Here is a 288,358-nt window from a genome sequence, read left to right as displayed (position 1 = left end):
GTGCGGGGGAAGAGGAGAGGCGGAAGAACTGGTCCACGGACGGTCATTAATTACCACCCAGCCGGCGCCCTCTGGTTGAATAGATCCGCGGGGGCTGGGGCGCCGGCTTGCTGGCCGAGCAGTTACCTGCTGAGCAACAACAGGGTGGGATCCTTGGTGGCAGGAGCAGATTAACCAGTATGTAAGTTTTTTTTTTTTTTTTTTTTAGGTACGCAGGGGCTTACAGTAAGCAAGGTACACTCGGGCTTAGTTTACTTAAATCTGTAGTGCACAATTTCACATGTGGTCAAAAACAGGTGAAACTGTGCACTACAGATTAGTAACCAGGCAGAAGTAAGTTCAGCATACCCTGTTTATTGAGCAATCGTTCTGCCTGGTGAATTTCAAGAGCAAACGTTTCTGGAAGGCAGGCTGCATATCAAGTCCTATACTAAAACCCCATACCTGATTTCATAGCGACCCTGTAGGACAGGGTAGAACTGCCCCATAGGGTTTCCAAGGAGCTGCTTGTGGATTCCAGCTGCTGACCTTTTGGCTAGCAGCTGAAGTCTTAACCATTAGGCCACCAGGGCTCCAAGTCCTATACTAAAAAACAAAACCAAATCCCTTGCCCTTAAGTGGATTCTGATCCTAAGTACCTTATATTCATGAAATCTAATCTAAAGCCTCGTAGTCCCTGGGTGGTATAAACAGTTAACGCACTTAGCTGCTAACTTAGAGGCTGGAGTTCGAGTCCACCCAGAGGCACCTTGGTTTCAAGAAAGGCCCGCAAGTCTGCTTCTGGAAAGTCAACCACTGAAAATGCTATGGAACACAGTTCTACTCTAACATACATGTGGTTGCCATAGGTTGGAGTGGATTTGACGGCAACTGGAAACAATAAAAAGCTGGGATATCTAATTCTCACAACCATCGTGGGAGAGATCATCTCATTTTTCAGAGGAAACTGAGGTTTACTGAGTTTAAGGGTTTACCCCCTTCCTAACCTCCATGGGTTTAATCAGGTAAATCACAGAAGGTGAATTGCAAATGTTGAAAGGAAGGAAGGCAGGAGGAAGGGAAGGAAAGAAAAGAACTCAACTTCTCTAGTCGCCAGGGAAAGACAGCTGAAAGCAATGGTGAGATCCCATTTTCTTTAAAGATTTATCTGTGAGCAGGAGGTGTGATGAAAAGAACACTGTCATTAGGATTGCAAGCTGGGGTGGATGTCTGTGGATTTTTTGGTCAGTATTGGTCTAAATTTGAAAGCTAGTTCCCCTTGACAGCAGCAATTCTACTTTTAGGGATGCAGAAATATATAACCTTAGTAGGAAAGCCAAACAAGAGTCTTTTTTTTTTAGGTGCTTTACCCACGGTCCCCGGGCTACTGGGAAGTGTGAACCTGTTGGGTCCAGCCCTAATTCCCGAACTGGGGTTTCCATCTCACCATAATCACTGCCTTGGGCATCTCCATCACCAGCCAGCTCCATCTCACCATAATCACTGCCTTGGGCATCTCCATCACCAGCCAGCTTTTTCAAGTCCGAGTGTTCACCTTTGGGTGAATCCCCAGGGCGTGCTTGCTAAAAGGCACATTTCTTTCTGGGGCCTCTTCCAAGATGTGAAAGAACCGAAAGCATTAGGGACGGGTGCCCTAGAACCTGCATTTTTAAAAAAGCTCCCCCTATTGGCTCAAGTAGACACATGAGACTATGTGGGCAGCTCCTGTCTGGAGGCGAGCTGAGAGGGCAGAGGGGGACAGAAGCTGGTTGAATAGACACGGGGAATACAGGGTGGAGAGGAGGAATGTGGTGTCTCACTGGGGTGGGGAGCAGCTAGGAGTACATAGCAAGGTGTGTATAACTTTTTGTATGAGAGACTGCCTTGTAAACTTTCACTTAAAGCACAATAAATAAATTAAAAAATGCCTAGGTGATACTAACTCACGATTACTCAGAATCCACTTGATGGCAGCAAGTTTGGGTTTTGGTTTAGGTGTTATTAAAGCACAACTTCTCAACCTTGATAGCATGTTAGAATACTGGGACCTTTAAAAAATCCCCACATCCAGGAGGCATCCCAGGCCAATAAATCAGAAACTCTGGGTGTGGGACCCAGGCATCAGGATTCCAATGGGCAGTCAAGGCAGAAAGCCATTGGCCTCGCCCAGGGCTAGATTAAGGCATGGGAGAGCCCTAAACACTGATAATCTGGGTGTCCTCTCCTCTGTTTACTCACCAATTCCAACGGGACATGTATTATACAGATATTCGAGGCTTAACGTCCAGGATCCATTCTGTGAAATACATTATGTGATTTGGACGTTGTGTGAACACCATTATTATATACAGGAGACAGGCACCTGATGGTCACGGGTCAGGCCTGGGACCTGTGCCAACACAGCAAAATCTTTGGCTCTGCCGCCACTGGTCCTGAGTGGTTGCCATCCAGTCTGGGAGATCCAGCTCCCTTCCCTTCCTTCCTTCCTTCCTTCCCATCTCCCCTAAAGGGCTTTAAATTCTTCCAGACCCACCCACCCCAGCCCAGACACCTCTGCAGCCACCACAGTGGAAGAAACCACGGCCTCGAACCCGGCATGGTGAGCAGGGCCCTGGGCCAAGTGGCGCGGTGGTCTCAGTGGGGCATCCCCTGGGCGGCTCAGTGGCATCTGCGCGCTGTCCTTGCCTGAGGGGAGCATGGTGGGACCGGCAGCCACCGAAGGGTACCCTAACTCTCTCCCTCTGCCTTCCCGGGGCCGGGGCTGACGTTGGAAGGGAGAGCTAGGAGAGACAGATCTTCCACTTAGAGAAATATGTCGGCCACGTCTGTTCTCAGATCAGGATGACCTTACCGCACGTAAGTGCGGCCTGACATTGTCCAAAGGGACGTTAAGCAATGCTTACCTGTATATATTGTGAGGATGGCGCAGGACCCGGCAATGTTTCCTTCTGCTGTACACAAGGTCTCTCTGAGTCGTAGCTGACTAGTTAGCAACTAAAAACAAAACGTATAAATGTGTGTATGTGTTAGCTATCCACGATGTAACTTCTTTTTAAACGCAACTATAATATTAGCGATTGGATCAAAAGTGGCTTAGGCCATTTCAGCAGAATAAGATGTATGGGATTATAAAATTTTTAGTGGATGCGGAGGCACTAAGATTTTTACCGTATACCACATTTTCTGCGAAAAGAATATTCCACATATTCTACAACAGAGAAAATGAGTCAGTGAACTTATTTGTTTCAACAATCAATGTAAAATTCTGTTGATGTCCCACAACACAAAGAACAGGACACAAATATGAGGGTGTACTCCCTCTGAAGACTTGTTTCGGTTCGCTTTGCCCTGGACAGGACCAAATAGGTCAGGAGTCAGAAGATGATAGTGTTGCCGACACATTCTTATCTGGTTGATGAGACGGAATGTGAGTGAGGTTATACCTGATCGATCTGAAATGAAAAGGAAAATATAATAGTTATTGCATACAAAATTTATAAAATGTACATTTTATTTCTTTGTGGAATTGTTTAACTCCCATAGAGATATGTAAAAAAAAAAAAAATTTTTTTTTTTTTTTTTAACAGCACCACTTTTTGACAAGTAAGTTTGTTTTGTAAGTCATAACAATATCAATCAATTTGTTAAAAGAAAGTCTGGAGGGGAGTGGAAAATAAAATACATTTATATGATTTTTATTATCTAAGTGTTCATTTATTTCCTCAAGGAATTGTTCAATTTCCTTACACGGAGATACATAAATATTCTGATAAAATATGTATATAAAATATAAAAATAAATGCCCTTTGTTCCTATTTGGAAGACAAATTTAGAAACCCACTCATTGCAAAACAGAAATATATTTTGCACGATAAATAAATGTTAAATTATGTGTCCTCTTAATATGCCTAATACCTCATTTATTAGCATGCATAGAGTAATATCAAGCATTGTTTCTCACACAACAGACAACAAAAAAGAAACTCACTTGATACATAAGTTAAAACTTTATTAATATTTCCTGTATTTCTGGACATTTGCTACGTTAGTATTAAATTATTGCCTAGGTTAATTTTATATTAAATATATGCTAGATTCTTTCTGCATGTATGCCAAACATATTTAAAGTTATAAATATTATTGTTTATAAAACATAACTCCGTAAGTAAATACTATACAGTTAAAAAGTAACTTGATTGAACTCACTGCAATAGTCAACTTATTTGAGTTCCCTCACTTTTGCTTGTCATCTGGGACTGGCGCTCCCATTGGCTGTTTATCAGGATGTGCTCAAGGGCATACCCTTGTGTTTGTATCATGGCAAATAGCACTGCTGGCCCTCCTGGCTGTAGTTGCTGGACCAGCAGACGTGGATGTACAAGACTGTTCTCTCAAAATGGATCAGAGAACTATTAATATAATCCACCTTTGCCCAATAACTGCTCATGTTGGATCCAGGTGCATGCTGGGTGAATGTAGCAAGAGTTAGACTTGACAGCCCACCCCCACCTCTTGTTTATTAGAAAGAAATAGTATATTCCAAAGAGACATACCAAGATAAAGAGTTTCAATTACACAGAAGGGGACTGTAGGAGACAGGTGTCATTAAAGGTGTTGAAGTGGTAGAGGCCTCCAAGCTTTGTCAAAGAGTGTAACAGGCTGCTCCGTAAAAGTAAAAGCAAAGAGTTTTATTAAGGGCAAGAGATACAGTTTGAACCAGGAAACACAGATACAAAATGAATATTCCAAGTGTTCCACCACTGACGGAGAGGTGAGCTTTTATACAAAGGTGGAAAGGGAGTACCAGATCATAGTCATGGGCACTTGGGATCACGTATGGTTGCAAGGCAATAACAAGCTAAAATTTTAAAAAAGTTAATCTGTTTTCTAACGGATTTTCTGGAGCCAACCTAGTAAGCATTTTTCTGAGAGATCTGCATATACATTCTTCCTGGTGTAAGCATTCTCCTGAGATCATCTTAACAAATATTTCCTGACAAATGTTTCTTCACAAAGTACAATTTTGACCCCCTCTATCATTTTCTGGGATTTTTTTTTTTTCCCCATCATTTTCTGGGAAACCCTGGTGGTGTAGTAGTTAAGAGCTACAGCAGCTAACCAGAAGGCCAGCAGTTTGAATCCTCCAGGTTCTCCTTGGAAACCCTATGAGGCAGTTCTACTCTGTCCTATAGGGTCACTATGAGTGGGAATCGACTCAACGGCAATAGGCTTTTTTTTTTTTTTTAATTGTTTTCTGAGGGTGGTTAAAGTTTCACAAGAAGTTACATGTCATAAAGCTCCAAATCACAGGTTCTTTTCTTAGGAAGGAAACCTGGTGGCATAGTGGTTAAGTGCGTTGGCTGCTAACCAAAAGGTCAGCAGTTCAAATCCACCAGGCACTACTTGGAAACTCTGTGGGGCATTTCTACTCTGTTCTATAGGGTAGCTATGAGTCAGAATCGACTTGATGGCAATGGGTTTATTCTTAGGAAGACAGAAAGGATGACTTAGGACAGGCTAACGCTTAATTTAAAAATGGAGTTTTGATTCAGGTTTGGGTCAGTCACTTTTTAAATCATGCCAAGTACCTCAGTTTTAGAGCGCCCTCACACAGCTTAAACACACTTGTGTGTGGGCACCCGTGACCCTGCATGGACTTTATTTCCAGCCGGCATATTCTCATGCGCTGGAGCTGGTATCAATTTCATTTAGTGCTCTGCCAGTTCCCCCCACTGCTGTGCTCACTTTTCCTCGTGTCCTGTTTGCTTGGCATCTATGGATCTTTGCTTTGAACAACTGGTGGCCCTGTTTTGTTGATGCTCTAGTATGTGCTTACCTTGCTTACTGCGTAATCCTTCCCTGGTGTCACTCCTCAAAGTGTGGCTGGTGGACCAGAAGCATGACATCACCTGGAATGCTGTTAAGAAAACCAAACCCGTTGCCATCCAGTTAATTCCAACTCATAGTGACTCTATAGGACAGAGTAGAGCTGTTCCATAGAGTTTCCAAGGCTATAAATCTTTACGGAAGCAGACTGCCATGCCTTTCTCTCGAAGAGTGGCTAGGGGGTTTGAACCATGACCTTTCAGTTAGCAGCCAAGCACTTAACCACTTGGCCACCAGGGCTCCTTGGAAGGCTGTTAGGAAGGCAGAACCTCAGGTTCCATCACGGATCTGCTGAATTGAAAAGCACATTTTAAGTGATTCATATGCATATTAATGTGGGAGACTTTCTAGATTTATTTCAACTTTCCTCCTGCAGTCTTTTCCTAGAGTAACTCTTACAGAGTAGGCTGGAACTCTGGGCTGGCACCAACGAGAAAGAATGTAGCTGGGTCCTGGTTCATTCCACTAACATAGGGAAGGAGTTATTCTAGAAGAAGCTATAATAACCCTTTCTCTTGATGTCTAAAATCTATGGACCAACACAGGCTGAAGAATTGCTTAGCAGCAGCACAAGTGCAGACAATCAGAACTCTAAGTTGATAAAAAGCTGAATGTCAATCAACAAAGTGAAACATCCCACACAACTTCAGATGCAATCAGGTTGCATTCATTGGTCCCCATCACTTCTCACTGGACCACAAAGCTGATCTTCCTGCCTCCAGTCTTGAACCAACTCATCTCTACCTGCACACCGGCTGCACAATGAATGTTTTACAGCACAAATAGGTCATGTTATTTCCTGCTTAACATCATCTGAAAGCTCCTGATCATCCTCAGGTTAAAAGTCAGACTCATGATCTTGGTATACGCAGCCCTCCACCAGCTGGCCCTGCTGAGCCTCAGCTGTTAGTTATCGAGTGCTTCTATAATAGAAATACCACAAGTGGATGGCCTTAACAAAGAGAAGTTTATCCTCTCACTGTTTAGGAGGCTAGAAGTCCAAATTCAGGGCACCAGCTGCAGGGTAAGACTTTCTCTCTCTGTTGGCTCTGGGGGAAGGTCCTTGTCATCAATCTTCCCCTGGTCTAGGAGTTCCTCAGCGCAGGGACCTCAGGTCCAGAGGATGCACTCCCGTCCTGGTTCTTCATTTTTGGTGGTAGGAGGTCCCCGTCTCTCTACTGGTTTCTCTCTTTTATATCTCAAAAGAGATTAACTCAAGATACAACCTAATCTTGTAGGTTGAGTCCTGCCTCATTAACATAACTGCCTCTGATCCTGCCTCATTAACATCATAGAGGTAATTTACAACACCTAGGAAAATCACATCAGATGAAACAATGGTGGACAATCACACAATACTGGGATTCATGGTCTTATCAAGTCATCGCTCATTTGGGAGGACTCAATTCAATCCATGACAATTCCCCCCACCTTGTGCCCACACTTCTGTTAGGTACAATGAATCAGCCACTGTCCTTTCCACAAGCTTCCTTGCTCCTCTGCTTAGCACACATATACTAGCACATCCAGCCTTGTCTGCCACCCCCTTTCTACGTGCCCTCCCTCAGCCCCTAGGAAGCCCCACCTCTCAGGTCAAGTCTCAGGATTTTGGTCTCTGTGAAGCTCCTTGTGATCAGCATCCCCTCACCCCACCCAAAAATGAGGAAGGAATGAGCATGATGTCACTAGGAAGAGGCGTGTCACCTGATTTTAGATTAGAAGACCTGCCAATGAGAACAGTGTGACTCTGTCCCCCAGGGCACAGCTTTTAAGAGTTGGGACCCCTGCTTGCACAGGTTAGGATACAGGTTTAGGTGTGAGCAACAGAAACCAAATCAATGGTGACATTAACCAGCAGTTCTCAACCTTGGTTGCTCATTAGATCACCCGGGAGCTTTTTAAATATCTAATGCCCAGGCTATACCCCAGACCAATTACATCAGAAACTGAGGAAGAGATGCTGATGTTGTGCTGACCTGTCCTGTATTGTGTGTTGTCTATCCCTTCACCTAAAGTAGTTAGTGAATACCCCCTCCCGCCCTCCCTTCCTCCCCCATCTCGTAACCACAAAAGAATGTTTTCTTCCCAGTTTAAACTATTTCTCATGTTCTTATAATAGTGGTCTTACACAATATTTGTCCTTTTGCAACTGACTAATTTCACTCAGCATAATGCCTTCCAGGTTCCTCCATGTTATGAAATGTTTCACAGATTCCTCACTGTTCTTTATTGATGCATAGTATTCCATTGTGTGAATATACCATAATTTATTCATCCATTCATCCTTTGATAGGCACCTTGGTTGCTTCCATCTTTTTGCTATTGTAAACAGTGCTGCAATAAACATGGGTGTGGATATATCCGTTTGTGTAAAGGCTCTTATTTCTCTAGGATATATTCTGAGGAGTGGGATTGCTGGATCGTATTTCTAGCTTTTTAAGGAAGCACCAAATCGATTTCCAAAGTAGTTGTACCACTTTACGTTCCCACCAGCGGTGTATAAGTGTTCCAATCTCTCCACAGCTTCTCCAGCATTTATTATTTTTTGTTTTTTGGATTCATGCCAGCCTTGTTGGAGTGAGATGAAATCTCATTGTAGTTTTGATCTGCATTTCTCTAATGGCTAATGATCGTGAACATTTCCTCATGTATCTGTTAGCTACCTAAATGTCTTCTTTAGTGAAGTGTCTGTTCATATCTTTTGCGCATTTTTTAATTGGGTTGTCTTTTTGTAGTTGAGTTTTTGCAGTATCGTGTAGATTTTAGAGACCAGAAACCGCTTGGAAATGTCATAGCTAAAAACTTTTTCCCAGTCTGTAGGTAATCTTTTTACTCTTTTGGTGAAGTCTTTGGATGAGCATAGGTGCTTGAGTTTTAGGAGCTCCCAGTTATCTAGTTTTTCTTCTGCATTCTTAATAATGTTTTTTATACTGTCTATGCCATGTGTTAGGGCTTCTAACGTTGTCCCTATTTTTTCTTCCATGATCTTTATTGTTTCAGATTTTATATTTAGGTCTTTGATCCATTTCGAGTTGGTTTTTGTGCATGGTGTGAGATATGGGTCTTGTTTCATTTTTTTTGCAGATGGTTATCCAGTTATGCCAGCACCATTTGTTAAAAAGACTGTCTTTTCCACATTTAACTGCTTTGGGGCCTTTGTCAAATATCAACTGCTCATATGTGGATGGATTTATGTCTCGGCTGTCAATTCTGTTCCATTGGTCAATGTATCTGTTGTTGTACCGGTACCAGACTGTTTTGACTGCTGTGGTGGTATAATAGCTTCTAAAATCAGGTAAAGTAAGGCCTCCCACTTTGTTCTTCTTTTTCAGTAATGCCTTATTTTCTGGGGCCTCTTTCCCTTCCATATGAAGTTGGTGATTTGTTTCTCCATCTCATTAAAGAATGTCCTTGGGATTTGGATCAGAATTGCATTAAATGCATAGATCGCTTTTGGTAGAACAGACATTTTTATAATGTTAAGTCTTCCTATCCGTGAGCAAGGTATGTTTTTCCATTTACGTAAGTCTCTTTTGGTTTCTTGCAGAAATGTACTGTAGTTTTCTTTGTATATGTCTTTTACATCTCTGGTAAGATTTATTCCTAAGTATTTTATCTTCTTGGGGGCTACTGTAAATGACATTGATTTGGTGATTTCCTCTTCGATGTTCTTTTTGTTGGTGTAGAGGAATCCAACTGATTTTTGTATGTTTATCTTGTATCCCAATACTCTGCTGAACTCTTCTATTAGTTTCAGTAGTTTTCTTGAGGATTCTTTAGGGTTTTCTGTGTATAAGATCATGTCATCTGCAAACAGAAATACTTCTACTTCTTCCTTGCCAATCTGGATGCCCTTTATTTCTTTATCTAGCCTAATTGTTCTGGCTAGGACCTCCAACACAGTGTCGAATAAGAGTGGTGATAAAAGGCATCCTTGTCTGGTTCCCGATCTCAATGGGAATGATTTCAAGTTCTCTCCATTTAGGGTGACGTTGGCTGTTGGCTTTGTATAAATGCTCTTTATTATGTTGAGGAATTTCCCTTCTATTCCTATTTTGCTGAGAGTTTTTATCATGAATGGGTGTTGAACTTTGTCAAATGCCTTTTCTCCATCAATTGATAAAATCAGGTGCTTCTTGTCTTTTGTTTTATTTATGTGGTGGATTACATTAATTGTTTTTCTTATGTTGAACCATCCCTGCATACCTGGTATGAATCCCACTTGGTCATGGTGAATTATTTTTTTTGATATGTTGTTGAATTCTATTGGCTAGAATTTTGTTGAGGATTTTTGCATCTATGTTCATGAGGGATAGAGGTCTATATTTTTCTTTTCTTGTGGTGTCTTTACCTGTTTTTGGTATCGGGAATATGGTGGCTTCATAGAATGAGTTTGGTAGTATTCCGTCCTTTTCTATGCCCTGAAATACCTTTAGTAGTAGTGGTTTAAATTTAATTCTTAAAGACAGTATGTGTACATGGTTAAGTGCTATGGCTGCTAACCAAAAGGTCAGCAGTTCTAATCTACCAGGTGCTCTTTGGAAACCCTATGGGGCAGTTCTACTCTGTCCTATAGGGTCGCTATGAGTTGGAATCTACTTGATGGCAATGGGGTGGGTTGGGGGTATACATGGTTAAAATTTCAAACAGTGCAAAAGGCTATGAGATAAAATGTGTCTCCCCCTCCTTTGCACTCCAGTTCTTCTTTCCAGGGCAATCTCTGTTTTCAGTTTCTTGGGTATGCTCCCAGAAATCTTCCAGAACTATGCAGGCACGTATGTGTGTCTTCCCTTTGAACACAAACGAGGAGACGCTGTACACAGTCCTGTACCTGGCCTTCTTCGTTTACTAGTTCATAGCCACTGTTTCACATCTGTATGTATTAGCTGCCTAGTGTTCCTTTATGACTGGACCGTAGGTTATTGAAGCAGTCCTGGTGATGGCATTGGGATCCCTTCCAGTACTTTGTTATTAGAAACAATGCTGCTGTGAAAACGCTTGAACACAAGTCATTGAGTATGTATGACTATTAAGAAAAAAAAAAAAAAAGTTGATGTTGAGTCAATTCCAACTCAGAGTGACCCTACAGCACAGAGTATAACTGCCCCATAGGGTTTCCTAGGCTGTAATCTTTACAGGAAGCCCTGGTGGCAAAGTGATTAAGAGCTATGGCTGCTAACCAGAATGTCTGCAGTTTGAATCCACCAGCTGCTCCTTTGAAACCTTGTGGGGCATTTCTACTCTTTCCTATAGGGTTGCTATGAGCCAGAATCTGTTTTTATTTATTAATTTTTTAAATCTTTACAGAAACAGATTGCCAACTCTTTCTCCCATGGAGCAGCTGGTGCGTTTGAACCACCAACCTTTCAGTTAGCAGTCAAGTGCTTAACTACTGCACTACCAGGGCTCCTCACATGTGACTATATCCTAGACTTATTCCTAGGAGTAGGATTACTGGGGTGAAGTGTAAGTTCATTTTTACCAAGCTGACCTCCAGAAAGGCTGTGCTAGTTAAAAGCCCTACAACAGCAGCTGAGAGTTAGCTTCAGTGCCTTTCCCAGGGGTATAGTGTCACGTTTTCAGTCTCTTCTAATGTGATAGATGTAAAATGTCATCTCTGTTGTTTGCATATACATATATATTTCTTTTTCTGTGAACCTTCATCTTTGCCCGTTTTTCTGTCCCCCTTTACTGCAAAGCTTCTCAAGAGTTGCCTCTACACAAACCTTCCAATTCTTCTATCTCATTCTTCTCTTAAATACCCTCCCTCCTCCCTGATTCAGCCTTGCAACCCAGGCTCCCTCCCAGGTCACCAACAGCCTCCTTGTTGATGGTAAGTCCTCATTCTTCTTGACCCATCAGCAGCATCTGATGGGGCTGATCTCTAGCGCCTCCTTGACATCCCACTTCACAGGGCTTCCAGAGACCACACTGCCCTGGTTTTCTTCCACAGCCCAGGTCCTCCCCATCTCTTCCAAGGCTCAGCCTTGGGCTGTCCTAGAGTTCAATTTTTGGACCGTTCCACTCCCTTGAGATTCCATCAGGCCTCCAGCTTTTAAATACCATCAGTATGCTGTTAACAGCCATGTTGGTATCTCCAGCCCTGATCCTGAATGCAGCTCACGTGCATACCACTGACTCCTCAAATCTTCACTCGCGTCCTACAGGCATTTCAAACTGAACATTTCCCAAACCAAATGGATCTCCCCCCATTTTGAGGGTCATCCTCTCCAGCTTAACTAAAAGCAGCTCCTCTTCCCAGTTGCACAAGCCTCTCTTTCTCTCACTTTGCCCAGCCAATCTGTCAGGAAATCCAGTTGGCAATACCTTCAAGTATATTATATCGAAAATCCAACTACTCACTGCCTCCACCTCCATAGCTGTCTCTCTAGTCCAAGCCACCAGCTCTCTCCTGTATTATCCTAATCAGCTTCCTTGCTTTCACTTCTGCCCTCTCAGTCTATTCTTTTGAGAAACTCTGCTTTCCGTATTCTGGGTAGAATACTCACGGCGACCCACAGGTGTCAGAGTACAAATGTGCTCTGTAGGGTTTTCAGTGGCTGATTTTTCGGAAGTAGATCACCAGGCCTTTCTTCCAAGGTGCCTCTCGAACCTCTAACCTTTCAGTTGGCAGCTGCGGGTGTTAACCATTTTCACCACACGTGGGGTCACGCTCAGTCTATTCTTAATCTAGCGGCCAAAGTGACCCTTTTAAAACAGAAATCAGATTTGTGTCACCCCTTTGCTTATGACTTTCCAGTGACTTCCATCTCACTGGAAATGAGTCAAAGCCTTTGCAGTGAATAGCTCTCCAGTCCCTAGACAATCCCAAGGGACGCTGTGACCTCTCTGACCTCATTCCACTACCCTGACACTGCCTGCCTGGCCCCTCAGGGTCTTTGCCCTTCCATTCACTCTGCCACAGCATACTGGGGGAAGGTCTCTCCCTCACCTTCTCCACTAACCTGCGTATAATCGCACGCCTTGCCCCATGTCACTCTATCCTCCTTGCCTGCTTTATTTTTCTTCCTCTCCCTTTTTGCCTTCCAGCTCGCTGTGTATTTTCCTTATTTGGTTTATTAGTACCTTCCCCAACTTAAATGGAATCTCCTTGTGTTATTATTACTGTTGTTTGGTGTTAGTTTGTTTCCTGTGTTCCCAGCACTTAAAGAATTGTGCCTGGCCCATAATAACTGTTAAATCAATGCTTGCTAAATGAGTGAATGATTGAATTAAAAATAACTTTTCTCCCGCATAGTCGACCTTTTAAGGGATTTAGATGCTTTTGTCCTTGAGTTGCAAATATTTTCACAGTTCGCCCTTTGCCTTTTGACTTTTTTTTAACGGTGTTTTTCCCATGCAGACAGTTCGACTGTTACATTGGCAAATTTATTATTTTTTTATTTATAGTTTCCGGGTTTTATGCCATGCCAAGAAAATCTTCCTTTTTGTCTCTCCATATTTTTCAATGTTTGTAAATTAATGGACACAGTCTGGCATTTGCTCAGCCAAAACGTTCTTGAGATATTTCCTAATGTCCTGCATGAGCTGATCTACCCCTCCCCCCCTCCCCAGTTATAAGTGTTTCTCCAACAGAGATTTATGCCCTCTGGCCCGGAGACCTCTGTGAATCCTCTTCCATTGCTCTTTAGGTAGGGTCACCAAGCACCACCAACCCAGCCTAAAGTGGGCTGGATAGAAATGGAAATTCCCTGAGTCCACTCCCGACCTTACCCACGGCCCGTTGAGTAGATTCTGAGTCATGGTGACCTCATGTGTTACAGAGTAGAACTGTTCCACAGGGTTTTCTTGGCTATAATCTTCACAGAAGCAGATCGCCAGGCCTGTCTTCTGTGGAGCAGCTGGGTGGGTTTGAACTACCAATCTTTAGGTTCAGCAAACCTAATTGCAAACTGCTTATGCTTTTTTTTTTTTTTATGCCTACTAGATCTGAGGAATCTGCATTTTATCAAGGCGCGCTGAATGCATGTGGCCGTTTGAGATCCCTGCTAGCTCTCTTTCAGAGTTTAGGATTCACCATGCGTGGCTTCCCTGGAAGAGGGAAACCCTGCAGTAGACGCCTGAGGGTCTCAGTGCCCACTGGGCCCCCTCTCCTCTGACCCGGGGTGAGTTACTTATCCCCTCTGTGAAATGGGATAAGAATTCCTATGTCGTCTAGATGAAATGAGAACGAAAGGAGATAGCATCTGTGGCTGTGTTTTGTAAACTCGAGAGATATACACACGTAAGGGTTTTACCATTACCTTCAAGCCTCCGGGTCCTGTTTCTGCAGCCTTGTCAGCAGGGCCCCTCCCCCGGCCAAGACGGGCTGACCTGTGGTGGGGGTGGGAATACGGTGCTGGGCGGTGGTGAATCTACAAGCAGGTGCACCAAGGCAGGTGTCAGTTCCTTCTCTTTTATATAAATCATCGAGAGAAACAGTTTATTAATCCTTAAACATTTTTAAAAAGTGCCTTCATCTACATTCTTGTTTAGTACCTTGTGAGGAGGGTGTAATGATCCTCCTTTTACAGACAAGCAAAATGACATTTTATGGGAAGTAGAAGCCAGGTTTACGAATCCCAGCTCTGTTCCCCCCTGTGACATTGGGCCAAATCACCTGAAACCCTGGTGTCCTTGGCAATAAAATGGGGTGATAGCTATATTAACTTGATGGCTGAGGTGGGCATTTATTAAGATAAGGTATGGGCTGCACCTGACCCAGGCTGACACATCAAGGTGGCACCACGGTCCCCTCCATGGTGTGGGTTCTAGATTCCATGCCTTCCCCATGTGTCAGGGTACCTCTTGGGGCTCTAAAAAATACAAGAATGAAGCCAGACGGTGTGGCGCTGGGAACCACAGAACGGCTAGTGACCAGCCTTGCTCTGCCCCAGCAATAAATTGGACGGAGCTAAGAGTCTTGTCTGACAATATAAAAACACCTGTTGATTGAAAGCAGCTTCTCCTGGGTTGATTGATTAAACACATAATTATTGGCCAGGGTGGGGGCTGGGACTAGGAAGACACAGGAGCTCAATTAAGATAAAAAAAAAAAAAAACAAACCCAGCACCAATTTGGAGTTCCCACAATCCTGCCTTCTCCCTACTTCCAGTTGGTGGTGTTAGGTGCTGTCAAGTCGTCTCAACTCATAGGGACACCGTCTGACAGAGCAGAACTGCCCCATACAGTTTCCTAGGCTAAAATCTTTACAGAAGCAGATCACCGGGTCTTTCTCCCTCGCAGCTGCTGAGGAGGTTTGAACCACCAACCTTTTGGTTACTAGCCGAGTGTTTAATTGTTGTGCCACCAAGGCTCCTTTCCAGTTGGTAGGGAGTAGTATTCAACGGGCAAAATTTGGGGCCATTCTCAGGATTGTCTGGCCAGGTAAGCTCACCTGACATCTCCAGGTGCTGAGAGCTTTCCGGGCTGAAGGTCACACAGCCATTTCTAGAGCCTGCAGCTGCTGAAGACAAAAGCCTGGAGAGCAGCTACAGAAAGTGCCTGGAGGTTGGGGCCTAGGGGTCACCTCATTCCTTGGGAAGCCCTTTCTCCCAATCATTCCCATGAACTCCTTCCATATTTAATGAGAACCTGCTATATGCCAGGCTCTGGGGATGGAATACAAAGATAATAAAACTTTTTCAAAGACGATACAGTTATCTAAAATCAAAAATATCTAGCAATTATTGAGCACTCACTGTTTGCCGGGCAGTATTCACTCATGTAACCATGTAGCCCACAGCACGCCTCTGAGAGATGTAGGAACGAGGGATTTGGGAACAAATAGGAAGAGAAAACTGTTTGGGACAGGAGATTGTCAAGACAGGTTCCTCAGAAGAGGCAGTATGTTGGCCGCAGAGAAAGCAGAAGGATTTTCTAGCAAACAAAAAGAAACAGCAAGTACAAAGACATTAGGAGGAAAAACGTGTCTGCTCATTGCAGGGCACATAGGGAAGGCAAACAGGTGGGATTGGGGGAAAGCATTGGTGCTGTTTGTGAAGGACCTCATGCAGAGTGGAGGTTATTCAGGGAGATTAGAATCAGCCTGTGTTCTCAGAGTCCCTCTGCGGTGCAAACAGTTAACATACTTGGCTGCTAACCAAAAGGTTGGAGGCTCAAGCCAACCCAGAGGTACCTGAGACAAAAAGGCCTGGTGATCTACTTCCTAAAAATCAGCCACGGAGAAACCTCATGGAGCACAGTTCTGCTCTGACACGCATGGCGTCACCATGAGTCAGCTCCGTGGCAACTGGCGCTCTAAGAAGATTCCTCTGGGGATATTATGGAGGTGCTAGAGGGAGCACTCCTAGATACCAAGAAAGGCAGTCTGCTGCAGTGGGGTCTGGAAAAAAAGCCAAACCTGTTGCCATCAAGCCCATTCTGACTCATAGTGACCTTATAGGACAGAGTAGAACTTCCCCATAGGGTTTCCAAGAAGCAGCTGGTGGATTCAAACTGCTGACCTTTTGGTTGGCAGCCGTAGCTCTTAACCATGATGCCACCAGGGATCCGTGGGGTCTGGAGGGAGGGCCAAATCAGAGAGAGATTTCTGAAGCATATCTCAAGACTTGGTGACTTTCGTGGCTATTTCCCAAACAGAGCCCAGCTCCACCAGCCTCCAGACCCTCTCTGGAAAGGCACAGCATTTCTGGGTCTCAACTCATCCTCCTCTCTTGAGCTTGATCCCTCACTGGGTTCCCCCTGCCACTGTCCTCCCCTGCTGTAGGGGACCCACTGGTAGCTAGCCTTGCTCTGCCCTCTCCAGGATGCTGGGGTGTTGTCCTGTCGTGGTATCTAGCAATGTTTGTGGTCCATTTTTATACCTTATGCACCTCAAATTCTGCTCAGCCTTTTTTTTTTTTTTTCCGCAGGGAGGGGGCTGGGGTCACAAACCATTTGAAGACTGTAATGAAGGCTATAGGTACTCTCACCAGAAAAATGGACCTAAGTTGCTGAGGTCTGTGGCCTCCCTGAGCATCTCAGGTAAGAACCACTGAAGGAGGCTCTGAATCTGGCTGATATTTCTGGAACAGGCAGTTGTTCACACCAACACGTGGTTAAGCAGCAAAACTTAAGCATTAGGGAGCAAGGCAACTGTTGTCTCAAAGGGCTTTTCATTGTTTATTCAGAATAAAAATGACATGCAAGGTTTCAAAAATGAATGAAACCTTGGGGATTAGAATCAGATAAATTTGGGATTCAAATTCTGGTTTTGCCATGTGTGGACTAGGACCAGGTGCTTAACCTCCCTGAACCTCTGTTTCTTTATCTGTGTATAAGGAGGTGATAAAATACTGTGTGTGATGTGTGTGCACAGAGTTTAGCATATGATAAGTGATTGATAAAGAGCAGCTATTGTTTTTAGCCTTTTCACGTCAGCTAAAGCATTTTACGGAAATAACTGTAATCCAGATGACTTATCTCTGAAAAAAAATGTTAAGCATTGAGAAGCAGTGAACTTTCTTTCACAGACACTCTAGAAGACATTAAGAAGATTTACAAAAGCTTGGACGATGGAACACACCCGTAAGGATGCGTTTTACAACTGGTAAAGAAATGAAGATTTGAAAAATTATTCAGCCTCACCAGGCAGCAAAGAGACTGTTCTATCAGATGAAGAGACTTTTTTCCCCTTCCTTTCTCCTTCTTCTTTTATTTATTTATTTTTTAAATGAGTAACAGGGATGACAAAGATCCTGTGAATTAACACTCTTATAAGTGACCTCCTTCCCTCCCTCTTTTCCCTCCTTCCCCCTCTCCTCCCCCCCTTCCTTCCTTCCTACTTTAATGTTTTATTATGGAAAGTTTCAAACATACACAAAAGTAGAGGGAAGAGAATAATGAACTTCCAATCTCCCATCACCCAGCTTCAGCTTTTATATGTCACTGGTATTGTTTTATCTACCCAAGCCCCACAGCCCCACCAACACTGTTTTACTATAGAATTTTAAGGTATATTCCAGACATCACCTTTCCTGGAAGTATTTCCCAATGAAACATCTCTAACAGGTACCCCAAAAAAACCCATAAGGACTTTAAAAAAAAAGACCACAATGCCATTATTACACCTAACAACATTAGTAATCATTCCTTAATATTAAAAAGACACCTATTTATAAAGTGGTTTGGAAATACACATCAAGAACATGTTCACACACTTTGACCAGTAACTTCACTTCTGGTTTTCTACCAAATTACAGAAAAAGTTTATGCTGTAGCCTTATTTATAAGAGAAAATACATAATTGGAAACAACCTGAGTATCTAACAATAGTAAATTATGGTCATTTATAAAGTTGAGTGGCAATGATTGTAATTAATGCAACTAAAACCAAGCAGGATTTAAAATTACATATTCAGTGTGTGCTTTGTAAACGTGATATAAAAGGTCTCATTGTGCACTAATATCTCAGGCACTGTATGAACAGTGTTCACCCTATAAAATCAGAACCATTGTTAATACTTCTTACAGATAAAAAAAAAAAAAACTTTTGTTCAGAGAGAATAAATAACTTTCTAGAATATCTCTCAGCTACCACTAAAGCCAGTTGCTGTTGAGTTGATCCAACTCATGGGGATCTCCTGTGTGGGGGAGTAGAACTGGGTTCCACAGGGTTGTCAATGGCTGGCTTTTGGGGAGTAGATCACCAGATCTTTTTATTGAGGCACCTTTGGGTGGACTCGAACATCCAACCTTTTGTTTAGTAGCTGAGTGTGTTAACTGTTTGCACAGCCCAGAGACCCCATCTCTCACCCAATAAGTAGTAAATTCAAGCGTGGGTGGAATCTTGGTTTTATTTGACTCCACAGGCCAAGATTTTTACCCTTATCCTACCACCAAGGTATCAAAAGTTAATGGCAGTTGTCACAGACTCAGTAATGGGATTACAGGTGGTTTCTTTTTCTTCTCTACACATTTCTTCACTTTGTAACACTTTCAATTGTAGGTATTACTAATTAATTTTGTATTAGAAAAAGAAGAATGTATGTTTGGATTGTATATTTTAAATTTCTGAATGTCCAACAATACACAAAAATCAAACTAAAGAGAGAACACAGTTGGAACATGTGCTAGACAAAAAGCTAACACTGACAATGTGCAAAGACCTCCTATAAATTGATGAGAAAAGAAACCAAAGACGTGACAAGAAATTCCAAAGATTGATGACATAGGAAGGGTCTTAGGGGAAGCCAACATGGCACTATACACAGAAGCACCATGCTGTCCCTCTGCATCAAAGACCCAAAAAACTAGTAAGCAGATACAAACATCAATTCTGGAACCCAACACGTCAAATGAAGGAATAAAGGACTCGATCAAGTACCAAATGGAATAAGAAACTTACAGAGAACAGAGGACGAGGAGAGCTACAGAACAGAGGTTCCCTACCAGCTAACACAGCATGGATAAACCATCTTGGACTTCAGCCACCAAGGAATGCAGGCAGGGTGTAAGGAAAAGCAACTCCACAGGGCTCCCAACAGGAGACAGAGCACCCGGTAACCAGGGATACATGTGTTCTCACTCCCCACTCCCCTTCCCTGTAGGTGGCCGCTGTCCCTTTCCAATGGGCCATGGTTGCTCAGCAGGAGAAACACCAGCACACTGCTGCCTGGATTTGCCATCTTGGACCTCAGCCACCAAGGGCTGCAGACATGCAGGACGGGAAGGCAAATTCATGGAGCTCCCAACAGGGGACAGAGCATCCAGTAACCAGGGATACATGCTTTCCAACCCCCCACCCTTCTTCCCTCTATGCAGCATATGCTGCTTTCCAATGGGCCATGGTCACAGCCAGAGAGACAACAGCTCACTGCCACATAAGCTGGCCTTACCCCCACCAGCCAGCTCCTTTTTTTTGGTTTGTTTTTGTTTATTTGTCTGTTTATTTATTTATTTTGACTTTTTTGTTGTTGTTTCTCTCTCTCTCCCTTCCTTTCTTTCCTTTCTCCTGCCCAGCTAGCCCCGTGTGCCAGACACTCCCCTGCTTGAGGAGCTGTGAGTTTTTGGTTTGTTTGCTTTGGTCTTTTTTTTCCCCCCCATTTTTTAGTTTCTTCTGTTTCTTTCCTTTTCTTCCCCCTGCCCACTGAGCCTTGTGCACCGTCCCCCCCCCTTCTTGAGGGGTTATGCTGCACCACTTCAGCTGAAGAGTCACTGCATGCAGACTCCCCAGGTCTGCCCTGTAGCCACCAAATGGCTCCCTCAGCACCATTTTGTTTATTTATTGTTTGTTTCCTTTTTTTGGTTGTTGTTTCTTCTCTCTTCCTTCCTTCCTGTCCTTTCTCCACCCACTTAACCCCATGCACTGCTCCTCACCCCTTCTTGGTGGATTTTGCTGTACAGCTCGACTGGAAAGCCTCTGGCATATGGCCTCCCCAGGTCTGTGCTGTCCCCCCAGGCTGGCTCCCTCAGTGCCATATTTTTTATTTTTCTTTATCTTTCCTTTTTTCCTTTTTCCTTCTTTCTTCCTCCTAGGCCCTGTGCTGTCTCTGCCCCTTCCTGATGGGCCATGCTGTGCCACCTTGTGAGACAGACATCAGCTCACTGCCACCCCAATTCCACCACACCCCCAATGGCCATCTCCCTCACCATCATATATATTTATTTATTTATTTTGTTGGTTGGTTGGTTGGTTTGTTCTCCCTCTTTCTCTTCTTTCCTTTCTTTTCTCCCACCCATCTAGCCCCATGTGCCACCCATGTCCCTTCTCAATAGGCTGAGCCACACTGCTTGGCTATAAAGCCACCGGCACACAGCCTTGCTGGGTCTGTCCTGCCCCCACCCACCAAATCCAACTGTGCCACCATTTTACTTACTTTTTTTGTTTTCTTTTTTCCTTTGTTTCCTTCTCTTTTCTTTTGCTTTTGTTTCTCTCTCTTCTTTCTATTCTTTCCCTGTCCCACTTAGCTCCACACATTGCATCTTCCCCTTTGCCTTCTGCCTATCTTAACTGGGCACGAAATGCTATACCCCCTAACAGCACTGATGTGGTCCCTCAGACCCCACCCTGCATTGCCACCTGGCCCCATCCCATCATCCCCAGTGTGTGCTGCAAACTACCCATCCCCACCTCTCCACCCCCACTGGACCTGCCCTGCTGCACCATAGCTGAATGACTGGCCCTGCCCACCTGGACAAAGTGGTGAAAAGTATGATGCCCACAAGCAAGCAAGCAACAAAACATGCCGAGACATAACCAAATAAAACAATCAAATTTACAATCAGTAAGTGAAGAAAATAATTCCTGAATGTCCCAGAGACAGTAGACAATATAAAAATATATATTTAAAAAAAAAAAGAAAAACAGAAGATAGCTCCAGAAAGTGACCAAAATAAAACACCAGATGATGTTCTGCTAGAAGAAAAGGCATTGGAACTATCTGATAGGGAATTCAAAACTCTAATATTCAGAATTCTCCAACAGATGAAGGAAAATGCAGATAAAAATTAGGAAAAAAATAGACAAAATCATGGACAATACAGACAAAATAAGGAAAACACAGACAAAGCAATGGAAGAATCAAGGAAAATAATACAGGAACAAAATGTTAAAATAAACAACTAGAAATCATACAAAAACAGCAATTAGAGATCCAAAAGATAAACAACAAGATTTCAGAAATGGACAGTGCAATGGAAGGTTTTAGAAGCAAATTTGAAACAATGGAAGACAGGATCAGCAAATCTTTGGATATCACTTTGGGGAAAAATCAGAGAAACGAATGAAGAAAAACGAAATCCTGAGAACCTTGTGGGATACAATCAAAAGCAAAAAGTTGCATGGATCAGAATCCCAGAACAGAGGGAGAAAACGGAGAACACAGAGAGGATCATTGAAGATTTGCTGACAGAAAACTTCCCCAAAATCATGAACGATGAAAAGCTGACCATCCAAGAAGCTCAACAAACCCCAAAAGAAAAACACCAAGATATATCATAATCACACCTGCTAAAACTAAAGAAAAAGAATCATGAGAGCATCTGGCAAAAAACAAAAAGTCACATACAAAGGGGAAATAATGAGACTAAGCTCTGTTTACTCAGTAGAAACCATGCAGGCAAGAAGGTAACGGGATAACATATATAAAATCTTGAAAGAAAAAACTGCCAACCAAGAATAATACATCCTGCAAAACTCTCACCCAACTATGATGGCAAAATTAGGACATTTCCAGATAAACAGAAATTAAGGGAATATGTAAAAATCTAACCAAAATTACAAGAATTATTAAAGGGAGTTCTTCGTTTAGAGAACCAACAACATCAAACAAAAACCTGAATCTAGCACATAAGACAGCATCAGCCAGATAACATCCTAGATAATGAACTCTCAAGGACCAAACAAAACTAAAAAATTTACAACAGGGAACCAGAGAGATCAATCTATAAATGAAAACAACGTCAGAACAATAAAAGAGGGAGTAAACAGTGTAGGTATAGAACATTCAAATGGAGAGGCAGTCAAGACATTATTAAGTAATAAAAGACTGATTTAAACTTAGGAATATAGGGGTAAATTTCAAGGTAACCACAAAGAAAGTTAACAAACCTACTCATCAGTAAACACAAAATCTACAAAAACAAAAGAAATGGAAAAAAAATCCACAAACAAAAGGAATTCAGCACAGAAGACTAAGAGGAACAAAGAAAACATCAACACCACAAAAACAGTTCTACAGAATGACAGCAATAAACTCACAACTATCAATAATCACACAGAACGTAAGCGGCTTAAAAGCACCCAGAAAGAGACAGAGATTGAGAGAATGGATTAAAAAAACAAGATCCATCAATACATGGTCTACAACAGACACACCTTAGAAACAAAGACATAAATATATTAAAAATCAAGGGTGGGGAAAAAATCATATATACCATAAAAAAAAAAAATGATCCAGCAATTCCACTCCTTGGAATATATCCTAGAGAAATAAGAGCTGTCACATGAATAGATAGATGCACACCCATGTTCACTGCAGCACTGTTCAGAATAGCAAAAAGATGGAAGCAATCTAGACCCCCATCAACAGATGACTGGATAAACAAACTACGGTATATTCGCACAATGGAATACTATGCAACAATGAAGAATCATGAGGAATCTGAGAAACATCATACAACATGGATGAATCTGGAAGGCATTACACTGAGTGAAATTAGTCACTCGCAAAAGGACAAATATTGTATGAGACCACTATTATAAGAACCCAAAAAAAGGTTTAAAAACGAAGAAGAAAACATACTTTGATGGTTACGAGGGTGGGGAAGGAGGGAGAGGGCAATTCGCTAACTAGATAGTAGATAAGAATTATCTTAGGTGAAGGGAAGGACAACAGACAATACAGGGAAAGTCAACACAACTGGACTAAACCAAAAGCTAAGAAGTTTCCTGAATACAACCAAACACTTAGAGGGACAGAGTGCAGGGGCCAGGGTCTGGTCACCATGGTTTCAGGGGACATCTAGGTCAATTGTCATAACAAAGTTTATTAAGAAACTGTTCTGCATCTCACTTTGGTGAGTGGTGTCTGGGGTCTTAAAAGCTGGTGAGCAGCCATCTAAGATGCCTTAATTGTTCCCAACCCACCTGAAGCAAAGGAGAATGAACACCAAAGACACAAGAGAAAAAAGGGCCACATAAACCAGAGACTCCATCAGCCAGACCAGAAGAACTAGATGGTGCCTGGCTACCACAAATAACTGCCCCGACAGGGAACACAGCACAGAGTTCCTGACAGAGCAGGAGAAAAGTGTGGAGTAGAACTCAAATTCTAGTAAAAAGACCAGACTTAATGGTCTGAGTGAGACTGGAGGAACCCCAAAAGACATGGCCCCCCAGACTCTCCATTAACCCAGAACTAAAACCATTCCTGAAGCCAACTCTTCAGACAAAGGTTAGACTGGACTATAAGACATAAAATGATACTTGTGAAGAGTGTGCTTCTTAGTTCTAGTAGATACACAAGACTCAGTGAGCAGTTCCTGTCTGGAGGCCAGATGAGAAGGCAGAAAGGGATAGGAGCTGGTTGAATGGGCATGGGAAATCTGGGGTGGAAAGGAGGAATGTGTGATCATATTGTAGGGATGGCAACTAGGGTCCCATAACAATATGTGTCTAAATTTTTGTATAAGAAACTAACTTGATCTGTAACCTTTCACCTAAAGCACACACACACACAAAAGCTAGACATACCATGCGATCCAGCAATCCCACTCCTTGGAATATATCCTAGAGAATTAAGGGCCATCACGTGAATAGACATATGCACATCCAGGTTTATCGCAGCATAATTCACAATAGGAAAAAGATGGAAACAAACTAAGTGCCCATTAACAAGTGAACGGATAAACAAAAGACAGTACATACACACAAGGGAATACTATGCAACAATAAAGAACAGTGATGAACCTTCGAAAACATCTCACAGCATTGCTGAATCTGGAGGGTATTATGCTGAATGAAATAAGTCAATCACAAAAGGACAAATACCATATGAGACCAGTATTACAAAAACTCATGAAAAGGTTTACGAACAGAAACAATCTTTGATGGTACTAGGGAGGGGAGGGGTTGAAAGGAAAAAACACTAACTAGACAATAGATAAGTACTGACTTTCGTGAAGGGTAAGACAGTACACAATACTAGGGAAGTCAGCACAACTTGACCAACGCAAGGTCGTGGAAGATTCATAGATACATTCAAACTCCCTGAGGGACTGAATTACTGGGCTGAGGGCTGTAGGGACCATGGTCTTGGAGAACATCTAGCTCAATTGGCAAAACATAGCCTATAAAGAAAACGTTCTATCTCCTACTTTGATGAGTAGTGTCTGGGGCCTTAAAAGCTTGTGAGTGGCCATCTGAGATACTCCACTGGTCCCACCCTGTCAGGAATAAGGGAGAATGAAGAAAACCAAAGACACAAAGGAAAGATTAGTCCAAAGGACTAATGGACCACAACTACCACAGCCTCCACCAGACTGAGTCCAGTGCAAGTAGATGGTGCCACCACCAACTGCTCTGACAGGGATCACAATAGAGGATCCTGGAGAGAGCTGGAGAAAAATGTAGAACAAAATTCTAACGCACAAAAAAAAAAAAGACCAGACTTACTGGCCTGACAGAGACTGAAGAGACCCTGAGAGTGTGGCCCCCGGACACCCTCTTAGCTCAGTAATGAAGTCGCTCCTGAGGTTCACCCGTCACCAAAGATATGACAGACTCATAAAACAAAATGAGACTAAATGGGCACATCAGCTCAGGGGCAAGGACGAGCAGGCAGGCAGGAGAGGCCAGGAAAGCTGGTAATAAGTAACCTAAGGTTGAGAAGGGGAGAGTGATGACATGTTGTGGGGTTGGTAGTCAATGTCACAAAACAATATGTGTATTAATTGTTTAATGAGAAACTAATTTGCTCTGTAAACCTTCATCTAAAGTACAATTAAAGAAAAAAAAGTATGTGAGATGAAATCTCACCATCCTCACTGCCAAGGGGCCTTCCAGCTGTACTTCTTCCAAGAAATACTTAGTGCTTATTAAAAGTGATAGATCAATATTATGAATCACAAAATTATTTAACTTTCATATTATTGGGCATATTTTAAATATATATACTTTTTGCCTTAGATTTTTTATTTGATCTTGGCTACATCACTTCTCTAAGTGGTTGTTGGGTACTGTGCATATTAATGAAAATTAAATTTAATAAATGTTTGTTGATCAGAGGAAAAAAAAAGGATTTTAAACCTCATTACCAAAACCAGTTGCCATCAAGTCGATTCTGATTCATGGTGACCCCATGTGTTGCAGAGTAGAACTGCTCCATAGGGTTTTCAATTGCTGTGATCTCTTGGAAGCAGATAACCAGGGCTTTCGTCCAAAACACCTGTGGGTGTGTTCAAACCACCAAATTTTTGGTTGGTTAGTTCGCACCACCCAGGGATTTCTAAACCTCATTAGTAGCCGAATAGTTGTAAATTAAAACCATGATGAGATATCATTGCTATCTCTCAAATTAGCAAAAATTAAAAAGATTTATCATATCCATTTGCTGGGTGATGGGACAGGAGAAGAGCCACTGCCACACACTGCAGATGGGATGGGGACAATTCTACCCTCAGAAAGTAATTCTAATAGTGCCTATTAACACTAGACACACACCATACTGTTTGACCCAGCAATCCCATTTGTAAGATTCTGTCTTATGGAAATAAAAGCGTCAGTATGTAAGGATATATGTTCATGGATAGTGACTGCAGCGTTATTTACAGGGGAAAATTGGGAAAGCACTAGGAATGGCTGACTAAATCAAAATACATCAATTCAATGGAATATCAGGCAGCCGTTAAAAATAATTCAATCTGTAAGTAATGGCCCATGGGGAGGAAGTGGAGATGCAGAATACTGTGTATAGCCTCACTGTCCAAGTGTGGTCCTCAGCTCAGCAGCATCAGCATCACCTGGGAGCTTGTTGGAAACGTAGAATGTTGGTCCCAACCCAGACCAATTGAGCCAGCATCTGCATGTTAACAAGATTGCTCCCAGGAGAAGGAGAGGTGTATACTGTTACCCCAAAGGCAAAGCCTTGTAATGTATTGAGGCAAAGATGGCTAGTCAGCCATCAAATCCACCTCTCTTCCTTCTATACTAACCCCTCGTTTTTAGCTGGGCATGTGGCTACCCAGGATAGCAATTGTATGTCCTAGCTTTCCTTGTAGTTTGGTATGGACGTGTGGCTAAAATCTGGCCAAGAGGATAGGGCTGGAGGTAAAGAATATCGCTTCTGCATTGTGCCCCTAACAGGAATCCTGTGTGCTCCCCGGTTGTTTCCTGCTTTCTGCTGATTAAAAAATGTCAACAACTGAATCAGCCACCTTGGACCCAGAGATGGGAGCCACAGCGAAGATGCCCCACCTTCCTAGACCTCTGAGCTGTTAGATGAGGGAGAGCTAAACTAGGATGTTGTTCAGGCCACTGTATTTTGGTTCTCTTTGTGACAGCAGCTTGGCCTGTTTCCTGACACATACATATCCATGTATACTTTTACATATGCTCCAAGGAGCAAGAAGAAAAGTATGAAATGTCATTTATTAAGTTTTAAAGGTGAGTGGCAATATTTGTAGTTAATGCAACTGAAACAGAGAAGAAACTATGTCCTCTAAACTGTTAGCATAGATTCATACAAGGGGTGGGGTGGTGGGTAAATTGAAATAGGAGTATTGAGGGGAAAAGCTATCAAACGGCACGTCAGGTTTTACAATCTCACTGAACATTCAGATAATTCTGGGAAACAGGATTACCCCCACTCTGTGAGTGAACCCCTAACACGGTAAGAATCTTCACAGAGGACTCCCACTCTGTGAGTGAACCCCTAACACAGTAAGAATCTCCACAGAGGACTCCCACTCTATGAGTAAGTCCCTAATAGTAAGAACCTTCGTAGAGGACTCTCACTCTGTAAGTGAACCCCTAACAGAAAGAATCTGCACAGGGAACTCCCACTCTGTAAGTGATCCCTTAACACAGTACGAACCCTCACAGAGGACTTCCGCTGTGAGTGAGCACCTAATACAATAAGAATCTTCACAGAGGACTCCCACTCTGTAAGTGAGCCCCTAATACAGTAAGAACCTTCACAGATGACTGCCACTCTGTGAGTGAACCCCTAACAGTAAGAATCTTCACAAAGGACTCCCGCTCTGTAAGTGAGCCCCTAACACAATAAGAATCTTCACAGAGGACTCTTAACCACGGTGAAACATCACACAAATGTCAGCCTTCCACATGGAAGGTTTTTTCCTCCCTTTCTCCCTCCTCTGCAGTGGGAAGCTGTGTCCCAGGGAATCCAGGGAGGAAAGAAGGACAAGAACAGCCCCAGGGCTAGGTGCTATAGCATCCTTCCAGCGTTTTATTTTCAGTTCCTCTCTCTGGTCTCAAAGGGCAGGGCAGTAGGTGTGGGATTCCCACAGATCCCTTGAAGGGCGTGCTCACCTTCCTACTGGTAAAATGGCATCAAGGGTCCCCACCGGTACAAGACAGGCAGCTTGGGCATCTGGTGATGGGGACAGGCGCAGCCAGGCAGTAGGAGGTAGCCTTTGTCCTCCTCTGCAGCAGGTTGGCGCTCGGGCTCCAGGAGGCACGGGAAGTCAGCACTCTGGTGAACCTGTTTGGGATCACCCTGGGCCAGGTACAGAGCTTGGGAAGCCGGGTACGTGGAATGGCGGGTACTGGTGAACTTGTCTTGGTCCTCCGCTGTGGCCACACCATCCGCTGGTGGGAAGAAGCCAGGTTGCCCTAGGTCTTTGGCGGTCATGTGGGGTCTTTTGAAGGCAGGGTATCCATCCACCAGCTTGGGGTTGGGGTTGGGGATGGCCCTGTAAAACTCTTTGGCCCGGAGTTGAGTATCCAGCTTCACCTGCTGTGGAACCAAATCAGGCATGAACAGAGTGCTGAGAGAGGACAAAGACAATGCAGTTCTCCTCGGAACTACCTAAGACAGGGCACACTTGAATTTTTTTTTTAATTTGAATTAATTTTTAAATGGTAATATATACAATTTTGTATTTGATACAATACAAAAGTGTTTATAGTGTAAAGTAATTCTCTTTCCCACCCTCCTCCTCTCTCAGTTCCCATCTCCAGGGGCAACCACTGCTGTAGGTGTTTTGTGTGTCTGTACAAATATTTTATGGGCATATAAACACATATGTGTAATCCTCCCCACCCCTACTTGCACATGAATGGTGCATGTTATAATTCTGCACTCAGCTTTCATCAGATAACGTGTCTTGGAAATTGTGCCATCATTTTTTGTGTAGATTTCTTATCTTCAGTGGGGATGCCTCAGGATAGAAAAGGATTTTCTATAGAATAGAAAAGTATCTCTTAACCAAGACTAAAAATGAGCAAACGGTAATGATACTGTTTGATGAAAAACTGATAAATCTGATTATATTGAAAATAAGAATTTCTATTCGCCAAAAGACAGAGTGAAAAGACAAACCACAAACCAGAGAAGAGTTTTGCCCACATATATAACTGACAAATGAGAGATGGTCAGAATATTAAAAGAAATTCCACAAATAAGGAAAAGACAACGCAAAAGAAAAATGGGCAAAAGACATGAACGGTCATTTCACAGAATAACACATCTCCATAAACCTAAAAATATGCTCAAGCTCTTATCAGTAAATTGAAAATTATGACCACAAGAAGATATTATTTCAAACCCACTAAATTGACTATTAGAAAGTCTGATAATACCAAGTAATGTCAAAATTGCAGAGTGACAGGGATGCCCACCTAGTGCAGGTGATAATGTAAATTGGTGCAACCACTTTGGAAAATAAGTGTTACCTAATACGCTATGACAAGTGATTCCACTCCATCCCTGAGATGGATAACTCTTGCACGCTAGGAGGTACCTCATGTTCATTACAGCCTTTGGGGGAGGGGGAGTAGGAAGAAAAGCAAATAAAACAAATGTCCATCAACAGGAGAAGGACTGAATATATTGAGGCATATACATGCAATGTAATACCACACAACAGAAGAATGAATGTGCCATAATGTTCAGCAAAATCTGAAAGTCACTGAAGCATATAAATAGTATGATCCCATTTCCAAGAAAGTCCAACAAAAGTAAAACTAAACAATTTGTTTTAAGGGATACACGCTGTATGCATTGAATTGTGCCCACCCAAAATATGTGTGGTAAACCCTAACCTCTATGCCTGTGGCTATAATCCCATTTGGGAATGGGTTGTCTTTGTCATGTTAGTAAGGCAGGATTGGTGTGGGGTACATTTTGAGCCAGTATCTTTTGAGATATAAAAGAGATTAAAAGGTCAACCTAGCAAGGAGGGATGGGGGAAGGGACATGCCAAGCCACATGAAGATCATCCAGAAGCAGAAGATCAAAGAGACAAGGATCTTCCTCTAGGGCAACAGGGAGAAAGCCTTCCCCTAGAGCTGACATCCTGAATTTGGACTTCTAGGCTCCTAAAACTGTGAGAAAACAGATTTCTGTTTGTTAAAGCTACCCACTTGTGGTATTTCTGTTACAGCAGCACTAGGTAAGTAAGACACACACATACATGCTAAGGCTATAAAAAGCAAGGGAACGATTAACCCCCAACTCGGGACAATAGCTCCCTCTGGAAGTACTGGGGGTATGATCAGGAAGTTACAAGCAGTAGGCTCTAAGATATTGTTAATGTGGTATTTTGAAAGCTGGCTGATAATAGGTACGTTGGTGCTTGCTTTATCAATGTTATTTAAACTGTAAATATATATTACTTATAATCTTTTATATACACGACATATTTGATGTACCTTTTAAAACATACGCGCACCTGCACACACACACACTCACACACACACGTATGTAAAATAACTCTAAATCAGGTTTTAGGACATTGAATATTGTTCTAAATAAGTGTCTCCAATACCCACACTCATAATAAGAAGAACATAAATAGGGTTTCAGTGGGGATAGAATGGACGAGAAGGCTGATGGCCTTCCTACCTCTTGCGGTGTGACCCTGGAGTATTTGTGCTCCCCATAGGGCTTATAGTCGATCATGTAGGAGCTTTGGTACATATCTGCATCCACAGGGGCCTAAAAGACAGGTGAGAATACATAGCAGAGAGCTTGTCTTGTTATTTACCGCTAAAGCCATTTCGTGGCATTTCATTGCAAGATCAAGGATGGTCTTTGGGCCTGGCATTCAGAGCCCTTCATGATCTGGCCTCCACTCACTTCTACCACCTCATCCCCCTGGGAGCCCCCTCCTGAACGCCCCCCTCCTGAGCGACCCCCTCCTGAGCACTGTGCTCAGCTTTCCACCCTTCCAGCATGCCCGGCACGTGATCTCTCCTGCTGGACGTGCTGCTTGCGCTCCTTACTGACTCCTGTGCACTCTAAGACCACAATGACACGTCACTTCTCCAGATCAGGCCAATCACCCTTTATTCTCTCCCCCCTAAGCATGCAACTGTCTCCCTCGGAGCTTTCATAGCACATTTTACATTCTCTGCTACCGCACTGGTCATAGGATATTGCAATTGATTTAATGAGGTACAATAGAGCAGATCCTTATCTTAGGTAACTCTGCAGTCCCAAAGCCCAGCAGAGTGTCTGGCACACCATAGTTGCCTAATAAATCATGCTGAAGAAATAAATGAAGCCTTGGAAAATTGTAAACATTTAGCCCTCTCTGCTTATTGCAAAAATAATGATAATAACAATCATTGCATGATAATGGCCTGATGGAGCCCCAAGGAGCCTGCCCTCCCCTGTGGCTGCTTGCTGAGGCTGTCTGACCCTGAGATGGTCAACGAGGATACACCCCCACAGCACTCACCTGTCTAGGGTACACCACACCTGCCATGGCAGAGGACCTAGACACGGACAAGGTGGTTAGCCCCATTTCTGCCACAGGAAAGGAAAAGAACCCACAGTATGCTGCCCCGTCCTCCTAGCCCATTCCTCCCTCCTTTCCCCAGGCTTGCACCCTGCAAGTCACTCACTCAGGGGCTGTAATAGGTTCTGATGCTGCTTAGGGCATCAGATTTACCTATCGAGCAGAGGCCAATCTGATAGCAAGGCCAGTGGTATGCTGGTAAATGTTTAACAACCAGCTTTCAGGGAAAATAAACCCTGGTTTGTAGTGCTCGCCAATTTCTGTGGTGTAAATGCTCCCACCATGGCTTATTTCAACTATCAACATAATGTCCCTGAGAAAGTGTTGTGAAGATGTGCACAGAATGGGTCTTCAGGAGCCAGTATGCGCTGGTCCCAACACACAGGACCCACTGAGCCAGGGCTCTGAGCTGCCTAGAGGAAGTGAGGCTAAAGCCTAGGAGTCAGAAGCGTCCTGGTTCAGAAGCACAGAAGTTATTTTTTAGTGGGACCAGGGTATTCAGGGTGGGAGAGGTGAAGGGCTCTGCATTCCCCACTTGAACAGTAGCAGGTTGTAGTCCTACCACCAGTTGTGCACAGGGTTGCCATACATCGGGGGCTGACGGCAGCTAACAACAACAACAACAGGCTCAACACTGCCCCTCTCCCCCACCTCCATCCCTGAGGCCCTAGGAGGAGATTTACTGCCCGGGCACCAGTGCACTCTCTGAGCTGTGGACCCCATCTGGTGTGCATAGAGCCCCAGGTTCTTGGTTGGATTGCATTTCCTTCCTAGGAAACTGCCCAGAATCTGTTCAGCAGGATGTGGCCCTGCAGGGGTTTGCCAGACCTCAACCAGGCCCCTGCACCCCCTTGTTTTTTTGTCTACTCTCCTTGGGCTATGGACAAGCTGCCATGTAGGTGGGCCTTACCCTTCTTTCGCCAAGGGATGACAGTGCTGCTGTCCTTTCAGCTCTAAGTGCCACTGTCACATGGCGAGGCCTCTGCCATGCCACCACACCTGTCTGAGATGAACATGATGCCCTTGGTCATTGTGACATGAGTGCTGGCCCGCCCTCCACAGAGCTGGCCTACCTGCATGACTGTTTCCCTGTCCCTGGCTCACCCTCTCACAACACCTGAGCCAACATGAGCTCTGGCAGCATTGGCAGGTACCTGGAAGGTAGGTGCTTTCTAACATTCTTCAGAATCAGTCTATTTGCAGGAGAGTTAAACAGAATTCCTTGTGGATTATGATGTCAGACCATGTGACTGAAACCACCTCATGCTGTATCCTCTCCATGTCTTTGTTGCCTAAAGGCTGGTTCATCCCTTCTCCACTTGTCAAAATTCCATCTTTCTTAAGGGCCACCTCCTCCGTGAAGCTTTCCTTAATCACTCACCAATATGTACTGAGCACTTATTTTGTGTTACCGTATGGGACACAGTTCTACTCAGCAAAATATGGGGTCTCCATGAGTCCAATTTATCCCAGGAATGTGAAGGTGGCTCAACATACAAAAATTGGGCAACGTAATACACACATTAATAGAATGAAGAAAACAATACATGCTACGTCAATGATTGTGAGGATGGCAGAGGACTGGACAGTGGTTCTTTTGTACATAGGGTCACTATGAGTCAGAACCTACTCGACAGCACCTAACAACAACAAATATATATATACATATAGAGAGAGAGACAGAGACAGAGAGATTTCAAGGAAATTGTTCATATAGTTGTGGAGCCTGTCAAGTCCCAAATCTGTGGGTCAGACGTCATGATGAAGGTTTCTCCTGACTCATGTGGTTGCAGGGGCTGAAGAACTCAAATCACAGGTCAGACAGCAGAGGTCAGAGGATGACAAGTCAGATACAGGATCCAGAGATGGCAGACTTTGCCAGAACATCCATATACATTGGATGAAGGCCACAGCCCCAATGAAACTCCTCTTTCAACTGTTTGGCTGCTCACAACAGATCACATCAGGGATGGTGATTACATCATATCTACCAAACCACTGAGAATCGTGGCCTAGCCAAATTGACACATAACCTTAACCATCACAGGAACTCAAGACTCTATGTGAACCATGGTATCTTCTACCCTGAGACTAGAAGAACTAGATGGTGCCCATCTACCAAATGTTCTAATCAGGACCACAATAGATGGGTACTGATAGAAAGGCAGAAAAATGTGGAATGGAACTTCAAATTTTCCAAAAAATCCAGACTTGATGGACTCACTGAGACAGGAGGAATCCCTGAGACAATCCCCTTGAGATCATCTTGAAGCTTTGAACCAAAACTATCTCTTCAAGTCACCTTTTAGCTAAATAGTAGGTTAGCTCATAAAGTAATAAATATCATCCTTGGGTACTATGCTCTTCAAAAAAAAAAAAACTATATGAGACCAAATGGTCAACAAATGCTTTAAAGCATGGATAAGAAGTTTGGAGGGCTGTGAGACTAGGTCAATGAGAACAGAACAACTAGAATGGAAATATTGAGAGTTTTGAAACAAGGTGAAGAATGTAACCAATATCACTGAACAATAAGTATAGAAATTGTTGAATGGGAACCTGCTTTGCTGTGTACCTGTCCATCAAAAATGCAATAAAATATTATTAAAAATAATTTGGGCTTAGAGTTATATATTTTATTTTAAATGAAAAATTTTAGGATAATTAACATTTGAAGGTCTCAAAAGAAGTACGACATCTACATCTCCACAGTATTATTCCTGTTGTTCACATATAGGCTGTGTAATATTTTATTTTGAAAGGATAAGATCTCTTCTTATAATGCAGAGACCTCTGCTGATAGTTTTTAATTAGGAATTCTAAGCAGAATTTTGGGAAACCCCGGTGGCTTAGTGGTTAAGAGCTATGTCAGCTAACCAAAAGGTTGGCTGTTTGAATTCACCAGGCACTCCTTGCAAACCCTATGGGGGAGTTCTACTCTGTCCTATAGGGTCGCTATGAGTCAGAATCGATGCAATGGCAACAGAATAAGCAAAATTTTGGAAAGTATTGTTTTATGTAAATAGAAATTCCCTAAAAATTACTCATTTGTAAATGACAGAAGTGACCCAGATATCTGGGTCTCTAATTTTAGTCCATTTTAAATAGCTTTATAGATATTTTTTCACACCATTAAGAAGTACAATTTGTACTTTTCATACTTGCTTGACTTGTATCTGGATGCTCAAAGTAAGTTCTTCGTTATTCAAGGGCAGTAAATGGCCTCAAATTTTTGGAATATTCATAAAAACAAAATTAAAGGCTGTGTGGTACATGAAATTCTTAAAATACATGGAAAAGAAACCTGGATTGTGCATACTTATGCACATTATTTTCATCAGTTTCAAAGGAATCAAAATGCAAAGTTTAAAAAACATGTTAAAGTTTTGAAATATGACTTCTTCTAAGAAAATGAAAATAAGCCTTGTCGTTATATCAAGATCTTTGATAATCTAGCCCATCCAGTCAAATTTGGCCATGCATTCTATCTTGTATTAATTTACCAAAAAATCTGGTTGTTATCCTTAAAAAAGAACAATAAAAAACTAACTCCATTTCATGATAAAAACACTCATCATCTAGGAATAGAAGGAAAATTCCTCAACATGATAAAGGCCTGTATGAAAAGCTCATACCTAACATCACACTCAATGATGAAAGAGTGAAAGCTTTTTCTCTAAGATCAGGAACAAGACAAGGATGCCCACTTTCATCACTTCTATTCATCATAGTACTGGAAGTTCTAGGTAGAGCAATTAGACAAGAAAAAGAAATAAAAGTAATCCAAAAGGAAGAAGTAAAACTCTTTTTACAGATGACATGATCTGATATGTAGAAGACCCTAAAGAATTCACCAAAAAATATGTTAGAGCTAATAAATTCAGCCAAGTTGCAGGATATAAAGTCAACACTCAAAAATTAGTTATATTTCTATGCACCAGTAATGAGCAAACCAAAAAGAAAATTAAGAAATAATTCTATATACAATAACATCAAAAAGAATAAAACACTCAGGAATAAATTTAACCAGGGAGGTGAAAGACTTATACACTGAAAATTATTTTTAAAATTGTTGAAAAAAGTTAAAGAAGGCTTAAATAAATGGAAATGCATGCCATGTTCACGGATCGGAAGACTTAATATTTTAAGATGTCAATACTACCTAAAGCAATCTACAGATTCAACATAATCCCTATCATAATCCCAACAACCTTCTTTGAATAAATGGAAAAGCCAGTCCTCACCCTCAAATTTATATGGAATTGCAAGGGGCTCCAAAAAACCAAAATAATTTTGGAAAAGAAGAACAAGGTAGAAAGATTCACACTTCATGATTCAAAACGTACTACAAAGCTACAGTAATTGTGTGGTACTGGTATAAGGATAAACATATAGACCAATGAAACAGAATTGAAAATCCAGAAATACACCCATATGTGAGTTGACTTTTGACAAAGGTGAAAAGTCCACTCAATGGGGAAAGAATAATCTCTTCAATAAATAGTGCTGGCACAACTGGTCAAAGGACTTTACCAAGAAAGTGAAGAGACAATCTATAGAACAGGAGAAAATATTTTGGAACCATATATCTGATAAGGGTTTAATATCCAGAATATATAAAGAACTCTTGCAGCTCGATGACAACAAAGCAACCCAACTAAAAAATCGGCTAAAAAAAAAAGCGAAGAAGTTTCCTGAATAAACTGAATGCTTCGAAGGTCAGAGGAGCAAGGGTAGGGGTATGGGGACTGTGGCTTCAGGGGACATCTAAGTCAATTGGCGAAATAAATTCTATTAAGAAAATAGTCTGCATCCCACTTCAAAGTGTGGCGTCTGGGTCTTAAATGCTAACAAGCGGCCATCTAAGATGCATCAATTGGTCTCAACCCACCTGGATCAAAGGAGAATGAAGAACACCAAGGTCACACGACAACTGTGAGCCCAAGAGACAGAAAGGGCCACATGAACTAGAGACTTACATCATCCTGAGACCAGAAGAATTAGATGGTGCCCCACCACAACTGATGACTGCCCTGACAGGGAGCGCAACAGAGAACCCCTGAGGGAGCAGAACAGTGGGTTGCAGACCCCAAATTCTCATAAAAAGACCAGACTTAATGGTCTGACTAAGACTAGAAGAATCCTGGCAGTCATGGTCCCCAGACCTTCTGTTGGCCCAGGACAGGAACCATTCCCAAAGCCAACTCATCAGACATGGATTGGACTGGACAATGGGCCGGAGAGAGATGCTGATGAGGGGTGAGCTACTTGTATCAGGTGGACACTTGAGACTATGTTTGCATCTCCTGTCTAGAGGGGAGATGGGAGGGTAGAGAGGATTAGAAACTGGCAAAATGGTCATGAAAGGAGAGACTGGAAGGAGGGAGCAGGCTGACTCATTAGGGGGAGAGTAAGTGGGAGTATGTAGTAAAGTGTATATAAGTTTATATGTGAGAGACTGACTTGATTTGTAAACTTTCACTTAAAGCACAATAAAAATTATTTTAAAAAAAATCAGCAAAGGTTTTGAATAGACATTTCACCAAAGAAGTTATGCAAATAGTTAACAACCAAATGAAATGATGCTCAACATCATTAGTCATTAGGGAAATACACATCGAAATCACAATGAGATACCACTTCACACCTACTGGGATGGCTATCATTAAAAAAACAAAAGAAAATAACAACAGTTGGTGAAGATGTGGACAAGTTGGAGCCCTTATCCGTTGCTGGTGGGAACGTAGCCTGGTTCTCACTTCAGGTCTCACAAACTCAAAATCAAAGTGTTGGCTGAGCTTTGTTCCTTTCAGGAGGTTCATTCAGGTTGTTGGTCGAATTCAGTTCCATTAGGTTGAAGGACTGAAGTTTCCTTGTCGGCTGTCAGCTGGATGTCATTCTCAGCCTCTAGAGGTCACCTGCATCCCCTGACTCCTGGCCCCATCCTCCATCTTCAAAGCCAGCAACAGTAGATGGAGTCCTTCTCAAGCTTGGATCTCTCTGATCCCGCCTTCTGCCTCATCTCTCCTCTCCTCCCTTTTTCACTGTGTTGCTCTGTCTTCCTCTGGTGCTTTTAAGGGCTCCTGTGGTTACATCAGAATATCCCACAGGAACAGTCCAGGTAATTCTAACTATATTAAGCTGATAGTAACTTTAATTACATCTGCAAAGTCCCTTCACAGTAGTACCTAGAGTAGTGTTTGATTGAATAACTAGGGGGCAGGCATCTCAGGGGCCATCTTTAGAATCCTGACTACCACAGAGGAGACCAGAGAAGGTAGGAGGTAGTCACTGTGCAGAGTGGAAGAGAGAGCTTACCAGGTTGTTGGGAAGTTTGGAGTGTGCAGCTCAGGTTAGTGATGATGGATTTATAGCAACACTCAACTGTGTGTGATGTTTTCTAAGTTTCTTCAGATGCATGGGTACAGACAGATGGTTAGCTTCACCCAAGGATGGGGCAACCTATACTGTGCACCAGGCAGGCTGTTACTATTATTAAAAATGAAAAATCCACCATGTGCCTTCCAAGGGCATTGGCATTTTCACACAAGCACCAGGCACATAATAGATGCTCAGAAAATGTTGCCATAATCTTGTCTTGAAATTTGCCAGGCCACTGACATATGGATAAAGTGATCACTACTGAGACCTCCAGCCTTTCCTTGCCCTCAGAATGAGAAACGACCTCTTATCCACTTTTGCCTGAAAGTGACTGTTTGCTGTGCTGTGGCCACAGAGACCTGCTCCAAGCCAGACATACTCAAAAGGACACATGTTCTTTATCTAATTCTGACCAAGATGTCTTTTCTTAGCAGTTCTTGGCTCTACAAACAGTACCCCTTATCTGGGCTCTGGCAGAAAGTGCAGTTTCACTTAAAATTGCAGTTGGCATTTATGTTTTCTCGGCAACCCTCTTCCCCTTCCCCTTCCTAAGGTTATACTGAATTTCTCAGCCATGTGACCTGGAGAGCTCACCTAACCTTAGCTTCAGGGATAGGCTTTGACAGGCTGGAGCCATTCAGCATGTGCCATTCACTTGTCAAAGGCAGGGTTGAACCAATCACAGCCAATAAGTCTTAATTCTGGGACTGTGGATAAATTCTCAGGAGAGCAAACTTTCAGGTTGATTTGAAGAGGACACATGTAGCCCCCGTATTGCTGCTGGTAGCCACCTTGGGATCAGGAGTAAAAAGTCTGCCTGAGAATTGAGCCAACACCAAGGATGCAGTGCTGAGAAACAGAGAAGACCTGGGTTCTGGTCGCCTTGTTTGAGCCCTGGAATAGAGCCCAGCCTGAAGCCAGCCTACCCTTAAACAGCACCACCCTGAAAGGCAGTAAATTCTCTCTCTCTCTCTTTTTTTTTTTTTATCATAAGCCAATTGGGTTTCAGTTGTTATTTGTAACCAAAAGCATTCTAATCAGTACAAAGCCTATTAAGATAATATCTATACAAGAAACATAAACTCCACCATTCTTTGGTTTCTATGTTTCTAAAAATGCTTTCTCAGCTTTGACTACTTTTTGGTAAAAGGTACATTTTCTAGAATCATTGAAATTAAGTTGACAAGGGTGTCCAGGTAACTTGCTTCTTGAAACACAAACCTGTTTACAATATCCCCAAGTTATCATCTTGACTTTGCCTTAATCTTTGTGGTAATGTGACCCCACTGTCTCAGACTACCCAGTTCCAATTTGCTAACTATTGTTTTCTTCCACTTTTCTCTTATTCTTCTCCCCTCCTATATATCATTCATTTGGGTACTTTTAAAAATATATGTATTTTAGTGTGTCTTTGGTGAAAGTTTACACAGGAAATTAGGTTCTCATTAACAATTTCTTCACATATTGTTCAGTGACATTGGTTACATTCTTCATGGTATATCAGCATTCTCATTATTTCCATTTTGGTTGTTCTCTTTCCATTAATCTAGCTTCCATGCCCCTCCTTGCCTTCTCATTTTTGGTCTAGGGTAAATGTTTGTCATTTGGTTTTATCCAGACAGTTACTTTGAGGAGCCCAGTACTCATGGGTGATACTATTTGTTTTATGAGCCAATCTGTCATTTGGCTGAAAGGTGACCTCTGGGAGTGGTTTGAGTTCCAAATTAAAGAGTATCTCAGAGAGATAGTCTCAGAGGTTCATCTCGTCTCTACCAGTCCGTTACGTCTGGCTTTTTTTTTTTTTTTTTTTAGGAATTTGCATTTTGTTTTACATTTTTCTCCCATTCTCTCTGAGACTACCCACTGGGTCCCTGGTTGGAAAGGTCCGTAGTGGTAGCCGGGCACCATCTAATTCTTTCTGATGTCAAGGTAGGTGATGTCGTTGTTCGTGTAGACTGTTGGTTCTGTAGACTAGCTTCTTCTTTGAGTCTTTTGTTTCTTTCTTTCTCTTTAGCTCCCGATGAGTACAGGCCAATAGTTGTATGTTAGATGGCTTCTAGCAAGATTTTAAGAGCGTTTGGGTATTTTAAGGCACGGCAGAAGTTAGCCTCAGGCTCCATGAGTACCTGAAATGAGAGTATTCCTTGGTTTCATTATGGAATATACAGCTGGGATTGTCCAAGTGGTAAACAGATTATAATATACAGATTACCAGTCTAGGAATCTATCCTTGTTCTGGTATTCCAAGAAGTTTCATGACAAAGTCTCAGATAAAACTGTCCAAAAAGTTAGCCATTATGCACAAGTGTTCCTTCATCAGACTGGCCTCTTTATGATTGAGAAGCTGTTCTGATCATACTGGTATAACAAGGACAAATGGTCTTTTTCTAACTATATTTATGATCATAACTCATGATTGAAGATATTCAGTCAACTGCCACGTATCCTCGCTTGGGTTAATCGAGGAGAAGATCTCAGTGTTGTATCTAGAAAAAAGCAATAGAAAAGCTGTTCAGGGGCCTAACTTTGGTTCAGACTCTGCCACATAAAACCATTAAAGATTATGGCTACTCTGTCTCGCTCCGTTTGGACCTCAACTCTTTCATCAGGAAAATAGGAAAGGTAGTCCCTGTCTGGTTGCCTATCTCACTTGAAAGCTTCATAAATTGTAAACTGTTCAACACAACAACCTTTGAAGAGAGCAAGAGAAGCCTGGGTCACATTCATATTTTGAAAATTTTGATATAAAAAATTGAAGAACGACCAAAGCAGAGTTAAAATACGGTGTGCTTTTAATATTTACTTGAAATAAACCAGCACCCTAACACACACCCACAAACACAAAAATACAAACAATTGTATGTATAATCTCATTAGAAGCCTAAACGTAAGGCCCTCCCAGAATGTCATGCCCAGATCTCATTAAGTGCACGTGAGGGATAGCCTTTCTTGGAGTGAGTTGTTACCTGTGCGGGGCGAGGTCTGAGAACTGAGTCTTTCCAGGCTGATGACAGCTTTTCTGTTAGGCATCCACTACTTCTTTTCCTGGGCCTGGAACACAAAGATCAGCTGCACCCATTTTCCCTGTATCAGAATGGCAGATGCCAGGTACTTAAGATCCACCTCATTGCTCAAAGTGCAGGGACCACCCAAATCCTGGGTTTCACCCTCCACCTTGATCTCGTGCAGGATGCTTGAACACATGCCTTAACCCAATCTCTACAACTTTTAGGAAGCACATAGGACTCTGATTTGAATTGGTGGTTTTATTTATTTATTTTTTCACAATGGAAAGTGTTTCTTCCCAATCACATACGTTCATTCATTCTTCTGACGGTCCACAGCTGTTCATTAAGCACCCACTGTGTGCCAGGCACAGAGCCAGCATGTTGTTTCACTTACAGAGCAAACCCACCTGCAGCTCTTGGAAAATGAATGCTGGAATCTTCAGATATCGCAGTCATCTCCAATGTCCTTACTTTTCGCTAAGGAGACCAAAGATCAGAGAGGGGAAGAGACTTGCTCTAGGTTACACAGCACTTGGCAGCAAAACCAGGACTGGACTTGAGAGCTCTGTTAGCCAAGATGTTCACTTAACTCAATGTGATGTTTTACTGAATCAAGGATTCTGGCTTGGAGAAAGCGCATGGAGCAAGAACAACCCTCTTTCTCTCCGGGTCTTTGACGGTAAAAGAAAAAAAAATGTTTTTTATTATTGGGTCTGCTTTACAGATGAGAAAACAGACAAAAGCATGAAGACTGTTTTATAAGATCATCACTCCGCAAGTTGGAGGCAGAGATGGAAATAGCATTGCAGGCCTTTAGAGATGGAAAGAACCTTAGAAGTCATTCAATCCAGTGCTTCTTGGACTATCTATGATGTTTGTCTTAGTAATCTAGTGCTGCCATAACAGAAATATCACAAGTGGATGATTTTAGCAAAGTGAAATTTATTTTCTTACAGTGTAGTAGGTTACAAGTCCAAATTCAGGGCATCGGTTCCAGAGGGAGGCTTTCTCTGTCAGCTCTGGAGGAAGGTCTTTGTCCTCAATCTTCCCCTGGTCATGGAGTTTCTCAGGCACAGGGACCCAGTGTCCAAAGGACATGCTCTGCTCCTGGTGCTGCTTTCTTGGTGGTATGAGGTCCCCAAGGCTCTGCTTGCTTCCCTTTCCTTTTATCTCTTGAGAGATAAAAGTTGGTGCAGGTCACACCCTAGGGAAAACTCTCTTTATCTTGGATCAGGGAGGTGACCTGAGTGAGGGTGGTGTTATAATCCCACCCCATTCCTCTCAACATAAAATTACAAACACAAAATGGAGGACAACCATACAATACTGGGAATCACGGCCTAACCAAGTTGATACACACATTCTTGGGGGGACATAATTCAATCCATGACAGTGTTGTTGTTTTTGTTAGGTGCCATTGAGTTGGTTCCGACTCATAGGGACCGTATTGTACAGAGTAGAACTGCCTCATAGGGCTTCCAAGGAGTGGCTTGTGGATTTGAACTGCCAACCTTTTGGTTAGCAGCTGAGCTCTTAACCAGTACACCACCAGGGGTCCATCTATGGTGAGGAACCAATTTTTTTTTAATAGTCACATTCATTACTGACCAATACTTTTGTAAAATAAAAACACATTATTAGAAAACAAAATACAAAAACAAAGACATACAAAATACAAACTCCAATTTTTTATTACTAGATTCAACAGACATAAAATTACTCTGTTAACTAGTTATGAAAGTTTCAGTTACTGTATGCCATTGAGTCGATTCTGACTCACAGCAACCCTACAGGACAGAGCAGAACTGCCCCACAGGGTTTCCTAGGCTGTAATCTTTACGGGAGCAGTTTGCTTGTTTTTTTTCTTCAGCAGAGCAGCTGGTAGGTTTGAACCACCAACCTTCCAGTTAGCAGCTGAGAGCTTAACTGTTGTACCACCAAGGTTCCTTATAAAAGTTTCTAAGCATTCTAAATATCTGCATTTTTGTCACCATGGAAACCCTGGTGGCATAGTAGTTAAGAGCTACAGCTGCTAACCAAAATGTTGGCAGTTTGAATCCACCAGACACTCCCTGGAAACTCTATGGGGCAGTTCTACTCTGTCCTACAGGGTTGCTATGAGTTGGAATCGACTTGTTGGCAATGGATTTTTGGTATTTTTTGTCACTGCAGTCAGTAACAATATGAGAATCAGCCCTGCTCTGGATCGTATTTTGAGTTGTTATTGGTTGCCATCGAGCCAGTCCTCTGACTCATGATGACCTATGCACAACAGGGTGAAACGCTGCCTGGTCCTACGCCATCTCCATGACTGGTAGCGGATCAGGCTGTTGTGACCCATAGGGCTTTCACTGACTGATTTTCCGAAGGAGATCTCCAGGCCTTTCTTCTGAGTCCATCTTAGTCTGGAAGTTCCTCTGAAACCTATTTAGGCATCAGAGCAACCTACAATCCTCCACTGACAGGCAGGTGGTGGCCGCGCATGAGGTACATTGCTGGGAATCAACCTGGGTCTCCAGAATGGAAGAGGAGAATTTTACCACTGAAACACTACGGTCCTGTATATGTTAAGCAGCCCTGTGCTAGCCCAAATCTCCACTTTACAAGAATGCTCATCATCCTAACAAGCAAATAAGGTAAGTATTATCACCCCATTATACAGAGGAGGAAACTGAGGCTCAGGGAGGTTAAGTAACTTGCCCACAGTCAGGAGCCAAGCTTTGAACACAGGCCTGTCACACTCCTGGATCCTAATTGCTTGCTTTGGGCCACCTTTTCAGGCCTGTATCTGCTCTGCTTGCCTCCCTGCAGATTCCAAAGTCGAGGGCATCTAGCGCATTTCAGAAAGACGCTCACTCCAGGCTGGGTTTTAGTACAAGCTTCAGATGTTTGGGCATCAGTCTGTACTGTAACCTCCAGCAGCTCTGAGCCCTCTGCTATAAGGCTATGCTGGCACCAAAGGGCATCCGGCTTCCTCCCTTAAGGGACGCTCGTGGGCAGCAGGAGGAGGAAGGAGGCCAGAGGGGTGATGAAGCCACAGAATCCATGCACTTAGGATTGACCCCCCCTTTTTTTTTGCCACCTTCACTGTGATGGAGTTTCTGTAGAATCTCTTGGCTTCCATGTTGATGCAGCAAGGTTGATTCAATAATCTACAGGAGCAAGGCTGGGCTCTCAGCTCAGTCACTGGTGGGCTGTGCAGCCTGGGCAAGCCTCTTCACACATCAGAGCCTCAGTTTCCTCGATTGTACACTGGGAATTAAAATCCTGTGTTGTGTGCGCATAGACTGCCTCCATTCTAGACCACAGCTTGGTTATTGAACCTTTTTTTGTAAGCTTGCACTGACACATGGCAAAAGGTCACGTCGTACCAATTTTTAAGTTTTTATAGTGTGATATATGTCATTTTTCTGAAATACAAAACACAGGTAAGTTTCTCATGGTTCTTGCTGTCTGCTGTTTGTGTTGTCACTTTGTAAGGGATACGAGAGAAACCAGAAACCAAATCCTGTTTTTTTTAAAGCCTAAATCATGTATAGGTTTTGGGTCCAAATTGTATAGAGCAAGATAAACTAATAAACATTGGAGTACCAGTATAAGTGTATTTCTAGAAGCCTAGTTATGTGGACGCAAACCTATTAAAAAGCACATATGTACACACGTACTGATGATGGGCAGCTATAGTCACGTATAGACGTGGATAGTGTGTGTGGACAGCATTCATTAAAACAGCGCCTGTGAAGTATGGCCCACACCAAAGGCTCCCAACAACCATCATTCCTTTTTCCTCCAGTGATGAAATTCATCTCTTTATCTTCATTTTCTGGTTAATAAAATAGTTCGCCCAAAACATATTCACAGGGTTGGGTGTGAAAATGAAGGGAAAAATCAAGTACAATTAATTATTCCTCACCTGGTCTGGTATGTTGTAGGAGCCTAATTGTTGTAACCTTCATTCATTTGCTGGTAACCAGAGCTTGAGCGCCCCAAAATACAGCCCGTCTGAGAGAGACTTCATCGCCCCCCGAGAGGGAAAGCTGGGCCCCAAGTTTCTGTCTATGCAAATTCAGCATGTTAATATTGTTAAATCGCAGGAGGAAATGCTTCTCCCAAACGAGAAGCCCTTGAGTTCCTCCAGGCTTATATTAAAGGGATTACAATCCATTTCCTTCCTAATACGGCTAATGCGCTATGGGAAGCCCTCAGGCCAGGGATTAAAGCATTTACGCCTTTAATTAGGAGCAAGCCTTCCCTCAGAGTCTGAAACACAAACAGCGAGTCGACACTACAAAGCCTCCTCCCCAAGCAGCGGGGATATTGATCCCACTCCAGGAGCCGGGAGCCTCCAGAGGGTTTAGCAAACACCGCCTTTCCCAAACAGGGTGCCTTACTGGGAAGGGCCCCTAGCAGAAACAGAAAACCCTTCAGGTGAAGAACAAACAAACAGAAAACAAATCCCAGCAGTTAATTCAGAAGCACCCCCTGCTGCACAGCAGGGCAGGTCAGAGGAAGCCAGCGGCTTATGGGGTCCTGCGGAAGTGCCATGTCTTAACTAGGGGTGGGGGCGCTGGGTGTCCCCCATAGCTCTTCTCGCTTCCCCTGTGGACTCTCACACCGGGTCATTAGCTTTCAAGTGGACAACTCTAAAAATTAAGGCTCGTTTGTGGTTCAGAAAGGTCTGTCCCCACACTGGTGCTGGCTAGCCTCAAGCATAGGATCTGTCCTTTTCTGTTTCAGATTCCGGAAACGCTGAACCTGGGTCTCTGGGTGCGGGGATTCCTTGAAGGGCAGTCCTGTGACCGTCTGCTTCCAGTTCCCTGGGAAAACCCATTGCCTTGGAGTGGATTCTGACTCATAGCAACCCTAAAGGAGAGACTAGAACTGCCGCACAGGGTTTCCAAGGCTATAAGTCTTTAGGGGAGCGGATTGCCACATCTTTCTCCGGCACAGCAGCTGAGGGCTTGGAACCACCAACCTTTTGGCTAACAGTCAAACGCTTAACCACTGTACCCCCAGGGCTCCTTAAATGTAGCTTTTCATTGTAAAGATCAAATATTAAGTGAAAAACTAACCTCTGCTTTAAAATTATTTGCTCTTCTCATATGTTTAGCAAAGGATTAGGCATTTCACAGAGTAAAAAATACCAACGACTGATAAACATTTCAGTGGAAATCAGAGGAATGTGAATTAACATAGGATGCAATTTTCCACTTATCAGAGTGCCCAATATGTTTTAAATATCGTTTCCAGTCCTGGCAAAACGAAACAGGCACTGGCTAATACAGTGTTGGTGGGGGTAGAAACCTCCATAACCTTCTCAAAGGCCGCTGGAGGTACCTCTCAGAACCGCTCAGGCACCTCTCAGAATGGCTGGGCCCCTTGACCTAGTGATTGCACTTCCACATGTCCGTCCTACACGTGGTCACTTACATGCATGCAGATAGATAGGACACTGTTCACCGTGGCACTGCTTGAAATAGCAAAACCCTGCAACAACCTAAATCTACATCAGTTGATTAAATAAATGTGGGTGTGTCCACACTATTAAATACTTAAAAAAAAAATTAAACTTGTTGCTGTTGAGTGGATTTCAACTCATGGCAACCCTACACATGTCAGAGTAAAACTGTGCTCTATAGGGTTTTCTTGACCGTAATCTTATGGAAGCAGACCCCCAGGCCTTTCTTCCTCAGTGCCACTGGGTGGATTCAAACTGCCAAGCTTTTGGTTAGTAGCCAAAAGCAAACCTGAATGAGCTGGAATGGAAGGATGTCCGTGATAAACTGTAGAATAAAATTTTTTTTTTCAACTTTGGCCCCAGTTAATGTAAATCAAAGCACACAAAGGTTTTGTAAATACATTAAAGAAAAATCTTTTGAAGGGATATACCTCAAACCATCAACAGTGGTTCCTTCCAGGGAATAGGGTTGTGAAGAGAGAGTATTGTGTGATTTTTTTCTTTTAATTGTGTTTTTGGTGAACATTTACAGCTCAGGTTAATTTCTCATACTAAAATTTACACACATATTGTTTTTGTGACATTAGTTGCAATCCCCACAATGTGACAGCACACTCCCCCTTTCCACCCCAGGTTCCCTATTTCCATTCAACCAGTTCTTGTCTGTTCCTGCCTTCTCATAAGCCTCCGGACAGGAGCTACCCATTTGGTCTCGTGTATCTGATTGAACTAAGAAGCACGCTCTTCATGAGTATTATTTTATGTTTCAGAGTCCTGTCTAATCTTTGTCAGAAGAATGGGCTTTGGGAATAGTTTCAGTTCTAGGCTAACAGGGCATCAGGGCCGTAGTTTCTGGGGTTCCTCCAGTCTCTGCCAGACCAGTAAGTCTGGTCTTTTTACATGAATTTGCGTTCTGCTCTGCACTTTTCTCCTGCCCCACCGAGAACTCTGTTGTGTCGTGGGATGTAATTTTTAAAAATTTAATACAAGTGATTACTTACATGCATGACACTGTTCACCGTTTATCTTAAAACATTTCAATTGTTCATCAGAATAAGGAGACATGGTTCAAAACTACGGAGAGATTTTGCTTAAAAGAAAAATATGATCGATGAGAAGGAGAAATTATTTCTGTGGAGATGCTAAAGAATAATTTCGATAAGTTTGGGAATGGCTCGATAAAATCCTTTTGCCCAAAGACCTAGAAATGGAACAGAAAATAGCCACCCACAAGGTCTCTTTCCCATAATAACTAAAAAAAAAAAACTACTGATGATTACTTGTTGGTGGTGAAAATGATCTGGTTGATGATGGTGGTGGTGAGGATTTTATGCCCAAAAGAATTAGAAGAACACTGTCCCTAAAAGATTGCGCTTTGGCTAACAGTTACGGCAGCATATTAGCAGTACTTACTTTGTCTCCTTGTACTTGTGTCAACTTTCCTAAATTCTTTCAAATGCTTTTTGGGGCATGAGTCCAGGGTCAGTGCTGGGTCAGGCCATTTAGATGTTGAAAGGGCAAGGTGATCAGTAAGTAACACCCCGTCCTCCCCCTGCCTGCCCTGGCACTGGAGTGGTAATCTGGGAGAGGATCTCCCTTCTTGCCATCACATTGGAATGAAGTGCAGAGAGGAGCATCTTCTTGAAGGCCTCGTGTTGACAGATGGGTCAGTCAGTTTGAGGTCAGCCACCTCATACCTCATAAGACAAACCTAGCCTCGGGAGGTTGGGAAAAAGACTCATTTTTTTTTTTTTTTTTTTTTGGTCACAAACACTTTCAGGATAAGTTGGTGGATCTTAAAGTGTGGTCCTTGGACCTCCAAGTATGATTGCTAAGGATACAAAATCTCAAGGCCGCATTCTGTATCTTCCAAATCAGATTTTGTTGGGAAGGCTGGAGTGAGGGGTGAGTCAGCACTTAAAACAAGCCTTAAGGGGGTTCATTTGCACCTTGAAGTTTGGGGACAACTGAGGAAGACCTTGGTGATATTTTGCCCATGGGCGAGTCTTTCATGATCTCATTATGTCTGACTATACCTTTGTGTGCAGTGTTTTTGCAAACAGTCAAATGACCATCCATCTAATTCGCTATTCTGGTGTAGAAAATAACTAGAAATAAATGAAACTTGATTTAAGTGGGCTCCTTTATTTACCAGACATAATAAAACACCAAAAACAATATTAACAAAAGTATCAGGAAAAGAAATAATAAAACTTCAAGACAAATTGTGTAATATGTGCCATTTAGTGAGTCAGTTAATTAGCAAAAACATTCATTATATATCTCAGAGATACACACAAGAACTGGTATTCAGTTCCCAGAGATTTCCTCCCTACTTGTATTCATCTGTGACAGGTAATGCACACAGGCAGATTTTTGTTTTTCCCTACTCTTGCTACCAAAATCTTTAATGTAACTGTTTCATTGGTTAAAACCAACGAACCTCCAATGTGTAACAACACCTGGAAGCTTTTGTCTTTTCTTCCCTTTCTCCTCCCTCCCTCCCTCCCTCCCTCCCTTCTCCCTTTCTTTCCTATCTCCCTACAAATGTTTATTGAGCACGTGCTATATGCCAGGCATTGAGGATATATTAGTGAACAAACGATATGGCCCTACCCTCATGGAGATTGTAGTTTATTAGCTTTTAACTTGTGACTAAGGGACCACACCTACCACAGCATCGGCCAGACTGAGTCCAGCACAACCAGATGGTGCCTGGCTACCACCACTGACTGCTGCGACAGGGATCTCAATAGAGGGTCCCAGAGAGAGCTAGAAAAAAATGTAGAAGAAAATTCTAGCTTGCAAAAATAGACCAGACTTACTGGCCTGACAGAGACTGGAGAAACCCTGAGAGCGTGGCCCCCAGACACCCTTTTAGCTTGGTAATGTAGTTACTCCTGAGGTTCACCCTTCAGCCAAAGATTATATAGGCCCATAAAACAAAATGAGACTAAAGGGGCATACCAGCCCAAGGACTATAAGGCAGGAGGGGACAGGAAAGCTAGTAATAGGGAACCCAAGGTCAAGAAGGGAGAGTGTTGACATGTCATGGGGTTGGTGACCAATGTCACAAAACAATATATGTATTAATTGTTTAATGAGAAGCTAGTTTGTTCTGTAAACCTTCATCTAAAGAAAAACAACAAAAATCCCCTAAAGTCGTCTTAGCTTAAACTAGTAAAATAGGCCTGCCTTGAGCATTATGCTGTTTTAAGATCTTTCTATATTGGATCAAAGTGACAACAGCAGCTCAAAAGATTAGACAAGATACTTAGGGTCAATGAGTTTATGCTAATGGGGGAGGAACACCTCAGAAAAAGAGGGTGAGAAGGGTTGCACAACTCGAAGAATGTAATCAATGTCACTGAATTGTACATGTAGAAATTGTTGAATAGGTATATGTTCTGCTGTGTGTATTATAAAAATAAATTACAAGGATCATCTTTGGTGAAAGGAAGGACAACACACAATACAACGGAGGTCTGCCCAACTGGACTAAACCAAAAGCTAAGAAGTTTCCTGAATATAACCAAACCCTTTGAGGGACAGAGTAGCAAGGGTGAGGGTCTGGGGACCATGGTTTCAGGGGACATACAGGCCAATTGGCATAACAAAGTTTATTAAGAAAATGTTCTGGTTCCCACTTTGGTGAGTGGTGTCTGGGGTCTTAAAAGCTTGCAAGCAGCCATCTAAGATGCATCAGTTGGTCCCATCCCACTTCGAGCAAAGGAGAATGAAGAACACCAAAGACATAAGGAAAATATTAACCCAAGAGACAAAAGGGCCACATAAACTAGAGACTCCATCAGTCTGAGACCAGAAGAGCTAGATGGTGCCTGGCTACCATCAGTGACCTCCCGGACAGAGAACACAACAGAGAGTCCCTGACAGAGTGGGAGGAAGGCCTGGAGCAGAACTCAAATTTACATAAAAAGACCAGACTTAATCCTCTGACTAAGATTGGAGGAACCCCAGAAGCCATGGCCCCTGGATGCTCTGTTAACCCAGAGCTAAAACCACTAAAAGCCCACTCTTCAGACAAAGATTAGACTGGAGTATAAAACATAAAATAATACTTGTGAAGAGTGTGCTTCTTAGTTCAAGCAGATACTCAAGACCAAATGCACAACGCCTGTCTGGAGGCAGGATAAGAAGGTGGAAAGTGACAGGAACTGGTTGAATGGACACAAGAAACCCAGGGTTGAAACGGGGAGTGTGCTATCACATTATAGGAATTGCAACTAATGTCGCATAACAGTATGTGTATGAATTTTTGTGTGAGAAATTAACTTGAACTATAAACTTTCACCTAAAGCGTGCGCGCGCACACACACACACACACACAGACTACAGAAGAAAAAGAAAAAGAAGGTGTTGAAAAGCAAAAAAAATCTTCCAGTTCACTTTAAGGAATGAGTCTGAATCATCTGATTGCCATAAAAAACTTTTCTTGCCTCCAATAAGTTTTGCAAAATGAGGCTGCCTGCTTTGACTATTAATGGATGGGTGCATGATGTCTATTGTAATACTCTGCCCTTCACCTAATCTGGACACTCACTCTCTCTGAGACTCTATCAAGACTTTATCCCTCCTTCTGTAACTGGCTACCTGTGCATTGTATGATGGCCTGAGCAGTTAGACTCCCTTCAGTGGAAAGTCTTCACGTTAGTTTCCTGTGCTGACATAACAAATGACCACACACTTGGTTGCTTAAAACAACAGAAATGTATTCACTCACAGTTCTGAAGGCTAGAAGTACAAAATCAAGGTGTTGACAGGGCTATGCTCTCAGTGAAGGCTCTACGGCTGGAGTCCTTCCTCGCCTTTCCAACTGCTAGTGACCCCAGGTGCTCCTTTGCTTGTGCCAGCAAGACTTCAGTCTCTGCTGCCATGTGACTGTCTTCCCTCTGTGCCCCTGCGTGTCTTTTTCTCTCATATAAGGACGCTTTCATTGGATTGTGGGCCCACCCTAATCGAATCTGACCTCATCAAGATCTTTACCTTAATTACATCTACGAAGTCCATATTTCCAAATAAGGTCACATTCTAAGGTTGCAGGTTGACATGAATTTTGGGGGGACATTATTCAACCCACTAATCCCTATAGATCAGGGGCCTTGCCAAAAGAACATACCCTGTTGTCCTGTGCAATATCATTAAACAAGGCTTGGCAGCTTCAGCTCAGCTCTGAGCCCAGCTGTTCCAGCACAGCCAGCTGCAAACAGGCACCTCGGTGGCACCTTAAATCGCCTGTCCTTTCACTCATACTCTCAACTTCCATCTACCTTCGTCATCAGCAAATGGTGGCGTAATCCTCTTTGTCTTGGTCCCTATGCTCAAATCACAGAAGGGCAGAGCAGGCAGGGCCTTCAGAGATGCTGTCAAGCACTTTCATGTCACCCTAAGCAGAGCCCCAGGCCCCTTGAGTGACATCCTTTCATTCTTTTAGGCTTCACATACCAGAATGTCCAAGACATGGAAGGTCTTCTTTCAGCTGCAGAAAAATGCTTCTGAAATCTTGCTTATCCACCCTTGTGGAAAAGCCCTGCTCATTGAGGCGGGGGGCACCTGGCTCTACCCCTCAAAACATCAACATGTTCCAGATATTGTCCCACCTCCTGATTTCTAACAGACTTTAGCACAAAATTTTCCTTGCCACCGCTCTCCATCCAGTTCAGGCACGATTCCAGGCCACTACAAGGCCCATCCCATAGCCTAGCCCCAGAGCTCCGTCACCTCCTAGATGCCAGTAAAATTTCCCTCCCCTGTACATAACTTCAAGGCTACATCTGTCATCTCGCATCACCATTAACCTTTGAACACCATTACCACACACCCACCAACCACAGCCTCAATCCCTTCAAGCTTTCTCACTCTTTTGAAAGCACTGCACTTTTCAACAATCTCACTACAGTCCTCTGTCTGCTTCATTTTCCCGGTCTCCTTAGGTTTTCTAACCCTGCTTCCCAGCGTCAACCCCACGGCCCATCACTTCAATCCCTCTCTTACCCTCAAACTCACTTACCACAGTGCTCATCTGTTACAACCGCTCTGCAAAATCCCAAATGCAGGTCAATCTACTATTGCTGTCTCAGCTCCCCACCCAGTCCTTCTGGAAATGTCTATCAGGATGCCCCATGGATATCTCAAATTCAGCATATCCAAACTAAGCCCACCATTCCTCCCTCGAAACCCCAGTCATTCCTGGTATCACACTTGTTGTAACAGTAGTAGTCATTGCAACAACAGTCATAGCTATACATTTTTTGGATGCTACCTTGGGCATTTAACCTTATTAAGGGCACCTTCAATAAGCCCTATTTTACAGATGAGGTGACTGAGGCTCCAAAAAAATTATGTAACTTTTCCAGACTCAGAAACTCTGGTGATGTAGTGGTTAAATGCTACGGCTACTAACCAAAGGGTCGGTAGTTCGAATCCACCGGGCGCTGCTTGGAAACTCTATGGGACAGTTCTACTCTGTCCCATAGGGTCGCTATGAGTCGGGATCAACTCGACAGCACGGGGTTTGTTTTTTCTGGTTTTTCCAGACTCAAGGTGGACTCAAACCAGACTCATCTGATCTCTACAAAAGGTTTCCCTAGTCATTCAATCAACTAAGTCACAAGCCTGAGAGTCTTTCTTTCTTTTTTATTTTTACTTTATTGTGGTAAAATATATATAACATAAAATTTGCCATTTTTAACTATTTTTGAATGTACTGTTCAGTGGCATTAATGACATTCACAATGTCATGTAACCTTCACCGCAATCTATTACCAAAACTTTTCCATCTCCCCAAACAGAAACTCTGTACCCTTTAAGCAATAACTCCCCCTTCTTTCCTCCTTGTATCTCCTGACCCCAGGGTGGTTTCCATGCCTCCTGCTCCCTCTCTCCCACATCACTACATTCTGTTGTTTCTACCCCATTCCTGCATCCCAAGTCTCACCTGTCTCCATCCTCATAACGCTCCTTGGTTCTCATCATTAGTTTTTCTCATCTGGAATGCTCAAGAAACCTCTGGTCTCCATCTCTTCCAACCCACCCTCTATCCCGCTGTCCCACGGAACTTCCTGAAGCCTAAACCTGCGTGCAGAAATCCTGCTTAAAATCCTCCGGTGCCCCTCTTCACAGGCCTATGGATAACTTTCAAACCTTCCTTGGCAACAGGAAATCACAATAGGACCAGAACTCTACCTGGAGCTGAAGAAGGTCTGACACTCAAAGGCATCCAATCCGTGTATATGCCCAGACACGTTTACTTATCATTAATCAATACATTCACAAATAGACACAAGGAGACCACAGAGTGCTGGTCTCTGAGAAAAAAAAACAGAGATCAAGACACAGCCCCTAAGAACTGGATGGTGAGATTTTTTAGAAATTTTGGTGCCTGGGCCTCACCCTCAGAGATTTCGATTCAGTGATGTGGAGAAGAACCAGGGAGTTTGCATTCTTAACAAACACCCAGATGATTCTGTGGCAGTGGTTCCTGACCTGGACCTAGCGAGGCGGCATTGAAGAGTCTCTCCAAGAGGCAATCACAATGTAGGGGAATAAGGCTGAGCACGGAGCCCAGAGGGAATGCAGGGGAGGGCTCAGAACTCAGAATAAGCCTTCCCAGAGCAGCTGAGCCCTCTGGGGGTGGTGGTGGCGGGACCCAATGGTGCCAGGAGCATTAGGGCAACACTCAGATACAGGAGCTCCCACCCCATTTTCACACACACAGCCTCTCAGTAGGCAAGCTGCTCTTTGCTGAATCATCCTCTCCACCCTGTCCCCCACCCGATTTGAGGCTGCCTTTGATATTCATCTGAACTGGATTTAATTGATAAGCAAAGGTTGTGGGGTCACACAGGGCCTACAGCTGGCCCAGGCAGTGCAGTTTACAGTTGAGATTTCAACACCTGATTACTCAGAGGGGTGGATATTATGGAAAGAAAGTGGACCTACCATGCAGACACTGGTTTTCTTGGCCCAGCTTGCCGGCAACCAGCTGTGTCGCTCTGGGCAGGTCAATGCATCCTTCAGATGGTGGGAAGTAGGTGGAAGGGGGAGGGGAGAGGAGGCATCGTCAGTGTTTGGGCCACTTCCCCATGACATGTAAACTTTAGAGAGCAGAGGCCTTGTCTTATTCTCCACTGTCCCAAGCATCTGGCCATTATAGATCTTCAAAATAAACTAACATAAAAATAAACATATTAGGGCACGTGGTAAATTTTTCTCTTAATTCTCAGAGTCAGGAATAATTACTTTTTTAAAAAAATGGACTTGTTTTTCATTTCAGGGGTACTGAAAATCATGTGACTGTGTCTAACTTTATTTTCTTTATATCCTTCTTCAAACCTGAAATTACCTTGTCTGTCTATTTATGTACCTGTCATCCAGCTGCCAGCACTGGGCTGTGGCCTCCGGGAAGCAGGGCCCCTTGTTGGGCTGCCCCTGAGGTGTTCCGGTGCCTGGCTCAGAGCTGAGGAAGGAATGGTCTCCTTGTCCACTCACACTGGCCACCAGAAGCCCAGCCCAGCTCTGCACCCTTCCTGCAGATGCATACTGTCTTCACCCTGGTTTCACCGTTTCCTGTGTGCATCATTTTCCCATCACACCATTTTTCCCTACTGATCATTTTTTATTTTGTTGCATTGCCTGTATTTTTTGCAAGTCACCCTGGGTCCCTTTTTGGAATAAGGCCAGGTATAAACAAGTACATCTTTAACTGCCAGAGTCTTCTTTCAGAGATGAAGGAACTCCTTTATTCACCGCGTTTCTTTGTTAGTGTCTGTTACTCACTGACCATTCTGCTAGGGGTGAGGGCAACAGACACAAAACAAGTAAACACATGGAGAAAATTGGTGCGTGTACAATCACTGCAAGGAGGGAAACACGCAGCGTCTGTGAGAGAGGAAGACAGCAGGGGCGTCACTGATGTAGGATAGCACAGGCAAGCCTCTCGGAGGACCTGCCGTTTAAGCTGAGACCTGAAGGACAAGGAGGGTTGAGGGAAGGTCATCCCACATGAGCGGTACAGAGAAACAAGCTGGGTGGGTTTTAGGAGACACAGAAGCCATGTGGGGGTGGGGAGGGGGACAAGCAAAGACTTCAGGAGGAAATGCAGCAGCCAGGCCAAGCAGGGTCCTGCAGGCGACAGGTGTGGAAGACCTATTTGAACCTCAAGTGACAGGTTCTAATATGTTTTAAAAAGGCTCCTGTACATCCACACCAGGGACTCCTACTCAGCAATTTAAAAAGAACTACCTCTTGATGCACACAGCTTGGAAGGATCTCAACGCATTATGCTGAGTGGAAAAATGACAACCTCAAAAGGTCACACACTGCATGATTCCATTTATACACCATTCTCAAAATGACAAAGTCACAGAGATGGAAATCAAATTAGTGTTTGCTAGGGGTTGGGGACAGTGGTGGCGGGGAAGAGTGGGTGTGAAATAAGGGGTAGCACTAGGGAGATCTTTGTGGTAATGGAACAGCTCTGTATCTTGATTGTGGTGGTAATTACACAAATCTACGCCTATGTATGATAAATGAGATAGGACTATACACACACACAAATGAGTGCATGTAACACTGGTGAAATCTGAGTAAGCCCTGTGGATTGTGCCAGTATTCATTCCCTGGTTGTAGTATTATACTATAGTTATGTAAGATGTTACCATTGGGGGAAACCGGATGAAGGGTACATGAGACCTCTCTATACAATTTTCGCATCTTCCCGTGTCTCTATAGTCACATAAAAATAAAAAAAATAAAGAAACAATTCAGCTTGTCTTTGTGTGAAAAGGAAGAGCAGTTGTAGGGGACCAGCTACCCACACGAGAGATGACGGTAACTGGATACAGCGGTGGCAGGCGAGGTGGCAAGGACTGGAGGGACAGAAGCACTCTTTGGCAGTGAACTATGAGTGGGTTGTGATGGAATTGATGGGGAGGGAGAGGGAAAGGGATCAAAGATAACTTCCAGGGAGAGTTACTACTTCTGGATCACTGAGGTTTTGTTTATGGTGATGGAAAATTTGCATCGGTAAGGGCTGATAGTTGCATGGGAGACTGGTATAATCGATGTCACTAAGTTGTACACCTGTACAAAATTGAATTGGCAAATGTGTGATATTTTTACAACAACAATAAAAAATAGAATGACTCTCAGGTCTTAGACTTTAGTAGCTGGGTGTATGTGGTGCCCTCAATTACTGAAATGATGAAGAATGTGGGAGAATCCGATTTGTGCACTGTGAAAAAGTTCACATAAAGAAGAAAATGCTTGAAACATACACATACAGCTTAACGAATTATTCTAATGCACTGTATGTATGTAGTCACTACCCAGGTCAAGGGATGGAACCCTACCGAGATCCCAGAGACCATTCACGCCTGAGGGTCTTCTTCCTGATCTCAAATTCCCTCCCTGCAGAGGCAGTAGGGGGACCTGTTTTTGGAGTCCCGTAATTATATCCTTAGTTTCCTTTCTAGTTGAACCACCCAAGAATGCACTGGCCACGATCAGTGTGAGATGCTATTAGACACCAAGTGGATGTTTGAATTCAAAGAACTCTCTATACTGTCTTTCAACACTCTGCAGTTTTTTGAATGCTCACAGTTCTTCATGTCCTTCAGAAGAAAATCCATCCACGACAACACTGTGTATACATACTTCAAAATTATAAGCGTTTGAAGAAGATTTAGGGTTTGCTGCAAGATGCCTTTTTTTTTTTTTTTTGCCTTTTTCTGTTGACTTCCAAGGCAACATTGTGTGAAACCTTAAATGTCAAGTTTACTTCTATTTGTTTTTTCAGAAAAAATAACTTCGGAATATAATTCATTAGATTAGAGGGTGCACAGAGCATCTATTTCTACAGAATTGTGTGTGCTCTTTTGTTTCTGAGGACGGGAAGATGTAAAGGCTGAAGGCGAATGCTGTTTCTACCCTGACTGCCCCTGGGGCAAGAGCCCTCCCTCCAGTTCTGACAGCTGTGATCTTATTGGAATGACAAGCCCCACCACTCTTGTGGCCAAAGTAAGGGCTCCATTTCAGCTGGCACCAGCTAAGGTAAGGCATTTACACTGATATTGCCACTAATAACCATAGAGATAGGATTGTTGGGTGGAAGGTATCACAAAGGAGAGGGCTTCTGTAGTTAACCCAGAGGGCGCCAATTGGGTCAAAGAGGGGAAGTAGGGCCTATCTGGCTGTGGACAGGGTGGAGGGTTACCATCCCACAATTCTGAGGCTACTCCTTAAAACAGCCTTTAAGCAGTGCCTTAGGCAAATCATGCCGTTTTGCAAGGCCATTACCTGAATGCCACAGGTTATCTTTTTCCTCCAAGTGCCTGCTCTGGCCCTTTCACCGTCAGCACGGTTTGAGAGCATCACTCCTCTCCTTGTTCCTCCCACTTGCTCTGCTTCCAGGAAGCCCTTTGTCAGTGGTTACATTGCAGCTGCCAGATTCCTCTTCGTTTCTGTCTCACGGTCCATAGGCATGGACCTGCACAATAATATGAGAGCCCCAAAGTAACTAGATGGCAAAACATTGACCAATCTATTATTGTGAAGATTAATTACCACATGTGTGCATGTATGTCTTATGTACGTAATTCTGTGTGTCTCCACATGGAAAGTGCTAGAGGAACTTATGTTATCACTATTTTTATGTGCATCATATGCATTTTGCAGGGTCTGAGCGATCTGAGGACAGTCTCCTGGGACGAGGAATTTGCTCCTTACCCTCTTTACCCCGCCCTGAGCGTAGACAGACTTGGGACTCCCAAGGCTAATGGTAGGGGGCACACGGGATTCTTTTGCTCTGAGGAGGCCCCAGCTGGGAGTGCAGTGGGCATGTGATGACCCTTGGAACCGAATCTGACTCTGTCACTCTGTGCTGCCTGACCTCATTTGTAAAATAGGAATGTGACTAGCACCTACTTCAGTACTCTGCAAGAGCTAATTCAGACAAATCCAGCTCAGGTCTTTGTCTTGGAGGAAGTACAGCCAGAATGTTCCTTAGAAACAAGGATGGCAAAACTTTGTCTTGCTTACTTTGGACATGTTGTCAGGAGGGACCAGTCCCTGGAGAAGGACAGCATGAGTCAGCGAAAAAGAGAAAGACCCTCAATGAGATGAACTGACACAGTGGCTGCAACAATGGGCCAAACATACCTACGATTGTGAGGATGGCATAAAAAACCCAGTCCAGTGCTGTCGAGTCAATTCCGATTCATAGCGACCCTGTAGGGCAGAGTAGAACTGCCCCATAGAGTTTCCGAGGAGCTCCTGGTGGATTCGAACCGCCGACCCTTTGCTTGGCAGCTGTAGCACTTAACCACTATGCCACCAGGGTTTCCGAGGATGGCCTAGGACCAGGCAGTGTTTCATTTCGTTGCACATGGTGTCGCTATGAGTCAGAGATGACTCGATGGGAGCTAACAGCAACAGTGGCTTATGCTACTTAATAAAAAAATATATATATTATTTATTTATTTATCTTATTAAGTTACTTAATACCCACCACTTAATACTAGGCGCAGGCACTGTGAAAAACACTCTGCCAGGATTACCTCCTTCATCCTCATGACAGCCCTAACAGGAGCTCCCATCACCAACCCCAACCTAGAGCTGAGGACATTGAGGCTCAGAGAGTTCAATGCCTTGCCCTGGGTTACAAAGCTAACGAACTGAGCAGTGAGTGTTAAACCCGGGCTGGAGCCACTCTGCTCTGTAGTCTCCACGCCACTGTTGGGCTCAGTTCAATTACTGCATTCCGATAACTCGTGTCAATAACCACCTCCGTGGGTGCTACCTGTCCTGGCCTACCTGCTTTGCTCAGGTGGTCAGAATCCAATGTGGGCTGCAGATTGTCATGCCCTCTCTAGCAGGACATTTATATTTAAATAAAAAACGGCTGATAACGCCCAGCTAATAGGTCCCGAAGCTCACAGGAGATGTTAGGAGGAAAATGCCCGCTGTTTCTCCGGGGGACTTCCTGCAGGAAGTTTGGCCTGTCTCCTGCTTTCCAGGGAGCACAGCGAACACCTCTGAGCTTACATTGTAAGCCAGAACCAGCTCTGAGGCTCTGCACGCTCTGCTCCGTTTCTGCCTCACAGTATTCTCACGTGAGGGCCAGGTACTGTCAGCCTAATACGGTCAAGTCATTGTCCAAAATCCACAACTAGTAAGTGACAGAGGCAGGACTTAACTCGGCTGTCTAGGCCCAAAGCGCGCTCCTGACAACTCTGCTGCGCCATTCACTGAGAGAAGTATACTTGGTTGGCATAAGTTATATATGAGCAAAACCCAGGCTAGGTTCTTTTGTTCTTTTTTTCACTAACAGCAGAGTATCTAGCTGAAGAGTCAAAATTTGATCTGAAAGCACGACTCTTCTGATCCCCAAATTCACTGGAATTGCATTTAAAATTGGGGTGCTACCAAGCAATCAGGAGGGTGTCTGCCCAGCATACAGTTCCTATTCTGCTCAAGCTGATAATTTTCTGAGGCAATAGGGGCTCAGAGTTGCCAGGCTTTTCCAATTTTCAAAATAAACTGGAAATCCAGGGAAAAAAAAAAAAATTAGGGTGCTGACTGATTATCTTATGAGGACTATTAAAGGTAAATTTTAACATTTTCTACCGATGGGCAACAAAAACTCATTTGAAACACTTAAAAAAGTTCAATATTTAAACAAACAATTATTGCCTCTTCGCCCCCCCCCTTCTTTTTTTGATAATCTGATGAAAACCACCAATGCTTTTCTCTAGAACTGTCGATATTTATGTGCGAGTCAGACCTGTGCCTTCTAAGGGCTCACAGGGCCCCTGCGGCCCATCCACCAACCCCATGAGAAGACGAAATCTGTGTATCTGCAGATGGAGAAATCCTGGTGAAACAAATGTTCTTCCTCCGATTTGCATTTTATAACTCTGTGTCACACACACACGCACACACACACATCTTGGTATATTATCCTATTCTCTGTCATCTACAACCTTTACTTATCATCGGAGTAGTTTCCTTTCTTTTTTTTTTTTTTAATATCCTGTGCATAAAACAAATGTCACCATGACAAACCTTCAGTCTCACAAAACACAAACACGTGCAGATCTTCAATTTTCAAGCCTGCACTTGCCCTTGAACGGATTTGCAGAATTCCTGGACAACATGCTGCGTATCAATGACTTGAAGAGCTGTAACGCTAGATCCATTTTAGGAAGCAGTGGGGACAAGTTATGCCCTTGCGAGGAAAGCAGTCCACTTGCTCATCTAGGAGAAATATAAACTGTGGATAATATAGTCATCTTGTCTTCTGGTTACAATTTGCAGGAAACTTTAGATTTAAAATTGCTTCATGCATTTATAGTCATGAGACTATGCCACTGTTACAATCTTGGTCACCAGAGATGACTTAAAAAGCGATCACGTGCTGCCTGAACCAAAACCAAACCAAATCAGTTGCTGTCGAGTCCAACTCATAGCGGCCCTGTAGGACTGCGTAGAACTCCCCCAGGTTGCTATACGTCACAAGCAACTCAGCAGCACACAACAACAACCTTTACAGAAGTAGGACACCAGGCCTTTCTCCTGCAGGGCCACTGGGTGGATTGAAAACCACAACCTTTGAGTTAGCAGCCAATGGCTTAACTGTTTAGGCCAGCAGAGCTCCTTTGTTATGTATGAAAACTCCAGTTTTACAGATAAGAAAACTAAGGACCAGAGAATTTAAGTACCTTGCCCAGAGCCACACAGCCAGAAAGTGGAAGGGCTGAGAGTGGACCATGGTTTGTTTGGCTTAAAAGTCCACTCTTTTTCAGCTACCACATCGCCTTCCTGCCTTTGGATTCAACTTTGTCTCAGACTCGTATTTTTAAGGGGCCCCAATGTACATGGAAGTGTTCACTTCATCTTTGAACAGGCTGCCTTTCAACTTAAAGTCCGCAAAGGGGATGTTCAAGCAAATCTAGCAGAGAATTTTTTAAGTTGATGTCTTTAATGTTTTCATATAATCTTCTTATTTCTGGACTGAAATATTTGTCAGCTTAATCCTCAAACTTTCTAAAATATAATTTATTTTATTTTTGTTGTTATTGAGACTATACACAGAATATACACACATGCAACAATTTCTACATGTACAATTCAGTGACATCGATTACATTCTCTAAAACTTTTTTTTTTTAACTAAGCGTATAGTTAGCATTAGACTTCAAGTTGAAAGTGCTGGGCCTATCTATATTCAATATGCTCTCCTAAGAATCATTCCGAAATGAATACTTAAATCCAAGATTTTCTACCATTGGACATTTTGCTCTGTTAGGTAACATAAACCTGTTCCAGGAAAAAAAAAAAGAGCCCGGTACTAAGCAACCACACACCTGCAATGACAGACGGAGCAAAGGAAGACGCGGCCTCTCACATAAAGAGACAATTAAACAACTGGGCTGTTTCAGTTTGTGTCAAAAGTCACCCCGTGCCTTTGATCTGTACTTCAGTGAAGGTGTATCACGGATCTTAGGGGTCATGGGAGGAGAGGGGTAGGGCAAGAGAGAAATTTCAGTCCACCTTGAAGTATGAAGTGTTTGCTTTTCCCCAGACTTCTCGTCCCGCTTCCGCTCCAGTGAAAATCTACCCTCTGTATTCCTAATGAAACTACCCTGTCTTTCTTCAGAATGTCGTTCTCAAACCATAAGAAGTTCAAAACGAAGTCATGGCTTTCAAACGGCTCCCTGGTAATACACACCACAAAACCTGTGTGTTTTGATGCATGCTGTGGGTTTTTTGGAGGTCCCTCTGATTTTTTTCCCCCCCGCAACGCAGTAAAGTTTTCATCTTTTGATACCAGAATCTAAAGGCAACATCTTGATATTACTGAGAATAATAATCATAATAGCACCAACGAAAAGTCACAGCACTTTGTTTAACCTCTCGATACAACTTCCTTCTTTGTTCCTTCCTCCATGAATATTGCCACCAACTGAAGATTCTGCAGAAACACGTATGCAAAAAAAAAAGGGGGGGATTTTATCTGACTCGGGAGGCCGAGCACAAAGGCTGATGGAGATGATTTCCAAATCTTTTTCTAGTTTTAATTCTTCTTCCTTCTTTTCTTTTTTTTTTTTCCTACCCATGACATCATACTCTTGGCAACGCAGAAAAATTTTGAAAGCTCCCTTTGTGCATCTTTCTGCCCCCCTCCTTAACTGCAGGGCCCTGAGGTTCCAGTAACTTTGAAGTGATAGCAGGCAGAGATAAGCCACTGGAGAACGGGAGCCACTATCCCAGGAATCCTTACCCCACCCTTGTTAAAGTGGCTAAGTCAAAAGTATTCTTGCCCTAATTTTATAAATCAGAAACCCTAAAAACAGCAGAAATGTCGCTAGTATCACCGTAGAAGCAGCAGCTTGTAGACAAAAGTCTTGCCTCTAAGACTCAAATCTTCTCTTTCTCACTTTGAGCAACTGTGAAATAAATAATACATTGACCTCTGCCTTTACAATGTGAAGGTGACACTGATTCCAGAGATTAGCTACTTATTCATGGATCTAGCTGACTAATTAACGGAGATATTACTCTTTGATTTGTAGATATGGCTTTTTAAGAACCAGATAGTGCCACTGATATTTTCTCATGCCCTGCCAATTAGCACAGTGCTTTTGTTCAAAGAGACCAGGCGTTCCTTTTTTGCAAGAGTAGAAAGGACATGTTGGAATTCTGACTCCAACATTTACTGGGCTGTGTGGGCTTGCAGAGATTTCTTGATGTCTTTGAACTTCAAATGCCACCAATAAATGAGAGTACCATGGCCTGATCCACTCTGAGGCCAGAATTAGATGGTGCCCAGCTTCCACTACTGACATTTCTGATCAGGGCCACAGTAGATGGATCCTGATAGAATGGGAAAAAAAATATTGAACAAAACTCAAATTCTGAAAAAGTCCAGACTTAATGGACCAGTTGAGACTAGAGAACTCCTCGAAACCATTGCCCTGTGATATTCTTTAAACCTTAAACTGAAATTATCACTTGAGAACACCTTTTAGCTAGATAACAGGTTGGCTCATAAAATAAAGAATATCACCCGTGAGTAATGAGCTCCTTTAAAAAATCATCATTATGAAAGCAAATGGTCAAAAATTACTCTAAAGCAAAGATGAGAAAGTAAGTGGGCAGGGAAACTAGAGTACTGGAAATGGTATAGCCAGAATGGAATGAATGAGATTGATGACACATTGTGAAAAATGTAATCCAATAAGAAAATAAATGGATGAATGAATGAGAGTGATATTATCCATGTCCAAGGTAGCTGTAATGAGTTGACAGGTCTGGTTCTACCATCTCCCTTTGGTTCCCTATTTGCGAGAACCAACAGGATTCCTTTGGAGGAAATTTGCTCCCCTTAAGTAGTGCTGAGAGTCCTTATAACATGTATTATTGTTATAACCACAATTTTTTTTTGGTGGGGGAGGGTAGATTGAGAAAAATATTTATTTTCTCTCCATGGTTTCCATTTATCTTCCAGACTTGGCAGTGCCCCCGTCCTCACTGAAATCCCCTGTCAGTTGGTGGCTTTGACTAATGAACACCCCTAAGTTCTAGTGCTTAAAAGCTTTGACTCAGCACGTTTTCTCTGTTTTCACACTCAGTGACCTGAGGGCTTGGTGGTTAGGTCGTGTGTGCCTAGCTCTGTGCAGTCCACAGAGGAGGGGCTCAATACATGGTGGCTGAGTAAATAAAAGCCCAAGTTCAGAGTTATTTTAACACTTCCAGATGGCAAATTGTTTCTAGTGGTATGACATCTGGTCAACAAGGCTTTTCCGCTTTTAAAGAGTAATCCTCAGAGATTCCAGCTGCTCCTCCTGACACATTTGACAAAGGTTGTTTTCCTCTTGTGTAAGAAAAATTTTAAAATTGTGTTTAGAAAAAAATGTCTGAAAGGAAATCACCAAAGTGTTAACAATGATTGTATTAGGTTGGTGGAACTATGTGAGTAGTTCTCCTCCTTTGAACATCTGAGTATTTTCTAGGTTTTCTATAATGTGCACATAATAGTTTGCCCAGAAGTGTCTTGGAAGGAAGCCCTGGTGAGCTACTTCCAAGAAATCAGCCATTGAAAACTCTGAAGCACAGTTCCACCGCGACACACATGGGTCGCCACGAGTGGGAATCAACTCAATGGCAACTGGTTCGGTTTATTGGTTTATAATATTTTATTTATTTATTTATTTATATTAACTTTTATTGAGCTTCAACTGAACGTTTACAAATCAAGTCAGACTGTCACGTATGAGTTTATATACATCTTACTCCTTACTCCGACTTGTTCTCCTCCTGATGAGTCAGCCCTTCCGGTCTCTCCTTTTGTGACAATTTTGCCAGCTTCCAACTCTCTCTATGCTCCCATCCCCCCTCCAGACAGGAGATGCCAACACAGTCTCAAGTGTCCACCTGATATAATTAGCTCACTCTTCATCAGCATCTCTCTCCTACCCACTGTCCAGTCCCTTTCATGTGTGATGAGTTGTCTTCGGGGATGGTTCCTGTCCTGTGCCAACAGAAGGTCTGGGGACCATGGCCACCGGGATTCCTCTAGTCTCAGTCAGACCATTAAATATGGTCTTTTTATGAGAATTTGGGGTCTGCATCCCACTGATCTCCTGCTCCCTCAGGGGTTCTCTGTTGTGCTCCCTATCAGGGCAGTCATCGATTGTGGCCGGGCACCAACTAGTTCTTCTGGTCTCAGGATGATGTAGGTCTCTGGTTCATGTGGCCCATGGTTTATAATATTTTATTTGATAAACTCAAAAAAAAAAAAACAAACCAGTTAAACATACAAGCTTTCATTCTGTCCAGCATCCTTTCCTTCCTCCTTTTACATTTTCATGATGAGTGTCCTAACATCAGGTATAGATTCAAATAACCATCATTAGAAGTCATTTTTTAGTGAACATTGAGTGTGAAGTCTGTACTATTTTGAGATCTGTTGAGTTATATGAGGACTGAAAAAGGACTTGGGCATAGTTTTGAACAAGAGCTGGGAGATGCTACACAGAGGCATCAGTTTTAGGGATGCAGTTTGAAAACTCAGACATCTCTATTTCTCTCCGTGTGTTATTTGGATTTGAAACTGCCTGGATTATATTCGGCAATGGAAAGGCATCTGCCCAAAGTGAATGTCTCTGCATTAGTGTCATTCACGCAGAAAACCACGCATTCACAGGGCTGCAGAAGCACAGAAAGAAAAAGAACAAATAAAGTTGAGAGAGTTAAGAGAAGCACTGCCCATTTAGCCGTTGAGTATTCCACCTGACATTCTGGCCTGTCTCCTTTTCCATCAATGTGGGTTGTCAAGGTATTTGTGTATAAACAAAGCCCCTTCTCTCAGTGATCCATCTTCTCACCCTGTTTGATTTGTGTACTGCTCACCTTTGGGGAAATGGCCTAAAAACCTCAACAGGCATTAAAAAAAAAAAATTCAAATGCTGACTTAATTGCTGTACATAGCAAGGTGTCTCTGTATCTCTGTATGACCCCTGTTACACCAAATACATTGCCCTGGATGATTTGACGGGACCCCACACCCAGCAGGAAAGACTCTGACTTCTTAAGACTTTTAAACCTCTGATATCAAGGGCCCATCCTGCTCTGGTCCCAACACAACCTCTAACCTTTCCAGCCTCATCTGCCACTCCCATTCATTTGCACAAAACTATTCTTTTCCTTCACCAGCTTTCACACTCTTTTTACCTCCATGACTGAAAGGCCCACCTTCCTTCTTTACACACTGTCCAGTTAACGTGGCCTCTGATCACCTCAGATTTCACTGCATAGTCTCCTTCTGTGCCTAACTTGCATCCTGACTAGGCGGTGACTATATAGAGTCCTCTTGGTACAGGAAAGGCTAAATGGTTCCTTGCTGGTAGAATGTAGAATAGAAGCTTATTTACATATATACTTAATAGCACAGGGATTTTTTAAATCTTTAAAGCTTTTGGATTTGGTGGCACTCTCTCCCCATATTGGTTGTGCCTTCTCAGTGCCTGCTCTGGTAAGTGGGATTTCCCAACCACCTTGGCACCCAGGGAACTAACGTCAAAACCAAACTTGTTACGGTGGAGCCAATTCCAACTCATGATGACTCCGTGTTATAGAGTAAAACTGCTTCGTAAGGTTTTTTTTTTTTTTTGGCTGTAATCTTTAAGGGAGCAGATCGCCAGGGCTTCCTTCCATGGCATTGCTGGGTGGGTTCAACCTGTCAACCTTTAGGTTATTAACAAAAAAACCAAACTTGTGGCCATCGAGTCGATTCCAACTCATAGTGACCCTACAGGACAGCGTAGAACTGCCCCACAGGGTTTCCAAAGAGCAGCTGATGGATTCAAACTGCTGACCTTTTGGTTAGCAACAGAGTTCTTAAGCACTGTGCCACCAATTGCAAACCACTTGTACCGCCCAGGGACCACTAACGAATCAATACTTGACAATTTCTTTCCTTTTATGGGTCCAGGATGCAATTTCTCCTCCTCATTTTATATCTGACTTTCAAGGTAGATTAGTTATAATGTCATAGGTCTAGCAGGCCAATTGGCTGACAAGCAATTTACCAAATGACAAATTTGCCAAATCAATTCTAGCTTAATAGTAAGTCTAGAGAGGCACACTTTGGAAAAGGAGATATTTAGGCAGGTATTAAATGAGCTTTGACAGGTGAGAGACAGAAAGGAACATTCCAGAAGAAGAACTAGCACCAACAAAAAGAGATTCTCTGTGCTTTAAGTCTCTAACCAAAAGAAAAAAATTGTTTCAAAATAGGTGATTGACAAATACAGGATACTTTTCCATAGTTACACATGTTAGTATTGCTGTCATTGTTGAGTGCCTTCAGGTGGGTTCTGACTCATAGTGACCCCACGCACAACAGAATGAAATGTTGCCTGGTCCTACGCCATTCTAACAATCATTGCTATGTCTGAGCACTTGTTGCAGCCACTGTGTTAATCCATCTCATTGAGGGTCTTCCTGTTTTTTACTGACCCTCTACTTTACCAAGTATGAGGTCCTTCTCAAGGGATTTGTCCCTCCTGATAATATGTCTGAAGTATGTGAGACAGTCTCACCGTCCTCATTTCTCAGGAGCATTCTGGCTGCACTTCTTCCCAGACAGATTTATTCTTTCTTTTGGCGGCACATGGCATGTTCAATATTCTTTACCAACATCATAATTCAAATGTATCAATTCTTCTTCAGTCTTCCATATTCATTGTCCAGCTTTCACACACGTATAAGGCGATTGAAAACACCACAGCTTGGGTCAGGTGCACCTTAGTTCTTAGTTTGCTTTCAACACTTTAAAAAGATCTTTTCCAAAAGATTTATTCAATGTAATGCATCTTTTGATTTCTTGACTGCTGCTTCCATGGGCATTGATTGTGGATCTATGTAAAACGAAATCCTTGACAGCTTCAATATTTTCTTCATTTATCATGATGTTGCCTTTGAATTATTGTATTAGTGAAGAATATTGAGTATACTATGGACTGCCAGAAGAGTGAACAAATCTGTCTTGGAAGAAGTACAACCAGAATGCTCCTAGAAGCGAGAATGGTGAGACTTCATCTCACACACTTTGGACATGTTATCAGGAGGGACCGGTCCCTGGAGAAGGACATCATACTTGGTAAAGTAATGGGTCAGTGAAAAAGAGGAAGACCCACAAAGACTGTGAGGACGGTGCAGGATAAGGCAGTGTTAGTTCTGTTGCACACAGTGTTGCTATGAGTTGGAAACAACTCGACAGCACCTAACAACAACAAAATAATTTGTCTGCCATAGAAAGAATAAAAAGGGTAATCAGAAAGTATTTTGAGCTGAATGAAAAAGAACATGTAACATCAAAAATTGTGGATTACAGGTAATGCTTAGAAGGAAATTTATAGTGTTGAATGCCTATATTAGAAAAGAAGAAAGGTCTTAAATTATGGTTGCAAGATTAAGAAAATATAGGATACCCAGCTGAATTTGAATTTCAGATAAACAAAGAATAATTTTTAAAAATATGAGTATGTCATATGCAATATTTGGGACATACTTCTACTAAAAATTATGTGTTTATCATTCACATTTTAACTGGGTGTCCTGTATTCTATTGAGCAAACTATCTTAAATCAATAACCTCAGCTTCTACCTTAAGAAACTAGAAAAAGAAGATCAAATTAAAATCAAAGTAACCAGAAGAAGGGGGGCGGGGAATAAGATCAAAGCAGAAATCGATGAAATAGAAAACAGGAAAACAATACAGAAAACCAATGAAACCAAAAACTGGTTCTTTGGGAAAATAAATAAAATTGATATAGCTCTAGCCAGAGTGATCAGGGAAAAAAATAAAAAAAGATATAAATTTAAAAGAGCAGGAATGAAAGAGAAGACATCACTATACAGCTTAGAAATATTATAAGGATAATAAGGAAATATTATGAATAACTTTATGTCAGTAAATTTGACAACTTAGATAAAATGGACAACTTCTCTGAAAGATACAAACTACTAAAATGCACTCAAGAAGAAATAAATAACTTGAATAACTCTACATATATTAAATAAATTTAATTTATAATGAAAAATTTTACCTCAAAGAAAACTTCAGGCTTAGATGCCTTCACTGGTGAATTCTACCAAACATTTAAGGAAGAAATAACACCAATTCTATGCAAATTCTTCCAGAAAATTGAAGAGGAGGGAATACATCCTACCACATTCAATAAGGTAACATCACCCTTATATCAAAACCAAAGACATTGTAAGAAAAGGATACCTCATAACCATAGACACAAAATTTTTGAAAGTCAAATCATATATGTATTTTGGGACTAGGTAGAGTTTATCCCAGGAATGCAAAGTATAATATTTGAAAATCAATCAATATAATTCACATATCAACAGACTAAAGAAGAAAAACCATATGATCATCTCAGCAGATGCAGCAAGAACATCTGACAAAACGAAAATGGACTCATGATGAAAACTCTCAGCCAACCAGAAATGTAAAGCACTTCTCAGCCTGATAAAGAGAATCCATCAAAAGCCTGTAGCTAAAATCCTCCTCAGTGGTGAAAACTGTATGCCATCCCAAGATTGGAAACAAGGCAAAAATGTCCACTCTCACTGTTCCCATTCAGCATCATACTGAAGATCCCAGATAGTGTAGTAAGGCAAGAAAAAATAAATGCATACATATTGGAGAAGAAGAAATAAAACTGTTGCTCTTTGTAAACAACATTATTGCTTACATAGAAAATCCAAAAGAATGTACAATAGAACTCCTTAAACTAATACGTTAGTTTAGCAAGGTTGCAGGGTGCAAGGTCAATATGCAAAAATAAATCACATTTTTGTAAATTAGAAATTGAACTTTTAAAAAGTACCATGTATGATAGCATCAAAACAACATCAGACAATGAGGTCTACATTTAATAAAATACATGCACTGTCTTTATGTTGAAAACCACAAAACACTAATGAAGGAAGTCAAAGAAGACCTAAATGAATGAAGATATTTACCATGCTCATGGATTGGAAAACTCAATATCGTTAAGGTGTCCACTCTCTCTAAACCGATCTGTAGTCTCAGCACAGTTCCACTCAGAATTTTAGAAAGAGTTTTTCTAGAAATCAACAAGCTGAGTCTAAAATTGATACGGAAAAGCAAAGAAAGTAAAATAACCAAAACAATTTTTTAAAAAATAACAAAGTTAGAGGACTCGCATGACTTGATTTCATGACCTACTATAAAGCTACAATAATGAAGACAGACGAAGAGAACAAAATAGAAAATACAGTAGTAGGTGTACACATAGATAGTCCACTGATTTCCTATAAAGGTGCAAAGAAATTTAACAAAGAAACAAGAGACTTTTTAACAAATAGTGCTGGAACAACTGGACATGCTTATGTTAAGAAAAAAAAAAAAACCTAATCTCAATCCATACCTCACACCCTATACAAAAATCAACTGAATGAATCATAGACATGCATGTAAAGCCTAAAACTACAAAACTGCCAGGAGACAATATAGGAGAAAACCTTTGTGACTTAGTTGTGACACCGAAAGCACGATCCATGAATGAGCTGTTTTGTATCTTGATTGTAGTGTACACACTTCTGTCTGTGCTTGTCAAACTTGCAGAACTTACATCCATTCAATTCACACCAAAAGCGGTAAATTTAATGTATGTAAATTGTAACTTACAAATTTTTAATGCAAATTATAATAATCATGTCTGACATGTAGCTACTGGAGTGGTGCAAACGCAGCTTATTGGGAACTGATCATCCCGCAGGTGACAAATGAAGTGGCACACTGGTGGGTTTGGAGGCAGAGACAACTAGGGAAAGGCTAAAAAAGGTGAAAAACAGGAAATAAGTAAGAGTTTAAAGGAGTCAAAGTAGAAGCAGGGGAAGAGAAGATTTGAATAAATACCTGGTTGTGAGAAACAGGGAGGAGAGAGGCACAGACTGGAGATGGTAAGCTGTGTGGGTGCCACTCTTTGGCCTTCATTACTCGTTGCAGAGCACCTGGTTTGTGGCAATGGTTAGCGAGAACCAAGGGCAGAGCTAAGGAGAGAAGCTCAGTGAATGGGTCACTGTGTAAGCTGAACACGTATGTTATCATTATGTTAGGTCATAGTGGAAAGAACACTGAGCTAGAAATCGGGCTTACTGAATTCTCAGTCAATAACCAGCTGGGTGACCTGTGGAAGCCAGATGAGCTTCAAATGCCACATCTGTCCTGAGAGTTTGGAATGATGGGGTCTCACGTCTTCTCTAACTCATTGCCTGTTGCCATAGAGTTGATTCTGACTCACAGCGACCCTATAGGACAGAGTAGAACTGCCCCCATGGAGTTTCCAAGGCTGTACTCTTTATGAAAGCACACTGCCACATCTTTTTCCAGCTGGGGGGGCTTCCAACCGCTGACCTTTCAGTTCGCAGCTGAGCGCTCAACCACACCACCAGGGCTCCTCCATGTCTCCTCTACCTCTAGCAGTCTTTGGCTACATAATTTATAACCTAAAGTGAGTCCCACTGGAACACCCATTTACACAGTCTTTGTAAGCGCTCCTAGCACCAGCCTCATTCACCCTTTCAGGGCAGCGTGGAGCGTGTGTTGTTATTCTCCTTTTATAGATCTGAAGAAACTGCGCCTCGCAGAGGTTAACCAGTCTTGCTTTAAGTCACTTGGAGTCCAGTGCCCTTTTGGCCATCCCACAGCAATGGACAGAGCAGCGCCTGTATTTTCTATGACTAGGCTTTTCAGGATGACCCACTGGGGAGAAGTTGTTGGGCCCAAGGTCAGACAGAAAAGTTCTTTTCTTGAGTGAGCTGCAGTGAAGAGAGCTGCCCTGGTGTGTAAACACCTCTTTCTCTGCTTCTCAACTATTGCTTATGGAAGCCCCACTTCCAGTTCACAGGCTTGAAAATATTCGTGGTAATAGGGATGACAGGCTGAATGATATCCGCCAGAAGATGTCCATATCCTAATCACTGGAACCTGTGACTATGTTACCTTACCTGGTAAAGTGGACTGTGTAGGCGTGATTAAGTTAAGGATCTTGAGATGGGGGGATTATGCTGGATTATCCGGTGAGACCAACGTAATCACAAGGGCCTTAAAAATGAGAGGCAGGAGGTTCAGAGACAGAGTATGAATGTAATGATGCTGGTTGCAGGGATGTGAGGAAGAAGCTAGGAGCCAAGGAATGCAGGTGGCCTGAAGAAACTGGGAAAGGCAAGGCAATGAATTCTCTCCCGAAGACTTCAGAAGGAACACAGCCCCGCCAGAGCTGTAAGAGAATAAATATATGTTTCTTTAAGCCAGTAAATCTGTGGTAATTTGTGACAGTAAAAAAACCCAACCCAGTGCCGTCGAGTCGATTCCGACTCATAGCGACCCTATAGGACAGAGTAGAACTGCCCCATAGAGTTTCCAAGGAGTGTTTGGACTGTAGCGACAAGAAATCGGTGCAGTAGGGAATGAGAACGTGGACATTTTGGAACTCGGTATATGCAGAGAATTCATAGCTAAAGATTCTTTATTTGAATCATTTCCCCACATTTAGAAGAAAGCAAAATACACACGCATACACACACACACACTTCTGTATGTGGCGTAATCCACACAGTCCACCTGTCCTATAACAAAATGATAATTATTTGGCTGTATTTAGGAGATATTGTTTAACCCAAAGAAATTATTACACTATTCACTCCAAAATCCCAAAGAAATTGGGAAGAAAGAAATTTATAATCCTGTTTTACCCAGAACTGTCCTCAAGCAAATTGCTGAGGGTAACTTCTATTAATGCAAACTCATTTCAGGGGAGAATTCATTCCATTGAGAAAATTACATGACTTAAAATTCATTTGGAGGTTGGGATGGTGACGGCCATGATTTTCTGCCCCAATTTCAAAGTTGCCACCTCATCTCCATTAATACACTTGGTCTTCTCAGATGCAGATTTTTGATTTAGAAAATCCATTCTTGGTTCTCTGAAAACAAGCACTAAAATGTTTTAGGAGTTTATAAAATAGTATATGGGAAAGAGCTTCTTTTTAATTTGGAAAGTTCATTTGAGGTTTTCACCCAGCTCTCGTTTCGAGAGCGATCTGCAGCTCCACCGCCCTGGGTGTAAATTTCATTCTCATCCCAGTATGTGTTAACAGACAGTGACATCATCTGGAAGCAAGAAATGGCTCTCAAGTTACTGTATAAATTGACTTAAGCTTTGGAAAGGATTACAGGGCAGGACTTCTCTAAGTGTGGAGATGTCATTACAGCTAAATCAAAGGTAACTGTGAGGTCTGGCAGGCACCTGTCAACAGGTAAGGGAAGGAGAAGCCCATGAACGAGCCTTGAGTTGGGATTAAATTCTCCAAGCTTTATTTTTATTTCAGGTTAAAGGTCAGACAGAAAGACCATTCCCAGTGGTCTTTATTTATGGTTCCCAGAGGCCTGGTTGGTGAAGCGTCGAGAGGAAGAAGGATGACTCAGGTGGGACCCCAGTCTCCCCACCTGGCTGCTGACGGACTGAGGGCCTGGCACTTTGTGGAAGGCCAGCATTTCAATAATGCGCATTAATGTTTGCAGACACTGCACGAGAGCTCATCCTCCATCACCTCCATGCAGGGAGAGGCATGTGTTTTCCTGCCCCCTCACTCCTTGGTCACCTGAAAAGACTTGTTTCCATCACCTTTAAAGGACAGCTGAAGAGCTACACACATCCCTGGCTGGCTAGCTTGGGTTGGGGAGATTCCTACACGCTCTCCCCCATACCCAGAATCATTGCTGCTGTTGTTAGCTGCCGTTGAGTCAGCTCTGACACAGGGTGACCCTGGTATAAGACGGCGGTCCTGCGCCATCTTCATGATTATTGGTATGTTTGAGGCCATTGTCGTAGCTTTTGTGTCACCTTTGCTGGCCCTGCATTTTTCTAAACATGACGTCCCTCTCCAGTGATGGGTCCTTCCTGATGATGCGTCCAAAGTAAGGGAGTCGAAGTCTTGGACAATGTTCTGTGATCTGTAGGGCTTTTAGAAATAGATCGCTAGGCCTTTCTTCCTAGTCTGTCTTAGTCTGGAAGCTCCGCTGAAACATGTCCATCATGGGTGACCCTGCTGGTATTTGAAATACTGGTGATATAGCTCCCAGCATCACAGCAACACGTAAGCCACCACAGAATGACAAAAGGACAGAGAAGCAGTGGCAAAAATCACCACAGGCATTTTATTCACGTCTTCTCTTGGTTCAAGGATAGGCCTCCAGCCTCTGGGGAGGTTATCTTTCCCTGAGCAGCAGAGAAGGAAGGAGACCCCTGTCTGGAGTCCCCACCCTTCTCCACTGGGCTCCCTCTCCCTCTGCACTGGGGAGGCACACAGAGAATGATTAATGGAGGGGATGTGAGGGAACGTGGATGGCCACTCTACCAATTGGAGGCTGCATGACCGGAGAAGAGCCCCTTAACCCCTTGAATCTGCATTCCTTCTCTGGGGAGTGGGACTGAAATGTCTCTCTTCAGTGCAGTGTGGCTAGAGAATCTTCCTCCCCCCGCACCCTCACCCCTGTCTTAGTCATCTAGTGCTGCTATAACAGAAATACCACAAGTGGATGGCTTTAACAAAGAGAAATTTATTCTCTCACAGTCTAGGAGGCTGGAAGTCTGAATTCAGGGTGTCAGCTCCAGGGGATGGTTTTCTGTCGGCTCTGGAGGAAAGTCCTTATCAATCTTTCCTTGGACTAGGAGCTTCTCAGTGCAGGAACCCCAGATCCAAAGGACGCACTCGGCTCCTGGCACTGCTTTCTTGGTGGTATGAGGACCCCACTCTCTGCTTGCTTCCCTTTTGCTTTTATCTCTTGTAAGATAAAAGGGGAAACCCTGGTGGTGTAGTGGTTAAGTGCTATGGCTGTTAACTGAGAGGTCAGCAGTTCAAATCCGCCAGGTGATCCTTGGAAACTCTATGGGGTAGTTCTACCCTGTCCTATAGGGTTGTTATAGGGCTGCTATGAGTCAGAATCGACTTGAGGGCAGTGAGTTTGGTTTTTTTTTTTTTGGAGGATAAAAGGTGGTGCAGGCCACACCCCAGGGAAACTCCCTTTACATTGGATCAGGGATGTGAACCGAGCAAGGGTGTTACATCCCACCCTGATCCTCTTCAACATAATCCAATCTTGCCTCATTAACCACAGGCAGGGATTAGGATTTACAACACATAGTTTTTTTGTTTTTTTAGGAAAGTCACATCAATCACAAAATGGAGGACAACCAATACTGGGAATCATGGCTTAAACAAGTTGACACAAATTTTTGGAGGACACAATTCAACCCATGACACCCCCACTCCTTTTATGGTGGCCTCATCCTCATCCTTCAGAGATGCCTGCCCTGCCTACCCGTCCATGGTACCCTTTCTTCACCTCCCCCTGTACCCCAGTCCAAGTGAAAGGACTTCTGTATTGTTCCAGGAAACTGGCTCACAGAAGAAGTTTGGTAAATATTTGTTGAATGGTTCATGCTTAGCCAGACAGATGGACTGCCATCCCAGGTATTGTGTGGGGCACACGTCACAGTTGTGTAACCCTCACATCCAACATACTTACTACGTCAAGGGAAGTTGCCTCAATATTCCATTAATGGCACTAGAGTGATGGAGTTGGGGTAGGATTATCTGCTCTTACTGGAACAGGTAAGTTGGGCAAAAATCTGAGAAACAGGAAGCGTGTCTTAGGCATTCTCCCACTTTTCTCGAGAAACTGAGAGCCCCCAGAGACAATATGATGGCGTGTTCAAGTCTGTATTGCTGTATCTAGCAGAGTGCTTGCACCCAGTTGGTGCTAGGCAAAATAATAGGTAGATGGTTGTACCAAGTAAATAAAAGAAATGCTGTCCTCTCCATCACCCCCACCCCCGTGCAGGGAGAGATGTGTGTTTTCCCTCCCATTTCACTCCTTCATCTTCTGGAAAGACTTGTTTCCACCACCCTTCCTCAGCCATTGAAGGACAGGTGAGGAACTACGTGCATCTCTGATTGATAGGCTTGGGCCGGGGAGATTCTCACATACTATCAGGCAGCTAATTCTTAGTAAGGTATTACCTGATAAATGACACGTTAGTTGATAATAAAGTGTATCCATTCCAAAAGACATTTCTGTTTAATCTGGTGATTCTCAAAAACAAGAGTTTTTAGCACCCAAAACAATGAAATGATAATGGTCAAATGAATAGAAGTGTTATTTTGAAACAGTGAAGAACCCTGAGAATTCAGGTGAGAACATTTTTATCACCCCCAAAAGAAATTCTACCTACTGGCCATCACTCCTCATCCTCCCCAGCCCCCAGTTTCTAGCAACCACTTATCTACTGCCTCTTGTCTATAGACTTGCCTATTCTGGACATTCTGTATGTGGTTTTTTGTGACTGACTTTTCAGCATAATGTTTTCAAGGTTTATCCATGTTGTAGCAGGCATCAGTACTTTACTCCTTCTTATTGCCAAATAATATTTCATTGCGTGGGTATATAACTTTTATGTATCCATTCATCCGCTGATGAACATTCGGGTTGTTTCCCCTTTTTGGCTATTCCTCTGAATTTTCAAGATGCTTCTGTGTTTTCTCCCCCTAGGATCCAGAGTTGTTACTGGGGATGATGCAATCCTTGGTGTGTGACCTTTGAATTGCTCTCTCTGTTGTCTTTTTAAACTATTCTCTCCATTCCTAGGACTGAATTTCATGATGATGTACTTTGGTGGTTGTTTACCATTCAATGTGTTAGCTATCAATGGACTAGTATAATTTAGATATCTAAGGCTTCAAAACTGGGAAGTTTTCTTATTTTAATTCTTTATACTTTCCTCTTTTTTTAAAAAAAATTATTTTGTTTTAGGTGAAAGTTTAGAGCAAAAATCAGTTTCTTATTCAAAAATTTATACATAAATTGCTTTGGGACATTGGTTGCAAGCCCCCAAACTGTCAGCACTCTCCCTCTTTCCCTTTACATCCTGGACTCCCCACGTCCATTTGTCCAGTTTTCCTGTCACTTCCTGCTTTCTTGTGTTTGCTTTTGGGCAGGTGTTGCCCATTTGGTCTCATATACTTGACTGAACTAAGAAGAACTTTCCTCACCTGTGTTATTGTTTGTTTTTTAGGCCTGTCTAATCTTTGGCTTGGAGCCCTGGTGGTGAAGTGGTTAAGAGCTCAGGCTGCTAACCAAAAGATTGGCAGTTCAACTCCACCAGCTGCTCCTTGGAAGCCCTATGGGGCCATTCCACCCTGTCCTATAGGGTCGCTATGAGTCGGAATCAACTTGATGGCAATGGGTCAATGGGTTTAATCTTTGGCTGTAAGGTATACTTCGGGAGTGACCTGAAGTTTTGAGTTAGCAGAGTGTCCAGACCCATAGTCTCAGGACTTCCTCTCTGTCAGACCAGTAAGTCTGTTTTTTTTTTTGTGTGTGTGTGTGAATTTCAATTTTGTTCTACATTTTTCTCCTGCACTGTCTGGAACCCTCTATTGTGATCCCTATCAGAGCGGTGGGTAGTGGTAGCCAGGCACCATCTAATTCTTCTGGGCTCAGGCTAGTGGTGGCTGTGCTTCATGTGGTCCATTAATCCTTTGGGCTGATATTTTCCTTGTGTCTTTGGTTTTCTTCATTCTCCCTTGCTCTGAATGTGCTGGGACCAACAGACGTATCTTAGATGGCCACTTGCAAGTTTTTAAGACCCCAGACTCTACTCACCAAAGCAGGAGCAGAACATTTTCTTTGTGAACTATGTTATGCCAATTCACCTAAATGTCCCCCAAGACCATGGTCCCCAGCACCAGCCCCAGGAACTCAGATCTTCAAGGTGCTTGGACTTGTCTAGGAAGCTTCTATGGATTTGCCTTGTTCAAGGTATGCTGACTTCCCCTATATTGTGTGTTGTCTTTCCTTTCCCCAAAGTTAACACTTGTCTATTATCTAGTTAATGATTTCCCCTCCCTACCCCTCCATTCCCTAGTAACCATCATAGATTTTTTTTTCTGTATGTAAACCTATTCTTGGGTTTTTATAATAGTGATCTCATACAATACTTGTCCTTTTATGACTGGCTTATTTCACTCAGCATAATGCCTCCAGATTCATTCATGATATGAGATGTTTCACAGATTCATCATGGTTCTTTACTGTTGTATTCCATTGTGTGTATGTACCACAATTTCTTTATCTATTCATCTCTTGGTAGGCACTTAGGTTATTTCCATCTATTCGCTATTGTCAATAGTGCAATGAATATGTCTATTCGTGTGACAGCTCTTATTTCTCTAGGATATATTCCCAAGAGTGGTATTGTTGGATCATATGGTATTTCTATTTCTAGCTTTTTAAGGAGGTGCCATATCATTTTCCATAGTGGTTGTACCATTTTACATTCCCACCAGCAGTACATAAGAGTTCCAATCTCCCGTAGACTCTACAACATTTGTTATTTTATTTTATTTTTTTAATTTGTCCCAGTAATGTTGGGGCGAGATGGTGTCTTAGTCATTTAGTGCTGTTATAATAGAAATACCGCAAGTGGATGGCTTTAACAAAGAGAAGTTTATTTTCTTACAGTCTAGTAGGCTAGAAGTCCAAATTCAGGGTGCCAGCTCCAGGGGAAGCCTTTCTCTCTCTGTGGACTCTGGAGAAAGGTCCTTCTCATCAATCTTCCCCTGGACTAGGAGCTTCTCCCCACAGGAGCCCCGGGTCCAAAGGATACACTCAGCTCCCGGTTATTCTTTCTTGGTGGTATGAGGTCCCCACTCTCTGCTTGCTTACCTTTCCTTTTATCTCTTGTAAGATAAAAGGTGGTGCAGGCCACACTGCAGGGAAACTCCCTTTACATTGGATCAGGGCCGTGGCCTTAGTAAGCGTGTTACCATCCCACCCTAATCGTCTTTAACATAAAATTATAATCATTAAATGGAGGACAACCACACAGTATTGGGAATTATGGCCTAACCAACTTGACACATATTTTGGGGGAACACAATTCAATCCATGACAGATGGTATCTCATTGTAGTTTTCATTCTGCGATTCTCTAATGGTTAATGATCAAGAGCATTTCTTCATGTGTGTTAGCTGTCTCAGTGCCTTCTTTGGTGAAGTGTCTGTTCCTATCCTTTGCCCATTGTTTAATTGGATTCTTTGGAGATTAGATCCTTGTCAGATATGTCAGAGCCAATTTTTTTTTTCCCCAGTCTGTAGGTTCTCTTTTTCCTCTTTCGGTGAAGTCTTTTGAGGAGCATAAGTGTTTAATTTTTAGGAGATCTCTCTTATCTAGTTTATCATCTGGTGTTTATGCATTGTTAGTTATGGTTTGTATTGATTTTATGCCATGTATTAGGACCCGTTGCATTGTCCCTTTTTTTTTTTCCATGATCTTTATCATTTTAGGTTTTATATTTATGTCTTTGATCCATTCTGTGTTAGGTATCAGGTATGGGTCTTGTTTCATTTTTTTTTTTTTACAGATGGACATCCGTATTTGTCAGCAACATTGTTAAAAAGACTGTCTTTTCCCCATTTAAAGGACTTTGGTCCTTTGCCAAAGATCAGCTGACCATGGGTGGATGGATTTACATCCGGGTTCTCGATTCTATTTCATTGTTCTATGTACCTGTACTGTCATTGTACTGGTACCAGGCTGTTTTGACAACTGTTGCTGTATAATAGGTTCTGAGATCAGGTAGTGTGAGGCCTCCTACTTTGTTCTTTTTCTTCAATAATGCTTTGCTTATCCGGGGCCTATTTCCTATCCATTATAAAGTTGTTGATTAGTTTTTCCATCTCATTTAAGAATGCGGATGGTATTTGCAAGGATAAAGGTGGCATCCAGGGCAGAAGGGCGAGGGGTGGGAAAACATGTTTATCTTGTTACCAGGTGCTCTGTCTCCCATTGGGAGCTCCATGAAGTTGCCTCCCTATACTCCCTGTCTGGGGTCCTTGCTGGCTGTGTTCCAAGATGGCAACGCTGTGCCGTATTATTGGCAGGGGACCTCCACTTCATATCTCTCTTTGTTCTCTGTTTTCCATTAGTTTTTTTCTCCATTCAGTGTTTGATCTAGTATTTTATCCCTTCATTTGATGCTTAGGGTTCTAGGATTGATGTTTGTATCTGTCTTACTCAGTTTTTCAAATCTTTGCTGCAGAGAGTCAGCATGGTGAGTCTGTCTATGGTGCCATGTTGGCTTAGCCTGTATACTTTCTTTCTATTTTCTTGGCTATTTCTGGAATTCATCCTTTTTTATGTTGGACCTTATGGCTTGATGCTCTAATTTTCCTATTCATTCCTTCCTATTTTACATCTCTTTATAATTGTGTTCTACTTTCTGGAAAATCTTCTCGACTTTACTTTTTAACCTGTCTGTTAAGCTTTTGGTATTTTTTCACCTTAAAATGGTCACCAATATTCTAAGTGGCTTGTCTGAGTGTTTTGTTCTAACAGTGTATTGTGATTATTACTCACTAAGCAAGTTTTAAATAAATTTTAAAAGGATAGTTAAAAGCTAATTTTCACATCTAAAGAATATCTTAGTGCAGGTGAAATTGTAGGTATCTTCTGTAAATAATAGCTCATAATTTTTTTTTTAAATTTATCAGTGCCTAATGTGCTTGTTCTTTCACCACTGGCCACTATGTTACCTGGGTAAAAAAAAAAAAAAAAAAAAAAACTAGGGGTAAATTAGCTCCTTATGCAGAGAGCGGAAACACACTGTGAGAGAGTTGCTGTCAATTTTGTGTTGTTAATACAATACTTTGTGGAAGATGACGGCAAAGCTATGGAGCAAAATGCCCTTTAGGAGTGACATGTGGCTTGTAACTCTTCCTGTTGCTGACCATTCCTGAAACCTCTCACTTTACTGGGGAAGCAGTAGTGTGAGGTGGTTTAATGTACACTCTGAAACCAGAGGACCTCGCTTCAAATCCTTGCTCTGCCCTTGCAAACTGTAGGACCTTGGTTCTTAACTTCTCTCCGCCTCAGTTTCCTCATCTGTAAAATGCTATTAATAATAGAAAGCACTCATGCTGTGACAGTGAGAGCTAGATGTGTTAATATGCAGAAAGCGCAGTGCTTAGTCAAGCATCGATAGCATGGCTGTTATACCCTACTCTCTTGTATTACTTTCCTGTTGCTGCTGTAACAAATTTCCATAAACTTGAAAAAAAAAAACCATGGCTGTTGAGTCGATTCCGACGCACGGCAACCCTATAGGACAGAGCAAAACTGCCCCACAGAGTTTCAAAGGAGTGCCTCGTGGATTTGAACTGCCAACCTTCTGGTTAGCAGCCATAGCTCTTAACCACTATACCACCAGGCTTTCCTCCATAAATTTAGTGGCTTAAAAAAACATAAATTTATTATCTTACCATTCTGGAGGTCAAAAGTATTGGCAGGATCAAGCTCCTCCTGGGGGTTTCAGGGGGAAATCTGTTTACTTGCTGTTTCCGTCTTCTAGAGGCCACCTGCATTCTGTGCCTTACCACACTTTGCTCCATCTTGAAAGCACATCATTCTAAGCTTGTCTTCCATTGGCCCACCTCCTTCTGACTTTGACTTTTTCACCTCCCTCTTATAAGGACTTTTGTAATTACATCTGGCCCACTCAGATAATCCAGGATAATCTCCCCATCTCAAGATCCTTAATTTTTGCACATGTGCAAAGTACCTTTTATCAAGTAAAGTAACATATTTGCAGGTTTCAGGGATTAGGACATGGACATCTTTGGGGGGCTATTATCCCGCCTACCACACCTCTCTTGCCAGGTCAGTGGGAATAGTGTCCCTCTGTGTTCTGTACTATGCTGATGGTACTTTAAAAAAAAAAAAAAAAAAAAATTTTTTTTTTTTTTTAAAGTAGTGCTTGGTAAATACAGTATACACATTGACAGAAAGATGATGGCAAAAATGTCTTCATTGATATAACCCATTTAAATAAATCATGCTGGTTAGAATTTTATTAAGTCCTCAAAGGTTGACAATAAAAAATGCTATTATGATTATTATACGCTTATTTGATTTGACAAAGAATTAATTCTTTATTGTTTACAGCACGCCAAACGAAACCCAAACCCCTTGCTGTTGAGTTGATTCTGACTCATAACTATCCTATAGGACATAGTAGAGCTGCCCTATAGGGTTTCCAAGGACTGGCTGGTGGATTCAAACAGCTGGCCTTTTCGTTAGTAGCCGAGCTCTTAACCACTATGCCACCAAAAACAAAAAAACCAAACCCATTGCCACCAAGTCAATTCTGACTCATAGAGACCCTATAGGACAGAATAGAACTGCTCCATAGAGTTTCCAAGGAGCGCCTGGTGGATCTGAACTGCTGTCCCTTTGGTTAGCAACCATAGCACTTAACCACTACGCCACCAGGGTTTCCAGGGTTGCCACCAGAGCTTCTTAAAACACGCAGTGCACAGTTAATTTTAATAAATTTATTTTAATTAAAAAATTAATGTATAATTTTAAAGTGCTTTGGTCTTGGCAAATTCCAGAAATATACTGGCTTGCCCTGAAGCCAAATAACAATTGTAACAGCCAGAAATTGAACCATGATGTTCAGAGCTAATCCCTCTCCCTTGTGTACTCACACTGAAAGTTGCTTGTACCTCTCTAGAGCTGTGCCGGCCAGTGCCTTCTTCATCCTGTTCTTAATAGTCTGAAAGAGTAAAACCCAGAAGCTTGAACCAGAATATAAATCTACCAGGTGAGTAAGCACTCTCTTTAGTTAGCTGAAAAAAAATATTTTTTTAAATTGTGCTTTAAGTGAAAGTTTATAGCTCAAGTTAATTTCTCATACACAAATTTATACACATATTGTTATGTGACTGAGTTGCAATCCCTATAATGTGACAGCATACTCCCCCTTTCCACTCCAGGTTTCCTGTGTCCATTCAGCCAACTCCTATCCTTTTGTGCCTTCTCATCTTGCCTTTAGACAGGAGCTGCCCATTTAGTCTCATGTATCTACTTGATCTAAGAAGTACACACTTCAATGGGAATTATTTTATGTTGTATAGTCCAGTCTAATCTTTGTCTGAAGAGTTGGCTCCAGGAGTTTATAGTTCTGGGTTAACAACGAGTCTGGGGGCCATGTCTTCTGGGGTTCCTCTAACCTCAGTCAGACCTTTAAGTCTGGTCTTTTTATGTGAATTTGAGTTCTGCACTATACTTTTCTCCTGCTCCATCAGGGACTGTCTGTTGTGTGCCCTGTCAGGGCAGCCTTTGGTGGTAGCCAGGCACCATCTAGTTCTTCTTGTCTCAGGCTGATGGAGTCTCTGGTTTATGTGGCCCTTTTGTCTCTTGGGCTAATATTTTCCTTGAGTCTTTGATGTTCTTCATTCCCCTTTGCTCCAGATGGTTTGGGACCAATTGCTGCATCTTAGATGGCTGTTAGTGCCCTTTTAAGACCCCAGACGCCACTCTCCAAAGTGGAATGCAGAACATTTTCTTAATAAACTTCGTTATGTCAATTGACCTAGATTTTCCCTGAAATTGTGGTCCCCAGACCCTTGCCCCTGCTACTCTGTCCCTCGAAGTATTTGGTTGTGTTCAGGAAACTTCTTAGCTTTTGGTTTAGTCCAGTTGTGCTAACTTCCCCTGTATTGTGTGCTGTCCTTCCCTTCACCTAAGATGATTCCTGTCTACTATCTAGTTAGTGAATACCCCTCTCCCTCCCTCCCCACCCTTGTAACCATCAAATAATGTTTTCTTCTTTGTTTAAACCTTTTCTTGAGTTCTTAGAATAGTGGTCTCATACAATATTTGTCCCTTAGTGACTGACTAATTTCACTCAGCATAATGCCCTCCAGATTCATCCATGTTGTGAAATATTTTATGGATCCCTGATTGTTCTTTATCATTGTGTAGTATTCCATTGTGTGTATGTACCATAACTGGTTTATCCATTCACTTGTTGATGGGCATCTAAGTTGCTTCCATCTTTTTGCTATTGTGAACAGTACTGCAATGAACGTGAGTGTGCATATATCTATTCATATGATGGCTCGTATTTCTCTAGGATATATCCCAAGGAGTGGGATTGCTGGATCGTATGGTAGTTCTATTTCTAGCTTTTTAAGGCCACCACCCCCTCAGGAGGCTGTAGACAGATGTGGGAACCCCCTGCCACCAGCTCCCTGAGAGCTGCACTTGGATAGCAACAGGGCGTGCCTTCAACATGCACCTGGTTTAACAGAAAGCAGGCAGACGTTCCTTTTCAGTTTTGTTTTGTTTTTTAATTTTGGTAAAAATATATGTAGGAGGACATTTGCCATTTCAACATTCTTCCCGTGTACAATTCAGTTACATCAATTGTGTTCATCATGGTGTGTAACCATCGCCATTTCCAAATTTTTCCATCACATTTAACAGAACTTCAGGGCCTCCTAATCAATGACTTCCCTTTCCTCCCTCCCTCTCATCCCCCCCGGCCAAAGAAAAGCAAACCCATTGCCGTCTATCGAGTTGATTCCCACTCACAGCAATCCTATAGGACGGAGTAGATCTGCCCCACAGGGCTTCCGAGGAGCAGCTGCTATGGTTAGCAGCTGAGCTCTTAACCACTGTACCACCAGGCCTTCCACCTGCCTCAGGTGACCACTAATAAATTTTGGTTTCTATATACTTGCCTATTCTAGATATTTCATATAAGGGGATCATATGATATTTGTCCTTTTATGACTGACTTATTTCATTCAGCATGGTGTTTTCAAGGTTCATCCATGTTGTAGCTTGTGTCAGGACTTCATTTCTCTTTATTGCTGAGTTCTTTTTAACTTTTAAAGCAGTATCTTAGTTATCTAGCGCTGCTATAACAGATATACCACAAGTGGGTGACTTTAATGAGTAGAAATTTATTTTCTCGTAATAGGCTAGAAGTCCAAATTCAGGGCATTGGCTATAGGGGAAGGCTTTCTCTCTCTGTCGGCTCTGGAGGAAGGTCCTTGTCTCTTTTCAGCATCTGTTCCTTGGCTCCTTGGTGATCTTCGTGTGTTATGACACCTATCTTTCCCCATCTCTGCTTGCTTTTTAATCTGTTCTTTTATACCTCAAAAGTGATTGATTTAAGACACACCCTACATTAATACTTCCTTGTTAACATAACAAAGAAAATCGATTTCCAAACAGGATTATAACCACAGGTATAGAGGTTAGAAGGAACCCTGATGGCACAGTCAGGGCTGAATTAACACACGTGAGGGCTCTAAGCATTGATAATCTGTGGTGCCCCCTCCTCCGCTTACTCACTCATTCGAATGGGATATGTGAGTTTTATATATATATACATGTATTTATGTATATATGTGTGTGTCTTATCTATCTATGATGTAACTTTTTTTAAATGTGACTGTAATAATTAGCGATTGATCTAAAAAATGCTGTATGCCACTTTAGCAGAATGAGATGAACTGGATTATAAAATTTTTAGTGGGTGCAAGGTACTAAGATTTTTACCATATATCACATTTTCTACAAAAAGAATATTCCGCATATCCTACAACAAAGAAATTTAGTCAGTGGGCTTAGTTGTTTCAGCAATGTAAGATTCTGTTGATCTCCCACAACAAAAAACTGACTTTCAACAATTTTGCTTTAAATGGCTCATACTTCAATTTTGATGCTTGTTTCATAACAAATGCTATAATTATAAATAAGTAAATGAAAGATGTCATAAAAGAAAAATTAATGGTCAGAAAACAAAAATTACAGTGAATACTGTATTTTTAGATAGATCTTTCATCTATAATGTGTTATAATTAAAAACATTTGTTTCTATTCTTTGCACTAACAAATTCTTCAACAATTTCGTAACAGCTAAGCTGCCAAACAATATCTACTTGGACGCATAATAAGGATAATGAATCGAGTCTTTCTTGAATCATTGTTGTATGCTGAAGGTTTTTGAGTCTCTTTAGGGACAAAAATGAATGCTCTGTTCTGCAGTTTATGATCATTAAAGTTAGGAATAGGCATAAAGCAATTTGAACGTTGGGAAATACACATTGTACTTTATGTTCTATTATGGAATAATACGTGCTTACATGAATAAAATTTGTCTTAGTTCTCTCGTAAGAATGAAATTGTTGTACTTCTCCGTAAAGGTTTGTATGCAACTCATCCAGATAATCCTGCACTAATTTCTTGTACACCTTCACTCGTACTTCATCAGGTACATCCACATTGATTAAGAAGGAAAATCTATTCGAAAGAACTTCATACACTTTCACTTTCCTTTTCATGCAAGATTCAAGTGTGTCAATGATGGTATATGGTTACGTGAAATTGATCTCTGGCACTCGATATTTCTGGAGCACCTCAGTAATTTACTTGCTTCTTTCTAATGCTTCAGCAACAGTGAACTGCTTGATAATCAGCATTTGGCAGTATTTGTTTTGTTGTGTTTTCAAAATCTTCTCTTTAATTTATGTAACCAAAACCAAAAACCAAACCCAGTGCCGTCAAGTCGATTCTGACTCATAGCTATGAGTAAATTATGTAAATACCCCCTTAATGACTGGTAGACATCTGTGTATGTCTTTAAATTTACTTCTGAATCTTGGAGAGCTTGACTCGCCCGAAGAAAATGCTGCAATATATTATTCCACATAACCAACATAAATATGTACTCTAGCGTTTGCATTTTGTTGGCAGTGTTTTCAGCTTCTTTTTTGGTATCTCCTTTTTGTGTCTGGTCTTCAGCAATATTCTCTAAGGCACCTAGAATCTGAGTGTTCAATCCCAGGATTGCACTTGTTGCTACAGTATGTGCTTACCAATGAGTATTAGAAAGATATTTTAATACTCGATCATTGCCTACATAAGTTTTAAGAACAACCCATTGGTCAATAGAGGCAGCAAAAAATGTGTAGTGTGACTAACAGTAGAAAAAAAAACAATTGCTTCCAGACAGCAATCTATTGCACTACATCCTACGAGATTAAGTGAATGTGCAGCACATGGTATGAAAATGGCATATTCATTACGTTCTAAAATTTTCTTCACATGCCTTTATAATGCCCTGACATATTGGCAGCATTTTCATAGGACTAGCCTCTACACTAAAAAAATCAATTTTGCGAACTTCACGTAAATAGCCAAATACTTGATTTGCAATTTCTTTACCAGTATGACTTTTTAAGCTAGTAAATGTGATAAATCTATCGACAGGTTTTCCATCTGTTTGAGATACATATCTTAAAACGATACTTAGCTGATCTGTATAAGAAAGACCAAGAGTGGAATCTACAGACAAACTGAAATATCAAGCTATATTTATTTCACTGAAAATAGTTGGTGGAGCTTTAGCATTTATTAAGGTTATTAGGTCTTCACACATTGTTTTAGACACATAGAATGGTTGCCCTTTCCTGTTATCATATTTTGAGATGTGACCTGCTAAAAATGGATCAGACTGAGCAACAAGTTTAAATAAAACCCCAAAATTTCCATTCTGTGGGGACTCAAGCACGGTCATTTCTTCCTGGAAAAGATAATCCTAGTTCAGTGATTGTTACAATGATAGCAATAACACATTGCAAAATGGCTTTCCAGTACTGCCGTTTTTCATTAATTTTGTTTCCAGTTCATGAATTAAGCCAAAATCATGTCTTCAGTTTAAATATGACAACATACAATCTCTGTGAATTGAACTATTTTTAAGTTTATCAATCACATTCGAGTTCTGCCAATTGCTAAATCCATCCACAGCAAATCAAGAATTAAATGATTTAGGACTCAATGGTTTGCAAACAAAACAATGTACGGAGCTGATTAATGGAGAGTATAGTAACCACTCCTTCTTATAGTTTTCACCATTAGCTTTGCACCCTGGAAATATATTCTGGCTACAGAACCTTGTTTGTTTACTATACAGAAATTTTGGGCACAAATTTTCAAATGGTCCACTGTGATGTTGATAATCACTTGGCCGTCTTTCGATCCAATAGTTTACATCATTAGAAGAAAAATTATTCCACAAAGCAGAATCTGTATTTCTGTTATTTATGGGGTCTGCAGATGTGACAATTTCAGACTCTAAAATAGTTTCACTTTCTACACCATTATTAAGATTTTTACTATAGCAAGAATGGTTGCAGAATTGGAACAAATTCTGTTGTATTCATATTGCTATTAGTAATAAGGCACCAGCAGCACTTGTACAACAGTTTGCACCCATTAAACTCAACTGTTCAATGGAAGAGGTCTCTTCTGATTCATTACGTTTTGAAAAGGAAGTTAACTTTGGAATTGTCTTTAGGATTCACAATTTTTTTTTTTTTTTAATTTTCTGCGAGCTTTTGCTTTTGTGCTCCACTTAGTTGTTGCTGTTTTATTTACTTGGGTATAAAATTATGTCCCTTTTTAAATTTGGTTCTACAGCAGCAAATAAATTTGAATAATTGAAAATAACATTTATAAAATAAAATTTACATTCAAATTTGGACATTAACACAAAAATTTATATTTGGAAATTAGTAAGTAAAAAAACTTGATTTGGAACATGGAATTTTGTTCTTCAGATCGAAGATAGTCAAAAGAAATAGTACTTAGAAGGCAGCTGGAGATAACTTCATTTATTGTCGTATTAAGTTTGTTGGCAGGCCCTTCGCAGAGCTCCACGAGTGTTTTTTGGCTTGAAATAATACTTAAAAACTTCAGCACTCACTTTCTGTCCTTTGGTGCTGCATCTTCACAGTTCATTAGACGAATGCTGATACCCAACAGGGACAAGAGTGATTGCAAAGAGCATGATACAAATATAAGGTATGCTCAATCTAAAGGTGCTATTTGGTTCGCTTTGCACAGGACAGGACCAGATACGTCATGAGTCATGCGATTATAGTGCCACGGGCATGTATGGGGTCAATGAGAGAGAACTGAATGTGAGGTTATACCCAGTCGGTCCAAAAGGAAAAGGAAAATATAATTGTGATCGTACACAAAAGTTATAAAATGTACAATTTGTGTCTTTGTGAAATTGTTCAACTCCCATATTTGGAGATACATACGTAATTGATGTGAGCATATCACCACTTCTCGACAAGCAAGTTTGTTTTGTGAGTCATACAAATATCAATTTCTTAAAAGAAAGCCAGTTTGAAGGAAAATGGAAAATAAAATACGTTTATATGATTTTTATTATCTAAACGTTCATTTTTTTTCCTCAAGGAATTATTCAATTTCCTTACATGGAGATATGTAGTCTGATGAAATATAAATGTAATGTTCTGATATATGCCCTTTGTTGTTTACTTGGAAGACAAATTTAGAAACACACTCGTTGCAAAACAAAAACATATTTTGCCCCATAAATAAAAAATTGAATTTTGCATCCTCTTAATGAAGCCCTGGTGGTGCAGTAGTTAACAGCTCGGCTGCTAACCAAAAGGTCAGTAGTTTGAATCCACCAGCTGCTTCTTGGAAATCCTATGGGGCAGTTCTACTCTGTCCTTTTGTGTTGCATTGAGTCATAGGGTCGCTATGAGTCGGAATCGACTCGACGGCACTGGGATTTTTTTTTTTTTTTGGAATCGGAATCAACTCGATGGCTTCAGGTTTTTTGGAAGGTGTCTGATATCTGTTTATTAGCATATATAGAGTAATATCAAGCACTGTATCCTGTGCAATAAAAAAATAGACAGTAAAAAATGAAACTCACTTGATATATAAATTAAAAACTTTTCACGTTAGATAAATATTAATATCTCCAGTATTTTTAGATGTTTGCCAGGTGAGTATTATATTAAATCATTACCCATGATAATATTATATTAAATGTATGCTAGATTGTGTCTGCTTGTATGCCAAACATATTTTAAAGTTAACGTTATGAGTATTATCATTTGCAAAACTTGGGACATAATTCTGTACACAAATGCTATACAGTTAGAAAGTAACTTGATTGAATTCATTGCAGAGGTTGATTTATTCGAGTTCCCTCCCTTTTCTGTGTCATCTGGAACTGGAGCTCCCATTGGTTGTTTACTAGGATGTGCACAAGAGCATACCCTTATGTTTGTATCGTGGCAAAGAGTATTGCTGACCCTCTTGGCTGGAGTTGCTGGATCAGCAGTTGTGGGTGTACAAGACAGTTCTTTCAAAATGGCTCAGAGACTTATTATCAATTAGTATAATCTACTCTTGCCCAGTAACTGCTCATGTTGGATCCAGTTGTATATTGGGTGAACAAAACAAGAGTTAGGCTTGACAGCCCGCTCCTGTTTATTAGAAAGAAATAGTATATTCCCAAAAGACCTGCAGAGATAAGGAATTTCAATTACATGGGAGGGGACTGTAGGAGACAGATGTCAACAAAGGTGTTGAAGTAGTAGGAGCCTCATAGCTTAACCTTGCCTGTGGGCACCCTCGTGATCCTACGTGAACTTTATTTCCAATCAGCACATTCTCATGCACTGGACTAGCTATCAATTTCACTTAGTGCCCTGACAGTTCCCTTCCACTGTGGCACTCACTTTACCTTGTGTCCTGTCTGCTTGGGATCTGTGGATCTTTGCTTTGAACAACAGGTATCCCTGTTTTGTTGGTGCCCCAAACCATGTGCTTACTTTGCTTATTGGGTAATCCATCCCTGGGTGCGGTGGTTAAGGCACTTGGCTGCTAACTGAAAGGTCGGTGATTTGAACCCACAAGCAGCTTCGAAGGAGGAAGATGTGGCAGACTGCTCCCGTAAAGCCTTGGAAACCCTATGGGGCAGTTCTACTCTGACCTATATGGTTGCTATGAGTAGGAATTGATTCAATGGCAATGGGTTTTTCAGGTATTGGGGTTAGAATTTACAACACATATTTTGGGGGATGCAATTCAATCCATAACAAATAGCAACACCAAATAATATAAAAACCTTCACCAGATAATATTTTCAGAGAGGATATTATCATGCCTTATTCAGGCTTTCATTTTCATAAATTCCCTGAAAAGTGCTTTTTTTTTTTAATCCATACAAGGGTTCAAAAATATTTGTGGCAGGGAATAAAAAGTTACTACTTTTTTAGATTTGTGGATATTGAAATAGAAAGGCCAGGCTTCCTGTTTATATCATGTTTTGAACATCTGAAACATCGGAATGCTGACATGTGCCTGTTTTCTATAAAATATTCCTCACGGTGCCTTATTGACTATGCAAAGGCATTCAACTGTGTGGATCTAAACAAATTACAGATAACATTGCAAAGAATGGGAATTCCAGAACACTTAATTGTGCTCATGCAGGATCTATATGTAGACCAAGCGGTGGTCATTCAAACAGAACAAGGGGTTACCGCATGGTTTAAAATCAGGAAAGGTGTGTCAGGGTTGTATCTTTTCACCATACTTATTCAATCTGTGTGCTGAGCAAATAATTTGAGAAGCTGGACTATATGAAGAAGAATAGGGTATCAGGATTGGAGGAAGACTCATTAACAACCTGTGATATGCAGGTGACACAACCTACCTTGCTGAAAGTGAAGAGGACTTGAAGCACTTACTGATGAAGACCAAAGACTACAGCCTTCAGTATTGATTACACTTCAACATAAAGAAAACAAAAATCCTTACAACTGGACTGATAAACAACATCATGATAAACGGAGACTATATTGAAGTTGTCAAGGATTTCATTTTACTTGGACCCACAGTCAACACCCATCTTGGTTATCTAGTGCTCCTATAACAGAAATACCACAGGGGATGGCTTTAACAAACAGAAATTTATTCTCTCACAGTTTAGAAGGCTAGAAGCCAGAATTCAGGGCACCAGCTCCAAGTGAAGGCTTTCTCTCTCTGTGGGCTCTGAAGGAAGGTCCTTGTCATCAATCTTTCCCTGGTCTAGGAACTTTTCAGCTCAGGAGCCCTGGGACCAAAGAACACACACTCCTGGCTCTTCTAGTTTGGTGGTAATGAGTTCCCCCTTGTCTTTCTTCCAGCTTCTCTTTTTTATATCTCAAAAGAGATTGATTTAAGACAGAACCTAATCTTGTACATTGAGTCCTGCTTCATTAATATAACTGCCTCTAATCCTGCTTCATTAACATCATGGAGATAGGATTCACAACACGAAGAAAAATCACATCAGATGACAAAATGATAGACAATCACACACAATATTGTGAATCATGGCCTAGCCAAGTTGACACACATTTTTGTGGGACACAATTCAGTCCATAATACTGGGATAGAAACTTACTCTGAATATGGGTTTGCCTTCCCTGCATCCAAAGATTCTTGCAAGACTACTACCCGTGGACTCACAGAATGCCTTATCCACTATCATGGTATCCCACACAGCATTGCCTCAAATCAAGGGACTCACTTCACGCAAATAAAGTGCAGCAATGGGCCCAGTCTCATGGAATTCACTGGTCTTACCATGTTCCCCATCATCCTGAAGCAGCTGGCTTGAGAGAATGATGGAATGGCCTTCTTAAAACACAATTACAGTGTCAGCTAGGTGGCAATACTTTGTAGGGTTAGGGTTATGTTCTCCTGGAGGCTGTATATGCTCTAAACTAGTGTTCAACGTATGGTGCTGTTTCTCCCATAGCCAGGATTCACAGTTCCAGGAATCAAGGGGTGGAAATGGGAGTGGCACCACTCACCATTACCCCTAGTGTACCACTCATAAAATTTTTGCTTTTTGTCCCTGTGACCCTATGTTCTTTGGGTCTAGAAGCCTTAGTTCCAAGGGAGGAATGCTCACACCGGGAGATACATCACTGATTCCATTGAACTGGAAGTTAAGAATGACATTTGGTCACTTTGGGCTCTTCATGCCTCTGGATCAAGAGACGAAGGAGGGAGTTATTATATTGATTGGTGTGATTGACCCTGACTACCAAGGAGAAATTGGATTGGTGGTGCATAATGGAGGTAAAGAAGATTATGTCTGGAATATAGGAGATCCCTTAGGGAGTCTCTTAGTACTGCCATGCCCTGTGATTAAAGTCAAAGGAAAACTACAGCATCCCAATTCTGACATGTCTACTAATGGCCCAGACCCTTCAGGAATGAAGGTTTGGGTCACTCCACCACACAAACAACCATGACCAGCTGAGGGCTTGCTGAGGGTAAAAGGAGCAAGGAATGGGTGGTAGAAGAAGATAGTTCTAAATACCAGTTATAACCACAAGACCAGTTGCAGAAAAAAGGACTGTAATCCTTATGAGTATTTCTTCCTTGTATGTGTGCCTCAAATATTTTTTTTTCTTATAAACTATAAGATGTAAATGGGACTGGTGCGTTTTTGGTTGTACACACTTTGGTTGTATCATGTTAGGTGCACGCTAGTATGTCTGTATTTAGAGATTCTGTATGGTTTAAGGAGATTTGTACAGGTGCCAAGTTGACAAGGGGTTGACTGTGATGGTTAAGACTGAGTGTCTATTTGGCTTGGCCATGATTCTCAGTGATTTAGCAGTTATGCAATTATGCAGTTTGGCAGTTGTGTAAAGTTGTAGTTTGGCAGTAATATAATGATGTAATTCGTCTGTTATGTATGATGTGGTCATTCTCCATGATGTGATCTCATGTGATCAGTCAATCAGTTGTAAGGGGAGTTTCCTCTGGTTCTCAGGACTTGAGCTAGCAGCTTACCTACAGTCTTTCCTGCTGTTCTTGGGATTCATCAATCTTTGCAGCCTGTGAACAACAGCCCAGCTCTCTGACATGCTAATCTTGTGTTCATTAGCCCCTGTGGCTACATGACAGAAGACACCTCTATCCTGACCCACAATTTTCAGCCTCTACGATCATACAAGCCATTTCCTTGATATAAATCTCTATGTGTATATTTACACACTTTACTGGTTTTGCTTCTCTAGACAACATAGCCTAAGAAAAGCTGTAACACTGGAGACAGTGCAGATGTCAAGAAGCAGCAGCAGAGAAATGGTGGCAGCAGAACCAGTAGACCAGCACTGCGCAAGACAGTGTGGGAGCTGACCCATGCAGAAAGAGAGCTGAGTGCCTTCGTGCAGGAGACTTCCTGGTGGAGTGAGTTGCCTCGTGGCACTTACTGGTGGAGGAAGGCTTGGCGACCCATGGAACAAGAGAGCTGAGTGCCTTCTGGATGAGGTCTTCTGGCAAAGGGGGGTGCCTCCAGGCACTTATTGGTAGGGCTACAGAGCTTTGGAACACTTGCCTGAGCAGGGCAGACACCAGGCTTGCCCAAGAGGACTGAGAGATGGAGAGCCCAAGGAACCAGGAAGCAGAAGCTGAAGAGACAAGGAACACAGGAAGCAAAGCTGCCTCATTTTCAAAGGGTAGGAGCACAACCTCTGGGGTTTCCAAGGGAGGGGTCACAGCCCTCTAGGTTTCAAAGAGTCAGATCTTCACCAACTTGGTTCTGGAGTGTGGGGCTGCCATTCATGTGTGCCAGGGGCATGGGGCCAGATCTGCTGCCCAAAGCTGAGGGGGGTAGGGCTGCCATGCCAAAAAAACGAATGGGGCCTGCCAGGGCAAAGGTGGTGGAGTTGCCACTCAGATGGACTAAGAGAATGGGGACACCCAATTCTGAGGGATCAGAGTTGCCATTCCAGTGGGTCTGGAAGGTGAAGCTAAAGCCCAGGGTCGAGACACCTCCACCCAGAATCTGGAGAGTGTGGCTAACACCCAGAGGGCAGGGCCATTGCCTAAATGGTCTCAAAGAACAGAGGATTATTTTCAAATCTTGAGAGCTAATGTAATGAGTTCTGCTGACTTGTGTGGTGTCTGTTATCCCTTCTTTCCCGCCAATTTCTCCCATTTGTAATGGAAATGTCTAGCTTGTGCCTGTTCCATCATCGTACTTTGGAAGCAGATAACTTATATTCTAGATTTCATAGACGAAAAGGAATTTTGCCCCAGGATGCAATTTGGACTTGCAGTGAATTTAAGACTTTTGCTATGATACCCAGTGCCGTCGAGTGGGATAAATGTGTTTTACATGTGGCAAGGACATGAATTTTGGAGGGGCAAAGGGAGGAATGTTATGGATTGAATTGTGTCCCTCCAAATGTGTGTCAATTTTGTTAGGCTGTGATTCCCAGTATTGTGTGGTTGACCATCATTTTGTGATCTGATGTGATTATCCTATGTGTGGTAAATTCTAAACTCTATGATATTAATGAGGCAGAATTAGAAGCAGTTATGTTAATAAGGCAGGACTCAATCTACAGGACTAGGTTGTATCTTGAGCCAATCTTTTTTGAGGTATAACAGTGGAATCAAACAGAGAGGAGAGGGACCTCATGTCACCAAGAAAGAAGCACTGGGAGTGGAGCACGTTCTTTGGACCCAGTGCTGAGAAACTCCTAGGCTGGGGAAGATTGATGGCAAGGACCTTCTCCCAGAACTGACAGAGACAGAAAGCCTTCCTCAGGAGCTGATGCCCTGAATTCGGACTTCTAGTTTCCTAAACTGGGAGAGAATAAATTTCTGTTTGTTAAAGCCATCCGTCTGCATGGTATTTGTGTTTTGGCAGCACTAGATAACTAAGACACTTCTCATCAGCATTTTTTTCCCCAATGGGCATTCTTAAGAGTTGAACATTTCTACCTGGGGATGACAGATCCTACAACTGTTTCTGCTTTGATGTTGTTAATTGCCAGAAAGTCAGTGACCCCACGTAAAACAGAACAAAATGTTTCCGAGTTCTGCGCCATCTTCATGATTACGGGTAAGCTCAAGCTCATTGTTGCAGCCACTGTGTATTTTGAATGGCTTCCAACCTGGGGGGCTCATCTTCTACCACTGTATCAGACAATTTTCTGTGGTGATCCACAGGGTTTTCACTGACTGAATTTTGGAAGTAGATCACTGGACCTTTTTTATTATGGATGTTCTGCTCACATTTGTCCACCATGGATGACCCTGCTGGTGTATGAAATACTGGTGGCATAGCTTCCAGCATCATAACTATACACAGGCCATCAGAGCAAAACAAACTGGCAGTGGTTTCTTCATTACTTTGGCATTTTCCTGTTGAGGTGGCCTCTTTGAGAACATCATATCTTAGCAGTCAAACACTTTCCATTTTCTTAGTTTGCTTTTTTTTGGGGGGGGGGTGGTATTTAGAAATGGTGCTTCATGAAGTTGGTTGTTTTTCCAGACATCCTAAAGAAAAACTATTGTCCTTAGTGAGAAAGTCAGCTTGCTCTCACTACTTCTCCCTCAGGTGGGGCAGAGTTAGAGCTTCTTAGTGCAGCAGAACCATGGTAGACCTATTGCTCAGGCTTTGCAGAAGTAACGAACTGATTACTACCTATGATAACTCCTCCCTGAACTTCTCGGTGGTCTGGAGATACTGGGTCCGTGGAGATATGCTCTCAACTTCTCTGCTTGCTAAGAGAGAATCACTGTTGCATTTCCATAGTTTCTAATGTGGCTTTCTAGCAATGGTATTTTCATTTTTACACAGAAGGGATTCAAGTACTTGTTTCTCCAATTCAATTAATAATTAGATTTGAATTCTGCAACCCATCAACTCCTATGATTCCAGCAACTTCAAACCTTAACCATGACAAATCCCTACACTAAAAAACCCACTGCCATCGAGTGAATTCCTACTCATGGCAACGCTAGAGGACAGGGTAAGAACTGCCCCATAGAGTTTCCAATGAGGGCCTGGTGGATTCGAACTGCCTACCTTTTGGTTAGCAGCTGTAGCTCTTAACCCACTATGCCAACAGAGTTTCCAATACCTGCATTACTTAGACTTAAATATTTTCTTCTTATGCATTTTAAATTTATTAGAGTTAATCTTATTTGGATATTGGAATACATTATTCCTTTTATTTAAACTATTTATTTAGAAATTTGTTTTGAAATTTAAATGTAGTATGATCTGAGCAAGGAGCCCTTGTAGCGAAATGGTCAAGTGCTTGGCTACTAACCGAAAGGTTGGTAGTTTGAACCCACCCAGCAGATCCTTGGGAAGACCTGGTGATCTGCTCCAGTAAAGATTACAGCCTAGGAAACTGTATGGGGAAGTTCTACTCTGTCATATGGGTTCACCATGAAACCAAAAAAAAACCAAACCCATTGCCATTGAGTTGATTCTGACTCATAGCGACCCTATAGGACAGAGTAGAACTGCCCCATAGAGTTTCCAAGGAGCGCCTGGTGGATTCGAACTGCTGACCTTCTGGTTAGCAGCCATAGCTCTTAATCACTACACCACCAGCGTTTCCATGGGTTCGCCATGAGTGGGGATGGACTCAACGGCACCCAACAACAACAACATGATCTGTGCAGGGAAATAGCTTAGATATTCCCCATTCACATAAAATCTATTCAGCAAGAGAGATAGAGGGTTTATATGGGAAGGTAAAGAGTGGAGAAATGGTCAAGAATGTGCAATTTCCTTACACACCTGAACATGTCTCTTTCCTGCAGAAAGCCCACGATCTGCCACATAGGGGACCATCATCAAATAGAACATACTGCATATTTTGTAGGTGAAAACACTAGAATAATAGCAAACTGCAACCTTCACTGCCATCAATTATAGGCTCCTTCAAGGATACCTTGAGATTAAAAACAAACACCCCCTTACCTTCCACAGAAACAGATTTTTAGGAAGCTAAGCAAACACACCTGAGGAGGTGCGGTGTTTTCAGACCCTGTAATTGATTAATGAAGAGACACACTGGCAGGCGTTTACCCCACAAGTCATCACTGTTGGCCACTCATGGGTGAGGTTCAGTGTCAGAGCAGGGGATGGGGCAGTGACCAGGTCGCCCCACCCGGGCTTGGCTCCAGTCTGGTGGTTAGCACCCTAGTCAAGGAGAAAAAGGGTCCCATCCTGTCCATGCCCTGTGCAACTCAAGCCCAGAGGGGTGGGAGCCTTGTGAGACACATAAAACGATGCCCCAAGCACTGGGGCTTCTTTGCGAGTTGTGGACAGAGATGACCAGTTGGATGTCATCCCTCTTCCTTTTCTTCCTCTCTGAGGCAGTACTAATCCCAATCCCTTACATAATACTTACAGAACCAGTACTTTGTTTTTGAGGCGCTCAAAACATTCTTATGGAGCTTTAAATCTCTGATCATCCATTTTGGCAGCTTCTATCTCTTAGGGTCCTCAGAGAAGCCAGATGCATATAAGATTTATTTTAGTGCTTAGCCCCCACCCCCCACCAAAAAAAAAAAAAAAAAAATTGCCATAGAATAGATTCTGACTCCCCCCCAAAAAACCCAAACCCATTGCCGCTGAGTCTATTATGGCTCAAGGTGACCCCATGCATTACAGAGTAGAACTGTCTCATAAGGTTTTCTTGGCTATAATCTTTACAGAAGCAGATTGCCAGGCCTTTCTTTCGTGGAGCCACCCTGGGTTCAAACCACCAGCCTCAGGCTAGCAGCTGATCACAAATCACTTATGCCACCCAGGCTCCTCACCAATCCCAAATTGGTGGGAAATTTCTCTAAATCCCATCCATTTTTAAAATAAAAAATTATACTTTGGGTAATACAGTACTCTCCTTCTGGCTCACAGGACTCTGAGAGTAAGTTGGTCAGTAAAGGGTGGCCAGGTCAATGCCAGGATCACGAACTTCTATGTGGCCTTTTTCTGAGGTCCCAATGCTGCTGAAGAATAGCAATGCCAAACAGACCACATGTCTCCTGACTTCCTAGAAGCCTGAGACCCATATTTGGGTAAATAATTGCAACTGAAGACTTCCTAGTCGGTTTGAAAGGCTAGGCCCAGATCATTGTGAAAATCGAACAGCCCCTTGACTTGAATTTGGGTGGTGGGGAGTGGAAGAGAGCACGGCTTCCCAGTGGGTATATAAAGCTAACTGCATCCTGTTTCTAGTGGTGGGCGGTGGGAGGCGGGCTCCTTTTATTCCTCAGATTAAGAGAACAAGACTTTGGGGGCTAGAGGAATAGCAGCGTGAAAAGAAAGGGACTGGGGTGTACAGAGGCTTTGAGGAAGCAGAAGTCAGCTGTTTGAAAGTATGGATTAGACACACACTCCAGGTGTTTGGAAACACGTTTTCCGAAGCACTCAGCAATCTGCATTCCTTTCCACAGCTCTTGAAGAAAAGTGTCTCTCCTGGCTTAAGAAGAATCATAAAAAAATTGCCACCCCAACCCCCTCATCCTAATCCCTGGCCATTTGGGGAACAATAGAGAAGGCACACCTGACAAAGGTGTTGGGATAATGCCATGGTTCCTCTGTGAAGAGCCCGATGGGAAACTTCATCTGCGCTCTTCCTTCCTTCAAGTCAAGTGGCAAGAGATCAAGCCAAGCCCCCAATTTGAGTTGCTTTTGGAAATGCATAATGCTACCCATGGAAAGACGGCTTTCATGTGCAAATCATTCCTGCAGGTGCTTCCAGCCCTGGGCCTCCTGGTCTTTGCCCCATAATTTGCTTTTAACTTGAAGTTATTTCTGTTTTCAGATCTCTTTTGCCAGACAAATTTGAAAATACAGTGACACTGAAATACGTGTTCTCATGCCTGAGGCTGGGGAGAGACGCTGCCTATTTTGAAATGGCTGCAATTCAAATGTTTTCCAAAGACTACCTATGTCACGAGCCCTGGTGGCATAGTGGTTAAGAACTCAGCTATAACCAAAAGGTCGGCAGTTCAAATCCACCAGCTGCTCCTTGGAAACCCTATGGGGCAGTTCCCTGTCCTATAGGGTTGGAATCTACTCGACAGCAACGGGTTTTAACTATGCAATAAACAGGACAAAAGTGTCACGGGTTATGTAAGGACTGTTACAAGTCTTATTTTCAAATGACTTTCCTCCAAGTTTTTTCAATAATAGCATCAATGATAAAAATGGACAGATTTTTATTTATTTATTGTACCTTAGATGAAGATTTACAGAACCACTAGTTAATGGACAGATTTTTAAGCAATAAAATCTAGTAGACACGTTCATAGGGGAAAGTTAAATCACGTCTTGCTCTTCCTGTAATTCCTGCAACAGCCAGGGATGCCTCGATGGTGCGTTGGAATAGGGTGCGGAATAGAAGAACTGCAGAGTCAGCCACTCCGGCTTTGTTTTTCTTTCACCTTCTTAAGGCTGAGCTCATCTAATGGAAAACAATCTAAAGACCAAGCAGGACGACGATCTACTGAAAAGTTCTTTAATGTCCCAAATTGGAATAAATGCACAAATTCTTCATTGGTTGATAAGATAGCTAGCTAGCTAGATATACATTTATATAAAAGGTAGCTCACATCTACTCAAAATGAGAAAGTATCTGAACAGTTTCATTCTGATTGTCAATATGCTATATCTTATTGACTAGGATACTTGCCAAATGTCAAAAACAATGTGAAAAGTGCACCAGCAACTGGAAAATGATGGAATCCTAATTACCTTTGCTTTCCTACCTCTCCTAACAAGGTTTTCCTTAAATGTCAATGTCATTTTTAGATTGAACAGCAAAGCATCTAAATAAGTATCTGGCAGAAGATTTAGCATAGTTCCAGAAAAATAAACCAAATCACAGAACAAGAAATTGCATTTCATAGAAAAGGCTCAAAAAATTCCAACATGAAACGTTCATTAATTTAACAGTCATTCATTGCATCATTTGTTAAATGTTCTCGTCTCTTCTAAAGGGACCACCGGCCTCAACCCTGGCGCCAGAGTTGAGCGGGCATTTCTCAGCAGCACCACTCCAGCCCCCAGTTTCACGTTTTCAGCCCTGCCCGTGGACAGCTTCCAGCTCAGGATGGAGCTCACTGCGGCTGTCTAACAGGTCTGTCCTGCTCTGCTGACCCCTTCCTCAAGTGTCAGCCCCTCCCCTCTGACAGAACACCGCCACCTAAGACATCACCTACTTTTGTCTCAGTTTCCTTCATTTCTTTCAGAGGTTGACTGCCTTCTCTCAGCATTCATCTATTCACCCCTCGAGTATTTATGGGGCACCTACTCTGTGCCCAGCACCATGCACTGCTCATTGGGGTACATGGTGAGTAAAACTGAGTCTCTGCCCTCAGAAAGTCTGCAGCCTGGCGCCAGAGACCAGTGTCAACCAAATAGTCACGCAAATACATCCGAATTGCAAACTGTGAAAGTGCTATGAATAAAAGTTAACCTGAGACTATTATAAAGGAGCCCTAATCGACTTTGGGGAGAGCGAGGAGGGGGGAGTCAGGGCCCCTTTTCTGAGGATGGGGTTTGAGCTGGCATCTGAAAAACAGGTAGCAATTAAGGGGCTGGAAGGCCTGGAAGGTGGTCCAGGCCAAGGAAGGAGAATCTGCCAAGACCCTCAGGAGGCAAGGAGTATTATTTCTCTTTTCTTCTGCTAACCCTGAGTTACCTCTTGTAATTATCCCCAACAAAAGACCTTGAAAAAAAATTGCATCTACAAGAACTGAAATTCCTGCAGCCAAGAAAAAGTTATCCAGGAGTAAGTTCAGGAGGGAAGGAATTTCACATGAGAGGACTGAGGGCTTGGGGAGGCACAGTACTGACTGCTAGTTGTGCCCTGGTGGTCTCTCCTTCTTCCTTTTAGGACTAGAGCCATGCCCTGGCCTGCCACCCACCCTGCCCCTTTTTAGCAGGGCACAGCCACCAGCTGGAGGCTACATTTCCCCACTTCCTCTGCAGCCAGGTGTGGCCACTTGACTAATTTCCAGTGGAATTTAAGTGGAATGTCATGTTACTTCCTTTAAGGGAAACTGCTTGCTTTCCACTTCCTCCTTCCCATGGGTAGGATCTTGGATGTGGAACTGGGGAGCCAGCTTCCACCATGGGGTTGAGGACAAGAGGCAAGAGATGATAACGCCTGGGCCACTGGAAAGCAGAGCTACGTTCCATCTCTAGACTGATTCATGACAGAGAAGCTTTTGAGTTCTCTTCCTTAAGAGCTGGCATAGTGGTTAAGAGCTCGGCTGCTAACCAAAAGGTTGACAGTTCAAAACCACCAGTGGCTCCTTGGAAACCCTAGGACAGTTCTACCCTGTCCTATAGGGTCACTATGAGTCGGAATCACTCAAGGGCAATGGGTTTTTAGTCCTTAAAGAAATTAGCCTTTTCCTTAGTTAACACAGGACTGATTTCTGGTGGGTTACCTTATTCAATTAATTTGTCTTTAAAAATACCATCAAAGCAAAAGTCCTAAAGGGAAAGAAAAACAATGTGATTATATAAAAACTATATGTTAGAAAGCACGGTAAGCAAAATCAAATACTAAATGAAAAAACTAGAAGACATAATTTAGGACACGTGACAGGCTAAAGGAGCCCTGGTCACACAGTAGTTAAGAGCTATGCAGCTAACCAAAAGGGCGGCAGTTTGAATCTCTCAGCTGCTCCCTATGGGGCAGTTCTACTCTGTCGCTATGAGTCGGAATTGACTCATAGAAAACGTGTTTTTTTTCCTTTTTTTTGGACAGGCTAAAGAATAACGTGCTCAGTGCTTTATGAGGACCGTCCTGATTAATACGATTAATACTTGCCACAACCCTGTGTGGACGGCATAATACAGCGCCGTGATTAGTGGTGGGCTCTGAAATCAACACTCTTTTGCTGTGTGACCTTGGGCAGGGGGCCTAATCGCTTTGTGACTCAGTTTCCTTATCTATAAAACGGAAATTATAGTGCCTTATTCGTAGAATTGTCATGAAGACTTAAAAGAAGATAAAAGCCTGCTGTGAATGACTGGGCAGACTGCTCTGCGCACGGGCAAGCTTCTAGGCAAAAAGTATCGCTGAAACCCAGCGCCTCTCTTCAAGCCACACGCCCTAGGGCACGGTGGTCGCCAGCCCAAGGAAAAAAAAAAAAAGGAAGGGCTGCCTTTTTCTCATTTACACAAAGGCACCATATGGGCTAATCCACTGCTGTCCAGTCAATTCTGACTCATAGCCACCCCCTACGGTTTCCAAGGCTGTAACTCTCTACAGAAGCAGACTGTCACATTTTTCTCCCACAGAGGCAGTGGTGCTTTCGAACCACCGACCTTTAGGTTAGCAGTCATTGCTTTAACCCACAGGGACTAAAGAAGAAAAAAAAAAAACCAAAAACCAACTAGCTGCCGTGGAGTCAGTCAACTCCGACTCCTAGCAACCCTATAGGACAAAGTAGAACTGCCCCACAGGGTTTCAAAGAACGGCTGGTGGATTCGAACCGCCAACCTTTTAATTAGTAGCCATAGCTCGTCTTAGCTCTTAACCATTGGGCCACCAGCTAAGCCCCATATGGACTAAATCAAACAAACCCAAACCCGTTGTGGTCCAGTCGATTCCCACTCATAACCACCTAAAATATGAACTAGCGACCCTGAAATGAAATAAAGCTTAGAAAAGGGCCTGCAGTAAGTGCTCAGTACAAGTCAGCCATGATTACCAACGTTAGCATTATTGTTCTCATTTTCCAGATGGGAAAACTGAGGCTTAGAAGGCTAAGTAATTTTCCTAGCACAGGTCTAAGATAAATAATCTTAGAAATGCATAACAAAATGTCAAGTAACCCAACACAAATGTACAAAGGACATAGTTTACAGAAAAAGGATAAACATATGAGAAAATATACAAACTCATTTTCAAAGAAATAGACGTCAAAACAATAAATGGGATACTTTTCATCTAACAGTAAAATTTGAAAAAGGGTATGAGGAAACTGTCTCCTCTCACACTGTTGATGGGAGTGTAAACTGGCTGCATGGAGTTTCAGAACTAATTACTGCATTCCAAATGAGACAATGCCTTAAATACTCCGATCTAGATAGCTGCAGTGGTGTGAGGAGTTGGCCAGGTGACCTTGGACATGTACAGCCTTTGGCTTGTCCCCGTAAACATGTTCCCCCCAAGAATTTTGTTTGTTTTAACTCTGGCTACCAAGAAGTTTTTATTATTTCAGTGCTTAAAAATAAGAGAAAAAAAGCACTTCTTTTTATTCTTCAGGTTAGATTTATTTTAGCTGTTGGGTAATAAGACACAAACCTTTCAAATAACTTTCTTTAAGTAAAAAAAAAAAAAAATCTTAACAATGAGTATTAAACTTTATTCTATATAAATCATTCACTCCTCTCTTTACATTTTGTTTTTGTAAGCTGCTGTCAAGTGGGCGCCCAACTCACGACAACCCCATGCACGACAAAACGAAAGGCTGCCCGGTCCTGTGCCATCACCATCGTTGGTTACAGACCAGACTGTTGTGATCCACAGGGTTTTCATTGCTGACTTTCAGATGTAGATCACCAGGCCTTTCTTCCTACTTCAGCTTAGTCTGGAAGTTCCGCTGAACCTGTAAGCGTCATAGCAACACACAAGCCGCCACTGACAGACAGATGGTGGCTGTGCGTGAGGTCTGTTGGCTGGTAATGGAATCTGGAGCTCCCTCACAGAAAGCAAGAATGCTACCACTGAACCACCAGTGCCCCTAACCAAAACTGTTGTTAGTTGCCCTCAAGTCCGACTCATGGTGACCCCATGTGTGCAGAGTAGAACTGCTCCATAGGGTTTTCAAGACTGACCTTTTGGTAGTAGATTGCCAGGCCTGTCTTCTGAGGCACCTCTGGATGTGTTTGAACCACCAATCTTTGGGTTCATAGTTGAGCACTTAACTGTTTGCACCACCCAAGGGGCCTAACAGAGACGACATAACATAACATAATCCTTTATTGAAGGCTCGGGGTCATCATTATTGAATATCGACTACTCTGTCATCTCAAAGATTTCTAATATGTGAAAAACTCAACACCAAAATGCTTTCTATCATCCACAGACCTAAATAAATTGTTATGAATTGGAATCGACTCGATGGCCACGGGTTTTTGTTTTTTGGTACACAATAAATTGAAACCCTAGTGGCATAGTGGTTAAGAGCTCATCTGCTAACCAAAAGGCTGACAGTTCAAATCTACCAGGTGCTCTTTGGAAACCCTACGGGGCAGTTCTACTCTGTCCTATTGGGTCACTTCAAGTTGGAATCCACTTGACGGCAATGGGTAACTCAATAAACGATATTGCGACATCCAGGTGGGCTTGTGGAAAAAATAAAGTGAGATACTTATATCCAGAGAAATTACAATGGATCAAATATTTGAATGTAAAAAATGGAACTGTAAAAGGACTAGAAGAAAACATGGGAGAATTATTTTGTAATCTCAGAATGGGGAAGGCCTGGCAACGATGACATAAAATCAGGAGCCCTTAGAGAAGGTATTGATAAATCTGACTAAAGAAAAATGATATATGCACAGCAAAAAAAAAACCAAAAAAAAACACACCACAAACAAAATCAAAAGACTACCATTGGGAAAAAGGCTTTGCAAGGCATACTACGGGCAATGGGCTCAATCTCCCCAAAATATATACAGCTTTTAGGAATCAATAAGAAAATTACTAATATCTTTTAAAAGAATACATTATTATAATACCCACCAGACATACCTCCAACCTAATTCCCTTTTATGTGGTTCCCTAGCCAAGAGTACCTTGAGAGCAGGAACTGTCTCCTTTCTCGCTAACTCCTGAGCCTGGTCCAGAGCCTAAGACATCGCAGACACCCAATTAATTTTTTGCTAGGTTAATAAGTTTGACATGTCATATCTTGAAAAGTCTAATCTTTCATTTGCAACCATTTTGCCAAATTCTCTGTCACATGATAAGATTGGTCCAAATAATGCTGAGGGAGGGGGGCACTATTTTAATTTCTCCACCAAGAGAAGTGCCCATTCATCCCTACCTTGTGTTTCTGATCTGCGCCTTACGCAGGATCAAAGGCGGTACACTCCATTCCCAGGTTTATCATTTCAAAAAATAAAAACAGGGCAATGGACAAAACTATTGTTTACTAAGGGCTTAGTGCTTTACACACATTATCGCATTTAATCCTTCCAACAAATTAGGTATTGCCATCTACATTTTATGCTTGAGAAAATCAATATCCAGAGATTTAAATAGTCTTCCTAAGGTTAATAAGCTGCAGAGATGAGACCTGAACCCAGGTCTTTTCCACCGCCAAAACCAGGGACCTGAAATCTGTGGCTTTATTGCCAAAAACGTTTCTGCTGAGCCCTCTGTCAGAGGCTGGTGGGAGGTCTGCTCTGGAGGGGCACCAGGATGGCCTGTGCTCCCCATATTCCAGTTCAGTCCATTTTCACGTCCCTGTTTTTTGGTGGTTTTTATTTTTTTATTCTATATTTATCCTTGAGTAGTGCAAACAATTAACGTGCTCAGCTACTGACCCAAAGGTTGGAGATTTGAATCTACCCAGAGGTGCCACAGAAGAAAGGCCTGGCAACCTTCTTCTAAAAAATCAGCCATTGAAAACCCTATGGAACATGGTTCTGCTCTGACACACATAGGGTTGCATGAGTCTTCGTAAACTTGACAGCAACTGGATTTTGATTCATTCTTTATTTGAGATCAGATTTCTCTCTCCCCCCTCCATAAAGCACCCTTCCTTTTCTCAAAATATAGATTAACACATTCATGTAAGTGCTCCTCAATCATTTCCACATCTTGCATACTCTTTGCTCCTTATCATGGCTCTGAATTGCTCCCTACACATCTCAGGATGATACAGGTACAGCCATGCTGGTCATGGCCCCCAAGAGGGTCCCTTTCAAACAGTGGCAAGGAGCAGAGTTCCTATAATTTGAAAAGAGAACTTGATTGATTCTGACACCCTCCTCTGATCTTTCCTACTTGAGAATCACTGCTTCAACGCTTACGGGTATCTATAAAGCAGTGTTTCCTCTCACTGTTAAAGTTTTGAATAGGTGATTATGTTCCTAAACTCAACAGTTGTCAGGATCACTTGGAATGGGGTGAGAGGATTGAAAAATATACATACAGCCTGCAGGTATCCCACCCTAGAGATTCAGATTCCACGGGGTGGGGCCCAGGAATCTGCATGTTAACAAACTCCCTGGACACTGCAACAGGCCTTGGAAACCCTGCTTCTCCAGGCTCAACCCTGGCTGGGTGGAGTCCACTCAAATTGATCTAGAGTCAGGAGGTGGTCATAGGGTCAAGGTCGTAACCTACATCATTATCATAACAAGAAATGTCTAAAAAAATAGTATTTATTTTCTATTATATGTACAGACTATCCCTGGTGGCACAGTGGTTAAATGCTTGGCTGATAGCTGAAAGGTCAGTGATTTGAACACACCAGGGGCTCTGCAGGAGAAAGATGTGGCAGTCTGCTTCCATAAAGATTACAGCCTTGGAAACCCTACAGGGCAGTTCTACTCTGTCTTACAGGGTGAGTCAGAATCAACTTGTTGGAATGGGTTTGGTTTTTGGTGTATTTTATGTAAGACAATTATCAACCTGAAAGAATAGAAACAAAGCAAAAGACATTGGATAGGAAGCCTGTGAGACTAGGATTAGAATGAATCTGGATTCGATTAGAAGTTAATTAGGAAGAGGTACAGAAAACCAGTAAAACATATCTAATGCTTATACAAAGTTTTCATATATAGTAGAGCCAAGGAAACTGATGAAGCCCCGATATTGTAAAAATCATCTAATCTTTGTGTGTTTTTCAGATACAGGCTGAATTAAGAAATCCAGGTTACATCTTGGCCTGTCAAGTCATACATCTGAAGAGGAGAACCAATTTCTGAGCTTATTGATTAACCATGACAAACCATGACAAGGTTTGGGAGCCATGTCTTGGGAAAAATGGGGAGGGTGCTACTGCCATGGCTGGGCCAACAGAAGACCCAGCTCCTTTTATTCAGGTTGCTGCACAGGAAGCCAAGACTACCCATTGCTGTGTACAATGCGGAAGCCTTGGCCACAGAAAATAGGCATGAAGATTCCAGGAAGCTCGTAGAATTGTCAGTTACGTTAAGCTTAGGTCACTGAATTCTGTCTTTTCCTCAACTTCATGAAGCGATGGGCAATGACTCCTGATCCACAGTAAAGCTTCTCCCTTGTCTTTTCAAGAGAGGAGAATAATTAAGTCTTTCTAGAAGAAAACTTCTATCTTCATGGAGATCATATGCATGATTGGGTGAGAATTTGCAAATTAGCATATCTTGTAGATAAGTTTTGCTCATTGTTGTTGTTGTGTGTTGTCTGGTTGATCTCCACTCATAGTGATCCCATGTAACAGAGTAGAACTGCCCCATAGGGTTTTCTTGGCTGTAATCTTTATGGGAGCAGATTGCCAGGTCTTTCTCCCTTGGATGGAGTGGTAGGTTCAAACCACAGATCTTTCAGTTGGCAGCTGAGTGCTTACCTATTGTGCCACCAGGGCTCCTCATCAACACTGAGTAAATAGAGCCATAAATACTTGTTAAAGGAACATATGAACAGTCCTTCTGAGTTTTGTTTCAGTCTGCATGCAACTCACAGCCTCTGAGGTATCGATGGACAGAAGAGGACAGAGCTGTTCAGGATGTCTTTCTCTAATAACACTATCAGCTCTAAAATGAGGCCAGTCAGGAGGTCAGATCTGGGAAAAATGATAGCAAGTCAGGACTGAGGTAGTGGGTTCAGGCCCAGGTGTCAGAACATCATTTCTTAAATTATCCATCCTTTCCTCACTGAAATAATAAATACTAATTAATCTTACGCAGCCGTCCCTGTGTGGTGCAAATGGTTAAGTGCTCAACTGCTAACTGAAAGGTCGGCAGTTCAACCTACCCATGGATGCCTTGGAACAAAGGCCTGAAGATCCGCTTCTGAAAGGCCGCAGCCTTAAAAAGCCTATGGAGCCGTTCTGCTCTGCACACGTAGCATCATTATGCATCAGAATCAACTCGATCTCAACTAACAACAACAAAACTTTTATGTATTTTGACTTAACTGGTAGGGCTATTGAGTTCCGGTGGAGTAGTGATTAAGAGCTCGGCTGCTAACTAAAAGGTCAGCAGTTGGAATGTCCCAGCCACTCCTTGGAAATCCTATGGGGCAGTTCTACTCTGTCTTATAGGGTCGCTATGAGTTAGAATTGACTCAACGGCAACGGGTATATTTGGTAGGACTATTATCACTTTATCACCCTTAAAAACAGAGTGCTCTATTACAATCTGAGTTTTCTTGCCATCTTTTCTCACCTCCTCCAGCTCCTTTTTTCTCTCCACCTCTCTAGGGTCGCTATGAGTCAGAATCGACTCGATGGCAGTGGGTTTGGTTTTTGGGTACCAGAGCTTGGTTGCTTTTCATCGTATACTGACTTTTTGTTTCATAGAGGTCAAACTTTCTTACATCTTATTGAAACAAAAAGCAGATATTTTCTAAAATCTTCCATTACTCCAGTAAATTATTTTCAGAGTTGGTCTTTTGTCCACATCTAGATAATTCTTTTTTTTTTTTTTGGAATAGAAATGTTTTTCAGGTCCCATTTTGGCCTTCTGTGTTTGTTTGTACATATGTTTACATATCCTTAAATGAGTTCATTTATAGTCCAACTTGATATTTTTAAGTGTTGCTGTTGTTATGCTGTTGAGTTGGCTCTGACTCATAGAGACCCTATGAACAACAGAGCAGAACACTGCCAGGTCCTGCACCATCCTCACAATTGTTCCTGCGTTTTTGGCTCATTGTTGCAGCCACGGTGTCAATCCATCTTGTCAAGGGTATTTCTCTTTTTTGATGACCCTCTGCTTTACCGAGCATGATGTCCTTCTCCAGGGACTGATTCCTCCTGATAACACATCCAAAGTACATGAAACCAAGTCTTGCCATCCTCGCCTCTAAGGAGCATTCTGGCTGTACTTCTTCCAAGATGGATTTGTCTGTTCTTCTGGCAGTCCATGGTATATTCAATATTCTTCGCCAACACCCTAATTCAAAAGCATCAACTCTTCCTCAGTTTTTCTTATTCATTTTCCAGCATTTGCATGCATACAAAATGATTGAAAATACCATGGCTTTGGTCAGGGGCACCTTAGTCCTCAAAGTGATATCTTTGCTTTTAACACTTTATCACATGATCTTCTCAATCAATGTAGAAAAGACATTTGATAAAATCTAACACTCATTCCTGATAAAAATTCTCAGCAAAATAGGAGTAGAAAGGAAATTCCTCAACATAATAAAGGGCATTTATACAAAACCAACAGCCAACATTAACTGAGAAGGACAGAAAGCATTCCCCTTGAAAATGAGAATCAGACAAGGTTGTCCTTTATCACCATTCATATTCAACATTGTATTGGAAGTTCTACCTAGAGCAATGAGGAAAGAAAAGGAAATAAAGGGCATTAAAATTGGTAACGAAGAAGTAAAACTATCCCTATTTGCAGATGATATGGTCCTATACACAGAAAATCCCAAAGAGTCTACAAAAAAGCTACTGGAACTAATAGAAGGATTCAGCAAAGTGCCAGGATACAAGATCAATGTACAAAAATCAGCTGGATTACTCTACATCAACAAAGAGAAATCTGAAAAGGAAATAAGGAAAACAATACCATTACAATAGCACCCCCCAAAGATAAAATATTTAGAAATAAATCTTACCAGGGACATAAAAGACTTACACAAAAGAAACTACAAAACACACCTGCAAGAAACCAAGAGACCTATAATAAATGGAAAAATATACTGTGTTCTTGGATAGGTAAACTTAACATTGTGAAAATGTCAACACTACCCAGACCAATATTTAGATATAATGCAATCCTAATCCTGGAAGCCCTGGTGGCGTAGTGGTTAAGAACCACAGCTGCTAACCTAAGGGTCACCATGAGTCGGAATCAACTTGACGGCACTGGGTTTGTTTTTTTTTTTTTTTTTTAACCCTAATCCAAATCCCAATAGCATTCTTCAACTATATGGAAAAACTAATGCTAACTTTATATGGAAGGGAAAGAGGCCCAGAATAAGTAAAGTAGTATTAAAGAAGAACAGATTAGGAGGCCTCACACTTCCTGATCTCGGAATCTACTATACAGCCACAGCAGTCAAAACATTCTGGTACTGGTACAATGACAGACACACAGACCAATGAAACAAAATTGAGAATCTAGATGTAAATCCATCCACCTACGGACAGCTGATCTTTGACAAAGGACCAAAGCATATTTAAATGGGAAGAGACAGTCTCTCTAACAAATGGTGTTGGCAAAACTGGATGTCTATCTACAGAAAAATGAAACAGGGCCCATACCTCACACCATAATCAAAATGGATGGAAGGCTTAAATATAAAGCCTAAAACTATAAAGAACCTGGAAGAAAAAATAGGGACAACTTAGGGGCCCAAATAGATGGCATAAATAGAATACCAAACATAACTAAAAATGTACAAACAACAAAAAATAAACTAGATAAATGGAACCTCTTGAAAATTAAACACTTACGCTCATCAAAAGACTTCTCCAAAAGAGTAAAAAGACAACCTACAGACTGGGGAAAAAAATTTGACTATGACATATCTGACAACAGGCTGATCTCTAAAATTCATAGAAAACTTGAATACCTCAACAACAAAAAGACAAAGAATCCAATTAAAAAATGGGCAAAAGACAAGACAGGAACCATTCCCAAAGCCAACTCATCAGACAGAGATTGGACTGGACTATTAGATAGAAAATGATACTGGTGAGGAATAAGCTTCTTGCATCAAGTAGACACATGAGACTATGTGGGCAGCTGCTGTCTGGAGGGGAGATGAGAAGACAGAGGGGGACAGAAGCTGGCTGAATGGACATGGAAATAGAAGGTGGAGAGAAGGAGTATGCTGTCTCATTAGGGGGAGAATAATATAGCAAGGTGTACATAAATTTTTTGTATGAGAGACTGACTTGATTTGTAAACTTTCACTTAAAGGACAATAAAAATTAAAAAAAAAAAAAAAGGGCAAAAGATAAGACTAGGCACTTAACCAAAGAAGACATTCAGGCAGCATACAAACAATGAGGAAATGCTTTTCATGATTAGCTGTCAGAGAAATGCAAATCAAAACTACAATGACATACCCATCTCACCCCCGACAATAACGGCATTAATCAAAAAAACAGAAAACAACAAATGCTGGCAAGGTTGTGGGGAGATTGGAACTCTTACACATTGCTGGCAGGAAGGTAAAGTGGTACAACCACTATGGAAAATGGTGTAGTGCTTCCTTAAAAAGCTAGAAATAGAAATACCATATGATCCAGCAATCCCACTCCTAGGTATACATATATCCCAGGGAAATAAGGGTCATGACGTGAACAGACGTATGCACCACCATGTTCATAGCAGGACTATTCACAATATCAAAAAGATGGAAACAACCTAAATGCCACCAACGGATGAATGGATAAACAAAATGTGGTACAGATACACAATGGAATACCACTCAACGATAAGGAACAACGATGAATCCACAAAACATCTCACAATGTGGATGAACTCGGAGGACATTATGCTCAGTGAAATAAGCCAATCACAAAAAAACAAATATTGTATGAGACCACTGCTATAAAAAAAAAAAATCAAGAAAAGGGTTTTACACACACACATACATACACAAACATCCTTTGATGGTTACCAGGGATGGGAGCGTGAGGGAGGGAAAATCTCCAACTAGAAAGAAGACAGATGTTAATATTGGTGAAGGGAAAGACAGTACACAGTAGAGGGTAAGTCAGGACAACAGAACCAGGGCACTGAGAAGAGCACAAGAATAAAGGACAATCATGGAAATTACCATAACACAGACAACCCTACAACAACAGTGTTAACAAACAACAATCTACGAATGGATATATAGGTAGAAAACGCTAAAAAGGAGTGACAGGGTGTAACGGGGCACGCTCACTTGCTAATATAGGTTGGGTTGTGGCTATTACTACACACACATTGGTAGATGCTGCATGTATATTAATACAGACAATAGAACACTGAGGGGCACAGTCGTGGAAACTTCCTAGACATAACCAAACACCTCTCAGTGGGAAGTTACTAGGCTGGAAGGCTGAGGACCATAGACTCTGGGGACATCTATGTCAACTGACATAACATGGTTCATAAAGACGATGCTCTACATCCTACTTTTGGGTTTTTTTTTTTTTTTTTTGGTTTCTACATTCTACTTTAGTGCGTAGCATCTGGGGTCTTAAAAACTTCTGAGCAGCCATCTAAGATTCAACTATTTGTCTCATCTGGGCCAGAGCAAAGGAGAGTGGAGAAAATCGAAGACTCCAGGGAGCAATCAATCTAAAGGACTAACAGATCACATGAACCACAGCCTACATGATCCCAAGAACAGAAGAACTAGATGGTGCCCAGCAACCACTACTGATTACTCTGACCGGGATCACAATAGAGGGTCTTGGGCAGAGCTGGAAGGAAATGTAGAATCAAAATCAAATTCATAAAAAAGAGTGAACCTTGGTCCTACACTGTGTGGAGCAAGGGAGAGTCAAGAAAACCAAAGACACAAGGGAAAGATTAGTCCAAAGGACTAATGGACCACAAATGCCACAGCCTCCACCAGACGGAGTCCAGCACAACTAGATGGTGCCTGGCTACCACTGCCAACTGCTCTGACAGGGATCACGGTAGAGGGTCCCAGACAGAGCTGGAGAAAATGTAGAACAAAATTCAAACTCACACAAATACCAGACTTACTGGTCTAACAGAGACTGGAGAAACCCCAGAGTATGGCTTCCAGATGCCCTTTTAACTCAGTACTGAAGTCTTTCCTGAGGATCACCCTTCAGCCAAAGATTAGACAGTTCGGTCTGTAAAACAAACAACACAGGTAGGTCCCCTCAGGGATGAATACTGTAATAGAAGCAAAGATCCACTAGGTGGCTCCGTCATTTTTAAACAAGATACATCCAGCGCTGTGGAGTTGATTCCACTCGAAGTGACCCACCCACTGGATTTCAAGGCTGTAATCTTTACAGAAGCAGACTGCCACATCTTTCTCCCTCAGAGAGGATGGTGGGTTTGAACCACCCACCTATCGGTTAGCAGTCAAGCACTTAGCCACTGCACCACCAGGGCTCCTTTAAGCAAAACTAAAGTCCGCAAAGGATAATGTATACGCAAAGAACAAAATATACCTACTAGGCATAACCTTAAACCAAAGTAAGAAACAATAATCTGCAATCATGGCTTCCCATTCATAATAATTTGGAAGTGTTGGTTAAAGAATTAGGCTTAAAAGGAAAAACTGCAGAACTGCAAGCACCTACCTGATTTTCCAAAGTATGTATGGGTAAGTGATTTGCTAAAGATAAGGGAAAATATCACATTCTTAAGAACACCAATGACTCAAGTCAAGACGGTATTGAATTTTTCTTAATTTATTGCCATCTAGGTTTTTAGGTTCCCAGTTTTTCTTTTAAGCTCTCTTTTTCATTTCAACCTTTAAATTTAAGAACACATATTAAATGTAGACATTAAAAACTGTTACCATCCAGTCGGTTTTGACTCATAGCGACCCTATAGGACAGAGTAGAACTGCCTCATAAGGTTTTCGAGTTTGTAATCTTTACTGAAGCAGACTGCCACACCTTTCTCCTGCAAAGTGGCTAGTTGTTTTGAACCACCAACCTTTCTGTTAGCAGTCGAGTATTTTAAGGACTGTGCCACCAGGGCTCTTTAATGTGGACATTATAATTTATTAAAAATCGCTTTCCAATGTCCTGGGTTATAGTAGTCATCCTACATACTAAGGCCCTAAAAGAAACAAATTTATTTACTTCTTTTCAAGCCCATGTGGGAAGAAAAAAAGCAACTGTGTTGATGTAAATTAAGAAAGTATTTAGATCCTTAAACTAAAATACAACTAAGACAGACTCTATACCACTCTACAGCATTTGCCAGGAGAAAGAAAGAGTGTTTTGGGAGCTGGTGACAATTTCTTTCTAGTTCCAGAGAAGACTACTAAATAATTACAATTGAAGCGTGACTTGCATCTTAGGTGAAAAAATTTGCTAATTAAGTATCTCTGGGTTTCATTTTTCAAGAGGAGAGATAACAGAAGATGATCATTTTCCCCAAAATGTTCAACTACCTTTTCATGAAAATAAATGCCCCGGGAAAGAAGTTATCGAGTTATTAAATATTCTGAACTTTTAGTCTGTAACAGGCAAAAAAAAAAAAAAAAGAAAGAAACTTGTTTTTCTCCCCATCTCAAACGAGAACCTCAGACATGACAGTTATTAAGAATACGTTTAGAAATATTCTTCACTGTAAAAGAAACAACTATCTAGTTGCTGTTACTTTGAGCCAATGAATATGATTGCGTGGCACGTGGGATCGCCACAGAATTTTACCGTTTTGTTTGTTTTTTCCAGGAAAAGAGCCGCATTTGAAAGTAGAGGGCGAATCGTACCATAATTCGATGAGCCCGTTTTTTGTAAACGAACGCTTACAGCACAGTTTAAATTACAGTCGGCTTTAAAATGCTAATTCGAAAGCCACTTGATCAACGTCTTTGAAAACGCTCACGCTTTTGTTTCTGAAGACAAGAAATCACACCAAAAGACCGTACAGACCGGACATAAAAATGAACGACTGCTTCCCAAATGTGAACGAATACATAGTTTGCTTAGAAGAATTAAAAATTGATTTCAGCGTCCCTAGGATCACAAAATCCCGACGACAAGGAGACACACCAGGGGCGCCGGTTAATGTACTCTACCGTACACGAAAAAGACTGTGTCAGTCACGTTTATTATTTTCAACAGATCACTTGAGACGGACCTGAATCCTGCAACTCCATCACAAAAGTTTTAGAGGCTCGGGGTAGAAAAATCGAAGAGGGGCTAGGCACATGGGCTGGGAGGCGCCATCGAAAGATAACTTAAGACTTTTTACAGAACTTTTGTACTGTTTTGGTTATCTTCTCTTTTAGCATGCGTTATTTTGTTATTGGGTAAAGAACGCGTTGGCTAGGCACCGGGTGCCCCTAGCCTTAAACCTGGAGGCCGGATCTCCCCCTCCCTGGGCTCTCAAGGCAAGGTGCGGAGGGCTGAGGGGCGGGGCAGCCGGGGGCAGGTGGTCGCTGGGCGGGGCAGCGCCGCCAGGTGGGGCGGGGCGGGGGATGGAGAGTCCCTCCCGCAGGCCGCCGCCCAGCCGGGTCCCTGCCGGGAGGAGCCGCGCCGCCGACGGCTATAAGAGGCCGCATCGCCGGCGCTCGGCAGGCACCCCTGACCCCGGCCCGGCATCCCCGAATCCCCCGGCTCCGAGCGAAGGCCGAGCAGGGGCCGCAGGATTGGCCCGCCAAGGGATGCTCTCGCCCGAGTGGCGAGGCCAGCCCCGCTCGCCCCTCGTCGCCACCGCGCCTCATCCGCCGACGGCCGCCGACATGGCCCTCTACTGCGGTGACAATTTCGGCGTGTACTCGCAGCCCGGCCTGCCCCCGCCCGCCGCCGCCGCCGCCCCGGGCGCACCGCCTACTGCCAGGGCGCCCTACGGGCTGGCCGACTACGCCGCGCCGCCGGCGGCCGCCGCCAACCCCTACCTGTGGCTCAACGGGCCCGGCGTGGGGGGCCCGCCCGCCGCCGCTGCCTACCTCGGCGCCCCGCCGCCGCCACCACCCCCCGGGAGCGCGGCCGGGCCCTTCCTGCAGCCGCCGTCAGCCGCGGGCACCTTCGGCTGCGCGCAGCGACCCTTCGCGCAGCCCGCGCCCGCCGCGCCCGCCTCGCCCGCGGGCCCCGCGGCGACCGGCGAACTGGGCTGGCTGTCCATGGCCAGCCGCGAGGACCTCATGAAGATGGTGCGGCCGCCCTACTCGTACTCGGCGCTCATCGCCATGGCCATCCAGAGCGCGCCCGAGCGCAAGCTCACGCTCAGCCACATCTACCAGTTCGTGGCCGACAGCTTCCCCTTCTACCAGCGCAGCAAAGCCGGCTGGCAGAATTCCATTCGCCACAACTTGTCGCTCAACGACTGCTTCAAGAAGGTGCCCCGCGACGAGGACGACCCAGGTGAGGCGGGCGGCCGGGCAGGACGCGAGCGCCGGGTGTCGGAAAAAGGGGGCGAAATCCGGGGAGAGGGGACTGGTGTGTGGATGACTTGGAAGATCCAACCGGCGTAAAACTCGTCGGGTCTCCTTTAATCGTCGCCTCATTCAAACTGGGAGGTGGGAACAGGTGGACGAACAACTACTGGGGCCTGGTCTGATTGGGGTGAGGGAGAGAGGAGAACCCAGAGGACAAAGATGTATCACAGTCGCTTCTTGGAGAGGGCGCGGTGAAGGTGGGGCTCGCCACTGTCTTATGCACCCTTACGCACACGGGGAGAGCTGCCGCCGGACAGAGGCTCCAGTCAGGGAAAAAAGCCCGCGTCCTTAAACAGGAGGCCACGCTTGCCTGCGTGGTTTTCATCAGGCCATTTGAAGGGAAGGTCAAGTTACAAGGAGGTAGATTAGGAGTAAGAACATGGATGAGCCCTTAGATAATGGGATTCGGGTAAACTGAGAATCCCGGCACTTTTCACAAAAGCTGCAGGGAGGCCAAGAGAACGCAGGCGGTACAGCTGCCCCAGATACACGTCCTCCCGCTCCAAGTGCGGAATACAGTCTGTGTCCTTAGTAGAACGAGTAGCGTGCCTATCTTGGGAGAGACGATTTGAGGATAGTGGCACAGGCTTCACGAGACAAAGACAAAGGGATCTGAGGACTTTAGCTGGTTCTACAAGTCGTGTTTTTTAGTACAAGTCGTGTTCAGTGCCTTACCTATTTCGAGATTGAAAAATGAGTACCCCAGATTTGCATCATTCTCATCGAAGCCCAGGAACTCATGGGGTGAAGAGGGATGGGCTACAGTGGTTTCTCTTACTGGTCCTGAGAGGTGGAGGTAGAGAAGTTAAAAACAATGGCAAAACGAAATCCCGCTTGAAGCTTTCAAAAGGAGCCCAGGGCAATGTGGGAGGGCCTGCTACAGGGACCGGGAACTAGAGAGGCCTTCCGTGAATGTCAGGCAGAAAGACCTGAGGGAAGGAAGTAAATAAAACCCCTTTAGTCACACACTGCAGCGCATCCAAAGGACCCCTGGTTGCACAATCAATACCGAAAGGTTAGGGAGTAAGGTTGGCTTTCAAACCCACCCATCGTCTCTGGGAGAAAAGACGTGCTGATCTGTAAAGATTACAGCCTGGAAAATCCTATGGGGCAGTTCTACTCTGCCACATGGGGTGGCTGTGAGTTGGAATTGACTCAAGGACGCTGAACAACAGCAGAGATCCAGGATCTTATGTTAATTGTGTAAACATTCTGCAGCACAGAGTGAGCTCATACCTGAAGTTATTCTAGAGCAGGGCTGTCGTGCACAAAAACAGTGCGTGCTACCTGTGATAGTAAATTTTCCAGTAGCCACGTTAAAGGGTAAAACAAAACAAAAAACAGGTGAAATTATTTTTAATATATTTTAGTGACCCCAATACCCAAACCAAAAACCCGTTGCCATTGTGTCGATTCCGACTCATAGTGACCCTATGTATATCCCCAACATTATTTCAACACGTAGTCAATATAAAAATTCTTGAACTATTTTACATTTTTTAATACTAATTCTTCAAAATCTTGTGTATTTTACAACAGATCTTAATTTGGACTGGCCCCATTTCAAGTGCTATAGGAGGGCATATAGTTTTAGAAGACACGTCTTTCTGATTTTAGCCTCTGAATCTCTGAGATTGTCATGTAAATTGTCATATAAATTCCTCTGGACTTAACCCTAGAATTTCAAGGATCTAGGTATAGCTAGTGTCATGTCAAAGCACTTAAGTGCAAGATACCAAAAACCAAACCCCTTACTGTCAAGTCAGTTCTGACTCACGGTGAACCGATGTGTTAGAGTAGAACTGAGCGCCGTAGGATTTTCTTGGCTGTTATTTGTAATGGAGGCAGACTGCCAGGCCTTTCTTCCACGATGCTTCTGGGTGGGTTTCAACCTCCAACCTTCTGGTTAGTCGTTGAGCCCAAACCATTTGTGCCACTTAGGGACCTTGGTAGGTAAGAGATGGCACTATATCAATATCCTGGTAGGTACAGGTATTATTTAAATAAATGATAAATTATCTAAGTAACTTTTCTTCTCTGCGGCTATTTCCGTGGAGGTCCAGGTGCAGAGGCAACCCCACTGTTGTGGAGGCAGTGAGCGTAACACAGTGCTGAGTAAGAGTGCTGAGTCTGGAGCAGCCTGCCTGCTTAAGTCCTGGCTGTCCCCTTGCTCACCCTGGGAATATGGCGAGTTATTTACCATTTGCATCTCAGTGTCTCCATTGGAAAAGTGGGGGCAGGAATAGTGCTAGCTCTTTAGAGCCATGAGGAATAACTGAGGTTATTCCATGTAATGTACTTACTACTAGATAAGTGCTAAACAGTCATTTCAAACACCAAAGGACTCTTTTATGCAAAAGCTGTTGAGAGATAAAATCCTCCAAGATAATAGCTGTTTTCTGCCTCCATTGTGGTAGTGGTAGACAGGGAAGGAAGTTTTCTAAGCAGAAGAATACCATTGCATGTGTTAAATGAGGCCCTGGTCTCTGAGATTTCCCCAGCGGATAAAAAAGGTTGACAGAGATGCAGGCTCTTGTCCTGCCAAAAATGAGGATTGTAGACTCCAGGAGCTTCCTGGTACTCTGAACATATGTTAAAACGAATGATCAGTAATTTTTTGTCGTTTTTGTTCAACAAGAAGAATCGGGTATTCGAGGTTGCCTTTTTATCAGTGGGATTTTTTTTTTCAGGAACCCTAGTGGCACAATGGTTAAGCACTCAGCTGCTCACTGAAAGGTTTGAGGTTCAAACCCATCCAACAGCTCCATAGGGGAAAAGACCTGGCAATTTGCTCCTGTAAAGATTACAGCCTAAGAAACCCTTTGGGCAGTTCTACTCTGTTATATAGGGTCACTATGAGTCAGAATCAACTTGACGACACACAAATTTTTTCAGAGGCAGGGAGTTGTATCCTTCTAGCAAAAAATAATTATAGATGTTATCTTTTCACTGCTTACTGTGTGCCAACCACTATGCTACAACGTTTAATCCTCACAGCCAATTTTCAAGATGGATGCTATTATTGTACCTATTTTTATAAGTAAAGAAATGGAGATGCAAGTCTAGCACCAGAATTCCTTGGTTGTGCAAGGGCGCAGGATTTGAATCTAGAATAAAGGAAGGTGTTGGACAGTTTAGTTATTAGCTGCCTTGGGAATAGAATTTAGATCTTAAGGCTGAAATAGCAGACACTGCCAGGAGGAGGTAGTGACCAGAACATCCTGGTTTCAGATTTCCACTTGAGGGGAAGAAAAAATCTCCTTCAAAGAGAGGATAAATTTAAACGATGGAGTGGATTGAGCATCTTTGTCAGCATTTAATGAGAATCTGCTCCTCGCCTCCCAGAATTGAAGGAGTACAAACCAAAACACCAAACAATTGCTGTTGAGTTGGTCCTGACTCATGGCACTCCTGTGTGTGTCTGAGGAGAGCTGTGCTCCATGGGGTTTTCAGTGGTTGGTTTTTCAGAAGCAGATCGCCAGGGCTTTTTTTCTGAGGCACGTCTGGCTGGACTTGAACTGCCAACCTTTTAGTTAGCAGCTGAGCATGTTAACCACCAGCAGCACCCACACAGGCATAACATAGATCCTTCCCTAACTTATTTTTCCTTTCTCATCTCTCAGGGAAAGGTAATTACTGGACCCTGGATCCAAACTGTGAGAAAATGTTTGACAACGGCAACTTCCGTCGGAAGCGGAAGCGCCGCTCTGAGGCCAGCAGCAGCAGCTCCACGGTGGCCGCAGGGACATCGAAATCAGAAGAAGGGCTCTCCTCAGGATTGGGGGCTGGAGTGGGAGGGAAGCCAGAAGGAGACAGCCCCTCCTCTTTGCTAAGGCCTTCCCAGTCCCCGGAGCCTCCAGAGGGCACCAAGAGTACTGGCTCATCTCCAGGAGGATCCATGCTCACCTCCAACCCCTGCCTCAACACCTTCTTCAGCAGCCTCAGCACCTTAAGCGTCAGCAGCAGCGGGAGCACCCAGCGAGCTCATCCTGGCAGCCGCCACCTAGGGATCCAGGGGACCCAGCTGCCCTCCAGCAGCTCATTCTCCCCCAGCTCTATCTCAGAGGCCTCACCAGACACTCTGCAGCTGAGTAACAGCACCAGCAATAGCGGCAGCCAAAGGGCTTCCTATTACAGCCCTTTCCCTGCCAGCACCAGTGGGGGCCAGAGTAGCCCCTTCAGCAGCCCTTTCTACAACTTCAGCATGGTCAACAGCCTCATCTACCCCCGGGAGGGCTCCGAAGTGTAGGGCAGTGCTGCTCAGACTTTAATATGCACACGTGGAGATCTTGTTAAAATACAGATTCCAATTCAGTAGGTCTGCTTCTCTTGAGCTGCCAGGTGACCTTGTGGTTCACTGACCACACTTGGAGTAGCAAGGGTGTAGATCACTCTTTCTACAACCTAGCAGCTTTTACAGGTGTCTCTGGGTCAAGGGCTCCCTAGAGAGAACTTCAGCTCACTCTATTTGGGGATCGTTGGCCTGTAAGGGCAGGGACCGTGTCTGTTTTGTCCATCATTGTGTATTTGGGTGGCAAGCTCAAATGCGTATAGGGGCTGGCTAAACCACATCAATGAATGGAGTTGTTGGGTAGGACAAATAACAGCAGTTACGAATGACAACTGAAGTGATAGGGCACCGTCGGGACTGAGCAGCTGAAGTTTGCTGTGGGCGGCTGGTTATATCACCTGCGTGGTAGCATTCTGCTTTTTCTAGAAAATCCAAATATCTGAATTTTTCTATGAAACCTCCAACTTTTTGTCCTTTGCTTCTAATTAAACTTTTTAAATACCATTCTAGGAAACAGCACATATCCCTGAGCTCTATCCAGCTCATGAATCACCTCTGCTTATCCTCAGTGTCTGGTACGTAGCAGATACTAATAGCAATAAAACTGTAAAAGCAAGGCCTGTGTGCCAGGCACTGTTCCAGGCCATTTATATGTATTAGCTCATTTAATCCTCCCAACAACTTTGGGAGACAGGTATTACTACCCGTCATTGTCCGGATGAGGAAAGTGAAACTCCCAAATGTTAGGTAACTTGCCCAGGGTCACACAGGATCAAATTCTGGAGCCAGGTTCAAATCCAGACAGTCTGGCTCCAGAACTGGTGCTCGGATCCTCTGTGCTGGTTCCTGGAAGATGATGAAACCAGCATCCACAGGCAAACATAAGTGGGTAGGAATAGGAAAGGAGCTGGATCTCTACTGACCAAAGATTTTGGTTGAAATAATTATTTGAGATGTTTCCCTGAGCAGCAAGGGGAGATCTCAATCTGTCTTGTTTCTGCTGTCATGTAACTAAGGTCTAGGGTGACCATTGTCCTAGTTTATGACAGCTAGCCTGCTATAGTTTGAGCATGTGTCCTGGATTTTTCATTTTTTAAACAGAAGTATTATTAGAACTTTATTAGCAATAGTTTTTTAATGGAATTTTTACAGCTTTTTTTTTTTTTTTTAATAAAGTAAAAGCATTTGCAGTCCATTTTTATTTATTTTAGCACTCCCTTTCGCTCTCAGACATAGCTCCCATCTGAATTAATTTTTATGGTCAATCTCAGTGCCCGGCACAGTGCCTGGCGCGTGACACCCAGCCACTGTTTGTTGAATGAAAGAATTTGTTCAAAAAGTGTGCCATTAAAATGCAGGCAGTTGTTGGCTTTGCTGGAACAGTGCTCCATCGAGTTGAAGGTAATGCCCTCTAAGTGGCCTTTATACCAGGTTTTTGGGATTTTGATGTGAGCGTTACTGGTCTGTGGTTTTAATTTTTTAAGGAAAAGGAACCCAAGCACATTGTGAAAGATTCAGACTTTTCCCTGTGTTCTTTAAGACTTCCACAGCATCATTTAAAAATTTTCTTTAATTTTGGAATATACATACCCAAAATTATCTTTTTTAGAACAGCTTTGTTTAGATACTGATTCCACCAGCGTTGCTTTTTAAAAACTTTATGCAGAAAGAAAACCAAAGAGACTATCCACCCCCATATGGTGTATACAAAAAAAAAAAAAAATCAGTTTCTATGAATATTTTTGTATGTGACAAATTGAATGGACTTTTCTATATTTGTAAATTAATTTATAATTTGAACTGGTGCAAAGTTCTTCTTTTCCCAAGAAAGTACACTGCATGCGGAGAATCACGTGAAAATAAACTTTCGGTGGAGCCACTTCTGGCCACCCTTAGGCACTATGGTTTTTTTGTCTTCAGCTCTTTCTCCAAAAGGAATAGATGCATGTATGGCCTGAAGCCACTCAGGGGCATGTGTGCACATGTGCATGCATGCGTGTGTGAGAAAGCTTTCATTTGATTTGTTCTACTAACCCATGTCTGAAAGGACTAGAATAAGACAGTTACTCTGTGGGAAGGGTTCATAGATATATGAGCATTTTGTTTATTTGAAGACAAAGTTGGGTCTTTCATTTATATGAAACTGAATTTCAGTGCATCAGACAATTTCTGTTTCAGAAAGAAGTGTGCTGCCCTAAAGCCTCACCAGCAACTATCCTCAGGTAGAGCTCAGCAGCTGAGGGTCTTGAGGTCCTCAAGGGGGCCACAGGTGGTCCATCATTTCCAGTGAAATAGCTAGAAAACTCTAGAAGGAACCTGAAAGGCTTGGTATTTTGGGCTGGATAATTCTTTGTTGGCAGGGGCAGGGAGGGGGTTATTCTGTGAGTCCTGTGTATCCCTGGTCTCATTACATGCTGGATACCACCCCAGGTGTGACAACCAAAAATGTTTTTAGACGTTGCCAAATGTCCCCTAGGGAGGAAATCTTCCTTGGTTGAGAACTATTGATCTAGATTAACACCCACAATTTGCCATTAAGGAAATGGAGTCTGTACCCCTGAAGTAATTTGCTAAAGTCCTAGGGCTACAAGTTGAACCCCTGAGTGAACCTGGCCTTTGGGGCTCTGGTACAGGACAGTTCCTGCCTATGCAGTGCTGTTCTAAGGAAAATCACTTGTGAGGAGGAGCAACCTAATATAATAATTGAATCATTTCCCAGAACTGAGATCAACTGGCTTGCCGGACTCACTGGAAGTAGAATCCTCCAGTATTTTGTTGTTGCTAGGTGCCGTCCAGTCTGCTTCGGCTCACAGTGACCCTGTGGACAACTGAATGGAACACTGCCTGGTCCTGTGCCATTCTCACGGTCCTCGCCATGTTTGAGCCCATTGTTGCAGCCACTGTGTTTTAGTTACTGATTATTCCTGTGGTAGCTTCCTTCTTGGAATCTATTACTATTAGAGACCTGGGATGATAAATTTCTACCAAACAACAATAAACTCTTTTGGGTGGGGGGTGGGGGGAACGGGTGGGGGGTGGTGAGGAAGTGGGAAGGATTCTTAGAAAGAAATGAGAAACATGAGAAAAACATGACCAATCTGGATTTGAAAGATCTGGGTGGTTAATACTAAATGCAAGAACCTTGCCGTTAACTAACACAAAGGCAAAGAGAAGAAAATGTATCCAGCGTTTACTTCCATCTCTTGAGCAACTGCCCCTTCCATGACTGAAGAAGTGCTCTTGTATACAAGTCGCCTTCAGGGACCTGACCCCTGCTAAGCATTGACTGAGGAGTCCTGGTGGCTTAGTGGCTAAAAGGTCAGCAGTTCAAATTCACCAGCTGCCCCTTGGAAACCCTACAGGGCAGCTCTATTCTGTCCTATAGGGTCACTATGAGGTGGAATCCACAGCCATGGGTTTGGTTTTTGGTTTGGGCATTGACTTGAAGGGAAAGGGAAGTGCTTCCTGTGCCCATGATGTTTCCAGGTCAAAGCCAGCCACCAGCATTCCCGTTGGCACTGATTTCCCAAATCCTCAACATTTTCTGACAGGGCCCGAGATAGAGTTTACTTTCCAAAGTTCAGGTCAGCGCAGAGGAAAAGGTGTGGTCCTGTGACAGATAGTAGCCCTCCTCCGCCCCCCAGGGCTGGGGGCTGATTTGGGGCTGCCTTCTAGGCAACTGAACACATTTATAACTTAAAGCAGCTGTCTCCAGTCTTCTAGGGCCTAGTGTACCATTCAGAATAAGCCAGGGGCAAAAGGGAACGTAATAAGCAGGTTTCACGTTTCGTTCTTGACACGTTTAGATCTTTCATCTTATTCTCCAGCTTATTGGGGGAAAAAAACGGCAACCAGGGATCCCAAAGTCTTCCCAAACTGTGCTTTCCCACCCCTCCCCTTCCCAGGGCAACGGGGCCAACCTGGCCACAAGGAGAGTCACTGAACTTCAGGCACCTCTGAAACTGCTTCTCTTCCTTCCAGAGACTTCCCAGGACTTGGAAAGGCCCTATGTCTTCAGAATCTAACTGTTTTTTGTTTTCATTAGCTGCCTCAGTAAGAGAATGAAGAGAATGCCGTGAGGTTGTTAATGAAGAAGAAACCGATGGTGGTTTCCCGCGGCTGGGCGTTTGCTGATTCCTGAGGTAGAGACCTGGCGGCCGACCTGGCCTTGCCTTTGTCATGGAAAGCAGTCAGCTGGGGCCTGTGACTGGGTGGCTGGCACCGATGAATGAAGAAGGAATTTCCTGTCAGATTTAAAAACAAAAAAGGCCAGAAAAGACCAGATACCTACTGAATTCCTCCCTGCTTTTTCATTCATGATGTCAGGGGATTTTTGCCAAAACCCTGGGAGGCAGAGAGTCCTTTATCATTTTAAAAAAGATTAAAATTACAATAATTCACTCACTGTGTGCCAGGTGCTGTTCTAAAGTGATATTAAATGCCAACAAGCCTGTGAAGTAGACTGTTACCGATTTTACCAATGAGAATACAGAAGCTCAGGGAATTTATGTAACTGGGCCGTGGTCTTGAATCTAAGTGGTTGCTGCTGGTAAGTGGTCAAATTGGGATTCAGAATCAAGCCATCAAAAGTCAGGAGCCTGCCCATTGCCATCCAGTTGATTCTGACTCACAGCAACCCTATAGAACAGAGTAGAACTGCCCCATAGGATTTCCAAGAGGTTAGGAAGCCAACTGCCACATCTTTCTCCCTCAGAGCGGCTGGTGGGTTCAAACTGAGGACCTTTCAGTTAAGCAGCAGAGCTAACTACTAAAAACTAACCTGCTCTTAAAGTCCTAAGCTGCTTCTCAGTTTTGAAGACCAGAGAAGAGAGGCACAGAGAGGTTAAGTGCTTGCTGCTGACAGGCTCCTGACACTCAGTTCAACGACAGTCCCCTCCGGGTATTTCCTTTGTACATTCCCTGAGGTGAGTTTTTGTGTCTGGGGCTTCTTTTCCTAGGTGCAGGAAGGTAAGCGGTGGGAAGAAAAGCCAGTTTTCCTTGACTTGCCCTCCTCTTAAGGACCAGCTGTAACCTGCGCAGAGGCCCAGATCTCAGGCTCTTCAGTTGCCCGGGGAGGCGGGAGGGACCCCAATGATGGCAACTGGTTTGGAACACTGGACTCATTTAGGAAATTTATTCACTCACTCTGCGACTCTGAATTCAATGCCCACCCTGGTGGTGTAGTGGTTAAGAGCTATGGCTGCTAACCAAAAGGTTGGCAGTTCGAATCCACCAGGTGCTCCTTGGAAACCCTATGGGGCAGATCTACTCTGTCCTATAGGTCGCTATGAGTCAGAATCCACTCGATGGCAATGGGTTTGCTTTTTTGTGATTTGGCTGTCCTGGGTTTGGGGAATAGGAAGATGACTAAGACCCATTCCCTGACTTAAGTTGCTCACTGCCTAGAGGGGGAGACACTCAGACCCTTAGCCAGTGTGGCAGAGGCCAAGAACAGATGTGCACAGGCAGGGTGGGTTTACAGGGCAGGCTGAATCGTCCTCCCCGCCTCCCAGCTTGGAGCCCCTGAAGAGCCAGGTACACGGTTTAACCCTAGAAGAGCCGCAGAAAGCTCTCCTGCACTGAGCAGACCGAGGATACAGCTCCACCCCTTCTTCCTGCTGGCTCCCCATTCCGTGGCTTGTTCTACGAGGAGCCAAAAACCAGGAGTGCTCCAGATATACACGGCGGCAGTGCTTCTGGGCTCTCAGAAGCGACCAAGGTCGTGTGGAGAGATCTCCTCAAGACCACCGGTCTCTGCGCACCTAGAGTCTGTTCCTACATCCTCTTCCGGCTCCGGCCCATTGCAGTGAAGCTGGCCATTCCGCGCCAGCACTCATGGTAAGCAAGGTCCTCATGGGTTTACTTGTGCTTATCTAATCTACAGTGCACAATTTCAAAGATGTTGTGAAATTGTTCGCTGCAGGTTGGTAAATAAGCACAAATAAACCAGTGTGCACCCTGCTCATTGGGTAACCAGTCCCTGGTAGTGGCTACCGGCGTGTTGGGTTTTTCTCTTCTCGATTCAACCTCTTGAAACGCACTAAGTAAACCATCACGCAGGTCCCTCTGCTCCACGTTGGAGTTAGAAGTGGGGCATTAACAAGTACGAAGACCTCTTCTCATCTTCAAGGATGATGCGAACTGACCCAATTCGGTAACAGCTCGGCCGGCCAACCTGCAGGCACTGTGACCACCATCCAGTTATGCAGACTCTCAGGCCCCAGTCTTCTTATCAGTGAAGTGAATCACAGCAGTACCTACTTCACAGTGGATACTAGATCCTGTTCTTCCCCACCCTTGTCTCACACGCTCATCCCGGAAGGGTTGTTGAGAGGGTCGATGTAGCTATTTTACATTTACTTTGGGTATTTGTCCAAAGGTAACATCAAGAAGGACATACATACTCTGTGGGTATGTCCACCCGCAGAACCTCCACATGCCCCCTCTCTGAAAGCCTGATGTTGATATTACCCATTTCGTTTGTCCAACAGCCCTGGGAGGTGAGTATCATTAGCGTGGTGACACAAAAACATAAAAACAGAGTAGCAACTTTGGCAAATAGTTGGGGGGAGCCACAGAACTCTCACAGGAAAGGAAAGTCAGCTCCTTGGCCAACTCCCTTTAATCACCAGGTAAGTCGGGCAACAGATGCACCAAACATCTGCTACCTCATATTTTAATTCTTCTGTTTCCTTCACACTCCACATCCAAGCCAGAAACAAGACCTGTTGGCTCTAGTCACCATATAGGTCTCCCATCACCACGCCTCTGGAGGACCACAGCTGCTCCTAACTGGTCTCCCAGCCTCTACCCTTCCACCATGCTTTTGCCACTTAGAAGCCAGAATGACCTTTTAAACATATAACCAAACCAAAAGCCAAACCCACTGCCGTCGAGTCAGACTCATAGTGACCCTATAGGACAGAGTAGAACTGCCCCATAGAGTTTCCAAGGAGTGCCTGGTGGATTCAAACTGCCAACCTCTTGGTTAGCAGCTGTACCACTTAACCACTATACCACCAGGGTTACCTTTAAACATATAGGTAAGATTATCACCCTCCTGCTTAGAACATTTTAGTAAGCATTCAGTTACCAGTTAAAAAGCTGGCGGTTCAAAACCACCCAGCGGCTCCATGGGAAAAAGACCTGGTTATCTGCTTCTCTAGAGGATGCAGCTTAGAAAATCCCATGGGGCAGCTCTACTTTGACACATGGGGTTGATATGAACAGGAATGGACTGGACTGCACCTAACAACAACAAACCAAAAAACCAAACCCACTGCCGTCTAGTCAATACCAACTCATAGAGACCCTATAGGACAGAGTAGAACTGCCCCTTAGAGTTTCCAAGGAGCACCTGGCGGATTCGAACTGCCAACCTTTTGGTTAGCAGCTATAGCACTTAACCGCTATGCCACCAGGGTTTCCCTAACAACTATAATTACTAGTAAACTCCAGAGTTCTCTTGCGGCCCTGTGTGGACTAGTTCCTGTGTCTCTCTATTGCCATCCCACAGACTCTCATCCTGACCACTCAGCTCCAGCCACTCAGCGCTTTGCAGCCCCTCAAACATCCCAACTCTTTTGTTCTGAGGTCTTTGAGGTTATTGTTGTTGTCATCCTTTCTCTGATCTCAGTCCTCAGCTCAGAGGCTCCTCCTGGGAGCAGCTGTCCCTGGGCAGCTCCATCCCACCCCTCTTCTACCAACCTCACAAAGGCCACATTTTATAGATTTTCTTTCCACCTTAACTAAGTCTTTGATTTAAGATAAATGAAATAAAAATGTCATTTTAGTGGGATAATTTCTGGGGACGAGGGCTGAGCAGGGGAAAAGGAAGCAGAAGGGGAGGGCGTGTGATTCGCCCAGCTGCACTCTGACCACTTTCACATCCGTCTTTTCCTATTTCTAAAAGAAAACATATGCCCAAAAGAAATGGTCATACTGATCTCAAAAGAAAGGTACACTGCTCCCGCCCTTTGTTTGGAGAAATTGAGGCACAGAGTATCTGTTTCTCCGAGACCTTTATTTATGATACGCCTCACCTGCTGGACCGTGGCATCATTTGTTACACAAAATAGAAAAAGTTCGCTTTCTCCTTCAGATTTCCAAACAGGCAAAACCCCAAGAATTTTTGCTATGTTTAGCCTGGATTTAGCACTCAGCAGTTCCCTCCTCCCCACACATGACTTCCCCCTTTCTACCTTCATATTTTCCCAGCATTCTCCTGGAGACAAGAGTCTCCGCCAAACACCTGGAGTCTTTGATCATCAGCCCTTCAGTTGCCCCCCAGCACTTGTTTCACCTAGGAGACTTTCAAGTTCTCCCCCTTTACTGAGTTTTGGGAAAGTAAGAAAACACCAGCAGCAGCTGTTATATCGCACCTTTTTTTGCATACTGATGGTAAGAGCCAAAGATTTGCCACTTCAGCAAAGACTTAAAAACCTCCCCATCAATGGAATTAACGGCTGGGCAGCCAACAATTCCTCCCCCAGCCGGAGTAATGGCAGCCCAGAGTCCCAGCCTCTTCCGCTGGCTGCCCAGAGTACCTGTGGGGTGTCCTGCTATGCCTACCATTTCTCGGTTCAGGAACCAGTGAGAACAGACGCATCTTACTGTTACAGGATTATTGCCACGGCTGAAGTGATGGTGTTTGTGTGGCAATAATCCTCCTTTTCAACATTTCACCGGATAAGATTTCTCCAAAGGTAAAATTACCATTCTGATGCTTCCATGTTTACTGTTCTGCCATTCATTCAGCGGTTTTTACTAAGCACCTACTGTACTTATTGGAATACACAGCCAGCCATTGATGTAAGGATGGCACTTACATTCTTTGTTGCTGTTTGTTACCATCGAGTTGATTCCGACTTATTGGGACCCCATGTGTGCAGGCTAGAGCTGCTTCATAGAATTTTCAAGACTGTGACCTTTTGGAAGCAGATCTCCAGGCCAGTCTTCTAGGATGCTTCTGGGTAGGTTCCAATCACCAACCTTTCAGCTGGTAGTCAACTGCTTAACTGTTTGGGCCACCCAGGAACTAGTTACGTTTTAGTGAGGGAGTAGTAAAGACAGGGTAATAGTAGCATGACTAGTGTTTTCATTGGAGACGTATGGAGTGCAGTGGGTATCTCTGGGAGAGGCCCCAACCCCAACATGAGCAGGAGTTGGCCAGGTAAAGAAGGTGGGAAGAGAGGGAACAGTGTGGAAATCTGGAAACGAGAGATCCTGACTCCTGTGGGGATGTCAAGAGCAGCACAAGGGAGGTGGATAGGCCCACAGTGGGGTTTTAGGCAGGATGAGGGCAGTGGTGGGTCAGTGGTGGAATTCTCCCCTCGCTGTCACTATAGGTGTGCCTGACCCAAACCATGGCGTTTCTAATGGTGTCACCGCATATGCATGCAAAAGCTGGACAATGAATTAGGAAGACTGAAGAAAAATTGTTGCATTTGAATTATGGTGTCTGGTAAGAATATTGAATATACCATGTACTACCAGGAGAACAAACAAATCTGTCTTTGGAAGAAGTACACCCAGAATGCTCCTTAGAATCGACGATGGCAAGACTTTGTCTCACATGCTTTGGACCTGTTATCAGGAGGGATCAGTCCCTGGAGAAGAACGTCATGCTTGGTAAAGTAGAGGGTCAGCAAAAAAGAGGAAGACCCTCAAGGAGGTGGATTGACACAGTGGCTGCTACAATGGGCTCAAACTTAACAATAATTGTGAGGATGGCCTAGGACTGGGCAGTGTTTCATTCTGTTGTACATAAGGTAACTATGAATCGGAACTGACTCGATGGCACCTAACAATAACAACATGCTGGAGACTGGGGTTGGATCCCTAGCCAGTGCACCTCATGGGCAGCTAATAACTTGATGGCAGCTCACAATAGGGTAGTGGGTGAAGACGGGGGTTAACGTACAGCCTGATGAAACCCCCCAATAAAATTGAAATGAATATTATTTTATTTTTAGAATGAAATTTGCTTTCAAATAAAGTTCTTTGTAGGCGGGAGAACTTTGGAGAGAGAAGATTTTCTAAGAGAGAAGGGTCTGGAAGCTTCTGTAAAAACATAAGCAGATGACGGTGGCCTGAAGTAGGTGGAGAGAGAGGGGAAGAAAACAGCGCAGAGGTTTGAGACTCAGGTGAGAGTGTCCGGGGTTTGTAATTCACCAGATGTGGTGGTTGAGGGGGCAGAGACCAAGATGACTATCAGGAGAGATAGTCAGGGCAGAGTGAAGGGTGGCGCTATTCACCAGGCAGGACACAGCGGAGGAGGAGGGATTGTCTGTGGGTCATCCACCAGGAACTTGCCAACCAGAGCTTGAGTCTGTAGCTAGAGATTAGGAGAGAGGACTGGGCTGGTTATGCAGTCCTGGGAGTTATCAGAATGGGGATGAGAGATTTCATTTATTCACATAATAAATATTTCTTAGCACTACATTGTGCTAGGCCCTGTGCTAGGGGCTGGGGATACAATGGAGAGGAAAATAGGCTCCTTCCCTTCCCTCCTGGAATTTATACTCTAGTTGTGGAAAAGAAAGCCTGGTAGTCTAGTGGTTACGCGCTACGGCTGCTAACCAAAGGGCCGGCAGTTCGAATCTCCTAGGCACTCCTTGGAAACTCTATAGGGCAGTTCTACTCTGTCCTATAGGGTCGCCATGAGTTGGAATCAACTTGATGGCACTTGATTAGTTGGGGAAACGAACATCAATTAAAGGTTCTCACTAACAAATGTGTAAGTGTTGTTAGTTACCGTCCAGTCAGTTTTGACTTATAATGCAGAATAGAACCACCCTGTAAGGTTTTCAGAGCTGTGCGACCTTTTGGAAACTGATCTCCAGGACTTTCTTCTGAGGTGCCTCTGTGTGAGTTTGAACTGCCAATCTTTCAGCTAGCCGTGGAACTCTTAACTGTGCCACCCAGGGAGGCTTGAATGTGTAATTAGAAAGTGACTTAAGTCCTATAAGAAACCCTGGTGGTGCAGTGCTTGAACTCTTGGCTCAGCTGCTAACCAAAAGGTCGGCAGTTCGACCCTACCAGCTGCTGCACAGGAGAAAGATTTGGCAGTCTGCTTCTTTAAAGATTACAACCTTGGAAACCCTATGGTGCAGTTCTACTCTATACTATAGGGTCACTATGAGTCGGAAGCAACTGGACGACAATGGGTATAAGTTCTATAAAGGAAAGGGGCAGTTCTGTGAATGCCTATAAGGAAGGACCCTAATCTAGCCTGGAGTCAGAAAAGGTTTCCCTGAGGACAGGAGGCTTGAATTGAGGTCTGAAATATGGGCATGGGTGAACTGGGTGAGAAAAAACACATTTCTGGTAGAGGGAGCATCCCTTATAACGTCCACGCGCCCAGCATGCTGGAGAGCCTGAACGAGGGTGGGAGACAAGGAGCAAATGGCAAAAACTGAGCAGGACCTCGAGGCTACGGCTAAGAATTTTAGTCTTTATCTTAAGAACAATGGGAAGCCTTAGAAATTTTTAAAATCAGGGTGGGACATAATCAGATTTGCATTTTGAATGCGTGGGTGTGGAAGGAGAGTCCTCAGGAATGGGGAGGAAGTTATTGCAGCCGTTCAGGCTGGTGATTTGGACTGGGATGGTGGCAGTAAAGATAAGGAGGTAGATTCCTTTCAAAGATAGCCAAGAAGTAAAATCGACAAGACTTGGTGAGGCAGCAGGTATGGAGATGCAACAGAGGTCGGTATCAAGGATGAACTCTAGGTCTGTGGCTAGGAAACTGGCCGGTTAGGTGCCATTGACTGAGATGGAGAGACTGAAAGATTAGTTATTATTTTGTTTGGTGGGGGAATCATAGACTTGATCTTGGATACCTTGAGTTGAAGTGTCTCTGAGACATTCAAGTAAGACTGTAGGTGGGTCTGGAGCTCAGGGGAGGAGCCTGGGCTAGAAATTTACTTACGAGCTGTGGGTGTAAAAATATGGATTGAGGTAGTAGATGTGGGTGAACCCTCTTAACGAGTGGCATGGGAAATGAAGAGAGAAGAGGGCCTCAGAGCAGTGTGAGGGCTTCCATGATTGATCATCAGGCAGAAGAGGACGCCTTGACAAAAGAGCCACAGAAGCGGGGGAGAGGAAGGCAGGGCAGCTGAGGTGTCCCAGAAGCCAAGGAAAGTGAATGTTAAAGAAGGGATGGCCACGTATGGCCGCTGCTTCAAATGGAGCACCATCCTGTTGTTTTTTATGTCAAAAGATAATGCCAGTCTGTCGCCGACAAACATGCCAACCGTCTATGTAAGTGCCTGCATCCCCTCCCAACAGCAGGTGGTAAAAAATTCTTATGTTTGTCTTAGGTGGCCCAATGGAAGAGAAACATATAGAAATTAAAATTCTTCCTTTACCCATGAGCGATTACAAAAAGAAATGCAAAAAAAAAAAAAAAAAAAAAAAAAACCCATTCAGATTCCTGTTAAATATGGTTAATGGAGTAAAGAATTTAAGAAGACATAAACTCATAAGGCCAAAGACAATGGGAGAGAGCAAGCAGTTAAGTGTATTTTTGTAACAACAACAACAAAAAAAGTATTTCCAAAAGGGAAATAGTAATTAAACAGATAATTGTATAAATAACTCAATGATTCAAAGAAGGAAATATCCAGGGTGTCGTGATAGATGCAACAAAGGACCACTGCCCTAGGTCCAGGGAGTCCCTGAAGGTCGTTCTGAATCTGAGCTGGTCAAACGGAGGAGAAGGCTTCCGGACAGAAGGGCGTGCAGGCAAGGCACCGAGGCGGGAAGTTGCAGTTAGCAGGTCAGTAGACTCCAGGTCTTGAGTGAAGTAGAAGCCAGAGAGAGGAAGGCTGGAGAGGTGACGCCAGGTCACATGTCCCTCTGTCAGAGAGGAGGAGAATTCTGTACACTGTCCTGTGAACACTGGGATGCCATCAAAGGACTTTAAACAGGGGAGCGACATAACTAGATTTCCATGTCAAGTACGGAGACCACGGAAGAGAATTCCGTAAAGTAGCTGGTTATGAAATCAATATGGAAAACATATTTCTTTTACATTATATAGTGTTAACAAGGTAGAAAAGGAAACTGACAAAAAAAAAAAAGAAACATGTTACACACAATGGCAACCAAAGCTATAAAATAAGACGAAACAGAAATGGAAAGAAGGTAATCAAAAAATAGAAGAAATGTTCCCCCCTCCAGAAAAAAGACTTGAGTTTTTTTTAGTTTTCATCATTTCTCTTTATAACTAATTTGTAGATATTCATAATCTTCAGCTGGAAAGGCCCCATCCAGTGCCAAGCAAGACTTTTGAAAAAAAAAAGCCCTGCACTGGACATTCTAGGTCTCCAAGAGTAATACCTACTAGGGAAGAAGAGAGGCACCGGTGGTTGAGTGGTAGAACTCTCGCCTTCCACCGTGGAGACCTGGCTTCCATTCATGCACAGCCGCCACCTACCCGTCTGTCAGTGGAAGCTTGCGTGCTGCTATGATGCTGAACGGATTTCACTGAAGCTTCCAGACTAAGATGGACTAGGAGGAAAGGCCTGGCGATCTACTTCTGAAAATCAGTCCACAAAAATCCTATGGCTCACTAGGGTGGTGCAGGGGGTACAGATGGCACCAGGTGACACTGTCAGAGGGGGTCTGTAAATTTTCCCTGTAGGTAGTTATAACAACAAAAACACTTTCCGTAAGCTCAGCTTACACGTATCACTGTACCCACAAGGCTAAAGCTCTATTGCTAATTTGCTTTTTGAACCTTCTAATGAGCTCCGGTCAGAGTTGTCATTACTACCCAGTTACAAGGACGCTTTGAATCATGTGTTTTCATCGGCATGCATTACAAGCACACGCTGTTGTTTTCATTGCTGCCAGATTTTGTCAAATTTTCTGGTGTTGTAGCTACAATACTGTGGTAATTAGTATTTGTGAAACTATGTCAATAACTGTTTTGAGAATAAAGTAGTAATTAAAGGAAAAGAAGCAGTGATATATGGGAGTTACAACTGACGAGGAACATTAGCACAAAAAACGTTACTAAGGATTCTGTATGGTCTGGTACTGGGGGAGGTCCATGGGCGGGGGGGGTGGGGATGACACCATGAATACACTGGGTGACGCCAACCCTAGTGACACCATTGCTACCCTTCGACTCCCAGGCTAGAAGGAGGGTGGGGCACATTAACTGAGAGGGTAGTTACCAGGATAGTGGAGATAGATTTTGCATACAAACAACGTATTAACTCATCTAGTCAACAAGTGCTTATTGGGTCCTTCTGTGGACCAGACATATGATGAGGCCGTGGTGGTTCAGTGGTAGAATTCTCACCCACCGTGGGGGAGGCTTGAGTTTGATTCCCGGCCAATGCATTTCATGTGCAGCTGCCATCCATTTGTCAGTTGTGGCTTATGTATTCCTCTGATGTTGAACAGATTTCAGAGGAGCTTCCAGACTAAGACTGAGTAGGAAGAAAGGCCTGGCGATCGACTTCTGGAAATCAGTCAGTGAAAACCCTGTGGATTGCAATGGTCCAATCTGCATCTGATCATGGGGACAGCACGGGACTGGGCAGCATTGCATTCTGTTGTGCGAGAGGTCACCATGAGCTGGGGGCTGACTCGAGGGTAGCTAACAACAACGATAGTGTATATCAGGCACAGTTCTCGGCACCAGAGATAATCAGTGAACAAAACAGAGGCCCTGTTTTCATGAAGCTTGTATTCTGGTAGGGGAGACAAAATAAATGCAGCTCTACAATCCCTCACTTCCTGTGCTAAAATTGTGAGCTTGATACAAATTGATTTGGCAGAAAAATCTGACCTGAAATGATGTGAAACAATTTAAGCCTTTACCCATCCCAATCAGTGAGAATCCTTGTTGTTAGGTGCCATCGGGTCCGTTCTAACTCATAGCGACTATGTACAATGGAATGAAACACTGTCCCGTCCTGCGCCATCCTCACAATCATCGCTGTGTTTGAGCCCATTGTGTAGCCACTGTGTCAATCCATCTGGTTGAGGATCTTCCACTTTTTTGCTGACCTTCTACTTTACCAGGCCTGATGTCCTTCCCCAGGGACTGGTCCCTCCTGACAACCTATCCAAAGCATGTGAGACAAAATCTCACCATCACTGCTTCTAATGAGCATTCTAGCTGTACTTCCTCCAAGACAGATTTGTTCGTTCTTCTGACAGTCCACGGTATAGTCAATATTCTTCACCAACGCCATAATTCAAAAACATCAATCATTCTTTGGTCTTGCTTATTCATTGTTCAGCTTTCACATGCACGTGAGGCAACTGAAAATGTCATGGCTTGGGTCAGGCGCACCTTAGTCCTTAAAGTGACATCTTTGCTTTTTTTTTTTTTTTCTTTTAACACTTTAAGGAGGTCTTTTGCGGCAGATTTGCCCAGTGCAATGCGTCGTCTGATTTCTTGACTGCTGCTTCCATGGGTATTGATTGTGGATCTGAAGCAAAATGAAATTCTTGACAAATTCAATCTTTTCTCTGTTTATCATGATGTTGCTTACTGGTCAAGTTGTGAGGATTTTTGTTTTCTTTATGTTGAGGTGCAATCCATACTGAAGGCTGTGATTTCTGATCTTTGTCAATAAGTGCTTCAAGTCCTCTTGTCAAGTCCTCTTCCCTTTCAGCAAGCAAGGGCGTGTCATCTGCATATTGCAGGTTGTTAATGAGTCTTCCTCCAATCCTGATGCCCCGTTCTTCTTCATATAGTTCAGCTTCTTAGATTATTTGCTCAGCATACAGATAGAACAAATATGATGAATGGATACAACCCTGGGGGACACGTTTCCTGACTTTAAACTACTCAATATCCATTTGTTCTGTTCAAAAGACTGTCTCTTGGTCTATGTACAGGTTTCTCATGAGCATAATTAAGTATTCTGGAATTCCTATTCTTCCCAATATTGTCCATAACTTGTTATGATGGACAGAGTCAAATGACTTCGTATAGTCAATAAAACACAGGTAAACATCTATTTAGTGAGAACAGTCATACATTTTACAGCAGAAGGTGAATGAATGTGGTTATAGGATGCTGCCATGACTCACTGGTGGTGTTCCTTAATATAGTTTATACATACTACTCCTTTCTAAAATTTGAAAAATTCTGAATTATGAAACATGTTTGGCCCCAAGCATTCTGATGAGGGGTTGTGGCTCTGTGACTAAGTGAGTGAGTGTGCTTTGGATCAGATGGTGTTGGTTGGACCAGTCTATGGATTGCACATCCCCTCCCTGTATGGCATAGCCCCAGAGGACAAGAACTGTGCTGGAGGGGAGAACATTGTTTTCTATGTAAATTGGGTCCTCTAAACTTGTGCTAAGGAGCCCCTGTGGCACAGTGGTTAAGGTGTCACCTGCTTGGCTGCTAACTGAAAGGTTGGTGGCTTGAACCCACCAGCCCCTCTGTGGGGAAAAGATATGGCAATCTGCTTCCAAAAAGATTCCAAAACAAACAAAAAAACATAAATCCATTGCCATCTAGTCAACTCCAATTCATAGGGACCCTACAGGACAGGGTAGAACTGCTGCATAGGATTTTCAAGGCTGTAAATTTTTACAGAAACAGACTGCCATATCTTTCTCCCTGGGAGCAGCTGGTGGGTTCGAACCACTGGCCTTCCTGTTAGCAGTAAAGAGCTTAGCCACTGAGCCACCAGGGCTCCTCTGTAAATATTACGGCCTTGGAAATCCTATAGGGCAGTTCCACTCTGTCCTATAGGGTCGCTATGGGTCAGACTCGACCCAATGGCAATGGGTGGACTTGTGCTACCCTCTTGGTGCTGGTTTTGGAAAAAGAAAGAGCAGAATCAGGAGGTTAATGAGCGCTGAGAATGGAGGACTCAGGGGAGGATGTTTCCATTTTATAATGGGTGGTCAGGGAAGGCCTTGCTGATAGCATAATGATTGTTAATGGAGAAATTCACATGGAAATCTGGGAGAAGAGCACTCCAGGCAGTTGTTGTTATTGTTGGCTGCTTTTGAGCTGAATTGATTCCAACTCATAGCAACCCCACAGAGTAGACCTTCCCCTGGGGTTTTCTTGGCTGTAATCTTTATGAAAGCAGATCACCAGGCCTTTTCTTCCATGGAGCTGCTGGGTGGTTCGAACCACCAACCTTTCACTTAGCAACCGATCGCAAACTGCCTGTGCCACGCAGGCTCCTCTTTTCAGGCAGAGGGGAGAGCAAATGCAAATTCTCTCCTTGGATGACTTTAAGATGGTCTCTTTGTTTTTAGTATGAGATGGAAGCACGCTCAGAGTGCTTGAGCGGGTGAAGCAAGATTGAACGCATGGAAGTGCTTGAGCAGATGAAGAATGACGAATGCCCATTGTGGGAAGGACAGATGGTGCAAAGTCTCACCAAAACAACTTTATCCTTTCTCCATTATAGAAGAGATCCCATGTAATCAACTAGGAACCAGGTCCCCCTTGAGTTATCATGATATCATATTGAAGATTGAGTGTTGTCAATCATGATGCAAATTTGGGGCGCGGTGAATGTAGCTAGGCCAGTTTGGCGAAGGCAGTCTTCTCATGAGAGTATATATAAACTCCATGGGTAGGGATCTTGTCTGACTTGCTGATCCTGTGTACTTAGTGATAGATCTATGCCTGGGACGTATTGAGTGTTCAATAAACGTTTGCAGAACGAATAGATGATTGACCACTAACTGCTGCTCAGGAATTAGTATTTCTCACTTTGGACCCTTCCCTCCTTTGGACAAAGTCGACAATGAGTTTTGTCTTCTGGCTGGATTTCTCTATTGCCCTTCAAAAGGAATACCTAGGTGCCACAAACAATTAAACACTGAGCGGTTTTGGGTTTACTAACCAAAAGGTTGGTGGTTTGAACCTGCTCAGAGATACCTCAAAAGAAAGGCCTGACTTTCTGCTTCTGAAAGGTCATAGCCATGAAAACCCTGTGGAGTACAGTTCTACTCTGAAACACATGGGGCCACCGTGAGTCAGAATCAACTCGACAGCATCCAGTTTTGTTTGGTTTTGGTATTGTCTTAGGGCCATTTTTGTGCAGAGATGTAAGGTTGAAGTCAGATACTTCTGGTTGATGCTGGAATATTGTAATAGCCATCTGTAATGTAGGGCTAAGTTTTTATTATCCTTAATCAGCTTTCCTTGGGGCCAAGTTTCTCATGTCTTCAGAAGACGCCCACCTCACACTGCCTACTTTTCTTTCTCTCATTGAGCCTTGAAGGAGGATTGCTGCTGAGCAAGTCTAAAAGTTTGGTTAGGGAGGTATGTTAGCTTCCAGCCCACGATGGGGAGCTCAGGTCCCATGGTCACCTGATACTCCACAGTTGGGCATTTACTGTCTACCAGATTTCAGTCTTAAGATACTGTAAAAGGAAAAGAGTTACACATCGAATGGTGAACACTTTCGTTCTAAAATTTTATTAACTTCTCTTGTTAGAGTCACTTTCCTGTTAGAATTTACCATAAGCTCCGTAAAGCAGACTGACACATTTATGTATTGAGACATGGCAGTAGATTCACTTTGGGGTAAGCTAGAGTGCTTTTTCTTCCTCTGGGCTCCACTCAAAGATATTAGATTGTAGGTTCACCCTTGGAGCAGAGCAAATAAATGTGCTATACGTTGACCCATCAAGAATTGTACTTCTTTCTTAGTAATAACCCATTGCCGTTGAGTTGATTCCAACTCATAGCGACCCTATAGGACACTGTAATCTTTATGGAAGCAGACTACAACATCTTTGTCCCACAGAGTGGCTGGTGGGTTCGAACTGCCAGCATTTTTGTTAGCAGCCGAATGCTTAATGACTGTACCACCGGACTCCTTTCTTAGTTGTGTTGTTGTTGTTGTTAGGTGCTGTCAAGTCAGTTCTGACTCATAGTGACCCTATGTACAATGGAATGAAATACTACCCGGTCCTGTGCCATCCTCACAATCATCGCTATGCTTGAGCCCATTGTTGCAGCCACTATTGCAATCCAACTCCTTGAGGGTCTTCCTCTTCTTCGCTGACCCTCTACCTTACCAAGCATGATGTCCTTCTCCAGGGACTGGCTCCTCCTGATACTATGTCCAAAGTACTTGAAACCAAATCTCACCATCCTCGCTTCCAAGAAGCACTCTGGCTGTGCTTCTTCTAAGACAGATTTGTTCACTCTTTTGGCAGTCCGTGGTATATTAAATATTCAATATTCTTTGCCCACACCATAATTCAAAGGCATTAATTCTTCTTCACTCTTCCTTATTCATTGTCTAGCTTTCGCATGCAATCGAAAATACCATGGCTTTGGTCAGGCGCACCTCAATCCTCAAAGTGACATCTTTGCTTTTCAACACTTTAAAGAAGCCTTTTGCAGCAGATTTGCCCAAAGAAATACTGCTACTCATACCCAGAACCAAGCCTGTGGCCATGGAGTCGGTTCCAACTCATAGCAACCCTATACGACAGAACTGCCCCATAGGATTTCGAAGGAATTGCTGGTGGATTCGAACTGCTGACCTTTTGGTTAACAGCCAAGCTCTTAACCACTGCACCACCAGGGCTCCACTGCAAATTTTATATATATATATATATATGTATATATATATATATATATTAAAAAGCCATTGCCATTGAGTAGATTCTGACTCATAGCCACCCTAAAAAAAAAAAAAAAGAGGGATGCAAATTGTTGGAATTTTTTTTTTTTTTTTTTTTTTTTGACAAGCTCCAGATTATTTGGCCTTTAAGGGAAACTTCACTAGGTGGCAGCCGTATATGTTTTTGCATGATTATTTTTTGCTTTCTGTATATGAATGTCTTATGAAGATCCATGTGGATAGCTACTACTTGCTTTCTATCATTATTATGTCACCTATGTGGAATACTAGCATCATGTCCTGCGGGGTGGTAAAATGGTAAATTCAGCCGCAGATAAAACCTGTAGCATGCAGGTAGAGAGAGTTAGCATATTCCCTTGGCTGAGCGATAAAGGCCTATAGCTATTTCTGCCAGATGAAGCAAGCTACCTCTAACTTCCTCTGTTTATTGAATGAAGAAAAATAAAACATTGTCACATAAATACTCCATATCACAGACCAAGAGTATATTGATTTTCTCCAGTAGAGGGACCTCATCAAGATTAGTAGCTGCTGTTAGTTATAACCAGATTAAGATAATAATAATATATTACTATTATCCAAGCCGTTCCACTCTTTACTTTTCCCTAACTGGAAAATTAATGTAGAAATGAAATGAATAAGCAATCTTGCACCTGTCTTGTGCCAGAGGTTTTTGATAGCTCAGTATCGTTTAATGCGGGTATAGTTTCCCAGGGTTGCCGTAACACAGTGCCACAAACTGGCTGAAACAACAGAAAGTTATTCTCTCACCATTCTGGAGGCTAGAAGGCCAAAATCGAGGTGTTGGCAAAAGCCGTGTTCCTTCCCGAAGTTTCTGAAGAGGCATCTTTTCTTATCTCTTCCAGCTTCTGATGGCCCCAAGCGTCCTTGCCTTGTGACAGCATGATCCTGTTTCTGCCTGCCTTCCTGTGGTCTTCTTTTTCCTGTGGCTTCTCTGGGTCCAAATTTCCTTTTTCTTATAAGGATGAGGTCCCATCCCAATCCAGTATGACTTCATCTTAACTTGATTATATCTACAAATAAGGTTCTATTCACAGGTACTGGCAGTTAGGACTTCCCACAGTATTTCTTTTAGGGGGGCAAAATTCAACTTAGTACAGTGGATTCGAATTGGATCCAGGTTTGTGTGAATGTACTTGGTGAATTATTAGATCCTCAGCCAGCTGTCCAAGCTAACACACTGAATGAAATTCTCTGGGAAGTATATTCTTATCAGTAAATCCAGCCACATCTAAAATTATGTTCTGCCCTCAAAAATCCTACAATATGTTCTCCATTTAAAAAATAACAAATCAGTAAATCCTTGCATATTTAACACTCTATAACAATAAACAATTACATCTAGATAAAATGGAAAATTTTCTAGGAATATATCGGTTAATAAAACTGATATAAAGATAGGTAGAAGCCCTGAACAGATGGATAACCATAGAATAAATTCAAAATGGTGGTCAAAAATCTACACCTAACAAAGGTACTAGATCAAGACAGTTTTGAGTAAGCTGGTGGGTTACCAAAGTTTAAAAAAAATTTTTTTTCCTAATGTTACTTTTAAACATGTACAAGTCTGACAACTTATTAATTTGTTTATGAAACCACCACAATCCTGATGTTCTTAAATGGGCTTGGCAGCTAACCAAAAAGTATTCAATTTGAACTCACCAACCTCCCCTGGGAGAAAGATGTTGTCACTTGCCTTCAGTAAAGATTAACCAAAAACCAAACCTGTTGCCATCGAGTTGATTCCGACTCATTAGTGACCTTGTAGGACAGAGTAGAACTGCCCCATAAAATTTCCAAGGACAGGCTGGTGGATTCGAACTATGACCTTTTGGTTAGCAACAGAGCTCTTAACCAATGCACCACCACAGTCTTACGAACTCTAAGGGGTAGTTCTACTCTGTCCTATAGGGTTGCTATGAGTTGAAATCGATTTGATAGCAATTTTTTTTGTATTGTTATTGTTGTTATTATGTGTCAAGTGCATTCTTACTCATAACAACCATATAAGATAGTGATAGAGCCTTCATCCAGAGCAGACAGCAGGTTTACTTACTATCTAGTATAATAAAAATAATGTTTCCCTTTAGTAGGTTTGCTTACTTCTGTGTGTTACAAAACTGAGGTGCCTGGTATTCCTAGGGTGGCTGGCTCAGGTGTAGGCCTGACTCCATTTGTGAGATCCAACTTGTCCCTGGCTCAAGCTGCCTTTGCTCTCGATAAATCTCTTTATTTTCGTTTTAAACAGAGTACGTATTGTTGCTTGACAACACTTCTTCCCATGAAAGATTCAGGTTTCCTCAGCTTAGGGATCTTCAGCTGTGAAACAGGCCCACTTCATGTGTAGCATCACTTGGACCACTGTGACTTCATGACTTTCCTATATAGAATCAATAACCAAAAAATAACCTATGGAAAAAAACCCGTTATCAATAACAATAAAATCTATGAAATACCTAGGAATAAACAAGGAAAAGACAGGCTCCACATTACATGTAAATATTTTTTAAAAACTATAAAATCTTACTGAATGTCATAAAGAGACATATCATGTACTCGAATAAGAAAACTTGATATGTAAATAGTCACTGTGTCCCAGAATGATGAATACGTTTAATGTAATGACAGTTCAAGTGCCAAAAGAATTTTTCTTAGTGTAACCAATGGATCCCAAAGCTTATCTGAAGGGGGAAATACATAAGCCAATTTTGAGAAGAGCAAGAAATACATAAATATGCCCCTGCACCAGCTATTAAAATATAACAAAACATTCTAACACAGTATGGTGTCAGCACAGGAAAATACAAAGGGGCTAAGGAGACAGACAGTTTGGAGATTCCATAAAGGGACCCATCTACATATCAGAATTTAAAATATCATCAAGGTGGCATTTCAAATCAGGAAGAAAGGAAAAAGCACTCGAAGCAAAGCATTAGGGCAACTGGATAGCCATAAATAAAAATTAAATGTAAACTTCTATGTGTACCATATACAGAAATAAATTCCAGATAGGTTAAAGAGAGAAAGCTAAAAATAAACAAACACATAGCAAAGAAACTGTTACAGGAAGACAGAGGAGGCTATTTTATAACCTTGAGATGGGGCAAGGTTTCCTAAGGGACAAAATGACAGATTTTATTCATTAGAAACTGAAAAATTCTATAAGACTTTAGATATCTTAAAAAAAATTAAAACCAAATGTCAGACAAGGTGGAAATATTTGCATATAAATGGTAAATACTCTGCATATTTCAGACCCAAATCATTAAAATGCAGACAAATAACATTTTAAAGTCAGCTTCTTTTTCTTCACAACGCATATGGTAGAATTTTGTGTTTGAGTCATTCTGAAAATCTTTCTCTTTTCATGGGTGACCTTACCAGAGCCATATTATTGTCACAAGAGATATGTTTGATCGAAGTTCTGTCATTTTATTAAATTATCTTTTTTTCAGTTTCATGTTTCTATTTTACTATAGAACAAAACAAAACCACAAACCTGTTGCCATAGCGTTGATTCTAACTCAAAGGGAACCCATAGGACAGAGTAGGACTGCCCTATAAGGTTTCCAGAGCTGTAACCTTTACTGAAGCAGACTGCCACATCTTTCTCCCTTGGTGCGGCTGGGGGTTTCAAACCATCAACCTTTCAGATAGCAGTGAAGCGCTTAATCACTGTACCACAAGGGTTCCTTATGTATTTTACTATGTTATTGTTAGGTGCTATATCTTCTTTTATAGGGAGTGTATTTTCTTTATTCCCCCTTTTGCTTATTGATCCAAAGAGCCCCAGTGTCTAGTGGTTAAGGGCTCAGCTGCTGGGGAAATGATGGTGGTTGGAACCCACCAGCTGCTCCAAGGCAGAAGGCTGTGGGAGAAAGATGCAGCGGTCTGCTTCCGTAAAGATGTACGGCCTTGGAAACCCTGTGGGACAGTTCTACTCTGCCCTATTCGGTTACTATGAGTTGGAATCGACATGACAGCAGTGGGTTTGGTTGGTCTGTGCATACTGAGCCCAGTGTAGTTCTGCCACTCAATCGTTGTAATCTTCCTGGAACTCTAGGCCTCAGTTTCAACATCTGTGAAACAGAAGCCATTCTATTTACTTATGATCTCATGGGCCCTCACCTCTGCATCCTGACAGCTCTTTGGGAACCATTACTAGATTAACCCTACTTCTGTCCCAAACTCAGTTCTTCGGTCTTCAAGGGAAAACTCTTTTCCTCTGGGCTTCTGCCTGCCCTCCCGCTAACTGCTAATAATTGGTTCTGGCCAGAATAATGAACTTCTACCCCTGATCTCTTGCCAAGTTTTTGCAAGGAAAAAGGATAGCAGTTTGGCTTGGTTTTGAGGTTCTAAACATTTTCCACCAGTGACATTTTCTAACAACTAGACAACCAAACAAACAAACAACTTCCCCCGCCCCCAACTCCTGGCAAAACCATGCAGAGAGGGATTCGGGCTGGTGAGCCTGGCTTAGCTGCGTTGCTGTGAAGCTCACCCTGGGCCTGTGCTTCAGTTCCCTCTAGTACGTGCAGGACCTGCTTTGACCTTCCTTCCACCTGCTCCCACCCTCTTTGGGTCTCAAACCACAGGGAGTATCTGGACCAGAGGCACCAGTGGTGTGGAGATATGGAGGGAATGTGGCCCTGAGCACCACCCGAGGCACAGGAATTTGGACTTGTTACTCTGGAAGCAACTCCCAGTGAGTGTGTGCCCTCATCGGTGGTGAGGAGGCCCTGCCTTTACGTATCCTTTCTCAGGGACCCTCCTGCAGAGGGCAAGGTGGCAGCCTTCTAGAAGCCCCGTTCATTCCTTCCCATCCAGGCCCTGCCTCTCACCAGTGGTCCCACCCCAAAAAAAGACAGTGCAAAAATCCTCTTTCCCTCTCCTAGGCATAGGCCTGACGGGCACTTGGAAGGCTGCTGCTAGCCCAAGCCCTGCAGGGCTGGGAAGACTTCTGCCACTGAGGCAGACAGCAGAATCCCCAGGGCTCCACTGGCATTTCAAAGGATTTGCAAGGCTCTTGCTGCAGGAAACGCCATTCCCTGACTTTTCAAGGTGTGTTCTCTGGCCTCTCATTTGGGAAACTGCTGAAGCAGATAAAATCTGTTTCCTAAGTACCCTAAAGCAGACTTTCATTCCACCTACATGAAACCCCTGATAAGAAGGGGAAGGGTCTTTCCTTCCCCACTCCTCTTGGCCAGGAAGCAGCCTCCCGGAGCCTTTTCTGGCCAGTTCTCCTCAAAGCTGTGAAACGTAGTTGGTAATACTCAGCGTAGAGCAACGAGCACGTTGCTGAGAGGATTTGTGTCGGGAAGTCATCTCAGCGTCTGATTTGCAAGCTGCTTTATCTATGGCCCTTAAGTGTGTGTTCTATTATGTCTTATCCATGTTTGGAAATAGAAATCTTTGAGTTGAAGAGGGAATCCAAAGGATTCAAGTGACACTGGAATGGGGCACCTGGTGTTCAGAGGCAGATGTGTGGCACGGGAGGTCAGAACACCCTGTAGGACCAGGGATTCAGCAAGTTAGGGGACAGATTCCTACACCTATCTCACCTACCTGGAGGGGTCCCATCTTCTTCAGCCTAATAGGATCTTTCCAGAAGAGATTTAAGACAGTAGAATAAGTCTAGGACAGAAATTGACAAACTATATCCCTTCGGCCAAATCTTACCCCCTGGGCTGTCTTTGTACCCCTGAGAGCTAAGAATGATTTGTACATTTTAAAATGGTTGGAAAAAAATCAGAAGAAGAAGAGTCTATCATGACACACTAAGATTACGTGAAATTCAAATTTCAGTATCTACAAATAAGGCTTTCTACTAGCCACCTGTCAGTTTGTCATGTTGTGGTGATTTGTGTGTTCCTATTTTTTTTTATTGTGCTGGAGGAAACCCTGGTGATGTAGTGGATAAGTGCTAACCAAAAGGTCGGCAGTTCGAATCCACCAGGTACTCCTTGGAAACTCTATGGGGCAGTTCTACTCTGTGCTATCGGGTGGCTATGAGTCGGAATTGACTCATCGGCAATGGGTTTGGTTTGGTTTGGTCTGGTTTGGTTTATTCTGCTGGAAGCTTTGCCATCACCATTTCAGACTCACGATGGACAGGTTTCAGTAGAACTTCTAGACTAAGACAGACCAGGAAGAAACACCTTTCTCTACTTCAAAAAACTAGCCAATAAAGACCCCATGGATCACAACAGAATATTGTCCGATGTAGTGCTGGAAGATGAGCCCCCTAGGCTGGAGGGCCCTCCAAACACAGAGACCGAAATGTACCAATGATCATGAAGGTGGTGCAGGCCATTTCATTCTGTTCCACATGGGGTTGCCGTGAGCTGGAGCTGACTAGACTGCAGCTAACAACTAAGGTTTTGTCGGAACACGGCCACTGCCTTTCATGAACATACCGTGTGTGGCTGCTTTGGTGTTACCAGTGGAGAGCTGAGTCGTTGCCAGAGACACCACGTGGCCCTCAAGCCTAAAATGTTCATTCTCTGGCTCTTTGTGGAAAAAGTTTCCCAGCCCTTGATCTAGGTCACAGATAAAACAAAACGTTTGATTTGGTATCGTTGAAGCAGAAAGAGGTTTTCCAGGCAGGCAGATCTTTGCTCAATTCTCGGTCAATTATAAAATGTTCTGATTTTATTTTGGAGAATATCAACGAGACGGCTAGAGCAGCCACGGTCAAAATCAGTCATTGCTTTTGAGCTTTTTTTTTTTTTCTTTTCTTTTCTCTTAGCTGTTTCTTAATTTTGTGAAACTGCACTTAATTACTCTTCAGCAGAAAACGTGAAACTTTTCAAACGAGGCAGTATTCACGGACTCACTCAGTTCCCCTTGCAGACTCCATTGCCACCTAAACGTCTGCTCTGCACAAAAGGGGGATCAGAGAAAAACCGCTTCTTTATTCCTTCCCTTTACCTCATCTCCCCGGCACCTGGGGAGTCTGGATGCATCCAGACTGAGTACGACATGTATCTGATGATGGGTTACACCAAAGCACACCAAGACCTAAATCCCTCCCAGATTTATGAAGATTTTCTATAGCTTAAGTAGATTTCTAATTGTCCTGCCACCTGTACCGAAATGCACAGTGTGTGTTAATCTCGAATTCTTTTCTGTTTCCATAATCTTGGTAAAGTTTCCTGCACTCAAACAGTAAATCCAGTTTGGTCCATGGCTTTTAAAGAGGGAGCCAAATTCACTTTTATGATTTCCAGTATAAAGGTTTCTTTGGAGGTGTCTGAGCAACAAAAAGACCCGTACAGTTTTTATTTCCTGTGGCCCATGTGCATGGCGGAAATGGCTAAGCATTCAACAACTAGCCAAAAGTTTGATGGTTTGAACCCACCCATAGGTGCCTCTGAAGACAGGCCTGGCGATCTGCTTTCTAAAGGCCACAGCCTTGAAAACTCCACGGACCAGTTCTACTCTGCACATGCGGGGTCACCACGAGCGGGAGCCCACTGGACGGCAGCTAACCACAGCAATACCAACCGTGTGCTCTATGCCTTCCAGGTAAGGCTGAAAGCAGGAGTTCACAGAGTCTGTTGTTTCGTTACACGGCTGATATTATTTCAGAAGTGTTTAGAAGGAAACGGATTCCCATGTGATTCAGCACACTGGCACTTCTGGTCACCCCGTGAACAAAGAGAGTTCATTTATGCAGGACAGGTCGCTGTTCGCTTGTTTGTTTGTTTCCCGACAGCACTGAGGTTATAGAATGGAAATATCAACTCAGTATCTCTTTACACGGCCCTTTTTCTGGACGTTTTTAAAAGTAAGTGTATCTAACTCTGCTGTGACCTTAGACAAGTTGTTTAAATATCAGTTGTCTCACAGGTAAACTGAGAATAATACATTATCTCCCTGCTACCTCACAGGGCTGTTTTCAGGAATCAACTGAGGTAAAATGTGCAGCTATCTCTGAGAAGGTGAAGCATTTCGTAAGTGAAAGTTTATAAATACAACTACTGAAGGACATGAAGGAACCCTGGTGGTGGCTCAGTGGTTAAGTGCTCGACTGTTAACCAAAAGGTTAATGGTTCGAACCCACCCAGAGGCTCCACAGGAGAAAGACCTGAAAATCCGCTCCCATAAAGATTACAGCCTAGGAAACCCTATGTGTCATGTTGGGTGGATGAGTTGGAACCTACGTCTCAATGGCACACAACTCTGGAGCCTGTATTTTTAATAGAAGCTCCAGAAAAATTCTTATCATTAACAAAAGTTGGGAAGCTGATTTAAGATTGTATTTTCCAGGGACACCTAACATAAAGCAGATGGGGGTAGGGTGGTTGCAGCAAGCCATAAACGCCTCTCTGGTAGACTCAGACAAGTGTGGATTTGGGGTTGGACAGGCTTCTCCTCTTTTCTGCTCTTGAATTTTGTGGTCCCTTGGAGCCAGGCCCTGGGGATAAGTCTGTAGTGTGGTCAGTTTTGATAGAACAGAGGAAGATTTCCAGTGCAGGGAGGGGTGAGCCCAGGTGGGGAGACAGCAGTGGAAGGTCTTAAAAAAATAAAGAAACCAAACCCATTGTTGTAGAGTAGATTCCAACTCATAGCGACCCTATAGGACAAAGTAGAACTGCCCCATAGGCTTTACAAGGAGCACCTGTGGATTTGAACAGCCAGCCTTTTTGTTAGCAGCCATAGCACTTAACCACTATGCCACCAGGGTTCTGTGGAGGGTCTTCGGCAGGTACGTACGCACCCAATGGGAAAGCTGCTCTGTAGAGACATTGGCCCTAACAAGACTTGTCTCTTTAAAAGGCTGACAGCATCGGTGGAGGGGTTGATGATGAATAGCCACAAACTGGTTGCCACTATTGGAAGAATGGAAACCCTGGTAGTGTAGTGGTTAAATGCTATGGCTGTTAACTAAAAGGTTAGCAGTTCGAATCCACCAGCCACTCTTTGGAAACCCTATGGGGCAGTTCTACTCTGTCCAATAGGGCCACTATGATTCGGAATTGACTCAATGGCAACAGGTTTTGATTGGAAGAAAGAAAGGTCCCGAGGCAGCACAGTGATTTGTGATTGGCTACTAGCTGAAAGGTTGGGGCTCCAACCTACCCATTGTCTCTGCTGAAGAAAGGTCTGGTGATCTCCTTCTATAAAGATTACGGCCAAGAAAACCCTATTGAGTAGTTTTACTCTGTAACACATGGGCTCACCATGAATTGGAATTAACTCAATGGCAATGATTTGGATTTTATGGGAAGAAAGATTTAAACAAACGAAGCCCACTGACCTTTGGAGTAATGATATCTTTGCATATGAGGACTCTACCCTCCAGGAAAGACCCAGCTTCTTGCCTTCAGGGATGCGGCCTCATCCTCGTGGGCCGTGATAGGATATAATATGACGACATTAAAGTTCATGGCTAGCAATCGTGCATACACAGAATGGATTTCCTTACACATCCCTCTTAGCCACACCTCGCTCTGCATGACTGTAGCAGAGACCTCTTATCCTCTCCGGCAGAAGTCAGCCTCTGAAGACAAGCAGTCAGCAGGGAGAAATTTAATGGCCATTCACAGCTTTAAGATCATTGGCTTTAACCTCAGTTAAGTATCTTTACTGGAGGCAGTGGTGGCTCAGGGGTAAAATTCTCATCTTTCATGCTGGAGACCTGGTTCAATTCCCAGCCAACGCATCTTACCACCCATCAGTTAGTGGACACCTGTTTGTTGCTGTGATGCTGAACAGGTTTCAGTGGAGCATCTAGACTAAGACAGACTAGGAAGAAAGGCCTGGCAATCTGTTTCTGAAAAGCAGCCAATGAAAACTTCAAGGGTCACAATGGTTCAATTTGCAACTGATCGTGGGAGTGGCGCAGGACTGGGCAGGGCTTCTCTCCATTGTGCATGGGGTTCCTGTGAGTTGGGGTCACCATGAGTTGAGGCCAGCTCCAGTAGCTAACAACAGCAAGCATCTTTACTAGTGGGTCTTATTTCTATTAAATTTTACTGTCTTTTTTACTCATTGAAGCAAAATGCCACAAACTGAATTTGGGAACTTATGCATTCCAAAGCTTTGGGGCCCGGTCTATGGAGTTGTGTTTCTGAGGACAACACTAATTTGGAGTAATAATACTGGGCAGCTGGGGAACAAGGTGGTCATGTCTGAGTGTTTCCCAAGTACCAGCTTCTTAAACATAATGGTCTTGGATGTAGTCATATGCTGGAAGCACCTGAGAGCTTAGCAGAGTAGACGCTCTTACCCTCCTGGGAAGCACCTGAGTCAGGAGGCCTAGGACAGGCCCCTGTTAGTTAGTTGCCACTGAGTCGATTCTGACTCATGGCAGCCCCACGTGTGCAGAGTAGAGCTGTTCCATAGGGTTTTCAAGGCTGTGACCTTTCAGAAGTAGATCACCAGGCCTGTCTTCCGAGGTACCTCTGGGTGGGTTCGACTCATCAATCTTTTGGCTAGTAGTTTGCACCACCCGGGATTCTGGATAGGTCCTTAAAGCCACTAAGCCACTGCTGTCGAGTCGGTTCCAACTCATAGCAACCCTATGGGACAGAGTAGAACTGCCCCATAGAGTTTCCAAGGAGCTCCTGGCAGATTCAAACTGCCGACCCCCTGGTTAGCAGCTGTAGCACTTAACCGCTACGCCACCAGGGTTTCCAGATAGGTCCTTTGAACCAGCATTTTTAAAAAGCTTCCCCCAATGATTCCGGTTCACATCAGAACTTGAGAACCACTGTTGTAGCGGATTTTATTGTTCTGTTTGTCCAAAAGGACTTGGCAGCAACTGGAGGCACAGCCGGCTCAGTTCCCTCCAGGTCTCCTCCAGCTTCTCTTAATCCTGTGCCAGCTTGTATGCCAGCTTATCCACACCCCATTCCATATTCCGTTTGCTCTCGGCACATGCCGGCTAATCGAGGTTCCTTGCCTGGTGGGGTGACCCGGACTCTTTTCCTGAAGGGCCTGGTCCATAAGCAGTCCTGCTTGAATCGGGTCATAGTTTTTCCCTGAGTTTTATCACACAATATGGCGTGTTAAGAGGCACCCTGGGGAAGCCCTCCATCCCAGAAGTACCTCTCCTCACCTCCATGTGTAGCTGTAACCTAATTTCCCCTTGAGAGTCAGGATAGGTTACCCCAAACAGTACGGTGACTCCTTTGCCTGCTGAGTCAGTAGAACAAGGAGCCAAAGTGGCCAGGCAGTGGTTTCAACTTCCCAGTCAGTGGGACAATAGTCGTGTCCCTGTGGAAGTGTCCTTTCTTAGGGCTGAGACCTGAAGACCAGCAGGGCCCAAAGTCCTGGAAGTGGGATGCAAAATGCTCCCTGTGGATCACCTGGAATAATAGTTGGGAGCCTCCTTCATCTTTGATCACTGATTCAGGGCACATACCACATCCTGGAGGACACTGTCCTAGCCCTGCAAGGTGTTGTCATCAAGCTGATGATTTAACAGTCCTCCGAAGGTCATCAACTGTTCTATGAAGCATCTGCTTCAGGATAATAAGGACATGGTAATCCAAAAAACCCATTGCCGTCAAGTCGATTCCAACTCATAGTGCCCCTACGGGACAGAGTAGAACTGCCCCATAGGGTTTCCAAGGAGCGCGTGGTGGATTTGAACTGCTGACCTTCTGGTTTGCAACCATAGATAGCTCTTAACCACTGCACCACCTGGGACAAGGTAGGACCAATGAATTCCATGATTACAAGCTCATTGCTACCCTTAATTTGCTGTAAAATAAGTTCCTTAGTCAGAAGCAATGTTGTATGCGGAGAGGTGAGTAAGGCATTCTGTGAGTCCACAGATGGTGGTTTGGGCAGAAGCACTGCGGGCAGAGAGGGCACATCCGTCTGCAGAATGACTGTCTATTTCCGCAGGAAGAAAGCACTGCCTCGTTCAAGACAGAAGTGGTGCAGTGGAGCCTCATTTATACAAATACATTCTCTTGGAAAACTTTTTTAAATGTAAAATATACTCTCCTCCCTTACTTACCCCTTCTGTTTCTTATCCACTACCCCACTACCCTCACCAGAGCTTTTGACTATTAACCTTTTGGCATGTATCCTCTCTGCTTTTTCCTGTGCATTCAAACACACATATGTACAGACATAATCAGAGCTTTTCTTTTTTAAATGTGCTTGGGCTCCAATTATACGTTAATTATTGTTGTTATTTGCCACCCAGTCAATTTCAACTCATGGAGACCCCGCATGTTACAGAGTAGAACTACTCCATAGGGCTTTCTTAACAGAAGCAGATCATCAGGTCTATATGCCGCGGTTCCACTAAGAATGTTTGAACCATCAACCTTTGGGTTAGCAATGGAGCACAAATCATTTGCTCCGCCTAGAGATCCCAATTACACATACTGTTTTAGATTTTCTGTTAAAATTCTTTTTCTTCATTAACTCTTAAAGTATTGTTTTGATATACATGGAAGTTTATGCATGAGCTCTCTATTTGTAAGTCTGTCTATACCTACATTTATGTCTATATTTGTGTTCACAACTACGTCTACATCTATGTCTTTGTCTATGTCTATATCTGCATCTACACCTACGTCTACACCTATATCTACATCTACATCCTTGCTATATCTACAGCTACATCTACATCTACACCTACGTCTACATCTATATCAAAAAAAATATCTATACCTACACCTAAATCTTTGCTATGTCTGTATCTACATCTACATCTATGTCCATAGCTACATCGACATCTACACCTATGTCTCCATCTATATCTACATCTACATCTTTGTCTATGTCTATATCTCTATCCTCGAGGCTAATCGACTGGAAGACATCCATATTTATGCCTATTCCCAAGAAAGGTGATCTAACTGAATGTGGAAATTATCGAATAATATCATTAATATCACATGCAAGCAAAATTTTGCTGAAGATCATTCAAAAGCGGCTGCAGCAGTATATTCACAGGGAAATGCCAGAAATTCAGGCCAGATTCAGAAGAGAACATGGAACCAGGGATATCATTGCTGATGTCAGGAGGATCTTGGCTGAAATCAGAGAATACCAGAAAGATGTTTATCTGTGTTTTATTGACTGTGCAAAGGCATTCAACTGTGTGGGTCATAACAAATTATGGATAACATTGTAAAGAATGGGAATTCCAGAGCAATTAATTGTGCTCATGAGGAACCTGTACATAGATCAAGGGGCAGTTGTTCAGACCGAACGAGGAGATACTGAGTGGTTTAAAGTCCGGAAATGTGTCCCTCAGGGTTGTATCGTTTCACCATACTTATTCAATCTGTATGCTGAGCAAATAACCTGAGAAGCTGGACTATATGAAAAAGAACGGGGCATCAGGATTAGAGAAAGACTCATTAACAACCTGCAATATGCAGATGATACAACCTTGCTTGCTGAGAGTGAAGAGACTTGAAGCACTTACTGATGAAGATCAACATAAAATATTTCATTTTACTTGGATCGACAATCAACACCCATGGAAGCAGCGGTCAAGAAATCAGAAGATGCATTGCATTGGGTAAATCTGCTGCAAAGGACCTCTTTAAAGTGTTGAAGAGCAAAGATGTCACCTTGAAGACTAAGGTGTGCCTGACCCAAGCCATGGTATTTTCAATCGCATCATATGCATGTGAAAGCTGGACAATGAATAAGGAAGACCGAAGAAGAACTGACGCCTTCGAATTGTGGTTTTGGCGAAGAATATTGAATATACCATGGACTGCCAAAAGAACAAAGCTGTCTTCGAAGAAGTACAACCAGAATGCTCCTTAGAAGGAATGATGGCGAGACTGCGTCTCACATACTTCGGATTTGTTGTCAGGAGGGATCAGTCCCTGGAGAAGGACATCATGCTTGGTAAAGTAGAGGGTCAGTGGAAAAGAGAAGACCCTCAATGAGATGGATTGACACAGTGGCTATGACAACGGGCTCAAGCATGACAACAATTGTAAGGATGGCACAGGACTGGGCAGTGTTTCGTTCTGTTGTACAAAGGGTCGCTATGAGTCAGAACTGACTCAAAGTCACCTAACAACAACAACCTATCTACATTTAAACCTACGTCTACATCTACACCTACCTCTATAGCTGTATCTTTGTCTATGTCTGTATCTACATCTGCATCTAATCTATGTAAAGCATGGTAAGATAATGGATGGTCCTGAACCCACCAGAGAAGCCAGAACTGTAACATAACTATTTACTTGCATCTATTTTTATATTTCTTCCCTGTTCCATTCTCTTGCGTCTCTTCTTAAGTAACCACTTTCTGAAATTCTGCAATTATTATTCCATTGCTTTTCTTTTTAAGAACTTTTTTATTTTAAAATAGCTTAAGATTCACAAGAAGGTGTAAAAATAGTAGAGTTTTCATGTACCATTTACTTAACGTTCCCCAATGGTAATATCTTACATAAGTATTGTCAAAACCAGAAAATTAAGGTTGGTACATAACATTAACTCAAGCACAGACCTTACTTGTATTTCGCCAGTGTTATATGCACTGTTTATGTCTGTGTGAATAGTTACATGAAATTTTATCACCGCAACCAAGAAACAGGACTATCTTGACACCACAAAGAAATTACCCCATGTTAGCTTTGGCAACCACTGATCTGTTCTCCATAACTATAATTTTGTTACTTCAAGAGTGTTATGTAAATGTAGTAGTACAATATGTAACCCTTTAAGACTGGCTTTATTTTACTCAACATAATGCCCTTGAGATCTGTCCAATTTGTTGCATGTATTGATAGTTCATTCCTTTTTTGTATGTGAACATAAGTTTTCTTTGCTCTAGGATAAATACCCAGGGCGGCAATTGCTCGGTAAGTATCTGTTTACCTTTACCAGGCACTGCTGAACTGGTCTTCAGAGGGGCTGAACCATTTTCCATTTCCACCAACAAAGTAGGAGAGACCTGGTTGCTCCACATCCTCACTAGCAGTTGGTATTGTCAGTATTTTTTTTATTTTAACTTTTTTTTAATACATGGGCAGTACTAGCTCTTCATAGCTTTATTTTCCATTTCCATAGTGGCTGGTGGTGAAGTGGTTAAGAACTCAGGCTGCTAACCAAAAGGTCGGCAGTTTGAATCCCCCAGGAGCTCCTTGGAAACTATGGGACAGTTCTACTGTGCCCTGTGGGGTCACTATGAGTTGGAATCGACTTGACAGCACACAACAACAACAGTGGCTAATGATGTTAAACATCTTTCTATGTGCGTATTTGCCATCCATATATACTCTTCTGGTAAGTGTCTGTTTAAGTCTTGCCTGTCTTATAATTGGACTGTTTTCTTACTATTGAGTTTGGAGAGTTCTTTATATATTCTGGATATAAATTCATTGTCAAATGTGTGATTTGTGAACATTTTATCCAGTTTGTGACTTGTCTTTTCACCCTCTTTACAAGGTCTTTCACAGAACAAAATTTTTTAATTTTGATAAAGATCAATTTATTGATTTTTTTCTCTTGTGAATCATGCCTTTGGTGTCATGCTAAGAACTCTTCACATGACTCTAGGTAACAAGGATTTTCTTCCAAAAGTTTTAGAGTTTTACAGTTGACATTTAGATCTATGATCCATTTTGAGTTAATTTTTGTATAATTTGTGAGGCTTAGGTGAAGGTGGGTTTGTGTGTGTGTGTGTTTGTGCCTATTAATGTACAATTATTTCAACACCATTTGTTGAAAAGTGTACCCTACCTCCCCTGAATTGCTTTTGCACCTTTATCAAAAATTGGTTGGGTATACTTGCATGAGTTCATTTCTGGACTCTTTACTCTGTTCCATTGATCTTTGTATCTATCCCTTTGCCAATACCACACTGTCTTGATTACTGTAGTTATATAATAAGTCTTAAAAGTGGGTATTGTGATTTTTCCCAATTATTTTTTAAAAATTGCTTTGGCTCTTCTGGTTCCTTCGCCTTTCCTCATAATTTCTAGGATCTGCTTGTCTGTATCTACAAAGGAGCCCTGGTGGTACAGTGGTTAAGGTCAGCAGTTCGAATCCACCATCCACTACTTGGAAACCCTACGGGGCAGTTCTACTCTGTCCTATAGGGTCTCTGTGAGTAGGAATCGACTCAGCAGCAGTGGGTTTGGTTTTGGTTTGATATAAAGGTAATGCTGGCCTCATAAAATGAGTTGGGAAGTGTTCTTTCTTCTGTTTTCTGGAAGATATGGATTAAAGCTACTGGCTAGTCCTTCTTTAAATGTTTGATAGAATTCACCAGTGAAACCATGGGGACTTGGAGGTTTTTGCTTACAGAAGGTTTTATTTATTTATTTTTAATTTTATTGTGATTTAGGTGAAAGTTTATAGTGCAAATTAGTTTCTCTTCCAAAAATTTGTACACAAATTGTTTTGTGACATTGGTTGAGATCCCCACAATGTGTCAACCCTCTGCTCCTTTCCCTGTCCACCCTGGGTTCTCAGTGTCCATTCCTCCAGTTTTCCTGTCCCTTCCTGCCTTCTTGTCTTTGGTTTTGGGGAAGGCGTTGCCATTTGGTCTCAAACACTTGGTTGAACTAACAGGCATCTTCCTCACGTGTGTTATTGTTTGTTTTATAGGCCTGTCTAATCTTTGGCTGAAAGGTGGACTTCGGGAGAGGCTTCAGTTCTGAGTTAGCAGGATGTCTGGGGGCCATATTCTCAGGGGTTCCTCCAGTCTCTGTGAGACCAATAAGTCTGGTCATTTTTTGCGAATTTGAATTTTGTTCTACGTTTTTTCTCCTGCTCTATCCGGGACCGTCTATTGTAATCCCTGTCAGAGTAGTTGATGGTGGTAGCCAGGTACCGTCTAGTTCTTCTGGGCTGAGGCTGATGGAGGCTGTAGTTCATGTGGTCCATTAATCCTGAGAACTAATATTTTCCTTGCATTTTTGGTTTCCTTTATTCTCCTTTGCTCTGAATGTGCTAGAACCAATAAATCTATCTTAGATGGCCACTTGAAAGCTTTTAAGACCCCAGATGCTACTCACCAAAGGAGGATGTAGAACATTTTCTTCATGAACTATGTTATGCCAATTGAGCTAGAGGTTCCCTGAGACCGTGGTCCCCAGCCCTCAACCCCAGTGACCTGGGAGTTTGGAAGTGTTTAGGAAGCCTCTATAATTTTACCTTGGTCAAGTTGTACTTACTTATCCTATATTGTGTGTTGTTTTTCCCTTCACCAAAGTTAGCGCTTGTCTACTACCTAGTTAGTGATCTCCTCTCCCTACCCCTCCCCTCCCTCATAACCACCAAAGATTGTTTCTTTTTTTTTGATGTGTAAATCTTTCTTAAGTTATTATAACAGTGGTCTTATACAATATTTGTCCTTTTGTGACTTTTATTTCACTCAGCATAATGTCCCCCAGATTTATTCATGCCGTGAGATATTTCGCTGATTCATTATTGTTCTTTCTATATGCTTAGTGTACAGCCGTGTGTACATACCATAATTTGTTTATCCATCCATCTGCTGAAGTGCCTTAGGTTGTTTCCATCTTTTAGCTATTGTGAATAATGCTGCATTGAACATGGGTGTGCATGCGTCTATTTGGATGACAGCTTTTATTTCCCTAGGACTGGGGCTCCCTAGGAGTGGGATTGTTGGATTGTATGGTATTTCTATTTGTAGATTTTTAAGGAGGCGCCATATCATTTTCCATAGTGGTTGTACCATTTTACATTCCCACCAGCAGTGTATAAGAGTTAAAATCTCCCTGTAATCTTTCCAACGTTTGTTATTTTCTGGGTTTTTTTTTGTTTTGTTTTGTTTTTGATTCGTGCCAGTAACGTCAGGGTGAAATGGTATCTCATTGTAGTTTTGATTCGCGTTTCTCTAATGGATAACTATCAATAGCATTTTCTCATGTGCTTGTTAGCTGCCGGAATGTCTTCTTTGGTGAAGTGTCTGTTCGTATCTTTTGCCTATTTTTTAATTGAATTATTTGTCTTTTTGTTATTGTATCCTATAGATTTTAGAGATTAGACCCTTGTTGAATATATTACTGCCCCCAATTTTTTCCCTGTCTGTAGGTTCTCTTTTTACTCTTTTGGTGAAGTCTTTTGATGAGTATTAGTGCTTAATTTTCAGGAGCTCCCAGTTATCTAGTTTCTCCTCTGGTGTTTGTGCATTGTTAGTTATGGTTTGTATTCTCTTTATGCCATGTATTAGGGAGCCTACTGTTGTCCCTATTTTTTCTTCCCTAATCTTTTTAGGGTTTTATATTTAGGTCTTTGATCCCTCTTGAATTAGTTTTTTTTGTATGGTGTGACGTATGGGTCTTGTTTCATTTTTTTTTTTTTTTTACACATGGACACACTGTTTTGCCAGCACCATTTGGTAAAAAGACTGTCTTTTCCTCATTTAATGAATCCTTTGTCAAAGATCAGCTGACCATAGATGGATGGATTTACATCTGGGTTCTTGATTCTGTTCCATTGGTCTGTGTGCCTGTCATCATACCAGTACCAGGCAGTTTTGACTACCGTAGCTGTGTAGTGGGATTTGAGGTCAGGTAGTGTGAAGCCTCCTACTTTGTTCTTCTTCAATAATGCTTTGCTTATCCGGGGACTCTCCTTTCCATATAAAGTTGTTAAGTATTTTTTCCATGTCATTAGAGAAAGCTGTTGGTATTTGAATTGGGATTGCATTATATCTGTAGATTGCTTTGGGTAGATTGACATTTTCACAGTGTTGAGTCTTCCTGTCCATGACCATGGTGTGTTTTTCCGTTTATGTGGTATCTTTTAGTTTTTCACAATAGTGTTTTGTAGTTTTCTTCATATAGGTCTTTTACGCCCCTGGTTAGATTTATTCCTAAGCATTTCCTCTTTTGGGGGGCTATTATAAATGGTGGTTAAGAGCACCACAGCTAACCAAAAGGTTGGCAGTTCAAATTCAGTAGCTGCTCCTTGGAAACCTATGGAGCAGTTCTACTCTGTCCTGTATGGTCACTATGAGTCTGAATCGATTTGATGGCCATGGGTTTTGGTTTTATAAATGATGTTGTTTTCCTGAATTCCTTTTTGAATTTCTCTTTGTTGGTGTATAGGAATCCAACTGATTTTTGTATGTCGAGCTTGAATCCTGCTACTCTCCTGAATCTTTCTATTAGTTCCAGTGGTTTTCTTGTGGAATCTTTATATATTGAATTCTATGTATTGAATCATATCATCTGCCAATAGGGAAATTTTTACTTTTTCTTCACCTGTTTGGGTGCCCTTTATTTCTTTTTCTTGCCTTGTTGCTCTAGCTAGGACTTTCAGAACAATGTTAAATAAGAGTGGAGATAAAGGACTTCCTTGTCTTCTTCCTGTTCTCAAAAGGAATGTTTTCAGCCTTTCTCCATTGAGAATGATGTTGGTTGTTGGTTTTATATTAAAAAAAAGTTTTATATAGATGCCCTTTATTATGTTGAGGAATTTCCCTTCTATTTCTATTTTAAAATATCAGGAATGGGTGTTGAACTTTACCAAATGCCTTTTTTGCATTGATTGAGATGATCATGTGACTCTTTTCTATCCTATAGTTTCTGTTCTATGTATATGGTGTATTATTGATTGATTTTCTAATGTTGAACCATCCTTGCATATTTGGTATGAATCCTACTTGGTTGCAGTATATTACTTTTTTGATACGATGTTGAATTCTATTGGCTATAAATTTGTTGACAAATTTTGCGTGTGTGTTCATTAGGGATATTTGTTTCTAATTTTATTTTTTTGTGGCATTTTTGCCTCGCTTTGGTATCAGGATTGTGCTAGCTTCATTGAATGAATTCACAAGTATTCCTTCCTTTTCTATGTTTTGAAATATTTTCAGCAGTACTTTCAGAAGATTTTGTATTAAAAATTTAATTACTTTAATTTTAATAGTTATAAGACTTTCCAGATTACTTATTTAACTGCTTTTTAAAGTATAGTTTCATATATATATATATGTGAGTGTGTATATACACACACACTAATATATTAATTAGTCTTATCTTCGAGCACTATGAAAATTGTATCATAATTTATGTAGTGAGACTCGTTGTTTTCATTCGGTATGTTTCTTCCAAGTTTTATTTGTTTTGCTGAGTGTAGCTGTGGTTTATTTATTTTCACTTCTGGATAATATGGGTATCTACTACAATTTATTTATTCTCCTCTTGATGGACATTTGAGTCATGTCCAAGTTTTTCCTGTTACAAACATTAACATCTTGGTGAATACCTTCTGCAGCATATGCATAGAGGTTCTCTTGGATTTATGACTTGGAGTAGGATTGCTGGGTCATAGGATATGCAAATGTTCAAATTTAACAGATAACGCTAATCCTTTACCAAATGTGGTTGTATCAATTTATACCCACACTTGCAATGTATAAAAGATTTCTTTGAACCACATTCTCTTCAGTACTTGGTTGTGTCAGACTTCTAAGTTTTTCCTGATCTAATAGGTATAAAATAGTATTTCATTGTGGTCTTAATTTACATTTTCTGGATTATCATTGGTGTTTAACATCTTTGTGTATTTACTTGTTATACTTGTTTTCCATTGTATTTTTTTTTTTTTGGTCTTTTTATTATTGATTTGTAGGACTTATATATTTTTGACACATCCTTTGTTGGGGTTGGAAGGTAAGGCCTTCTGTTTTCACCCCAGTTCTTACTTCACTCAGATACTTCTTTTGATAGTAGTACAAATTCAAACTTTTCATCCAAACCCCTAGGGGCTAGTTGTGTTTTGAAATTCTGAGTTTTTGGATTTTAGAAAGGTCATCCATTGCACTTAATGCATATTTCATAACGTCCCTCATGGGGCCTGGAGCAGCACGCTGTAATTAGGTAAATTCATCCTTTTTCCAAGATAGAAATGATTATTCACACTAAATGAGATAATAAATAAAGTCTCCAAGTAGCTTCACATCAGTTCTACTTGGATTTTGTAGCATATATGTAGGTGCCAAACTTAGAGGAAAACAAAAACAAAACAGTTTTTTGTGAGATTTTAGAATTTAGAAATTGCAGATAAGAGATTGTGGATCCATATCATTTTACTCTGAGTTTGGTGTTTCTTCACATTTTTTTTCCCTCTGTAAATTTTTCCTGAGTGTTTTTGGAGTTTCTCCTTCTCTCATTGATTTGCTTCCTTTTTACATTCTGCCTTCTAGGAATCCTTCAGGATTTCTGGCCTGTTGGTGGTACCTGTTTTCATTTGCTATCATACATTTGGGAACCCTGGTGGCTTAGCGGTTAAGTGCTACGGCTGCTAACCAAAATGTCCACAGTTCAAATCCACCAGGCACTCCTTAGAAACTCTATGCGGCAGTTCTGCTCTGTCCTATAGAGTCGCTATGAATTGGAATCCACTCGAAGGTGATGGAATTGATTTTTTTTTCTTTTTTATCATATTTAAACCACTTGCTGGTCATTTTAAGGGATTTCGGATTGGAGAGTTTAAGATACAAGGTTAAGTGTTTTCATCTGCTGCCATTATTCAATACCCCAGATCTGTTTTCTGTTTTATCTATTCATGGTACACACATACACACATTTTTAAAAAAATAATAAACTTGGCTACTTTTGTAATCAGTGAATGAATGTGGTCTTAAGGCAGGCAAAATTGGGTTCCTACTGCTTCTCATCCCTGTGGCACTCCTTCCCCGCCACCCCAGCAAGATGGGTAGCGACCATTTTACTTTCCAATTTTTTTTATTGTGGTAAATATATATGTAACAAAACATCTGCCATTTCGACAATCTTCACATGTACAGTTCATAGTTGTTGTGTGCTGCCTAGTTAATTCTGACTCATAGCGACCCTATAGGACAGAGCAGAACTGCTCCATAGGGTTTCCTAGGTTCTAACTCTGTATGGGAGCAGACTGCCAGGTCTTTCTCCTGTGGAGTCGCTGGTGGGTTCAAACCAATGACCTTTCATTTACCAACCTAGGGCTTAGCCACCACGCCACCAGGGATCCTTCACATGTACAGATCAGTGGCATTAATTATGTTCATCATTTTGCTCAACCAGCATCCTTAACGATTCCCAAATTTTCCCATCACCTATAGAAGCCCAATGTCCCCTAAGCATTGAGCCCTCCTTTCACCCTCCTCCTGCCCCCCTCACTGTTACCAGTAATAAACTTTAGTCTGTATATATTTGCCTATTCTAAATATTTCGTATAAATGGGATTAAATAATATTTGTCCTTTTGTGACTAACTTATTTCTCACAGCATGGTGTTTTCAAGGTTCATCCATGGTATGGCATGTATTGGGACTTTATTTCTCTTTATGGCTGAGTAGCCTTTCATTGTGTGTATATTCCAAATTTTGTTTATCCATTCTTCTGTTGATGGACATTTAGGCTGTTTCTACCTTTTGGCTATTGTGAATAGCGCTGCAATGAACATTGGTGTACAAGTATCTATTTGCATTCCTGCTTTTGATTGGCCACTTTATTTATTTTTTATTGTAGTTTTGATGAAGGTTTACAGAACAAACTAGCTTCTCATTAAACAGTTAGTACACATATCGTTATTACGAGAGTGGTTAAAAACCCCACGACGTGTCAACACTCTCCCTTCTCGACCTTGGGCTCCTTATTACCAGCTTTCCTGTTCCCTCCTGCCTTCTAGTCCTTGCCTTTGGGCTGACATGCCCCTTTAGTTTCATTTTGTTTTATGGGCCTGTCCAATCTTTGGCTGAAGAGTGAACCTCAGGAGTGACTTCATTACTGAGCTAAAATGGTGTCCAGGGGCCAGACTCTTGGGGTTTCTCCAGTTTCTGTCAGGCCAATAAGTCTGGTGTTTTTTTTTTGGGTTAGAATGTTGTTCTACATTTTTCTCAAGATCTGTCCACGACCTTCTATTGCGATCCCTGTCAGAGCAGTCAGTGGTGGTAGCCGGGCACCATCTAGTTGTACTGGGCTCAGCCTGGAGGAGGCCATGGTAATTGTGGTTCATTAGTCCTTTGAACGAATCTTTCCCTTGTACCTTTAGTTTTCTTTATTCTTCCTTGCTCTCGAAGGAGTGAGACCAGTGGAGTGTCTTAGATGGCTACTCATAGGCTTTTAAGACCCCAGATTCTACTCACCAAAGTAGAGTGTAAAACATTTTCTTTATAAACTATGTTATGCCAATTGAGCTAGATGTTCCCTGAGACCATGGTCCCCACAGCCCTCAGCCCAGCAATTTGGTCCCTCAGGGAGTTCAGATGTGTCTAGGGAGCTTCCGTGACCTTCCCTTGTACAAGCTGTGCTGGCTTCCCCAGTATTGTGTACTGTCTAACCCTTCACCAAAGTTACCACTTATCTATTTAGTGTTTTTCAATCCCTACTCCTTCCCTCCCTCATGACCATTAAAGATTATTTCTTTCTGCGTGTAAACCTTTTCATGAGTTTTTATAGTAGTGGTTTCATACAATATTTGTCCTTTTTGGCCACTTTGTTTTTAAGAGAACCGAGCAAATACAGAGAGGGAAGAGGCTTGCTCAGTAGAGCTGGGCCTCTTTCCACAGCTTCCTAGTTTCCTAAGACTCAGAATTCAAGGAGTCAGGAAAAAAGGTCAGATGGAAGTGCACCAAAATGCCGGCAGGGGTTATCTGCAGTTGGTTGGATTGTTAATGGCATTTACTGTCTTTCTTCTGCTTTTCCGTATTTTCCCAATTTTTTTAAGTGAACATGCAGGTTTTTTGGGGGGTGGGGTGGGGGAACCTCTTTAATGGCTTGATCAAAAATAGACAGTTGGAATCTCATACCTGCTGTTGTGTTCAGTCTGTCGCACTATGTTGTTTTGCTGAATTATGCAACAAAAGTCCAGGCTTACACAGATAAATAGTTGAAAAGGCAAGAACTCACAGACATTCCAAAAAGATCTTGGGAATTGCTAGGTTTCTTGGACCACAATTCAATAATTATTTTTCTGGAGTAAGACGAGTGTGCTACACACAGGTTTTTTAAAGTATACAATTCAATTTATTGTACTCACAGAGTTGTGAAGCCATCAGCATGATCCATTTTAGAACATTTTCGTCACCTCAGAAAGAAGCCCCACACCCCTTAGCTGTCACCCCCAGTCTCCCCATTCTCCCCAGCCCTAAGCAACCACTAATAGGCTTTCTGCCCCTCCATATTTGCCCATACTGGACATTTTATATAAATGGCATCATATAATATGCGGTTTTGTTGTGACCGGCTTCTTGCACTTAGTGTAATGTTTTCAGGGTTCCCTTATGTTGTGGCTTGTATCAGGACTTCATTCCTTTTTATGGCTGAATCATATTCCATTGTACGGATGTAACACATTTTGTTTATCTATTCAGCTGATGGACATTGGGATTATTTCCACCTCTTGGCTATTATGAATAACGCTGCTATGAACATTTGTGAACACGTTTTTGTGTGAACATGTTTTCATTCCCCATGAGTACATGCCTAGGAGTAAAATTGCTAGGTCACATGGTAGTTTTAAGTTTAACTTTTTTGAGGAACTGTCAAACTGTTTCCTAAAGTGGCTGCATTCCCACCAGCAGTGTAAGTGGCCATGTAGACTTTTATTCGGGGAAAAAAAAAAAATTCTATTTTCTTTTTCAAAAGGAATAAAAGAAGCATGTTTAAAAAGAGTCATAGGTTCTAAGTCTGTGTCTTCTGCAAAGAGGAAATCCCTTTGTCTTTATAGTAAAATTAGAACAACTAACAGGAACTTCTAGAATTGTCTGATGGGCACAACCAGCCCGTGCTTGCTAAATATCATGAGCAGAATTCTTTCAGGGAAGTTCTTTGAACCTGAAACTGAGTAGTGCTCAGTGACCAGGGGTCCCCCATCTTAGGAAAGCCTTAGTTACCCTTGGCCAGGGAGACAGAACCGATACAGGAGTCTGTGGGGTCTGCCTCCAACCCTCAATTAAATGGCGGTTTGTGCAACATGCCTTCTTTTTGAATCAGAGCCAGGGTCATTGTTGGGCTGAGGTAACATTAATTATTTTTCCGCTTGTCAGATTCCATGAAAAAGATGTGAAAATGGCCTGTTTGTGAAAGAGCACAGGCAGAGGCTGTGAGCTGATTATGTCAAACCTAGTCAAAGCCTCCTTGGTGTGGGAGACGGTAATCAGCAGAGCACGGCTGGCATCTGCACCCCATTCCAGGAGAAGCCCCGTGCAGACCTGGGTCCCCAGCAGAGACGGGAAGCCAGCTTTAACCCTTGCTGAACTGAATCGCATTGACTGTGGAGCAAGGAAGGCAGTTTTACTTTCAATCACCTAGTACACATTTAGGAGGTAATTACCCTTATTCTGGGGGGAGAAGGCATTGAATTGCTCCCTTAATAAAACAGCATTAATTCTTTCTGTGACAGGGAGCCTGAGTTATGCAAATGGTTTGAGAATGGCTGCTTATCTAAAGGTTGGTGGCTCAAACCCACCCAATGAGTCTGCGGAAGAAAGGCCTGGCAAACTGTACGTACCACATTTGCTTATCTATTCATCTGTTGATGGGCATTTGGGCTGTTTCTAGCTTTTGGCTATTATGAATAGTGAGTAGTGAACATTGGCGTACAAGTCTCCTTTTGAGTCTCTGGTTTCAATCTTTTGCGTACATACCTAGGAGTGGAATTGCTGGGTCATTTGGTAGTTCTTTTTTTAGTTTTTTGAGGAACCGCAACGCTGTTTTTCGCAACAACCGTACCACTTTGCACTCCTACCAGCAATGGATAAGGGTTCCAATTCCCCCATGTCCTCACCAACCTTTGTTATTTTGTTTTGTTTTCAATCTTAGGCATCCTAGTGGAATGAGAACATTCTTGAGAGCAGACCTCCATGTTTATGGTTTACCCTGGGACAGTCATCAAATATAAAAATAACAGCAGTACTTATTTAGTTAAAAATTAATTAATGGCTAAATTAGTTTTTGTCTCTTTTCTTTCCTCTGTCTGCATACCCTTTGCTCTTCTTTGTCCATAATGAGTTACCCCTGCCCGATTGAGTTGGTGACGATAGTTTATTTGAAAAGATGATTGTAAGCATTACTGTTCTTTTTATGTTATCTATGTGTTGATGAACCTCAGAACCTACTAATAATCACCCCCTCCATGTGAAAGCTGGACGGTAATTAAGGAGGACCGAAGAAGAATTGATGCTTTTGAATTATGGTGTTGGTGAGGAATACTGAATGACAAAAGAACGAATAAACCTGTCTTGGAAGAAGCACAGCCAGAATGCTCCTTAGAATTGAGGATGGCAAGACTTTGTTTAATGCACTTTGGACGTGTTATCAGGAGGGACCTGTCCCTGGAGAAGGACATCATGCTTGGTAAAGTAGAGGGTCAGCGAGAAAGAGAAAGACCCTCAAAAAGATGGATTGACACAGTGGCTGCAACAATGGGTTCAAGCATAACGATTGTGAGAATGGCACAGGACCAGGCATTGTTTTGTTCTGTTGTATACAGGGTTGCAATGAGCGGAAACTGACTCGACAGCACCTAACAACAACAACAAACCATACCTGAAAGGCATCAACATCCAGGATTTATTGTGGGTTGGGATATCTTCACCAGAAAACTGAAACTGCTGTTTAAAAAACTGGCATTCCCAGGGACCCACCAGAGATGGCGCCACGCTTGATGAAGGCTGGGTGGTTCACTGTCTGAAATGTCATAGCAACTCTCAGGCCCTTCTTTAGCCTGGACCAACGTAGCATTACAAAGTCGAACCTAAATCAACAAATCGCCCATTCTGTAGGTGCAGTTTAGTAGGAGACTGCCTTCCAGCTTTTGAGCAGTTCCCTAAATACTCCTGAAGAAATTAAATCCATAAACGAAGCTCAGGCTTAGTCTCTGTAAGGAACTGTGACCGTCAGCTTCGAGGTGTTTCAGTAACAGCCACATTCCCTTGAACACTTCCATGTACCTCCATGAATGTACTGCCTTATTGTCCCTTCCTCTGATGTGTGTGCAGCGAAAACTCTATCAGGTTGTTACATCCTGTTCATTTCCCTCACTGATGCAAGTCCATCTTTCTCTTTAAAATTGTCCATTTGTGTCAGAATGAGCTTCAAACAAAAACTCTGCACCTCTGTATATTGTCTGGTGATCTTTTTCAATGATTACACCTTGTTGTTGTTAGTTGCCATCACATTGGCTCAAACTTATGGCAACCCTGTGTACAACAGAGTAAAACATTGCTCAGTCCTGTGCCATCTTCACAATTGTTCGTATGTTTGAGTCCACTGTTGCAGCCATTATACCGATCCGTCTCCTTGAGAGTCTCCCTCACCTTTGCTAGGCCTCCACTTTACCAAACAGGATGTCCTTCTTCAGCGATTGGTCCTTCTTGATGATGCATCCAAAGTAAGCAAGCTGAAGACTTAGACAATATTCGGTGATTCATAGAGTTTCCATTGGCTAATTTTTGGAAACAGATTGCCAGGTCTTTCTTCCTAGTCTGTCTTAGTGCAGAAACTCTGCTGAAAACTGTCCACCGTGGGTGACCCTGCCAGTTTTTGAAATGCCAGTGGCATAGATTCCAGCAGCGTAGCAACATTCAAGCCACCAAAATATGACAAACCAACAGATAGGTGATGGGATTACGTCTATTTTTTTTTTTTTAATGAAATCTGCATTACCTAGTCTTCTGTTTTATTTTGTTCTTTCCACTTATCCTTATCTCCCATATGTTCATTATATATTGACTATAATCTACATAATTGTCAGCTGAAAATTTTACGGTTTCTCTCTTGTTAATAAACCAGTTCTCTTAGTTTATCCCTTATTTTTGGCCTTGGGATTCATTTACATTTTTCTCTTTTATAAATGACACTTATTAGGAATATCTTTGTACACGCAATTTTTTGGTTATTTCGTTGGGTGTATATTTCCCAAATAGAATGATCTGACCACAGCTCTTGTGACATTTGCAAGTTATTTACCAGAAAGATACAACCAATTTGCAGCTAACAAGTAATGTGTAAGTGTGCCTGCTATGAAAAAGGAGCCCTGGTGGTACAGTGGTTATGCCCCTAGGCTGCTAACATAAAGGTCAGCAGTTCGAACCCACCAGCCACTGTGTGGGAGAAAGATATGACAATCTGCTTCAGTAAAGATTACAGCTTTGGAAACCCTATTGAGCAATTCTACTCTGTCCTGCACAGTCGCTACAAGTCGAAATCGACTTGATAACAACAGCAATCTGTTACACTGTTATCATTTTACCTGTAATTTTTGTAACCAATTTTACAGAGATAAAACAATGCCCTAAATCCATCTTGGGTTGCATTCTTTTCTCCACTAGTAAGGTTGTAAATTTTGCAAAATGATCACATACAGTCTGCAATTCCTTGAGTATCAAGTATATTCAGTCACAAATTGAGTTACACTGTTTGGCAACAAACATGGAGATGATGGTAATGATGACATTGGGTATACCAAAAACCAAAACTAACCCAGTGCCGTCGAGTCGATTCTGACTCATAGTGACCCTATAGGAAAGAGTAGAACTGCCCCACAGAGTTTCCAAGGAACGCCTGGTGATTCGAACTGCCGACCCTTAGGTTAGCAGCTGTAACACTTAACAACTACACCACCAGGGTTTCCAACATTGGGTATAGTGCAGAATTAATCATTTAATTAAAAGTTAGAAAAGAGAAAGAGCTGTTTTGAGCTCCCAAAAGAAAGGAATCCCACAAAAAAACCCTAAAGGAAAGGTATGGCTGTCTTCACAACAGGAAGGGGCCAACGGTCAGACAGAGCCTCTGAGGCTTTCTAAGATCGGCAGTGTCAACCTACATGCCAGCATAGACACTAGATACAACTCCTGCCCCTCCTGCCTTAGATTCTAAAATCCGGATGCCTGTAGGAGCGAGGTAAAGAGCATAAACGATTATTGGACCAGATAACCATCAGGTAATGGGATGTGAGGACTGGGGAGAACTGGCAAGTGATACGCTTTGATGGCATTGAAATCATATTAAGAAAAACTTTCTTTGGGTCCAACAAAACACATTCGTGGGCCGAGTTTGGTCAGTTGTCACCAGCCTGCTTAAGGTTTCTCTTAGACCATGGATTCAAAAGTACAGTGCACTGTACCTTGCACAGAGCAGGACAATGAAGGAAACAGGTGAGGTGTGAGAAATATTTCACTTGCCTTTTTTTATTGTGGTAAAATTATATATAACAAAACCTTTGCCATTTCAACACCACTTACCTTTTAACACTACTAAGCTCAAGCCCCTGGCGCCCCGGTGGCACAGTGGTTCACAGCTTGGCTGCTAAACAAAAGGTCGACAGTTCAAATCCACCAGCCGCTCCTTGGTAACCACATAGGGCAGTTATACTCTGTCCTATAGGGTCACTACGAATCAGAATCAGCTCAACGGTAACGGGTAAACTCAAGCCCAGTGAATGGTAATCAAGTCTGCCTCAGTGTCGGGCGTACAACAGAGCAGGGTGGGGGCTGTGGCCAATTGGATAATGCATACCCCCTTTGTTGGCTCTCAATTTTTTATTATGGAAGTTAAAAATATATACACAAAGTAGAGGAAATAGTGTAATGAAGCCCCTTGAGTCCATCACCACAGCCAGTTAGTTATGAAGGTTCTTGCCCCATTTTTGCAGTTGGCATGTGGGAACAGCCACTATTCCACTCCAGCTGAAAGTTATATGCCAGCACATGGGTCCAGCACTTCTACATCTTTAAAATAATCCAGAAATTTTTATTTGCAACCTCCTAATTTTTATACATTGTCAATTAATTTAAAAAAATGCAATACTTTGTAGGGATCAAGATGGTGGTTCCAATTCATAATTTTTGGTAATAACTTTTTTTTTTTTTTATAGCACTGGTGGGAGAGGAAGTACAGTAAAAGGCTGATTTGGGGCCCCTTGTGTGTACCTAAGAGCAAAAACAATTGCCCTGTGGGATGGGCCAGAGCTGGGCATACAACATAGTTCTGTGATGGCCCTCTTAATGCAGTATCATCATAGAACAGGAATTTGTTCACTGGCTTTCTTCTTACCTTAGAAACTGAGATCCTTGGGGAAACTCCTTGAGGGAACTCACAGCATTTACCCAGGACCCAGCACATACTAATAACCAATAGAGTTTTGAGGAATGAATGAATAAAGAAATGAAAACACAAGGGCATTTTTTTTTTGTCATGTTTGGGCCTTAAAGTTGTCCCCAACACACCAAATGAAAGTGCCTCCAGGTCAGCTGAAATAACTGTTTTCCTTGTTGCTTAGCAAAATAATTTCTTTTTTAACTGTAAAATGCCCCATTCTCACAAATTAAAATTTGGATAGTTAATGCAATGTATTCCTTGGACTGATTCATACTTTGTTTTTTTAGGACGTCATGAGTTGATTAATTCATCAAGAATAATGTGATTTTTCTTTACTTTTGGGGATTTCTGGGAAGATGGCAGTGTGAACAGACCACTGCTCCAAAACTCCCCCCAAAATACAACAAGAAATACAACAAGGAAATGGTGCTCAGCTTTGAGGGAAAGTTCAGGAAGCAGCAGAAAGCAGTGGGGTACAGCAGACAGGCAAGAATCAACAAATTAAAGAGTCTCATGTGGTAGGAAAATCACTTCTCCCATTATCCCTGCCAATCCCCCAGCCACATGGGCCACCAGCTGCTGTGAACTGGGGAAGTGACCCCAGAAAAAAAAGCTTGCTTCCCTAACCAACATACCCCCTGTTTGTACAAAGAGACTGGAACCCAACCTTCTGCCCTAAAAACAACAAGGCAGGCCTCCCCAGGGGCCCATTTAGAGTATGCCAGCACTTCCCCCCACCAGACACTGTTGGTTGCAAGCCTACTGAGAATTGTTACAGAAGGCCTATGTAGTGGATCTGCTCTCATAGTCAACACTCTACCTGCCTCCCTGTGTACCCCATAACACAGGCCTCTGAAACCAACAGGACAGACCTCCCGGGGTGTCAGTTTTCTGGTCTGTCTGCTCCCCCCTTCAGTCAGTGCTGAGAACTGCTGACTGAGGCTACTGTGTGCCAAGAAGCATATGTCTTTAGTGGAGGTTACACCCACAGCCAACATACTCCTGGGGGGGGGGGCTCTAATAGCAACAAGGCAGACCTCCCGGGGGGTCCGTTTGGAAAGTGCCAGCACCTCCCCCTCCCAGACACTGTCGGCTACAAGCCTACTGCCAATTGCTACAGAAAGCCCATGCAGTGGAGTCTGCTCCCATAGTAAACACTCTACTGGCCTATCTGTGCACCCGTATAGCTGAGGCCTCTGAAACCAACAGGACAGACCTCCTGGGGAGTCAACTCAGGTCTATCTGCTTTCTGTGGGTGCTGAGTACTGCCAACTGAGGCTACTGTGTGCTAAGAAGCAGACAACTTTAGTGGAGGCTACACCCACAGCCAACATACTACAGGGAAGGCTCTGATAGCAATGAGGCAGACCTCCCTGGGGGGTCCATTTGGAGTGTGACAGGCCCTACCCCACACAGACACTATCACCTGCAAGCCTGCTGTGGATTGCTACAGAAGGGCCTTGCAGTGGAGTCTACTCCCATAATCAGCACTCTGCCTGCCTTCCTGTGCACCCCACAACTCTGGCCTCTGAAACCAACCAGACAAACTCCCCTGGGGGTCAGTTAGGGTTAGTCTGTCCCCTCTTCCAGTTGGTGATGAGGACAGCTGACTGAGGCGGCTGTGTGTTAGGAAGCAGGAATCTTGAGTAGAGGCTGCACTCACAGCCAGTAATCTACTGGGGGGACTCTGACAGCAACAAGGCAGACTTCCATGGGGATCTGACCAGAGCATGACACCTCCTCCCCATCTGGTAATTGTTGGTTGCCAGGCTGTTGCAAACTGCTACAGAAGGCCCCCAGAGTGGAGTCTGCTCCCATAGTCAGCACTCTACCTGCCTCCCCATGCATCCCATAGCTCAGGTCTCTGAAATCAACAGCACAACCTCCCTGGGAATCACTTTGGTTCTGTCTGTTCCCTCTTACAGTCAGTGCTGAGGACTGCTGACTAAGGCTGTTATGTGCTATCAAGCAGGAACCTTGAATGGAGGCTACAATCACAGTCAACATACTATGGGGTAGGCTCTGACAGCAATAAGGTAGACCACCCTGGGTGTCTGTTCAGAGTGTGCCTGCTCCTCCTCCAACTGGTAACTGTCACTGCTGGACTGATACAAACTGCTACAGAAGGTTCCTTACAGTGGAATCAGAAGGTAGGTCACCTAAGTGGAGACTGTTCCCCCAACCATCACAGGGCCACTGGGGCTCTGAAACCAACAAGACAAATCTCTTGGAGATCCTTCTGGGGAGTGCCAGCCCCTCCTCCTCCTGATACAGAGGAAAGACTGCCTGTGCTTCCCTTGAATGCCAGCTCAGATATAAGCAGCCTCCACACAGCAGGGAAGGGAACTTTGGGCAAAACCAAAGGGCAACACCCAGCCCCGAAGGGGGCTTGCTGGGTGTGAGTTTTCTGACTTAAAACATGATTGCAGAAACAGAGAAGGGAAAGGAATAACAACCAGAGAGAGGGGACCGCACCTCCTGGTGGACAGATTCATTAGTACACGACACCTTGCCTGAATGGCAGTGCCCATTGGTGGACAGACTGACCACATTGTGTTCTCTAGTGTATTTGGGACTGACTGAAAGTTGAAAAGTGAGATCTGGATCTTTCAAATCCCAATTCAATCCAGGAGGGAGAAGGAACTATCACAGAGAAGGAGAGAAAACGGTAAACAAAGGCCAAGGCTCTGCTCACCTAAGAGTTTCTTGTAGGAAGTAGAGCAGGCAAAAGCACCAAATACTGGAGAAAACTGAAAAAGTTAACACCTTTGAAAATTCCAATGCCACGATAACAACAACAACAGAAACCACAAGATACGCAAAGAACAGAGAAACAATGGCCTACCCAAATGAACATGACAAAGTGAATGAAAAATGCATCTAGGGATGAACAAATAATGGAAAAAATGGAGGACTATAATACAACAACATTAAACGTAATTAAAGAGGTAAGGGAAAACATAGACAAAGAGCTAAAAGAAATAGGAAAAGAAAGTAAGAACAAAATAAGGATCTCAAAAAGAGATATTGCAACTGAAAGGGTCAATAACTAAAATGAGAAACACAATAGAAGGACTTTCCAACAGATTTAATAAGGCAGAAGAAAGAATCGGTGAATTAGAGGATAAGATAGTTAAAATTACAGACAGTGAAGGTCAACAAGAACAGAGGCTCAAGAAGGCTAAGCACAGTTTAATGGAATTATGGGATAATGATAGACCTAATAAGTGCATCATGGGAATTCCAGAAGGAGATGAGAGAAAGAAAGGGACAGAAAGAATATGTGAAGAAACAAGACAGAAAATTTCCTCAATCTAATGAAGGACATGAATCTACAAATTCTAGAAGCTCAAAGAACTCCAAGCAGGATAAACTCGAAGAGATCTACACCAAGACACATTATAGTTAGTCTCTCAAAAATTTAAGATAAAGACAGAGTCCTGAAAGCAGCGAGAGAGAAGCAAACAGTTACATATAAAGGATCCTCAATAAAAACAAAGTGCCATTTTTCCTCAGACACATCAGAGGACAGAAGGCAATGGAATGATATATTTAAAGTGCTGAAAGAAAAAACAAAAAACTGTCACCAAAGAATACTATCCCTGGCGAAACTATCCATCAAAAAAGAGGGTGAAATTAAACCTATTCCCAGACAAACGGAAGCTGAGAGATTCATATCCACCAGATTAGCCCTACAATAAATACTAATAGGAGTTTCGTAAATGGAAGGGAAAAAGACACTAGAAAGTAATTCAGAGCAATACATAAAAAGAAAGATCCCTAATAAAGGGAAAAGCATGAACAAGTTTGTTGTTGTTAGGTGCCATCCAGTAAGTTCCAACTCATAGTGACTCTATGTACAACAGAACAAAACACTGTACAGTCCTGTACCATCCTCACAATCGTTGCTATGTTTGAGTCCATTATTACAGCCACTGTGTTAATCTGTCTCACTGAGGATCTTCCTCATTGTCACAGACCCTCTGAGTGCCGGTCAGTTTGGGGTACTGTGGGGGCTTGCATGTTGCTCTGATGCTGGAAGCTATACCACGGGTATTCAAATACCAGCAGGGTCACAAATGGCGGACAGGTTTCTGCAGAGCTTCCAGACTAAGACAGACTAGGAAGAAGGACTTGGCGGCCTATTTCTAAAAAAAATTAACCAGTGAAAATCTTATGAATAGCAGAGGAGCACTATCTGATATAGTGCCAGAAAATGAGTCCCTAAGGTTGGAAGGCACTCAAAATATGACTGGAGAAGAGCTGTCTCTTCAAGGTAGAGTCAACCTTAATGACATGAATGGAGTCAAGCTTTCGGGACCTTCATTTGCTGATGTGGCACTACTCAAAATGGGAAGAAGCAGCTACAAACATCCATTAATAATAGGAAAGTGGAATGTACAAAGCATGAATCCAGGAAAATTAGAAGTTATCAAAAATGAAATGGAATGCATAAAGATCAATATCCTAAGCATTAGTGAGCTGAAATGGATTGGTATTGACCATTTTGAAGCAGATAATAGTATGGTCTGCTACGCCAAGAATGACAAATTAGGCGAACTGGCTTTGCATTCATCATCAAAAAGAACATTTCCAAGATCTATCCTAACGTAAAACCGGGTTTTTGAGATCCTGAAGTACAACACTGTCAGTGATAGGATAATATCCATGTGTCTACAAGGAAGGCCAGTTAATACAACTGTTATTCAAATTTACACACCAACCACTAAGGCTGAAGATGAAGAAATTGAAGGTTTTTTTTACCAACTTTTGCAGTCTGAAATTAATCAAACATGCAATTAGCATGCATTGATAATTACTGGTGATTGAAATGTGAAAATTGGAAACAGAGAAGAAGGATCTGTAGTTGGAAAATATGGCCTTGGTGATGGAAATGATGCCAGAGATCACATGATAGACTTTTTTGCAAGACCAAAGACTTCTTCATTGTAAATACCTTTTTTCACCAAAATGAACAGCGACTATACACGTGGACCTCATCAGGTGGAATACACAGGGATCAAATCGACTACATCGGTAGAAAAGCTCAATGTCATCATCAGAACAAAGCCAGGGGCTAACTCCTGTGCAAGTTCAAGTTGAAGCTCAAGAAAATTAGAACAAGCCCAGAGAGCCAAAGTACAACCTTGAGTATATTCCGCCTGAATTTAGAGACCATCTCAAGAATAGTTTGATGCATTGAACACTAATGACCAAAGACTAGAAGAGTTGTGGAATGACATCAGACATCATACATGAAGCAAGCAAGAGGTCACTGAAAAGACAGGAAAGAAAGAAAAGATCAAAATGGATGTCAGAAGAGACTCTGAAACTTGCTCTTGAACACTGAGTAATAGTTAAAGCGAATGGAAGAAATGATGAAGTAAAAGAACTGAACAGAAGATTTCAAAGGGCAGCTCGAGAAGACAAAGTAAAGTCCAAAAGGGAAAAAAGACACTCAGTATTCAGTCATTTCAGAATTTGCACTGAAGGCATTGGCGAAAAACTAGGCCCCAGGAATTGATGAAATACCAATTGAGATGTTTCAACAAACAGATGCAGCGCTGTAAGTGCTCACTTGCTTATGCCAAGAAATTTGGAAGACAGCTACCTGGCCAACCAACTGGAGGAGATTCACATTTAAGCCTTTTCCAAAGAAAGGCAATAGAACCGAATGTGAAAATTATCGAACAATATCGTTAATATCACATGCAAGTGAAATTGTACTGAAGATCATTCAAAAATCATTACAGCATTGCATCGACAGGGAACTGCCAGAATTTCAAATCGGATTCAGAAGAGGACATGGAACGAAGGACATCATTGCTGACGTCACATGGATCTTGGCTGAAAGCAGAGAATGCCAGAAAGAAGTTTACCTGTGTTTTATTGACAACATAAAGACATTCAAATTTGTGGATCATAATAAATTATGGATAACATTGCAAAGAATGGGAATTCCAGAACACTTAATTGTGCTCATGCTGAACTTGTACATAGGCCAAGAGGAAGTCATTTGAACTGAACAAGTGGATACTACATGGTTTAAAGTTAGGAAAGGTATGCATCAGCGTTGTACCCTTTTGCTATACTTATTCGATCTCCATGGTGAGCAAAAAGTCTGAGAAGCTGGACTATATGAAGAAGAACATGGCATCAGTGTTGGTGGAAGACTCGTTAACAGCCTGCAATATGCAGATGATACAACCTTGCTTGCTGAAATAGAAGATGAACTGAAGAACTTACAGATAAATATCAAAGACTACAGCCTTCAGTATGGATTATACCTCAATAGGACTGTGCAGTGTTTCGTTCTGTTGTACATAGAGTCACTCTGAGTTGGAAATGACTTGACGGCACCTAACAACCAAAACACCAATGTTCGTTGCTCACTATTCACAATAGCTAAAAGCTGGAAAAAACCTAAATGACCATCAACAGATGAATGGATAAACAAAATGTGGTACATACATACAATGGCATATTACTCAGCCGGCAATAAAAATGAAGTCTTGATACAAGCTACAATATGGATGGAGCTTGAAGACATTATGCTGAGTGAAATAGGCCAATCACAAAATGACAAATATTGTATGACTTCATTTATATAAAGATAAGAAAAGGCAAATGAATAGAGACCAAAATTTATTAGTGGTTATCAGGGGCAGGAGAGAGGGGGAAAAGCAGGGTTAATGGTGATGGAAAAGCCACATTAATTAAGAGGAGGATTGCACAGCTAATTGCCTCCATGCACAACTGCCTCTTTTGCCATGATACCAAAATAACTAGATGGTGCTTGGGTACCATTCCCGAACAATCTGATCAAAGATTCCATTGAAGAATCCTTATCAAAAGGGGGAAAATGCAGAACAGAATTTCAAGTTCTCCTAGACTCTAAACTTCCTGGAGTCATCAAGGCTGGATGAACCCCTGAAACTATTGCCCTGAGATAAACTTTCAATAAAAATATCAATATCACCTGAAGTCATCTTAAAATTGAAAAACGGTTTAGCTTAACTAACAAAAAAGGTCTACTCTGAACATTATGCTCTTTAAAGAACTATCTATATGGGATCAAATTGACAACAGCAACATAAAAGATTAGACAGGAACCTTAGGGAGCAGTGAGTTCATGCTAATTAGGGAGGGACAACACAGAAAAGGAGGGTGAGAATTGTTGTACAACTCAAAGAATGTAATCAATGTTACTAAACTGTACATGTACGATCTGTTGAATTGGTGTCTGTTTTGCTGTGTATAATCTGAACAACAACAAAATAAATAAAATTTAGAAAACAAAAAAGAATGATGTGATTTGTGGCCACCTCCGAAAATAACAACTGTACGTTATTGATAAATGAATGGCAAGGAACAGGAACTTTTGAACACTGAGGATTGTCAGTGGCTAGAGTGTGAGGGCTATGCCTTAGATTTCTTTTTTAGACTGGGATACAATTCACATACCATAAGATTTACCCTTTCACAGTGTACAATTCAGAGGTTTTTAGTATATTCACAGAGTTGTGAAACCATCACCAGTAACTAATTTAGAACATTTTTTTTATCACCACAAAAAGAAACCCCAAGCTGATTAGCAGTCACTCTCCATGTCCTCTCATCCCAACCCTTGGCAACAACTAATCTACTTTCTGTCTGTATGGATTTGTCCATTCTGGACACTTCATATAAATTGAGTCATACAGTATGTGAACTTTCGTGTCTGGCTTCTTTCATTTAATAATGTTTTCCATGTCCTCTCATCCCAACCCTTGGCAACAACTAATCTACTTTCTGTCTGTATGGATTTGTCCATTCTGGACACTTCATATAAATCGAGTCATACAGTATGTGAACTTTCGTGTCTGGCTTCTTTCATTTAATAATGTTTTCAAGCCTCATCCACGTTATACTACAAATCAGTAGTTCATTTCTTTTTAGGGCTGAATAACATTCCATTGCGTGGATCCACCACATTTTGGTTATTCATTCCTCAGTTGTTGGAGATTGGATTGTTTCCACTTTTTGGTATTAAGAATAATGCTGCTATAAATATTCATACACAAGTTTTTGTGCGGACATATGTTTTCAATTCTCTTGGGTATACATCTACAAGTGGAATTTCTGGGTCATGCGGTAACTCTATGTTTAACGGTTTGAGGAATTGCCAAACTGTTTTCCACAGAATATTCATCATTTTGCATTCCCACCAGTAATGTATAGGGTTCAAATTTCTCTGCATTCTTTCCAATGTTTGTTATTATCTGGCTTTTTGATTATAGCCATACTAGTTTTTTTTCTAGTGGGTGTGACTCATAGCGACCCTATAGGACAGAGTAGAACTGCCTAATAGAGTTTCCAAGGAGCGCCTGGTGGATTTGAATTGTCCACCTTTTGGTTAGCAGCCATAGCACTTAACCACTACACCACTAGGGTCTCTATGAGTCGGAATCAACTCGATGGCAACGGGTTTGGTTTTTTTTGGTTTTAGTGGATGTGAAGCGGTAACTCACTGTGGTTTAAATGTGCATGTCTGTAATGACTAATGATGTTGCACATGTTTTTATGTGCTTATTGGTCATTTTTACATCCTCTTTGGAAAAATGTCTTTTCAGATCCTTTGCCCATTCTTTGACTGGGTTATTTGTCTTTTTGTTGTTGAATTCTAATTGCACTTTATGTATTCTAGATACAAGTCCCTTATCAAGTATATGATTTGCAAATGTTTTCTCTCATCCTGTGGGTTGTTCCTTCAGTTTCTTGGTGGTGTCCCTTGAAGAACAAAAGTTTTTAATTTTGATGAGTTTCAATTTAGCTATTAGTTTCTTGCTTGTGCTTTAAATTTCATATCAAAGAAACCATTGCCTAGTCCCAGGTCATGGAGATTTATGCCTAAGTTTTCTTCTAAGAGTTTTATAGTTTTAGCTCTTACATTTAGGCCTTTCATCCATTTGAGTTAATTTTTGTATATGGTGTGAGGTAGGGGTCCAACTTCAATATTTTGCACACGGCTATCCAGTTGTTCCAGCATCATTAGTTGAAAAGATAATTCTTTTTCCTTTGAGTTGTTTTGACATTATGCCTCAGACTTTTAAATTTTTATTCCTTGTAGGACTGAGCACAGTTTTTTTAGTACCCAGTAAGCAGGCAAATATATTTGTCCAAATAAGGGGGAATTCTGAATAATTGAAGCTCTTTTCACCTAAAGGCTAAAATTTTATCATAGAGTACTACTTTTCAGGGTAAAAACTTTTTAGGGTTTTGGGTATATGGCTCTGCAATAGAACTCCCATTTACTCCTGAGCTGGGTCAAGTCTACCCAGAAATGCCATTTTTGTTTAATCCCCTCAAAAGTAAATCAACTTCTAAAAGCTGAACTAGTTTTGATTCAGGTAGAAAATCAAACCCTAATACAAAACTAACATGTGCCAAGGACATGGAGTGTTTTATACCCACCGTGGAGTGTTTCAGCTGATGTAAAGATATTAAGCATTTGTTTTCAGCCTCCACTGCAGGCAGAATTAAAAAAAAAAGATAAGCTTTAAGCTTTAAATATAAAAATATTTCCCAAGGATCAGCTTAGCTAATGAGAGTATAGAATCTATTCTTTTGGTCCTCACTTTTGGGTGTGCAGAATTGGGATAACAAGGTGATCCTTTCCCAAGAAGACTTTGGAAAAGTTTTGCACTCTCCAGTGAGGTAGATTTTATCAGGGTCAGCAGACTAGGGCCACCAAAGTGCCATGGCACACCTAATTGGTAAATCCTGGTCCTCTTCCCAGCCAAGCCCAGAGAAGGCCTCACAACTGTCCCCATTACTGGGCTCCAGGAAGACCTACTACTAACTCTAAATTGGAACAAAAAAAAAACTGGTTTGCCTAACTGAGCCGAAGTTAAAAGTGATACTCAAAGGACACATGGCAAGTGGGCAATTTCCACATGGTTCCGGAGCTCTCAGGGGCAGACATCAAATGAACACAGACTTTTCTTTTAAGAGCTGGGCTACTGACTGGAAGGTTGGTAGTTTGAACCCACTCAGAGGAACCTTCAAAGATAGGCCTGGCTATCTCCTTCCAAAAAATCAGCCACTGAAAGCCCCATGGAAAAGAGTTCCACTCTGACATGCGTGGGGTCACCATGAATCAGAATGAACTCGAGGGCAACTGGCTTTTTTTTTTTTTTTTAACTTAAGCTGAACTACGAATTACAGTGTTTCATTTTTCGATTTCAAGCTAGTTTGCATTTTTTCAAATTTAGTCATGATATATTGACCTTTCTATATAACACTCAATTTGATTTGTAATATTGTGTGTAAGATTTTTGCTTGTGTGCTAATGTACTTCTTTCTCTCTCTCTTCTTTTTAAAGGTAGATAACTATTATATCAAGGAGTCCTGGTGGTGCAACAATTAAGTGCTTAGCTGCTAACTGAAAGCTCGTTGATTCGAATCCACCCAGCAACTCCCTGGGAGAAAGACCTGGTGATCTACTTCTGTTAAGATTAAAAAAAAAAACTAGGTTACAGCCTAGAAAACCCTATGGGGCAGTTTTACTCTGTTACTTGGGGTTCCGATGAGTTGAAATCAACTTGATGGCACGTAACAACAAATTTATTATATCACATAATAAGAGGTCCAGATGTAGGTGGGCTTGAGGGTTTGTTTCTCTGAGGATCTCTTGGCTCTTTTATTCTCCAAGAGCACAGACTTCTTCAGTCAGTTCGTCACAGAGAAGGGGAGGGCACCTCAGGCCTACCCACAACCACCTAGCCACTCGGCACAGCAAGCGAGCGGATTCCAGGGCTGAGCCAACTCAGTTGGCCCCAGGTAGTGGAGAGCAGGGTGACATCACCCAGGAGGTGTCACCACTATCAACCTCCCCAGGTCACTGTGGGCATTTCTCAGCCTCTATGAGGGACTGCTGGGTGGGCATGCCTGCACCTCTGCCAGTTTCCCTGGGTTTGCCCAGGGTGGCAGTGGTGGGAAGTGCCAGGCAGCACAGAACGAGGGGGAACCCAGGTAGCAATTAAGTGGGGATAAATAGCCATTACCAAGGAGGCCTGACAATGGCAGGAGACCGCAGTCTATTCAAGAGCAACTGCTTATTTTCCCATTGATCCTCGGTGGGATAGGGCCTTGCCTTTTGCAGCTCCCCAAATAACAGGCTCGCAAAGCCCAGTGCTAAGAGGTGGCATCTGAGAAGAATCCGCTCAGGTCTTCCTGTCTGTTTCATCTTAAGGCCTGCCAGAAGAAGAGATAATTATGGGTCTGAGATTTTCCTCCATCCCAGACAATGGAGGGATCAACAGATACTTCTCTGAAATCAGATTAAAAAAATTTTTAAAGTTTCTCCTCAGGAGGATACCAGCATTTCCCACAGGTTTCAGTTGGATGAAAAAGGAAAAGCAGAAATCCCAATCAAAAGGAGAAAGGAAGGGAGGGAGGGAGGAAGGAAAGGAAGTTTCTGTTTTAGGAAGTTCCTAAAAACATAACTAATAGACTTGGAGGGTGCTAAACAGACTCCTATGGCCCCCAAATCTCTCTCCTTGCCTGGTCTCAAGGCCTAAAATTCTGCTGTCCAGGATTAATTGCATATGGAGCCAAGAATTCCCAGTGGAAGCCCAAGCCGTCCAGGTAGGTAATAGCCTTGCACTTCTTTGTGGGATGAGAAGTTCACCTGAACATCCAACCCTCTGCAGGACCTGCCCCCACCCCTCAGGGTCATTGTACAGCCATGGTTGGGGGCCTGTCCAGGGAGGCAGCCCAGTCTAGGGTTGAGTGCACAGGTTTTAAAATCAGGCTTTTAGATTTGACTCTGCCTTCTACGTTCACTAATGTTCACCTTAAACAGACTACCTAACCTTGAACCTCATCTCCCCACCTCATCCCCATCTGTAAAAGCCCAGTCTTTCTCCTAGAGTAGGGTCAAAAGAGATGATAGATGTAAGGTGCTTAGTACAATGCCTGCTCCAATAAATGCAAGCTGAAACTTTCCCCATCCCATTGAGGGGAATAACTAGTCCGGGGGTGAGGACTAAGGGTCACAGGAGGACTTGCAAACTCAGACAGCTTCAGGGGAGGAGCAGTAGTGGAAGTGAGGTCAGCAGGCCTTTTTCATCAACCACAAAACTTTGTATAACAGTGTCATCTCATTTGTTTGCATTTAAAAACACTCTTTGTTGAAATTTTAGGCATTCTTTTCCCCAAATCCAAGTCATACATTTTATTTCTTTGTTTTACAATGAGCATGTTTGCTTTTATAATAATTTTAAGAAAACAATAAAGATTTGGTGTAAAATGAGAGAGGAAAAAAGAGAATTATGGAGCAAGACAAGGGGAAAGTGTGATGATTAAAAGCTGGGAAAGAAAAATCCCATGACATCAACTCCTTAGTGAAGGTTTAAAAGTAGAAGGAATTGCCATTGCAAAAAAGAAGGAGGAAAGAGGGAGTCACTGCTTAGGGGACACGGAGCTTCTGTTGTTTCTGTTGTTAGTTGCCCTGGAGTCAAGTTCGACTCACAGTAACCCCATGTGACAGAATAGAACTGCCCCATTTTTTTTTTTTTTTTGCTATAATCTTCACAGGAGCAGATTGCCAGGTCTTTCTCCTGTGTAGCAGCTGGGTGGATTTGAACTGCCAGCTTTCTGGCTAGCAGCCAAGTGCTTAACTACTGCACCACCAGGGCTTCTTGAGCTTCTGTTAAGAGTGATGAAAAAATTTGGAAACCGTTAATGGCGATAGTTGCACAACATCATGAATGTAATTGTTGTTGTTGTGAGGTGCGGACAAGTCAGTTCCAACAACGGAATGAAACACTGCCCGGTCCTGCACCACCCTCACAATCACGGCTGTGTTTGAGCCCATTATTGCAGCTTCTGTGTCAGTCCATCTGGTTGAGAGTCTTCCTCTTTTTCGATGACCTACTTTATCAAGATGTCCTTCTCCAGGTACTGGTCTCTCCTGATAACAGGTCCAAAGCATGTGAGACAAAGTCTCACCATCCTCACTTCTAAGGAGCGTTCTGGCTGCACTTTTTCCAAGACAGATCTGCTCACTCTTCTGGCAGTCCGTGATACATTCAATATTCTTCGCCAACACCATAATTCAAAGGCATCAGTTCTTCTTCGGTCTTCCTTATTTATTGTCCAGCTTTCAAGTGCATATGAGACAGTTGAAAACACCATGGCTTGGGTCCTTAAAGTAGCGTCTTTCCTTTTTAACACTTTGAAGAGGTCTTTTGCAGCAGATTTGCCCAATGCAATGAATGTAATTAATGTCACTAATTTGTACATGTAAAAGATGTTGAAATGGCAAATGTTTTATATATAAATATGTATATGTATATATATATGCCACAATTAAAAATTAAGAAAAATAAGAGTGGAAGGAATTCACAGGGATAGAGCTTCAGCATGGGATGGCTCACACGGAAGCTGTAGCTCCTGGGTCTGGAAAGCCGTGGCCCGCCATGAACAAGGACTAGGAGAGGCGTGTGATGCCAGGGGACCTCGGTCCAAGTCCCGGCCTATGAGCTTGCCTAGCTCTCTGTTCTTGAGAAATTCTCTGAACCTTTTTTTGAGTCTCGCTTTCCTTGTCCCCAGAATGAGGATAAAAACAGATACCTCGCGGGCACGTTGTGCATATTAAAGGGATTATATGTGCGGAAATCACTGGTAAATTGTTAAGTTCTATATAAACATAAATGATAAAAGAGTGTTGAATTTTTAATCAGAAGGCCTGTCCTCACCTCCTAACTTACTTATTGGAGCCTCAGTTGCCTCATACATAAAAAGAACTTAAAAACCTTCTCTCTCTACCTCTGATGGTTGTTTGGGGTGATGTCCAATCCAGTCAATGTACTTGAAGTGTTTTGGCTGCGCAAAGGGTAACACATGATACAACCATATATTGTTTTTACTTGTATTTTTTAATCTGGATTGCTGTCATATCTAGCACAATGCCTTGTCCCAACTGCTTTTTCAAGAATTTAAATGATTTTGATAAATTTCCTTGTATCACTGTAAGCAGCGATGATGGTTTCATGTTGGCCGCAGGATAAAATTCAAGCTCCTCCTTGAACCTCAGGCCCCTTCCTAGTCTGGTCCCATCTATTTAAAAAAAAAAAAAAAACTTTATTGAGGCATAATTTATATTTTACAAATGCACCCATTTTAAGCACAGTTAGCTATGTTAAGCATGCACCCACTTAACCACAACCCCAGTCAAGACGTGGAGTACTCTCGTCACCCTTTACAGTCACTCCCACCCCAGCTAACTAGCCACTGATTTGGTTTCTATTGCCATAGACCGGTTATACCTATTTGAAAATTTCATATAAATGGAATACATGGTACTTACCCTTTTTGTCTGGCTTTTTTCACTCAGCATAATAATTCGAGTGATTAATAATTTGCGTGTTATCAACAGATCATTGTTTTTTATTGCTGAATAGCATTTCATTGTATAAATATATTCCATTTGTTTATCTATTCACCTACTGATGGGCATTTGGGTTGTTTCCAGTTTGGGGCTATGATGAACAAAGCTACTATGAATATTTATGTACAGATCATTTTGTGGACATATGTTTCTACCTAGGAGGGGAGTTGTTAGATCATAGGGTAAGTGTATGCTTAATTTTTACAAGAAATTGACAATCTGACTTTCAGTGTTATTAATATGTCCATTCTTCCAGTAGAACAAAATGGGGAGTGCAGAAATGAACCCACACATATACAGTCAATTGATTTTCAACCAACAGGCCAACTCAATTCAAAGGGGAAGGAAAAGTCTTTTTTAATGAATGAATGGTGTGGGAACAAATAGTGTCTTTAAGGAAAAAAACAAACTGCGACCCCATCTCACTCCATACATAAAATTAGTTGAAGATGGATCATAGGCCCAAACATAAAGGTCAAAGCCATAAAGCTTTCAGGAAAAAAAAATCACGGAGTTTTCCAGTCCACAAACATAGCATACCTTTCCATTTATACAGGTTTTTCTTAATTTCTTTCAGAAATATTCTGTAGTTTTCAGTGTAGGGGTTTTGCACAACTTTTGCTAAGTTTTATCCTAGGTAGTTGATATTTTTGATGTTATTGTAAATGTTACTTTTACCTATTTTATTTTTCAATTGTTCTTCATATATAGGAACACAACTGATTTGTATGTATTGACCTAGTATCCTGCAACCTTGCTAAATTGTAAGATCTAGCAATTATTTTGGGGATTCCATAGGGTTTCCTGTGTGCACAATCAGTTTCTCTTCTTCCTTTGCACCCTGTATGCCTTTTATTTCCTTGCCATATCCCTTTGAACAGGCTAGAATTTCCAGTACAATTTTGAATAACACTGGTAAGAACAGACATTCTTGCCTTGTTCCCAGACTTAGTGAGAAATGGTTTAATATTTCATCGTTAGCTGTGGCATTAGCTGGCTTTGCAGTTGCCTTTAATCACGTTGAAGGAGTTCTTTTCTCCTCTCAGTTTGCTGAGAGTGGGTGTTGAATTTTGTCAAACGCTTTTTCTGCATCTATTGAGGTTTTGGTGTCAGGGGTTATGTTGGACTCAAAACAAATTGAGAAGTGTTTCCTCTTTATTTTTCTGAAAGAGTTTGTTTAGTATTGCTATTAGTACTCTTTTTTTTTTTTTAATGTGGGATAGAATTCAGCAGTGAAGCTGTCTGAGCTTGGCAATTTCTTTAATTATGGATTTAATTATGAATTAATCATATTAATAAATATGGAGCCATTCAGATTTTTTAAATTTCTCTTTGTGATAGTTTCGTTAAATTTTGTTTTTGAAGGAATTTGTCCATTTCATCTAGGTTAGTGAATGTGTTGGCTTGAAGTTACTTATGTCGTCAGGTGCCGTAGAGTATGTACTTATAAGATCCCGTTATTATTTGTTTATATGAGTAGGCTCTACAGTGAATAAAAAGAACACTCCTGCATTGAATGGCAGTTAGCAGAAAGTCTCTGAGAATCTTTTCTAATGAGAGAAACTGTTATAGGCAAGGGAAGCCCAAGTCTCCTCTCTGGTTCTCCGCCTCCAGGTTCCTTAGTTCTGTGTTTTCTCACGTGTGACAGTTTTTCCTCTTTACCTGATCCTCCTTCCCGCTTTCCTTTTTAGAGGACTCATTCCAGTCTTTTGTTCTATCACAAATGAACTGAACATGGTCGTTTAGATTTGCAATAGAAATTTGAATTTAGTTTTTCCCTTAGCAACAAAACATATTTGGGATTCAGACCTTGGAAGCAGACAAATCTCAGAGGTCTAATTAGTACTTTTGCCTGAGCAAACCCTTTGTAACCAATATTTTGAAAATTTAACAGAACTTTAAAACGGTGAATGAAGATTATTTTACCAGAGCAGACAAACAAGCGATTAGATCTTCCCGAGGAACTTCCTAGACTTAAAACTTGTAAAAATACTTAAGGATGCAATGGCCCAGCTGAGGGCTTGTATGACACCTCCTTTAGTCCAATAAGTCAACCAGGGGTGACATCCTAACCATAGAAAAGACAGCCATTCTTCCCAACTCCTGACCATTTCAACCCAGTAATAGGCATTGCTCAGTATTAGAAAGGTTTTGTCCCAGGGTGAGACAGGCAGCGGGGATCAAACCCCTCTCACTAACCACCTGCCGCCCCCTTCCACCACACCAACACACACACACAGAGCGGTGTTCTGCACTGTTTCTTCTCCAAATTATCAAATTATCCAGTGGTCAAAAGGTATTTGGTCCCATCCAGCCCCTCTCAGTTTGTGGTAGGACTAATTTGTTAATGGGACTCCAAAAGGAAAGTGCCCCGTGTTTCTTCTAATTGGACATGACTGCTTCCGAATGACGGCGGCTGCTGGCCAGCCCTCGCTGTCCCTGAGGCTGGATAATAAGCTTCTGGGTCCTGACCAGAACCATCTGCGGTAATGAACTTGGAAGGCTCATTGGAGATTACAAAAAGAGAAAAGGGAGAGAAAAAGCACAGTCCAGCTCTTGTCAGTGGGCTCAGTTATGGCTTCTGTCAGCTTAACAAAAGAAATTCAGAAAAGCTGGACTATGAAGGGCTGGGAGGGAGCGAGCAAAGAAGGATGGGGTACTATTATTGTAGAACCAAACCGGAATAACTCCAGGACCAAGATTTCTAGGAGAAGCTCACAGGTCACAGCAATAGGGGTTGAATCCCCTGTGTCCAAACGTGAGGCTCTGTAGCCATGGGTACCAGAGGGGAGGGTTCACTTGGTTCCCCTCACTGATGGGAGGGAACAAGCTTCCCCACACCTCTGGGTTCACAGCAACACCCCCCCGCCAAACCAGTAGAGGAACGGGGCCCATTTTTCATGTTAGAGAATTATTATTATTATAATGGTTGTGATTATTTCTTTTCTGAGATAGGATCTTAGAGCATTAAGCCTCAGATCATCCCGAGAACATTTCTTTTAAACCTTTTTTTTTTTTTTTTATTGTGTAGTAGGATACATATGCAGAAAAGCGTATAAAACATAAATGTACAGCTTAAGGTTGTCAGAAAAGGAACACTTGAAATCGCCACCCAGGAAAAGACACAGAATGTTACCAGGAGCTCTGCCTCTCTGCTTTCCCATCACCTCTCCTTTACCCTGAAAAGTAACTGCTCTCTTGACTTCTATGCTAATTATCCCCTTGGTAGCTTCACCACCTAAGTAGGCATCCCTAAACACTGTAGTTTTGTCTGCTTTTGAGCTGTACGTAAAGTGACTAATACAGTATAGAACCATCTGGTTTCTTCTGCTCAACATTGTGAGATTTCCCCAGGTTGTTGCATATGGCTAGAGCTGGCTAGTCCTTGCTGCTCTTTCCGTCTTGTTATTGTGTGTTTATACAAGTAGGATGTATAGTGAATGAAAAGCACACTCCTGCATTGAATAGGAGTTGGCAGAAAACTATCCACGCTATTCATTCCACCCTCTACGTATACCACAATCTATGCATTTAATTGTTGAATGGCATTTGGGCTATCACTATTTTTTTGGCTACTACAAGCAATGTTTCTAGGGATATTCTTGTTCAGAAGTACACACATCTCCAAAGAAATTGCTATATCATAAGCATGCTAAAGAGATTTTTGACAAGACTAGTTACTAAGTCATACTGATAGCCACAGAAGAGGCTCCTTGTTAGAAACACTCTGTCTTGGGTGGTAAACAGCCACATGATGACATTCAAGATGCCCCTGAACGATCTTCACCTTCCGGTATTCTGGTAGTCCCCTCCCACATTGTATCAGGGTTGGTTTGTGTAGCCAATCGAATGTGAGACTTCCCAGAGTAGATCATAAGAGATGTTGTGGCTTCCACCTTGCTCTCTTGGACCACTAGCTCTGGGGAAAGCCAGCTGCCATGTCATGAGGACACTCAAGCAGTCCTGCGGGGAGGCCACATGGAAGGAGCCGAGCCCCCATCCATGTGAATAAGCCACCTCAGAGATAGATCCACTCGCCCCAGCGCTGCCTTCAGGCGACTGCCACCTCCCGAGAAACCCTGAGCTCAAGTCGCCAACTAAGCAGCTCCTGGACTCCTGACCCTCAAAAGCTGTGTGAAATAATAAATAATTACTAAGTTTTGGGGTGATTTCTTATGCAACAGGAGATACTGTGGTTTATCCAGATTGTCTGAGGTGGAAAAACAAAGCATTTCCAACACTACCTGCTCAGAAAAAAACCTCTAGTGGATACTGTTTTTCCCTACAGGGCTTAGAAATTAAAATAGTCGTCACCCTTAGACCAAGTTTTCATTCTTCCTTTCTTTTCCTCTTCCTTCTTCCCTTTTCTCCCAAAAGCCACTCTTTTCCCCCAAATTCCAGAGATTAGACCAGGTGCTCTAGCATCGGAGAGCCTGAGCTTGAATTCTTGTTCTACAGCTTATGAGCTATGTGACCTTGGGAGAATTTATTCACATCTCTGTGCTTCATTTGGAAACCCTGGTGGCATAGTGGTAAAGAGCTACAGCTGCTAACCAAAAGGCCAGCAGTTCACATCCTCATAAAAGAGGAAGAATGTATATTAAGTGCTTAGGGCAGTGCCTGGCCCATACTAAACACTCCATGAATGTTAGCTGTCATTCTCTTCTTCCCTCCCCTCCCCTCCCATTTCCTGTCCTCTTTCTTCTACCATGAGCTCCTCTTCTTTCCCCCCCTTTTTTCACTCTCCTGATTCATTTGTTCTTCCACTGGCAAAACAGGTTCCCCTTGGCTGAAACTTCCCTCAAGAAGAAATGACTCTGAGACCAGAAGAACTAGATGGTGCCTGCTTATCACCACCAACCATTCTGAGCAAAGTCACAATAGATGGTCCCAGATAGAAGTGGAGAAAGATGTAGAACAAAAGTTAAATTCCTAAAAAAGCTCAGACTAACTGGGCCAGCTGAGACCAGAGGATTCCCTAAGACTATTGCCGTGAGACATTTTTTAAACCTTGCACCAAAACTTATCTCCTGAGACCTGTTAGCCAAATAGCAAAGTAGCACACAAAATAAAACATATTACCCATAAGCATTGTGCTCTACTGAAAAACCATCTATACGAGACCAAAAGGTCAACAGTTACTCCAAAGGAAAGATGAGAAGATAAGGGGGCAGGGAAACTAGAGTACTGGAAATGGAACAACCAGAACGCAATGAAAGAGAATGCTGACACATTGTGAAAAAATGTAACTAATGTCACTGAACAATTTGTACAGAAATTGTCAAGTGGGAACCTAACTTACTGTGTAAGCTTTCACCAAAAACACAATAAAATATAATTAAAAAAAAAAAAGGGGAGAAATGATGAGAAATTGGGTATGGTTAAGGGTGATGTTTGCTCCATGTGACTAATGTAATTGATATTACTAAATCATACACCTAAAAAATGTGGACTTGGCAAATGTCATGTTATGCTTATTTTTACAACAATACAAAAAGAAGAAATGAAGAAATGAAGCATTTCTAAGCATGATGACCCCTATGTACAAGGTGAAAGTCTACACCATTAAATATCTCCCTGTCAAAAGATATGATCCGGGCCTGGACAGAAGCATCTCACCGCTAATTCTAGCATCAAGGCAATAATTCAGATCTTACCTTCAAAGTAGGTGCCAGAGAAACTGCCTCAAGGTGTTGTCATGTCTTTGAAAAATTATGTCCCCCTAGCCCTCCCTGCTTAAATTTACTTCAGCATTTACAAGGTTTAATAAAATGATAAAGTGTTACATAAATACACAGTTGCTGTAAAATTTTACAGACAACGCATAATAGAAATGAGTAGAAACCAAAAACCTTTCACCATAGAGCAGATTCTGACTCACAGCAACCCTAAGTAACGTCCGCCTTCCCCTGCCCTTCCGTCCTGGTTGGTGTGAGATCTTCTGGGCCCTTTCCTGTGTTCACCTGAGTGCCTGCTTTGTTTTATTTATACAAATGGGCTTACACTCTCCAGCGTTCTGGAGCTCTCCTTTTTCCCATACACTATACCACGCACCTCCATCTGTGCCAGGACTTACCAATCGACATCATTCTTTTTAACATCTGTATATGTACCACGGAGCCTCTGGGTAGCTCAAAGAGTTAAGTGCTCAACTGTTAGCAGTTTGAACACAACTTGGAAGAAAGCCCTGGCGATCTGCTTCCAAAAGGTCGCAGCCTTGAAAACCCTACGGAGCAGCTCTACTCTGTAGGACATGGGGTCACCATGAGTTGAAAAGACTCGACAGCAACTAACATCAATAACATATATACCACCATTTAATGATTCCTCTAATGAAGGGCATTTAGAGTTTTAACTCCTACAAAATGCTATGGTAAGCATTCTTTTACATATCTTATTGTGCACTATATTTATATATTTCTTTGGAGTGGATTTGTAGAATTGCATTTGGTGGGTCCAAGGGCAGGTACATCTTACAACTGGGCAGATACTGCCAAGTGGCAACAGACCTGAAGAGAAAGAGGCCGCCACTCACCGGAAGGAGCCTGGAGAAGAACACTCCAGGAAAATTTGAGGGGACAGGCCTTGGGGTGGAAAAGAGCTAGACCGGCTCCTGGAGCTGAAGGAAGATGGGCTGATTGGGTTTAGTGAGGAAGAAGGACAGCAGTATGGCCTAAACTGAGGTTAGTGAGATAAGGTTGGCCTAGTCAATGAGGGGTATTGGGAGATTACATTTTATTGAAAGTGCTCTTCGGAGCCACTGGAGTCTTAAATAAGGGTGGCCCTATTGATGGAGGTCTGTGATTATGTGGTGCCTTCAGGCACTCACCTTGAGGTCAAGCCAGCCTTCAGGCTCAGGCCATTTCATTCACAGACACAAAGAGATATGAGACACTACTACATAGATGGCTCTGGGGATAACCCGAATGATTCAAGGTCGGATTATTTTTCAGTTGAATGACTCAGATGGTAGCAGTAAAAGCCCCCTTTGTGTCATGGGGGTACTAATCCTTTGAAATTCCACAGTAGTTCAAAGGTCTAATCCGGCTGAGAGGGCCTTGGGCTTTAGATGGTTTGGAGGGAGCTTGGAACCCTGATGGCCCAGCGTTTAAGAGCTTGGCTGTTAATCAAAAGGTTGGCAGTTCAAATCTACCAGCTGCTCCTTGGAAACCCTACGGGGCAGTTCTACTAGGTCCTGTAGGGTCACTATGAGTCGGAATCGACATGATGGCAAGGGAAAGGGAGAGTGAGGCATGGAGGGGAGTGCCACTGAGCGGAGGAAGGGAAGAGAAACTAAGGCTGAATGGATAATGTGGATCATTGTGTAGAAAATCCTGGAAAGAAAACGAGTAAATGTGTCAAGGTGGACGTTAGGGGAGGGGAGTCCCTAAAACTCTATGCTTTCCTGAAGACAGGGGATCTAGAGGAGGAGTTTTCAAAATTTTTCGATCACGTGCCTTATAAGAGAATTTTGAAAAACTCGATGGCAATTTTTTTTTTATGTGCTGTTTCATAAATTTTTAAGCTGATATTAAAATTTTCTAATGCATTTAACTAGTTGGAAAAATGTGATTTCTGAACACATGCAAATGTGTAGATACGTGGTTTAAAAATATCATTGCTTCATCAATCTTTAAATTTACCCAGTGTAATCTAAATTCCATAGTGACCTTTAAATTCATCATCTATCTAAAAACACATAAGAAACCTTTTCTACATTCCACTTTTCCTCAAAGAATTTTATCCAAATAAAATTTTTGCTTGAAAGTCACTTATTGATCCTTCACTCTCACAATAAACAAACCTACTGCCATTGAGTCGATTCCGACTCATAGCGACCCTATAGGACAGAGTAGAACTGCCCGATAGAGTTTCCAAGGAGCACCTGGTGGATTTGAAGTCTCACAATATCTTCACAATGAACATGCTTATACATTTTTTTTTTTTTAACATTCTATAATCAAAATCTTCACATTAAAAAATGTTTGTTCTGGGTCAAGATATCATTCATTTCTAATTATTATTAAAACCTATTTTCCTTAGTCATCTAGTGCTGCTATAACAGAGATACCAGGAGTGGATGGCTTTAACAAACAGAAATTTATTTTCTCACAGTTTAGGAGGCTAGAAGTCTGAATTCAAGGCAGCAGCTGTAGGGGAAGGTTTTTTCTCTCAGTCGCATCTGGGGGAAGGTCCTTGCCTCCTTTCAACGTCTGTGGACTCAGTGTCCCTTGGAGATCTCCATGTGTCTTGGAGTCAATTTTCCCCAGGATGTAGGGGGTTTTCAGCACAGGGACCCCAGGTCCAAAGGACATACTCCGCTCCTGGCTCTTCTTTCTTTGTGGTGGTGAGATCCCTCTCCCTCTCTGCTCACTTCTCTCTCATTTTATCTCTTGTAAGATAGAAGGTGTGACTCAAGCAAGGGTGTGACTTGAGTAAGAGTGTGACTTAAGTAAAGGTGTGTCTCAAGATACACCCCACACTGATCTTGCCTCATTAACATATACAGGTTTAGAATTTACAATACAGAAAATGGGGGATAATTATACAATACCACAAAATGGAGGACAATTACATCAGATCACAAAATGGAGGACAACCACACAATACTGAAAATTATGGCTTAGCCAAGTTGACACAATTTGGGGGGGACACAATTCCATCCATGAAACTACTTGATCAAAACATTATTAAAAATATTCTAAAATTTGAAAATTATTGAACATAACAATAAACATTTACTGAAAATACATCAGTTCAAGATTTTTTTCTCCCCCAAATTAGTTCATGTTTCCATGGATGAATATTATTTATTGTTAGATTGAGACCGGGTCAGTATCAGTTCTATTCTCATTTCCATTGTTATATTTAACATGGAAAGGGGATGAAAGGAGATTTGTTCTAGTAATGTCACTCGGTCTCTGAATTCCTGAGTAATATGACAAAAATCACAATAATATATGATTAAAATTATTAATGTGTTATCAGTTGACAACTCCATTAAATCTGTCTTCAGTATTGTTAAAATCAAAGAACTGGATGCCATCCAATAAAGAAAACCATTTGTTACCCAGTTAGTATTATTCGCTCTCTGGATTACTGGAAAATATGTCAGAAAGACTTTACCAAGACTTATCAAAAATTAATACTTATACCTGTTACTCTTTTTCTTAGAGACACCTTGTTGAAGAAACCAAGTTTAAAACTATTTCCATGAATTGGTAATGGTACATTTTAGAATTTATTCCCGACACCAGTGAACAAAGTTTGCCAAATTTTATTTTTATAAATCATTTTGGAAGGCCTTAAATGGATGTGATATACAGACAAAGAAATGGGCACTTGAGAATTATTGCAGTTTACTAATTTCATTTCATGGTTAAATTTGATTATATTTACTAATGAATGTTTATAAATAAACTGACATAATGTCTCTTTTTTGCTTCAGAATAATGGGGGTGGACAAGCTGGTGAGGGGATAGGTGAAAGAACTTGCCCATGAGTTGAAGTATGTATAAATACGGAGTTTCATTATACTGAAACTCTAACTCTGGGTAAGCCTATAATTTTCCAAAATAAAATGTTAAGAAAAAGGAATGGTTATTATATAATCATGTTTTGGGCAGAATTAATAAGCATATCAACATTCAGAAGAAAGAATTAATAGAATGAAACTCATCATAAAAGAAAGGAAAGGAAAAAAACTGGTAACTAAGGGTCTACAAAAGTTATATCCTTATTTGCTATTGACGGCATTATGTACAGCCATACCTCAAACATAGGCAAAGGTTCCTTTGCTTAAGATCCATCAAAATCTTTCTAGAACCCTCAGAATAAAGTCTAAATAAGTACCGAACAAGACCGTCATCAATACTGGTCTTTTCCAGGCTCTCCAGGCCACCTCTTAACATCCACCACCCCACCCCACACTCTGCTCAGCAGTCATGTAAGATGTTTGTGACATTACTATTGAGTTGCATGTGCGTGGGACAGTCTCCTGGGCATCTGCACTTGCCCATCCAGGTGATCATTATGGTATATGCTCAGAGGCCACCTCTAAGCCCAGGCTGTAACGCTCTCCCACCCCGTCACTCGCTAGCCCCTTACCTGTTTTGTTTCCCTCCTAGACATTATGTTACATATTTATTTGCATGTCTGTCACAGCTTCCTAAAATGCAAGCTCAGGAGGGAACTCCTAACACTTAGGACAGTGCTTAGTATTTGCTTAAAATATTTATTAAATGTATGAATAAACATTTTAAACCCAGCATACCAAACGTAAAAATCTTGATCTTTTCCATTGCCCCCAATCTGTTCTTCCCTTGGCCTTTCCAATAACAGTAAAGGCCACCCCAACTATCTGGTTAGTGAGGCCAGAACCTAAGAGTCATCTTTGATTCCCCCGAACCCCCGCCACCCCACATCTGAGGTATCAGCAAGGCCATGACTGTGGTATGTTCACAATTGATCCACGTCTCGAAACATCTTCACCCTTGCACCCTGTCTTGGTCTCCTAGTGCTGCTGTAACAGAAATACCACAAGGGAGTGACTTTAATGAACAGACATTTATTTTCTTACAGTTCTGGGCACTGAAAGTCCAAACCAGGGTTTTGGACCTGTCAGTTCCTTCCTTGTAGGTAGGCATTTCTTGGTCCTTGGTTTGCAGACGATCTGTCTACAAGTAGATGGCATCTGCCTTCTCCAAGTGTGTGCATACCTCTTTCCCTAATCTGCTCCTTTTAAAACACAGAGGTGATTAGATTTCGAATTCACCCTACTTAGGTAATAGAGTCCCTGGGTGACAAAAATGGTTAAGTGCTTGGCTGCTAATGAAAAGGTTGGAGGTTTCGGTCCACACAGAGGTGCCTTGGAAGAAAGGTCTGGCGATCTACTTCCGAAACATTAGCCATTGAAAACCCTATGGAATACAGTTCTACTCTGACACACATGGGGTTGCCATGAGTCAGAACTGCCTCCAAGGTAACTAGTTGGCTTTCCTGGGGTATGATCTAAGTAACATAACAAAGGCAATCCTGTTTCCAAACAGGATCACATCCACAGCTATAGGGGTTAGGAGTCCAACACATATCTGGGGGGACACAATTTAATCTGTAACAGTACCCTATTGAAATCCCCCATCATCTCTTACCAGGACTATGAGGTAGCGTCCTAACCTGCAAAACCGTTCTCCAACAGCCAAAAAAATAGCTTTTAAAAATATAAATTGACTGGAAAAGTTACAACCCTGCTTAAAACCTTCGAATGCTTTATAATCACACAGAAAATAGAACCCAGTCTTCTTTCCTTGGTTGAAAAGGCTCTATAAGGAGCAGCTTCTCATTCACTGTGGTAACAGGGCTGCCAGATAAAATGCAGGATGCCCAGTTAAACTTCAATTTCAGATAAATAATTTTGTAGCATAAGTAAGTCCGAAATTTGGAAACCCTAATCACGGTTTGGAAACCCTGGTGGCATAGTGGTTAAGAGCTACAGCTGCTAAACCAAAGGTTGGCACTTCTACTCTGTCCTATAGGGCCGCTATGAGTCGGGATCAACTCGACTTCAGTGGTTTTTTGGTTTTTAATCACAGTTTGTTCAGTTCCTATAAGCCTTTACTTTTAAGCTGTTTCTATTCACCTCCATCTTCTTCACAGAGTTGGTGCCTTCTTAATTCTCAGCTCAGTTGTTATTTCCACAGAGAGGCAATCCCTGAAAACCACGTTCTAAATTTTCCGACAGTCTTCTCTTCATGGACTTCACGTCACTTATCTTTAACATCTCTCCTGCATTTGCTTGTTTACATGTTTATTATCTTTCTCTCTGACTCGAAGTTAAACCCACAGGGGCAAGAATCTCGTCTGTCCTGTTCCTGCTGTTCTTCCCTGCTTCCTTTCACCTCTGCATCTCCATACAGTTTTCTTCACCAAGACCTGTGGTGTCCAACAGAAATACAATTCAGGTCACAAATGTGAGGCATACAAGTAAATTTTAAATTTCCTGGTGGTCATATTTAAAAAAAAAGTAAAAAGAAGCTGGTGAAAATAATTTTAATATACTTCATTTAATTCAATATATCCAAAATATTATCATTTCAATATGTAACTATACAGATTATTGAAATATTTTACATTCTTTCATTTTTTTTGAAAGTTTTAAAAATCGAATGTGTATTTCACTTACACATCTCAGCCCCAATTAATCACATTTCACTTGCTCAATAGCCACGTGTGACTAATGGCTACTGTACAGTACAGCTTGGGTCTCCCCTACGCCACCCCTAAATTCCTCCTGCCCTGCTAATTCCTCTTCATCTTTCAAATCTCATCTTGGATGTCACCTCATCTGGGAAGCTCTTCATAACCTCCTCGATTGGATTTAGCGCCTCCTCTGGACCTCCCCCATCATAGCCCTTAAAATTCTGATTGGTGGATGGTGTAAGAAAGAGGTCCAATTTCATTTTTCCCCAGGGGTTAACCAACTTTCCCGGCACTACTCATTGCTTACCGTTCTGCAATGTTCTCTCCGTCATGTATAAAATTCTCCTATTACTTTGGGTTGACTTCTGGGCTATCTATTCATCCTTTGGCATATCCAGCATTATACTGTTTTAAAGTATTTCTTAATATCTGGTCAAAGGTGGGGGGAGAATCTGCTTCAAGTATGTGTTGCCTGTTCTTGGCCCTTTGCTCCTCCTTATAAATTTCAGAATCAGAAAATACCCATTGGAATTTTGCTTGGAATAGCACTGAATACAAAGGTCGGTTTGAAGAGCATCGACATCTTTAGGATAATGAGTTTTCCTATTTTTGAACTGGTTATTCCTCTCCATTTATGTAGGTATTCTTTAATGTTTTTAATTAAACTATAGTATTTTTCTCTGTATGTCTTGCATGTCTTATTTTGAGATTTATACCAAGGTACCTTACATATTTGTTGCTCTTATAAAACCCCCCAAAAAACAAAAACAGTATCTTTAAAAATTATATTTTCTCTCTGTTGTTGGTGTATAGAAACAATTGATTTTAATATTTTAATGTTATATCTAGCAAACTAGCTAAATTATCTAATCTTAATTATTAAAAAAAAAAAAAAAGTCTTGCCACCAAGTTGATTCCAACTCACAGCGGCCCTATAGGACAGAGTAGAACTACCCCATAGGGTTTCCAAGAGAGGCTGGTGGATTCGAACTGCCGACCTGTTGGTTAGTACCCAAGCTCTTAACCATTTCGCCATCAGGGCTCTTCTTAACTATTTATTGGTTGATTATTTTGAGTTTTCTAAAAATTGAATGATTGCCAATTTTTCGCCTCTTCTGAATCCACACCATTGCCATGGCTTCACCACGGGCATAATGTCACTTCTATTGCCGGTTTGGGGCTTGGTGGTGGCACTTGCTTTGGCCAATGGCCCGCGGGGCAGGAGTACCAGCGTAGGAGTTTCAGGTTTAGGACTTAGAGGGCCTTCCGTGTTTCTCCTTAACCTCGTGTGCGTCTGTCCCTGCCACGGTGTGATGACATTAGCCAGCCTCCACCTCGGACGACGCCTTGGCACCCAGGCTGGGAACTTCCTCACCGGGTTAGCTGGTGCGATACACTCCACTACGGCTAATTGCTCCAGATAACCATGCTACCAAAAACATCCACACTTCCACTCCTCAGCTCCCCACAGAGGCCCCACTTTGATAGTTACCATAGCCACGCTCCCTCGTTTCCTGCTCTTTACTTTCAAAAGGACCACTGGTCATGTACCCTGCAGAAACCCCTAACAAAGGCTGTAGGAGCACACGGTCCACTTTGTCTCTCTCTCCACCTGCGACCTCCTCGCGTATGGGGTGGCTTTGGGGCATGCCCTGTATCCCTAGGACCTGTGAGTATTAAGGTTCTTTATTTCCATTTTTGTGCGCCATGGAGTTCCATCCGGGACAATACATAACCTGGGCTGTGGGAGCTTGCTCCCTGTCTCCTCCCCCCTTGAGGTGACACACTCAGAACACACTGCTCTAATGAGAACTTGCTCCCAGGATGTGGACAGAACAAAGCCGCTCCATAGAGCAGCAAACTCGTGAGCAAGAAATGGTTATGGTTGTACACCAATGAGATTTTGTGGCTGTTTTCACACCTAACCAATATAATGATCATATCATTTGTGAATAATGACCACTTGTTTATCCTATTTTAATCCTTTTATTTTTATTTCTTCTTGTTTTTCTGTACTGGCTAGAGTCTATAAACCCCTTGCCCTCCAGTAGATTCTGACTCATAGCCATCCCAGTGTAGAATTCCCCCACAGAATTTCCAAAGAGTGGCTGGTGGACCTTCTGATTAGCAGCTGAGCTCTTAACCACTGTGCCACCAGGGCTCCTAGGGTCTGTAGTACAGTACTAAACAGAAGTGCCCCCATGAGTCTTTCAGTTTGTCCTACTGTGGAGGTTTGTGTGTTGCTGTGATGCTGGAAGCTATGGCACCTGTATTCAAATACCACCAGGGTCATCCATGGCAAACAGGTTTCAGCTGAGCTTCCAGACCAAGACAGATTAGGAAGATGGACCCAGCAGTCTACTTCTGAAAAGAATTAGCCAGTTAAAACCTTATGAATAGCAGTGGAACATTGATATAGAGCCAGAAAATGAGTCCTTCAGGTTGCAAGTCACTTCACAGTGGCTGCAACAATGGGCTCAAGCATAACAATTGTGAGGATGGCATGGGACCTGGAAGCATTTCATTCTATTGTGCATAGGCTTACTATAACTTGGAACCGACTGACGGCACCTAACAACAACAAACAGAAATGGTGATGATGAACGTCTTTCTCCTAGAGCTGATTTTAATGGGAATACTTTTAATATTCCATCAATGAATAAGATTGAGTTGTAGGGCTTTGATGAGCACCGTTAATTGGGTTTAGGAATTTCTCTCTATTTCTAATCTCCCAAGGGCGTATCATAAATATGAATTTCATTAAATGTCTTTTCGGCATTTACTAGGATGATCAAATGCTTCCTTTTTCCTCTTTATTAATCTGATAGATTTCTTTAATAGATAATTTTTGTTAAAAGATCCTTTGACTCCTGAGAATAAGCCCAACTTGGTCATGATATATTAGTTTTTTTATATACTGTTAGATTTGGTTTACTAATAATTTATTCATAAATTTGTATTCTCTTTGTTGGAAGATTTTTATCTACTCATTCAATTTATTAAATGGTTGAAGCAATCAGCAAACTCAAGAATGTGGAACATGTTATGTGAAAAATAATCTACTTTTTTCACTAAATCGTGACATTAAAAAAAAAAAAGTGGTAAGGAGACTGTAAGAAATACAACCAAAATATCTCTTAGGAGTGAGGATGAGAAGATTTTGGCTCACTTACTTTGGACACATCATCAGGAAAGACCACCACTAGAAAAAGACATTATGTTTGCTTAAGCAGAGAGTCAGCAAAGACAAGGGAAGTTCTCCATGAGATGGATTGATAGAATAGTTGCAACAATAGACTCAAACATACCAGTGATCATGAAGATGGCACAGGACTAGGCAATGTTTCATTCTGCCATATATAAGGTCCTCATGAGTTGGAGCTGACTTGATGGCAACTAACAATACTCTGAATTTGAATCATGAGTCCAACCAACCAACTATTCACAGATATCTCTAAGATAGTCAGGGAAATTGGAATATGTACCAGATACTAGAATATATCGAGGAATTACTGTTAACTTTCATACAATAATGGCATTGAGGCAGTGTTTTGGATATTTATCAGTTAGGAATATATGCTGATGTATTTATTGGGGAAATGATACAATGTCTGAGTTTGCTATCAAACACTCCAACAAAACATAAAATGAAGGATATAGGCAAAATAAAATTGGTATAATGTTGATATTGTTGAGTCTGTGTGATAGGTGTATAAGAATTAATTATATTATTCATTATATTTTATGTTCGAAGTTTTCCACAATAATAAAAAAAGTTCCCAATAATAGCCATGGAAGCCAGAAGACAAGTGAAGTATTATCTACAAATTATTGAAATAAAATAACTGTCAACCTACAATTGGGTACATAGCAAAACTGCCTTTCAAGAATGAGGGAAAAATAAAAACAGTTACAGAGAAAGAAAAATTGAGGGTGTTTTACACTCAAGAGATCTTTTTAAAAGATACTTTTGAAGGATATATTTTAAAAAGAAAAGAAATGCAGAAGAAATGTCTGGGGTACAAGATCTCTATTGTGTAAAGTCAGGATGATCGAACAAAAGTTCTTATGTTCTTTTATTATTATAAGGGATAAGAATCAGTGCCAAGATATTTTTTAACTTTATAATATTTTAAAATGGTAAAACTTCAAAGGTAATCCCTAAATAGATTAAAATGATAGTCTATAAATTTCAAATCAATTGTGATTAAAAAAAAGAGGAGAAAATGAACAAATAACAAGAGCAAACACCTCAATTAAAAAAGAAATAAAAGATAAAATACCAGAAATAAGCCCAGATATACTAATAACCACAATAAACGTGAATAGTCTAGGCTTAATTAAAAGACAGTCATCAGTCTGACTAAAAAACAAACGAAAAAAAACAAATGTTTGCTGTTATAAGGGATCCATCTAAAGCATAAGAGCTCAAAGAGTTTGGAAGTAAATAGGCAGAAAAATTTTTTATCAATTAAATACTGATGAAGCAATGCTAATATCAGTAAAATATTAATGAAACAATTAATTTAGGACAGGAACCATTACTAGGAATAAACAGAGACATAATATAGTAATAAAAGATCTGAATCACCAGGAAATACAAGCAAAAAAGGAAAAACAAAACAAAACAACAACAAAATACAAGGAGAAGTAGACAAAATTCATCACCATAGTGGAAAATTTTATCTCACCCTTCTCAATTATTGATAGACCAGGCACTCAAAAAATTAGCAAAGAATGGAATCTTTGAATACCACAAATTGACATACAGAAGCCTATAGAAAAAAATTAGAAATACAGATTATTCTGACACATATGAAATATTTAGAAAAATTGACCAAATTTTAAAGCATATATAATATATAAATCACATCCTCTTATTACAATTCAATTCAAGTCAATTTAAATGATAAAATTTTGAATCTATATATATTTAGAGATTTAAAAAGCATACTTCAAAATAACTTCTATGAAAAAAGAAGAAAATATGAATAAAATTTAAAAATACTGAGAACTTACTTCAAGCACCTTATATCAAATCTGTGGGAATCAGGAAAGAAGTAGTGCTTGGAGGGAAATGTATACCATTATATGTTTATGTTAGAAAAAAAGAAAGTCTGAAAGTTAATAAACTACAGTCCAACTTAAGAGGTTGGAAAAGGAACAAGTCTGAAAAAATTATGAGGAGAAAGAAATTGAAGACGGGCAGAAACCAATGAAATACACAGCAAAGAAATAAAAGAATCAATAGAACCAAACGTTGATCCCTTGTAAAGAATAACAACATAAATAACCTGGACACAGTGATCAAATAAAAAGAGAAGGCATCAATACTATTAGGAATAAAATGAAGACAATTACCAAAGCAGTAGAACTTTGAAAGATAATACTATTCCAAAAGGAATTTTCAAAAGTTTGATTCTAAAATACGATGTAAAGGGTCAATAAAAGCCTTATTTAACCACATTAAAATTGAGAATTTTTGATCATTAAAATACCATTAAAGACAGTGAGAGAATAATTTCAAGTAGGAGATATTTGCAAAACATCAAAGCATTTGTTTCAATAATGTATAAAGAACTCCAACAAACAGATAAGAAAAAGACAACAGTCTGTTAGAAAAATGGGTAAAAGACACAAACAGGTATTTCACAGAAGAGGAATCACATATTATATATGAAGACATGACAAACATCACTACTAATTAGGAAAATACGCTCCATTATGGATTTCTAAGATTTACCCACATTGCTGCACGTAACCGTAGTTCAAGTTTGCCACATAATGTCAAATTGTTTTACAGAGTGATCTTATCTTTACAGAGTGATAGTTTCAATTTATGTACCAACTGTCAAGGTATAAGGGATTCTGTTTTCCACGTCCTCTCTAACACCTGGTATTTTCAGACTTAATTTTTGCAAACTGAATGTCTATAGAACATCATCTCATTGCAGTCTTGATTTGATACTATTTATATAAAGATTTAAAAGGCAAAACTAGCAATCATATTGTTTAGATATACCTATATATGTGCTAGAAACCAAGTACACAAAATCATTTGATTGTTGGGAAGGTAGTAAGGAGGTAAGGGATGGGCTAGGTTAGCAATTGTAGGTTATATATCATGTACTCATTTTGGGGTTAGGTGATGGGTATGTGGGTAAATGTAAATAAACAAAGAAACGAAATGAAAGTCAACCTTGTTTGAACCAATAACAATAATATGCTATAAACCAATAAAAAAAAAATTTTTTATGATTAATTCACCTTTTTGAATTTGACAGAAAAAGCGTGTGTGTGTGTGTGTGTGTGTGTATACAGAGTGGGAAGTAGAGAAAAGAGAAAAGACAGCAGCTAAAGGAAAACTGTGCAGCTACAGTAATTTAAGTCAAAAGAACTACTAAACTCATAAAGATCCCTTCGTATTATTCCCACCTTATACATAGTCCCAAAATACATAGAACGCAGAACTATAAAGAGAAATTGAAAAATCCATCAGGCTAGGGAAAGATATAAACTATCCCTCAATAACTGACAAATTAAGAAGAAAAAAAACTTTAAGACTAGAGAAAATTAGAACAGCTATTGACAAACTTGATCTGATGGTTTGATGGTTATGTATAGAAATTTTGCCCAGCAATTGGAAAATACACCATCTCTTCAAGAACATAAGAAACATTTATGAAAACTGAACAACTACTAGGCCATAATGCAAGACTCAATAAATTTCCAAAAATCTGGTATTTTAGAGCTCATGTTGCCAATAAAGTTTTTCACTGATATATAATTAACATAAAGATAACTAAAAAAGAAAACCTAGAAATTTAAAAACATATTTCTAATTATCTCATGGGTCAAAGAAGAAATCATATGAGAAATTTCCTAGAATTTGATTTTAGCAAAAATATAAAAAAAAATTGTGGGATTCAGCTAAAGTTCTAATCACATTGGTATTTATTTATTTTTTTATTGCGCTTTAGGTGAGAGTTTACAAAGTAAATTAGTTTCTCATCAAACAATTAATACACAAATTGTTCTGTGACATGGGTTACCAACCCCACGATGTGTCAACACTCTCTCCCCTTCTCCAATCTGGGTACCCCATTTCCATTCATCCAGTTTTCATTACGTGGGTGTTTAGATCTTCAACTGTTTATATTAGAAACTAAGAAAAATGGAAATCAATGCAGTAAGCATCTGTTGTAGGCTGGGTTCTCTAGAGAAGCCTATATATACATATATGCATATACCTAGGGAGAGAGAGAGAGATTTATCTTAAGGAGATGGCTCAAGCGGTGGTCGAGACTGGCAAGTTCCGCATTCGTGGGTCAGGCATCAGGCTAGAGGTTTCTTCAGACTTACATAGTTGTGGGGGCGGACAAACCCAAGATCAGCAAGTCAGACAGCAGGGCACTGGTTCACAGGCTGTGGAGGCTGACAAATCCCAAGGTCAGCAGGTAATACGACAGGCTGCTGGCTCAAGTCACCAGAACTGGAGGTCAGATGTCAATAACCCTGATGCAGGATCCAGAGTGAGCGAAGGCCAGCGAGCTTTGCCAAATGACCGTGTGTATTGAATACAGGTCACATCCCTGAGGAAACTCCCCTTACAACTGATTGGTTGATCACATCAGATCACATCATGGAGGTGATTGCCTTATGTCACAAAATGAAGGATAACTACATCATTCTGTAACTGCCAAACTACATCATTACAGAACTGCCAAAAGACTGAGAATCATGGCCTAGCCAAGCTGACACACAACCTTAACTGTCACAGCATCCAAGCTAAAAAGTTAGAAGAACGGTACCCAACCTGCTATGTAACTTAGCCTCTAACTTTGTAATTTTAATTTTTTTGAAATTTTGATTTCTGTCAGTTCAATCTGTTTTTGTTTAAGTTTGCCTCTTTATTCCTGATGTTTTCCTGTTTTATGCTCATCTTTGTAATTGCATCTTTTATTTCTTTAAGCACATCGTAATTATTCTGTCTCTGACATTTTCACTACTTGCAATGCTTGAGGATCTAAATCTGTTGTCTCGTTTCTGTGGATTCTGTCTCACAGTGGCTTACTTTCTTACGTGTTGTCCAACGTTTGCTTTTCAGTTCATTTATGCCCCTTAGCTTCTATTTTATATTTCCCACTTCTTTGTCTCTCCATGTTACACTCCCTAGAATTTCTTCCGATTTATTTGTCTGAGTTCACACTTCAATGTTTATTTTTCCAATGAGTTTTTAAAATCAAGTGTAATTTTTATTCATAAAAATATATTTGTACTAAGTAAGTAAGTGTATTCATACTGAGTGTATATTTATATGTGTGTCTGTTTCTGGACTCCTTATTTTCTTTTTGTTCTTGAATTCTTATTGGTCCATTTGCTTATCCTTGTACCAATACCACAAATCAGTCACTGTTGCTTGTTATAATAAGTTTTGATATTCAGCAAAAGTGGTCCTCTCATTTTGCCTTTTTACTTAAGCTTGTCATAGCTATTCTTGGCCCTAAGGAATTATATGTAAACAGATTAGATTTTGATTGTGATTGAATTCAATTTGAAAAAAGCTAACATTTTTACAGCACTGAGTCTTCAAGCCCATGAACAAAGTATATCTCTCTATTTAGATTTTTAATTTATCTTAACAATGATTTTAATTTTCTGCGTAGGGCTCTGTACTTCATTCACTAGATCTATTCCCAGATATTTTCACCCTTCTTTTTCCTTCTGTGTTGAAAATAAGTTTTTTTAATCATTTAGTGTTGTTCTTGAAATTTTAATTTGCATTCTTAACATAAAGACTAAAATTAAATTAATATCTTTAGACTGCTCATAAAGAATTCAAATATATTTGAAAGCCTTACCTCTAATCATCACGCTTCCAGCTTATATGCTATGATTTATTGTCCAGTGTTTTATCACTACTAGTTTTTTGTACTATTGAAATTTGAATTATTATTGTTTTATACTAGAAATATTTATTCAGCTTTTCCCACATATTAACCATTTTCTTGGTTAACTATTGCTTCTTGCATCTCAGAGCATCTTTTGGAATCAATTTCTGGCTTCTTGAAATACTTTCTGATTTTCCTTAGCAAAGTTCATTGCTATAAATGAACTCAGTTTTTGTTTATCTAAAAAGATTTTAATTTTTTCCTTCTCCTTGAAAGGTAGTTTCACACTGATGATATTTTCCACTGTCTTTTGATATGCACTTGTTCTGTTGAGAAGCTGGCTTCCAGTGTAATTATTATTCCCAAATAGGTTTCTTCTTTTTTTCTTAGCTACTTGCATCTTTAGTGTTCTTCATGTTCGCTATGATGTACCTCAATATGAATTTCTTTTTTATGTCCTGCTTTTTTTTTTTCTGAGAGTTTTTATTCTTTCTGACTATGAGGATCAATATCCTTCCTTAATTTAGGAAAATTCTAGCAATTATCCCTGAATACTACCTTCCCCTCATTGCCTCTATTCTCTCCTTCCAAGATTTTACTTTAATATATGGTAGGTCTCATTTTTAATCAGGATGTTCAAATCTTTTATAGCTTTATTTTATTTTTAATTTTATTGTGCTTTAGGTGAAAGTTTACAGCACAAGTTAGTTTCTCATTCAATAATTTGTACACAAATTGTTTTGTGACGTTGGTTGCAATCCCCGCAATGTGTCAGCACTCTCACCCTTTCCCTTTCTGCCCCAAGTTTCCCCTATCCATTCATCCAGTTTTCCTATCCTTTCCTGCCTTCTCATCTTTGCTTTTGGGCAGATGTTGCCCATTTGGTCTCGTATTTTTATAGCCTTATAAGAGCTTTTTAAATGTTAGATGATAAATTTATAATAAAATCTCCCACAGTGATTGTACATTCGTAGAGTTTTGGTTCTGTCATTTTGTTTTCTATATTTTTAAGTCTGTATTATTATGTGCATACAAATTTAGGATTTTTCCAGTGGATTGAATCTTTTTATCATTCTAAAATTCTCCTCTGTATTTTTAATGATATTTCTTGCATTAAAGCCTACATCCTTTTATTAGCATAGCTACATTTCTTTTTCTATTCTTTTATTTTCAGTTATCTTTTTAACTTATATTTAAGTACAACTACTTTGTAAACCTTGGTGGTGTAATGGTTAGAGCTATAGCTGCTGACCAAAGGGTCCCCAGTTCGAATTCACCAGGCACTCCTCGGAAACTCTATAGGGAAGTTCTGCTCTGTCCTATAGGGTTGCTATGAGTTGGAATCTGACAGCAATGGTTTTGGTTTTTTGGTTTGGTATATGATGCTTGCAAAATATGTATCTTTTCCATTGTTCTTCATTCCTCCTTGCATTTTTTAATTTTCATTTAGGATCATTTTTCTTTTGCCTGGAGAACACATTAATATGCCCAATAGCCCATGACTGCTGCTAACAAATTATCTTAGTCTCCTCTCCCCCAAACGCATCTTTCTTTCACCTATTTGAATGTTATGTTTATTGTGTACATAATTCTGTGTTGGTACTTATTTTCTTTTAGCGGCTTCAAGATATCATTCCATACTATTCTGGTTCCCATCATTTCTAATGAGAATCGACTTCATGACTTAGTTGCTTTTTTGGAGGTAGTATGTCTCTTTTTCTTCTCTGGCTGTTTTTGAGGTTCCCAGCAGTTTGACTCTGATGCACTTGGTGTGGTTTTCTTTGTATATTTCCTGCTTCGAGTTTGAAGTGCTTCCTGCATCTATAGATTGCTGTTTTTCATCAATTTTGAAATATTCTCAGCCACTGACTCTTCAAATATCCTTTCACCCCATTTTCTCTCTTGTCTCCTTGTGGAACTCTATGTACAGTTATGTTAGATGCAATATACATCTCCTTACTCTTTTTCCTATATTTGTCCATCTTCTGACAGCTTCGTGCTTTACTCTGGATTTTGTGTTGTTGACAGTTTCTTTGTTCCACTTAATTTTCTGTGCTAAGTCATTTTTTAAAATATATTTTCTTTTCCTCTTTTTCATTGTTGTTGATTTTGTATTTGCTGTGTCTATGTTTTTCTTGGTTTTTATTTTGATGTGTAGGATTGTTAGTTTCCTTTGTGGTTAATATTTACCCCTATTTTTCTAAGTTTAAACCAATCTTTTATTTCTTTATATTGCCTTGACTTCCTCTCCAGATGAAAGATCTATGACTACATTTTTTGTCCCTCTTTTTTGTTTTAATGTTGTCGTCTTGTCCATAATGACGTCTCTGTTTCCCTGTTTTGAGCATTTTAAGTTTGATTTATTTTTGTGATTTCCCTGTCTGGATTGATATCTGGTTGCTCTGTCTTGTGTCCTAGTTTTGGGGTTGTTATCTGATGTTATTGACTTTCTAACTGGAGGACTCCCTTTAGTATTTCTTGTAATTTTGGTTGGCTTTTTGCAAATTCCCTAAACTTCTGTTTGTCTGGAAATGTCCTAATTTCACCATCATATTTGAGAGACAGTTTTGCTGGATATATAATTCTTGACTGGCAATTTTTTTCCTTCAAGGCTTTATATATATCATCCCATTGCCTTCTTGCCTGCATGGTTTCTGCTGAGTAGTCCGAGCTTAGTCTTATTGACCCTCCCTTTGTAGGTACTCTGGATTTTTAAACCTATCTTCAGTGTGTCTAATTTGCCGTTATTTCTATCCTTAAGTTCTTAGTTTTAGTTATACTATTTCAGCTCTAGAATTTTCATTTACTTTTTTGAAAATAGCTTTCTGTTGTCTGCTGAATATTTCCATCTTGTATTTCACTGAATATTATTAAGTGTAGTTATCTTCAGCCTATGTGTGTTAACTCCACTATTTAGAACATCTGTGAGTCTGTTTATTTTGATTGTGTGCCAGATATTGTACATAAAGCACTGTAATGATAAATTGAGGCTCTGGAAGATGTCTTTTTTTTTTTTTTTTTTGGTCAACAAACAATTTAAAGCTCCAAACCCTATGAAATGGGGCCTCTCTTTATTTATTTATTTTAAAATTTTATCTGATTATTTTATTGTTGTGGTTGAGAATATACACAGCAGAACATACACCAATTCAACAGTTTCTACATGTACAATTCAGTGACATTGATTACATTCTTCCAGTTGTGCAGCCCTTCTCACAGATGCCATCTTTTAACACAGAGGATTCTGCCAACAGGGATCAAGATGGTTTAGTGCCAACCTTTGTCACTTAAGGGAGCTGGTTATTTCCGGTTTATTCTTAGTCCTACACTGGTGATTCACCAAGTGTAGTCTATAGGCCCTTGGCTGTCCCTGAGATCCTTTCAGGGGGTCCACAAGGTCAGAATTGTTTTGCTATTAAAAAAACTTTTTTTTTTCCCTGAGTGCTGACTTTCACTATTGCTAATATGTCATTTATGCCTTAGCACTGATCAAGGTGTTGAAACTATACCATCTTTCATGGATTGAATTGTGTCTCCCAAAAATATCTGTCAACTTGGCTAGGTCATGATTCCCAGCATTGTATGATTGTCTACCATTTTGTCATCCCATGTGATTTCCCTATGTTGCAAATCCTAATCTGTGCCTGTGGTTAATGAGGTAAAATTAGATTGTGTTAAGGAGAATTAGGGTGGTATGTAACACCCTTGTTCAGGTCATATGCCTGATCCAATGTAAGGAGAATTTCCCTGGGGTGTGGACTGCACCACCTTTTATCTTACAGGAGATAAAAGGAGAGGGAAGCAAGCAGAGAGTAGGGGACATCATACCACCAAGAAAGCTACCCCGGGAGCAGAACATGTCTTTTGGACCCAGGGTTCCTGCACAGAGAAGCCCCTAGTCGAGGGAAAGACTGACTGAAAGAGAAAGCCTTCCCCTGGAGCTGATGCCCTGAATTTGGACTCCTAGCCTACTAGACTGTGAGAAAATTAATTTCTCTTTGTTAATGTCATCCACTTGTGGTATTTCTGTTACAGCAGCACTAGATGACTAAGACACCATCCAATTCCAATAAAAAGACAAAAAAAAAAAAAAAAAGAATCCAGTTTCATTTAAGAATGTTCTTGATGAGCAGTAAAATTTATTAGCTACTATTAAGCTTCAACCCTTAATATTCTGTGTGACAAAATAGGAAGTACACGTAAAACATTTTGCTGTATCTAAACCCAAACCAAACCCGTTGCCATCAAGTCGATTCTGGCTCATAGCAACCCTGTTAGACAGAGAAGAGCTGCCCCATAAGGTTTCCAAGGCGTGGTTGGTAGATTTGAACTGCAGACCTTTTGGTTAGCAGCCGAGCTCTTACCCATTGTGCCACCAGGGCCTGAGGTATAATTTCTAGAGGAAAAAAAAACTTGTGAGATTATTTGAGTTGTGCACTGAACTAGTAGCTTTATCTTTCCACTTGAAAGAATGACTAGTAGACAAACTATGATTTGAGTATTGACAGATATTTTCTCAATTTGTTATCGATGGAAAAATTGAAGGTTTCATACAAAAATTAAAATTTTGAAAAACTTGTATCTGCCATCATGAGGTTGACAACTTCCCAATCCTTAAAGATTTTTCTGGTGAGATTGGTGGTGATAGTAGTGAATGTGATTTTTTATATACTGTGTAATGAAGTATGTCGGCATTTGGAGATCTGTTTAACTCGGCGAACCAGTATTTTCCAAATGACCAATGCATGCTATAAAATTATGCACAGGTTAAAGAGCATTCAAAGGGCAAGATAAACCAAAGTATTTTAAAACATGAGAGTATGAAAAGTTCATTGACATGGTTTCAGATTCCACATTACAACAAACCTTGAAGAAACTACAATTTATTTAATTTTGATACAGCATTAAAGAAAAATATCTCCAATTATCTGAAAAGGCTATTAAAATATGCTTCCCTTATTTACTTACTATCTATGTGAGGCCAGATTTTCTTTACCTATTTCAATAAAATAGCATAACACAACAGATTGAACACAAAAGCATATATGAGAATCCAGCTGTCTTTTATTAAGATAACACCTCTTGCTTAAACCAAAACCAGTTGCCATGGAGTCAATTCCAACCCGTGACAACCCCATGTGTGTCATGGCAGAATTGTCCTCCATAGGGTTTTCCATGGCTGATTTTCAGAAGTAGATCACCAGGCCTTTCTTCCAAGGTGCCTCTGGGTAGGCTCAAACTTCCAACCTTTAAGTTAGCAGCTGAGAGTGTTAAATGTTTGTACCACCCAAAGACTCCACCTCTTCCTTAAAGACCAAAAAAAACCAAACCAGGTGCCATCGAGTCTATTCTGACTCATGGCAACCCCATGTGTGCAGAGCAGAACTGTGCTCAATAGAGTTTTCAAGGCTCTGATGTTTTGTAAGCAGATCAGCAAACCTTTCTTCCGAGGTGCTTCTGGATGGGTTCAAACTGCCAACCTTTTAATCAGTAGCTGAGCACTTAACCATTTGTCCTGCCCAGGGATTTCTACTTTTTCCTTCCCAAGCCCTAATCCTGGAAACGGTCAAAAACTGATATACTTGTCAGTTTCTCATCCACTGCTTTATTTCAGATCTGTCCATTGTCTCAAGAGAAAAGCAGTCCCCAGACTGGGCTCACCTCTCTCGACTTCCTTTCAGCAAGTCTGCATTGACTTGACAGTTCTCTAGTGCTTTCAAACAGATTTCCTGATAGTTTTCAGAGGAAAGATTGGTCTGAAACAAAGTAAGGTGTTATTGATGGAATTATCCCGATCTTTTTTGATGGCCTCTCAATCCCTTTCCATGTATTCAGTTATCTCTTTAATTTCCTTAAACATTTTAGATGTATTTATGTTGGCTTCACAGCCCTTTCTGTTGACTCTTGGTCTTGAAACCTTGTTTTGTCTCGTGTATTTCAGCCGTGAACTCATATATGTTGGAATGCTACCAACGAGAATTTTCTGAGGTCTCTGGTGAAGGTAAGTGCATTCAGAAAGGATTTGCATTATTTTCTTCACACATCTGAAGCATCGTCTACCTGGTCTACTTTACCTTATTTTATTTTTAAGGATATGGTAGAAAATTTTAAATTGTACAAAAGTAGAAGAAATAGTATAATAACACCCATGTGTCTGCCACCCAGCTTCAACAATTGTTAACTCACGGCCAATCTAGATTCATTGATAACCCTCATTCACACCCCACCTTATTAAAAAAAAAAAAATTGAGTAAATTCTATCATCTTATACTTGCATCTACAAATATTTCAGTATGTATCTCTAATAGACAAGTATTTAAAAAAAATCAAAACAGCAGTACCATTATCATACCCAAAAAAGAATGAACAATAATTTCTTATTATCATCCAACATCCAGTCAGTATTTGATTTCCAATCATGTCACGAAAGTCATTTTTTTTTTTTTTACTGTGTATTTATTTGATCCAAATAAGGTCCATACATTTGGTTGATATACATATTAAGTCTCTCCCTCTTTTTTAAAATTTTCATTGCAGTGAAATATAGAAAGAGTCCTGGTGGCACAGTGGTTGTGGTTAAGTGCTTGGCTGCTAACCAAAAGGCTAGTGGTGCAAACCCACTGTTTGCTCCATGGGAGAAAGAAGTGGCAGCTTGCTTCTGTAAAAGATTACAGCCTTGGAAATCCTATGGAGCAATTCTACTCAGTCCCATGGGGTTGCTCTGAGTCAGAATGACTTGATGGCAGTGGGTTTGGTTTTTGGTGAAATATGTGTAACAAAACATTTTTAAAACATTTTCAAAACATATTCATGTACAATTCAGTATCATTACATTCACCATGTGTCCAATGACCAATCACAAGCATCTGTTTCCAAATATTTTCATCACCCTTATCAACAACTCTGTGTCCCTTAAATAACACCTCCCTGTTTCTCCCTGCCATCTGCCCTTGGTAAACACTAAAGAACTTCAGTCTCTATGCATGGGTCTATTCCGGATATTTCATATAAGTGGGGTGATACAATTTTTGTTCTTTTTTTGTTTGACTTATTTCACTCAGCATAATGTTTTCAAGGTTGATCCGTGTCGTAGCATGTATTAGAATTTCATTTCTCTTTATGGCTTAGTACTATTCCAATGCATGTATATACTACATTTTCTTTGTCCATTCGTATGTGGGTGGATGCTTGCATTGTTTCCACCTTTTGACTATTGTGAATAATGCTGCAATGAACGTTTGTGTACAACTATCTGTTTGAGTCCCTGCCTTCAATTCTTTTGGGTATATGCCTAGAAGTAGAATTGCTGGATCATAAGATAGTTTTATGCTTACATGTCAAGTCTCTTTTGATTTATGTTTCTTCTCCATTTCTTTTTTCTTTTGTAATTATTCATTGAAAAAACTGGTTATTTGTCCTGTAGAGTTTCCCACAGTCTATAGTTTGCTGAATACATCCCTCTAATGTATTTAATATGAGCTTTGGGATTTAGGGGCTTGATCAGGCTCAAGTTTGTTTTCATTTTTGTGTTTTTTTAAAAATTTTTTTGCAGTCCCACTTTAAATCAAAATCTTATTTATTTATTTGCAGATAATGTGAAGACAGGACCATATTCAAGTCTTCAGTCCTTTGGATATGAGTTTTCTGACTCTTCTTCACCCACCTAGAACAAAGAACCACCCAGAATTATTTTCCAAGCTCTCTTCTCTGTGTGGCAGATATTTTTTTCTTAGTTCACTCTTTCATTAAGGTATGGCCCTTTCTGGGTTCCAACTTTAAAATTAGGTCTGTGAAAGGAAGAAGTAAAACTACCCCTATTGGCAGATGATGTGATTCTATACATATAGAACCCCAAGGATTCCACAAAAATGTTGGAACTAATAGAAAGATTCTGCAGAGTAGCAGGATATAAGATCAACATACAAAAATCAGTTGGATATCTTTACACCAACAAAGCGAACTTCAAAAAGGAAATCATTAAATCAGTACCATTTACAACAGACTCTAGAAAGATAAATCAGACTAGGATGTGAGAGACCTATACAAAGAAAACTACAAAACATTATCACAAGAAACCAAAAGAGACCTACATAAATGGAAAAACATACCATGCTCATAGAAAAGAAGAGTTAACACTGTGAAAAATGTCAATCCTACGCAGAACAATCTACAGATAAGATGCAATCCTGATCCAAATACCAACAGCATTCTTTAATGAGATGGAAAAACTAATCACCAACTTAATATGGAAAGGAAAGAGGTCCCACATGATCAAAGCATTGTTGAAGAAAAAGAACCAAGTAGAAGGCCTCACACTACCTGACCTCAGAAAGTACTTATTGCCATGGTAGTCAAAATAGCCTGATACTGGCACAATGACAGACACAAAGACCAATGGAACAGAATCAAGAACCCAGATGTAAATCCATCCACCTATGGTTAGCTGATCTTTGACAAAGGACCAAAGTCCACAAAATGGGCGGGGGAAGGTCTTTTTTTAAAAAAAAAAAAAAAAATTATTGTACTTTAGATGAAGGTTCACAGAACAAACTAGTTTCTCATTAAACAATTAATACACATATTGTTTTGTGACGTTGGCTGCCAATCCCACTACATGTCAACATTCTTCCCTTCTCAACCTTGGGTTTCCCATTATCAGCTTTCCTGTTCCCTCCTGCCTTCTTCTCCTGGGCAAGTGTGCCCATTTAGTCTGTTTTTGCTTTATGGGCCTGTGTAATCCTTGGCTGAAGGGTGAACCTCAGGAATGACGTCATTAAAAAACAGTTTTTTAACAAATGTTGCTGGCAAAACTGATTGCCCATCTGTAAAAAAATGAGAAAGGACTCATATCTCAAACCATACACAAAAACTAACTCAAAATGGGTTAAAGACCTAAATATAAAACCTAAAACGATAAAGATCATGGAATAAAAAATAGGAACAGTGCTAGAGGCCCTAATACACGGCATAAATTCAATACAAACCATAACTAGCAATATACAAACACCAGAAGATAAACTAGATAACTGGGAACTCCTAAAAGTTAAGCACTTATACTCACCAAAAGAGTAAAAAGAGAACCTACAGATTGGTGGAAAAACAAAATTGGCTATGACATATCTGACAATAGTCTAATCTCTAAAATCTATAGAATACTTCAACACCTCAATAACAAAAAGTCAAATAATCCAATTAAAAAATGGGCAAAAACAATGAACAGACACTTCACCAAATTAGACATTTGGACAACTAACAGATACATGAGGAAATGCTCGCAACCATTAGCCATTAGAGAAATGCAAATCAAAACTACAGCGAGATACTATCTCACCCCAACATTACTGGCATTAATCAAAAAAACAGAAAATAACAAGTGTTGAAGAGGTTGTGGGGAGATTGGAAATCTTGTGCGCTGCTGGAGGGTATGTAAAAGGGTACAACCACTACGAAAAACAATATGGCATCTCCTTAAAAGCTAGAAATAGAAATATCATAAGACAGCAATCTCACTCCTGGCAATATATCCTAGGGAATTAAGAGCCTTGACCTAAATAGACATATGCACATCCATATTTAGTGCAGCATTATTTGCAATAGAAAAAAGATGGAAACAAACTAAGGCCCTATCAACAGATGAATGGATAAACAAACTATGGCACATACACGCAATGGAATACTACACAACAATAAATAACAATGATGAATCTGCAAAATATCTCACAACATTGATGAACTGGAGGGCATTATGCTGAATGAAATATGTCAGTCACAAAAGGACAAATATTGCGTGAGACCACTATTATAGAAATTCAAGAAAAAGTTTACACACACACACACACAAAACAATCTTTGATGGTTATGAGCGAGGGGAGGGCTAAGGAAGGAAAATCACCGACTAAATAGTAGACAAGTGTTAACTCTGGTGAAAAGAAACACAACACACAATTTAGGGAAAGTCAGTACAACTTGACCAAGGCAAAGCCATAGAGGCTTCCTAGGCACATCCAAACACCTTGAGGGATCGAGGTGCTGGGGCTGAGGGCTGGGGACCATGGTCTTGAGGGACATCCAGGTCAATTGGCATAACATAGTTCATAAGGAAAATGTTCTACATCCTTCTTTGGTAGTAGCATCTGAGGTCTTAAAAGCTTGCAAGTGGCCATATAAATACATCTCTTGGTCCCATCACATTCGGAACAAAGGAGAATGAAGAAAACCAAAGACACAAGGAAAATATCAGTCCAAAGGACTAACGGACCACATTAACCACAGCCTCCACCAGCCTGAATCCAGAAGAACTAGATGGTACCCAGCTACCACTGATTGATTGATCTGGCACGGATCGCGATAGAAGGTTCCGGACAGAGAGGGAGAAAACTGTAAAACGAAATTCAAATACACAAAAAAAGACCAGACTTACTGGTCTGATGAGATTGCAGGAACCCCTAAGACTCTGGCCCCCAGACATCCTGCTAACTCAGAACTGAAGTCACTCCCAAAGTTCACTTTCAGCCAAAGATTAGACAGGCCTATAAAACAAACAATAACACATGTGAGGTACACACTTCTTAGTTCAATCAAGTATAAAACGCAAAACTCAACCCATTGCCTTCAAGTTGATTCTGACTCATAGCGACCCTATAGGACAGAGTAGAACTGTCCCATAGGGTTTCCAAGGAGCAGCTGGTAGATTCGAATTGCTGACCTTTTGGTTAGCAACTGTAGCTCTTAACCACTATGCAACCAGGGTTTCCAATCAAGTATAGGAGACCTAATAGACAACACCAGCCCAAAAGCACAGATGAGAAGGCAGAAAGGGACAGGAAACCTGGACAAATGGATGCGGGTAAGCTGCGGTGTAAAGGGAAATGGGGAGAACGTGACACATTGGGGGGATTGCAACCAATGTCACAAAACAATTTATTTATAAATTTCTGAATGAAAAACTAATTTGTGTTGTAAACGTTCACCTAAAACACAATTTTAAAAAGAGAGTGGGAGGTGTCTCTGATCTTATTCCTTTCTCTGAGCTGGAGAGTCTTTGTGTGATTGCTGGCCTGTGGTCTAAACTCTAGGTGCCTGGGCTAAGCTAAGTGGATGCCCTCAGGCAGCTGACAGCTTCAACTCCTTACCTTGCGTTGCCCCTTCTCACAAGAATTTCCTTTTTTTTCCTCCTTTTTTTGTAAGTTCATCTATGCATTGTAAGGGGTGAAACTGTTTCATATTGGGAGAGTTTCAGAAGTTCTAGGCTACGTTATTTCTGGAAGGCCTGAACTCACACTTAGTCATGTAGTTTTATAATTTTTTTATTGTTATAAATATATAGTTAACAAAACACTTGCCACTTCAACAATCTTCACCTGTTACTGTTCAGTGACATCATATAATTATGTTTTAATTATCCCCTAAGTTAAATTTTTGAGGTGGGGGATCTGGGCGTTCGGTGCAGATTTCCTCCAGAAAATGATGTTAAACCTGAGACCTGAAGACTGTTTAAGAGAGGGCCAACTGACGAATGGAAAGAGTTTTCCAAACAATGCACAGAGCTGTCACTACAGAGGCGCAGGGGCTGCAGATTGCACCGGGTGACAGTGTCAGAGGGGGTGACACCAAAATGACTGTCGATAAAATTTTTGTAGAGCGTTTCAGCAGAAAAAATTTTTTTAATTATAATTCCCAATAGTTATAACAGCAAAAACATTTTTTTGTAAGCCCAGTTTACATGTCTCAGCATATCTACAAGGCTAAAACTCTATGCTAGTCTACTTTTTGGACCTTACAATGCACTCCAGTCAGAGCTGTCATTATTACCCAATTACAATGACGCTTCAAATCACCTGGTTTCCTCTACACAAGCTGCAAACATTCACTGTTGTTTTCCTTGCTGTGGTGTTTTTCTAGTCACTGATTTTGTCAAATTTTCTAGCATCTTACCTTCGAGAACAAGGGAGAATGAAGAAAACTAAAGACACAAGGGAAGGATTAGTCCCAAGGACTAATGGACCACAAGTACCACTGCCTCCACCAGGTTGAGTCCAGCACAACTAGATGGTGCCCTGCTACCACCACTGACTGCTCTGACAGGGATCACAATAGAGGGCCCCAGACAGAGGTAGAGAAGAATGTAGAACAGAATTCTAACTCACAAAAAAAGACCAGACTTACTGGCCTGACAAAGACTGGAGAAACCCCAAGAGTATGGCCCCGGACACCTTTTAGCTCAGTACTGAAGTCACTCATGAGGTTCACCCTTCAGCCAAAGATAAGACAGGCGCATAAAACAAAACGAGACTAAAGGGGCACACCAGACCTGGGGCAAGGACTAGAAGGCAGGAAGGAACAGGAAAGGTGGTAACGGGGAATGCCAGATGGAGAAGGGAGAGTATTGTCATGTCGTGAGGTTGTTAACTAATGTCATAAAACAATATGTGTACTAAAAGAAAAACTTTCTGCCATCTTAGCTGCAATACTGTGATGATTAGCATGGGGAGGGAGTGACACCACTGCTGGGGAAGCACTTGCACGAAGCCTTTGTGGTAGAACTGTTGGGTGCTGTTGAGTCTGTTTCCACTCACAGCAACTCCACGTAACAGAGTAGAACTGCCCCTTAGGGTTTCCTATGGCGCAGTGGTTAAGAGCTTGGCTGCTAACCAAAAGGTCAGCAGTTCGAATCCATCAAGCCGCTCATTAGAAACCCTATGGGGCAGTTCTACTCTGTCCTATAGGGCCACTATGAGTTGGAATTGACTCGGTGACAACAGATTTGTTTTTTTAGACTTCACAGGATCAGATCACCAGGTCTTTCTCCCTTGGAGCTGCCAGGTGGGTTTGAACCACCAACCTTTTGGTTAAAAGTAGAGTGCTTAACCATTTGCGCCACCAGGGCTTCTTTTTGGTAGAATAGGAAGCCACAAAGAACTGGAACAAAGGCACAGGGCCCGGGATGATTGAGCAGGGCTAACGGGGAAGGCTGGGTTGGAACAACATGAGATTCCCACTGCAATATAAACCTTTGGTACGATTTCACCACCTAGTTTCCCTAATCTTTCCAAAAGATTCCAGGATGTAAAAGGGCCTTCCCCCATCTCTTCAAGAGATGACGGTTATTCTTGCTCTGTCAGTCAGGAAACTGTGGCTAGGAAACTGTCCATAAATGTCTAGACGAGCTTGGATTTATGCTTGAAGGATGGAATTACCCTGTAAATTTAGTTAGAATAACTGGGCTGGTCTAGGTGGTAAATACCACACTCTCAGATTCCTTTGCTCAAATGTCCCACCTTCCTTTTCTTGTGCTGTTTGGGAGGCATTTTCCTCAGCAGGTAACTATAGCCCCAAAGTAATGAAGGAAGCTTGGGTGGCTTCCCCTTGGGGGGCAGCTGCCTGGGACGCTGGCCAAGTTGCCTCTTGGTACTCTGAGGGGAAGCCAGCGTGCAGGTTGGGGCGAGGGGCTGAGGAGAGAGGGCTCAGCCTTCTTCCTATGTCTGCCAATAGCCCTGCACACCGCTGTCACCCGTCATCATTTTAGAATTAAAAATACAAGCTAAACAACTCCATTAAAGATCAGTTACTTGTTGGCTACCCAGACTTTGAAAGAACTCACTCATATAATGCCTGAACAACATTTCCCCCTTTCTAGAGGGAAAATATATAACAAAATGTCTACGGTATCCACGCCGAAAAGTTCATTCCTCAGTAGTCTAGCTAAATGTCATCTGCCAGTTTTAACCTCAATCGTTCTTCTAAGCCTCTGTGTCTGAGGATACAGCAGCTCTGCTCTTCAAAGAAGGCAAAAGAAAGTGTCCAAGTTTTCACACTGAAGGATTCATTCAGAATCTGGATTTGTCAACATCAGAGTCTCTGAGATTTCTGCCCTTATCAAGGACTTAGCCTGGGGACACAGGACTGGACTCACCAAGGATTCCCCAAGGAGACTTGAAGTTACAAGGGAAGGAGGAGAAGGAATGGAATCTTTTGGAAGTTTATTTTGAAGTATGATGTGAGAAGGTCTCTGCATGGTGCAAGCAGTTAGTGCTCAACTACTAACGTAAAGGTCATCAGTTTAAGCCCACCCAGTGGCACAGCAGAAGAAAGGCCTGGCAATCTGCCTCCATAAAAATTATTGTTTCTAAGGCTGTTGAGTTGATTTTGACTCTTAGCAACCCCACGTGACAGAGTAGAGCTGTTCCATAGGATTCTCTTGGCTGTAATTTTTGCAGAAGCCAATTGCCAGATCTTTGTCCTGTGGAGATGCTGGGTAGGTTAAAGTCACCAACATTGTGGTTAGCAGCTTGACCACCAGGGCTCCCTTCCATAAAGATTACAGCAAACAAAACCCTACAGAGCAGTTCTGTTCTGTAACACACGGGGTCATCATGACTCAGAATTGACTCCGTGGCAGCAGGTTTTGTTTTTTCGGTTTTATGATGTGAGATAGGGGCCTTATATGTATTCCAAACAACTATCCTATTACTTTCTGCTCTTCATTGAGAATACACGCTTGATACGTAGAAGTGCTTCCTCTCATTATACATTAAAGTTTTATGTAGAGTTGTGTGTTTCCATTCAGAATTATGGTTGAAAAAAGACCCCAAACCAAATCCATTGCCATTGAGTCGATTCCAACTCATAGCAACCCTGTAGGACTGAGTAGAACTGCCGCAGTGTTTCCAAGGAGTGCCTAGTGGATTCGAACTGCCGACCTGTTTTTGATTTGCGGCTGTAGATTTTAACCACTATGCCACCAGCTTTCCCAGAATTATAAAATGCTTCCTTACTTCCCCACCAGTCTTTCAGAAAGTGCTTTCGTTTGTTCATCCACATTTTGCATGTCTTATTGTTTTTCTTGGTCTTTTGTTTGTTTTTGCAATTGTTGTTATCAATAGCTTTTTTCTTTTCATTATATTTTCTAGTTAGCTTTAATGGTTTTTTAGATAATTCTTCTGTGGATACTCACATCGTCTGAAAATATTGATAGTATTCCCCAAACATGGTCTGTACTTTCCTGCCTCAAGATCTTTGATTCTGCTGTTACTGTCTGGATTTCCAGTGTTCCTGTCTCTCAAAAGCCTACCCTTCAGTGAGATCCACTTTCTCTGTGAAACTTCTTCCAACTTCCTTGCAAGAGTTAATTTCCCGCTCCCAAAAGTCTATAAAACTTTGTACATGCCTTTACTATAACCATAATTATCTGCTTATAATACTGCTTTCTCCAAGAACCCTTGAAAAGCCACACGTTGCTTCTCTAGGCTGAGAGTCAAGTTGAAGAAATTCTATTTGCGGGGGGGGCGGGGGGGAGCGGATAATATGGAGCCCTGGCAGCGCAGTGGTTAAGAGCTAGGCTGCTAACCAAAACGTCAGTAGTTTGAATCCACCAGTAGCTCCTTGGAAGCGCTATGGGGCAGTTCTGCTCTGTCCTATAGGGTTGCTGTGGATTGGAATCGACTCGACAGCAACGGGTTTGGTTTGGGTTTGCTGTTCGTCTACGTACCGGGTATAGAGGAGGGAGTGAATGTGTGCATGAGTGAATGAACTAAGAAATAAATGAATGGACAAGAAAGCCCACTAGTAGGGGAAGAGCAGGAACCAGAACTCAGACCCAGGGCCATGGCTTTTCTGCCTCACTGTGCTGCCTCCCACAGAGCCCTGCTGGCACAGTGGTTAAACCCTTGGCTGCTAACTGAAAGGTGGGCAGTTCAAACCCACCAATTGCTCGGGTGAGAAAGATGTGGCAGTCTGCTTCCATAGAGATTACAGCTTTGGAAACCTTGGAAACCCTATAGGGCAGTTCTACTCTGTCCTTCACAGACTCTTCATCAGTGGGTTTTGTGATGCCTCCCCAGATCCTGAACTCCAATTCAGACGCTTGTTTTCTCTAGGGCGCCCTGCTGGCATTTCATGTGGGGACTTGATCAACCTGGAAAAGAAGTGGGGTGTTATTCTGTGCCCTGTACACTTCCCACACCTCATCACTGTTCTGACAGCTCAGGCCCAGCACGGATTGCATTGACTGGTCCTTGAGATGAGTAATGCCACCTAGAGGCCCAAAGATGGAACTCTTCTTCCTACACACTTGTCCGTTGGTGAGTTCTAATTACTTGGGCATATACTGAGATCCTGCAGAGCCGTGAGTCTTCTGGTTGGGGCCACCCTAGGAGATATGCGGTCGGGGTCTAATTGTGGGTAAGAGCCTCACTCCTTGGCTTCCCACTGCTATTTCCCAACTCTGCCATCACAGAGCGGAAGAAAAAGCTCAGCTGGCTCTGATTCCGCCAACTCCTGGCTCTCAGACCCACCTCCCTCTCACTAAGAAAGCCTCAGAGAAAACCAGGAGGGCCCGGCAGGAGACAAGGCAGCTTTACTTTGCATAATGCCTTTGGACAAACGGCCCCTGAAAGGCTGCGGGGGAGGCTGCTGTCAGGCCTGGAATGCACACACCTGTACCTGGAAAGCTCCTTTGAATTCTTTCTGCCCTATGGTCTCCTGGGGGCTTCGCCGGTAGCAGTGGGTGGGAGTTTGGCAGCCTGCGCCCTCGGGAGGAGCACCCCACCCAGACCTCCAAGTCAAGCGGCCACCAGGGGAGAGATAGTGAGCCAACCGGTTTACAAAGCTCCGCGAAGAGCCTTCCTATCGTCTCTCCCACTGTTTCCCCATCTGCAGTTGTCACCCCTTCCCCTGTCTCCAGACCCACTGGGAACAACGCTTTCCCAGAAGAAATGGCTCAGGTGATGGAGCTTCCCTGGTGAGAATCAGTCAGCTCGAGTGTTGTCCATACTTTTTCCTTGTTTCCAAGGTCTTCATCTGACAGACTAGGAAACTAATGCACCAGGAAGTTCAATGACCTACCCAAGTCTTCAGCTGATCCGTGGCAGAGCAGTATTAGTATTTATTTACCTTTTATAACGTCTAGCAGAATCATTTCAGAGCATAGCCCCTCTTGACCTTATCAGGTTAGTACTGCTCACCAATTAGTATTTTGGAAACTTCAAATGAAAGGCCCTCTAACGCAATCAGAGGGAAAGATGATGTTCTCTGACTAGTTCTTCCCATCTGGGAGAAGTTCTGAATTTCCCTGTGACATGCTTGGGTCCGCTACCACTCCAACAAGAGAGGGAGGAAGCAAGGATTAGACCACAGCCTCCCCAGCCCCTATGGTGTGCCAGCCTTCAGCAGAAAGGTAGCCAAAGTAGGAGTGAAAGATGTACATTACTAAAAGTTGTACAGACTATAGGTTCTACCACCTGTTTTCCTTTAGCTCTACCTTCAGAGAAGTCCATCCTTATCTACTATAACTGCATCAACAGATAGAATGTGGCAAAAGTGATGATTTGTGACTTCCAAGTCTTGGTCATTGTCTTAGTCCTCTAGTGCTGCTGCAACAGAAATACCACAAGTGGAAGGCTTTAACAAAGAGAAATGTATTCTCTTCCACCCTAAGAAGCTAGAAGTCCAAATTTAGGGCGTCAGCTCCAGGTGGAAGGCATTCTCTCTCTGTCGGCCCTGGAGGAAGGTCCTTGTCATCAGTCTTCCCCTGGTCCAGAAGCGTCTCAGCACAGGGTCCAAAGGACACACTCCACTCCTGGCTCTTCTTGCTTGGTGGTAGAAGTCCGCCTGTCTCTCTGCTTGCTTCTCTCTTTTATATCTCAAAAGAGATTGACTCAAGATACAACCTAATCTTGTAGATTGAGTCCTGCCTCATTAACATAACTGCTTCTAATCCTGCCTCATTAACATCATAGAGGTAGGATTTACAACACCTAGGCAAATCACATCAGATGACAAAATGGTAGGCAAACACATAACGCTGGGAATCATGGCATAGCCAAGTTGACACATTTTGGGGTGACACAATTCAATCCATGACAGTCATTAAAGGTTACAGCCTCCCCCCTCGCTTTCTTTCTTGGGCTATATACATTGTGAACCCTGAGGTGATGTTTAAGAAGGCTGGCTATCCTGAAGCCACCACCTAGAGAGACCACATAGAAATATATACATACAGAGAGAGATGCTCAAGGAGTTTGTCAGTTGTTCCAGTCCCCAGATGTTTGAATCTTCCCAGCCCAGGTGCCAGACATGTGCATGAGCATCAAATGGTTCCAGCACCAGCCCTCAGCCACTGCAGCCCTCACCAGCCCTCAGCCACAGCCGCTGAATGGAGCAGAAATGAGCTGCTCCCACCAAACCCTGCAGATTCATGAACAGTTGTCATTTTAAGCCACTAAGTTTTGGGGCGGTTTGTTATTATATACAGTATCAGATAATTGGAACACACACACACGCATGCATTTCTTCACCTCATTTAATCCTCTAAATAACCATGAGAGGCATGTATAACCATTTCCAATTTACAATCAAGAAAACCAAGGCTCAGATGGGTGAGTCACAAAATAAGTGGCACGGCCATGATTCATCCCATGATTTTCTGACTCCAAAAACTGCAGCGCACTCAACACACTGTTTAAATGTCAGAACAAAGACCCTGTTTAAGAGTGATGATGTTACTTGGTCTAAACTCAAAAGACAGGGTCATTATTTAAGGGTCAGGCAGAATCTGAGACAGGGTGCCTTTTTAAACCAGGACTTGCCTGAGCAGTGGAGCTCAAGGGCTGGGCCAGGTCAGGTTCAAAGTCCAAAGTCAGCTCTAAGAAGTAGGTTCCAGAAGCCAAGGGAGGCACTGAATTCTGACCTAGTCCAGAATAGAACTGAGATAGACCCTGAATGATTTTAAGGACTCTTACACAGTGTCATGGAAACCCTGGCGGCATAGTGGTTAAGTGCTACGGCTGCTAACCAAATTTGGCAGTGCTAATCCACCAGGTGCTCCTTGGAAACCCTATGGGGCAGTTCTACTCTGTCCTGTAAGGTCACTATGAGTTGGAATCGACTTGATGGCAATGGATTTTACACAGTATCAGGAAATGGGTACTACCTTAGTCAGGGTTCTCTAGGGAAAGAGAACCAGTAAAATATCTACTAAGAGACTTATTTTGAGGAATCAGCTCCCACAATTGGGCGATGGAGCTGGCAAACCCAAAATCTGTAGCTCAGGCAAAAGGCTGAAGATTCTTGCAGTCTTATGTCTCAAAATCAGCAGATCAGGTGATGAGATGAGAAGGGTATTTCTGGCACGATTTCTATTTATAGTCTGGAGGCTGACCACACCATGGGGAAAACATGTTTCTTACTCTTACAGAATTTCAACTGACGAAATGAGGCCCACCCACATTATGGAGGGTAAGCTGTTTTACTTAAGGCCAACTGATGTAACTGCACCCAACTACTTTATAACAGCATCTAGACTAGTGTTTGACCAAACAACTGGGCACCATATCCTAGCCAAGCTGACATACAAAAGTAACCATCACAGGGACATAACCAGGATTTATTCTTTCCTTTTGTCCCTCTGTCTCACAAATATTTGTTGAAAGTCTGTGATCTGCCAGGTGCTATTCCAGGCACTTGGAAAAGAGTAATGAACAAGCCAGACAAGGTTGCTGATCTCATGGCATTTAAATTCCATGGGGACAGTGAGTGAGTAAACACAAAAATAAATTAATTTCTGATTGAGATAAGTTGTATGAAGAAAATTAACAGCTGATCTGATAGAGAATACCTGGGGTGGTGGTGGGGGAACCTGTAGAGGTGACATGTGAGGTGGAACGTAAAGGATGAGAAGTCGCCTGCCTTGTGGAGAGAGTCAGACAAGTGTTCTGGGCAGAGGGAAGTGCAGGTAAAAAAGGCCCTGGGGTAGGAAATAGCTCAGCCTGTTCAAGAAATAAAGAGAGGATCACTGAGATTAGAGTATAGGATGAGGGGATTAGCATAAGATGAAGATTAGAGCATGGTGAAGAGGAAAGTCGGTGAAGTGAGCTAGACTTTATAGGTCTCATAGGCCACAGTAAGGAGTTTGAATTTAATGAATTAAAGGAAAAGTTTTCTTTTTTTACTTAAATTTTATTTATTTTGTTGTTGTTGTTGAGAACATACACAGCAAAATATACACCAATTCAACAATTTCTACATGTACACTTTAGGGATACTGATGACATTCTTTGAGTTGTGCAACCATTCTCACCCTCCTTTTCTGAGTTCCTCCCTTGTTAACGTAAACTCACTGCCCCCTAAGGTTTGTGTCTAATCTTTCAAATTGCTGTTGCCAATTTGACCTCATATAGATAGCTCTTAAAAGAGCATAATGTTCAAGGCAGACCTTTTTTACTAGTTATGCTAAACTATCACTCTGTTTTAAGATTATTTTAGGTGATTTTTTTGTTTAAGGTTTAAAGATTATCTCAGGGCAATAATTTCAGGGGTTTATCCAACCTCCATGGCTCCAGAAAGTGTAGAGTTCATGAGAATTTGAAATTCTGTTCTGCATTTTCCTCCTCGTGATCAGGATTCTTCTATGGAATTTTTGATCAAGGTGTTCAGGAATGGTAGCCGCACACCATCCGGGTCATCTGGCCTCTTGGCAAAGAAAGAAGTTGTTCATGGAGGCAATTGGCCACACATTCCATATCCTCCATCTGTTCCTGACTCTCCTTCTTGTGTTGCTCCAGGTGAACACAGACCAATTGTTGGGCCTTGGATGGCCCCTTGCAAGCTTTTAAGACCTCAGGCAGTATGTAACAAACTAGGAGGTAGAACAGAAGCACTAAACACTAGGCCATTTAACCAGGGTGTCCCATGAAACCATGACCCTAAACCTCCAAGCTAAGGAACCAAATTCCATGGTTTGGTTGTACATAAGCAGCCTCAGCAGCTACCATTTTTTTTTGGTCAGTGTTGTAAATATATCTATCACACAAAGTTGCCAATTCAACTTTTTACAGGTGTACAACTTACTGATAGCAGTTAATATAACCCTTAATCAATGTGATTTTTCCATCATTGTTAACCTCTCTTTTCCTTCTTCCTCCCACCCCTGCTAACGACTAATAAACTTTGGTCTCTGTACATTTGCCTTTTCTTGTCTTTTTATGTAAGCGAGATCATACAATATTTGTCCTTTTGTGATTGGCTTATTTCACTCAGCATAATGTCGTCAAGCTCTATCCATACTGTAGGATGTATCAAGACTTCATTTCTCCTACTGGCTGAGTAGGATTCCATTGTATGTATGTACCACATTTTATTTTCCATTCATCTGTCGATGGGCTTTAGGTTGTTTCCACATTTTGGCTATTGTGAATAGTGCTGCAGTGAACACTGGTGTACAAGTCTCTTTTTAAGTTTCTGCTTTTAAGTCTTTTGGGTATATACCTAGGAGAGGAATTGCTGGGTCATATGGTAGTTCTCTTTTTAGCTTTTTGAGGAACCGCCATACTCTTTTCCACAATGGCTGTACCGTTTTGCATCCCCACCATCAATTGACAAGGGTTTCAATTTCCCCACATCCTGGCCAACATTTGCTATTTTTTAGCCACCCTCAAAAACAAACAAATAAAAACTCATTGTCATGAAGTCGATTCAGACTTATAACAACCCTGTAGGACAGAGTAGAACTGCCTCATAGAGTTTCCGAGGAGTGGCTGGTGGATTCAAACTACCAACCTTTTAGTTAGCAGCCAAGCTCTTAATCACTGCACCACCAAGGCTTCTAGCCATGCTAAAAAAAACCTAACCCAAACCCATTGCCTCAAGTCGATTCTGACTCATACCAACCCTATAGGACAGGGAAGAATTGCCCCACAGAATTTCCAAGGACCGGCTAGTGGGGTGGATTTGAACTACAGACATTTTCATTAGCAGTCGAGCTCTTAACCCACTGCGCCACGAGGGCTCCTAGCCATGCTAGTGGGAGTGAAATAGTATCTCATTGTGTTTTTGATTTGCATGTCTCTGATGGCTAATGATGCTGAGCATCTTTTCATATGTCTGGTGGACATTTGAATGTTCTCTTTGGTAAAATGTCTATTCAAGTCATTTGCCCGTTTTATGATTGGTTGCCTTTTTGTTGTTAAGCTGTCGAAGTTTTACATATAGTTGGATTATTATATTCTGATTGGATATAGAGTTTCTGAAGATATTCTCCCAGTTAGTAGCTTGTCTTTTCACTTTTTTGGTAAAGTCTTTTGAGGAACAAAAGTTTTTAATTTTCATGAGGTCCCATTTATTTTCTTTTGCTGTTTTTGCTTTTGCTATTTTATTAGATAACCATAAGTTGGAATTGACTCAACAGCAATGGGTTAACATTAAAAGCTGGGTCTGACAGCATTGCCTCTGTATTTTCTTCTAAGAATTTTATCATTTTAATTCACACATTTAGGTCCTTAATCCATTTTGAATTTGTTTTTGTGTATGTTGTGAGGCATGGGTCCTGTTTCATTTTTCTGCATGTGGAAACTCAATTTTCCTAACACCACTTATTAAAGAGATTCTTCTTTCCCCATCGAATGGACTTAGCACCCTTCTCAAAATCAGTTGACCATAGATGTGTGGGTTTATTTCTGGACTCTCAATTCTAAGGAAGAATTTTCTTAATTGTGGTGCTGGTGAAGGGAGATAAACCCTCAGAAATTCCCAGGAAGACGATAGAGTTCCGGTGAGCTGATGACACAACATTGTTGAAAATGAAAAGCTCATGGCACTAGTCCTGTGGGGCTATGAAAACACGGCACTTGGTTACGAGAACTTTGGGTCTCTGTTTGCCTGCTCAGCTGGGACCTTCCTTCTCTCCACTCCTGGAGACATGAGGTAAAAAAAATTAGTTAATTCTTCCAAAATTTGTTCTTAGGGCACAGGTACATCCGAAAAGAACAAGAAGGAAAGCAAGACTCAGAAGAAAGTAGTCTACGGGACTAATAGTCGATGAACCACAGTCTCATCTACTCTGAGACCAGAAGAACTAGATGTTGACAGGCTACCACTACCTACCGTTCTGATCAGGGCCATAATAGATGGATCTTGATAGAATGGAAGAAAAACATGGGATAGAATAAAATTCTTAAAAAGTCCAGACTTACTGGACCAGTTGAGACTGGAGGACTCCTCTGAGACTATTGCCCCAAGATACTGTTTAAACCTTAAACCAAAATTACCCTTCAAGGTCACCTTTTAGCTAAACAACAGTTTGGCTCATAAAATAAAAATATCACCCATGAGTAACAAGCTCCTTAAAAAAAAAAATCACCTATAGGAGAGCAAATGGTCAAAAATTACTCTAAGCAAAGATGAGAAGGTAAGAAAAAAAATAAAAATTTTAAGCAAAGATGAGAAGGTAAGGGGCTGGGGAAACTAGAGTACTGGAAATGGTACAACCAGAACGGAATGAAAGAAAATGATGACACATTGTGGAAAATATAGCCAGTATCACCGAATAATTTGTGTAGAAATTGTTAAATGGGAACCTCATCTGCTGTGTAAACTTTTAGCTTAAAAACAATAAAATATTGTTAAAAACGAACAGAAAAGAAGTGAATGGGTCTGGAGTTCTTCAGGTTGACACGTCTAGAGATTCTATCCAATAGACCTTTTCTGAGGTTTTTTTTTTGGTCTGAATTTTTGTGCTTGGTCAGGAATACAGATCTCAATGATGAAAACAATCATCGTTTATTGGGATCCTAACATGTGCCAGGTACTTTACTATAACTTTTACTGATAGTAATAATAGTTTGTATTTTTTTTGTAGTAAATATGTATGTAACATAACATTTGCCATTTCAACAATTTTCACATGTACAGTTCAGTGACATTAATTATGTTCATCACGTTGTTCAACCATCACTCATATCCATTCCTGAATTTTACTGCTGGCCCTTAACAGAAGCTCAGTGTCCCGTACACATTGAGTCCTCCTTTCTCTTGCCTCCTGCCCATTGCTGGTAACCACTAGTAAATTTTGGTCTCTACATACTTACCTATTCTAGATATTTCATATAAGTAAGATCCAACAGTATTTATCCTTTTGTGATTGACTTATTTCACTCATCATGAAGGTTCATCCATGTGGTTGCATGTATTAGGACTTCATTTCTCTGTATGGCTAAGTAATGTCCCATTGAATTATTTGTGTTTATTGAGGCCTTACTACATGCCAAGCATTGTAAGAAATGCTTTACATGTGTGTCTTGGTCATCTAATGCTGCTGTAACAGAAATACCACAAGTGGAGGGCTTTAGCAAAGAGTTTATTCTTTCACAGTCCAGTAGACTAGATGTCCAAATTCAGGGCAGTGGCTCCAGGGGAAGGCTTTCTCTCTCTGTCAGATCTGGAGGAAGGTCCTTGTCATCAGTCTTCCCTTGGTCTGGATGCATCTCATCACAGGAACCTCAGGTGCTGCTTTCTTGGTGGTGTAAGGTCCCCATGTCTCCCTGCTCGTTTCTCTCTTTTATATCTCAAAAGAGGTTGGCTTAAGATGCTACCTAATCTTGTAGACCTCATCAATTTAACTGCCCCAATCTATTTTTTTTTTAATCTATTTTATTACATTGTAGTGATAGGATTTACAACATTTAGGAAAATCACATAAAATGGTGGACAATCACACAATACTGAGAATCATGGACTAACTAAAGTTGACAGATATTTTGGGGGGATACAATTCAATCCATGACAATGTGAGATGAGAATAAAAAGTACTTATATGTTAGTATTCTAGTCTTTTTTCTCCTCCTTCCACCAGCTAAATAGATTTTGCCTTTGCCCAATCTTCTTCCCCTTCCCTGCCATCAGGTTGGGTTTGGCCTTTGCAAACCTCATTCTCCAGCTCTGTGATTCAACATCAGAAGGCTGGGTGAAGAGAGCCTGTACTGTTGCTTTGGAGCATCCTTTCTGTATCATTTCAGAAATGTCCTCTGCCATTCTCCCCTGCCATCTCCTGCATGCTAGTTGCTAAACCATTGTTGCTCGGCTTCAGACGCACCCTTGTATACTCAGTTCTGTGAGCTGGGCCTGAGACTTTGCGAACCACTTCTGCTTTGCCAGCTGGCTTTCTGCCCAGAGGGGTGTGCCGGAGGGGGCAGGGAAGCTGGAAGCGGAAGAAGGAAGCTTTTCCTCCCTGTTTGCTCCTTATGCCTGTCAGTATCATTGTGGCAGTGTTTTCTCACCCTGGCAGCCCCAATTGGTTCCAGCAGCAGTACGTGGCTTCAGTTTGCATTCTCTTCCCATCCCGCCCCCTTCATTCCCAGAATTAGTCTAATTGAGACACCAGCAACTTCCAGATAATGTATCCTCCTCAGAAATCTGAGTGGAACAGAAAGTGAGAATGTTTCAGCCCTTAGTGGTCTTTGGTAGCGGCTTAATTGATCATAGTATCCCTAAGAATGAAACCGATGGACAGCCTACTAAAATATAACTTAATCTGTAAAATTGGAATCATTCCAAGTCTGGTGACCAGAAACCTATCTTAATTCACAATACAGAAGAGTCATAACCACTCCACTAGTTTCCAGATACAAGCTACCTGAGACACAGAGCCCCTTGACCGAAGAACAACCAGGTCCCCTTGAGGAAAGATGTTGCAACTGTACCACAGCATATATTGCAAACCTTCCTTTAAGCCTTCTGCAGAACCAGTCTCAGTGCGCCTTCTAGAGATACCAGCAATACCAGTTGGCACTACCCCTCTACCCAGGCCTGAATTTCAGTTTCTCAGAAGCCCTCCTCTGAGCTCCTGAAGGACTAGCACCATGCGCGGGTCACCCCCCTTTTATGGGGTTCCTCCTTCTAACTCCTCAGAAAGTTAAAACCGTGTCCTGGGCATCCCTTCTTCAAGCTCCCGATTATACTAGCCCCAGCTGGTCATTGCTCCCTCTTTGGAGACCCAGGTTTCAGGTCCTTGGAGACCTTTGTGTATTTATGGTGGTCTTTTTTACTGGAACAGTGATGGTTAGTATCAGTAGCTCTAGGTCTTTTCTATGGGGTCATTTGGGTTCTTCAGTTTCTTGCCTGAGATCTATGCCTCTGCTGCCAGTATTTGGGGACTCCGACAGGGGAAGAAGGCTGAAGGTCCCAACATTTCACAGTTTGGACCTATTCTAAATTCCTCTAGTTTCAATACAGTATGTGTCCCCTGGTCCCTGCATGGCACAAATGGTTTGTGCTTGACTACTAGCCTTAAGATTGGTGGTTCGAATGCATCCAATGGCACCATGAAAAAAAGCCTGTAAATCTGCTTCCATAAAGATTAGAGCCAAGAAACCCTATGGAGCACAGCCTTACCCTGTATCATATGGGATTGCCATGAGTGGGAATCGACTCGAAGGCAATGGGAGGTGCAAACATTAAGCACTTGGCTGCTAACTGAAAGGTTTGTGGTTCAAACCCATCCATAGGCACCTCAGAACGAAGTCCTGGTGATCTGCTTCTGAAAGGCCAGAGCCTTGAAAACCCTACGTAGCCCCGTTCTACTCTGCACACATGGAGTCACAGTGAGTTGGAATAGACTTGATGGTAACTGGTTTTGTTTTTGGTTTTCAGGGATTACTAGGCACTGACTTGAAATAGATGTTAATTCCTAGAGATTCAAAATGCTATTATAGTATACCAGTGAAAGTGAGGGCTAATGGTGGCCAAGTGACATATGGAATCTTAGGTCAGTTTCAAATCACAATAGGCCCGTGGAACAATCATGTGGTTATTTCCCTTGTCCATGAATGTAAATTGGAAGGACACACATGTTAACCAGAAGAATACCAATCTTGGCTCCCTGACCCATGGAGTAAGGGCTATGATAATTGGAAGGATCAAATGGAAGCCCCTGGAACTTCCTTCTCCTTCCCAGGATAGTAAAAACAAAAATGACACCATATCCTTAGGGGAATTGGAGAGATTAGTGTCACCATCAGAGGCTTAAAAGATGCAGAGGTGGTGAAGACTATCAACCTCCGTTTAACTTCCTGTTGGCCTGTGAAAAAGGGAGACGGACAGTGGACTACGGAAAGCTTTATCAGGTAATGATTCCAATTGCAGCTGCTGTTCCAGGTTTAGTAACTTTATTGGAAAAAGATCAACATAGCTTCTAGCACCAGGTATGTAGCTACTGACCTAGCAAATACTTTTTACTCCATACCCATTTGTAAGGACCATCTGAAGTAATTTGATTTTTATCTGTCAGGGCCAATAGCATACCTTTACAATCTTGCTTCAGAGCTCCATCAGCTTTCCTGATCTCTGCCATAATATGGGCTGGAGAGATCTTAATCATCCTGACATTCTGCATAATGTCACACTGGTCTATGATACTTAACATTATGCTGATTGGATCTCATGAGCTGGGAGTAGCAAGAAATTTAGATGCCTTAATAAGAATTATATGAGTACTTTAGATGACTTAATAGGACTTATGCAAATCAGAATGGGAAACAAAACCCGTGAAAACTCAGGGTTGATCACCCCAGTGAAGTTTCTGGGTATCCAATCGCCTGGAGCACGCCAAGCTATCCCCAAGGTGAAAAACGAATTGTACTATGGACCCTCTTCTAAAATAAAAGACAAAATGTTTTGTGGGACTTTTTGGGTTTGGGAGACAATATCTACCACATTTGAATGTGCTATTTAGACCTAGTTACCAAAAAAAATTTACCAAGTAACCCATAAAACCAGTTGCCTTTGAACCAATTCCAATTCATGGTGATCCCGAGTGTGTCATAGTAGAACTGTGCTCCATTGGGTTTTCAGTGGCTGATTTTTCAAAAGTAGATCAACAAGCCTTTCTTCTGAGGCACCTCTGGTTGGATTTGAACGTCCAAACTTTCAGGTAGCAGCTGAGCACGTTGATCACTTGCACCTCCCAGGGACTCCAAGTACCTCAAAAGGCTACTAAATTTGAATGAGGGTCAAAGCAAGAGAAGGCTCTGAAGAAGTTCCAGTCTGCTATGCAAGCTGGTCTTCCTTTTGGGTCTTTTGACCTTCGGATTCTTTCAACATCAATTCCTGCTGCACTGCCTTCTCGTCATCAGTCTACTGTAGCAGTGTCATGCAGAGCTCCTTATGACCAGTTGACTGAGGACAGAAAATTCTATAACCTCATTTACAAATGTTTCTGTACAATATACCAATTGAAAACGCACAGCCACATCAGTATAGCCTCTCTCAGGGGTGAGCTCGAAGGACAGTGCTGAAGAAAAATCCCCTCAGTTGGCAGAATTTTGAGTGGAACATTTGGATGTATACTTTGTCTTGACTTAGAGACGGCCAGATGCACAGATCTACCCTGATTAATAGGAAGTTGCTGATGGTTTGGCAAGGTGGTTTGGGTCTTGGAAGAACAGTATTGAAAGATTGGTTATAAGGATTTCTGGGAAGAAGTATGCAGACAGACTTCTCAGAATGGGCACAGCATGTGAAGATATTTGTGTCCTTTGTGAATGCTCACTACAGGGTCTCCACTGCAGAGGAATCTTTCAATAATTAAGTGGACAAAATTGTATGTTTTGTGAATGTCAGTCAGCCTCTTTCCCCAACCACCTCATACTTACTCAACAGCCTCATTAACAAAGTATCCATGGTGGCGGGGATGGAGGCTCAACAAAAGGGACTTTCTCTCACCAAGGCTCACCTGGCTGCTGCTACTGCTGAACGCCTAACTTTCCATAGCAGAGACTTGATAAGGTACCATTACCTGGGTAGGTTAGCCAGACATCTGATGGAAGATTGATTATATTGGCTCCGCCCATTATGAAGGGGTCAGAGATTTACCCTCACTGGACTATAATTTGCCTTCCCTGCCAGTATCTCCACTTGTGGAGGTAAGGAATGCCTTATGTATTGTCATGGTATTCTGTCTACGTTCTAATCAGGGAAACCATTTAAGAGCAAAAGAAGCACACCAGCGAATTCAGACCCATAGGATTAGCTGGTCTTACCCTATACTTCATCACCCAAAAGCAGCCAGCTAGTAGAAAGGTAGAATGGCCTACTGAAGACTCAATTTTAATGCCAGTTGGGAGGCAACACTCTGAACAGATAGTGTTATATATTACATAATGAAGGGTATGCTTCGAATCAGAGACGGATATATGGTGTTGTCTCTCGCATAGCCAGAATACATGGGCCTGGGAGTCAAAAGCTAGAAATGGGAATGGGTTTTTTCACTGTTACACCTAATTGCCTAACCATCTCATACCACTTCCCACCCTGCTTTGATGTTGAGGCTGACGCATTTGTGAATGTCCTAGAGCTGCATAATAAGGGGTCTGAGCCTTAAGGGGGAGATGCATAGACAAAACTCTAAGACTCAACATCTCATAGCCCAATAACTGTTAGTCACAACCAACTGGTTGTTGTCTGACATACAGCCTATTCTCTAAGATGACTATAGCCCCTGGAATTTAACCATCATCCTTAGCTCACAAAGCTTCCTAGTGGCAGGGCCAGGGTCTTAATGCAGGTCTCTGAACGAATGGTACAGAAGGAAGGAAGAGGTTATCACGGCTGAACTAACCAGAGAGCCAGGACTTTCAGTGGTTAAGTAAAGTTCTGAATGAGGCTTTGAAGGAGGAAACCAATATGGATAGTTTGAAGGCCAGGTAGGCCTAGGGAGTCAATATGGAAGGAAGGAGCCCACCTCCATCTACCCCATAGCACCTCATTACAAACCATCAGATCATGACAAGTTCTTTCTATTAATTCCCAGGGAATTACTGCACCGAGTACACAGAGAACCTTCTTGCCAATGTCCGAGACTCTCATAATGCTTCCTCCAGCTGTTCCTCTCCTTTGACTTTGGCTTCTGCCATGAAAGCCTTTGTCAGAATGGGTAAACTCTCTGATTTCCAACATACGTTGTTTTGGCTCAGGCTGTTGCAGTTTGAAAACTTACCCAAGTTACCAGCAGAAGAGTTTTTTTTTCTATTAAGAATGACCCTCTTTGGTCATTGTGGTTATCAGGTATCAGGTGAGTGTAATAATGAGACAATAACTAGATACATCCGTTTCATTTTGTACTGGAGGTACAAGCAAGGAGATGTATGTCATCTGTTTCATCAATCAATCAGGAATCACTAAGACAGTTAAAAAAAAGAAAAAGAAAAGTCTCCAAGCTCTATCTCAAAACGATGGCAACAGAATCTCCTGGGCTAGAGAGATTTTTTTCTGTGTGAAATTGTTTTAAAAGCTTCATTAGTGATTCTGACGCACACCCTAGAGAAGAACTGTTGCTATACAGGGCTTAATGGGTGTGATTTAAAAGCCCTGCTCTGAAAGAAGGGAACAGTGGACTTTCAGTGGTAGAATTCTTGCCTTCCATGCAGGAGACATGGGTTTGATTCCGGGCCAATGCACCTCATGTGCACCCACATGTCTGTCATTGGAGGCCTGTGAGTTACTATGATGCTGAAGAGTCCAGCAGAGCTCCCAGACTAAGAAGAACTAGGAAAAAACGTCTGGTGATTTACTTCTGTTATAGATTGAATTGTGTCCCCCAGAAATATGTGTATCAGTTTAGGCCATGATTCCCAGTATTGTGTGGTTGCCCACTATTTTATCTTATATGATTTTCCTATGTGTTGTAAATCTTATCACTATGGTGTTAATGAGCTGGGATTAGTGGCAGTTATGTTAAGGAGGCAGGACTCAATCTACAAGGTTAGACTGTGTTTTAGGCCAATCTCTTTTGAGATATAAAAGAGAGAAGTGAACAGAGAGACATGGGGACCTCATACCACCAAGAAAGAAGCACCAGGAGCATAGCTTGTCCTTTGGACCTGGGCTTCCTGCACTGAGAAGCTCCTTGACCAGGGAAGATTGATGACAAGGACCTTCCCCCAGAGCCGACAGAGACAGAAAGCCTTCCCCTGGAGCTGATACCCTGAATTTGGACTTGTAGCCTACTAGACTGTAAGAGAATAAATTTCTCTTTGTTAAAGCTATCCACTTGTAGTATTTCTGTTATAGCAGCAGTAGATAACAAAGACAACTTCCAAAAATCAGCCAATGAAAACTCTATGGCTCACAGTGGTTTGATTCATTATCAATCATGGGGTTGGTGCAGAACCAGGAAGCATTTTGTTCTGTTGTGCCTGGGGTTGCCATGAATTGGAAACCAATCCAATGGCAGCTATCAATGACAACAATAACTCTCAAAGAAACCATATGAAGCTCCAATTAGAATCATAGACTTAACAACTCCCATTGCAGTTTTTCATTTGAAGGCTGAGGAAAAGAGTATGCAGGAGTTAAGCAACCATCATCACCAGCTCACACAGCTTCCTAGTGGCAGGATCAGGGCATCAGGCCAGGTCTATGAATCAATGGTGCAGAGGGAAGGCAGAAGTTATCAGGGCTGAAGCAATCAGAAAGAGAGGACCTTAAACAGTAAGCAAAGTACTGAATGGGGCTTTGAAGGAGAAAACAAATATGGGTGGTCTGAAGGCAGAGCAGGCTTAGGGAGTCAGTATGGAGGGAAGGAACAAGGGCATCCCACACCCCTGGCTGTGAAGGATTTTCCCAATGAAGGTAAACTCTACCTAGCAGGCTTGTTGGGAGAATGGGAAGATAACAGCTGTTGAGGGATAAAAATAGAAAGTATTATTGGGCTTTTTCAGGCTGCTCACTTAAAAGAGGAGCATAAATCATTCCTTTCCCCAGAGCCCTGATCTGTTTTTTATGCCTTTAACTGTGTGTGTAGCAGGTGGGAATAGAGAAAGGGATAGTAAGGAAATTTCTCATCAGTGGAAATCCCCTCTTGGTCTTGAAACCATTTAAGAGATTTGGGGGTTGTATCTATAGAACCTATATGGGGGGAGCATCTCCAGAGAATAACAGAGAGACAGATGCGAGCAAGACAGTGGAGAGCAGAAAGATAGAGAGACACAGGCTGATACAATGATAGAAATGGAAAGTCCTACCGGAAGGGAGGGAATAAGAAAGAGGAGAAGGAAGGAGCCAGGGGGAGCAGAGGGAGTGCCCACTCACATGCTAAGCGTGTTAGTTTCCTAGAGCTGCCACGACAAATCACCACAATCTGGGTGGTTTGAAACAACAGAAATTTACCCTTTCACAGTTCAGGAGGCCAGAAGTATGAAATGAAGGTGTTAACAGGGTTAATTCCTTCCAGAAACTCTGAGGGAGAAACCAACCCATGCCTCTCCCCTCGCTTCTGGTAACGCATTGCCTTCAAGTCAATTTTGACTCACAGCAACACAATAGGACAGAGTAGAACTGCTCCATAGGGTTTCCAAGCCTGTAATCTTTGTGGAAGCAGACTGCCATATCTTTCTCCTGCTGAGCGGCTGGTAAGTTCGAACTACCTACCTTTCATTAGCAGCTGAGAAATTACCCACTGAGCCACCAGGGCTCCTTTGGCTTCTGGTAGTTACGAGCAATCCTTGGGTTATAGATGCATCACTCCAATCTCTGCCTCTATGGTCATATCTCCTCTGTGTCTTCTCCTTCTCTTATAAAGACACTGGTCATTGGATTTAGGGGGGATGGGGTAGTTCTACTCTGTCTTATAGGATCGCTATGAGTCAGAACCAACTCGATGGCACTGGGTTTTCATTTGGTTAAATGCTGCCATATCATCTTGAGATCCTTAATCTTGAGGTATAATTAACTAATTACATCTGCAAAGACCTTATTTCTAAATAACATCACATTCTGAGTTTCTGGATGGACATGAATTTTGAGGGGGACTGTACTCAGCCCATTACATTAAAGTCCATCTTATACACTTCAGTGAAGTTTTTTTTGTGACCCCCGGCCTCAGTTCTCTGGCTCCCATACACATTACTTCCCTGTCTTCTGGACGAAGCCCAGCTTTTGTGTGTGTTGTCTGTGGTGAGGTTCCTCACAGAGCTTCAGTTGAGAATTTGAGAAGGGATTGGAACAGGGATCAGAGATTCTCAACTGTCTACTCATAACCAAGAGAAACCTCAAAGATTCCCTGTACTTTGCCTTCTCCCTACCTGGCAGAAACCTGGCCTTCTTATTCACCTTTGACTTTCAACCCCCTCCCCCTGTGAGCAGCCAGGCTGCTGAGATTTCCTTTTAATGTGCCTCTCCTCTTAGTCAGCACAAAGACCTCTATTCTGTTCAACTGATATATCCTGCTCCCCTTCCTACAGTCAACATTTCTTTAGCCTTAATCCCTTAAACCCCCCTTAAACAACTCAAAAGCAATAAAGAGATAGTTCTTGGTTACATTTCTCCCCTTTGCTTTGTTCTTCCTAAACCTGTTCTCAGATTGCAGGCCAGAAGGTCTTTGTGTGAATGTTGACTCATCTCGTTCATTCTAATGAGATCACTGACAGCATAAACTGGGCAGGCTGGATGCTCCTGGGCTGGGTGTTGGGTAACAGCTGTCTGGCTATGGGACTGAGCTTCCTGAAGGAGAGGAGGGGGAGCAGGGTTTGCTGGGTTTAGGACTTTGCAACATCAGTTACTTCCGGGGGCCTAAAGGTGGAATCGTTGGATACCGAAGAGTCCACTTACGGCCAAGTGACCGGATCTCTTCTGCCCTTCACTTACAGACCCCAAGCACTACACCTGTCAGGTGTCAGCAGTCCATCCCCCATCTCACTCCCCTGGGTTTATATTGCGTTCTCATGTGCAAATACACATTACTCATTAAACTGTTACCTCTAATTTAGCTTCTTAGCACAAAGAAGTTTGGTGAGGGTTTTTATCAAGAATCATTTCGATTTTTTCAAATGCTTCTTCCTCATTTATTGAAAAGATCATACGGTTTTTCTTCTTTATTCTACTAGTATACTAAATTACATTTTGGGGGAAATTTCAAGTCTTAAACCAATCTTCATTCTCAGCGGTGGGCAGGGGCACACACCTTTTCATCATGTATTACCCTTTTAACATTTTGCTAGATTTGATTTGCTAAGATTTTGTTAAGGATTTTTGCACTTATACTCACGAGGTGTATTTGTCTCTAATGTTCTCCTCTTACGACGTCTTTGGTTTGACTATTAGTTGGTAATTGCTGTCTTCTCTGTTAATTGATGGAGCCCTGGTCGTGCAGTGGTTAAGGGTTCAGGCTGCTAACCAAAAGGTTGACAGTTCAAATCCACCAGCCACTCCTTGGAAACCCCATGGGGGGGGCGGTTCTACTCTGTCCCATAGGGTCACTGTGAGTTGGAATGGACTCCACGGCAACAGGTTTGGTTTTTATAAAGGATTGGTATTATTTCTTTTTTAATGGTAGATATAACTCATAAGTGAAGCAATCTGGACTTGGGGTTTTATTCTGGTGAGGTTTCTAATTATGAAAATTTTTTTAACCTGTTGTTGTTCCTAGGTGTCATCGAGTCGGTTCTGACTCATAGTTACCCTATGTACAACAGATCAAAAACCAGGTCCTGGGCCATCCTCCGATCCGTTATGTTTGAGCCCATTGTTGCAGTCACTGTGTTAATCCATCTCATCAAGGGTCTTCCTATTTTTTGCTGACCATCTACCTTTTTTTATCTACCTTACTAAGCATGATGTCCTTCTCCAGGGACTGATCCTTCCTGGTAACATGCCGGAAGTACGTGAGACGAAGACTGGTCATCCTTGCTGCTTGGAAGCTTCCAAAGGGCACTGTGGCCGTATTTCTTCCAAGACAGACTTATCGTTCTTCTGGCTGTCTATGGTATTATATTCAATATTCCTCACCAACACTATAATGCAAAGGCATCAATTCTTCTTTGGACTTTCTTATTCATTGTCTAGCTTTCCCAGGCATATGAGGCAATTAACCTAATATTGTCTATTGTAATGATTTTCATGAAAAGTCTTCAGCATGTAGATCTTGAACGTCTTTTGTTCTATTCACTCTGATGTACTTTAAAATTTGTATTACTATTGAAATGCTCTTTTCTTTTTGACTTTTTACTATGGAAATTTTCAAGAGTATACAGGAGTAGAAAATAGTGTAATGAACTCTCTTTTCCCTGACACCTAGCTTCAACAATTCTCAACATGTGGCCAGTCTAGTTTCATCTATACCTCCACCACCGATCCCCACTTCCCGGGCATTTTTAAGCAAATCCCGGACAACAAATCATTGCATCCATAAATACTTCAGTATGAATCCCTAAAAAACAGGAATTCTTTTTTAAACACATAATCACAATTACCATACCACTATTACACTGAAAAAAATTAAAAATAATTTCTTAAATCATTAAATATCTAGGCTGTGTTCCTGTCTCCCCACTTGTTATGAAATGCACACACACACATTCATTTATATTTTATATTTTATTCATTTATATTTTATAGTTGGTTTGATCAAATTAAAATTCAAACAAGTTCCAACCACTATATTTGGATGAAACAGTTTTCAGTTTTCTTTTGATAGATTGTAGAGGTTCCTGCTTCCTTTCTCGCTCTCCTTTTACCTTTGCAATTTATTTGTTGAAGAAATCGGGTTGTTTATCCTGTAGCATTTTCCACATTCTTCTGAAGTCGCTTCCCATGTTATTCTGTCTTCTGAATTTCCTATGAATTAAATGTAAAAGCTCAAATAGATCCAATTTTTCTTCTTGTGGCCTTAATATTCACAACTGAAGTTGAGTACTTAATATACCCATCAGGTCGTGTGCTTCTATTTTGTTAGTTCGAGAGTCAAATCCTTTCTGTGAGGTTATGACTGCTCAGTGGGTTTCATTGTTATCAGCCCAACTCACCCATTGCAAAATTCAACTTCTCACCTAATGAGCTTATCGGTCATCGATGATCATTACCCAGATCCATTATTTCTCTATAGTTCCCTCCAGATCTATTATTTCATCCACGTGTATTATCTGAAAATCCCCCATAAAGGCAAATGTTCTTTCATCAGTTATTTTATTACTTCTCTACAGTTGTTACAGGACTCCAGGATAAGTACTTGATCCTTTTTTGCCCTCCAATTTTTAGAGTAATGATTTGATTTCCTATCATCTGCCAGATGTCATCAATGAGGTTTTTTTTTGTTTTATTATCAAAAAACCATGGAGTTTTGAAAACATATTTGAGATGTTTCAATTAACTGCAGTTATTATTCTTTTTGATGCTTATATCATCCCACCTTTGATGGATGGGATGAGATTATTCAAGTTGACTCCTGTATCTTTTTGGCACAACCACATGGTAGCCTTTGATAGCTTCTTTACTTTCTCTGATGTGATAAAAGGTCCCAGGTTAATCATGGAGTTGTTTGTTTTTATTATTAGAAAATACATCATAAGGTTATGTGATATTTCCAATTCACTTTCAGGATTACAGGATTTTATTTAATTTCTTTGATTTTTTTATTTATATCCCTTTTCTCTTATGCTAAATATCTTGACTCTGAAAGAAATTAACATTAGCTGATATTATTACCAACAATAAAATTATTGGAAACAGTTTAAGATCTCTTTGCATTCTCTTCTAGGGAGATAGAATCTAATTACTGTCTTTTAAATTCATTTGAACTATCCCTCTCCATGTGGTCAAGCCACCCACTGAATACATGGTTAATTTGTTTCATTATGCTTTCTATTTTTAGGGATTGCTTTTTCATTTTTATTTTTTTTGTAAATGTGTAAATATTTACATTGTTCCAAAGTCAAAAACATAAAACGAGGTATACTGAAAGAAATCTTTTTCTTCTCCACCTTCTCCACTCTGCTCCCTTCTTTTTCCTTAATGATTATTTTTTATAGTTTTAGGTGTATTTTTCCCTTTATATAGATAGATAGATGATAGAGAGAGAGAGAGAGATAACCTTATCAAATGATTAGAAATGTTAAAAAGACATTTCTTCTGGAACAAATACTGAATCAAAAACAAGCATCCGTGTTCCTTTAAAAACATTTTTTCATGTTTTTTTTTTACTAATTAAAATAGTCGTCCCTATTAACAGGACTGATTTGGAACATTTAGAGTCATATATATCCTTCCTCAACTTCAGCAGTTTCTTTTTTCCATTGAAAGCATTTTTTTCTTTCATTTTTTTTCCTCCCCCTTCTCATCCACTCAGAATAAATACTAAAATTTTCTTTTTCCACTTTCCTAAAACATGCAGGAGATAAGGAAAATTATCATCACTTTCTCTAAACTATTTTACGTGTGAAACTTTCTAAATTTTCCTAATTCACAATGTCCCAGCTAACTTTGTGGAAGAGGCGATACCAATTTAGCTTTTTGCCTTCTATAGCCAGAGCTGAAATTCCTGTGCAGTAACTGTAAATTCTATGGACTAATCAATAGTCTGGGAATTAGAAAACTGCAACTCACCAGCTTGTTTCAGACACCAGCTGCTTTCTGTTAAAAGGCCACTTTTACAAGAACACAAACATTGGGGAAGGAGAAATCCAAAACATATACTGAAGCAGAAAACTTGAGCTTTGCAGAGAGAGACTTCAGGTGATTCCAAGCAACACAAAGAAAAATGTGCAAATGTCTGAAGACGCACACCTCCTTTCCGAGATGAGTTACCTTCAAAGCAGAACCTGGCAATTCTGGGCCATTAGGCCGAGTCCCTTGGCGAGCTGTTTCTATTAGCTAGCGCCTTCCTCCACGCAGGAAACCGTGCTGTCTGTTCATTCAGTCCTGGGCATTTATTTCTGTACTATTTCCACCATGTTCTTTATGTCATTCAAGAGATGCTGAAAGGTAGAGAGAGGCCTACTCCAGTCCTCCTCCTGGTCTGGGGTATAAATCTAGGTGCGTGGGAAGAGACAGGGAGGGATTATCTTCTCCCGCTCCGAGGGAGAGGGAGGGGAAGTGTGGACGCTTGTCACAAACCACCTTTCCTCTTACTGTAAAGTAATGAAAACAAACAGCCTCCTAACCTCCCTGCTGGGGCGTGGGGCTGCTGTTTACAGATAAACAGAGACCTGCTGCCTGCTGGGATCCCGGTAACAAAATTCAGTTAGAAGATTGAAAACACAACCATGTTTACAGATTAGCAGCGACACATCAGTGTCATGTTGGCGGCAGAAGGCAAAGGTCGTGTTTACTGCAAGCAAGGTGCCAGGAGCCGCCATAGGCGCAGCTGGCGGTGGAGTTTGAGGAGCAAGCTGCCGCAGCTGTGGATCCGTAGTCGCTTGATGTTGAGAGCTTCAAACCTCAAATCGCACAGGGCAGGATCACCACAGCAAACCCTGAGGCCCCTGTGCACCGCAGCATCACACCTCCGCGGGCTCTGAAATGGGCCACCTCGGCCCAGCCAGCTGGCTCTAAGGATTCCAACTGGCTGCCATTGAGTCAGTTCCCGACTCATGGTGACTCCATGTCCCAATGTGTTGCAGAATAGAGCTGCTCTGTAGGCTTTTCTTGTAATCTTTATGGAAGCAGATCACTAGGCCTTTCTTCCATAGAGCTGCTAGGTGGGTTAGAACTGCCAACATTTAGGTTGGCAGCCAATCTCAAACTGCTTGTGCAACCCAGCCATGTATACAGACACGTGTATATATGTATGTATGTGTGTGTATATATACATTAATATATATACATATGCGTGTATGCATGTATATATATACACACGTATATATGATTGTGTTTGCTGTAAGACAAAAGCTCCCTCCCCAAGGACAGGTACTGACTGTCCTGTAGGTCGGTCACTTTAAAAGGCAGAATGGCATGGGGGTTACAAGTGCCCTCTTGGCTGTCAGAGAGATCCAAGATTATCCTGGCTCTGCCACATATTTCCAGTGTGACCATGAGCAATCACTTAGCTCTAATACCCTGGGTTTTATCATCTATAAAATAAGAATAATGTTGCTAGTCTCTTAGTGTTATTAACAGGATTAACAGAAATAATACATGGAGACTGTGTGTTACATGTAATAAGCACCGAACACACAGTGTTGTTGTTGTTGTCATGTGCCATCAAGTCTGTTCTGACTCATAACCACCTATTTGTACAACAGAATGAAACACTGCCCAATCTTGTGCTATCCTCACAATCATTGCTATGTTTGAGCCCATTGTTGCAGCCACTGTGTCAATCCATCTCGTTGAGGGTCTTCCTCTTTTTTGCTGACTCTTTATCAAGCAAAATGCCCTCCTCGACTGTGTGCATCATAACAAACTATGGATAACATTTCAAAGAATGGGAATTCCAGAACACAAAGTGCTCATGAGGAACGTGTACATAGATCAAGAGGCAGCTTTTCGGACAGAAGGGGACACTGAGTGGCTTAAAGCCAGGACGTCAGGGTTGTATCCTTTCACCATACCTATTCAATCTGTATGCTGAGCGAATAGTCCAAGAAGCTGGACTATATGAAGAAGAATGGGCACCAGGATTGGAAGAAGACTCATTAACAACCTGCGTTATGCATATGACACAACCTTGCTTGCTGAAAGTGAAGAGGATTTGAAGCACTTACTGATGAAGATCAAAGATCATAGCCTTCGTATGGATTACACCTTAACAAAAATAAAATAAAAATCCTCACAACTGGACCAATAAGCAACATCATGATAAACGAAGAAAAGATTGAAGTTGTCAAGGATTTCATTTTACTTGGATCCACAATCAACACCCATGGAAGCAGCAGTCAAGAAATCAAATGATGCATTGCACTGGGCAAATCGTCTGCAAAGGATCTCTTTAAAGTGTTGAAAAGCAAAGATGTCATCTTGAAAACTAAGGTGCACCTGACTCAAGCCATGGTATTTTCAATCTGCATGTATTATTTGAAAATCCCCCATAAAGGCAAATGCAAGGCCAGGATGGCGAGACTGCATTTTACATACTTTGGACGTATTGTTAGGAGGGATCAGACCCTGGAGAAGGACATCATGCTTGGTCAAGTACAGGGTGAACCCAAAAGAGGAAGACCCTCAACGAGATGGATTGACACAGTGGTTGCAACAGTAGGCTCAAGCATAACAATGATTGTAAGGATGGCGCGGGACCCAGAAGTGTTTCGTTCTGTGGTACATAGGGTCGCTATGAGTTGGAACTGACCCAACAGCACTTAACAACAACAATAATTCCAGTTGAATGCCTTCATGTGGTGAATAAAACACAGGTAAACACCTTTCTGGTATTCTCTGCTTTCAGCTAAGATCCGTCTGACATCAGCAATGATATCTCTGGTTCCACGTCCTCTTCTAAATCCGGTTTGAATTTCTAGTAGTTCCCCGTCAATGTACTGCTGCAACCGTTTTTGAATTATCTTTAGCAAAATTATACTTGTGTGTCATATCAATAAATCAGAATTGACTCAATGGCAACAGGTTTTTTTTTTTTTTTGGTGATATCGATGATATTGTTCAATAATTTCCACATTCTATTGAATCACCTTTCTTTGGAATGGGCACAAATATTGACCTCTTCCAGTAGGTTGGTCAGGTAGCTGTCTTCCAAATTTCTCGCCATAGGCAAGTGAAATCTTTCAGCATTGCATCTGTTTGTTGAAACATCACAGTTGGTATTCCATCAATTCCTATTTCGCCAATGCCATCAGTGCATCTAGGACTTCTTCCTTCAGAACCATTGGTTTCTGATCATACGCTACCTCCTGAAATGGTTGAATGTCGACCAAATCTTTTTGGTACAATGACTCTGCCTACTCCTTACGTTTTCCTTTGATGCTTCTTGCATAGTTCAATATTTTTTTGACAGAACCCTTCAATTTTGCAACTCGAGGATTGAATTTATTCTTCAGCTCTTTCAACTTGAGAAATGGAGAACGTGCTCTTCCCTTTTGGTTTTCTACCTCCAGGTCTTAGCACTTCATCTTTATGTATGATGTCCTTGATGTTACCGCGCAAATCATCTGGTCTTCAGTCATTTGTGTTGAATGCATCAAATCTATTCTTAAGACGGCCTCTAAATTCAGGTGGAATATACTCAAGGTTGTACTTTGGCTATTGTGGACTTGCTTTAATTTTCTTCAGCTTCAACTTCAGCTTGCATAGGAGCAATCGATAGTCTATTCCACAGTCAGTCCCTGGCCTTGTTCTGACTGACGATATTGAGCTTCTCCATTGTTTCTTTCCACAGATGTAGTCAATTTGATTCCTATGTATTCCTTCTGGAGAGGTCAACGTGTTTCCTATGTATTCCATCTGGAGAGGTCAACGTGTATAGTCGCCGTTTACGTTTTTATGTTAAAAAGGCATTTGTAATGAATAAATCGTTGGTCTTGCAAAATTCTATCAAGTGATTTCCAGTGTTGTTTCTATCACCAAAGCTATATTTTCCAACTACTGATCTTTCTTCTTTGCTACCAATGTTTGCATTTCAATCATCAGTAATTATCAATGCATCTTGATTGTATGTTTGAGCAATTTCAGACTGCAGACATTGGTAAAAAAATCTTCAGTTTATTCATCTTTGGTATTAGTGGTTGGTACGTAAATTTGAATAATAGTCATATTAAGTGATCTTTCTTGTAGGCGTATGGATATTATCACTGACAGTGTTGTACTTCAGGAGAGGTCTTGAAATGTTCTTTTTGACGATAAATGCGATACTACTCCTCTTCATTTTTTCATTCCTGACATACTGGACCATATGATTGTCTGATTCAAAATGGCCAATACCAGTCCATTTCAGTTTGTTAATGCGCAGGATATCTATCTTTATGTGTTTCATTTCATTTTTGACAATTTCCAATTTTAGTAGATTCATACTTTTTATAGTCAATGTTACGGTTGTTAATAAATCTTTGCAGCTGTTTCTTCTCATTTCTTCTCATTCTCTCATTCTTCTTCATCTGCCACATCAGCAGATGAAGGTCTTGAAAGCTTTACTCCATCCATGTCATCAGAGTCAATTCTACTTTGAGAAGGGAGTTCTTCCACAGAAAGTAAAAAAATCTGGCAAAACAATTTACATTAGCTCTCAAGGCTTGAAAATAATTCTGTGTTCTCTGAGATCATTTAGGCAATTTCCGTGCCCTCCAGACTCTGGGTGTTGGCCACACTCGCTGGATTCTGGGTGGAGGCCCCCCAGCCCTGGGCTTCAGCTCTGCCTTCCAGGCCCATTGAATGGCAACTCTGCTCCCTCAGATTTGGTTGGTCCATTCTCCTAGTCTATCTGAGTGGCAACCCTACCCACTCATCCTCAGCAGACCCCATTCTTCTGCCCCTTGGGCATGGCAGCCATGCTCTCTCAGCTTTGGGCAGTGGATCCGGCCCCATCCTGCAGGCACTTGTGATGAGTAAACTCACATTCCTGAACCAAGTTGGTGAAGATCTGACTCTTTGAAACCTAGGAGACCCAGCAGGCCATGGTTCTACCCTTTGAGACCCCAGAAACTGTGGCCCTACCCTTTGAGACCAAGGCAGCTCTGCTTCCTGTGTTTCTTGTCTCTTCAGCTTCTGCTTCCTGGTTCCTTGGCCTCTCAGCCCCCCAGGACCTTGGCACCTTAGGCCTGTTGGGCCAGCCTGGAGTCTGCCATGATCAGGCAAGTGTTCCAAAGCTCTTTAGCTCTATTGATAAGTGTCTGGAGGCACCCCACTCCACCAGTAAACCTCAGCTAGAAGGCACTCAGCTCTCTTGCTCTGTGATCAGCAAGCCTAGCTCCACTGATACGTGCCAAGAGGTACCCCACACTGCAAGGAAGCCAGCTGCCCAAAGGCACTTGGCTGTCTTGCTCCATGGATCAACTCCCACACTGTCTTATGCTGGTCTCCTGGCTATACTGCTATCAGTCTGCTGCTGCTTCTCTCCATCTGTGCTGTCTCATTATAGCTCACCTCACTTCCTTCTGAGTCTTCACCAGAATTGACTTTGATGTCCATAATTCCACCAACTGTCTCTTCAAGGCTATCTAGGCTTTTACTATTATCAAAAAAAGATAAAAACCAGAGCACTGGTGCTTTGCTGCTTTTTCTTGTCATCTGCACCATCTCTGGTATTACAGCTCTCCTCCCTACCTTCTGAGTCCTCACCAGAATTGTCTTTGATGTCCATAATTCCATCGACAGTCTCTTCAAGGGAATCTAGGATTTTACTACTAGGCACTTTAAAACTCTTCCAGCCTCTACCCATTACTCAATTCCAAAACTGCTTCCACGTTGTAGGTATCTGTTAAAGCAGCACCCCACTCTTGGTACCAAATTTCTGTCTTAGTTGTCTAGTGCTGCTATAGCAGAAATACCACAAGTGGATGGCTTTAACAAAGAGAAATGTATTCTTTCACAGAACTCTGAATTCAGGGTGTCAGCTCCAGGGGAATGCTTTCTGTCTCTGTCTGTTCTGGGGGAAGATCCTTGTCATCAGTCTTCCCCTGGTCTAGGAGCTTCTCACCTCAGGGACCCTGGGTAAAAAGGACACAGTCCACTCCTTGCTCTTCTTTTTTGGTGGTATGAGATCCCTCTCTTATCTGCTCGATTCTCTTTTTTACATCTCGAAAGAAATTGACTCAAGATACAATCTAATCCTGTAAATTAAGTCCTGAGTCATTAACATAACTGTCTCTAATCCTGCCTCATTAACGTCATAGAGGTTAGAATTTACAACACATAGCATAATCACATCAGATCACAAAATGGTGGACAACCACAATACTGGGAATCATGGACTAGTTGAGTTGACTTAAATTTGGGGGGGACACAATTCAATCCATAATATCCTTGCATCTTAGAGAATTTGGTATAAATTGGTGACTCATAAGCAGTTACAGCAGCTCAGAAAAATAGCGCACAATTTATCTGTTCTTTGGCTGCTCAGCTGAAGGGCTACACACAAGGGCAGCATCAAGGGAGAAAGGTAGGGTGGCCAATTTATCCCAATTTGTCTAGGACTTCCAGAGTTTGGGGGGTGGCACATTTGTTAAGTGCTCAGCAGCTAACTGAAAGGCCAGCAGTTTGAACCCAGCAGCCACTCTGTGGGAGAAAGAGGTGGCAGTCTGCTTCCATAAATATTACAGCCTTGGAAACCCTATGAGGTAGTTCTAGTCTGTCCTATGGGGTCGCCATGAGTTGGATCAACTTGATGGTAATGGATTTTGAGTGGCATAAACTGTTAAGATCTTGACTATCAGTTGAAAGGTTGGCAGCTTGAATCTATCCAGAGGTGCCTCAGAAGAATGGCCTGGTGATCTGCTTCTGTAAAGATCAAAGCCATTGAAAACCCTATGGAGAAGTTCCACTCTGCACACATAGGGTGGCCATGTGTCAGACTCGATGCCATCCGGTTTGGTTTTTTGGCTTCCCAGTTTAACATCTCAGTCATAACCAAACTGGGATGGTTGGTCACCCTAGAGGCCAAACCAAATTTGGTTGAGGATAGATTATAAGGAAAGCGCCCCATGGGATATTTGCTCCTAAAGTGACCCACTGTGTCTTATAGCCCAGACTTTTGGTGCAAGAGGCCTAATAAGGGATAGTGTTCCTGGGCTTCGTTCCTCATTAATGGCTTTAATTGGACCTAGGGTTATCTGGCAGGGCAACTTCCACCAAGCATGCTGGGCAAATCCCCTCCCCACTGGGCCCAGTCATTAGGCAGATTTGTGCACGGGGTGGGGGGAGGCAGGGTACTGCTTTCTCTCCCTCTATTTCATGGAAATCCAGGCAGAGTGCTTAGGTGACGCTGCAGACCATCTGAAAATGTCCTATTGTCTCTGGAGCAGACCCACTAGGATGAAGTTTGGGTCTTTCTTTACTTTGATCCATCTGAGTAGTTTAACAGCTGTTCCAGCCTATCTGTCTTCTTGGTCAGGGAGGGGGTAGATTTGAGTCTTCGAGCGGTCAGTCAGTCTAAGGTATCCAGGCCAAGTGCTGCAGCTTGTGACTTCTGACTTGTCAGATAATTGGGGGCAGCACACCCAGTCTGTCTCCACATGTGGGAGCCACAGATCAGCACCACCAGAACCACAAAGCCGTGTTTTCTCCACTGGTTTGCTGGCAAGGGCAAAGGGTGCTGATGAATATCAATATTGGGGTACGTTCAATATTTATGTATTAATTAAAAGGAGCAGTTTAGAAGTTTGTAAAACTTCATTTCAGTTTTTAAAGTTTACATGAACATACTATTTTTGCAGTGCTTACTGATAATCAAAAAGTAAGTGTCATGGATAAAAGAATGAATGTATTGCTGAGGATATAGGGACATGGGGACTCTCACATGATGCTGGTACAACCTGAAGAGTAATTAGACAATATCAGCCACATTGTCTAGCAATTCCTCTTTTACGTATGTACTCTAGAAAACTGTTCTCAAACTTGTATGGATGTACCATCAATACTCTTTCAGGGGTCCATGAGGCAAAGACTGTTTTTATAATAACATCAATGTTACTTTTTTTTTTCACTCTTGTTACCTCCTGAGTGTACAGAGGCATTTTCTAGGGGCTAAGTGATATATGATATTATAATAGATTGAATGCAGAAGGAGATATGAAAATCCAGCTGTCTTTTATTAAGCCAGACATTAGAGATTTTCAAAACAATACTATTCTTCTCTCTAATTTCTCTTTTGTTTGTGTGTTTTGGAAAAGAAAAACAGTCATTTATCTTATACGTGTTACTTTTCTTAACATGTGTCAGCTTTATTATTGTTAATTATAAAATAATTAAATAAATATTTAAAATATCCTCAGTTTTAGGGAGGCGGAGCCAACATAGTACTATAGACAGAAGCACCATGCGTCCCTTCACAGCAAAGACCTGAAAAACTAAGTAAAACAGAGACAAAGGTCAATCCTAGGACCCTAAGCATCAAATGAAGAGACAACTCCACCAAGCACCAAATGGAATAAAAAACTGACAGAGAACAGAGAATGAGGAAAGATATCAAGTGGAGGTCCCTTATCAGCTAATGCAGCATGGATTCACCATCTCAGACTCCTGTAAGAGACTGGCTGACAGAGAGTATGGGAAAGCAGCTTCGCTGTGCCCCCAGCAGGAGACAGAACACCCGGTAACCTGATACACACATTCCGACCCCCTCCCTTCTTTCCCCTGCTCAGCCTCTTCTGCTTTCCAGCCAAGGTTGCTTAGCTGGGAGGCACCAGCTCTGTGCCACTTGGATTCACCGCACCCACACTGGCCTGCTCCTTCAATGCCATTTCTTTGTTGTTGATGTTGCTTTTTTTTTTTTTTTTTTTGGTATTTTTTGGTTTCATCCCTGTCTCTCACCTCCTCCCCTTCATTTCTCTCGAACACTTGGCTCCATGTGCCATCTTTGCTTCTTCTTGACAGGATGTGAAGCACCACTTGGCTGGAGAACTGCTTCCTCGGCCCACACCACCATGCCAGTGGGATCCTTGGGGCCTTTTTTTGTTTGTTTTATTTTTCTTTTTTGTTTTTCTTCATTTCTTGGTTTCTCATCTCTATTTACCTTCTTTTCCTGTCTCCTGAATACCTGGAGCTGTGTGCCATCTTTACTCCTTCTAGATGGGCTGTACTGTGCAGCTTGGGAGCCACTTCTGTCGTGCAGCCTTGTCGATGGGATCCCTAAGGATACCGCTATCTTTTTTTTTTTAATTAATTTCTTTTCCTTTTTGTTTTCCTTCATTTCTCAGTTTCTCATCTCTTTCTACTTTCCTTCTTTTCCTGTCTCCTGAATACCTGGTGCTGTGCCATCTCTGCCCCTTCTAGATGTGCTGTGCCCTGAGGCCTGGAAGCCACTTCCCTGGTTGCTGGTGGGATCCCTGGGGGCATTTGTTTCTTTTTTTAATTTAGCTTATTTATTTATTTTCTCTTTTTGTTTTTCTTCATTTCTGGGTTTCTCATCTCTCCACTCCAACTGCAGGCTCCCTCAGAACTTTTTTTTGGCTTCTGTTTCTCTCTCCTCTCTCTCTTCTTTCCCACACCCATCTTAGCTCCACACATCACAACCTCTCCCCTCCCTCCTACCTACTGCACTGTGCACTGAATGTTGCACCCCCAAGCAGCACAGGCAGGGCCTATCAGAACCTACCTTGAACTGACCCCCGGCCCTCCTTGTTGGCCCCATTACATGCCACAAACAACCCATCCCAGCCCCTCCCCTTTAGCTGGACCTGCCCCACTGCACCATAGCTGAGCAACTGGCCCTGCCTGTGGCACAAGGAGGTGAAAAATATCATTCCCAGAGATGAGCGAACAACAAAGAATGCACAGCCCACCTGTTTAGAAATAATCAAATAAAACAAAAAGATGAAACAAACAAATCTGCAATCAATAAACAAAGAAAATAACTACTGAATATCCCAAAGAGAGCAGACGATATTAAAACTTATAAAAAAGGACAGGATGGTTCCAGTAGGCATCCAAAATAAAACACCAGATGACTTTCCAGTAGAAGAGAAGGCACTGAAACTACCTGATAGAGAATTCAAATCTCTGATATTCAGGACTATCGAAGAGTTGAGGCAAAAAGCAGACAAAAATGAGGAAAAAAATAGACAAATTCATGAAAAAGGCAGACAAAGTCATAGAAAATAGAGACAAAACAATGGAAGAATTCAGGAAAATAATACAGGACAAGATGTCAAAATAAATTCACAATGAGAAATCATAAAAAAAACAACAATTAGGAATCCAAAAGATAAGATAAAAGATTTCAGAAGTGAATTGTGTCATAGAAGGGCTGAGGAGCAGATTTGAAACAACGGAAGACAGGATCCGTGAAACTGAAGACAAATACTTGGATACCACTTTGAGTAAAAATCAGAGAAAAGAATGAAGAAACCCTGAGAACGATGTGGGATACAATCAAAAGCAAAAAATTGCTAGTGATCTAAGTTCCATAAGAAAGGGAGAAAATAGAAAACACAGAGAGAATCTTTGAAGAATTGCTGACAGAAAACTTCCCTAATATCATGAAAGATGAAAAGCTGACCATCCAAGAAGCTCAACGAATCCCATATAGGATCGGCCCCAAAAGAAATCACCAAGGCGTACCATAATCACATTCGCTAAAACCAAAGACCAAGAGAGAATGCAGAGAGTAGCTCAAGAAAAATGAAAAGTCACATACAAAGGGGAAACAATAAGATTAAGCTCTGATTACTTGGCAGAAACCATGCAGGCAGGAAGGCAATGAGGTGACATATAAAAAACTTTGAAAGAAAAAAACTGCCAACCAAGAATAATATATCCTGCAAAACTCTCATTCAAATATGATGGTGAGATTAGGACATTTCCAGATAAACAGAAATTAAAGGAATATGTAGAAACCAAACCAAACTTACAAGAAATATTAAAGGGGGTCCTTCAGCTTGAGAACAAGCAACACTAGATGACAGCCTGAATCCAGAACACAAGATTGTGCCAGCCAGATACCAACCTAGGAAATTAACTCTCAAGGACTATTCAAAACCAAAAGATTTAGAGTAGGGAACCAGAGAAGTTAATCTGTAAATGACAACAACATCAGAACAATTAAAGAGGGAATAAACGGTGTAGGTATAGAACTTTCTAATGGAGAGGAAGGCAAGGTGATACCAAGTAATAAAAGACTGGTTCAAACCTAGGAAGATAAGGGTAAATTTCAAGGTAACCACAAAGAAAGTTAACACACCTACTCATCAAAATAAAGAAGAAAAACATAAAGTATCAGTAAAAACAAAATCTATAAAAACAAAAGGAATGAAAAAAAAATCCACAAACAAAAGGAGTTCAGCACAGGAAATTAAGAGGAACAAAGAAAACGTCAGCACCACAGAAACAAAAAAAGCACTACAAAATGACAGCAATAAACTCACACCTATCAATAATTATACTGAACGTAAATAGCCTAAATGCACCTATAAAGAGACAGAGAGTGACAGAATGGATAAAAAACAGAATCCATCAATATGCTGTCTACAAGAGATACACCTCAGAAACAAAGATGTAAATTCATTAAAAATAAAAGGATGGAAAAAAAATATATCAAGCAAACAGCTACCAAAAAAGAGTGGGAGTGGCAATACTAATCCCATAAAATAGACTTTAAAACAAAATCCACCATAAAAGACAAAGAAGGGCGCTATATAATAAATAAAAGGATGAGCCATCATGAAGACATAACTATAATAAATATCTATGCACCCAATGACAGGGCTCCAAAATACATAAAACAAACCCTAACAGCACTGAAAAGAGAAGCTGACAGTTCCACAATAATAGTAGGGAGACTTCAATACACCACTCTTGGTAAAGGACAGAACATCAAGAAAGAAACTCAACAAAGATACAGGAGATCTAAAGCCCGCAATCAGCCGACTTGAACTCATAGACATATATAGAACAGTCCACCCAATAGCTATGAAGTGTACATTCTTTTCCAAAGCATACGGAACATTCTCTAGAATAGACCACATCTTAGGTCACAGAGCAACCCTCAACAAAATCCAAAACATTGAGATAATACAAAGCATCTTCTCTGACCACAATGCCATCAAAGTAGAAACTAACAAGAGAAGAGGAAGGAAAAAATTAACTACACGGAAACTGAATAACACCCTGCTTAGAAACCACTGGGTAATAGAAGAAATCAAAGATGGAATAAAAAAATTCCTAGAACCAAACAAGAATGAAAACACATCATACCAAAACCTTTGGGACACACAAAAGGCAGTGCTCAGAGTTCAATTTATAGCAATAGATGCACACAAAAAGAAGAATGGAAAAATATCAAAACATTAGCTACACAACTTGAACAAAGAGAAAGGAACAGCAAAAGAAACCCACTGCCATCAGAAGAAAGGAAATAATAAAGATCAGAGCAGAAATAAACAAAAGAGAGAATGGAAAAACAATAGAAAGAACAAAACCAAAAGTTGGTTTTTTGAAAGATCAACAAAATTGACAAACCACTGGCCAAACTGACGAAAGAAAAACAGGAGAGGATGCAAATAACCCAAATAAGAAGTGAAATGGGGGACATTACAACAGACCCAACTGAAATAAAAAGGATCATAACAGAGTATTATGAAAAATTATACTCCAATAAATTTGAAAACCTAGAGAAACGGACAAATTTCTAGAAACACACTACTTACCCAAACTAACACAAAATGATGTTGAAAATCTGAACAGACCCATAACAAGAGAAGAGATTGAAAAAAAGCCCTGGCCCAGATGGCTTCACTGGAGAATTTTACCAAACATTCAGAAAAGAACTTACACCAGCACTACTCAAACTATTTCAGAACATAGAAAAGGAAGAGATATTTCCCAGTTCACTGGTATTGGTAAAACAACAGATACATTGACAAATGAAACAGAATTGAGAACTCAGATGTAAATCCATGTACCTATGTTCACCTCGGAAACTCTGGTGGCATAGTGGTTAAGTGCTATAGCTGCTAACCAAAGGGTTGGCAGTTCAAATCTGCCAGGCACTCCTTGGAAACCCTATGGGGCAGTTCTACTCTGTCCTATAGGGTCACTTCAGTTGGAATCGACCCGATGGCAACAGGTTTGGCTTTGGTTTTTTTATGGTCACCTGATCTTTGACATTTTGAATTAGTTTTTGTGTATGATGTGAGGTATGGTTCCCATTTCGTTTTTTTGCAGGCGGACATCGAGTTTTGCCAGCACTATTTGTTAAAAAGACTGTCTTCGAAATAGATCGAAGGCCTAAATATAAAACCAAAAACCATAAGGATCATAGAAGAAAAAATAGGATCAACTCTAGAGGCCCTAATACATGGCATAAATAGCATATAAATCAATAACTAACAACACAAACTCCAGAAGATAAACTAGATAACTGGTATATTCTAAAAATTAAACTCTTATGCTCATCGAAAGGCTTCACTAGTAAAAACAGAATCTACAGACTGGGGAAAAAAAATTTGGCTTTGACAAATCCAACAAAGGTCTAATCTCTAAAATCTACAGGAAAATCTAGCACTTCTACAACAAAAAGACAAATAATCCAATTAAAAAATGGGCAAAGGATATGAACAGACGCTTCACCAAAGAAGAGATTCAAGCAGCTAACAGACACATGAGGAAATGCCCACGATCCTTAGCCAGTAGAGAAACGCCAATCAAAACCACAATGAGATAACATCTCACCCTGGCACTGGCATGAATTAAAAAAACAGAAAATAACAAAAGCTGGAGAGGCTGCAGGGAGATTGGAACTCTTATGCACTGCTGGTGGGAATGCAAAATGGTACAACCATTTTGGAAAACGATATGGCATTTCCTTAGAAAGCTAGAAATAGTATATGGTCCAACAATCCCACTCATAGGAATGTGTCTTAGAGAAAATAAGAGCCATCACAAGAATAGACGTTTGTACACCCATGTTCATTGCAGCATTGTCCACAATAGCAAAAAGATGGAAACAACCCAGATGTCTATCAACAGACGAATGGATAAACAAACTGTGGTACATACACACAATGGGGTACTACGCAACGATAAAGAAAAATGATGAATCTGCAGAGTATCTTACAACATGGATGAATCTCGAGGGCATTATGCTGATTGAAATAAATCAATCACGAAAGGACAAATATTGTATGAGACCATTAGTATAAAAATTCATGAAAAGGTTTACACACAAAAAGAAACAATCTTTGATGGTTATGAGGGAGGGGAGAGGTGGCGATGGAAAAATAGACAATAGATGAGAGGTAACTTTGGTGAAAGGTAAGACAGTACACAACACTGTGAAGCCAGAACAACTTTTCTAAGGCAGAGTCATGGAAACTCTAAACCAAACCAAACCCACTGCCGTTGAGTAGATTTCAACGCATAGTGACCCTATAGGACAGAGTACAACTGCTCCATATAGGTTCCAAGGAGCGCCTGGTGGATTCGAACTGCCAACCCTTTGGTTAGCAGCCGTAGCACTTAACCACTACGCCACCAAGGTTTGCGGAAGCTCCACAGATAAATCCAAACTCCCTGAGGGACCGAATTGCTGGGCTGAGGGCTGTGGGGACCATAGTCTCAGGGAACATCTAGCTCAGCTGGCATAACATAGTTTATGAAGAAAATGTTCTACATTTTACTTCTACACTGTATTTTGGTGAGTAGCATCTGGGATCTTAAAAGCCTGTGAGTGGCCATCTAAGATACTCCACTGGTCCCACCCCATTTGGAGCAAGGGAGAATGAAGAAAACCAAAGACATAAGGGAAAGATTAGTCCAAAGGACTAATGGACCACAACTAGGACAGCCTCCAAAAGACTGAGTCCAGTACAACTAGATGGTTCCTGGCTACCGTCACTGAGTGCTCTGACAGGGATCACAACAGAGAATCCTAGACAGACCTGGAGGAAAATGTAGAACAAAATTCTAGCTCACAAAAAAAGACCAGACTTACTGGCTGGACAAAAAAAAAAAAAAGAGAGACTGGAGAAACCCCAAGACTATGGCCCCCGGATATCCTTTTCGCTCAGTAATGAAGTCACACCCAAGGCTCACCCTTCAGCAGATGATTAGACAGGCCCATAAAACAAACTGAGACTAAAGGGGCACACCAGCCCTGGGGCAAGTACTAGAAGGCAGGAAGGGACAGGAAAGCTGGGAATAGGGAACCCAAGGTTGAGGAGGGAGAGCGTTGACATGTCGTGGGGTTGTTAACCAATGTCATAAAACAATATGTGCACTAACTGTTTGATGAGAAGCTAGTTTTTTCTGTAGACCTTCATCTGAAGTACAATTAAATATATATATATAATATAAGAGTGTAAGGGGGTTCTGAGATCAAAAGTTTTCGAGTCTTTATCCTAGAGAATCTTTCTCACCTGTGCATAAGAAAGCATGCACAAAGATGTTTGTGTTAGCACAGCTTTTTAAAAAATACTTTATTTTTGTTGTTGTTGAGAGAATACACAGCAGAACATACACCAATTCAACAATTTATACACGTACAGTCCAGTCAGCACAGGTTTTGATAGCAAGACGTTGGAAATACCTGAATGACCATCCTTATCAGACTCGCGTACATACGTTACGATCTATTTATAGAATCACATGCCATGAACGGCTGAAGGGAACAAAGCAGATGCAAGTGAATCAACGGTATAAATCTCAAGAACAATGTTGGAAGAATAAAAATTAAGTATCAAAGCCACAATTACACTTATAGAAAAGGTAAAAACATACAAAGCCATTTGATTTATAGTTTATGGCTATGTGCGGGTATAATAACGAGATATAAATGGATAAAATAAAATGATAGTGACAATACTAAATGTTGGTGAGGCTGTGGAGTAGCTCTGTGGAGAAGTCTCTTTCATTGCCGGTAGGATTACAAAATGGTACAGACAAAATGGTAAAAACAGTTTGCATTTGCTTTGGCAATGACTGAGAGTTCCCGTTTGCTCCACATCCTCACCAGTAAATGCTGTTGTCGGTTTGGTGATTTAACTCTCTACTGGAAACCCTGGTGGCATAGTGGTTAAGTGCTACAGCTGCTAACCAGAGGATCAGCAGTTCGAATCCGCCAGGCGCTCTTGCAAACTCTATGGGGCAGTTCTGGTCTTTCCTGTAGGGTCGCTATGAGTCAGAATCGACTCGACCACACTGGGTTTGTTTTTTTTTTTTGGTTAGTAGGTATACCCACCACATGTCTGTCGGTTTGTCATACTGTGGTGGTTTGCATGTTGCTTTTTTATGATGCTAGACACCATGCCACCAGTATTTCAAGTACCAGCAGGGTTACCCATGGTAGACACGTTTCAGCAAAGCTTCCAGACCAAAACAGACTAGGAAGAAAGGCCTCGTGATCTACTTCTGAAAACTAGCCAATGAAAACCTAGTGGATCACAACAGAATATTGTCCGGTGTAGGTTGCCATGAGTATGAGCTGATCAGTGACAATGAACAAGAACTTGGTGTAAAGCAGTATCTCTTTGTTGTTTTAATTTACATTTCCCTAACGACAGTTGACATTGGGCATCTTTCCTCATGCTTGTTTGCTATCTATATATCTTCTTTCCTGAAGTGTCTATTCATATCTTTTGCCCATTTTTTTAATTGCTGAGATTTAAGAGCTCTTTGTATACTGTAGAGACAAGTCTTTGGTCAGCTATGTAACGAGCCTGTTGTGGTCAAGTTGATCCTGACTCGCAGCGACCCTATTGGACAGAGTAGAACTACCCCATAGGGTTTCCAAGGAGCAGCTGGTGGATTCTTACTGCTGACCTTTTGGTTAGCAGCCTGAACTCTTAACCACTGTGCCACGAGGGCTCTGTGCAAAATATGTGATAATCTAAAAAAACACAATTAAAAAACTCATTTAAGCCGGCGGGGGAGGGGGGGTTGGAAAGAGCATGGTCTCTGGAGATAGCTTCAGCTTCTGGATGTGCAATCTGCTAGTGGTATGACACCCCTGCGTCTCAGTTTCTGTCCTTGAAAAATGGGTATTAAATAACAGCTGTCTTAGAGGGTGATTGTAGGGACTAAATGAGGTAACGTATGAAAATTGCTGGTGCTTAGTAAAGGTTCAGTAAATGATAGCTAAAACTGACTTACCTTAGCCGGGTTCAACTGTTCAGCAAGTGGCAGAACCAGAATACAAATCTAGGGATTTCTGCTTTCAAGGCTTGTGCCTTTTTCACACTGTCCCCACTAGAGGGCAGCATTAGAAGTCAAGCAGCCCTGGGTGCCAATTTTACCTCTGCTACGGACTGCACTGGGTACTGGTGGTGCAGTGGTTAAAAGCTTGGCTGCTAACCAAAAGGTCGGTAGCTAGAATCCAGCAGCCAGTCCTTGGAAACCCAAGGTGGCAGTTCTACTCTGTCCTATAGGGTCGCTATGAGTCACAATCGACTCAATGGCAATGGGTTTTTTTTTTTTTTGCTTGCCTACTAGCAGGGTGACCTTGGGAAGGTGACCTCACCTCTCTGAACCTTGGTTTCCTCACCAGTAGCGGAAAGGTTAGATGAACTGATATAGAAAAAGCCTAGCTCTATCCCCGGGACACAGTAGAGGATATATATTGAATTTATATATATTTTTAAAGATGCACCATGGTGTAGTGGGAAGATACTGAGCTAAGTGCTGGGAGTTCTGGACCCTTGTTCAATCTTGGACTCACCATGCTGTGTGACCTTGGGCAAGTCTCGACTTCTCTGCACATTGAAGTCTTCATCTATATTAGAGTATTAGAATCACCAGGCAAACTTTAAAAATACCAATAAAAATTATAAAATATGCATGTGAATGGAAACAAGATAACAGATGCCTGTGGAGAGGAAGAGGAGGAAAGAGGTGATTTGAAGGCATTTAACTGTATCTACAATCCTTTATTTTGTAAAGAAAATTTTAAATAAATATGCAAAAATGTTTAGCATTGATAAATCTATGTTGTAGACTACAGTGGAAATTATTTTTCAGACTTTTTAAAATAATTTTTATTGTGCTTTAAGTGAAAAGTTTACAAATCAAGTCAGTCTCTCACATACAAACTTATATACACCTTACTACATACTCCCATTTACTTTCCCCCTAATGAGTCAGCCCGCTCCCTCCTTCCAGTCTTTCCTTTCGTGACTGTTTTGTCAGTTTCTAACCCTCTCTACCCTCCCATCTCCCCTCTAGACAGGAGATGCCAACACAGTCTCAAGTGTCCACATGATACAAGCAGCTTACTCCTCATCAGCATCTCTCTCCAACCCGTTGTCCAGTCCAATCCATGTCTGATGAGTTGTCTTCGGGAATGGTTCCTGTCCCGGGCCAACAGAAGGTTTGGAGACCATGACCGCTGGGATTCTTCTAGTCAGACTTTTTTAAGGGATAAGAGAGGTGGTCTAGTTAAAGGCACTGCGGGTGAAAGCATTTGGTAAGGACATTCAGGCACAAGCAAGTGCAGAGACATGAAGGGTGAAGAGTATAGGGTTTTCCAAGATATCATCTATACAAAAAGTTCAAGAAAGGGCGTGGCTGAGATAAGCAAGGGGTTAGCTTGCTTCTGCAGGTAGGTGGGGAAGGTGGTCCTCAAAGAATTGTATGCAGAGTGATTTTGCATTTTAAAAACCATTCATTTGTCTTTCATTCATCAACTCTGTTTTTAGTGTCATGCCGGTCATTGAACTGGACACAAGTGCAGTGATGAAAAGATATGGGCACCCGTCTTTCTCTGATGGCGTTAGTCTCTCGAGAAAGCAGATACTGAAGTAACTAATTATAAAATTCTAGTTAGGTGCCATTGAGTAAATTTTCAACACATAGCAACCCCATGTGACAGAGTAGAACTGCCCTTTAGGGTTTCCTGGCTGTAAAAGATTGTCTGCTAACCAAAAGGTTGGCAGTTCGAATCTACCAGCTACTCCTTGGAAACCCTTTGGGGCAGTTCTGCTCTGTCCTATAGGATCGCTATGAACTGGAATCAACTCAACAGCAACAGGTTTTTTTGGGGGGGCGGGGGGTGGTTAATCTCTATGGAAGCATATCTCTGGTGGGCAAGAACCGCCAACTTTTTGGTTAGCAGCCAAGTGCTTAACTGTTGTGACACCAGGGCTCTTGATTATAAAATTAATTAATTGCAAATGTCATAGATTACTCTAGTAGCAGTACAGACGTTAGAGGCAAGGACCTCAATTAGGGCTTGCTACAAAACCCCAGGGGAGGGGAAGATTTAGAGGTCCTGGACCTGGGCAGTGTTAGATAAGATGGAGAGGAAAAGACAGCTCTGAAAACAATTTAGCAGGCAATGTTTGGTTGGATGAGATTGAGGAGAAGGGAAACCAATTGTCAATGATGTTTTTTAACCTGCATGCCTGGGGACCAGTGGTGGCACATTTTGTGATGAAAAATAATGCCTTCTGGCCCTTTCTATCTCTTACATTCATGGTGCCCAAAATTGTTCAGCATCTAGAGGTCCTTGTGTTTTCAGCAGAACACAGTGAAATGTCGATATTGTACTATAAATACGAAATAATTTTGTGATAAATCAAACACCATTTTTTCTTTTTTTATTATTATCCTTTAGATGAGGGCCTACAGAACATACTAGCCTCTCATTAGACAATTAGTATACATATTGTTTTGTGACATTGGTTAACAACCCCACGACGTGTCAACATTCTCCCCTTCTCGACCTTGAGTTCCCTATTACCAGCTTTCCTGTCCCCTCCTGCCTTCTCATCCTTACCCCTAGGCTGGTGTGACCGTTTAGTCTCATTTTGTTTTATGGGCATGTCTAATCATTGGCTGAAGGGTAAACCTCAGGAATGACTTCATTACTGAGCTAAAAGGGTATCCAGGGGCCATACTCTCAGGATTTCTCCAGACTCTGTCAGGTCGGTAAGTCTGTTTTTTTTTTTTTTTTTATTGTTGTTGTTTGTTTTTTTGTGAGTTAGAATTTTTCTTCAACCCTTGTCCAGGACTCTTTATTGTGATCCCTGTCAGAAGAGTCAGTGGTGGTAGCTAGGAACCATCTAGTTGTGCTGGACTCAGTCTGGTGGAGGCTATGGTAGTTGTGGTCCGTTAGTCATTTGGGCTAATCTTTCCCCTGTCTGGTTTTCTTCATTCTCCCTTGCTACAGTTGGGATGAAACCAGTGGATTATCTTCGATGGCCCCTCAAGGTTTTAAGACCCCAGATGCTACCCACTAAAGTGCACAAGGGTGACAGAACTTTTAAAAGCACATGAGAAGTCATTTTACCTTGTTAAATAGCTCTCTAATGGAGGACATAGAGGATAATCTGGAGATAAATTCTGGAGAAATATCCCATGCTCTTGAAAGAGCTACTTAAAATTATCAAGAGGTCAATTTTCCCCAATTAATCTACATATTCAACGCAATCCCAACCCCAATGTGGTAGTGGTTGTTGTTAGGTGCAGTCGAGTCGGTTCTGACTCATAGCGACCCTAAGTACAACAGAATGAAACACTGCCCGGTCCTGCGCCATCCTCCCAATCGTTATACAAGTCGTATATGAAAGAATACTAGTCCACAAGCAGATATGTTAACTTCATAAAAGAAGACTAAAAAGGGGGTATTTTGCACATCAAAATATTCTACAAAACCTAAGTAATAAAAACAGTATGCTAATGGTACAAAAGTAGCCAGATCAAAGGATCAGCCTAGAGATTTCTAGACATACTGAGTATAGATGGGAACTTAGTAAATGATAAAGACACTACCACCAGTCCATGGAGGAAATGATGGGCCATTTAGTAGATGGAGTTGGGAAAACTGGCTCATTATATGAAAAAAATAAAAAGGAACCCCGCATAAAACAGGAATTCCAGGTGGACTAAAACCTGGAAAGTGGAAGGCAAAACTCTTTGCTGCATAAAATTGAGGAGAAAGACTTTCTAAAGTAAAACCCCAAAGCACGAACCATTAGGCAAAACAAAAACCCCGATAAATTTGTTATACCAAAATTCAAAGCTTTTTATTCAGCAAGGACAAAATAATAGCAAGTGACAGATTGGGCAAATGTATTTTCAGCGTCTAAAATCAGCAAGAAAGACACAGGAACCCTAACAGTTGTGTGCCATGGAGCTGATTCTGACTCATAGAGACCCCGTGTGACAGAGCAGAACTGCCCCATAGGGTTTTGTAGGTTGTAATCTTTATGGGAGCAATTTACTAGATCTTCTCTGCAGCAGAGCCACTGGGTGGGCTCACACTGCCGACCTTTCAGTTAGCAGCAAAGTGCCTTAACCATTGCACCACCAGGGCTCCTTAACCCTAATAGAAAGATGTGCAAAAGCTATGAACAGATGATTTGTAGAAGCGGAAACCCGAAAGACTAATAAGCATATGACTAGATTCTCAAACTAGTGGTGATCAGAGAATGCAAATTAAGAGGATAATTACTAAAAATAATACATTTTGCCATTAGACTGGCAAAAATTAAACAGCTACAAAAGTGTCTGTCTTAGAGTGCATGGATACTGATGCTGGTAGCTGGGTGGCTGTGGCGGAGTGGTCTACAAACCTTCTCTTCTCTTTACCCCCGTTTCCACAGTCAGGTAGGAAGGTGAAGGCAGAGGGCTAGGAGACTGGCAGAGAGAGAACACGTAGTCCCCTGTGAGAGCGGGAACGTGAGTGGGCTCGAGAAGAACCGTGCAGTTGTGAGGCAGCATGCAAGACCCATTTGCGACTCAGTTACTGCTGAGGGGTAAAAATGAAGAGAGAGGGTAACTGAGAACAGAGTCACAGCGTGCAGGTCTTTCCTGACCCTGCAGTATCTAAATCCCAGCCCTCATTTCCCTAACAGAGACTGTGAACACTGGGTCTTGGACCCTCTCTTAGCAATATTTTGGCCTCTCATTCATGGCACCTCTGAGCTCTGATGCTCTCTGCCTCCCTGGAGCCAGTCTGATGAATTTCCTGTTCAGTTCAAGGCCAGATGAAACGAATTTTTCTGTTTCCAGCTGCACCACACCCTCCGCGACCTCCCACTGAGTCTGGTTTCTGGTCTAGACAAGATGCTCCGTTTTCTGCTCATTTGCATAGCAGAGGTTATTGACATCACCCAGATCCCAATCGATGCACAAACCTGTTTCCGCCTGGGGCTCTGGGCTCTAACTCCTAGAGAATTCTGCATCTCCTTTCCTAGGTGACACTTTCCTTTTCTCTGGAGAAGCATATGTAGCATACGTCTCACTTACGAGTGACAAGGATACGCACACTTTCTATAGAAATAATACGATGATGATCACGGGCTGTTCTTGTGCAGCCAGGGTAACATTAGGAACCAAAGAAGAGGAGGGTGAAGGAAGTGCTGGTTAAAAAGGTGAGGACCAAGACGAAATTTCCCATATTCAGCTTGGTCACACCCAGGCTCAATGTAGGACCCGCAGGGAGGTGAGTTTATAAAGAAGGAAAGGACCTACAACAGGTCACAGTCTAATTGGGAAGGCATTTTTATTTAGATAGGAAATATTCTTCACTTCTTGCAGAAGCTTCCAAGACTCTCTGTTTTGGGCCTCTTCACTGGAAGTCAATTATATGCAATTTTAGCTGGTGAATAGATGCTTTCCTACCTCCATAATCTCATTCATCCATTTCCTCTACCTAGGAAACCCTCCACCAATCTTCACCAATTAAAATCCTTTTCAGGTGTTAAGTCTTTCTTCAAGTTTTACCTCTTTTATCAAGACAAAGAGAGAAAATATTGAAGTTGTCAAGGATTTCATTTTACTTGGATCCACGATCAACGCCCATGGAAGCAGCAGTCAAGGAATCAGACAACAGATTGCTCTGGGCAAATCTGCTTCAAAATACCTCTTTAAAGTGTTGAAAGGCAAGGATGTCACTTTGAGGACTAAGGCGCACCTGACCCAAGACATGGTATCTTCAATCAGCTCATATGCGTGGGAAAGCTGGGCAATGAATAAGAAAAACTGAAGAAGAATTGATGCCTTTGAATTATGGTGTTGGCAAACAATAGTGAATATACCATGGATTACCGGAAGAAGGAACAAGTCTGTCTTGGAAGAAGTACAGCGAGAATGCTCCTTAGAAGCACGGATGGCAACACTTTGTTTCACGTACTCTGGATGTGTCATTGCGAGGAATCAGTCCCTGGAGAACTTGGTAAAGTACAGGGTCAGGCAGATTCACACAGTGGGTGCAACAATGGGCTCGAACATAACGATTCTAAGGACGGCGCAGGACTGGGCAGTGTTTCATTCTGTTGTACAAAGGGTTGCTATGAGTCGGAACCGACTTGATGGCACCTAACAACAACATTAAGATATCCCTGGTTTCATTAGCCAGAAGTGTTCTTAAATTTCTTCATTACCTCAGAGTAATGTCTCTCAATGTTCTTTTCATTATCTCCCTGATAGGGAGGCTTTTTAGACTTTCTTTTCCCCTGATCACCATCCACCCTCTACCCAATGATATTTTAATACCCCAGGGTATTGGTTTTCATAAGAGGGCCGGGTCTCAAGGGCTTTGAAACCACAATAATAAACAGTAAGCAACACAAATCACATGGATAAAGAGTTGGCGTAACTGATTCCCCCTACCTCCAACTAGCTCGAGCGAGATCTGTCCACAGGATTCCAGATCCTTCAATCCCTTCTTTGACCAAATGACCCATCAACTCTCTATTTGCTGACATATTGTTGTTGTTGTTAGGTTCTGTGGAGTTGTTTCCTAGGCGTAGCAACCCTATATACAACAGAATGAAACACTGCCCAGTCCTGTGCCATCCTCACAATCATTGTTATGTTTGAGCCCATTGTTGCAGGCCCTGTGTCAATCCATCTCATTGAGGGCATTCGTCTTTTTAGAGGACCCTGTACTTTACCGCTAGTATAGACACCAAAAACCTGGCTCAGGGATCAGATGGAAGGCACAACTGAACCCAAAAGAACACGCAGAATATAAAAGGGCTCCATTTTAAAAAATCATTATGAAAATCTTAAAATTCAAATCAGGTGAACTATGGATGATTACAGAAGATCATTCCCACTACAAAAGTGTTTCCCTTATCGTGTACCTTCAGGGAGTAGTATACTATGGAGCAATGAAAATAGAATTTGACTTACAAAAAATACGCAAATATACCTATTATAATAAGCATGGTAGGTAACATAGCATCTATTTGAATATACAATATTGTTTTTTAACAACAAATTTAATGCTTGTCTTTCAAATTATAACATGTTAATTATAGAAATCTAGCAAATATATATAACCTCCCCCATATTAAAATCCATAATCCCACCATGCAAAGATTCTTATTGCTAATAACTCTTCCAATCTTTTTTAAATGTATGTTTTCTTTTCCCAAAAATGGGATCAAGCATCACACATTAAGTGATCCATTGATTTTAGCTGGTGAATAGGTCTTTTCCTACCTCCATAATCCCATTCATCCCAAAGCTGTATGTGACCATTTCCCAGTACCATTAAGAATCCTTTTACACCATACTTTTCATGGCTGCATGGTATTCCATCTTTGGGATATCTAATATTTATTTACTTAATCCCTCATTAAGGCTTCCATTTTTTTTTTTGTTTGTTTGTTTTGTTTTGTTTGCTGTTATAAACGGTGGGCAGTAAACATGTTTGGAGAAATCTGTGCTCAGATTTGTGGCTATTTCCTTAGGACAAATTCCTCAGTTCAGTTCCTGAAATTGCTGCTTCAGGGTATAAAACTTAAGAGAGTTAAAAACTTGAAAGACTTAGAAGACAGGATGAGGAGGCATGAGAACATCCCAAGATACAGAGCGGAGCATGTGGTGTTTACAGTAACATTATAAACATGGATCGATAAGTAGGAGATCTTATGTTGTTGTTAGGTGGCATCTAGTTGACTTCAACTCATAGTGATCACACGTGACGGATGGAGTAGAACTGCCCCATAGGGTTTTCTTGGCTGTAATCTTCACAGAAACAGGTTGCAGGTCTTTCTCCTACGGAGCTGCTAAGTGGGTTAGAACCCACAACCGAGAGGTTATCGGTCCAGCCCTTAATAACTATTTGCACCACCAGAATTCCTTGACATTATAAACATGGATCTATAAGTAGGAGATCTTATAGATCCTCCTGAAAGCCAGAAAAGGTTCCTGCGTGGATGAATGATTTGTGTTCAACTACTAACCTAAAGGCTGGCCATTCAAATTCACCTGGCAGTACCATGGAAGAAAGGCCTGGCAATCTGCTTCAAAAGAGTGCAGCCAAGATAACCCTATGGAGTAGCTCTGCTCTGTAACACATGGGATCACTCACCATGAGTCAGAACTGACTCAATAGCAACAGGTTTGGGTTTTTTGTTTTGTTTTTAATAAGACACAAGGCTACTTAACCTTGTACTGTTGTTGTTAGGTGCCATCAAGTCAGTTCCGACTCATAGCTACCCTATAGGACACAGTAGAACTGTCTCATAGGGTTTCCAGGAGCAGCTGGTTGATTCGAACTGCTGACCTTTTGGTTAGCAGCTGAGTTCTTAACCACTCAGAGCTTCACTATCTCTTGTACTAGTCATTATATATGAAATTAGGTGAGGTGAAGAAATCTTTTACCGACCCCAAGGTTACAAAGCCATTCCCTTAAGTTTTCTCCTAGAATTTTTAGAGTTTTAGTTGTTTTTTGTTGCTTTTATTGTGTTTTAGATGACAGTTTACAGCGCAAATCAGTTTCTCATTCAAAAATTTTATACACAAATGGCTTTGTGACATTGGTTGTAGTCCCCACAATGTGTCAGCTCTCCCCCTTTCCCTTTCCACTGCTGGCTCCTGGTGTCCATTCATCCAGTTTCCCTGTCCCTTCCTGCCTTCATGTCTTTGCTTTTGGGTAGGTGTTGCCCATTTGGTCTTGTATACTTGATTGTGTTATTTTTTGTTTTGTAGGCCTATCTAATCTTTGGCTGAAAGGTGAACTTCAAGAGTGGCTTCAGTTCTGAGTTAGCAGGGTGTCCGGGGGCTATAGTCTCCAGGGCTCATCCAGTCACCGTCAGAACAGTAAGTTTGGTCTTTTTTTGGGAGTTAGAATTTTGTTCTCCATTTTTCTCCTGCTCTGTCTGGGACCCACTATTATGATCCCTGTCAGAGCAGTCAGTGGTGGTAGTCCTTCTGGCACGGAATAATTCTGGATTCAGGCTGGTGGAGGCTGTGGTTTATGTGGCCCATTAATCCTTTGGACTAATATTTTCCTTGTGTCTTTGGCTTTCTTCATTCTCCTTTGCTCCAAACGTGCTGGGATCAATAGATGTACCTTAGATGGCTGCTCTCAAGCTTTCAGGACCCCAGATGATGCCAAAGTAGGATGTAGAACATTTTCTTTATGAACTATGTTATGCCGATTGACCTAGATGTCGCTAAGACCATGGTCCCCATCCCTCAGCCCCAGTAACTCAGTCCCTCAAGGTGTTTGGATGTGTCTAGGAAGCTTCTATGACTTTGCCTTGGTCAACTTGTGGTGACTTCCCCTATATTGTGTGTTGTCTTTCTCTTCACCAAAGTTAACACTTGTCTACTATCTAGTTAGCGACTTCCCCTTCCTAGCCCTCCCCTACTTATAACCATCAAAGGTTGTTTTTTTCTGTGTATAAACTTTTTCTTCAGTTTTTATAATGGTGGTCTGACACAATATTTGTTCTTTTGTGATTGACTTTTATTTCACTCAACGTAATGCCTTCCAGATTCATCCATGTTGGGAGATGTTTTGCAGATTCATCTTTGTTCTTTATTGTTGCATAGTATCCCATCGTGTGTGTGTGCCATAGTTTGTTTATCCATTCTTCTGTTGGTGGGCACTTAGGTTTTTTCCATCTTTTTGCTATTGTGAATAGTGCTACTATGAACATGGGTATGCAATTGTCTATTACTGTGATGGCTCTTATTTCTCTAGGGTATATTCCTAGGAGTTGGACTGCTGGATCTTATGGTATTTCTATTTCTAGCTGTTTAAGGAGATGCCATATCATTTTCTATAGAAGTTGAACCATTTAACATTGCCACCAGCACTGCGTAAGAGTTCCAATCTCCCCCAAACCTCTCCAACATTTGTTATTTTCTTATTCATTCTAGTAATGTCAGGGTGAGATGGTATCTCATTATAGCTTTGGTTTGCATTTTTCTAATGGCTAATGATCGCAAGCATTTCCTCATGTATCTGTAGCCACCTGAATGTCTTCTTTGGTGAAGTGTCTGTTCATATCCTTTGCCCATTTTTGAATTGGTTTATTTGTCTTTTTGTTGTTGAGTTGTTGAAGTATTCTATAGATTTGTTGGATATATCGTAACCAAAAATTTTTCCCAGTCTGTACATTCTTTTTACTCTTTTGGCGAAGTCTTTTGATGAGCATAAGTGCTTAATTTTTAGGAGTTCTCAGTTACTTTGTTTATCTTCTGGTGTTTGTGTGCATTGTTTTGATTTGTATCTAAATTATGCTATGTATTAGGGCCCGTGGCTCCCTGGTGGCACAAAGGTTAAAAGCTCAGCTGCTAACCAAAATGCTGGCAGTTTGAATCCACTAGCCACTTCATGGAAACTCTGTAAGGCAGTTCTACTCTGTCCTACAGGGTCACTATGAGTTGGAATCAATTTGATGGCAATGGGTTTGGTTTTGGGTTTTTTTATTAGGGCCTCTAGTGTTGACCCTATTTTTAATTCCATGGTCTTCATTGTTTTAGGTTTTATATTCATGTCTTTGATCCATTTTGAGTTGCTTTTTGTGTATGGTGTGAGGTATGGGTCCTGTTTCACTTTTTTACAGATGGATATTCAGCTTTGCCAGCACCATTTGTTAAAAACACTATCTTTTCCCCATTTAATGGACTTTGATTTTTTGTCAAAGATCAGCTGACCATTCAGTTGAAAAAACCCATTGACGTAGGTGGATGGATTTACATCTAGGTTCTCGATTCTGGTCCATTGGTCTATGTGTCTGTCGTTGTACCATTACCAGGCTGTTTTGATACTGTGACTGTATAGTAGGTTCTGAGATCAGGTAGTGTGAGGCCTCCCACTTTGTTCCTTTTCTTGTATAATGCCTCACTTACCCGGAGTCACTTTCTTTTCCATATAAAGTTGATGTCTTAGACTGGGTTCTCTAGAGAAGCTAAACCTGTAAAGTGTCTCTCTCTCTCTGTACATGTATATATTGTTGTTGTTGTTGTTAGGTGCCATCAAGTCGGATGCAGCTCATAGCGATCCTATAGGGCAGAGTAGAACTGCCCCATAAGGTTTCCAAAGGGCAGCTGGTGGATTTGAATAGCCAACCTTTTGGTCAGCAGCCAGGCACCTAACCACAATGCCACCAGGGCTCCTTCTCTCTCTCTATATATATATAGAGAGAGAATTATATCAAAGGAATGTCTCAAGTGGTTGTAAAGGCTGGAAAGTCCCAAGTCCACAGGTTAGGCTAGAGGCTTCTCCTGATTCACGTAGCTGCAGGGGCTGCTGATCTCAAGATTAACAACAATAACAACTGCTTTCCTTTGACTTTAATCACAGGGCATGGTAGTACTAAGAGACCCCCTAAGGGATCTCCTGCATTCCAGACATAAGCTTCTTTACCTCCGTTATGTAATATCAATCAGATTTTCTCTTGATAATCAGGATCAATCACACCAGCCAATATGGTAACTCCTTTCTTTGCCTGTTGATCCAGAGGCATAAGGAGACTAAAGTGGCCAGGTGGCATTCTTAACTTCCAGTTCTATGGAATCAGTGATGTGTCTCCAGTTGGGAGCATTCTTCCCTTTGGAACTAAGACTTCTAGGCCTGCAGAACATAGGGTCTCAGGGACAGGAAGCAAAAAGTTTGTGAGTGGGTAATTGTGGTAGTAGTGAGTGGTGCTACTCCCATTTCTACACCTTAATTCCTGGACCCATGAACCCCAACTATGGGAGAAATAGCAGCATATATTGAACACTCATTTAGGGCATATACAGTCTCCTGGCAAACACTGCCCCAACCCTGCAAGGTATTGCTACCTTGCTGGTGCCATAATTGTGTATTTAGAAGGCCATTTCATCATTTTATTAAGCCAGCTGCTTCAGGATGATGGGGAACATGGTAACACTGGTGAATTACATGAGCATGAGCCCATTGTCGCACTTCATTTGCTGTGAAGTGAGTCCCTTGATCTGAGGCAATGCTGTGTGCGATACCACAACCATGGATAAGGCATTCTGTAAGTCCACGGATGGTAGTTTTGGCAGAAGCATTGTGTGCAGGGAAGTCCATTTCTGAAATTTTGTTGTTTATCTTTTGGATTTCTAGTTGCTGTTTTTGTATGATTTAACTGCTTATTTATTTTGTTGTTTTGTTCTTGTAGCATTTTCCTGAATTTTTCTATTGCCTTTTCTGTGTTTTCTTTAATTTGGGGTATGTAGACAGGGCAGCAGCAGGCAGGGCAAGTCTGTTTCACTGTACACTGGTTTGGCAAGGTGGCTGAGGGAGGACTGAGTGGGCACTGTCCTCCTCCTGATGTTGGCCCAGCACTGCAGGAGCATTCACAGCTCCTCACCAGGCAGGCAGGTGTGTCGGTTGGAGACTGACATGAGCTCACTTTCTTCCATTCAGCAGGTAGTTGAGTCACATGAGGGGAGGGGCAGTGTGGGCCCAGTGTGGCAACAGGCCTGAGCCAGGGACTCTCTAGCCATGGCATATGGTGAGGGCTGGCAGGAAGAGAGTAGGGTACAGGGCTAGGTGTGGGGAACAAAGAAAACAAAAGGGATAGAAAGAAAAAAATGGGGGGATAGCTGGTGGGTGACAGCAAAGTGGACCCAGGGGCTTCTGGGAAGTGGGGGAGGTTGTGTACAGGGCTAGGTGGGAGGTAGAAAGCAGCAGGCTGGTTATTCTCCAGCCATGGTGATGCAGCGTGGCCTGGGGGGGAAGAGAGGAGGTGGTTTATGGGTTTAGTTGGGAAGGAAAGAAGAATAAATAAAATAAAATAAAAATGGCGTGGCAGGGGCTGGCATGTGGAGGTGGGGGGAAGACCAGGGCTAGTGGTGGGCCAGTTGCTCTCTACTCATGGGCAGCCTGGTGGGAAGGGGTAGATGTGGTGTATAGGGCTTAGGTGGGAGGGAAAAAGAAAAGGAAGAAGGGGAAAAAAGAAAAAAAATGGTGCAGCAGGAGCTGGCACACAGGGGTAGGGTGGACCCAGGTTGGCAGCTGGCTGGTGGCTTTCTAGCCAAGGTGGTGCAGCATAGCTCAGCAGGAATACTCAGAGGTGAGGTATGGGGCTAGGTGGGAGAAAGAAAGAAAAGTGAGAAAGTAAAAAAAGAAAAAAAAAATGACATGGCAGGAGCAGGCAGGTGGGGGTGGGTAGGACCCAAGCTGGCAGTGGGCTGGTGTTTCTTTCGCCTTGTCTAGCCAAGGCAGCATGGCATGGCCTGGAAGAAAAGTGTAGAGGTGAGTTACGGCTAAGTGGGGGAAAAAAAAAAAAGTGGGAGGGAGAAAGGAAAAGAGGAAAGGGGAAAAAACGGCACAGCAGAAGCTGGTAGGTGGGGTGGGGCAGATCCCAGCTGACAGCAGGCCAGTAGCTCTCTAGCTAAGGCAGCTCAGCATGGCAACAGAGTGAGAGGTGGGAAAGTATGTTTCTCTGGTTACCAGGCACTCTGTCTCCTGTTGGAAGCTCTGTGAAGTTGCCTTCGTGTACTCCCAGTTCGGGGTCACTGATGGCTGTGCTCCAAGATGGTGACACAGTGCCAAGATGGTGATGCAGGGGGCCTCCACTCCATATCTCTCCTCATTCTCTGTTTTCCTTCAGTTTCTTCTTTCATTAAGTGTTTGATCTATCCCTTCATTTGATGCTTAGGGTTCTAAGATTGACGTTTGTGTCTGTTTTACTTAGTTTTTCAGGTCTTTGCTGCAGAAGGACTGCATGGTATGTTTTTCTAGGGTGCCATGTTGGCTCCACCTTCTAGAGTTTTAGTTTTTGTGTTTACTTCTTTGATCCATTTTGAGTTATTTCTTGTGTGTGGTATGAAATAGGATTGATGCTTTTTTTTACTATATGGATATCCAATTCCCAGTAGTATTTATTGAAGATTATACTTTTCCCTTTGAATTACCTTACTCATTTGTCAAAAATCAATTGTCCATGTCTTTGTGGGTCTATTTCTGGACTGTGTTTTGCTCCATTGATGTACATGACTATCCTCATGCCCATATCACACTGCCTTGACAACCCTCCTCTATGGTAGTTTACCTTCACTAATAAGGACTCAACGGCAACAGGTAATGGGAATAAGGTGTTGCCCATCTGGGGTCTCTACTGGATACCCTGAGTTATCAGTAAGGGTGCTTCAATATGGCTGATTGGAATTCAAACCACTCCCAGCCCTGTGTGAGCTTTAAAAACTTTTGAGCTCACAGCTACTCTTTCATTCCTTGTCCAGCCTGAGTTTAACCCTACACATCCATGTATTCATGAAGGATATTCACGGCCCGACAGACCTCAATGCTTATTAGTTCTTAGCTCCTCGAAGGGACCCCTCTGCAGATTTCTGGAGCTCTTTTTCTGCATAGCTCCCTCCATTCTGGAAATCTGTCCCAGAATTTCTTCAGCCTCCTTGAACTTCTGTCTCTGTCTCCCAAATTCAGCAGTACTGCAGTGCTCTGTTTGGATCCGCCTCTCTGCTCTGTGGTCCAGAATGTTTTTCCTGGCAGAAACCTGAAGAGATCATAGGGCACATCATTTGATTGCCTTCTCTCAGGGATTGCAGTCCTGCACTGTCTGCTATCCAATGTCTGAAAACAGTTTTTTCTTAAAATTTGTCCAGTTATCTATTCGTTTAAGGGAGGAGGGTAACACCATCATGGCTGGGAGTGGAAATCATTCATTAAACATCAAGCATTAATTCTCACTTCCAAATATTAGGGAAGAACATAGCACTCACCAGCCACTTACAATTTTTGTAACATAAAAAAATACTTTTATTGGAATTGTCAATAATATGATTACTAATAAGTAAAATATTTAATAAATGTGGTTATTTACTGCTCCCATTATTTAAAAATGCTGCACTCACAGTTGTGAAATCTATTTTCTTGTTGATTACTCACATCAGGGACTTCTAATGTTCAGAGATTTTGCTCTTCTCGAGAGTTCTCTCTGCATTTAGCCCATAGTCAGTCATTTTTACTTCTTAAAAAATTTTAGGCTTTGATTAAGAAAATTTGAAATTATTTAAGGAAATAAATTTTAATAAATTAATTCAATGCTTATAAAATCTATTAGTGCATCTTTTTCTCAATGTATTTAATTTTAAGGTCTATCACTATTATTATTGGTGTAACTTTGTAATTTTTAATATGTAAAACATTAATAAGCTTGCAAAAGTCAAAATTATGCCAAATATACACTCCCTGTCCTATCCTGCCCACTCTGTTCCTACTCACTCCCTGCCAGTAATCAATTTTATTAATTTATCCTTTCTGGATTTCTTTTCTTTTTCACTTTTTATTTTGAAAAAAATTTTAGAATTACAAAAAAGTTTCAAAAATAGTATACTGGGTTCCCACATATTCTTCACCAAGCTTTCCCAAATATTAATATTTTATATAAATATTGTACACATATCAAAACCAGGAAATTAACATTGACTTTATGCAAATTTCACCCATTATCCCACTAAGATTCTTTTTCTGATACATTGATTGGTTTTTGAATGTTAGACTAACCTTGCATTCCTGAGATATATCCCAGCTGGTTGCCATATATCCTGCTGAATTAGATTTACTAATATTTTTAAACAATTGTTTTATACTGCTGTATTAGATTTACTAATATTTTAAGAGAATTTTTCTATCTATATTCATGAGTGAGATTCATCTGTAATTTTCTTTTTTTATAATGTCTTTGTCAGGTTTTGGTATCAAGTTCATGCTGGCCTCATAAAATGGCTTGGGGAAAGTTCCCTTGGACTCCGTATCAGTGATCTATTGTTGTATGGCAAACCATCCCAAAATTTAGTGACTTAAAACAGCAATGGTATGTTGCTGCTTATGATTCTGAAGGTCAGGAATTTGGGAGGCTTGGGTGGGTGTTTCTTCTGTTCCGTGTGGCATTGGCTGGGATAACTCACTTGTGTTCATTCTAGCAGAAGGTGGGCTTGGCCAGAAAGTCCAAGAAGGCTTCAGTCACATGTGTTGCTTCTTGGTGAACCTCTACATAGACTTTATCTGTCCGTATAAGTCTTTCATCATTCAGTAATCTAGCCTGAGTTTCTTTCCAGCACAGTGACTGGCTTGCAGAACGGAAGTGGAAGTTACCATGCCTCTTTAAGACCAAGTCTGTAACTGGCCCCCGGTCACTTCTGTCATAAATATATTGGTCAAAGCAAGACCAAGTGCAGCCTAGATTCAGAGGGACAGCAAATAGATGTCACTTCTTGATGGGAGCTGTGGCACAGAATTTATGGCCATATTTAATCTACCTCATATTCTATATTCTGAAAATGTTTTGGTAAGATTTGTAAATTTCTGCCTTGAATATCTGATAGAATTTGCATATGAAAACATTTTAGGCTTGGAGTTTTGAGAGGTTTTGATAATAAATTCAATTTTTTAATTGACGAAGGACTATTAAAAAAAAAAACCCGTTGCCATCGAGTCGATTCTGACTCATAGCAACCCTACAGGACAGAGTAGAACTGTTCCATAGAGTTTCCAAGGAGCACCTGGTACATCTGAACCACTGACCTTTTGGTTAGCAGCCGAGTTCTTACCATTGAGCCACCAGGGTTTCCAAAGAACTATTTAGAGGGTATTTTTCTTGAATCAGTTTTAGAAAGTTTTCTTTTTAAGGTTGTTGGATTATTGGTACAGAGTTTTTCATAATATTATTATATCATCATTTTATTGTCTTAAGGATCTATAGTGGTATCTCATCTTTAATTTCTGGTATTGGCAAATTGTGCTTTCTTCTCTTTTTGTCTCAATAGACCTTGCTAGGTTTTATTAATTTTATTAATGTTTTCAAAGAACTAATTGGCTTTGTTAATATTCTTTGTTCTTTGTTTTCTACTTCAATTATTTCTGCTCTTATCTTTATTTCCTTCTCTCAACTTACTTTAGGTTGACTTTCTCTTCTTTTTCTAGTTTAAACGATTCAAATGTAAATTACTGTTTTTTAAAACCACTAATTTAGCTGCATCCAACAAAGTTTGGTATTTTGTGATTACGATTTCATTCAATTCATAATATTTTCTAAATTCTGCTCTGATTTATTCTATAATCCACGGCTTATTTAGACGTGTGGTGTTTAGTTTCCACATGTTTGGGGCTTTTCTATATATTTTGTTACTGATTTTAAATTTAATTCCTTGTGGTCACAGATATATTCTGTAATATTTCAGTCTTTATGGCTCAGTATATGGTCTACATTAATGAAAGTTCCATGTGCGCTTGGAAAGAATGTATACTCTGCTGTAGTTGGGTGGAATGGCTTATAATTGTCCAGTAAGGTAAGTTAGTTGATAGTATTGTTCTAATCTTGCATATATTTATTGCCAAGTTCTTATATCAGTTGCTGAGAGGCGGTGTTAAAATCTCCAACTGTGATTATTTGTCTACTTCTGTTTTCAGTTCGGTCAGGTTTTGCTTTATAACTAGATACGTTATTAGACACACACATTTAAGATTACTATGTCTTCCTAAGGAATTCACCCATTATCATTATGAAATACCCTTTATTCCTGCTAATACCCCTTGTCTTTACTTTTCTGATATTCGTATAGCCACATGAGTTTTTATATGCTTACTGATTGTATGGTACATCTTCTTCATTCTTTTATTCTCAGTCTATCTTTGTTTTTATATGGCTTTGGGCCATTTTCCTGTGCCTTCAAATTATAAATGTAATCTTTCAGAGTTTATAATTATAATCTCTGGGAGGGTGAGCCTGATACAATCTACTTCACCATAATAAGACCTGGAGCCACTCTTTGTCTTCTTTTTATAAAATAAAACCTGATTACAAAATTAATGCTTAATCATTGAGGAGACATTGGAGAATACAGAAAAGCACAGAGAACAAAAAGAAGTAAGCCCAAACACCTTGAGCTGGCCACTGCCAACATTCTGCTGTCTATTCCTTCAGTCTTTTGCAGGCTTTTGTCTGGCTGTCTATCCATCTATCTATCCGTCTGTCTGTCTATCACCTCCGTCTACCTTGTCTTGTGGCACCACTGCTTTCTTGATTTTCTTCTTCCTTTCTCTAGCCATCCTTCTGCGTGGGTTTCTTTTCTCTACCCATTCTTTTAACACTGTATGTATCTTATGAACAGAGACTCCCCATCAAGTATCTCAGTATTTTTAGTCCTCAGCAAACTAGAGGAATTTAATGATGTGTGAGGAAAGACTGAGCTTCCCTGGGCAAGATGGAGGCTGACTTTAACCTATAACTCTACAATCTGCAGTAGCCGCCACAGCCATTCACACTTTTGGTCTGTCTTCTGTCAGCACATGGTACGACTGCATTTCCCTGCCTTGTTGAACTCAGGTGTGACCATGTGACTTCTCCTGGGCCATAAAATGTGAGCAGAGCAGATATGTGTCACATCTGAACAGGGTTCAGGGTTGAGCTTCTCAGCCCCGATGTTCGGTGGGGCGGACACTTGTTCCCTGGAGTCGGAGGCCGCATGGTAATCGCTTTACTGTTCCTGGAGAGCCGCGGTCCCTTGTACGCTTCCCCTTTCCTTACACCGTCGGCGACTCCGCAGGCCCGGGCTGACCCCACCGAGCTGCTCAGCACCCCGACCCCGACGGCACAAAATTCCCCAGATGAGAGGAAGGGTCTAAGAGGAGGTAAATATCGATGGCGGCATGATTACTGAGACGTCAATCTCCGCGGAGAGGTTGGCACCCCGAGGCCCCGCGGCGACCCGGGCGCAGAGGCTTCCCGGGAGGAGGCTCGGTGCCCCGAGGAGGGTTGAGCGTCCTGGCCCCGATGTCCACTGGGGCGGACACTTGCTCCTGGAGTGGAGGCCGCAGGGTCAGCCGGCGGGAGCAGCCGCTGGACGCTCGAGGCAGGGTGGTGAGCTCTGCGGGGTGCGCGGCCACTTCTCCTTCAAGTGGACTTGGGGGACACGGGGGTGGGAAATGGGTGCTGGGCCAGGCGATGAGGAGGGCCCCAAGTTGCTCCTGCAGCCACATACAGGAAGCCAAGGCTTTGTTGGGTCATTTTCTATAACAGGCAAATTAGCAAAGGGGGGATCCGGGTAAGACAATGGCTAGAAGAAAAAAAGATGGCAAAAGAGGGGCAGAAAGGACAGAAGACAGCCAATTGTCAGGCGAGCCCCTGGCAATGGGCTCTCCAACAGGAAGTGGTTTGCTGTAAAGCAGCGGCTCTCAGAGTGCTTCCGGGACCAGCAGCGTCAGCATCACCCGGGAACTTGTCAGAAACGCAAACCTCCAGAATCAGAAATTCTGGGGGTGGGGGCGGGGGTGAGGGCGGGGGCGGGGGTGGGCGTGGGGGTGGGACCCAGCAACCTGCGTTTCCACAAAACCTCCAGGTGACTCTGATGCCGGCTCCAGTTTGAGAATCGCTGGTGGTAAGGAAGGGGCACTGGCCTGTGGGCTGGGAAGCTGGATCCGTTGGTTTTCCCTTCGGTAAAAGGAACTCTAGGACTAGATCAGGGGCTACGCAGCCGCAGGAGCCAGGCAGGGCCACGCAGCCACAGGAGCCAGGCGGGTCACACGGAGCGAGGTGAGCAAGCTAGGTAAGGTGTCACACCCCTCAGGGCCTGCAGGCTCTGCCAACCAGTTGTTGCCTGGTCTGAATTTGGGCCCAGTGTTGCCCTATTATCTGATTTTGTAAGAAAAGCTGGAAATCTGGGTTTTTAAAATGTGAAAACTCCTGTTTTATAAATGTTGGCGACTAATTAAACATTTTCACAACATTGTTTGCGTTCTCACCGCAGGCCAACGGAAACATCTGCGGCCTTGATTTGCCCTGTGGGTTCCACCTTGTATTCTCTAGACTCCAGGATCTCATTTTATTCTTAAATAGACTGTGGTCCTGACACGAAATGTAGCCCCTGCCTTGAAACAGAAGAGTAGGGCTTCCTGGATGTGTAAGAAAATGTTCCGAGGAGAGAAGGTTTTTAGAACATGTTCTTAGTTGCCGTGGAGTCGTTTCCATGTGCAAAGTACAATTCTACTTCACATAATTATTCATAAGGTTGGAGGTAGGTTCCAAGCCTTCCGACTCCTTATGTGGTGCTTTTTCCACCTGGAGCACTTAGGAAAAGTGTGCATGCTGGCTGCTTGATAAGGAGACAGCTCCCCTACCTAGAAAGCCTTGTGACATTAAGCTAGATTACAGGACATTCTCACCTCTAAAGCCCTGTGTATGAAGTAGAACTGCTCCACTGGGTTTTCAAGGCTGTGACCTTTCAGAGACAGATTACCAGGTCTTTCTTCCAAGGAATCTCTGGGGAGACTCAAACCAAAAACCTTTTGGTTAGCAAAAGCACATTAACCATTCGCATGAATAGCTATTTGCATCAATTTGCATCAGTGTTTTTCCTACATGCAGACAGTATTTTAAGTGCTTTGCACATATTAGCTTTTTTAATCCTACAACTTCCCTATGATATGGGTATGGTTATTGTCTCCCATTATACAGATAAGAAAACAAAGGCACAGCGAAGTTAAGTGACTTACCCAAGGTCACCCGGCTGGTATGCAGTAAGTGGCAGAGCTGGTTTTTGAACTCAGGCAGCCTGGCTGGCTCCAGGGCCCACTACACTTTACCGCCTCCCCAGCTCTTGGAGGAATAAGCCTCATCCTATCCCCCCTCGATGGGATCCCCAGGAATGTGGCAACTCGGAAGGCACAACGGGCCAGTGCTGGTGGTGCTGAGCAGGCCAGGCACACGTGGAGCTGTGACCCAGTCCCAGCCGGTAATTCCTCTGCAACATACCCGCTAATGTAGCCAGTCGAGCTTAAGGTGTCACTAAGTTTGACAGCTTTAACAAAGAAAGTGTCATCCAGAGAAGATGAAAGAGCAGAGCTGTTTATTTGAGGATTAGAGCCTTAAGAAACGTTTGTATCTCAGGCTGCATTTCTGCATCTTATCCTCCTTGTTTCTGATAGTATTCTCAGGGTTTTAGAGGTGAGAATGTCCTGTAATCTAGCTTAATGTCACAAGGCTTTCTTGGTAGAGGAGCTGTCTCCTTATCAAGCAGCCATCATGCACACTTTTCCTGTGTTCTAGATGGAAAACGCGTTGAATAAGGAGTCAGAAGACCTGGATCCTACCTCCAGCCTTATGAATAATTGACGTGCGACTTGGGGAAACTTATTTTACCTTTCTGGATTCCAAATACTTCATCTCCTGTATTTTCCAATATGGTAGCCATTAGCCACAAGTGACTACATTAAGAACTCAGTTTCTCAGTTGTGCTAGCTACATACCAAGTGCTCAATAGCCACATGTGGCTACTGGCTGTCACATTGGATGGTGCAGATACAGAACATTTCTATCGATGCAAAAAAGTCTTTTGGACGGTGCTGCTTCTGATTGGATTGCATTCTGTTTATTTCTGATACCTGAGCAGTCACTACTGACCATGGGTTGAGACATTCTATGGGAATTGCTAATCTTCATCAGTGGGGTGAGGTGTAGTGAATTAGTCACATGCTTGGCTACTGAATTCCCCTTGTGGCCAAAAGCAGCTACTGTAGAGATGCCCACTCGGAATTAGTGATAAAGCCTTTTACCACGAACATTCTCTCTCTGTGAATCCTACTTGGCCCATCAAGTAAGTGAACCCTGGATTGCATTATTTGGGGTAAATATAAGAATAATATTGTTGCAATTTCGAGAACTCCGAGAGTCTGTGATGCAATCCCAGCCCACGAGTCCTCTGCAACAAGTCTGGTGTTGGGATGAAAATATCAGAGGGGCACCCTGAGATAGTAGTAAAAGCTAACCTTTAGTTAGCACTTCGTATATACCAGGCACTGTCCTAAGCCCTTAATATGTTTCAATTCATTTAACTCTCAAAGCAATTTGTGAGAGGGGGAAGCTGAGAAACAAAGCTGGGTTTAGGATTGCCAAGTAAAATCTAGCACTGAAATTCAAATTTTGCCAGATGTCCAGTATTTTTTTTGCTAAATAGACAACCCCAGCTGAGGTACAAGTCCAGGCATTCTGGCTTCAGAGTCTGTACTCCTAATGCCTTCATTTTGCCTCTTTTTTTTTTTTTTTTTTTTAAATAAGAAGGTAATTGCTGGTGCTGCCTTCTAAGACACAAAGGATCACCTCCTTGGAACTACACAGCTCCCCTCCTCAACGAGACCTCTGAGTCCTCATACCCAAAAGCATGAACACCAGGCACCAGAGCGTGAAGAATCTGAAGCACATGGTTTATGAAAACTGATAATACTGCAGTAACAGAATCTAGCTTTTCTATCCTAAAGCCTAAACCCTGCTTCACCCCAGAGAAGTAAATTCCATCGTTCCCAGAATTCTAGGGTGCTCCCTCACCAAATGCAAAACCCATGATGCTTTAGCTTTAACACTAGACACAGTGGTTCTCAAAAGTCAGGCTGATGACTGGTGCATAAGAAAACCTGGGATACCTGTTTCAGGAGCTGATCCCCGATCTGCTGGACCGGAATCCCCAGGGAGGAACTTGAGGATCCCTCTCTATGTGTGTTTTATTCGTGTACCCAGTAATTCAATAAACATTTACGATATGGCGAGTTCATTGACTTTTTTTTTAATTGTACTTAAAATGAAGGTTTAAACAGTAAATTACTTTCTCATTAAATAATTAATACACATACTATTTTGGGACATTGGTTGCCAACCCCACGACATGTCAACACTCTCCCCTTCTTGACTTTGAGTTCCCCATTACCAGCTTTCCTGTTCCCTCCTGCCTTCTCGTCCTTGCCCCTGGGCTGGTGTGCCCCTTTAGTCTCCTTTTGTTTTATGGGCCTGTCTAATCTTTGGCTGAAGGGTGAACCTCAGGAGTGACTTCAGTACTGAGTTAAAAGAGTATCCTGGGGCCATATTTTCAGGGTTTCTCCAGTCTCGACAGGCCAGAAAGACCAGTAAGTTTGATCTTTTTGTGTGAGTTAGAATTTTGTTCTGCATTTTTCTCCAGCTCTGTCCAGGACCCGCTATTGTGATCCCTGTCAGAGCAGTCAGTGGTGGTGCTGGGCACCGTCTAGTTGTACTGAACTCAGTCCGGTGGAGGCTGTGGTAGTTGTGGTCCATTCATCCTTCAGACTAATCTTTCCCTTGTGTCTTTGGTTTTCTTCACTCTCCCTTGCTTCAGATGGGGTGGAACCAGTGGAGTATCTTAGATGGCAGCTCACAAGCTTTTAAGACCCCAGACACTACTCACCAAAGTAGGATATAGAACATTATAAACTATATTATGGCAATTGAGCTAGATGTCCCCCAGGACCATGGTCCCCAGCCTTCAGCCCAGTATCATTCGGTCCCTCAGGGAGTTTAGATGTGTCTAAGGAGCTTCCATGACCTTGCCTTGGTCAAGTTGTACTGACTCCCCAGTATTGTGTACTGTTTTACCCTTCGCCAGAGTTACCACTTATCTATCGTCTAGTTTTTTTTTAGTTAGTGTTTTTCCCTCCTCACCCTTCCCCTCCCTAGTAACCATCAAAGATTGTTTCTCTCTGTTTGCAAACCTTTTCATGAGTTTTTATACTAGTAGTCTCATACAGTGTTTGTCCTTTTGTGATTGGCTTAAATTCCCCTCAGCATAATGCCTTCCAGATTCATCCATGTTGTGAGATGTTTTGAAGATTCATCATTGTTCTTTATTGTTGTGTAGTGTTCTATTGTGTGTATGTACCATAGTTTGTTTATCCATTCATCTATTGATGGGCACTTAGGTTGTTTCCATCTTTTTGCTATTGTGAGTAATGCTACAATGAACATGGGTGTGCATATGTCTATTCATGTGATGGTTCTTATTTCTCTAGGATATATTCTAGAAGTGGAATTGCTAGATAGAATGGTATTTCTATTTCTAGCTTTTTAAGGAGGCACTGTATTGTTTTCCAAAATGGTTGTATCATTTTGCATTCCCACCAGCAGTGCATAAGAGTTCCAAGCTCCCTGCAGCCTCTCCAATGTTTGTTATTTTCTGCCCTTTTTATTTATTAGTGCCAATAATGTTGGGGTGAGATGTTATCTCATTGTAATTTTGATTTGCATTTCTCTACTGGGTAATAATCCAGAGCATTTTCTCATGTGTCTGTTAACTGCCTGAATGTCTTTTTGGTGAAGCATCTGTTCATATCCTTTGCCCATTTATTAATTAGATTATTTGTCCTTTTGTTGTAGAGGTGTTGGATTTTCTTATAGATTTTAGAGATTAGACCTTTGTTGGATTTGTCATAGCCAAATTTTTTCTTCCCAGCCTGTAGGTTCTCTTTTTACTCCCTTCGTGAAGCCTTTTGATGAGCATAAGTGTTTAATTTTTAGAAGATCCAGGTTATCTAGCTTATCTCCTGGTGTTTGTGTATTGTTAGTTATGGTTTGTATGCTATTTATGCCGTGTATTAGGGCCTCTAGCATTGACCCTATTTTTTCTTCTATGATCTTTTTAGGTTTTGGTTTTATACTTAGGTCTTTGATCTATTTTGAATTAGTTTTTGTGTATGGTTTGAGGTATGGGTCCTGTTTCATTTTTTTTGCAGATGGACGCCCAGTTTTGTGAGCACCATTTGTTAAAAACACTGTCTTTTCCCTCATTTAATGGACTTTGGGCCTTTGTTGAAGATCAGGTGACCATAGCTGGATGGATTTACATCTGGGTTCTCAATTCTGTTCCATTGGTTAATATGTCTGTTGTTGTAACAGTACAGAGCTGTTTTGACTACTGTAGCTGTATAATAGGTACAAGTCCTCCTACTTTATTCTTTTTCTTCGGTAATGATTTACTTGTCTGGGGTCTCTTTCCTTTCCACATAAAGCTAATGATTAGTTTTTCCATCTCATTAAAGAATACAGTTGATATTTGGATTGGGATTGCATTGTATTTGTAGATTGCTTTGAGTAGAACTGACATTTTCACAATGTTAAGTCTACCTACCCATGAGCATGGTATTTTTTCTATTTCTGTAGGTCTCTTTTGGTTACTTGCAGTAGTGTTTTGTAGTTTTCTTTGATTAGGTCTTTTACTCCCTGGTTAGATTTATTCCTAAGTATTTCATTTTATTTGGACCTATTATAAATGGTATTGCTTTCCTGATTTCTTTTTCTTTGTTTTATTTATTGATGTACAAGAATCCGACTGATTTTTGTATGTTGATCTTGTATCCTTCTACTCTGCTGAATCTTTCTATTAGTTCCAGTAGTTTTCTTGTGGAGTCCTTTGGGATCTCTATGTATGGTATCATATCATCCTCAAATTGGGATAGTTTTACCTCCTCTTTACCAATTTGGATGCCCTTTATTTCTTTTTCTTTCCTTATTGCTCTAGTAGGATTTCCAGCACAGTGTAAAATAGGAGTGGTGATAAAGGGCATCCTTGTCTTGTTTCTTTTCTCAGGGAGAATGTTTTCGGCCTCTCTCCATTAAGAATGATGTTGGCTGTTGGTTTTGTATAGATGCCATTTATTATGTTGAGAAATTTCCATTCTATACGTATTTTATTGAGAGTTTTTATAAGGAATGGGTGTTGGACTTTATCGAATGCCTTTTCTGCAACAACTGAGATGATCATGTGATTCTTTTCTTTTGTTTGATTTATATGGTGGATTATGTTGATTGATTTTCTAATGTTGAACCATACTTGCATACTTGGTATGACTCCCACTTGGTCATGGTGTATTTTTTTTTTTTTTGATATAATGCTGAATTCTATTGGCCAGAATATTGTTAAGAATTTTTGCATCTATATTCATGAGGGATATTGGCCTATAATTTTCTTTTTTGTGGTGTTTTTACCTGGTTTTCGTATCAGAGTTATGCTGGCTTCATAGAATGAATTCAGGAGTATCCCTTCCTTTTCAATGTTCTGAAATAGTTTAAGTAGTATTGGTGGAAGCTCTTCTCTGAATGGTTGGTAGAATTGAGTGTCTATTCTTTTAATAAGCTCCCAGGCAGTTCTGTTTGGTGCACAGGTTTGATTACCACAGTGCCGGAGGTGCTCCCTGGCGCCCCTGCCTGATCTCAGCTTTTCCATCTTCTTAAGGTCATTAACCTGTATCAAAGTTCACATGCAGCCACCCCAGCCCTCAGCACTTACTGCTGACCCTATTAACCCTGAGTCCCTTCTAGTCTGTTCTCTAGTCCCATGCTGAGCTATTTCCTCCATTCATCTCTTATTTACTCTTCCTACCCTAGTGCTGGAAGATGAGCCTTTCAGGCTGGGAGGCACACAAAATATGACTGGGGAAGAGATATCTCCTCAAAGTAGAGTAGGTCTTAATGACATGGATGGAGTCAAGCTTTTGGGACCTTCATTTGCTGATGTGGCATGACTCAAAATGTGAAGAAATAGAGCAAATGTCTGTTAATAATTGGAACATGGAAAGTAGTATTAATCTAGAAAAACTGGAAATCATAAAAAATGAAATGGAATGCATAAAGATAGATGTCCTAGGCATTAGTGAGCTGAAATGGACTGGTACTGGCCATTTTGAATTGGACAATCATATGGTCTACTATGCTGAGAATGACAAATTAAAGAGGAATGGTGTTGCATTTGTCGTTAACAAGAACATAAGATCTACCCTACAGTACAACTCTGTCAGTGATATGGTAATATCCATACACTGACAAGAAGGATCAGTTAATACAACTATTATTCAAATTTAGGCACCAATCGCTAATGCCAAAGAAGAAGAAACTGAAGATTTTTACCAACTTGTTCAGTCTGAAATTGATCAAACATGCAATCGAGATGCATTGATAATTACTGGTGATTGGAATGTGAAAGTTGGCAACAAAGAAGAATCAGTAAGTGGAAAATATGGCCTTGATAATATAAATGATGTGGAGATTCCATGATAGCATTTTGCAAGACCAGTGACTTATTCTTTGCAGATACCTATCTTCAACAACATAAATAGGGACTATACGTGTGGACCTCTCCAGATGGAATACACAGGAATCAACTGACTGTGTCTGTGGAAAGATGATGAAGAAGCTCAAAATTATCAGTCAGAACAAGGCCAGGAGCTGACTGCAGAGCAGACTATTAATTGCTCATGAAAGTTCAAATTAAAGCTGAAGAAAATTAGAGCAAGTCCATGAGAGCCAAAGTACAACCTTGAGTATATCCCAACTGAATTAGAGACCTTCTCAAGAATAATTTGATGCCTTGAACACTAATGACTGAAGACCAGACGAGTTGTGAGATTACATCAAGGAAGTCATGGATGAAGAAAGCAAAAGGTCATGAAAAAGACAGGAAAGAAAGAAAAGACCCAAATAGATGTCAAAAGAGACTCTGAAGCTTGTTTTTGAATGTAGAGTAGCTAGCTAAAGCGAAAGGAAGAAATGATGAAGTAAAAAAACTGAACAGAAATTTCAAAGGGTGGCTCAGGTAGACAAAGTAAGGTATTATAATGAAACCTGGAGTTAGAAATCCAAAAGGGAAGAACACACTTGGCATTTCTCAAGCCGAGAGAACTGAAGAAAAAATTCAAGCCTCGAGTTGCAATATTGAAGGATTCTACAGGCAAAGTACTGAGTGACACAGGAAGCATCAAAGAAAGTGGAAGGAATATACAGTCACTGTACCAAAAAGATTTGGTTGACATTTCTTGTTGGTGGACTTTCAGGAAATAGCATATGATCAAGAACCGATGGTATTGAAAACAGTTGCAGCAGTATATAGACAGGGAACTGACAGAAATTCAAGACAGATTGAGAAGGGGGCATGGAACGAGGGATGTCGTTGCTGATGTCAGATGGATCCTGGCTGAAAGCAGAGAATACCAGAAAAATGTTTACCTATGTTTTACTGACTATGCAGAGGCATTCGACTGTGTGGATCCAACAAATTATGGATAACATTTTGAAGACTGGGAATTCCAGAACACTTAATTGTGCTCATGAGGAACCTGCACATAGACCAAGAGGCAGTCGTTCAAACAGATCAAGGGGATACTGAGTGGTTTAAAATCAGAAAATGTGTGTGTTGGGGTTTTATCCTTTCACCATACTTATTCAGTCCGTATGCTGAGCAGATAATCCAAGAATCTGGAC

The 288,358-nt window shown here is 41.8% G+C and overlaps 2 protein-coding genes across 2 annotated transcripts; one reads left to right on the top strand and one right to left on the bottom strand.

Moving 5' to 3' along the window:
* Positions 1-27,864: 27,864 nt before the first annotated feature.
* SPMIP9 (sperm microtubule inner protein 9) lies at positions 27,865-31,261 on the bottom strand. Its single transcript, XM_003420417.1, has 3 exons — positions 31,235-31,261; positions 30,397-30,489; positions 27,865-28,287 (listed from the first exon to the last, which is right to left on the bottom strand). Exons 1-3 carry the CDS (start codon positions 31,259-31,261, stop codon positions 27,865-27,867), a joined length of 543 nt encoding a protein of 180 aa, XP_003420465.1.
* Positions 31,262-115,888: 84,627 nt separating this feature from the next.
* On the top strand, positions 115,889-120,833 carry FOXI3 (forkhead box I3). Its single transcript, XM_003420400.2, has 2 exons — positions 115,889-116,510; positions 120,208-120,833. Exons 1-2 carry the CDS (start codon positions 115,889-115,891, stop codon positions 120,831-120,833), a joined length of 1,248 nt encoding a protein of 415 aa, XP_003420448.2.
* Positions 120,834-288,358: the final 167,525 nt, after the last annotated feature.

The sequence above is a fragment of the Loxodonta africana genome, chromosome 15 (genome assembly GCF_030014295.1).
Source record: "Loxodonta africana isolate mLoxAfr1 chromosome 15, mLoxAfr1.hap2, whole genome shotgun sequence".
NCBI classification, from domain to species: domain Eukaryota; kingdom Metazoa; phylum Chordata; class Mammalia; order Proboscidea; family Elephantidae; genus Loxodonta; species Loxodonta africana.
This window is presented reverse-complemented; position numbering and strand designations above follow the sequence as displayed.

What these genes read in the sequence shown, in the direction of transcription:
- SPMIP9 (XM_003420417.1), bottom strand. Translation starts at nt 31,261, where the DNA reads ATGGCAGGTGTGGTGTACCCTAGACAG. An exon ending in GTGTGGTGTACCCTAGACAG is followed by an intron (nt 30,490 to 31,234) that starts GTGAGTGCTGTG and finishes CCTGTCTTTTAG; the next exon opens with GCCCCTGTGGATGCAGATAT. An exon ending in CCAGGGTCACACCGCAAGAG is followed by an intron (nt 28,288 to 30,396) that starts GTAGGAAGGCCA and finishes TTGGTTCCACAG; the next exon opens with CAGGTGAAGCTGGATACTCA.
- FOXI3 (XM_003420400.2), top strand. Translation starts at nt 115,889, where the DNA reads ATGGCCCTCTACTGCGGTGACAATTTCGGCGTGTACTCGCAGCCCGGC. An exon ending in CCGCGACGAGGACGACCCAG is followed by an intron (nt 116,511 to 120,207) that starts GTGAGGCGGGCG and finishes CTCATCTCTCAG; the next exon opens with GGAAAGGTAATTACTGGACC.